Source organism: Schistocerca cancellata, chromosome 4 (genome assembly GCF_023864275.1).
Source record: "Schistocerca cancellata isolate TAMUIC-IGC-003103 chromosome 4, iqSchCanc2.1, whole genome shotgun sequence".
In the NCBI taxonomy this organism is placed as follows: Eukaryota; Metazoa; Arthropoda; class Insecta; order Orthoptera; family Acrididae; genus Schistocerca; species Schistocerca cancellata.
In genome coordinates, this window is record NC_064629.1 from 78997730 (window position 1) to 79286087 (window position 288358).

A 288358-nucleotide genomic window follows, 5' to 3' on the forward strand; every position below is an offset into this window, starting at 1 on the left:
ACCAGAACAGCTAAAGAAGGCGCAGAGCAGAGAGCTATATTCCTCTAAGTTCTTATTCACAGATCCGAAAACAGGCAACGCACCAGTTACCTTGGTATCACACATCTCCAAACTGAACCCTACTAATAATCTCCTACTTCTTTCCACACAACACAATGATAACAACGTGCATGAGTCGATAGAGGAAAAAAGACAAACATCAATCTCTGCTAAAATGAAACCAAAGGGGGCCGTAGACAGCATTTATCAAATGACGCGACATCATTCAGTAAAACGAGGGACGAGAAGGTGGACATTATCTCTCTTTTTCACCTTGATAGATATCGCCTGTCTGAATGCTGGAACAATTTTCATGATAAACAACCCAAACTGGAATAAGGAGGAGCATAATGTAAGAAAGCTGTATCTGCTAGAATTAGGTCAACAGCTCCTTAGGCCAGCCGTGGCAGAGAGAGCAAAGAATATCATGGGTTTACAAAAGCCTGACATCTTTACTATGGAAAGTGTTCTAGGGAAAACGCTGCCCAGCATTACTGCAACTGTTCAATCTGTTGAATTTTATTCAAGAGGAAGATGTCGCATATGTTTGAAGAGTAAAAACTCTAAAAATGAAAAAGACTAGATGACAAAAGTGTCTATAGTTTGTTGCAGGTGTTCCAAATATGTGTGTTCCACACATTCTGCAAAAACAATCATATGCAAAGGTCTTGAAATTGAAAGTGAAAGTGAATAGGAAGGAAAAACTCAGTTGTAATTTTTTACTTTGATTTTCTGGTTTGTTATTTGTGGTTTGCTATTGTACGTTCTTTTATGATTTCTTAATATATGTCTGATGTACACTCCTGGAAATGGAAATAAGAACACATTGACACCGGTGTGTCAGACCCACCATACTTGCTCCGGACACTGCGAGAGGGCTGTACAAGCAATGATCACACGCACGGCACAGCGGACACACCAGGAACCGCGGTGTTGGCCGTCGAATGGCGCTAGCTGCGCAGCATTTGTGCACCGCCGCCGTCAGTGTCCGCCAGTTTGCCGTGGCATACGGAGCTCCATCGCAGTCTTTAACACTGGTAGCATGCCGCGACAGCGTGGACGTGAACCGTATGTGCAGTTGACGGACTTTGAGCGAGGGCGTGTAGTGGGCATGCGGGAGGCCGGGTGGACGAACCGCCGAATTGCTCAACACGTGGGGCGTGAGGTCTCCACAATACATCGATGTTGTCGCCAGTGGTCGGCGGAAGGTGCACGTGCCCGTCGACCTGGGACCGGACCGCAGCGACGCACGGATGCACGCCAAGACCGTAGGATCCTACGCAGTGCCGTAGGGGACCGCACCGCCACTTCCCAGCAAATTAGGGACACTGTTGCTCCTGGGGTATCGGCGAGGACCATTCGCAACCGTCTCCATGAAGCTGGGCTACGGTCCCGCACACCGTTAGGCCGTCTTCCGCTCACGCCCCAACGTCGTGCAGCCCGCCTCCAGTGGTGTCGCGACAGGCGTGAATGGAGGGACGAATGGAGACGTGTCGTCTTCAGCGATGAGAGTCGCTTCTGCCTTGGTGCCAATGATGGTCGTATGCGTGTTTGGCGCCGTGCAGGTGAGCGCCACAATCAGAACTGCATACGACCGAGGCACACAGGGCCAACACCCGGCATCATGGTGTGGGGAGCGATCTCCTACACTGGCCGTACACCACTGGTGATCGTCGAGGGGACACTGAATAGTGCACGGTACATCCAAACCGTCATCGAACCCATCGTTCTACCATTCCTAGACCGGCAAGGGAACTTGCTGTTCCAACAGGACAATGCACGTCCGCATGTATCCCGTGTCACCCAACGTGCTCTAGAAGGTGTAAGTCAACTACCCTGGCCAGCAAGATCTCCGGATCTGTCCCCCATTGAGCATGTTTGGATGAAGCGTCGTCTCACGCGGTCTGCACGTCCAGCACGAACGCTGGTCCAACTGAGGCGCCAGGTGGAAATGGCATGGCAAGCCGTTCCACAGGACTACATCCAGCATCTCTACGATCGTCTCCATGGGAGAATAGCAGCCTGCATTGCTGCGAAAGGTGGATATACACTGTACTAGTGCCGACATTGTGCATGCTCTGTTGCCTGTGTCTATGTGCCTGTGGTTCTGTCAGTGTGATCATGTGATGTATCTGACCCCAGGAATGTGTCAATAAAGTTTCCCCTTCCTGGGACAATGAATTCACGGTGTTCTTATTTCAATTTCCAGGAGTGTATATGAAAGTGTTAGTTTCATGATAAAAATATAATAATATTTCTCATATTCATTACTTTATTTATTGTATAAATAATCAAAGCAAACAAACAAAATGCTAACAAGTGAAACGAATGTGAGGGCAATTTTTGCGCCCCCCCCCCCCCGCCCCCCTCCAAGCCGTCCATGTGACACATCCGAGCTTAGTGGTGCTAGAGTTAAGGCAAGCTGAGCTACAGGCGACTACACAGATATCGACTATTTCATTTCTTTTTATTTCATATTGCGTAGGTCCAGGTAGCGAGTGAATCACAAGAATATGAAACTTGTCATTTTGTACAGAGTTCAGATATGACATTTACAGAACATAAAATGAATTAACGGAAAACTGAGTTTCACTGTGGAAGGATGAGTAATATACAGGGTGAGTCACGTAACACCACTTTTATTTCGTAAACTGTTACACATATCGAAACGGGGTTTTCGGAAAATGTGAGAGCGTCGAGGGGCACGTATTTTGTTGTTTGGTTAATGTTTTTATCGCTACTATCAACGGAGATATTGAAGCAAGTACGTTTTTTTAAAAATGGAACCGTATATTTAAAAAAAACTGCACTCCATAGCTCTTGAGAAGACAATTATAGTGACATGACATTTGTTAGTGTTGACGTTGAAACCTGGAGCAAAAAAAAAATTCGAGAAATATCTTAGATTTAGGACCGAGCGAGGTGGCGCAGTGGTTAGCACACTGGACTCGCATTCGGGAGGACGACGGTTCAATCCCGTCTCCGGCCATCCTAATTTAGGTTTTCCGTGATTTCCCTAAATCGCTTCAGGCAAATGCCGGGATGGTTCCTTTGAAAGGGCACGGCCGATTTCCTTCCCCATCCTTCCCACACCCGAGCTTGCGCTCCGTCTCTAATGACCTCGTTGTCGACGGGACGTTAAACACTAATCTCCTCCTCCTCCCCTCCCTATCTTAGATTTAGGGAGCACGGTGCCCGAAATCGGCATTAGCGGTGAAAACACCGCCACCGCCAAGCAGCGCTCTCGTGCTACGCTGTCAGAATGTCAAGACATTTGTCTGTTTGCTTGATTGCAATGCAGGCCACTCATTTGTGCTTCAACATTAGTTGCGTGCAGACATGTAAACCAGTGAGGAGAGGTTAGATATATTACTTCTATATTGTGAATGACAAATGACGTAAGAACAGTACAACGGTGTATGGCTATCTATCCGGATCGCCAAAGTCCGAGGCGCCAAGCAATCGCACAAATTATTAAGACGCTAGTGCGGACAGGCTGCTTGAACGTCAAAAAGACAAGAAAGAAGACAGCAACTGATAGAGAATACGAAGAAGTTTTTCTGGCTACGACTCTAATGAATCCGCAGAGTGGTACTAGTCGTATTGCCAAGGAATATGGAATCAGCCAGACGAGTGTCGTCCACATCCTGAATCGACGTATTTCCATCCCTATCATCTGTTACTAGACCAGGCACTCGACGACGGTGATTTCGAACGTCATACAGAATTTTATCGATTTTCCCTTCAGCAACTGAGAGACGACCCTAAGTTTTGCCATCGTGTGCTCTTTATCAATGAAGCGACGTTTACTAACCATGCTACTGTAAATTTGCATAACATGCACTACTAGGCAGCCGAAAATCCACATTGGCTTCGTCAGATGCAACAGTGAAGCGTAAATGTATGATGCGGCACCATAGGAAATTACATTGTGGGACCTTACTTCATGTCATGCGTTCTAAACGGACATTCGTACGCACACTTTCTGACGAACACTCTGCCGATTCTTCTACAAGAGGTACCACTGGCTATTTGATAATGTGCGTGGCTGCAACACGACGGTTGTCCAGCTCACTCGTCCCGTCTTGCAACGCAAATACTGAATGAGAACTATTCTGGACGTTGGATAGGACGAAATTCTGTTGTCAAATGGCCCGCAAAGGTCCCCTGACTTGACTCCTCTTGATTTCTTTCTTTTGTGAGCACTCAAAAATGCAGTCTATGAGGAAGCCCCGACTACGCCGGACAATATGTGCCGTCGAATTGCCAGTGCATGCTCTACCATACCACCCACTGTAATTACATCTGTTCATTGTTCTTTCGAATAGCGATTACAAATGTGTCTTTCAGACCATGGTCAACAGTTTGAAGATATGCTTAAATAAAGGATAAAATTATCTTTTTGGAAGACAGAATTTATGTTATGTGATTTGATTGGTTACCAAATCATTGTTAATAAATTGTTTATTTCACTTACGTGTGTACGAAATTGCACAGCAATGCCAAACAAGTCGACAGCGTGTACTGCACGTAGCTGGTAATCGCTTACGTTCAGCATGAAACGAAATTTCGTTAAGAAGAATATTTATTTTGGGTTTTACAGGTGGTCACCAAAGTATTTTAATAAAATATTTAGTTCAATGAATGTATTCCATATGATACAATTTAGAGCAGTCTAGGGAGAGACTGTTGTCCGACAGTACATATTTTAGCCAAGTATAGGAAAAGATAGGCCAAATATTCCTTCTAATAATTAAATAATTAATACAGTAGTGGCTTTTTCCAGTGTAAAAGACCTCTTTATTTTTGAAGAATGAGCAGTTGATATCTCTGTTTGAGCTGGGAGGATACACAAATGTGAAATAGTTTTCCTAAGCCATCTAGGTCGTAAATTTCGAGGGGAAATAAAGCTTTATTCTCGTAGCGCAGGCCTAACTTACGGTATACAACTACGCAGCCTGTCTGAGTCGCCTACTTGGTAGTGTTTGCACCGCAAATGCCGTTTCCAGCCACCGTGTTCTCACATTCTAGGACATTTTTCGAACCTTTTTACGAGAGGTTTCAAAGTCAACATTGAGAAACGCTAGCCGGCCGGAGTGGCGTGCCGTTCTGGGTGCTACAGTCTGGAGCCGAGCGACCGCTACGCTCGCAGGTTCAATCCTGCCTCGGGCATGGATGTGTGTGATGTCCTTAGGTTAGTTAGATTTAATTAGTTCTAAGTTCTAGGCGACTGATGACCTCAGAAGTTAAGTCGCATAGTGCTCAGAACCATTTGAGCCATAAGAAACGCTATATCACTGTAACTGTCTTCTCAAGAGCTAACGAATGCAATAGTAAAAAGTTTACGGTTCCAGTTAAAAAAAAAAATACTTGCTTCAATATCTCTATTGAAACTAGCGCTAAAAACATTAACCAAGAAAAAGTGCCTGTTGGCTCTCTAACATTTTCCGAAAACCGCGTTTCATTATATGTATCCGTTCACGACATAAAAGGGGTGTTACTTCCTACGTGATTCATCCTGTATACAGGAAGCAAAGTTATGCTAAATACTGAAATAAATTATTTATAATACTGCCCAAATTAAAATAAGAGAGGTAAAAGTTCAAACTTTACATATACTTTGGAAGACAAGGAAGATGAAAAGTATGATACAGACGCTTAGATTACACTGTTCTTCAGTGGAGCAACGCAGTCATGTTTAAAATAGAATTTCTGAGATAAAATTAATCAAAACTGCTTCCAAGATAATTGTAAGATTAGCAATAACGAAAAAGACGAAAAATGTAAAAAACGCATTGTGGTTTACACTGACTGTTAAGAGGTACACGACAATCATGTTTAAATTAGATATCTTACATAAAATTAATCAAATCTAGTTCTAAAATAGTTGTAAGTTTAGTGGTGACATTTCGTGGCAGAAATTCATCAACTAAACAAAAATATATCTCTGTTAGGTAATCTTTGAGAATTTGATTGAATTTGGACAACTGTTTATGAAGAAATTCATATGGGATGGAAGTGCATTAAATGGCTTAATGCTGGGGTATTTTCAAAAACACTGTTTCAGACCGAGCACCAGCTACTGCAAAAGATACTGCACAGTATAGCTGGCATAACAGACACGTCATTCAGTCAAAGCAGTCAAATCCTCCCGCCAAACACAGAGTTCATTTTGACGATGCTGCTGTGGAAAACCAAGAACAAATTCCACGACATTTCCGTTTTGGTCGTTATGTGGGAATTGACATGTTTTATTTGAGTTAGACGTATCCCAGAATCCTGAAACCGTTAGTGAGAGATAACACAAATCTCGTTATAGGTTTCTGACAAGACAGTTTGAATCTGAAACATATTTACCAGGCACATATAAGAACCTACATGTCATTCAATGATTTTGTAAAGATATGTGCAGATTTCTAGATTCACACACAATACGAGCTTCTTGTTACTGATTAACAAAGAAAACTGAATGGCGAGAGGTATAGACGGAACTTCCAGGAGTTTATATAAATACAGTTATGAAATAAGTCATGAGTACGTTAGCATCCATAACACCATGAACAGGTTCGTACGTCTGTCAGGCACTTAGCCAAAAGGATAGGTGTACATAGACAGAGACTGCCTCTGTGCATAGATGGAAAAGTCCAGTCTCTCGAACGTAAAGTTAAGGAGATAGAGATGTATGCCCAGACCTTTCTGAGACTGATCAGTGGATTAGATGCTAGGGTTAAGGAGCTAGAAATCTACACCCATATCATTCTGAGAAAGAAAGTAGATGACTTAGCTGTAAAGGTTGATGAAAGTCAAAAGAAAATCTCATGACTTAACTGTAAAGGTTGAGCGAAATGTACATAAGGTTCAACCTGTGAAGCAGCCTTCTTAGTATGTAGTAAGATGTGAATTGAGTATAAGGTAATCACTACATGGAAGGCTGTTGGAGATAAGTTGAGGTTGCCAAGGTTAGGACATTTGGATCGAGAGCAGACATTGTGAGAAACATTGAAACTGGTTACTGAATCTCCCAATGAACTCTCAGCGAAGTTACATAACGACGACGATGATGCTATTGCAGGTTTCATTAACTATTACAGCGATGCTAGGATAGACAAAAATTCAGTGTCGGTAGTGAGAAAGCAGACATGCTGAGCATGCAGCCTATAGGGATACAGAGAGGGGATATTGAATTTCAAAGAACACCAGGTCTAATGAACCTCATTTTCCTGAAACTCTCAAAAACAGTAAATTTTCACCCAAAGACCTGCAGATGTATGGTGAAATACTACAATTGACCAGTGTACACAGTAAAGCAGGAAATCATCGCAGTGCGAAATACAGAGACATTATAAAACCATTGCTATACCAGCCGTCTAATAATAATTAGACGGCTGGTATAGCAATGGTGATGGTATTGACATTCAGCATAAAAGAGTCAGCAATCAGTCCCCTCAGTATCAATACTATGAAAACCCCAATGAGATAATAGATCAACTACATCTGCTTTTGGCATTAGCTGCTGCAGGCAATACCACTCATTCAAATGAGGTTATCTCAATAATTTCAGAGCTCAGAGAGAGAGAGAGAGAGAGAGAGAGAGAGAGAGAGTTATAATCGAACCAGAATGGAGACAGTAGTTAAAGGACTGCATAAGTCAGCATGCAAAACATACCCTGTAGGCATGTTATGATTAAAGGTTTGGATGACTTATGACAGGCTGATCTTGTAGATATAACGCAATGTTTACATGAGAATAATGGATTCAAATATACACTCCTGGAAATGGAAAAAAGAACACATTGACACCGGTGTGTCAGACCCACCATACTTGCTCCGGACACTGCGAGAGGGCTGTACAAGCAATGATCACACGCACGGCACAGCGGACACACCAGGAACCGCGGTGTTGGCCGTCGAATGGCGCTAGCTGCGCAGCATTTGTGCACCGCCGCCGTCAGTGTCAGCCAGTTTGCCGTGGCATACGGAGCTCCATCGCAGTCTTTAACACTGGTAGCATGCCGCGACAGCGTGGACGTGAACCGTATGTGCAGTTGACGGACTTGAGCGAGGGCGTATAGTGGGCATGCGGGAGGCCGGGTGGACGTACCGCCGAATTGCTCAACACTTGGGGCGTGAGGTCTCCACAGTACATCGATGTTGTCGCCAGTGGTCGGCGGAAGGTGCACGTGCCCGTCGACCTGGGACCGGACCGCAGCGACGCACGGATGCACGCCAGGACCGTAGGATCCTACGCAGTGCCGTAGGGGACCGCACCGCCACTTCCCAGCAAATTAGGGACACTGTTGCTCCTGGGGTATCGGCGAGGACCATTCGCAACCGTCTCCATGAAGCTGGGCTACGGTCCCGCACACCGTTAGGCCGTCTTCCGCTCACGCCCCAACGTCGTGCAGCCCGCCTCCAGTGGTGTCGCGACAGGCGTGAATGGAGGGACGAATGGAGACGTGTCGTCTTCAGCGATGAGAGTCGCTTCTGCCTTGGTGCCAATGATGGTCGTATGCGTGTTTGGCGCCGTGCAGGTGAGCGCCACAATCAGAACTGCATACGACCGAGGCACACAGGGCCAACACCCGGCATCATGGTGTGGGGAGCGATCTCCTACACTGGCCGTACACCACTGGTGATCGTCGAGGGGACACTGAATAGTGCACGGTACATCCAAACCGTCATCGAACCCATCGTTCTACCATTCCTAGACCGGCAAGGGAACTTGCTGTTCCAACAGGACAATGCACGTCCGCATGTATCCCGTGTCACCCAACGTGCTCTAGAAGGTGTAAGTCAACTACCCTGGCCAGCAAGATCTCCGGATCTGTCCCCCATTGAGCATGTTTGGATGAAGCGTCGTCTCACGCGGTCTGCACGTCCAGCACGAACGCTGGTCCAACTGAGGCGCCAGGTGGAAATGGCATGGCAAGCCGTTCCACAGGACTACATCCAGCATCTCTACGATCGTCTCCATGGGAGAATAGCAGCCTGCATTGCTGCGAAAGGTGGATATACACTGTACTAGTGCCGACATTGTGCATGCTCTGTTGCCTGTGTCTATGTGCCTGTGGTTCTGTCAGTGTGATCATGTGATGTATCTGACCCCAGGAATGTGTCAATAAAGTTTCCCCTTCCTGGGACAATGAATTCACGGTGTTCTTATTTCAATTTCCAGGAGTGTATATGAAAGTGTTAGTTTCATGATAAAAATATAATAATATTTCTCATATTCATTACTTTATTTATTGTATAAATAATCAAAGCAAACAAACAAAATGCTAACAAGTGAAACGAATGTGAGGGCAATTTTTGCGCCCCCCCCCCCCCGCCCCCCTCCAAGCCGTCCATGTGACACATCCGAGCTTAGTGGTGCTAGAGTTAAGGCAAGCTGAGCTACAGGCGACTACACAGATATCGACTATTTCATTTCTTTTTATTTCATATTGCGTAGGTCCAGGTAGCGAGTGAATCACAAGAATATGAAACTTGTCATTTTGTACAGAGTTCAGATATGACATTTACAGAACATAAAATGAATTAACGGAAAACTGAGTTTCACTGTGGAAGGATGAGTAATATACAGGGTGAGTCACGTAACACCACTTTTATTTCGTAAACTGTTACACATATCGAAACGGGGTTTTCGGAAAATGTGAGAGCGTCGAGGGGCACGTATTTTGTTGTTTGGTTAATGTTTTTATCGCTACTATCAACGGAGATATTGAAGCAAGTACGTTTTTTTAAAAATGGAACCGTATATTTAAAAAAAACTGCACTCCATAGCTCTTGAGAAGACAATTATAGTGACATGACATTTGTTAGTGTTGACGTTGAAACCTGGAGCAAAAAAAAAATTCGAGAAATATCTTAGATTTAGGACCGAGCGAGGTGGCGCAGTGGTTAGCACACTGGACTCGCATTCGGGAGGACGACGGTTCAATCCCGTCTCCGGCCATCCTAATTTAGGTTTTCCGTGATTTCCCTAAATCGCTTCAGGCAAATGCCGGGATGGTTCCTTTGAAAGGGCACGGCCGATTTCCTTCCCCATCCTTCCCACACCCGAGCTTGCGCTCCGTCTCTAATGACCTCGTTGTCGACGGGACGTTAAACACTAATCTCCTCCTCCTCCCCTCCCTATCTTAGATTTAGGGAGCACGGTGCCCGAAATCGGCATTAGCGGTGAAAACACCGCCACCGCCAAGCAGCGCTCTCGTGCTACGCTGTCAGAATGTCAAGACATTTGTCTGTTTGCTTGATTGCAATGCAGGCCACTCATTTGTGCTTCAACATTAGTTGCGTGCAGACATGTAAACCAGTGAGGAGAGGTTAGATATATTACTTCTATATTGTGAATGACAAATGACGTAAGAACAGTACAACGGTGTATGGCTATCTATCCGGATCGCCAAAGTCCGAGGCGCCAAGCAATCGCACAAATTATTAAGACGCTAGTGCGGACAGGCTGCTTGAACGTCAAAAAGACAAGAAAGAAGACAGCAACTGATAGAGAATACGAAGAAGTTTTTCTGGCTACGACTCTAATGAATCCGCAGAGTGGTACTAGTCGTATTGCCAAGGAATATGGAATCAGCCAGACGAGTGTCGTCCACATCCTGAATCGACGTATTTCCATCCCTATCATCTGTTACTAGACCAGGCACTCGACGACGGTGATTTCGAACGTCATACAGAATTTTATCGATTTTCCCTTCAGCAACTGAGAGACGACCCTAAGTTTTGCCATCGTGTGCTCTTTATCAATGAAGCGACGTTTACTAACCATGCTACTGTAAATTTGCATAACATGCACTACTAGGCAGCCGAAAATCCACATTGGCTTCGTCAGATGCAACAGTGAAGCGTAAATGTATGATGCGGCACCATAGGAAATTACATTGTGGGACCTTACTTCATGTCATGCGTTCTAAACGGACATTCGTACGCACACTTTCTGACGAACACTCTGCCGATTCTTCTACAAGAGGTACCACTGGCTATTTGATAATGTGCGTGGCTGCAACACGACGGTTGTCCAGCTCACTCGTCCCGTCTTGCAACGCAAATACTGAATGAGAACTATTCTGGACGTTGGATAGGACGAAATTCTGTTGTCAAATGGCCCGCAAAGGTCCCCTGACTTGACTCCTCTTGATTTCTTTCTTTTGTGAGCACTCAAAAATGCAGTCTATGAGGAAGCCCCGACTACGCCGGACAATATGTGCCGTCGAATTGCCAGTGCATGCTCTACCATACCACCCACTGTAATTACATCTGTTCATTGTTCTTTCGAATAGCGATTACAAATGTGTCTTTCAGACCATGGTCAACAGTTTGAAGATATGCTTAAATAAAGGATAAAATTATCTTTTTGGAAGACAGAATTTATGTTATGTGATTTGATTGGTTACCAAATCATTGTTAATAAATTGTTTATTTCACTTACGTGTGTACGAAATTGCACAGCAATGCCAAACAAGTCGACAGCGTGTACTGCACGTAGCTGGTAATCGCTTACGTTCAGCATGAAACGAAATTTCGTTAAGAAGAATATTTATTTTGGGTTTTACAGGTGGTCACCAAAGTATTTTAATAAAATATTTAGTTCAATGAATGTATTCCATATGATACAATTTAGAGCAGTCTAGGGAGAGACTGTTGTCCGACAGTACATATTTTAGCCAAGTATAGGAAAAGATAGGCCAAATATTCCTTCTAATAATTAAATAATTAATACAGTAGTGGCTTTTTCCAGTGTAAAAGACCTCTTTATTTTTGAAGAATGAGCAGTTGATATCTCTGTTTGAGCTGGGAGGATACACAAATGTGAAATAGTTTTCCTAAGCCATCTAGGTCGTAAATTTCGAGGGGAAATAAAGCTTTATTCTCGTAGCGCAGGCCTAACTTACGGTATACAACTACGCAGCCTGTCTGAGTCGCCTACTTGGTAGTGTTTGCACCGCAAATGCCGTTTCCAGCCACCGTGTTCTCACATTCTAGGACATTTTTCGAACCTTTTTACGAGAGGTTTCAAAGTCAACATTGAGAAACGCTAGCCGGCCGGAGTGGCGTGCCGTTCTGGGTGCTACAGTCTGGAGCCGAGCGACCGCTACGCTCGCAGGTTCAATCCTGCCTCGGGCATGGATGTGTGTGATGTCCTTAGGTTAGTTAGATTTAATTAGTTCTAAGTTCTAGGCGACTGATGACCTCAGAAGTTAAGTCGCATAGTGCTCAGAACCATTTGAGCCATAAGAAACGCTATATCACTGTAACTGTCTTCTCAAGAGCTAACGAATGCAATAGTAAAAAGTTTACGGTTCCAGTTTAAAAAAAAAATACTTGCTTCAATATCTCTATTGAAACTAGCGCTAAAAACATTAACCAAGAAAAAGTGCCTGTTGGCTCTCTAACATTTTCCGAAAACCGCGTTTCATTATATGTATCCGTTCACGACATAAAAGGGGTGTTACTTCCTACGTGATTCATCCTGTATACAGGAAGCAAAGTTATGCTAAATACTGAAATAAATTATTTATAATACTGCCCAAATTAAAATAAGAGAGGTAAAAGTTCAAACTTTACATATACTTTGGAAGACAAGGAAGATGAAAAGTATGATACAGACGCTGTAGATTACACTGTTCTTCAGTGGAGCAACGCAGTCATGTTTAAAATAGAATTTCTGAGATAAAATTAATCAAAACTGCTTCCAAGATAATTGTAAGATTAGCAATAACGAAAAAGACGAAAAATGTAAAAAACGCATTGTGGTTTACACTGACTGTTAAGAGGTACACGACAATCATGTTTAAATTAGATATCTTACATAAAATTAATCAAATCTAGTTCTAAAATAGTTGTAAGTTTAGTGGTGACATTTCGTGGCAGAAATTCATCAACTAAACAAAAATATATCTCTGTTAGGTAATCTTTGAGAATTTGATTGAATTTGGACAACTGTTTATGAAGAAATTCATATGGGATGGAAGTGCATTAAATGGCTTAATGCTGGGGTATTTTCAAAAACACTGTTTCAGACCGAGCACCAGCTACTGCAAAAGATACTGCACAGTATAGCTGGCATAACAGACACGTCATTCAGTCAAAGCAGTCAAATCCTCCCGCCAAACACAGAGTTCATTTTGACGATGCTGCTGTGGAAAACCAAGAACAAATTCCACGACATTTCCGTTTTGGTCGTTATGTGGGAATTGACATGTTTTATTTGAGTTAGACGTATCCCAGAATCCTGAAACCGTTAGTGAGAGATAACACAAATCTCGTTATAGGTTTCTGACAAGACAGTTTGAATCTGAAACATATTTACCAGGCACATATAAGAACCTACATGTCATTCAATGATTTTGTAAAGATATGTGCAGATTTCTAGATTCACACACAATACGAGCTTCTTGTTACTGATTAACAAAGAAAACTGAATGGCGAGAGGTATAGACGGAACTTCCAGGAGTTTATATAAATACAGTTATGAAATAAGTCATGAGTACGTTAGCATCCATAACACCATGAACAGGTTCGTACGTCTGTCAGGCACTTAGCCAAAAGGATAGGTGTACATAGACAGAGACTGCCTCTGTGCATAGATGGAAAAGTCCAGTCTCTCGAACGTAAAGTTAAGGAGATAGAGATGTATGCCCAGACCTTTCTGAGACTGATCAGTGGATTAGATGCTAGGGTTAAGGAGCTAGAAATCTACACCCATATCATTCTGAGAAAGAAAGTAGATGACTTAGCTGTAAAGGTTGATGAAAGTCAAAAGAAAATCTCATGACTTAACTGTAAAGGTTGAGCGAAATGTACATAAGGTTCAACCTGTGAAGCAGCCTTCTTAGTATGTAGTAAGATGTGAATTGAGTATAAGGTAATCACTACATGGAAGGCTGTTGGAGATAAGTTGAGGTTGCCAAGGTTAGGACATTTGGATCGAGAGCAGACATTGTGAGAAACATTGAAACTGGTTACTGAATCTCCCAATGAACTCTCAGCGAAGTTACATAACGACGACGATGATGCTATTGCAGGTTTCATTAACTATTACAGCGATGCTAGGATAGACAAAAATTCAGTGTCGGTAGTGAGAAAGCAGACATGCTGAGCATGCAGCCTATAGGGATACAGAGAGGGGATATTGAATTTCAAAGAACACCAGGTCTAATGAACCTCATTTTCCTGAAACTCTCAAAAACAGTAAATTTTCACCCAAAGACCTGCAGATGTATGGTGAAATACTACAATTGACCAGTGTACACAGTAAAGCAGGAAATCATCGCAGTGCGAAATACAGAGACATTATAAAACCATTGCTATACCAGCCGTCTAATAATAATTAGACGGCTGGTATAGCAATGGTGATGGTATTGACATTCAGCATAAAAGAGTCAGCAATCAGTCCCCTCAGTATCAATACTATGAAAACCCCAATGAGATAATAGATCAACTACATCTGCTTTTGGCATTAGCTGCTGCAGGCAATACCACTCATTCAAATGAGGTTATCTCAATAATTTCAGAGCTCAGAGAGAGAGAGAGAGAGAGAGAGAGAGAGAGAGAGTTATAATCGAACCAGAATGGAGACAGTAGTTAAAGGACTGCATAAGTCAGCATGCAAAACATACCCTGTAGGCATGTTATGATTAAAGGTTTGGATGACTTATGACAGGCTGATCTTGTAGATATAACGCAATGTTTACATGAGAATAATGGATTCAAATATACACTCCTGGAAATGGAAAAAAGAACACATTGACACCGGTGTGTCAGACCCACCATACTTGCTCCGGACACTGCGAGAGGGCTGTACAAGCAATGATCACACGCACGGCACAGCGGACACACCAGGAACCGCGGTGTTGGCCGTCGAATGGCGCTAGCTGCGCAGCATTTGTGCACCGCCGCCGTCAGTGTCAGCCAGTTTGCCGTGGCATACGGAGCTCCATCGCAGTCTTTAACACTGGTAGCATGCCGCGACAGCGTGGACGTGAACCGTATGTGCAGTTGACGGACTTGAGCGAGGGCGTATAGTGGGCATGCGGGAGGCCGGGTGGACGTACCGCCGAATTGCTCAACACTTGGGGCGTGAGGTCTCCACAGTACATCGATGTTGTCGCCAGTGGTCGGCGGAAGGTGCACGTGCCCGTCGACCTGGGACCGGACCGCAGCGACGCACGGATGCACGCCAGGACCGTAGGATCCTACGCAGTGCCGTAGGGGACCGCACCGCCACTTCCCAGCAAATTAGGGACACTGTTGCTCCTGGGGTATCGGCGAGGACCATTCGCAACCGTCTCCATGAAGCTGGGCTACGGTCCCGCACACCGTTAGGCCGTCTTCCGCTCACGCCCCAACATCGTGCAGCCCGCCTCCAGTGGTGTCGCGACAGGCGTGAATGGAGGGACGAATGGAGACGTGTCGTCTTCAGCGATGAGAGTCGCTTCTGCCTTGGTGCCAATGATGGTCGTATGCGTGTTTGGCGCCGTGCAGGTGAGCGCCACAATCAGGACTGCATACGACCGAGGCACACAGGGCCAACACCTGGCATCATGGTGTGGGGAGCGATCTCCTACACTGGCCGTACACCACTGGTGATCGTCGAGGGGACACTGAATAGTGCACGGTACATCCAAACCGTCATCGAACCCATCGTTCTACCATTCCTAGACCGGCAAGGGAACTTGCTGTTCCAACAGGACAATGAACGTCCGCATGTATCCCGTGCCACCCAACGTGCTCTAGAAGGTGTAAGTCAACTACCCTGGCCAGCAAGATCTCCGGATCTGTCCCCCATTGAGCATGTTTGGGACTGGATGAAGCGTCGTCTCACGCGGTCTGCACGTCCAGCACGAACGCTGGTCCAACTGAGGCGCCAGGTGGAAATGGCATGGCAAGCCGTTCCACAGGACTACGTCCAGCATCTCTACGATCGTCTCCATGGGAGAATAGCAGCCTGCATTGCTGCGAAAGGTGGATATACACTGTACTAGTGCCGACATTGTGCATGCTCTGTTGCCTGTGTCTATGTGCCTGTGGTTCTGTCAGTGTGATCATGTGATGTATCTGACCCCAGGAATGTGTCAATAAAGTTTCCCCTTCCTGGGACAATGAATTCATGGTGTTCTTATTTCAATTTCCAGGAGTGTATAATGGTTATTGATACATACTCCAAATTTGCCTGCGCCTTTCCTTTTAAAACAAAAATGGGGAGAAATGTCACAGGGACGACTGATGCCCGTACAACCTCCAAACTGATCACGGTGGAGAGTTTTGACTGGGATGCGGCGGTATGGAATACGTTATTACTCAACATTCACCTACCTGAAGGCGAGTATCGTGGAACGTCTGAACACAACAATAAAAGGTCAGATGTGGATATGTTTTAATCTTCACGGTTCACACGAATGGACATTTATCCTCCCAGAAATGATTGCACAGTATAATCAAACCAAACGTAGCACAAGAAAAATGAAACAAATCGGTGTCCAAGACAATGGACTCATGGATACGATGTATTATCGTATTAAAATGCTAGATCCACGTAAGTAGAAATTTAATGTGTGTGATTTGGTGCATATCTCAAAACACAAGACACTGTTTGTGTCACACCTCCCAAACTAATCCACTGAGATATTCACAGTTTTCAAAGTGCGGAGAACAAATTCCTGAACTTACATCTTAAAAGATAGTGGTGGCACTGAAATTTCATGATGCTTTTACAGTGAGGAAATGCAGAAGAGCTCAGAACCACATGTCTTTCTCACAGAGCTTGTCATACGACGTCGAGGGAATAGAGCACTAGTTTTATGGCTTGCTACGTAATGGGGTTCACAGAGCATAACCAGCACAGTACAGCATAACATGCGTGATAGGAACGCATTATAGACGGCGGTGGTATTCTCAAAAAATTTCCCGTCGAATTGCGCATTCGGAGGTATAATTATTGTAGACCTGGTAGAAAGCTTCAAAAACCTTTGGCTGGTGGTGATAAGGAGATTAACCTGCTTGACGATGCGTGTCTGGAACACGACTTTGCATACGCAAAGCATAAAAATCTCCCAGGGGCCGCGCGGGGTAGCCGCTTGGTCTAGGGCATCTTGCACGGTTCGCGCGGCGGTTCGAGTCCTCCCTCGGGCATGCGTGTGTGTCTTGTCCTTAGCGTGAGTTAGTTTAAGTAGTGTTTAAGCTTAGAGACCGATGACCTCAGCAGTTTGGTCCCATAAGATCTTACCACAAATTTCCAAAAATATTCCAGCGCGTCATTCTGCAGATCTGATTTTAGCTGAAAAGCCGATGTAATACATGCGAGAAAGGATGCTGGTATAGGACAGCGCACTGTAGCATTTTTAGTTGATAAAACTATGCGTGGTAAAATTAAGGTCGGCTTGGGCGTGAAGCTATATCCTGATAGCGATGTGTGCAACTAAAAGTGCCCTGAAGTATAAAATACCAGTTAAAGCACCCACGGTTCCGCCATTACCCAAGACATCAGTTGGAATTACCCCCTTCCTCATTCCTATCCTCGCAGGTGTCTCAGCGATGGGTTCACTGGCTAGTGATGCTGTGGCTATTGCCAGAACAGTGAAAAACGCGCAGAACTCCCAGGGGCAACTAGAGTAAGCAAGAAGACATAACCGCATAATGGAAGCAGCAGCCACCGGAGAATGACTATACTTGAAACCATACAATATAGGGCTAGGTCTCTTCATAAACAAAACAAAAAAAGCCCGTTAGCTATCCTACTTAGTAGACCACTTACAAACACAAATCTCAAGTTTCTCAGGAAAAAATTCAGCATTCCAAGCTTCAGTGGTGTGTTTATGCGGGATACATTACCGAAGACACTGTGGAAATGCGGAGAATGTGTAATTGTGAATTTAGATGTTGCTGGGGGCCAGGTACCCACTGGGTGGCGTATATTAAGAAAAATACAAATAACGTCCACTATTTCGACTCACTTGGAGATCTGCAGCCGCCAGAATAGTTACAACGATACTTCACGGACATAAGGCGTGTGTTCTTCAGTTCCTACTTATGTGGACATCTGTGCATTATGTTCCACCTAACTCTTACGAAGAAGCATATATCTAAGGAGATGCATTAAGCATCCACCTGTCAATCGAGGTTCAGGTGCAGTGTCGTATACTTTGACTTTAAAAGAACGATCGTCAGTATTACTTCTCACCGATTGATTTAAGCAATGGGGAGTGAAGTATTGCGCTGATTGGACTGGAGACTTACAACAGCATTCCGAATGTCACAGAGGCTAACAATAAACTTCATCTGGAAATTAATGGTGCAAAAGAAATTGTGGAAAGAGAACCTGGCGCATACGATATTGACGATGTAAATGAAGTTTTAAAATAGTCTGTAAAAGGGATTGCACTGGTGCAAACATCAATGTACTTAAATCTGAAATAAGGACAATCAGTGCAATAATTGACTTTACCCAGAAAGGATCAATAAGACGGCTACTAGGTTTCACAAAAGGACGGGTTTTGAAGAAGGATCCTAATAAACACTACATATCTGACCAGTCAGTGGATATACTCCCTGTCAGTACGAACCGTCTCGAGTGTAACATCGCAACAAACTCTTATCTCAGTAACAGGTTGATTCATACAATTTACGCATTCTTCCCACCAGTGAGAACATGGTATGAGATTGCTGAGACCCCTACAGATACTATTTACCTCCCAGTAACAGTTCAGGCTTCGGACTATATGGAGCTGCGTGTTATGGACCAGGATAATCAACTTGTCATTTTTCGTGGCGAGGAAATCAATGTACAGCTACATCTAAAGCGGAACAAACAGTGACGAACGAGCAGAGACGCAGATGTGTTGGTGGTCTTCAACCAACCGAGACCTGTTGGAGGCAGAAGCGACGACCTTTAACTTGCTGGTCCAGAAGCGTCGGTGGCGAGCTTCAACCAGTCAGGGATCTCAGCAGCCCCGTATTGTCAACGAAGACAGGATGGGCGTAAGGTATAAAACCAAAGTTCCCAACGCACAGCGCGGCACTTCACAACATAACAACAAGGTGATAACATGTGCGAACTACGAGTTTCTTAAATCAGTAGGTTCAAAGCCACGCAGTGACGTCGTTCGATATGACTAGCCTGGTGGAAGATGAGTGTATTTATGCACCAGAAATACTTCTCGCATAAACCTTATGCATCAACCACATTTAACAAGAACGACGAAATTAGGATCGTCACCCAACACCAATACGAATTAACCCTTCCGTGCAAGAGTTTCATATACCTTAACGGATCATTTACGAAAAGGGATGGTACTTCTACAGTGTCATCGAACTTTACACGTAATGCTTCAGTCTTCCTGTTTCATGACATACGATATGAACTTAACGGGATCGAAACTGTCTGTAAACGCAATGTAGACTTAATATCAACTTTTAAACCGTATGTCTCTGCTTCTCCTTCGGATTTGAACGATTTAGAAAATGCTGTTTGGTTCACTGACGAGACAGTGGATAGTTCAGTGGAAGAGTACAAGAGATTTGCTGCGTGTATACCTTTAAAACTGGTTATGAGGTACTTTGAGGACACACGGCAAATTGTTCTGAATGCTAAATAGGAACTTCTTCTGGTACAGAGTGCAATGGATAACAACTCATACATTATAGGAGCTCAAGAGGAGAACGAGATCACGATCAATATAATAGTATGGAAAATGGCGCACATCTCTCTATCAGATGAGAAGCGTTTAAAGGTTCTAAATGCCAGTGTATTTCTAACGTTATCTATCCATTCATAGGAGGTTTTCGAGTACCCAGTGCTACCGACTGCAAGCAGAAACGTAGTTTATTAAAACGTCCAATTCACTGGAGACGCCCAAGTTGATCATACCCGCGCTTCAGACCGACAGAAGAGGGAATATAGCAAATGATTCCATCAAATCTGATAACTGCAAGTTAACTAATGCCAGAGTCTACCTGAACTCCAAATTCTACCCGTATGATAATTTACACCTGCGGTGGGATGAAAATGTATAGATTCTAGCATATGACGTGTATCTGAGGTTCCGTGCTTCATACTATGAAGAAAAAGGGTGTCTACTCAGTCCACGGAAATTCAAGGAGCTGGCGCCAATCCTCATCATAGATTGCTCATAACAGAACGAGGAAATTAAATCTGTACCTATAAATGTATGCATTGAATTTGTTTCTTCAGCAAATTTCCTGGAACACACTGCAGTTTATGTTCTAGTTCTAAATGAAGGTGTGATTAACTACTTACTGCCCACTCACAAGTGTCATGCAACGAGCTTTATAAATGAACAAGTACTGCGCCATACCCAGAGCTTTCCACAGCGGTATCTCAAGGTGTGAACATCATTGCAGACGCTCGGGGTTTCTATGAGCGTAGACAGTTCATATTTAAAAACGTTGTATTCATGGAATACACAGTAGATGTAGGTATAATGGAGACATTCTCAGCAAACATTGCATCACCAAGGTCTATCAAGGATCTGAAATATGCTAAAACATGGAGTGCAAAGTGGTTAACACATTTCTACCATGGAATTCACTGGGATGATCCTGGAATACCCTATAAAGATATGGTGACGTCGCTTCGACTATTCGACGATAATCTATGTGAAGGGGAAGGAGAAGATCGCATGGATGCGTCGAATCTTCAAGTTTCCTACTATTCGAGACCTGTAATTCTACTGGTGTCCTGCTCTCCACTGACTCAGGAAGATGTGTGAAAATAGAGTTGCTGTGCCTGCTTATGAAAATGTAAAATTACTTTTGAGTTGGATCAGAAATAAATGAATTTTTACCTCATAATACGTGTGTACTCCTTTTTTTTGTTACTGATTTCACCTTGTTCTCACTTTGATAGCATACAGTTTTACCCAGAACTGTGTCTGTGGTTTTCTTCAAGCTCAGGAGATACAATTTTAGACATATTACCGTTTTAATCTGCCAGGAAGTTTGAAGTTTCAATCTTAGACATGTTTGCCATATGTCTTTGGAAGCGGACATGGTCACGTGCCTCCTAATCCCATAACCCATTTGTGCAGCACGACAGGCTTAATCCCATGCAACCATTCTATATATCTTTTGCTATGTTCCATCTTCAACTTCAGCTTCTTAATAGCACTTATCTTCAGAAAAACTAATGTCATCTGTGTCATACACATCCTTTACGTACACAATGGAATAGGGGATAGGTTTTTTTTGTAAACAAAGACATATGGTAACGAATTTTTTCATTTATTGAATTCACACAGATACAATTTGATTTTTGAAGTACAGTTCAGTTCTCGAGATACAAATCAGTTCTTGAGATCCAGATCAGCTTTTGAGATACAGTTCAGTTCTTGATATTACAGTTTGATATTAACTTACACGCTATTACTAACAACTAGGAAAAAATAAGAACCTTCCAACAGTATCATTGGTTGAGAATATTTTTACAATTCTTTCCAGTAGTGCTGGATAAAAATATTTACAATTTTTCAAACATATAAATCTACACTAAAAACTAATGCAGAGGTACTTCTCTTACTGCAGCTAAATTCCACAGTCCCAATATTGTAGGTTTTACAATAATTCTGATGGCCTGTGAGCTATGTACACTTAAACACTAATCAGTCTTGGACATTTATCGGCAGGCGAAACTTAAAAACTATTCGATTTACATGATGCAAATGGTGCGTAGATATATTCACATGTGTGTACACAGTACACATACGCCTTGTATAAATAAATAAATATTTACATGACATTTGTTTGTTTATGCTTTTTTACGTTTTTAAAACTTTTTCACTTCTTTTTCACAGCACATACCCACGCATGCTGTGCACATATATACACTGGCGTCCAAATTAAAGTAACAAATCGCTATTTCCCCTTCCTGTGTCTAATCCACGGTATAATCACACTACCTGTCAATCAGAAGGCCGCACGGTCGTGTTCTGCATGGAAGATGGCATTCCAGTCAAAGGTAACCATGTAAACCATGACGTCAGGGCACCTATGAAACAAGATAGCGTTTTCTGGGTAGCCTCACATCCATTATCGCTGTGTACACAGTCACAAACGGTGCAGTATGGCACAGAGAACATGCCCACCAGACTCTCTGTGGTGGAGGGCCATAGAAAGAAAGGAAGCAGGATAGTTGCAAACTGATTTGGCCCGATGGTTTAATGTGAATGGTTCTGTTGTTTCTCGGATGTGGCGACAGCTTATAGAGACTGAAACTGTATCCCGAAGACCAGGGCAAGGCCGACCACTTGTGACTTCGGAAGAGAGAACCGTTATTTGGCCGTAAGGGCACAACATTACCACCTTAGTATTGCACGGCAACTGGCATGTGTGTTCGCAGCATCCACTGGGCGTGTTGTGTCGAGGCAAACGGTGTGCAGAAGGCTTCAGCAGAGTGGCCTTTATTGTCGGAGAGATAACATATGTCTACCTCTGACGCGTCTTCACAGAACGGAACGTCTTGAGTGGAGTCATCAACATGCCACCTGGATGGTCGAAGAGTGGGCCAATGTTGTTTTACAGATGAGTTCCGATTTGGTCTGGAGAGTGATTCTCGATAGAGTCGCATCTGGAGTCAACGGGGAACACGATTTAGGGACCCAAAAATTGTGGAAAGAGACCGAGATCGAGAAGGATCCCTAATGGTGTGGGCAAGTATTATGTTTACCACACGAACCCCTCTTCATGAAATTGGACAGGTGAATCATCAAGGTTTAACTGCTGTCAGGTATCGTGACGAGATCTTGGGACCTCACTCGCGGTTGTTGTGGGGTGCTGTGGGCACAGACATCATACTGATGGACCTCATAGAGCACAGTTGTTGGGCGTTTTCTTGGTAAAGGAAGTTATTGCATGTCTGGGATATACTAGGGAGATGGCTTGCATCACACCAGCATCCACTAACAACTCTCCAAGACTGGGAGCAGCTCTGCAGGAAGAATGGGCATTACTGCCTCAACATGAGACTGATGACATCATCACAGCATGGCCTGTCGTTGTCAGGTCTGTATTGCTCCTAGAGGTGGTCACACCACATACTGGGCACATTAACCAGCTGTTGAAATGTGTGCGCAGACCTATTAAGTTGAAATAAACGAAGAACCTTTTTGTCCACCGTTATGTACGTTGCTGTTGTTTGTATTCTGTATTCATTACATTGAATCTACATTACTATCACATTTTTATACTGTTTTGTCGCAAAATAAACGTAACCTTGCAAAATTTCCTTTTGTTGCTTTAATTTTGGAGACCAGTGTACTTGTGTGTGTTGTGTGTGAATTCCTAAGGGACCAAACTACTGAGGTCATCAGTCCCTAGACTTAAACACTACTTAAACTAACTTATGCTAATAACTACACATACCCATGCCTGAGGGAGGACTCGAACCTCCGGCAGGAGACGCCGCGTAGCCCGTGACATGTCGCCTCAACTGCATGGCCACTCTGTGGGGGCTCCAGTGTACTTACAAATGTGTGTACACAGTACACATTCCACACATACATAGATAAATAAATATTTACATGACACACACAGACAATTACTTACACTGTGATAAAAGGGTCATACTATTCTGCACACACACACACACACACACACACACACACACACACACACACTCAATAAATCCCCCAACTTTTCTCTCACTACAAGTGAGTAGTGTGAGTATGGAGTCTTTGATAGAGAGGGCTCTCGACGCCATAGACCGCACACCCTTAGCCCGACTCTGTGTGGCACCTTCCAATGTGTAATATGCATACATTTTTTATCACAGACTTACAGACTCCACAACCGCCAACCCATTCGCTTCGTCTTTCATAAGCCCAATAACCTTCTTATTCTGTGGAACAATACCGTAAGGATTATCGGCTGTGTATGAGAACATGTCGAATTCATTACCGTGGTACGTCATTACTTCGTATGGGTCGCGTGAAGCTATCTGTATCCACATAAAGCAATTTAGGATCTGTGAAATGAGTTTTCGCCAACTCATAATGAAAGCCATAGATGTGGAGTTTGGATAAGTCCATTATGAACAACTCCACATATATAGTCTTCAGAAACTCTACTGCTGTCTTTGCCATCTTCACAGTACCAAAATTCTCATTAAATATGGTGACCCATTTAAAATTTGGTCTGGCAATGCAGTTTCTTACGCCCCACTGCCCATATCTTTCCGTTCCAATCAAAATTTCACGCCGTTCTCACAAATTCTTAATTGTTTTGCCGAAAATTGAATTACTCATTAATATTTAAAAAATCTTTCTCAAAGTCACACATCGCAGAAGCCCTCAGTGTCGTATTCAAACCAATACATTCCTTCAATGAGGGGGACTACTTGAAGGAGATAGCCCGGGTGATTCTAGGCTCTGTTACCAATCTGAGACACTGCTGGAGGTTATAACAGTGAATGATGTAGCTCTACTTATTCCCGAGCATTGTCATCAGTTTTGGGGTGGCACCTCCTCACAGAACAGGTTGCTCCAGACACAGAAGCAAATTGGAGTCTGTACCATGCAAACTAATAGGGTATGTGTACTCTACCTCCACCACATACCCCACATCACAATCAACTGCCATACTCTACTTGATTTTTCCACCTAATCCCCTGCATTAGTCTTTGGGCAGCCATCGAAACTCGCCAATCGGCAGTGATTGTTGCATGGCATGCCTGTATAAGTTATTTATATCCAGGTACAACGTGTAACTCGAATCAAGGGATATGTTGAACCTGTCACTCATGCGTTGGTTATTTGTCTTGGCATGCCTATGGACACATTGGCAAAGCCCCCATGGATCCCTCGCTCAAAGAAAAGATGCATGTCAGCTTTAGTCAATAATTCAATGCTACACTTTGTTTCCTTAACAATGCATCTCAAGACAACCCAGGTGCTGTATAATAAACGGCAGGATCCAGAGAATATATGGTCATGCATAGAGTCAGGAATTTCTCGAAAACGTCCACAAGCAAGTTCACGTCTCTGTCCATGTAAAGCCGTGCATACTCCCCTAAAGTGGAAATGTCGAATTCCTACCAGACATTCGCAGCATGCTCATAACCTGCATTTGTTGTGGCATGGCCTGTAAGGTAGCTGGAGAATGCAGTTATGTTGGGTACCCTGGTTTCGTTCAGTTTTGCCATACTATCCAGACACTAATATGAGAAAAATCCTTCCTAGTCACAAGCTGGAACTTTTCCTCGTTGGGATATGCAGCTTGAGTGATGTGCATATCTTCCCAAGGTAGAGTTTCTGGATTGGTGACTGCATAAAACGTAGCGAGTCAAAGGAGTAAAACATAATTCTTGGTGTCATTCGTTTCGAGAATGAAATACATTTCTCAACATTCTCAGGTGGGACACTGACCTGATTTTTCTCCATGCCGAAATCTGCCAAGTACTCAACAAGGAAGTGAGCGTCATACCCGCTTAAATTATGGAAGAAAACGGGTATGTGCCTTGGTAGCTGGTACTTTAAATTGCATGTATTGTGAGCTGCACCACAGAACTTCCCCGTGAGATGATATTGATCCCTACGAGGAGTTCCAGCTTTTCTGTCTAACGACTGCCCACAAATATGACAGTCAACCGCGTTGTTGTACAAATCTTCGGTCTCCTTCGATTTGGTCATGGGAACGTTGTCGCTGTTTAGTTTATCAGCCTCCCACAAACGTTTATCGAGCTCAGTGAGAAGCCAAACCGCAGGATTATGCCCGACATAAGATTTGTAGTGGTTAAGACTTGAATCATAGGACGATACAATTTGGTGCTCTGCCGCAAATGGTACGTGTTTCTCTATGAAGGTAGTATGTAAGACTGTGGGATCACCTTCACAGCGGATCACAGGAGCGAGGAGGCATTCACAGTCGGCGTACACCACAAAAGGGCATCGCTTCTGATGATGAGCATCCTTAAAGTTTGCAAATTTGTTTTCCTCACTAAGCATAATAACGTACTGGGGTCTTGGAAGCGCAATGCAGTAGAAGTTTGCTAAATACTCGCTTATAGAAAAATAATTCAGACATATTACGCAAATATGTTTTACATGACAATCTGTTCACAATTGGCAGGAAAGGTGTCAGGACATGTCTTTGATTCAAACATAATGATAACTGCTTTTCTCTTTATTTGTCTCATCGGAGAATAGGAGCATGTTTAAATTAATCTCTCCCTCATTGGCAAATTTTGAGAAATTGAGGAGGCCAATGGCTATATGCTTGCTGTGCTCTTCTGACCTGCGTTCCTTCTAGGCCATTAACATTAATCGATATTCCAGTATTCCGAGCCTCAAATTTAGGTATGTCCTGGATCTTGACGGGGAACTTTATACTATCTAAGTTATAACACTTATGAACGCCAATAAATATGCCATGTCGAGGTGTGCACTGCAGCTGATACCAATAATTGTAATTTCTTTCACAGCTAAGGACTGACCATTCAAAACGAGCCTGATCGATTTTATTTTTAACATTAATGCAGGCGATCATATCAGCTACATCCTTAGGGAGCTTGATATGGCTGGACCCTCCATTTACTTGATTGTACACATGTGTATGGAGTCCAGATGTAGCATTCATATGAGTACTTTAGCTGACCCTCTAACTTCCATTTCGGAAAACTGGGCCACTAGCCATAGGGTCATCACTATTACTAATACAATAACTACAACTATTATTTATTTATTTACACGTCAAGTTCCGTGGGACCAAATTGAGGAGCAAATCTCCAAGGTCATGGAAAGTGTCAGTACATGAAATTACAACATAAAAGTAATAACAGATAAAAATGAACGTTTATGAACCCGCAAAAAGGTCAGTCCATAAGTTTAAGTAAATGCAGTCAACAATACAACAAGAATTAGGTTAATTTTTCAAGGAACTCCTCGACAGAATAGGAGTGACCCATGAGGAAACTCTTCAGATTCGATTAGAAACGGCATGGATTACTGCTAAGAGTTTTTAATTCGAGTGGTAGCTGATTGAAAATGGATGCAGCAGTATACTGCACACCTTTCTGCGCAAGAGTTAAGGAAGTCCGATCCAAATGAAATGCAGGTACGAATCTGCCGAGTATTAAATGAGTGATAGCTGCTTATTCTTGGGAATAAGCTAATATTGTTAACAGGGATGACAGTAAGGAATATATGTATTGAGAAGCCAGTGTCAAAACACTCAGACTCGTGAACAAGGGTCGATAAGGGGTTTGTGAACTTACACCATTTATTGCCTGAACCGCCCATTTCTGAGCCAAAAATATCCTTTTACAATGGGAAGAGTTACCCCAAAATATAATACCATACGACATAAGTGAATGAAAATAAGCAAAGTAGACTAATTTTCGCGTCGAACGATCACTCACTTCAGATACCGTTAGAATAGTAAAAATGGCAGCATTAAGTCTTTGAACAAGATCATGAACGTGGACTTTCCACGACAGCTTACTATCTATCTGAACACCTAGAAATTTGAACTGTTCAGTTTCATTAATCATATGCTCATTCTATGAAATTAGAACGTCAGGTTTTGTTGAATTGTGTGTTAGAAACTGTAAAAACTGAGTCTTACAGTGATTTAGCGTTAGTTTATTTTCTACACGCCATGAACTTACGTCATTAACTGCATTATTTGAAACCTGGCCAATGTTGCACACAGCATCCATTACTACCAAGCTAGTGTCATCAGCAAACAGAACTATTTTAGACTCACCCTTAATACTAGAGGGCAAATCATTTATATAAGTAAGGAACAGGAGTGGCACCAACACTGATCACTGGGGCACCCCCCACTTGACCATACCCTACTCAGACCCCATATCACAGCCATATTCATCATCGTGAATAATGACCTTTAGCTGTCTGTTGCTAAAGTAAGAGGTGAACCAATTGTGAGCTGCTGCCTGTATACTGTAATTATCCAACTTCTGGAGCAATATTTTGTGATCAACACAATCGAATGCATTAGTTAAATCAAAAAAGATGCCTAGCATTCGAAACCTTTTGTTTAATCCACCCAGTACCTCACAGAGAATAGAGAATATAGCATTTTCAGTTGTTAAACGACTTCTAAAGCTGAACTGTACATTTGATATCAAATCATGTGATATAAAATGATCAATTATCCTTACATACACACCATTTTCAATAACTTTAGCAAACACTGATGGCATAGAAATAGGTCTAAAATTATTTACATTATCCCTTTCTCCCTTTTTTAAAGCGGCTTTACTACTGAGTACTTTAATCGTTCAGGAAACTGACCATTCCTAAGTGAAAAATTACAAATATGGCTAAATACAGGGCTACCATGTGCAGCACAGTCTTTAATATTCTGCTAGGCACTCCATCATAACCATGAGAGTCCTTAGTCTTCAGTGATTTAATTACTGACTCAATCTCCCCCTTTTCTGTATCACAGAGGAGTATTTCAGACATCAATCTCCGAAAGGCGTTGGCCTAGAAAGTTATTTGATTCCCTGTAGAAACTAAATTTTTATTTAATTCACCATCAATGCTCAGACAATAATTGTTAAATACTGTACATTTTTACTGCGAACTGACTTTATATCTTCAACCTTGTGCTGCTGACCAGACACTTCCTTCACAACTGACCATATGGTTTTAATTTTATCCTGTGACTTAGCTGTTCTATTTGCATATCACATACTCTTTGCCTTAGTAATAACGTTTTTAAGGATCTTACAGTACTGTTTGTCATGGGCTACTGCTGCTTGATTGTGACTTGATTGGAATTTAGGTTTTATGTGATTTCCCTAAATCGCTTCAGGTAAATCCCCTTGGCAGTGAAGCATACCTCACCAGACCCCACTTTGGCGATGGAGGCTTTGCCGTCCCCCATACCTGCGCCACAGCATATTGCATGGATGATGGTGCTGTAGAGAAAGAATAACAAGAAATAAGTACATTGTTCCAGACGTCACCAGCTGCTGCTACTGCAAGGAAAGAAAGAACACCGATTATTATTATTATTTGTATGGATGTGTTGTTATGGTCTTCAGTCCTGAGACTGGTTTGATGCAGCTGTCCATGCTACTCTATCCTATGCAAGCTCCTTCATCTCCCCATACCTACTGCAACCTACATCCTTCTCAATCTGGTTAGTGTATTCATCTCTTGGTCTCCCTCTACGATTTTTACCCTCCACACTGCCCTCCAATACTAAACTGGTGATTCCTTGATGCCTCAGAATATGTCCTACCGACTGATCCCTTCTTCTAGTCAAGTTGTGCCACAAACTTCTCTTCTCTCCAATCCTATTCAATACTTCCTCATTAGTTATGTGATCTACCCACCTAATCTTCAGCATTCTTCTGTAGCACCACATTTCGAAAGCTTCTATTCTCTTCTTGTCCAAACTATTTATCGTCCATGTTTCACTTCGATATATGGCTACACTCCATACAAATACTTTCAGAAACGACTTCCTGACACCTAAATCTATACTCGATGTTAACAAATTTCTCTTCCTCAGAAATGCTTTCCTCGCCGTTACCAGTCTACATTTTATATCCTCTCTACTTCGACCATCATCAGTTATTTTGCTCCCCAAATAGCAAAACTCCTTTACTACTTTAAGTGTCTCATTTCCTAATCTAATTCCCTCAGCATCACCTGACGTAATTCGACTACATTCCATTACCCTCGTTTTGCTTTTGTTGATGTTCATCTTATATCCTCCTTTCAAGACCCTGTCCATTCCGTTCAACTGCTCTTCCAAGTCCTTTGCTGTCTCTGACAGAATTACAATGTCATCGGCAAACCTCAAAGTTTTTATTTTTTCTCTATGGATTTTAATACCTACTCCTAATTTTTCTTTTGTTTCCTTCACTGCTTGCTCAATATACAGATTGAATAACATCAGGGAGAGGCTACAACCCTGTCTCACCCCCTTCCCCTACCACTGCTTCCCTTTGATATCACTCGACTCTTATAACTGCCATCTGGTTTCTGTACAAATTGTAAATAGCTTTTCTCTCCCTGTATTTTACCCCTGCCACCTTCAGAATTTGAAAGAGAGTATTCCAGTCAACATTGTCAAAAGCTTTCTCTAAGTCTACAAATGCTAGAAACGCAGGTTTGCCTTTCCTTAATCTAGCTTCTAAGATAAGTCATAGGGTCTGTATTGCCTCACGTGTTACGATATTTCTACGGAATCCAAACTGATCTTCCCCGAGGTCAGCTTCTACTAGTTTTTCCATTCATCTGTAAAGAATTCGCATTAGTATTTGGCAGCCGTGACTTGTTAAACTGATAGTTCGGTAATTTTCACATCTGTCAACACCTGCTTTCTTTGAAATTGGAATTATTATATTCTTCTTGAAGTCTGAGGGTATTTCGCCTGTCTCATACATCTTGCTCACCAGATGGTAGAGTTTTGTCAGGACTGGCTCTCCCAAGGCTGTCAGTATTTCTAATGGAATGTTGTCTACTCCCGGGCTTTGTTTCGACTCAGGTCTTTCAGTGCTCTGTCAAACTCTTCACGCAGTATCAATCTCCCATTTCATCCTCATCTACATCCTCTTCCATTTCCAAAATATTGTCCTCTAGTACATCGCCCTTGTATAGACCCTCTTTATACTCCTTCCATCTTTCTGCTTTCTCTTCTTTGCTTAGAACTGGATTTCCATCTGAGCTCTTAATATTCATACAAGTGGTTCTCTTTTCTCCAAAGGTCTCTTTAATTTTCCTGTAGGCAGTATCTATCTTACCCCTAGTGAGATAAGCCTCTACATCCTTACATTTGTCCTCTAGCCATCCCTGCTTAGCCATTTTGCACTTCTATTTGTATGGATACATATATAAAAATTATTTCGCCCTGGCTCATTGGTATCCCCCTCAGGTCATCCAGCTTCTCCTCATCCTAATGACAGTCTCTCTCCATATCCTCCTCCCACTGTGGAATTTCGTCCTCACCTGAACCGGGGGAAGAGCCATCTGTCCAGCTCACTGCTATCGTCTAAAACCACATATTAATTTTTTAATAATAAAAACATATGCACACAAAAAAACTAAAAAAGTATTTTTAAGAATATACACTTACAGGAGGTCTGCTATGGCTCCTGCTTATCCTTGATACATACCTGTCCCTGTTCCTCTTCTTCTACCAGGAAATCATCTACAACAACAAAGAATAGGCACCATGTTATATATACGATGAAATTTTTATCAAACAGCAACATATTATATACATACAATACTACAAAGAAGAAATATATATATATTACTTACAATGCTGATGCTGCTGCTGTTGCTGGCTTTCAGCAGCCACATCACCAATTACGTGTTGGACATATACTGAAATATTCAGATTACATGTATTCAATACTACAAAATTCTTAGTGAAAAAGTTACAGTTATCGATTTTGATTTTCGAAGTCATGTACAACAGCAAACTGACTGACCCTAAATAACAGCTGGCGTAAGCTGGCTCCAAAAAGCAAAGAGATTGTAAGAAGATCGATAATAGACACCAGAGCAAGTGTGCCTATCAGGAAAGAGGCCAAAGACAGACTCGCAAGAAACACACTGCAACGCCCTCTCAGCCACCAGTCTTAGGGCCAGTTAGTCATCCAGTGAGGCAATGAGTCAAGTCATCAGTTGCAGCACAGTGGTAGTCGCAGTCACAGTTAGCTCAGCCTCTAGCTCAGAGCCAATCAGTACCTAGCGACCAGAGTAGTGTACATAACGGAACTTGTATTTCACTAGCAATGGGGCTAATGTAGACTATTACAGAAGAACTTGTACCACAATACCTGGACTATATTAAGTAACTTCTTGTTCTTATGAATAAGTAATCTTCTTAACACAGGTACATGTCTGCAGTTTGTGTTATAGAAAAGGATACCAGCCACCAAACAACACCCTCTACTTGCTTCCCATGGTACAGCTCTACAAGGACAATGAGTCGACACAAAAGTATATTCTTGTATATGAAGAAGAAGAATATATATACTACTTCCAATGCTGTTGCTGCAGGTGAAGACTCTCCACCTCCAATTCATCCACAATTTGGATGTATGATGAAACAATATGACGAAATGTATTTAGTATTGTTACTACAAAATTCTTAGTGGGAGAAAAAGTTACAGTTGCTAATTTTAATATTAACTTATCAGGTAATTTCCATTGCCTTGGGCATTTGCTGCCACTGACATTGCTACTGCTATTTCTTGATGCCCCTGCAGAAGGCTTCATGTTGGTACAGAGAACATGACAACGAAGCAAACAGACTAGTAACACATGAAGGAGCCATCAAATCAAGCTGAGCCAACTGCAAACAACAGCAGAATGAGGTCGGGGAGTAAGGGATAGGGTTTATATAGATTCATGTTATGCCCAATAATTTGGTGGGAACCATTCAGATTCCAGTGCTCGGGGAAACCTTGGTCAATAGGTTTGGACAGATTGGTCCGTGCACACACAAACAGGAAGCAGCCATTTGAGAGAGAGAGAGAGAGAGAGAGAGGGAGAGAGAGAGAGAGAGAGAGAGAGAGCATATGTTCTGACAAGAATTTCCTGGGTATCAGTATCAAAGAATTCTCTCCACCTCAAGCTTTTGTTCAGTGATTAGCGCGACTTCTGCTCTGCACTCTGCACAAGCCGGCCCTGTGTATACACCTCTCTCCCAATCTGAACGCGAGGAGATACATGAATCGGCTGGCACATCTGCCCTGCAGTCAGTGATAAGACGTCATCAGAAGACTTTTAACAGAGTAATTACATGTGGTAGGTTATGTTGATCTTGATGTCATGACAGAATTTTTTGCATGATCAGAAAAAAGGCGATGTACTTAATTACTTCTTTTCAATGTATTTTACAAGACTTGCATCTCACAAAACAGCAGAGAATGACGAATTTTTCCCTCCAAATAAAAGAGAGATCCAACACACACAAATTAAATTTTATACATAAACTATGTAATTGACATTGATTTGAACTTCGTGCCATGAGATCCTGCCTCTCCAGCACACCAATTTTCAGGTAGGGGAGAGGGCTGCTAGATTTAACAGAGGGTGAGGGGTTAATTAACTTATAGCTTTAATTAATTAATCAATTAATTGGATATCAAAGGTGTTTGTATCTCCAAGCCATTAGCCATTAGCAGAAAGTTTGGATCAGAGATATCATAAGCAGAACAGTGCTCGGTTTTTTAAAGAACAAAAAAATGGTCAAATGGCTCTACATAAGGACATCACGCAACACCCAGTCATCTTTTAGAGAACATTTGAGTGGGTTCAAATAGAAGGCAAATGAAACTGTGGAGACTTTTTCAGAGAGAACCTTTAATGTAAATGCCCAGACATATAAATGACAAGGAAACCAGAAGTGAATCGCCTCATATTCACGGAGCAGAAAACAGAGCTCAATATGTGTTTTTGCGAGGAATTCCTGGAGAATTTTCGCGAAGAGTATGCATGAAAAATCCACCGGAAAACAACCCCAGTAAGTCAGATACTAATGCAGAGACGAATTGTTGTTTGATGGGCTTTGTAAATGGTAAAGAATGTAAATTTTTAGTCGATACCAGTGCACATGTATCTGTGATTAGTCTAGACCTTGTGGGTAGGGGAAGACTAAGGAGTCTGAGGTATAAATTACAAGGAGTGGGAAATAATGATTTGATATCACAGGGCACAACACAGCTCCTTTTTACGATTGGAACTACAAAGTTTCATGAGCATATGGAAGTGTTGCCAACTGTGGGACAAGGGTATTTCGAGATTCTCGGCCTTGACTTCCTTGATAGGCATCATGCAAAATTTAATCACTCACAGCACACAGTTGAACTTGGTGGGAACTTGTTTCTGATGAGTTCAACAGCTATAAATGTTTTTGTATTGCACAGAACGCCGACTGTTAAGGTATCACCAAATGAACTGTATACACATAAATTAAAGATAATTATAAATGACAAAGTACCTGCTGGTATGGGGAAGTTAGTTTGGGTAACTGTAGACGCCTATGTGCCACAGCAGAGATCATGTGCGGTTGAGTTAGTGCAGAACAATGAAGTATTAGATGAAATGCATTGTTTTATACAAAGAAGTACTGATCGCATAACCAACGTCAATGGGGAAGTGATGATTCCAGTAAGCTTAACTTTGGGACAAATGAAGTGAATCTCCTGAAAGGACTAAATATAGCGAATTTAGAGATACTCCAGTACGAGGATATCAATCGATCATGTGAAGACTGAAGCATCAAACAAATCGTCTATGCATTTGTACTACATGCCAAGGTTCATCACTTGAAAGACAGTGAATGTGGAACCATGGAAACCTTGTTGTTAAGACATTCAGATTTATTCAGTTCAAATGCTCCACTACTAGCAAATCATATTACATAACAACGCATACCAATAGGTGATAATCCACCAATTTATAGGAAACCATACATAATAGTGAAACACGTGCAGCCACTAGTAGACGAATTTATAGATCAACGATTAAGTGAGGTACTATCGAGTATAGTGATAGCCCATGGTCAGCAAATATTGTTGTTGTATCAAAAAAGTCTGTTGACAGCACTCAAAAATATCGATTCCATTGTGACTACCATTACTTGAATGCAAGAACCACAACAGATGCGTATCCAATTTCAAACATCATAATACATTACATACCCTAGGAAGATGTAAATACTTTTCAGCGATTGATCTTAGAAGTGGTTATCATCAACTGGTAGTGTTTCCTGAAGACAGACCCAAGACAGCTTTCACAACAAAAAAATGGTTCAAATGGTACTGAGCACTATGGGACTTAACATCTGTGGGCATCAGTCCCATAGAACTTAGAACTACTTAAACCTAACTAATCTAAGGACATCACACACATCCATGCCCAAAGCAGGATTCGAACCTGCGACTGTAGCAGTCGCGCGGTTCCAGACTGAGCGCCTGAACCGCTAGACCACCGCGGCCGGCTTTCACAACACTTTCAGGTCATTTCCATTATCAGAGAATGCCGTTTGGATTGAAAATTTCTCTGGCTACACTCCAACGCTTATTATATGAGGTACTTTGTGTGTTAAAACCAAGGATCTGTATGGCATGCCTTGACAATATAATTGTCTATTCGAGAACTGTAGAAGATCATGTTAAGCATCTAGATAAATTATTTAGTAGATTGAGGATAGCACACTTACGATTAGTGTGGCGAAATGCCATTTTGTTCAATCACAAGTAAATTATCTTGGGCATATTATCAATCAAGATGGAGCGAGGACAGATCTTTGACTTACTTCTGCTGTACACGATTTTCCAATCCAACACACTATTAAACAATTACAGTCTTTTATTGGGTCACACAATTATTGTGGTAAGTTTGTGATGGAATTCACAGAAACCGCATGTCTGTTGACTAAGTCACTACCAAAATGTGTTAGTTTTCAGTGGACAAGACAGTGTTAAGAAGTGTTCAAGAAGCACAAGGAGGTACTAATACCAGATCCTGTGTTAATATTCCACGACTGTGAATAGGAATTCATACCTGTGTGTGATGTATCCAACGATGCTTTGGCCAGTATTTTAGAACAAAATGTTGATGGGACAGCACGTCTGATGGTATATGCTTCCAGACAATTGCATAAGTCTGACACTAATTATTCGACAATTGAAAAAGAAATGTTTGCAGTTATTTACAGAACCTCTTATTTTCGTTGTTATTTGTACAGTCAGAAATTCAAAATTATAACAGACCTTGTGCATTGAAAATGGTTATTAGGGTTGAAAGACCCATCAAGGCGATTGCAGAGATGAGCATTAAAATTAAGTGAGTTTGACTATGAAGTATAGGAGTCAAACACACAAACATAGATAAGCTAAGTAGGAAGATAGCAGTTTTACAGGCAGTACATGAAAGCCAGGAAGATTGGTTAAAGGCGCAATCAACTGACAGAGAATGTATTCAAACAGAACCTCAGTTTGAAATGCAAAAAGACTTGCTATGCAGTCCAACGAAGTGTGGACCTTGCATTGTAGTTCCTGCAGCACTGAGAACAGAAGTATTACGTCAAACACACGACCATGTCTTATCGAGTCATGGAGGGAAAAGAACAACTGACAGGTGTGTAGTTGAAAGATTCTGGTGGAAACCATGTCGCAGTGATGTAGAACAATACACAAGAACTGCATCCCATGGGCACAAAGAGCAGATTGGAATTACCAGAAAATTCAGAGACTACCAGAAGCTGACAAACCATTTTATATGTTGGGATAGGATGTTTTAGGACAATAGGGTAATAAATATTTGTTTATGATGCTAGATATTTTTCACAATATTAAGTTATGATAGCTATTCCAGATCAGTAAACAAGTACAGACGCACAGGCCACGTTAACAATTGGTTACTGAAACTTGTCATTCCAAAAACCATTATTACGGTTCAGGGTACTAACTTTGCATCCAAGCTAATGAAGCAGTTATGTCGTTTACTGAAAATTAAGAAGTTACCAACCAGCCCATTCCATCCTCAAACGAATGGACAAACAGAATGAGTTCACCATATTTTATACAAAACGTTAAGCCAATATATAATTCGCAGGATTCAAATTGGGACATATATTTCAGTTTTATCATCAGGGCACATAATTTAAATGTTCATACTGGAACTGGCCTCTCACAGTATGAGATAGTATATGGGCGAAAAATGCCATGACATCTTGATGTAATTCAACCTAAACTGGGTCCACAGGATGACCCAGTGAAAAAATTCTGTGAAGAAACTGAGAGAAATTTGGCAAAGCGTGAAACGTGCTAACTCAAAAGCTTTAGGGAAGAAAGAATATACTGGACAACAGACAAACAAACTGTCACAATACACAATAGGACAGTGGGTATTACTTGCTAATCTGTATACCCCAAAGGGCAAAACCAAAATAATTTTAATAGCTAGCCGTACTGGCCAAGCGGTTCTAGGCACTTCAGTCTGAAACCACGCTACTGCTATGGTTGCAGGTTTGAATCCTACTTCGGGCATGGATGTTTGTGATGTTCTTAGGTTAGTTAGGTTTAAATAGTTCTAATTTCTAGGGGACTGATGACCTCTGATGTTAAGTCCCATAGTGCTCAGAGCCATTTGACCATTTTTTTTGTTTTTAACAAAATATCATGGCACTAATGAAGTTATTGAAATAACTTAACCAGTCAACATAAATCATAGTTGCCAACTAGAGCGTCCATACTCCATGTAAGTAGAGTCCAACCATTTAGAGGTGAGACTGATACATTGTCACAGATTCCTTCAACCATTACGGAAAAAGAAGAATTACTAAGAAAAAAGGAACATCAGAGAAACGTACCTCATGGACTTAGGTCTAGAAAATAGCATAAATTTCATGTAAATGCACATATAGTGTTTGTTAGCTACTTTTTTTCTTATCATGTTCTGTGTTTATGTACTTGCATAAACGAGGTAGGGGTTGATAGTGCATCATTTTGTCTTAGGTGGTGTACCAGGATGTTACGTGGAAAACTTTTTCTGAGTATAATACTCCTGTACTATAGCAGAGGAGATGTGATACAGAATCAGCCTCTGTACAATGGAATTTTATTTGCTAGGTGATCAGATGTTCTACACGTGTGTCACATATGGACATTCGTATTTACATTCAATACTTGGAAGGTAAGAAATGATGTGTGAAGACTACAGGAAAGGCTCACAACATTACAACAAGAAGCGGGAAAAATGGATTATTGGAAGATATGCATAATGAGTATCAGGAGTTAAAGCTCTTGTATGAGAAACTGAAGACTCAGTTGCAACAGTGAACAGAAGTAGTACCAAGAACGCTAATACATACATAATTAGGTCGGTAAGATGTGGGAGAGAAACTGCTAAAATCTGTGTGTGGAACAGCGAATAATGAAGATACCAAAAATTTAGACAGCACACTTCTAAATGTACAAGAGTTAACGAAAGATACAAAAGCAAAAGTAGATTGGCACACAACACACCTAGGAAACATGGTGTAAGGAATATTTAACGTTACTAAAAGAGTATGGAACTTAACAACAGAATTAGAACAATATGCGCAGAACCACAGAAATGTCTTACATAGTGATGTATAGAAAATACAAAACTAGCTAAGCATACTGGATCAGAAAGTGGTAATAGCTACATTGTTCCGAACGTTAGCAGACAGATTAAACAATAGAAGGAATGAGGTCGAAACTTTCCCGTCCATCAAGTTACTCATAGACAATTCAGGGTAACGTTATTAAATCCAAGCAAATATTAATGGCATTACAGAAATCACAAAGAGACGTTCCACAGAGACTACAACATGTGCCTATAACCAGTAAGAATGTAGCCTTATTTTATCTCATATCTGATGTAAGAGTGGATACTGATCAAGCCAGATTGCACATTAAAATACAATTTCCAGGAGTAGGTACCCAAATGTGCAATACCACTATTATACAATACCAGTATTACACAGCAGTCGTCGCGCCACCAGGGTCGCTGACATCACCCACTGGACGTGGTTACACTGAGCTAATGTCAGCAGCTGAATTAGCAACAGCTGAGGCTGCTGCAGAAGAACGACAGCTTGTAAATATTGTGAATAAATAACTGCATTCTAATAATGTTTCATTGGTGTTGTTGATGCTTCACAGGTTCACAACAGCTATCCTGACACCACATAGAGATGTGTGCACTCAGCCCTCTGTAGAATTTTGGTTTCGGCTGTGAAAAATAAGAAGTAGTGTCCCACTCAGATTAAGCACATTCTTCAGATAAGACATTCAGCATCACAATCTGCATTCGATCCTTTAGATGTGATTGAAGGTATGAACAGGCAGTACCTGCTAAACCAATACCCTGTTTTTTTTTCAAAAATATTTGATAGTTTACACAATCGAAGATTTTTGAGAGGTCACAAAAAATACCTACTGGTCATATTTTTTTATTACTGTCTTCCAAACCTTGCTTGTTGAAAGAGAATATTCCTTGTTCTGTAGAAAGACCAGCATCCAGCATGAAACCCAAAGTGACTTTTGTTGAGGACATAGTGGAAGTTTACATGATCAACAATCATTCTATACTTGAGTTTTTCAAGAATTTTTGAAAAGACAGCTGGAAGGGAAATTGGGCGATAGTTTGTGACATTACTTTTATCTGAGGAAATCGGATACCTTTTTTTTATTTTATCGATCTCAGCTGCATTGATATAAAATTCAGTTGTAGTGGTTACTGATTTTGGGCTGATGCACTCGTTTGCAAACCACGCACCTTGCTAATAACTGTAATTATCCATACAACATGGTGCCAAAAACCACAGCAAGTACCCTCATTGATCTTAGCCTATGGGTCCAATGCTACTGACTAACACAACCAAACTGATTTTTATCACATTTTTTAAAGAGTGGTATCACTACTGCCAGTTTTAATTTATCAGTGATAATTCCTTCTTGCAGAGATTTATTGAATATATTATGTAAGACTGCACTTTTATATTTACAATATGAAAGTATTTCAGTATTTTACTAAAAATATTGTCCACACAAACTAACTTTTTACTTTTCGTTGACTTAATCACTATTTCAATCTCATTTACTTTGACACGAGGTAGAGGTATCTGCAGCATTCTCTTGCTAATAGTTTCTGTAAAAGACCAGGTGTTTCATCCACAGATTCTCTACAGCCAGCCTTCTCCTCTACTGTCAAATAAGTTTGATTGATATTTCTGCAACCATGTTGGATTTCTCTACAATATTGTCACCTTGTTTAATTTCTCTGTGTGTCATGTTCCCTGTTTTTCTGGACATGTCCCTCTTTATCACATTCCAAATAGTTTTTATTTTGTTTTCTGTAGGCACAGATATCATCACAAAGACTGCTAATGAGGCAGATGCGTAAGACATAACTTAAAACTGATAACTATATTAGGAAACTTTCAATCAATTTTTGATGTAAAATCGGAATATAATGTTAATTTTAGTGCAAAATCTCTTTCTTGTGCATTTTCATAAGCACATTTACAAAAACCCATAACATGTACACGATCAGTGGTTGATGAATGAGCGTAAGGACTGCACAGTCCTTCTACAGTGTCAGAATGTCAAGAAATTGCTCTAGTAATTGCTCTTGTCGCTTTATATTTGTGCCATCTCTATGGCATGGCTCTTCCCATGTTGTATTGTTGACATTTCACAACATTCTTATTTAATAACATAATGTAGATGTCGGCTCTGCTCTGCTATTGTAAAACCTAAATTATTTTTCAATGCAGATATCTGGCCTCACTTGTGAAAGAACATCCAATGGAAAATATATCGGTATAGTCATGGAAGATTTGAAATTTGTCACGAAAACATAGGAAAATAATAAAATAAAGATCAAGACGATACAAAAGCACAAACTCCATTACTATAACATGAGTGAACGCGGCGAAAACAAGTTAACGTCTGAAGTAAGCACTCGATTAAACAGTTGCCTTCCCCCCTCCCTCCCACCCACCACCAACACCTGTGTCACAACTCTCTTCACAAGAAACCCTGATGATGACGAAAGGTGCGTTTCGTGCCAATGACAGCCTGTGTGAATGCAGCCATTTGAAATGCATTGTGAAATGTTTTGACATGGCGTGCCGTGACATACCATTGCGTCCAGGGTGAATCGGTCTTAATTTGGCTACAATCAATGTAATCTAAAATGTACAGGGTGTCTAAAAAAGAACTCCCTAGTTTTAAGTATAAATTTAGTGGAGAAATTAGTGAAAAATTACGTCATTGAGTACATATCATGAAAGAGAATTCCTTCAGGTTTTGTTTGGTGTTTGTAGAGATCAACGTGGGATCCACTTGTTGCCCTGCACACGTCTAGAAGATATTCCACTTCTCGCCATGCATTCACCAACATTTCAGGTGTAACTGTCTCAACTGGCACAGCGATTCTTTCCAGTGAATGATTGATGTCTCTGATCTTTTCACTGTAGACAACATTTTTTATGTGGCTCCAAAAGAGAGATGCAAGTGGGGGTAATAAGTCTGAGCTGCGTGGTGGCCAAGGTATCAGGCCAGCCCTGCCTATCCACCTTCCTGGAAAGCGAATGTAAAGAGCTGCACACACATGGTTACTGTAATGAGGTGGGGTGCCATCTTGTTGGAAAAACACAAGCGCCTTTTCCTCCTCAACATCGTCCATTTAGGGAAAGACGAACTCTGTCAACATGTCACAATAAACGTCCGTGTTTATTGTTTTTTCTACAAAAATGAAAGGGCGAATTACACAATCTTCCATCAAACCACACCAGACATTAACTTTAGGAGAGTCACGCTGATGCTGAATAACTTCATGTAGATGCTCTGCCCCCCAAATTCTGCAGCTATACGATTAACTGTTCCACTGCCATGTAATGTAGCCTCATCAGAAAAGAGAATCTCTTTTAAGAAATTGACATCATCATCAATTCTGTGTACAAAGTCAACAGCAAACTCGTTCCTTTCGCTTTTATCAGTAGGGTTTATTTCATGTAACAGTTGCAATTTGTAGGCGTGCAACTTAAGTCTTTTACACACAACGTCATACACAGTACAGTAAAAGAGTATGTGCCGGAAAGGGGGGATATAATTGTTACATCCCACTTCTGACACCAATTGTGAAAGAGTATGTGGTTTGGGGATGGGGAGAGAAACTTCTGACACCAATGTTAATGTATAAAATGGCAGGGAAGGGGGAAGGGGAAGTGGTTCATGTTAACTTCCGTTGGTGGCCGGTCGTGAAAAGTAGAGCCAGACTCTGCCTTCCAAAAGGACGTCTGTTCTGCTCGAGGTCTGGGTTACAAGAAACAGAAGCAAGTGTGTTCTGCTCCGCAGGACGCTCCGGTGTCCACACACATGATCGGTATCCCGCGCACGCTATTGGATAAAATCAATGGCGTGAATTCGCTAGCAGTTTCAGCAGAGGTCGCAGGGTGTCTTCTGTCAGCAGCTTAATTGGACAGAACCGCCTCGGTTTTAAAGGCAAGCGACCTGTGTCACGTAGACATGGTGTGAATTACTTTGGGAGAAAACTTGTAAAGATTCCACTGGGCCTTTGAAATATATTTTTTAAACCAATTCCCGGAAATATTCCTTGACTGGCTGCCATCCTGTACAGTACCTTTAGGGACCCCTAATTGTAGAGTACATCCAGCCAATGACTTCTTTGGGCTCCCAACACATGAAACATGGATCTGATCAATATCTTTAGAAGTTCTCGGTCTACCTGGTGATTTTGCTTTTAAAACACCACCAGTTTCCTTGAAAGACTTTAGGCAATGACAGATAGTTTTTGCTGTAGGTGGTTCACCACCGTACTGACGTCTAAAATTACGTTTCTCTGTTATAACTGACTCAGTTTTCACATTCCAAATAACACACTACACTTTTCGTTGCCGACTACACACCTCTTCTGCGTTTCTCTGTATTGCACTGCACACATGCCTGGACTGAACTGAGGAATCAGAGGTAAAGAACAGCACTGATTACGTCTCAAGGTCAAGCAGACCCGCCAACTGCAGGAGAACCAAACGTGGAGAGTTGACGAATCAAACACCACAAACTACAATAGTGTATGTCACTTTGTACAGATTCTAGGACACGTTAAAACTAGGGAGTTCTTTTTCAAAATACAATTCATGCTGAAAGAAGCGCTAACAGATGGCAATAAAATTCCACAATTTTTACCACCATATATCACAAATGTTATATAAATATTGCCAAAATGCAAAAAAAAGAAAACTTTACAATTCTGCATCGACATGTATCTTCAGATATCTGGAGAAGAAGAATGTGAAGTACTTCAGAACTAATGCGAAAATAGCGAGAGTTCGAATGTATTATTTCAAAACTCTAGTGTGGACCTGACATTAACAGGTTGATTAGAAATTTGAGACAGCATAATCTTCACTTACGCATTACTCATTCATCTAATTGTCATGCAGAACAATATCATGAGAAGCAGCAGTGATCGATGAACTAGATACTATGTTAGCCAAGTCACACAGTAAGTGTAATTCGTAAAATGATGTGCCCCACCTACAGCAGATGTCTTTTAAACAAGACTTATCTTTTACTCAGACATGTCACTAATGGTGATAAAAGTTATAAACGAGCTATCAAGTACCCATTAACTAGAAACTGATATAAACATAAGCAAGTGAAGCTAAAGTGCTAATGCGAAGTACAATTTACCTACCAAATATCATCTGATTGCCTAGCAGCATTTATGTTTCTGTTAGTGTCATAGATATACATATGTTGGTCTTTGTGTACAATTAATCACAAAAAATCCATATTTTAGATTCAAAATTATTATTGGAACTTCCTTTATGATACAGGACCAATACCACACTCCAACAGCAACTGAATCTAGATCTCTTACTCACTGTATTTCAAAATGTTATTTGTTTTGAAAAGAAAAATAAAGTTAACACTAAGAACAATTATTTACAGAACTGTAGGTTATGAACATAAACATAACCCTACATCATCCCCCCCCCTCTCAGTTTGTAAGCTGATTACTTGAACTGTTTGGGGAATTTCACAACTGGACCAAATGGGGTAACTTTGTTTGGTGAGACTGTTGGAGGCATGAATAACTCTTTCACTGGCAGAGTGCTCTGTAGGTTATCCTGTCGACTACTAGTGTTTGAGTTGACAAGGATGAAGTTGGCTTTCAATCTATGGAGTGAGATGTTCGTTGGTATATCCTTACTTTTTAGAGTGAAATATTTTGTTCTTCGCTCCAGGACTCCACAGGGGCCTTCATAGGGAGGTGCTAGTTTTGCTTTCACTTCGTCATTCCTCACAGGTACATGAGTTACATTTTGCAGATGTTTAATAACAAATGATATTTCCTTTACCTTGTGGGAATATTCGGAAAGGCATAGTTTATCCATATGTTGGTGTAACTGAGAAGTGAATCCTGGTGGATCTAGTTCTAGTTTGTTTTCCGACCTTACAATGAAATCACCAGCCAATGTTAGAGTTGTGCCTTACAGCATCTCCGCAGCTGTTGAGCTATTTTCTTCTCTCACACAGCGAAGCAGTCCTAGGAAACTGCTGGAATTATGTCACTCCATTTATTTTTATAATGTGCTCTAATGGCTACCTTCAATGTTCGATGCAATCTCCCTGTTTTCCCCTTTGATTGTGTGTGGTTTGCTATAGTCTAGGTTAATTTATAACCATAAATCCTCTTTAATGCTTGGAAAAGCTCTTATTGGAACTGTGCTCCTTAGTCAATCACTATTTGGTTAGGTGCACCAACTATAGTGATCCAGAAGCTATAAAATACTCATGGAACAGTTTCTGCTTGAACATCACGTAATGAGCGTTAAACGGTATATGAATTCATCTGAGGGAGTCAGGGGGCCAATTAGATCGACGTGTGACACCTTAAATCGTCCATCTGTCCTTGGAAACTGGCGAATAGCAGATTTAACATGTTTAGTCACTTCGTTCCTTTGGCATGCTATGGAGGATTTCGCACAGTTTTGTATATGTCGTTTTATGTTTGACCAAATATATCTGTGCGTTGGTAATTTCATGGAAAACTTAATACCAGGATGTGCCATATTATGGTAATGCTGAAAAACGGAATATCTAAATGCTGAGGAATATAAGTACAGATGTTACTTGTTGATATATCACAACCATAATAACATTCCACCTGCGGTTTCTTGCTGTTTAGATTTTAATGAGGTTTGAGGACTAGTGCGAAGTTTATCAAGTTCTTCATCACTCACTTGAGCATTTGCTGTCTTCTCACAACCAACTGGTACTACTTCTTCCAGTCTCGATAGACTGTCAGCCACACTATTTTCTTTTCCAGAAATGTGTCTGATACCTGTCGTAAACTATGATAAACATTGTAGTTGACATAATCGCATAGGGGTTTCCTTTACCGTTTCATTGTTTAAAATCATGTGGCAAAGGAGCATGGTCAATATACACCACAAATGAACATCCTTCAAGGAGATACTTAAAATACCTTATTGCCACGTACATGCTTAGAAGTTCCCTATCGTATGTTGAATATTCCTTTTGTGATGGCGAGAACTTTTTGAAGAAGAAACCAACTGGTTTCCATATTCCTTCTTCTTTCTGTTGCAGCACTGCACCAGCTGCAAAATCTGAAGCATCTACTATTAATATATCATCATTGTTTCTTTCTGTTGCAGCACTGCACCAGCTGCAAAATCTGAAGCATCTACAATTAATACATCATCATTGTTTACATTCGGGAATGTTAAAAGAGCTACATTTACAAGTTCCATTTTGCACTTCTCAAACTGTTTTATTGCGTCTGCTGTCCACTGCATTCTTCTTTTGTCGTTTTTCTTGGTATTCTTCAAATAATCATTTAGAATAGATTGATTATCTACTCCATGTTCCAAAGGCCTTCAATACAAATCCAGTAGGAAAAGGAAACAACATAATTCTGACACAGTTACTGGAAGTTTAAAATTAGTTATCACTTGTACTCGTTTTGGGTCTGATTTAGTAGTAGTAATAGTAGCTTTATTCATCTGTAGATCTCTTTTCACAAGGATATATCACATGTCAAAGTATTTACAAATTTAGATCAATTTAAAATAAGCTAACTCGTACACATATATACACTCCTGGAAATGGAAAAAAGAACACATTGACACCGGTGTGTCAGACCCACCATACTTGCTTCGGACACTGCGAGAGGGCTGTACAAGCAATGATCACACGCACGGCACAGCGGACACACCAGGAACCGCGGTGTTGGCCGTCGAATGGCGCTAGCTACGCAGCATTTGTGCACCGCCGCCGTCAGTGTCAGCCAGTTTGCCGTGGCATACGGAGCTCCATCGCAGTCTTTAACACTGGTAGCATGTCGCGACAGCGTGGACGTGAACCGTATGTGCAGTTGACGGACTTTGAGCGAGGGCGTATAGTGGGCATGAGGGAGGCCAGGTGGACGTACCGCCGAATTGCTCAACACGTTGGGCGTGAGGTCTCCACAGTACATCGATGTTGTCGCCAGTGGTAGGCGGAAGGTGCACGTGCCCGTCGACCTGGGACCGGACTGCAGCGACGCACGGATGCACGCCAAGACCGTAGGATCCTACGCAGTGCCGTAGGGAACCGCACTGCCACTTCCCAGCAAATTAGGGACACTGTTGCTCCTGGGGTATCGGCGAGGACCATTCGCAACCGTCTCCATGAAGCTGGGCTACGGTCCCGCACACCGTTAGGCCGTCTTCCGCTCACGCCCCAACATCGTGCAGCCCGCCTCCAGTGGTGTCGCGACAGGCGTGAATGGAGGGACGAATGGAGACGTGTCGTCTTCAGCGATGAGAGTCGCTTCTGCCTTGATGCCAATGATGGTCGTATGCGTGTTTGGCGCCGTGCAGGTGAGCGCCACAATCAGGACTGCATACGACCGAGGCACACAGGGCCAACACCCGGCATCATGGTGTGGGGAGCGATCTCCTACACTGGCCGTACACCACTGGTGATCGTCGAGGGAACACTGAATAGTGCATGGTACATTCAAACCGTCATCGAACCCATCGTTCTACCATTCCTAGACCGGCAAGGGAACTTGCTGTTCCAACAGGACAATGCACGTCCGCATGTATCCCGTGCCACCCAACGTGCTCTAGAAGGTGTAAGTCAACTACCCTGGCCAGCAAGATCTCCGGATCTGTCCCCCATTGAGCATGTTTGGGACTGGATGAAGCGTCGTCTCACGCGGTCTGCACGTCCAGCACGAACGCTGGTCCAACTGAGGCGCCAGGTGGAAATGGCATGGCAAGCCGTTCCACAGGACTACATCCAGCATCTCTACAATCGTCTCCATGGGAGAATAGCAGCCTGCATTGCTGCGGAAGGTGGATATACACTGTACTAGTGCCGACATTGTGCATGCTCTGTTGCCTGTGTCTATGTGCCTGTGGTTCTGTCAGTGTGATCATGTGATGTATCTGACCCCAGGAATGTGTCAATAAAGTTTCCCCTTCCTGGGACAATGAATTCACAGTGTTCTTATTTCAATTTCCAGGAGTGTATTTACAGACTTCTAGTTAGGCACACTCATTAGATTTACTCCTGATATACAATACTTTTTTTTTACAAATAACTTATTAAATAATGTAATGCCACATTGTTCACTCATGTCAAACTATCAGCCACTGCACACACTGTACACACATTGTTTCATGTTGAAAACCTGAGTCAGCATCCCTCCATAATGAGTGAGATGTTGAGCTCAGAAAGAGGAAGAGATGTTAGTATTGTACCATACATAGCTGAGGGGTAAGTATTTCTAAAAAGGAAAATAAAAGAAGGAAAAAACGTAAAGTGAAGATGTTATGTGGAATGTTGGATATTTTATAATCATTATTACTATTATTTATTTGTATAACATTTGTATAACAAAACCTACTCTGTTTTAGCTAAGTAATCCTTCAATGTATAAAATGTATTGCATACCAGGTACCTTTTAGCTGCCATTTTAAATTAGGGTATTTTTGCAATTTCTTTAATCTCTTTTGGTAATTTATTGTACAGTTTTATTCTTTGGTAAAAAACGCTGTTTTGAGTTTTATGTTAATTTTTTTCTTGGTAAATATAAGTTGAGTCTATCTCTTGTTGCATGATCCTTGACAGAGCTGTTTGTGCAGTAATTACCAGTGTTATTTTTGATGTGTACAACTGACTGGTAAATGTATTCACATGGAGCAGTTAAAATCCCCAGTGTTCTGAACAGATCTTTACAATGAGCTCGACTAGTATTTTTGGTTATTATTCTTATGCCTCATTTCTGAAGTTTTAAAATTCTTTTCATATTTTGTGCATTTGTTCCCCAAAAAAGAATTCCATAGCTAAGAATTGAGAGTACATATGAATAGTATGTAACTAAAAGACACAGCATGTTACACACTGATAATAGAATTTTAAGGGCATAACATGCTGATGACATTCTGTTTGCAAGTACCTTTGTGTGTCCACCACTTCAACTGAGAATTAATATTCATTCCTAGAAATTTTGTATTTGTTACATAGCCTATAGAGGTGCCATCTACATTTAATTTAACGTCATTTTTCCTCTTCAAACTGAAATTCATGCCATTAGTTTTCTTTATCTTCAATGTCACTTTATTACTTAGTGACCAATCATAAACTTCCTTGAGAGTTTCATTTGCTTTCTCAGCAAGAAATTCTCTTGTTTTCTCAGTTACTGTAATATTGCTGTCATCAGTGAAGAGGATTTTTTCACCGTGAGTAACACTACTGGGAAAGTCATTGATTTATATCAGGAACAGTACTGGTCCTGGTATGTTACCTTGCGGAACCCCTATATTAATGTATTTTGGTTCTAATAAGTGTTTTACTAAATGTTTAGATCTATTTGAAGTATGTGTTATCTCTACTCTTTGTACCCTATCTGTTAGGTATAATCGAAACCAGTCAGCTACCCCTGTTATTCCTAATGCTTCAAATTGATTTAATAGAATCTTGTGGTGGACTGTATCAAACGCCTTAGAAAGATCCAAAAATATGCCTGTGACACACTCATCTTTATCAAGAGCGTCAAGTACAACTTTGGTGAATTCTACTATGGCTGACTCCATACTTTTGCCACTTCGGAAAGCAAACTGTGATTCACTTAAAAGATTGTATTTATTCAGGTAATTCATTAATCTGTCTTTCATAATTGCTTCTATTATTTTTGAGAATGCTGACAGCAGGGAAATGGGCCAGTAATTTTCTATGTCTTCTGCATTACCTCTCTTAAGCAAAGGTACAACTGTTGACTGTTTTAACTGCTCTGGAAATGTCCCTGCTGTGAAGGATTCATTTATTATATTTGTTAAAGAGCCTTGTATAATCCCTATGCATTGTTTCAGTAGACACATTGGTACTTCATCTAAGCCTACTGACTTTTTATTTTTTAGTTTTTGAACAGTTTTATTACCTTCATTCTCTGTGATTGGAAGTAACATCATTGTATTTAGTGCAACATTATTTACAGGACCTATATTTGTTTGGGGGGAATTTTTGCTGTAACTTCTCTGCAATATTTGAAAAATGCTCGTTTACATAGTTTGCTAAGTGCTGTGGATCATTTATTTCTTTATCCCCCTCCTTTAGCAGCATGTTATTCTGCATTTGTTTGCCTCTCCCCATTTCCTTTTTTATAACATTCTAGACTGCTTTGCTTTTATTCTCTGCATTATATATTATTTCGTCATTAAATGACTTTTCTGCAGCAATCAGAACCTTCGTATAGATCTTTTTGTATTTATGATAGAAATTAAAGAATTCTGGATCATTGCGAATCTTTTTTATGAAACTAAGGTGTTTAAGTGTTTGGGAGGAGTTCTTAATACCTCCTGTTATCCGTATGTTTTTGTGAGATGTTGATACAGACATGCATACTTTTGGAAATGCCTTTCCAAATTTAAATTTAAACAATGTGGAGAATTTAGAGAATTACCTAGTCACATTGGTTTCCTTATACACTTCATCCCAGCTTTGTTTTTCTAGTTCTTTTGAAAAATCTGTTATTTTGATTTCTGACATGTCGTTTGTAGGCTTGTAGTTTAGGGAATGATTCGGTGCCTGACTTTACTGTTGTTATTTGACAGAGATAGTCTGATAGTCCAAGATCTTTTACAGCTACATCACATTTTTCCCTGTCCATATTTGTGGCCACATGGTCAATTACTGATGAAGTTGTTGCGATAAACCTTGTTGCACTATTGACCAATAGGGACATGCCAAAACTTTGAAGGATGTTTATAAAGGTGCTGCTGGATTCATTTATGATGCTAGTGTTGATGTTAATGTCCCCACACAGAATTATTTTGACCTTTGTAGTTGAGACTTTATCTAGAACTTCTGCTAAATTATTGAAAAAAGTGTCCACACTAACACTGGGATGGAGATCTATACACACACAAAATGATTAATTTCTTGGTGATATCAAGCCCTTTTAATTCAATAGGTGATATTTCAAAGTGTTTGTCTTCCCTTACTGTACTGAGGTCATGTCTTGATTTGAACTGTGTTCCTTTTCTGATATAAATGCATGATCCTCCAGCCCTTGAAGTAGTTCTACAGTAAGAGTTAGCCTTTTCATACAATGATAATACTACATGTGGGAGTTCTGTGTCTCTACACTAGTGCTCAGTAATACAAACTACTCTGCAGTTCAAAGATTGGAGCTCAGCTTGTAATAGTTGTATTTTATTTTTTATTGATTGCATGTTTTGATGGAGGATTGTTAAGTCTGTGAAATGCCCCATGTTACTCTTTCAAATGGTTTGTTTTTTCTTTGTGACATCTAGTATATCTGATATTTGAGGTGTTAAAATCTGTCTTGTGAGTGATTGTTTCAGTATCAGTATTTTTTAAAGTGCTGGAGGCAGGGGAACCTATTGTCTGGATTTATCCTAAAAAAGACCTACTTTTTCTACCTACAATAACAGGTATTTCACCATGTGTGGCCCGAGATCCATCCCCTATACTTTCATGAATCAGCTGTACCAATCTTAGCTTCCCAGTCCTGTTTAGGTGTAGGACATGTCTAGTGAAACCCCATCTGTTGATAGTCCTGATAGGCACCAGAGAAACATGAGCAAAGTTGGCTGTTCTCAGAACCATCCCTAACACCACATTGATTCGCCTCACAGCTCAATCAAGGTGTGGTCGATCATGACGCCGAAACAGCTCAACAAAGTGTACGTTAGTGCCATGAGTCAGGGAAACTATCTTGTCTAGGTCACCAACTATATATCATATGCCCCGACGCTGTCCAAACTGTTTCCCGCCCCACCCACTATAACTACAAGGTCCTCGTTTGTAAAGTCCTTACATAAAGACCCTAGGTCCCCTATCACATGACTTAGCCCTGCATTTGGCTTGAAGATACTAGTGGACTGGTACGCTGCCCCTAAACTTTCCTGTAACTGAGGGCGTACACCTCGCCCATGACTACTACCTAGCAGCAGCACTTTCTTCTTCCTAATACTTTGTACATTCCTAAGCTTCTTGGCCTCAGTTGAAGTGTGGTGCACATTTCCTGTTCCTCATTCCACCTGAGGCTCTTCTCCACTTAACTCTGACAGTGGTAGAAACCTGTTTTTGGTATTGATGATAAAACTGTCAGATCGCATTCTCTTTCTTCCTATCCTCCTACCAGCTGCCAGTTCCCTCCTCCCCCCTATCTCCCTTGATTCTTATGAGTTCCTTCCTTGCTTCCTCCAACTGTGCCTGATGAGCACAGATTTTCCTTTCCTATTCCCCAATCAAAATGTTCCTACTGCATACTCTGCACTTCCAGGAGAGGGCCTCTTCTGTTCTCCCAACATTCTCCCCACTGCATCCCCCCCAAAGTCAAAATATTTTCTAGAAGATTGGCAACAAATCCCTCTACGCACTACCCTATAACAGCTCCCACATTTCTCACTCATGGTCAGTTTCGAAAGAATAATTAAGTTTAAAGAATGTTTTAAATTTGTCAAGGACGCGAGATTGGCTGTGTGTAAACAAAAAACGACACAAAGGTCTTATGTGAGGTGGTTGTTTTTTTTGTACTGATTTAGAGATACAATGACACAAGAAATAATTTGTAATTAATTTCCTTTTAGAGAATTTACGTTATCAGGCTTGTTTGGTCAGGTTTTTAAACTTTATAACTCGGAAAATTTAGGCCTAGATCCCGTCTATCAAACTAGTAATCAATACGAAATGTGTTAGTTAAATACTATTTAGAAACGTTTAATTACACTTTCATTGCGACAATAGACGCTCATGAAACCAGTAGCAGTCTTTTTTAAACGAATTTTGCAATATCAAGAAAACGTTAATAGAATTTTTTTAGCGTTATATGTCGCAATTATCGGGCTTCAGCTAAAAAACAAGTTATTTCAAGAACAAGCGCTGCTGGGACGCTAATTTTTCATTTGTGTGACAAGAACGGACACTACATCAAGTACAAAAAACAAACAAAATTTAAATTTGACACTATTTTCTCTTACATAAGTTCTTTTAGCAGATGAAGAAAATACCTGTGATCTCACTCAGCGGTCATCTTGGTCATTTGGTACCTTCCAGAGTAATCAGATGACATAAAATTTATTTCTTGAATTCCAAACATGGATTTTCAAACATTAATTCTCAGACTAAATTTGTTCAATCGTTCAAACAAGATTGTTAAATGTTTTGTATGTTCTTCTAGAGAGTTGGAAGCTATCGGTACATCATCTAAATATGAAAACAGAAATCTACTTCTCTGAAAACATCATTAATAAATCTCTGAACAGTACTGGGTGCATTCCTGAGGCCAAACAGCACGAAACTGAATTCATAAAGTCCAGAAAGTGCGATTGTAGCACTCTTTCTCCCTTTCACATTCAGCTAGTGGGATTTCGTAATACGGTTTGAGGAGATGGACTTCTCAAAATATTTTCTTCCCAACAAGGATGGAATTTACATCGTTTATGTATGGAATTGGCTCAGGAAGGATCTGGTCATTAACACTAGGACCGCCAAGTGGTCAATTTGACCACTTTTTATATTTTAACATGTTATTATTTGGTCAATTTCTAATCTGTGCTGTTGTGAGTTAATGACTTTTCCTAAATGTTTATGTAGATCATATAAATAGTCCAATATTTATTTTATCTTCATTAGTTTTCTTTGAATGACCACGTACTTAAAACCACCGAGTGGTCACTTTGACCATATTACATGTATATTTGAAAACAGATTATTTAAAGATTGTTTTGTGTCACTCCCCGGATTTATTCTTAGCACTCGTCAACACTGTACTAAATATGTTGGTTACTAAAGGTTATTCGCATTGTTTGAATTTAAGAGCTCAACAATGCAATATGTCATTTATTGTTTGCCATTGGGTTTCACGTAAACAAGACTGATTATTTGAGTACTGGTCTCAGAGCAGTAGACATGGCTCAGATGTCATAGTGATACAAACCACGGGTACGGCCACTTTCAGATGAAGAAATTGTCACACGTTTGTATGAATCGGATGCTGATAATGATCCTGAAGTTGAGGACTTTGTGGAAGATTCTACAGATGAAGATTACCAACCTGTCGCTAATGTGGAGAGTGACAGCTCCGAGACTGAAGATGTAGCTAATTTACATTCACTTATATTATTATTATTGTTATTATTATTATTGTTACTATATGAATAATGATCACTATTATAATAGAGCTGACACTTCTACTGCTACTTCTGTTACTGCTATTTTATTGTGTGGTATGTTATCTTTATGATGAGTTGTAGCTTTCTAATTGTCTCTTTCCTCACGCAGTTGCTGAACCAGGACCAAGCAGTAATATAAACAATGCTAGAGAAGGACCTACCCTCGGTAAAAAAAAGAACTGCACCTCCTGTAAGTGGACCAATACAGAATCGATGTAGAAGAGGAGAACGAAGTGAGGGTTCACTTCCAGAACCTGGCTAAAAACTCCTGGGGAAGGACGGGTTCACGGAGTGGACTGTAGCAGACTTCGGTGTTACTACTCCAGGTAGGCTAGGTCAACAGAATATATTGAAAGAAACACGGGGACCTACTGCGCACGCAAAGTGGCACGTATCAAATAATAATGTTTCGAGTGTCTGGCGCCTTTTAGTTGATCAATCAATGTTGAAACACATAAAGAAATGCACAGAAGCAGAGGCACAACGGTTTCTTGGAAATGATTCCTGGAGTTTGCATTTAGAAGAATTAGGTGCATTTGTTGCTTTATTATATGTTCATGGTGCACTAGGTGCCGGATGTATTGAAGTAGATAAGCTGTGGTCGAAAAAGTGGGGAGCCCCATTTTTCACTGACAGAGCAGAAACAGGTTTCGAGAAATTTTGAAATATCTGCATTTTGATGAAAAAAATACACCATCGGAACGTTTTAAAAGTGGCAAATTTGCATTTATATCAACTACTTGGAACCATTTTATAGAAAACTGTCAGTTGAATTACATACCTGGATCAAATGTCACTTTGGATGAACAACTTTTCCCCAGCAGAACCAGGTGTCCGTATTTGCAACATATGCCGAATAAGCCTGATAAATTCGGAATCAAATTCTGGCTGCTATCGGATGTAGAAACAAAATATCTTTGTAATGGGTTCCCTTATGTAGGAAAGAACGAACAGAGGGCACCTAATGGAAAACTTCCAGAACAAGTAGTAATGAAGTTGGTAGCTCCATATCGCAATAAGAGGTGAAATGTGACTACTGATAATTTTTTCACTACGATCACACTTGGGGAGAGACTGGAAAAAGAGAAAACTAGTCTTGTCGGCACTATCAACCGTGCAAGAAAATAAATTCCGAACACTATAAAAAAATGAAAACTCCTCTTTATACGTCTGTTCTCTTGAGAAGGGAAGGTGGTACTCTGACTGTTTACCAAGGGAAAAAGAACAAAAATGTTCTTCTGTATAGCACCATGCACAAAGATGTTGAAATACAAAATAATTCGAAACACCTTCCCGAAACAGTGAGCTTCTACAATAGCACAAAATTTGCTGTAGATGTTTTGGACCAGATGACGAGGACATATTCTGTCTGCTCTGGTACTCGTCAATGGCCTGTACACGTATTTCACGATATCCTTAATTTAGCAGTCGTCAACGCATGGATCATTTTCAAGCTAGTGACACGGATTAAAATAAGTAGGAGGAATTTCATCCTAAATCTAACAGAAGAATTACGTAGAGCTTATATGGAAACCAGAAAACAGGAAAGGATGCCAAGGGATGGAAAAGAAAAGGAAGAAAAGGACGATGGTGGTGAAGAAAGAGAAGAAGCGGAACTTCCTGCGAAAGTCAGAAAACTATGCCAAACGAGGAAATGCAGAAACAAGGCAAATGAAGTGTGCAGTAAATTCAAGAGATATGTTTGTGGGCCGTGTACATATAAAGTAATAAAGACAGTAGTTTGTAATGCTTGTAAGTAGGATTAGGTGCTATACATGGTCATATTTTACGACTGGTCTTTCTCTTAAGATATTCATAGGTACTTAGTTTCTCGAGCACGATTAATTTCTATTAATTTTAAAACTGCTGCAATATAATTAGTATGGTTGCAGATAAATATTGTGAACTATATTCTTTAATATTAGTAATATTATGTTCCTACTGTTGTTGTAAAATACAATGATACTGTTATTAAACGTAATTAAAGTGATACATTGATATCAAGGTCATTAATATTTACATTAAACAGCACAGCATGTACTTACAAAGAAAGTGGTCACTTTGACCACATCGGTGGTTCTAAGTACAGTACTAGTTCCGACGGTTCTAGTATTATGACGTCGATAGTCTCCACAAACATGCCACTGGCCATCTGGCTTTTTTGGCATGTGCAGTGCACTGGCCCACTTGGATTTAGACAGGCAAATTATATTATGATATGTTAGGAACTGAAATTCTTCTTTAGCCAACTTTAGTTTGTATGGATCTAATCTGGTGGCTTTTGAGTACACACTGCTGGTAGCAATGTAATGTTTAACATCATGCTTAATTTCTCTTGAAGTAATGGTGAGTTTTGTCAAGTCAGGAAAATTTTTAAGTAGTTCAGAGCATTTACAGTTAGCTTGGAGTGAGCTGACAGAATCATACAATTCATCTGCACATCGTAGTGCTGCCATATGTGACTGAGTACTACTGTCAACTACTAACTTTCTTTTCATGTCTATAAATAAGCCAAACCGATAAAGAAAGTCTGCACCGATTACAGATTTTGTTGTGTTACCTACAATGAAAGGCTACTCAAAACTGCATTTGAAACCTAAATCAAGATTCAGTAACTTTGATCCATAAATTTTAATCTCAGGTCCATTTGCAGCATAAAGTTTGTAGTCTGCTTCTTTAACCTTATACTTGGGATAAGCTGATATAATGGAAACAACAGCACCACTGTCACCCACAAAAGGCAACCCTGAATTTTTACTTCTCACAAACAATAGATATTGGCGGCATGGTACAATCTTTGGAGCAGAACTCTCAGCCGTTACTATGTCTGACAATTGGAGTTCCCATCACTATTCCATTGGCAAGGTTGTACACACTTCTAAAGTCTGCATTTTGAGCCATAACGAAAATGACAATGGCAGTCCTTGCCTGAACTATTGTATCTTGGCTTACTGTGGCCTCTGCTACGAGAGCGTCACTGCAATTGATATTGTTACTCCCTCGATCTAAATTTTCCGACTTCAGTTTCCAGCTCTTCGATCCTTACCAGAAGATCTTTAACTAATACAGAAGAATCGCACATCACAGGGATCACTTCAATTGAGGATGAATAAAGTTCATGAGTGCTTCGCATTTCCATCATCCAATGAGCCATTTGTGCTAGTTTGTCCACATTTTCTTTGCAGATTATTATAACATTTCGGAAGTTTGTCTAGCCACAGAGTCTTTAAAATCTTATCTGAAATGTTCGTTCCTCCATCCCTTTTCACTTTCCAAAATTGACTGGGTTTCAGATCACCAATTTCTATGTGCTAACTAATTTCTTAATTTGATGTTCTTCACCTTGCTTAAAAGTCATTAACAGTCTTTCTTTATCTAAAGAATATTTGTTGCTTTAGTCACCGTTCACATGAACCTATGTATTTTCCACAAACTGCGGCTCTAAATGCGCTAACAAATAATTGAATTTTGTTGCTTCAGTTTGTATTCCCATGACTGTAAATTGTTCTTCAGCATGACAGGTTTTTCAGTCCAGAACGGAGAAAGTTTCACACTAACTTTGTCCATTTCTATGTTTGTGTCAATGTCTGTCATCATATCTGTTTCTTGTTTAGATCACGTTGGGGTCACCAGTTGTTGGTCTTCTTGTAAATTAATCACACAAACACAGTATTTTAGATATTTTGTTTATTTGACACTTTCTTTTTGTTACAAGACCAATATTACACTCCAACAACAAAACAACTGAAGCCTAGAACTCTTTCTAGGTCCATTTCAAAATGTCATATGTTTTTAAAACAAAAATAAAGTTAACATAAAGATCAATTGTTTATGGAACTGTAGGTTCTTACAGCATATACTGCAAATGTGACAATTTATTTCTCTCACCAGCACATTGCAATCGAGTTTTGAGGAAAATAATCTGTGCTTCCACATAGTACACCTGTTAATTTTTTACAATAGATAGACATGTAAAACTTGACAGATAATACCTTTTAGGAATATTATTGCAAATGATTGTCAATTCCTTGGAATAAACAGGGTATCCATACTTAAAGTTCTAGTTTCAAAACGCTGTAGAAAGAGAACCACCACTCAGAATGACATTAGTTATCATATTATTGACACGGGAGAAACGTCACAGAACAAAAAATATTTTGCAGTGAACACATAGTGTGGTGTGGGGCGAGCTACATTCAGATCCGATGATGGCACCTTTAGTGCGTTGAAACCAGTTATCCAGTAAAATGTAACCAACAGATGGCCTGTAAGAGTCTTAATATAATATAAACTGGGTCGGCTACAATGACAGATGAATCTCAATAAGAGGGCTACAGTTTGAATTTCTCATTACACTATCCATATTGTTCAATGTGTATGACTGCACAAGTACAGTAGTCATAATTTGTGTCACTGTTTGTCAGGTAAGCACATCCAATATGGCAATGTCATACCCCATCAGATGGGAAAAATTGGTTTATATTGTGCTGAGGCCAAAAACTGCATAAAGAGTAAAAAGGCATCGGTTTTAAATTGTCCTGGGGCCAAAAACCACATAAAAAGCAAAATGACATCGATTTCTAACTGTCATGAGACTGGCGCAAAACATGTTCAATATGTTGTCCACCGAATTCTGTCACAATTTGAAATTGGGAACCAGTTTGCTCCACAACAGCTCGGAATGTCTCAAAGGTCATGCTCAGAATGTGATGCACAGTGCGCACTTTAACTTCAGCTATGTTCAGAATTAGAGCACTTAACACAACATCTTCCAGATAACCTCACAGCCAGAAGCAATACAGATTAACATCAGGTGATCTGAATGGCCAGGCTGTAGGGAGATGACCGCTGACAATTCTAGCGTTTCCCAAATGTCTCTCCAGTACCTGCCTCACCGGCTGTGCAATGTGCAGAGGAATGCCATATTTCATAAAAATGATCATATGCACACATTTACAATGTTCACGGCCTGGAATGACGTTGGTGCACGAAAGACTCTCATAGCATTTACTAGTGTCAATGCAGGCAGCCCACAGAACTCATCCTCTCGAAAAGATATGTCCCTATGATAAACGATTCCATCAACCTGCAACAAGCAGTCACCTGTGCAGAATGATGTGGTACCAGTTGATGTTCAAAAATGGTTCAAATGGCTCTGAGCACTATGGGACTCAACTGCTGTGGTCATCAGTCCCCTAGAACTTAGAACTAATTAAACCTAACTAACCTAAGGACATCACACACATCCAGGCCCGAGGCAGGATTCGAACCTGCGACCGTAGCAGCAGCGCGGCTCCAGACTGGAGCACCTAGAACCGCACAACCACCGCGGCCGGCTCCAGTTGATGTGCTCGTAGATTTTCCATTGCCCATATTCTGCATATTAACATGTCCTTGAAGATGGAAATGGGTTTTGTCTGTCCACAGAATGTTCCATAGCCATTCATTGTCCACTGCCTTGTGAGCAACAAGTTCCAGAGCGAAAATTTGTCTTTCTGACAGGTCAGCAGGACCATCTGAACATTGTTGATTTTGTATGGAAAGCAATGCAGGATGTTCTGGTACTCTAAGGATTGCTGAACGATTTCGTAAACAATCCCACACGAAATGTCAAACCCCTGGGGAAATCTTCCTGACATGCACACGCCAATCTGCTTTCACCATTGCATCATGTGGGAACTGCAAAAAAATAGGGGCAAAGACTTCCTAATTCACCCTCATATCATTCGAATATCGCAACCAACAGTCACATTCCGTGGTTACCCGCAAGTTCTGTTTTAGGCAGTTGCTAGTGTGTGACAGCTTTAATTCATCAACATAGAACAATGTTGGTCTTTTAGCGAACCATCCGTCTGTTGAGGACATACCTACCACTGAAACTCTTAAAAGTAATGTGCAGGTTATTTCGTAATTAATATTAACACTAAAGTACAATAATATCTCATAATGTTAAATCATTTCATTGTATTACGCTCCAGTAAAGCTTTACTACTTAGAACCTCCTCTCTGCAGGGTTAGTGCGATATGACTAATCTAATTTATTTAAGAATATTATTTTTATTTACATGTCAAGTTCCATGGGACCAAATTGAGGAGTAAATCTCCAAGGTCATGTAATGTGTCAGTACATGAAATTACAACATAAAAGTAATAACAGATAAAAATAAATGGTTATGAACCCAAAAAAAGTCAATCCATAAGTTTAAGTAAACGCAATCAACGATACAACAAGAATCAGCTTAATTTTTCAAGGAACTCCTCGACAGAATAGAAGGAGTAACCCATAATGAAATTCTTCAGTTTCGATTTGTAAGCGTGTGGATTACTCCTAAGATTTTTTAATTCGAGTGGTAGCTTATTGAAACTGGATGCAGCAGTATACTGCACAACTTTCTCCACAAGAGAACAGAAATATTTTAGAGTTACCCATAATACTAGAGGGCATATCATTTATATAAATAAGGAAGAGGAGTATCCTCAACATTGATCCCTGTGGCACCCCTCACTTGACTGTACCCCACTCAGACCCCACATCACAGCCATTCTCATTATTGTGAATAATGACATTTTGCTCTCTGTTGCTAAAGTAAGAGGTGAACCAATTGTGAGCTACTCCCCATATTCCGTAATGGTCCAACTTCTGGAGCAATATTTTGTGATCAACACAATCAAATGCATTAGTAAAATCAAAAATATGCGAAGAGTTCGAAACTTTTTGCTTAACCCATCCAGTACCTCACAGAGAAAAGAGAATACAGCATTTTAATTTCTTAAATGACTTCCAGTGCCGAACTGTGTGTGAAATTTATTTAAGAATGACATGTGGGAAATTTATTTATTCCATCTAACTCCAGTCGAATACTTAATTACGAATATTATTTTTCAACGCCTATTGTGTGGTAAACTGTCATCCTAACCTCGCGAACAATAGTCACAGCCCGCGTTTCCGCAAAAGTCTTCTTTTCGGCAGCATCCAGCAAAGTGTTACGTGGCAAACGTTGCTAGTGTGTGAAAGTCTTAAATCACCAACATTGAACAATGGTGTGGTCTATCTGTTGACGATAGTTCACATGCTATATTCCCTTTGACGCAGTATAAAATCCGACCGGTAATATAAAGGGAACGCACTTTCTTTATTGGTCGAATTGTATAGGCACATGTTTTTGGAAGAAGGGGTAAAACGTATTTCACCCCCTCTACTTGAGTCCAGCCTATCTGGATACATTTGAGGAAAGAGCTCCAGTTGGGTGGTCGAATATTTTTATAGCCGTGTAAATCATTTTGATACATAATTTGCAGCAGTCTGTTCTGTTAAATGAAGAATCTATCATCAAATTGCCATCAGAGCTGCGGGGTCTACTTGTTACACGGTGGAAATATTATTATCGTGCCCCTTACAGAAATTGGTGTCACATGCAGTTGCTTTGAAAATGTATTCCTTTTTGAATTACAGGAAATAAACGATTTCTGTCGTGATAGAGAGTGGAAGCTAAGAATTAAAGTAAAAGCAAACAATACAAAATTAATGAAACCAAACAGTAGAAGTTTCAAGAATTATTGTTACTTCCATGCTAGAGCCTCTGGCTAGCGTATATCGCTGTGTTGTGTGGTTTCTGCCGGAAGTGTTTGGATTGTTATGTTCCACATCACTTGTAGGAGTTGTGGTAGTTGTAGGGTTAACTGAGTTACTATGGCAGGGGGAAGTGTGTGGATAGAAAAGCTAGAAGATATTGCTGATCAGGTCTCCCATAAAACCTTGCGTATTGTTTTGTAACTGTAAACTTGGTTTTAAAATGGTTTAAATATTGACTGCTGTGAAGTTATCACATGTCGCTTAAGATAGTGACACGTCAGGTGTTCCACATAATATAACAATATAACAATTCTTGTTTTTAATGTCTCAAATTTTTTCTTGCAGACATTAAGGCTATTGAAACATGTTTTGCCAACAACTGCAAGATTATGTCTTATTTCAACGTTCCTGGAAGATGGGATTCGAATGTACGTGCAGTGGTCAGAACAGCAAGAGTACATGGACATGTCGTGGGGTTGTGGAAGATTTTTAGCAGCAATGTTTGTGCTGGTAAACTTGATTGGACAGTTGGGGGGATGCATAATGGTCTTAAGCAGACAACGCGTACCGGTAGCTTGTTCCATACTGCTGTTTATTGTCGTTTTACAGGTGAGGTTTGTCTTCTGCGGAAGCATTTTACATTTACTTCTTACATTAAGCTTTGGGTAACAATGAATTACAGCTCGAAGATTAGTGGAAGTTTTAGAAGAATGGTCCTAATTCTCGCGTGACATACTGAGACTTAACAGTGTTTGACATTTAGCTGTAGATGTTACTTCAGAATCGTTGAAAATTTAAATGTCTCTTAAATTAGCCGTTTCCTATGTATCTAAAGTGTCCTTCGCGTTTGCCATTCCAAGTAAATGTAATAATTAATGCCACCACGTAGCCTACGTCTCGTCTCACAATGCAACAGTATGAAAAATAAAATGGACAGCTGTTGCAACCGTAATGAACTGGTGTATGTTTTGGAACATTACTGAAACTTGCTCGACTTTATAATTCCTGAACATTTTGCCTGTGTGCGCCCAGTTATCACTGAGGTAGAGAATGAATGGGCTGTTGCATTTGTTTGCACCTAGATGTCATGCTGAAAAAAATATATATGGTTCAGCTGATCATAGTAAGAGACCCTTTTCTGTTTGCCTGCAAATAACACATCAGCGAAATACAGGCAAAAACACATTTTCTCAGTTCTATACTAAATAGGTAATAGAAAAAATTGTGCAGCATGTAAAGCATAAATTGTAAATGTGTTTGTCATTAATTACATCTACCTTATCTCAAGTTGATTTTATATTGTTCATTGCTCTGAAGTATTGGATAATGCAAATGTAAATCATTTTTCTCATAGCAATGTTAATTGCTTTTGTTATTTAAATTCTGACTAGTTTACAAAAACTTCCTTATATATTAACATATCCATGTTTTTGTCCTTCAACCATAAAAATGTCAGAAGTTCTGCAATAGACAGTTGGTTGCCGGTGGAGGATGTATTATTGTGTATTAGTTCAGTAAAATGTTTTCAGTTACATGAACAAATGGTTTTAAGGAACAGAAAAATTGTAATATAATGGTAGAAGCTATTTAACAATGCAGGCAAAAACTTTTGGTGGCTGTGTTCAATTTTGGTTATAGTTCAGTTTTAGTTTGACCTCTGGAAAATAAAATTAGACTTCTTGTACCTGTAGCTCAGATACTAATTCGTTGTACTTTTGTATCAGGTAGTTTGAAACTCCTGTGGATGGATATGGCAATGGAATTTGAGGTGTGATCAAAAAATATCTGGATTGGTGGTACAAGGCCGGAGCCAAGCAAGACAGCCCGAAGCAGGCTAGGCACAGGTTCACCTTGTTAATCTACTAGCAGTGTTCTGTGAGTTTAATTTGCCCTATTCGTCTGGTTTGTTTACAGTAGTACTATATTGTTACATGCGTGAACATGTCAGTCATGTGGCAATACTGCTGTTTTTGCAGCTTATTTTGTGAAGCTCAAAGACAAAAATGCATCTCTCTCCCTCTTTCTCTCTCTCTCTCTCTCTCTCTCTCTGTCTCTGTGTGTGTGTGTGTGTGTGTGTGTGTGTGTGTGTGTGTGTGTGTACTGCTTTGACCTTCTAAGGATGCTGACCTTTCAGTTGACCAAAGGTGTAATGTGAGTATGGTCTTTAGTGTGTCATCAAGGGTTACCATTGTGTAGCACAGAATCATGAAGGGTGGCATATCTTCACCAATAACTGCGATTGCAGGAGTGTAGCAGGTGGTAGTTTTGTTAGCCAGTATGCTTTGCACATGTACGGTGTTCTGTAAGTCTTGGATCACTACTTCCCTGAGCTCTTATTTTCTGATGTCTGTTTTTTCTCAAAACAGATACAAAGATGGGAAGAATTTAAGATACTAAAACTAAAATAAAAAGGGGAAAAAGTTGTGTAACTTCTAGAGAAATTGTGCTAAATCTGGAACCATGCTTTTGTGGGCAGTGCTCTTGACAGCTGAAAAATCCTGGCACAATTTGCAACCTGCCTCTACAATTTTTATTTTGTAATATTTCTCCTCTACTTCCAAGCTCTTCAGAAGCCTTTCTGCATACCTTGCTCGAATTAACACTCCCGTAAGGGAGCATATAATATGACTTAGCTGCAGCTTGGGGTTCACTTCTAGAATGAACAGTAAAAGGTTCTATGAAAATTGCCCGATTGTTTTTGAAGAAGTGTGTATATTCAATCAAAATACTGCTGTTGAAAATATTTATGAAGTGCATGAATGGAAGAATAGTTGTTCTGTAAGTGAACCTATCTTGTAATTAATCCAGTTTGGATAATTTTTGATCACACCATTTACTATGAAAAGGCTTAAGTGCTATGGAAATGGTATTGGTATAATCTTCGTTTCAGTAACTGTGGTGAAATACTGCAAACAAATCTGTTTTAAATTCTACAGTATGATGTATCTGTGCATTTGTGATCATTTAGCAAGATGTGAGTAGTGTTTTTCTCTCTGTTACATATTTAAAAAAGAATTGGTTCATAGTCGCTGCTGTGTCATTGGTAGCAGTTGCACAAGTAAATTGTGCAAGCTGTAAAAACAGGTTTTCTAAATTGTTGGCATTCTATTGATAGAATGTATATGGAAGTATAGCATAATCTGCAGACTGTGTCCACTCAAAAATAATCTGTTCTCTCCTGTGTAATATGAATTCTTTGCTGTAAAGCTCTTGAGCTTGCAATGTTTCCTGCTTGGATGGCGTACAGTTAATAATTTACTGTGCCACTAAGCTTGCATATGACTGTAGACTGCTGAATAAAACTTTTAATTTTAAGCCATGACATTCATTAGTACCGAAGTGTTTCAAAAACTAATTATAGGTAAAGATGAGGAAAACTGATCTAAAACTGTAATTTTATGATAAGTTAGTTTATAGTGAAGGGTTGATTTAATTAACACTAACAAGGGAACCTCCCCATCGCATCCCCCTCAGATTTAGTTATAAGTTGGCACAGTGGATAGGCCTTGGAAAACTGAACACAGATCAATCGAGAAAACATACTGTTGAACTATGAAAAAATTAAGCAAAATATACAAACTGAGTAGTCCATGTGCAAGATAGGCAACATCAAGGATAGTGTGAGCTCAGGAGCGCCGTGGTCCCGTGGTTAGCGTGAGCAGCTGTGGAACGAGAAGTCTTTGGTTCAAGTCATCCCTAGAGTGAAAAGTTTACTTTCTTTATTTTCGCAAAGTTATGATCTGTCCGTTCGTTCATTGACATCTCTGTTCACTGTAATAACTTTAGTGTCTGTGTTTTGTGACCACACCACAAAACCATGCAATTAGTAGATGAAAGGACGTGCCTCTCCAACGGGAACCGAAAACATTTGATTGCAAGGTCATAGGTCAACCGATTCCTCCACAGGAAAACACGTCTGATATATTCTATACGACACTGGTAACTGCATGTGCGTAACATGACAGGAATATGTGGTCGACCCACCTAACTTGTACACTTGGCGAATGGGTAAGATTCTTCTACCTTGCCCGATTTAGGTTTTCTTATGGATGTGATAACACACTCCCAAAAAAGTGTGTTTCTATGTTTGTTTAGGTGTAGCGTCCCCATACTACGGTGCAGTTACCTCGCATAGGCCGGACAGACAGACAGACAATAATTGTCTGAAAATAGAAAATTAAATTTTTCACTCAAGGGAAGACTTGAACCAAGGAGCTCTCCTTCCGCAGCTGCTCACGCTAACCACTGGACCACGGCGCTGCTGAGCTCTCACTGTCCTCGATGTTGCCTATCTTGCGCATGGACTACTCAGTTTGTATATTTTGCTTATTTTTTTCATAGCTCCACACTACTACTTCCTGTTTTCTTGATTGATCTCTGTTCAGTTTTTCAAGGCCTATCCACTGTGCCAACTTATAACTAAATCTGCGGGGGGTGAATGGGGAGGTTCCCTTGTAAGAGGTAAAATACATTGAACTGGTGCTGCTACACTATTTGTAATTAAACTGTTTTTCTTGGCAGACTTTTGCATACAACATCTTGTGGGACATGCATTTTCTTTTGCGCAACTTGGCATTGATTGGTGCACTTGCATTACTTCTGGCTGAAAGCAGAAATGAAGCAAAAACTTTATTTGCTGGTGTTCCAACACTTGGTAAGTTACAAGAGAAGTACCTGAAAGTGTTTATTTGTGGGTTGTTCATGCCTACTGAGATTCTTATTATATTATCTAATCTTGAGACAAAAATCCCCTATTGTGTTTGTCTACTGGGGGGGGGGGGGGGGGATTTCTCACTTGAGCCTAGAACTTCTTGTGTGTCATTCAGAATTAATACTGTTTGTAAACCTATTTATTTAAAATATAATACCTGGAGAAAGAGTCGGTTTTTGTCTGTTTTGCTTACCCAACAGTTAAGTCTGTAGGTTTATGGGTATCAGCAGTAATAATGGTGTGGTTAATGGATGAAGATATCAGTGGGTTTATGCAGATATTCACGTCACTGATTATTGTATGGTCCAAAGTTGGTTGACATAAATATTACAACAGTTCTGTTCTCTTGGATTACTTGGAATGAATGTACATGACTGTACGAAGCAGTACCACTTATTGGTTGTAAGGGTAGCTGGAGACTTAACAAACTTTCTGAGAAATACTTTCACAGTGCAAGTTGCAGATTCAACAAAAATCTACTTGCAGAACTTTTTAACAAACATTTCATAACTGTTACTGAAAAGATGGAGTTGTAAGGTTCTGTAGATGCTGCTATGGAATACCTCAGACCAGACATTTCAAGTAACTTCCATAATATGAATTTGACCCTCACTACCCCAGCAGAAATAATGTCCATCATAAAATTTTGAAAACAAAAATGTCTAGTATGATGAAATATCAACAAAGCTAATTAAAGAATGTGATTCTGAGTTGAGTAACATATTAAGTTATCTGTGTAACCAGTCGTTTATCAGTGGAATATTTCCTGAATGGTTAAAATATGCTGAAATTAAGCCACTGTTTAAGAAGGGACATAAAGAAATAGCATCAAATTTCCGTCCAATTTCACTTTTGCCTGCATTCTCAAAAATTTTAGGAAAAGTAATGTACAATTGGCTTTATAATCGTCTTATCTCAAATAACATACTGTCAAAGTCACAGTTCTGATTTCTAAAGGGTTCTAATATTGAGAAGGCTATCTGCACTTAGTGACAATGTGCTTAATTCATTAGATAAAAAATTGCAGGCAACTGGTATATTTTGTGATCTGTCAGACATTTGACTGTGTAAATCACAATATCCGTTTAAGTAAATTATAATATTATAGTGTAACAGGAAATGCTGCAAAATGGTTCAAATCTTATCTCTCTGGCAGGAAACAAAGGGTGTTATTAGGAAAGAGACATGTATCAATGTATCATCATCCAACTGGGAACTAATTACATGTGGATCCCACAAGGTTCCATTTTAGGCCCTTACTTTTTCCTGTGTATATCAATGACCTTTCATCAGTAACATTACCAGATGCCAAGTTCGTTTTGTTTGCCGATGATACAAACATTGCAATAAATAGCAAATCAAGTGTAGTCTTAGAAAGATCAGCTAATAAAATATTTGTGGACATTAATCACTGGTTCCTAGCCAATTCCTTGTCACTAAACTTTGAAAAAACACACTACATGCAGTTCAGAACTTGTAAGGGGTGTCTCAAGAGTATATGTCTAACATACGATGAAAAGAAGTGGACAGTGTTAAATTCTTGGGATTACAGCTTGATAATAAATTCAACTGGGAGAAGCACACTACAGAACTGCTGAAGCGTCTTAACAAATCTCTATTTGCAATGCGAATTGTCAGACATAGGGGATATAAAAATGAAAAAGCTGGCATAATATGCTTGCTTTCATTCCATAATGTTATATGGGATTATTTTTTTGGGGTAATTCATCAAGCCAAGCTAAAGTATTCCAGGCACAACAACGTGCAGTAAGAGTTACATGTGGTGTGAACTCGAGAACATCCTGCAGAAGCCTGTTTAGGGAACTATTAACTACTGCTTCCCAATATATTTATTCCTTAATGAAATTTGTCATTAAAAATATATCACTTTTTCAAACCAACAACTCAATTCATGGAATCAATACTAGAAATAAGAATAATCTTCACAAGGATTTAAAGTCACTTAGTCTTGTACAAAAAGTTGTGCATTATTCAGGCACACACATTTTCAATAACTTGCCAGCAGCCACAAAAAGCTTAACAAGTAATGAAATTCAGTTTAAGAGAAGCTTAAAGGATTTATTGGTGGCCAACTCCTTCTAGTCCATTGATGAATTTCTCAGTAGAACCATTTGATTTGTGTATATATTTATTACACATTTATTACCTTATAAATAAATAAAAAAACTTTTTTGATTTTAAATTCAGTGCATTAGTATTTGTGAAATGATTCTTTCATGTAGTGTTCATTAAAAAATGAAGATCATTCCACTTGGGACCTGTGGAATGGTACATTAGCTTATTTGTTTGAGTTTTAAATATTTGTCATGTATTGTTGTTTTTTCTGACATGTTCTACATCCTGGAGGATCTCCTCACTACGGATCAATTGGAATGAAAGTAAATCTAATATAATCTTATTTTTCCTTTAAACTCCTTTGCTTGCTGTTATTGACTTCATTACTGAGGCATTACTTTTGTATAGTGTCAGAAATGTGCAAAAAAAAAAAAACAAAAAAAGTTTGCATTGTTAAGGCTAGTCCACCTGTGGAATTTCTGTGAGGGCCTGGCTTCTGTTGATGTATCACAAATTATCCCATAGCAGGGTGTATACGGGGACAAGGAAAAAAAATTCCCGGATTGTTCCCGGATTTCTCCCGGATATCGCGTTTAAAAAATACGCTTTTTTCTGTGCTAAGTGACAGTAGGTTTTCCGTAGATTTTCCCTCGGAACTGTAAAACTTATCAATTCTTTGAATGGTTAACGTTTTATACAATCACGTAGAACTTCCCGGAAAAAAAAGAAAAGATGGGCAGAGAAGTTTTGGAGAGACTTTTAATTAAAAAAAAAGGAGAGAAGTGTTGGAAAGATTTGCAGCAACATATACGTTTCATATTTTCGTATTACGAAAGTATAAATTCGAATTACACCAAACACAGCGCGTTAGTTTGCGGAGCGTTGAAACCGAGGTTGCGATGTCCTTTTGTAAGAGTGTCATATCTCAAGCCACGAGATCTCGTCAGCCGATGGCAGCAGCTATTCAGAGCATAGGACACGTGTTATAGTCAGCCAATAGCAAGATCACTGGTTACATAGCGCGAACACGCAAGAGGAAAAGTTAACGGTTTACATTAATGTACACAGTACCGTATATCTATAAGAAAAGCTAAGCTTTCACATATAATATTAGTCTCTAAGATTAACACGCTACAACAGAAGCTAAGCTTTCACATGTAATATTGATCTTTTTTGCGTGTGTTATATTTTAAGATACATCATACAAATGTGCCAGTAAATTTAAAATTATGACATAAATGTCTCGGCTCGAAATTCTTGTAAGTGGCTGGTCCTCAAACTGTTCAGTTTCGTCGCTCTGTGATTTAGATATCCATCCCACTTTGTCACACATAACATAATTCATCTTGCGTAAAAAGAAATTTACTTTGAAAGTAATGCTTTGCTAACCACCATTCGCAATTCTATCCGAAGACTGTTAGAAATAGGTTCGATTTACGTTTCCTGAGAGCACCAGAAAACAGGCATTATTGTGCGTGTGCAACTGCAGTGGTGTAGGAAGCCCGTATGTTAGTTTGTATAAAGCACTAAAAGAGCTTACATTACACCATAAAAGAAACAGAGCATCAGAGGGTGCTCCAAAGAGCATCGGAATTTCGTAAACCCTACTAAAATGCATAATTCGGCTTGAAGTGTGAATTGGCTTTTTCCAGATTCACAATGCAGTAGGTCCCATCTGATATTAAGCTTTTCAGTGTGGTTTTTGGGATGTAAATTTTCTTGGTGTACCAGTACTCTACGATCTCATTTTTTGTTCTTTATTATGGCATAATGCCATATATGGCAGAAGATGATAACGTGGACTTGAAATTCAGTGAAAAGTTGAAACTAGCCAATACTGTAGAATGAAACAATTCGTTTCAAATAAAATGATTGCCTCAGCGGAAAGATTAATAAAGCTAAATTTCTTTAGCAAACTTGCAAAAATAACTTCACTGTTCTGCAAGACGATTAATGCTTGACTGCTACTAACTTGGAAATAAAATAAAATCAGAAAACTGAAATTAATAATATATTTCTGCCCTCCGTAATTATGTGAATGTATTTTAATTCACCTTATAGCTCCCGGCCACAGAAATCCATTTTGTTTTCATTTGACTTGGGAGCTGTACACGAAGAGAAGCAGTGAAATCACTTAACGTAAACACGTGTCACGTGGAGGTTAACCCCCTCCCCACTACAACCCTGTGCAAGCGTGAATCTGGCAGCTAGGGCGCGCGAGAAATTTTCTCATTTGCATCTGGCTGCTTGCTGCTGCTGCCGATACAGCTCACAGCCGAACTTCAAGTAGCGGGAGAAGGTACTGCTTATACGAGAGTCAGATGCGCATGTGCAACAGACCGCTGGCAATTGGTCAAACGAACCTAATGTGAACAGTTGTGACGTCATGCTCATAGCATGCAGTTTATTGTTACGAAGAATTACAGTCTGCGCCCTACGGCCTTTGACATATTTTTGCTATTTGCAAACGCTTGTGTGTGCACGGTTTTTTGTTGTTGTAAATTGCACATTTCTTTTGTCACTAAAGTTTTATTTTTTCCCCTCTCGTTTATATTTTATTGCTGCAGTATCATTCTCCAGCAGCAGGATACAATAACATTCTTTGCTATACAATCAATTCTGCAGCCAAAATTAAAAAAAAAATTAACTGAAAGCTAAAACAATGAAAAATTCCCGGAATTCCGAAAAATTCCCGGGTTTTTCCTGGATGAAAAAATTCCCGGGTTTTTCCCGGATTTCCCGGTTGTTCCGGGTCGTATACACCCTGCATAGGCTCAGTCATAGATAAAGCAGATGGTAGACTTCAGTTAATTGGTAGATTACTGTGCAACATATTCTGGAATATTGCACAAGTGTGTGTGTGATTGTGGGGGAAAGATTAGATTAATTACGGCACAAAGAGGCATTTAAACAATCTTTCTTCTCCTGCTCCATACATGGAATGGGAAGAAACCCTAATGACTAGTACAGTGGTATGTACCCTGTGTCATTTACTACACAGTGGTTTGGAACTATAGATGTAGATGAAAAATATGTTCAGTATAAAGTTGGTTTCTGTCATGTTTCTCTTAAATATTATTTTATAAAGTCCTTTAAATACAGTGCTCATTGCCATTAAGTGATAGAGTACATAGACATGGTTCAGTATCAGGGTGAATTTTATACAACTGTTTTCATTAAATCCATTCTCATAGTCGTGACAAAATTTTACAGATTGGAGAAGGTGTCAAGAGTAAATATGTAGGCTTATGTTGTGTTAAAATATGGTAACGATCAGTCTAAATATTCATACTTCATTTAATGTAAATGAGTTAAATCTGCAGAACAGCGCAAAAACTGAGTAAAGTTTTCTCGTGACAATATATTGAGCATGATGTCTGTAATGTTGTCTTCAGTCCGAAGATGTTCGATGCAACTCACTGTGCTACTCTAGCCTGTGCACAGCTCTTCACCTCTGAATAATTACTGCAACATACATCCTTTTGAACTATCTTACTATATTCGTCTCTCGTTCTTCCTCTACAATTTTTACCCTCCACACTTCCCTCCAGTACTAAGTTGGTGATTCCTTGATGTCACAAAATGTCCTTTCAACAGATCCCATCTTTTGCTAAAGTTGTGCCACAAATTTCTTGTCTCACCAGTTCCATTCAGTGCTGCCTCAGTATTTACGTGATCTACCTATCTAATCTTCAGCAATCTTCTATAGTACCAAATTTCAAAAGCTTCTGTTCTCTTCATGTCTAAACTGTTGACTGTCTGTGTTTCATTTCCATACATGGGTACACTCCATACAAATACTTTGAGGAAGGACTTCCTGACACTTAAATCTATACTCTTCTTCAGAAATGCTTTTCTTACTCTTTATATCCAGACATCACTTGTTCAGCTGCCCAAATAACAAAACTCATCTACTACTTGTAGAGCCTTGTTTCCTATTCTAATTCCCTCACCATCGCCTGGTTTAGTTTGAATATAGTCAATTATTCTTGTTGTGCTTCTATGTTCATCTTATATCCTTTAGAGACCCTATTCGTCAGTTAGACAGTTTTTGTGAGTCCTTTGCTGTCTCGAACAGAATCAAAATATAATTGACAGACCTCAGTGTTTATTTCTTCTCCTCAATTTTATCCCTACTCCAAATTTTTCTTAGATTTCCTTTATTGCTCGCTCAGTGTACCAATCGAATAATGTCGGGGGCAGGCTATGACCCCGTCGCACTTCCTCCTCAAGCGTCGCTTCCCTTTCGTGCCTGTCAACTTTTATAATTGTGTCCAGTTTCTGTACAAGCTGTAAATGGCCATTTGCTCCCTGTATTTTAGCCCTACTACATTCAGAATTTAAATTACAGTATGCCAGCCAACATTTTCGAAGGCTTTCTCTAAGACTGCTAGAATCTAGTATTAAAAAAATGCTGTAAACGTGGGTTTGTCTTTCCTTTACTTATCTCCTAAGATAAGTTGCACGGTCTGTATTGCCTCGTGTGTTACTACATTTCCCCGGAATCCGAACATCTTCCCTGAGGTAAATTGCTACCAGTTTTTCCAGTCTTCCTTAAAGAATTAATGTCGGAATTTAGCAACTGTGATTTATTAAACATGGGCAACAGAAATTTATGTTCCACTGGCCGTGTGGGAATATAAAAAGGTAATTGATATTCAGATAATTTTGGCTGTTTACTCACAGCAAAGCTTCAAATCTATGTAAAAGGTCTTAGTACATGAAAATAATTGATGGTAGACAAAGACTTGTACTCTCAGAGCACAGGTGCACCAAACTGGTGGATGCAGTTAGCAAAATTTTACTGTCTGTAGATTTGACTCGGATACTTGCTATCATAGTGAGAATGCTGGTAGCACTTTGTCCACACAGACCTTGTTATTTGTTTATGCTTAGTTTTTGATGTTATAACTACATTGACTGCCATTTGGTGTATATAATTTAACAATATTGGCCTTAATTCCAGGTGACAATAAACCAAAAAATATTTTACAACTTACTGGAAGGGTTTTACTTGCTTTCATGTATATCACGCTCCTTCGGTTTGAACCATCTGTTATGCAGGTATGTAATAATTATTTATTATAAATACACACAGGAATAGAAGTAGCAGATTGTGTGTGTGTGTGTGTGTGTGTGTGTGTGTGTGTGTTTTTGTTTTTTTCTTGTTTCTCAAAAATTAAGGAGTTGCTACAAGCAGAACAGTCAAAAACAAGTGGGACAGTCAGTTCAGAAAATTGTTAAAGGAAGGCTAGCCAGTACTTATCTTCCCAAGGTGCAACACCTGAAATGGAAAAAATATGTTCAGCTTTTGGAATTTGACCTCCTCCTTCCAGAAGAAAGAGGGAAGAGGGAATGTCTGAGGGAGGTTGGAAAGGGGTTTAGATTAAAAGGCTGCAGGGAAAAAATGAAGGAAAAGGTGTCAGGGCATGAAGTCAAAGGTTGAATGGAAAGAGTAATGCAGTTAAAAATAGGAGGAAAAAAGAAATCCTTCTCTCTGTCTGATGACATCTATCATTTTTGTCTCCCCTTCTCCCCATTAGCCCAACATCTGATCTGTCCCTCATAAGGTCAGAGTCTGAAAGTAATTTTCCTTGGAACTATGCTGTAGTGTGTGTGATTTGAAGATCAATGTCAAAGTAATGTTTAACTCTGTTGTGAGAAGTTTTTCTGTCGTTAAAGTTTCATAATATCAGTTTGCCCCTGTAAATAAAGTAAAATGTCATTAAATGCAAAAGAGAAGTTTGATATGCTAAGTAGCCCAAAAATGTGTAAAGTAAAAGATGACAGTATAAGTAACCAAAAACTTTTTGAAACTAAATTCTTGTATTGTTAGATGATCCTTGGATGAAAAAAACATAAATAAGGAAATAAAAGATAAATTATTCCCTGAACTAGTATTTACACACACACACACACACACACACACACACACACACACACACACACACACACACACTGCAATTTAAAGGATGAAGATATCTGCAATTAATGTTTCACAGTAGAATAATAATATTGGTCATAATGGAAGATAGTCAGTTGGGACTGAGTTGCTACCATTTGTTTGCCTCTGAGGAAAACAGTGAATGACAGACTAGAAGTTTCAAGTAATTGAGGTTGTTTGAAGGAAGTAATAGTTGATCAGTAGTAGATCACCTGCAGCTGAGGAAATGGTACTAAGTTCTCTGTATATATTTTTGGCTTCCTCCCTTGAAGCACGCAGATTTTGATCAGTTAAAATGCTGTATGGAAAGAAGATAAACAGCAGAACTAATTTACATTTTTAATATATCCCAAATTTGATAAAAATGTGAAAGAGCGAAGTGATGATTCATTACATATTGTTTCAAATGACATAGAAGCTAAAAAAGTAAGAGATAGCCAAAACAAAAACTGAACAGTGTGGAGGCACCTTAAGTGATAAACATTAACAACATAGACTACAAATAGTGGGGTCAAGTCCTGGATCTTTTTCTGTTACTTCATTCAACTCTGGCAATGATTGTTTAATGTGAAAAAATCCTAAGTTTTCTGTGGTTGATAGTCCACATTAAACTGTAAGTTCCCATCTAAACAGCTACAGGAAGAAAGTTGTGTACCTCCTGCAATAGCAACATGCTTAGTGAGGCACATAGATGTTTGAAGCAACCTTTAGATTGAGCACCATATTATATTGTCAATATAGAGCTCACTCACTGAAATACAGTATGTGGCATGCATGAAATAAGTGATAGTTCCAGTACTCAGTGATTATGTTTTGTGTATCATTTCAGATTATTCAAGATCTCCTTGGAACAATTTTGATAGTGCTGGTAACACTTGGCTACAAAACTAAATTGAGTGCACTTAGTCTTGTAATTCTCCTTTTTGGTTTAAATTTCTACCATAATGCTTGGTGGAACATTCCTACACACAAGCCATTGAGGGATTTCCTGAAATATGACTTCTTTCAGGTAAGAGAACTAAATATTGTGTTATTTAGAGGTATTAGTAATTATGTGGACATTGAGTCCAAAACATACCATATTTAGTGACCAAAGTTTTAACTGGTTTAAGATTTTATTACAGGTTCAGTTGGTGTGAGGTGTAATTCAGTGTGGGTTGACAGATGAATGAAGGGGGTTACAGAACTTGAGACAAGGTCTGGAGGTTCTGTAGAGTAATTTGCATGCATAATGGATACTTTTGACTGGAAAAGTAACATGCTATGCTTTAGGGAAATAGGGGCTATGTGTGTTTAAACTCATTTTGTAGGTGGAATTACAGGAGAGGGTGCTCTAAGGAAACACATAAGTAGATGATAAGACATCTAAGTGGGCATAGAAGGGCTTCAGTTGGTGTAGAATTGTAACTGTAAGTGAAACAGTTACTTCAGAGTTAAGAAGTTTGCAAGTCTGGTCAAATATTGTTTGCCCACTAGATGTCATCTGCCATAAGATGCAGAAACCAGATAGGAACAGGATATATTACATATTAGAAATTTCAAAATTGTTTTCTCTAAAATGTTAAAACATTTTGGATGCAAAGGTGTGGTGATATTTAGTCATTTTTACATTTTTCTATGTTGAGAAAATGTATCTCAAAATTGTTCTTTTTGTTCCAGACCTTGTCTGTGATTGGTGGACTGCTGATGATAGTTTCGTTGGGGCCGGGTGGTGTTTCGATGGATGAACATAAAAAGAAGTGGTGAAAATGTGACTTTACAGGAAGGTGTGTAAATACATGACAGCATCAATTGACATGTTAAAATTTTAATTTTAACTCCATTTTTGAAAAGTCCCCTTTTGAAGTGTGTGGTGTACTGAATGTGCTACATGTTTTCATATTGTAATATTCATTTCTACCCATTTTTTGTACTGTCACATTGAAGATCATACTACTGTTACTTTTGTAATGGAAGATCATTGTTTAGCCACTGATAGAAGAAATGTTTCTGACATGTAAACTGGTTGTTGTAATACATTTAAGTGTTATGATTTGAACAAATTCAGAATCAATGTGATTATTTCTTTTAACCTTTAGGCATCACAGTTCAGCACCAATTTCACTAAGTATTTTTCATACTGCACAGGAATGTCATTTTGAAATATTGTTTTCAGTGTTTTAATAAAGAACTGTGTATGAGTTTAGTAATCTGGTAGCTGAAGTGAGTGATTCATTTTTGTTTTTTCAGGAAAATAAAGCAGGTAATGGAATTGTGGTTTTTATTTGTACAGGAGTCGATTCAGCTGATTGTTTAGTGGTGGTTGTGAAAAAAAAATTGTGTGTGTAAAACAGGTAGTAAAATGCATTTGTCATAAGAAGTAGGTTTTAACATGACAAGTTTGCATTTCAACATCCTTAAGTTTGTAATGTCAAAATAATGATTCACTGCAGAGCAATTACAGTGGCACTTTTTTTTTTTTTTTGCATGGAGTGCATGTCTTTCAGTAAATGACCATGGCATGTTATTTGAAATAACATGCATGGTGGTACATTTGTGTTAACAGTGTGATTGTTTCACTTTTGTGTACATTGCAGTAAAACTTTCATTGTGCTAGACCCTAGTGTTTTATAAACTGTTCATGGCTCATACCAATTAAAGTACTGAAAGATGCCTGGTTAGCCCCAATACAACATACAGTTTTAATCTGCCTGGATTTTGAAGTGGAAAAAGTGGAGTTGCCATGACAGAAATAGAGAATGATGAACCAGATTGTCCAAAAATTACATTTTGTATGAACTCAAGAGTATGATCATGAGAATGTAAGGCATAGATTTATGCCTATTATGAGAGGCTTAGTGCTGATCTGTTATCACATGGAACTCCTATGAAACAAATACAATACAGTGTTTGAATCTAGTTCCTTTACTTCCATTTAAAATTGTGGACTGTTATTAAAGTGTGTATTTACTCTGCCCTGTGTGTGTGTGTGTGTGTGTGTGTGTGTGTGTGTGTGTGTGTGTGTGTGTGTCAGTTGCTTTTCACCAGTTGGTATAAGGTTTTCTTTTTTTAAAAAGTTAGAAATTTCAAATCTGCAGTCACTTATTTCCACCAGTGCACCATATCTGACAAAACTGTAGCTCCAAAATAAGTACTTAATTTGGTTACCTTGCAAGATTTTTGGAAAACCTTTCTTCATAATGCCAGGGCCAGTGCTCTCTACAGTGTTCATTACACATGCATTTAAAAAGAAAATGCAAGGTTTGTTGCATAATACATGTAAAATATTTCTACACTAACTTTTATGCATCAGTCGAAAGTTTTGCTATTTTTAATGGTTTATTTTATCCCTGATTGAATTCTTTTGGAATGCACATTGTTTATAAAATAAAATAGATTTCTAAGAAAAACTTTTCATTGGAAATACTGTACACCCAAAATTGCAGCCATCAGAAAAACCATTTGTATTTCCATGCTAAAGTTGAGAAAAAACTAGACTAGCATAAACACTACTAGAACTTAGCCACAGAATTTCTTCTAAATTTTAAATTCCAGCATAAATTGGACAACTTCAAAAGGTTTCTGAATATGCAGATACAAGATTTCATTGTCAGTGCAGGTATGTGCCTAAAATAGTTCAGCAAGGAAATTATGCTCTGTCTTAAATGATCTTGAGTACTTGTAGTATGTACCACTAATGGCAGCTAAGTTTTCATGTATCATTAAAATTGCACTTGATATATTGTAGTGGCTTGTATGTATTATTAGAACTAGTTGATATTGTTATAGTAGCTGTTTTTTTTATGCTAGTTTTTGTACCTACCTTCTAGACTGTTAGTGCTTTCTTAGTCAGGATTGCAAAGTGAAATTAAGTGTATGGGCATACTTATGTGCTCTAAAGTTGCTGGAATCATTCAGACCTCTGATGATGGAATGAGAATAACAACCATGCCCCTAATAAGGTTCTGTTTATAAAAAAATAAGTGTAATTTCACAATATTGTAACCTCAAAACCATATAGAAAATTATGTCCATATATTTTCATCTGATTAACAATCCAGTATCCCAACAGTACATAGAGGCCACATATATCAAGTATCATGTAATTAATTATGTATTATGAACAGTGGATAAGAAGTTTCTTAAATGACCGTTGCTACAAAGTAGGTAAAGGAGATAATTGTTGAATACTGAAGTTAATGCTATCTTCATGAGATTGACCTGTTGTGCATTGTGAACTACTGAAGATGCTAAAGCTGTAATCAACTTAAAGAACTGTTTCTGAATGAATTTTGAATCCTTTTATAAAAATACACGACAGTTTTGTAGTTGGCTCAGTGAGGGTGTGCTTCACAACCACTTGGTTATTAAGTTTACCAAAGATGCAACATTTTGAGTCGACTGTAATGTGATTATTCTTGACGAGTTAAGCTTATGGCCTTGAAGAAATATCAAGTTGAATAGCTTAACATCAGCAGTTCCTGAACGGAAAAGTAGAATGACAATGTGCTTTGTTGCAGGATGTGGTCTTAAAATTTGTATTGGGCCCAGTGGGAAGTTACTTGTCTTGACTCCATTTGGCTATACTGAGATGAGTTTTGTTTCTACAAGTTTAATGATTACTAGGAGATACTACTACTCACTCAAGATGTTAGAACCTTCCATACAATGGCAGATTTTTGAATCAGCAGAAAGTTGTTCTAGAAATTGATGGAGGTGATGTCCAATCTGGTTGTAACATTTCTTTCCTGTAGACAGAAGGGCAGCAGTGACAACTTCTCCTGCTGTCTGTCTTTGCCACAGACAGTGAATCATTTAACTGTCATCTGCAGAAAACAAGGTGTCAGTGCTTACATTCGTAAGTGTGTGTGTGTGTGTGTGTGTGTGTGTGTGTGTGTGTGTGCTGTTGGATGACTGCTTCATCACCACAGCTGCAGAAACTAAAAAGTGAAAACAATACCCACCCACCCCCTCTCTCTCTTTAGGGAAGGTGTTTATCATGAATTTATTCACACAGGTACTGCAGTCAGTCAACATCACTATTTCAAATGCTGTGTGTGTGTGTGTGTGTGTGTGTGTGTGTGTGTGTGTGTGTGTGTGTGTGTGTGTGTGTGTGTATGGTTATAATAGAAAGAAACATTCCACGAAGGAAAAATATATTTAAAAACAAAGATGATGTGACTTACCAAATGAAAGTGCTGGCAGGTCGACAGACACACAAACAAACACAAACATACACACAAAATTCAAGCTTTCGCAACCAACGGTTGCCTCGTCAGGAAAGAGGGAAGGAGAAGGAAAGACAAAAGGATATGGGTTTTAAGGGAGAGGGTAAGGAGTCATTCCAATCCCGGGAGCGGAAAGACTTACCTTAGGGGGAAAAAAGGACAGGTATACACTCGTGCGCGCACACACACACACACACACACACACACACACACACACACACACATATCCATCCACACATACACAGACACAAGCAGACATTTGTAAAGGCTTTACAAATGTCTGCTTGTGTCTGTGTATGTGTGGATGGATATGTGTGTGTGTGCGAGTGTATACCTGTCCTTTTTTCCCCCTAAGGTAAGTCTTTCCGCTCCCGGGATTGGAATGACTCCTTACCCTCTCCCTTAAAACCCATATCCTTTTGTCTTTCCTTCTCCTTCCCTCTTTCCTGACGAGGCAACCGTTGGTTGCGAAAGCTTGAATTTTGTGTGTATGTTTGTGTGTCTGTCGACGAAGATGATGTGACTTACCAAATGAAAGTGCTGGCAGGTCGACATACACACAAAATTCAAGCTTTCGCAACAAACTGTTGCCTCATCAGGAAAGAGGGAAAGACGAAAGGATGTGGGTTTTAAGGGAGAGGGTAAGGAGTCATTCCAGTCCCGGGAGCGGAAAGACTTACCTTAGGGGGAAAAAAGGACGGGTATACACTCGCGCGCGCGCGCGCGCGCGCGCGCGCGCGCGCGCTGCGCGCGCGCGCACACACATCCATCCACACATATACAGACACAAGCAGACATATTTGGTCTTTAAATATGTCTGCTTGTGTCTGTATATGTGTGGATGGATATGTGTGTGTGTGCGCGCGAGTGTATACCCGTCCTTTTTTTCCCCCTAAGGTAAGTCTTTCCGCTCCCAGGACTGGAATGACTCCTTACCCTCTCCCTTAAAACCCACATCCTTTCGTCTTTCCCTCTCCTTCCCTCTTTCCTGATGAGGCAACAGTTTGTTGCGAAAGCTTGAATTTTGTGTGTATGTTTGTGTTCGTTTGTGTGTCTGTCGACCTGCCAGCACTTTCATTTGGTAAGTCACATCATCTTTGTTTTTAGGTATATTTTTTCCTTCGTGGAATGTTTCCTTCTATTATAACCATATATATATATATATATATATATATATATATAGACACACTATGGAAGAAGAGCCTGGATTGTGGTAATCAAAGAAGTGGTTGTTCAACACAATGAGTCTAACAGTGCCAAAGTTTTTGGCCAAAATCAAAACCACAATGACCTGACACTATTTGCCCCCACCCCCACCCAACATCTTTTTGGTTGTTAGAATAAAAAGGAAAGTGTAGCAGAGATGAAAACAAAATTGCTAGAGCACTACACAGCACGAGAAAGGACAATTAAAAACTGTAAATTTGAAAACTGTTGGAACAAGCCCATTGGGTGCAATGGACACTATATTGAAGGTGATGGGGTTTTGTAACTTATGTGGAATACTGTATATGTAGTTGAATAATTCGTGTTACTTTTTGGCACCAATTTGTTTAGTCACAAAAATGTTAAAGAAAACTTTAATTCCAGTAACCAAATACTTTTCTTCTAGTAGTAAAAGTGCACGAGTACCATGAGAACATGAGATTCCCCCCCTCCCCCCCCCCCCCCCCCCCTCTCTCTCTCTCTCTCTCTCTCTCTCTCTCTCTCTCTCTCTCTCTCTCTCTCTCTCTCCCCCCCCCCCCTCCCCCAAATTGCTCTGGAATTGAGATGAAAGCATACGTAATTATGAATGAGGTAGAATTGTGACAAATGATTTTTCTTTATCTATGTGTATTATGTTATGCTGCAAATATGTGACTGTGATGCTTATCAATGGACAGTATGATCACATACAATTCAAAATTGGACACAAGTCCGTCATTTGAGTGTCCTCAGAACAATAGGTGAACCTCCTGTGCAGTTCTTTACACTGCTGCTAATAACTTCAAAGATCCAAAAATTCATCCCTTTATGGTTGTCTAAACATGCATTTCATTATCTTTTTCCTGATTATGGAATTTTTTGTATTAGTGTTGAAGTGAGACCTGTGTACACAATTTACCTTATACGTAGTTCTCTAGGTAAGTGTGCAAATACTTTCATTGTGGAGGATACTAAATTATCAGACTACATAAAAACTCTTAAAATGATCTGCACCCAAATGTCATGGGGAGGTGGCAGAGATGACACTTTTAGAGGTTTCACCACTTTCATTACTCAGCAAAGTGGTAATCTCCACACTGGCACCACCAATGTGTTTATGCCCCAGAAACTGGGGGGTGTAATACTCATGTAGACAACCATATTCATAAAAGTGCAGCACTATCACCACATTTACAAGCAACACAATTTCCAGAAGACTGAAGTCTTAATTTTGAAATCTGAATGTGATGATTGCTGTTGTATTTACATGTTAAGCTTGAATCTATTTTGCTAGTATGATCAACTATTGGTTTCAGAATGTCACTTGTCTTAACACAACCAGATTATGTAAATCTGCTGTTCAGATTCAGTGAAGTTAAACCATCAGTGCCATTTTAGTGAGTCAGGAAGGTGGTAGTCTTGTCCATGTGAGACTGCTTTATTACTCCCAATAGATCACACATATTATTAACAATAATTGTGAAGTGGACACTGGTTGAACATTATTGTGGACACTTACAGTGGCCAGAAATATTTTGAATGGGTAATAGAAATTTCACATGACACTCTAGAGCAGGTGTAGCCAACCTTTTTTTTACCTATTGCCCTCTTTTGTATCTCCATTAGTAGTATAATTTTGTAACAGTCATAGATTCCAAAGTAATAATTTAGGAACTAAGGAAGAAACTTTACTTCATAAAATTTATAAAGCAGAGTTACAGCAAGTTAAAGCATATAATCATAATTACTTAAATGCAAAATGGAAATGAAGTCCTATGCTTCTTAACAGAGACCACTGCCATACTAGGCAAGGTCCTAATGGAGGTGCTTTGCCGTTGCTTTCCTCTGATCTTAATGGGGATTGATGATGATACCCACTCATTTCGGGGCAGGTGAAAATTCCCGGACCCCCTGCTCAGGAAGGGAGAATGCTACCACGAGTGGCGGACAATTACTTAAATATTTTGTCAAAATAGTATGAAAAACTAATGAAAATGTTTTTACAATGCCCACCACTCACCATGAAAGCTAAAATCCCCCAGGGACCAGGTTGACTACCACTGCTAGAGCACTAAAATTAGTAGTGCTTTTGCAAGCAGTGGTGTAGTGTAGGAGGTTAAAGACTTATTTGTGACAAGCCAGATCGTGTTGGCTCAGAGTCCCTGAAAGTACCTTGAAATGTTAACTTTTAATTCATCGGAATCTCTTCATCATTGTTACTCGATTAATTGTATTTATTTCTAATAATTTGACTCATAACTTTAATCACTGTATTAACTTTTTCATTTGCCACCTACCTTATAGTTGGCTTCATATCACCAGCAAATGACTGCAGACAAAAGCATTTGCCAGTTAAGAAACTGGGGGTGTAATGAGTTACAAATTAGCCTGATATGATTGTCACAAATTACTTTAAATAAATTAGAAAAAAATTCAGCATTTCTTTATCTTGTTTCATCAAAGAAAGAAAAATGTGATCTTCCTCCAAGAAAAGACTGCATGGTCCATTTCTGAGTGATCGTCTGATGATAGTTTTTTTTTTAAATCAAATATAAGAAGTGAATCCTTAATGGCACCCATGTCACAACCTGCATGCACAACAGTTAAACACAAACTGGCACTTTCATTTGAAAATACTCCTCACCCACTTACTTTGCCAACATTTATTTAGGGCCTAATGTGTGTGAATCCATTTCATGTAATTAAACTGTCTCCTTTGGTCTTCCGTAAAAACTAAATTTTTTTTGTGACTATGTCCTCATTCACACACACTTTGGCAGCTCTTAAAACTAAATCCAGCTGTGTAGTTTTCAGAAAATTCGTTTGTTTATATTGTTCATAACTATGCCTGATAACACATTACCCACATCGTCAATGACATCCTTACTGTGAGCACTTTTTTTTCCGACAGAATTCTGAAGTACCCTCTCATTGGCTTTGTGTCCTCCGTGTCCTCCTCCTCCTCCAATTTGCAAATCATCTACTTGCTCACCTTTAAGATTTTTCTGTCACCTTCACCACTGGTGCCATAAATCCCCTACATTTTCTCAACGAATTTACCCACATTAACCGGAAACTGTCCCACCTGCCCACAAAGGCATTTTCAGCAGTTACATTATGTGTTGCTTAATGTGTAGCATATCCATCATCTGGCTCAGAAGAGCAGGTGTAAATAGCTTGATACGTGGAGTTAAAGTATCCAGTACAGACAATCTGGATTCCAATATTGCACAGCTGAACATTAAAATAGTATTTTGTAAGACTTGATATCACACTACTAAATCATTACAAGACTGTGCACTTACTGTGAAATTTTACATCGACACTCACCTGGTGTGAAATTTTTCTTTAGGACACTCAAATGGTATCAAAAATTAATATTGCTGAGTCATTGCAATGCCTGTAAACATTGTGAAACTACAGGGGTTGCATGACTGTCTCCCATGCTGCTCAGTGCAGGTCAAACATTTAGTGTAACTCTGAACAATGTAGATTACATCAATCACTGCCTTCTTTTTTCGGTTCATATTATGTTCCTCATAATGCACTGTAACCACACTTACCACACTGAAAGCTCTGTATGGCAGAAGTGAAGTAATAACTGAATAATAAGACAGCACTACAGAATCACAAAGTCAAGTCTTATGAGATTATTCATGATTTATTTAAAGAACACAGTACATGAGATGGTTCACTGTCAAAAAGTATCCCAGTGAAGTACAAGTTAGAAGTGATACTTGTTTCCAAAATGCATAATGCAATATCTGATGGACTCTTGGCAGATACAGTAATCCTTGAAAGGTGGTGCAAGAGTTTCTGCCAATAAATCCAAGACCTTGATGTACTCTGACAGCGCATGTGGAATTTTTCCATTTTTTGCTAGCTGCTGTGCTCTACAGTTCATATCATCTGTAGCCTAAAATTTAGACCAAATTATTAACAATAATTACATTGGTTGTGATGAGTGCAATAATAGCAATATAGTGGCATTATTTAACACAAGATATGAGTAGTATGGTTGCTGCTTGCTGCCACAGACGTTGCCTGAAATGTTTTAATATGCATGTTACACATACATGGAAAAGCCTTTCCTATCTCACCCACATGCCATTCCTTTTTTTCATCTCCATACTACTCCAATCAAGCAAAATGGGTCAGTTCATTCATATTTGGCTGGACTGATTCAAATCCTCACTTGGTTTCCCATGGTGTTTCATTAAAGCGGACACCTTTCTAAAACTCCTGATATCAGTAACATGTTAAACATACCTCCTCTGCCTTTTTTTCCCTTCCTTCTTTTAAGGGTTGAGTTCCAACATTAAGTGGGTGATTTAATCAAAGTTTTCACAATAAACAAGATTGGTTTTATCACTTTAATTTGATTAGTACTTCTTCCAAACCACTTACATGTTGTAGGATGATTTCCTAGAGAATTAGTTCACCCATTTCCTTGTGGAGAACCCCTAATAGAAGTGATGTTGCATTGTACTTTTTTTACTTATGGTATGGATGTGCTGGAACAAAAGTGTCATTTTAACAATTTTAGTTCCATGATAAACTTCAATTCCTGCATCCTGGCAACAGCAAGCAGCTCAATCAGGATAAGGAAACCAGTGTTCTTTCCAAAGGAACCATCATGTCCATAATTTCAAGAAACTGAAGTCTGTGTGGTCAAATGGGGATTGGAACCAAGCTGCCCCTGCTCTGTTTAAATAGAGCAGAAACCCATTCCTTGTACTGAAAATACACACAAATGGGAAGAGGTATAAAACTATCTGCAATATGAATTAAAACATTTTAGAATTATTTCCAGTAGGAAGTCCCATAAGTGAAATGAAATAGATTAATGCAATCACAAGTGTTTCTTGCAAACACTGTAGGAAAGGAACTTGTGGAACTAGCTATCCAGCAAAAACCAGGAATGTCACAGCCAAGGGAGGTATGCAATTGGACCAGCAGCTGTTTCTTCAAGTTAAACTTTATCTCTCACTATTAACACTGTATCCTGTGATGGTGGCTTTCTGGAAATTCTGAGAGTTGTACTGTTTAGAGTTTTGTTGTTTCAAATCGCATTGAGATTCTGCTTCAGAAACAACTGGTTGTAGATAAGAACACTTGCTGATTTAGGGAATCTTTGATGGATGCTGGGGCTCCAGCTGTGCTTCCCACTGCACGATTATGAGTATTTGTCGCATTAACTGTGGATTCATCAACACAAAAATATATACAAATAAATATATACCAATATTTGAACACATGTACTTAATCAGTACAGTATATGCAGGCTATTTTCCCCACTTTCATGGCAGTGACACAGTGGGGGTGATAAGTGCTAATAACTTACAGAACTTTTGATAAAACACCTACATCACTGCTGCACAGTAACAATTTTGTAGGAGTCCTGTTTTAACTAGGAATTTAAAACTTTGCATTTTCAAAAAAAGGCTGCTGTTTTGTCTATTCTGTGTTAGAGTACAGTAATAATGGAGTATGGTGGAACATAAACAAGCATTGGTGCCATACAGTGGCATTTTCAATATTTCCTTTAAATGTTCCAACACAGAGAGTGAGGCTATGACCTAAACCTCCATAACCAGTGTTTACTTACAGAGCCATATACAACAATGACAGTTGCCCTTAACAAATACTTTGGAAGTAAATTGTGGAACTGTTTCTTTAACTTTGACACTTTGCCAGCAACCATTACCACCTTTCTGATACAAACAATGAGTTATATTCTTAGGTACTTTTACATTACAGGAGAAGAAAAAAGAAACTGGATCTAGCTAATCTGTCATTCCCATACTTTGTCAACTTTCTGTTCAGGTATGTACTTGTTATTTCATACAGTTATATCCCTCCTCCTCCCCCCCTTTTTTTTCTTTTAAGTAGTCTGATTTATCTGCCAGGATCGATAAATTAAATATGGGGAAAATGGGTGTCAGGAGCAGCACCTGACATTTGCTAAGAAAGGAAACGGTTGACTTCATACTTCATTCCTGAAGAGCACTAAGGGCCTAAATTGTGGAAGAGATAGCTATACGTGCCAGAAAGGATGTCAACAATTAAGTAAATACAAAACTTATTTGATTAAATAATGACACCTACATAATGAGTAGGCATCTTTGGTGTGCAACCCAGCCCGTATGGTGAATATTACGAATTTGTAGCCTTCCTTGAGATGCTGGTAGGTTATAAGACCTGGTGTTTTTCCTACACATCACATTAACTTGACAATATTCAAACTGAAGGTCAGGGAAGACTTGGTTTGATGAGAATTACAATACTGATCTATTTTCGTAAGTTGTGGAATGCAGCCTATATGCTTCAGTGCTCTGGGTGTGAACTCAGCCTGAGTGAGTATATCAGAAAGTACTGTTAAGAAAAGAAAGGGCCACTTGTCAAAAGAGAATTTTTTATCTGAGGGTAATAGACATTGTGCAAAAAGTGCAGTGATCACTGCCATTGGTTTCTATCTTCAATCTGGATACAATAAAATGTGTACACCCCTTTTCCCACTACCAGTTACCAAGTAGACTATCATCTGGGATTACTTATATTTGAAGAACATACTCAATGATGTATGTTGATCCTGACTTCATTGTAATTCATTCCACTGGAAATCTCTGCTGTTGGAAACAGTAATTATAAACAGTTATATCAAGTGACATGGTTTTGCAGAGACCACTACTAGTTATGAAATTTGTTGACTGTTCATATTATTTAATAAAGCAACATATTCTGAGGTATAGAGCTCATCTTTGTGCTATAAAGCAACACACACATTTTACAAAAGTGCATATAGATAGTAAGGTCGTTCTTTTCATTGTTGGCATGTACTGCAGTTATCCTGAGGAGAGAGGATGATAACCTAGTATTGGGGACTTATTTCACTTTGTATGTTGGTCCGCTGTTCGCAAATTTTTTTTTAAATATTCACCCGCTTTGTTCCTATGAAATGGCTGTCTCCCTTAATCTTGTTAACCACATAGCTTTTTTCAATTTAACTGTCAGTATGTTTATCTTGGTGATGTCCATCGTGTGCAATGACTCCTGCGCATCTTGCTGTTGCACCTCTGATGTTGACTGACAAAATATTCAACGGTATTCAAACCTTAAGGATGAAAATAACTTCCGCATTGTCATTGCCAAGTAACATACCTAAATGAAACTTTAACCATATGTAGAAAGAACTGCTGTAGTATAGAAGGTAACTGAAACAAATATGCACTGAGATGAACAGAAATGTCACTTTTAATCAATGACAAAAATTACACTGAAGTCATTGTGATTCATAATGGTCCCCTGGACATACAAAAAGGCAGGACATGTTTTTTAACTGGTTGTGTGGCCACTACGGATGGCAATGTGTGCTCTGCAACATGCTCCCCTGCTGGCCACGAGGTTGGTAAGGCTTTCTTGTAGTAGGCTGTTCCATACCCCACTAGCATGGTTGACAATTGCTGGACGGTAGTTGGTGCGTGGGGACACACTACAATACATCTCCCCAATGCATCCCACACATGCTCGATGGGATTTAAGTTGGGGGAATGGACAACGCCAATCCATTTGGCGAATATCCTCTCATTCCATGAGTTCCTCCACCTGCGCTGTGCAATGTGGTTGCACACTGTCATCCATAAAAATGAAGTCAGGGTCGAATGTACCCCTGAAAAAGACACACATGGGAAAGCAGTATAGTGTAACAATAATGTTGACCAATGAGTGTACCATATTCAAATATTTGGAGGTTAGTACACCCGTGCAACATTACGCTTGCCCACACCATAACACTTGGACCACCAAAACTATCATTTTTGGCAATACTCCTGCGTGCATTACATGCCCTTATATTGTGAGAGGCAGGAAAATACAACAAAACCAGGAAGATTGTCGAAAATGATCATTTTAATAGTCCAGATTTTATGGTGTGTTGAGGCATAATGTTGTATGGCAAAAGGTGGGAACGCACAATGTACCCACAGACACCGTCGAACATGACTGTTCCAGCGATCTAGGTGTTATGGTGTGGGGAGGCATAATGTGGTTTGGGTAGCTGACCTCCAAATCTTTTAACACTAAGCAATCAATTTTATTGTGACACTGAACTCCTTCCCGTGTTAATATTTTCAGGGGTGCATTTGGCACTGACTTCATTTTTATGGATGACGAAGTGCAACTGCTTCTAGCAGCCCAGACCAATGACCATTTAGCTATTGTGAACTGTGTTGGTGGAGAAATGGAACACCCTACTACAAAAACTCTTACCAACCTAGTGGCCACCATGAGAGTACATTATTGCAAAGCAGCATTGCTATTCATGGTGTTCACCCCTATTAAGAACCATGTCCCACTGTTTGTAATGTCCAGGGGACCATATCAAGAATCACAGTGAGCACAGTGAACTTATGTTCTTCGAACAAAAGCGTCATTTCTGATTGTTGCATTGCGTTTTTCTTGCTGTTACCTAATGTACTATACTGTCTTAGTTCTTTCTATGTATGGGGTCAAATTTCATGGAGTTTTCTATTTTAACAATATGGAATTGAAGAAATGTGAGACCTTGAGGTCTGTAATTTTGTTTAGGACTTTATTTCCATTTCTTCAAAGGCATCAATTTTCCAGCTATTCTCTTAAGTATGTAGTACTTTAAGCTCATTGTCAATTGCAACACTGTGTCCTATGAGGGATGGTCAATATTCAGGTATATGACAGGAACAGCCATATCTACATCTACACCCATACTCCGCAAGCCACCAGGCAGTGTGTGGCGGAGGGTACTTTGAGTACCTCTATCGGTTCTCCTTTCTATACCAGTCTCGTATTGTTCGTAGAAAGAAAGATTGTCGGTATGCCTCTGTGTGGGCTCTAATCTCTCTGATTTTATCCTCATAGTCTTCACGAGATATATGTAGGAGGGAGCAACATACTGCTTGACTCCTCGGTGAAGGTATGTTCTCGAAACTTCAACAAAAGCCCGTACCGAGCTACTGAACGTCTCTCCTGCAAAGTCTTCCACTGGAGTTTATCTATCATCTCCGTAACGCTTTTGAGATTACCAAATGATCCTGTAACGAAGCGCGCTGCTCTCCGTTGGATCTTCTCTATCAACCCTATCTGGTACGGATCCCCCACTGGTGAGCAATATTCAAACAGTGGGTGAACAAGTGTACTGTTGCAGATCCTCCCGCATTTCAGTACAATTTTCCATTGTTACAAACTCTCAACATATCACAGCATCATCCGCAAAAAGCCTCAGTGAACTTCCAATGTCATCCACAAGGTCATTTATATATAATGCGAATAGCAATGGTCCTATGACACTCCCCTGCGGCACACCTGAAATCACTCTTACTTCGGAACACTTCTCTCCATTGAGAATGACATGCTGCGTTCTGTTATCTAGGAACTCTTCAATCTAATCACACAATTGGTCTGATAGTCCATATGCTCTTACTTTGTTCATTAGATGACTGTGGGGAACTTTATCGAACGCCTTGCGGAAGTCAAGAACACGGCATCGTCCTGGGAACCCGTGTCTATGGCCCTCTGACTCTTGTGGACGAAAAGTGCGAGCTGGGTTTCACCCGACAGTCTTTTTCGAAACCCATGCTGATTCCTACAGAGTAGATTTCTAGTCTCCAGAAAAGTCATTATACTCAAACATAATACGTGTTCCAAAATTCCACAACTGATAGACGTTAGAGATATAGGTCTATAGTTCTGCACATCTGTTCGACGTCCCTTCTTGAAAACGGGGATGACCTGTGCCCTTTTCCAATCCTTTGGAACGCTACTATCTTCTAGAGACCTACGGTACACCACTGTAAGAAGGGGGCCAAGTTCATTCGCGTACTCTGTGTAAAATCGAACTGGTATCCCATCAGGTCCAGCGGCCTTTCCTCTTTTGAGCGATTTTAATTGTTTCTCTATCCCTCTGTCGTCTATTTCGATATGTACCATTTCGTCCTCTGTGCGACAATCTGGAGAGGGAACTACAATGCAGTTTTTTCATTTGAAGGGGAAAAAAAAGAGTCTAGCAAAAATGACTCTAAAAAACATACATTAATAGCTATGTAGCCTAGTCAATGAAAACCAAAAAAGGTGCATTAGGGGGAAAAATTGTGTACTCACAAATTTTTGCGCAGTGTTAGGAGGGAGTATTATGAACAACATACTAAAAATACTGACCAGCTAGGTGTGAGTGTTGGGGTGGGGATGGGTTCGAAGGTCACTTATTTAAGTTTTCCTCAGATAACTAGAAAACTGCGGCTCTTGGTGAAAGTGTTTCCCAGTACAAAATTACTACAAAAATGTCCTATTCATTTTTTCTCTAGGACTGGCAGTTTCCACCTTTCATGGAATGGAGAAATCATAAATTATTAAAAATATTGTTTGAACAGTATAGAATAAATGTTTAATCTTTGAATTATGTGGAGTAAAGACAAATACTAAATGTGTGTACCATATCTAAGTGCAGTAGAGCTGTATTAAGGAATATATTGTGTTCTGGGTGGTGTAACAGCATGAAGGTGGAGGGTAGAAGCACAAGGGAATGTAGGCCACCAGAATGTTATCATGTACTTCTCTTCCTTCAAAGACCTGCAGACTGAAGAGTGAGCAGGTGATTCTTCACTCTATCTACTCCACTACATCACAAGAAGCAAGTACAGGGTGTTTCACAAAGTTATACGGTCTCTCCACAGCGTGCCTTGTTACATATCACTGACGACGCAGTGTGCAGGCCTGCCCTGGGAGTGTTTATTTTGCACAAAATGCATTAACACTACAGGGAATGCAGATATAAGTTACTAATAACACTAACACAGGTAACACATATGGAAGAATCTACATAAATCTCTGCACATAGTTATATACTGTTGGCAAAGTATTTGGGTCTCAGTCATCCTGTACAACAGCTGTTGTGTTCTTTGGGGAAAGGCAATTTCCCCCACAATAAGTGCTGCTTGCTTTTCAGTTTACAAACAAACTACACCTCCCCACCATTTCTTGTCCAGTACTCTTGTGAGTGTAGATAAAATAACCTTAATGAGCTCATGTTTATATGGTGGAGTTGTGTTCAGTTTATTGCGTGAGTGCTTATTTGCAATTGTTATATGAGCTGCTATGTAAAATACATTCCTGTGTGTTTAATTTGGATGTGGCACCTTGTTGCTGTCTATTGTTGACAGCATACTGTAAAGCCGTGTAATTGTGTTTTAGTCATATGGTGACTCAAGTTACTGCACTTCTCTCACCATTAATTGTGTTACTGGTAGACTGCACAAATATTTTCCATTTGGGAATTGCTGGCACTTGTCGAGTGGGTTACATTGAGTGGAGCCACTTACCACATGTCCAGTTATCTTCTAACACGATTGTGAATATTTCTGATGGAATGGGACTGATCGTGTTCAAGCCTGGAACAGTAATCTGTTGTAATGCACAATATGACTTATGTTCAAATAGCTGAAGTTGTTATGCCTGGAAAAGGCACTTCATTCTGGTAACCACTTGACAGCTCCAGCTGTTGAGCTATTCTACATAATAGCTCACTTAAAAAATGCTAGTAAGTACTCACTTAATAAACTAATAACGACTCCGCTATATGAACACAAGATCAATGAAGTTATTTTATCTACTCACATTAGAGAGCTGGACAAGAAAGTGCTGGGGAGGTATAGTCTGTCTGTAAACTGAAAAGTGAGCAGCGCTCTTGGTGGGGGAAGTTGCCTTTCCTGGAAAAAACACTTAGCTGCCATACAGGATGACTAGGAATCAAATTCTGCTCTAGCAGTGTAGAACTGTGTGCTGAGGTTCACCTGTGTTAGTGTCATTAATAACTCATATCTGCATTCCATGTAGTGTCAACACATTTTGTGCAAAATAAGACACTCCCTGGGCATGTCTGCGCACTGCATCACCAGTGATTCATACGGCACACTGTGGAGTGCACATGTAACTTTGTGAAATGCCCTGTAGTTGCTTCGTGTGACATAATGGAGTAAAAAGTAGGGAACCACCTCCTCACTTTTCAATTCGCAGACCTGTGAAGGAGTGACATGCGTGACCACATTCTGGTGGCCTCCCTTTGTTCACGCTTCTACCCTCCACAACCACATCCTCCACCCGGTTGCATCCCCAGAACACAATTTATTGCTTCATATGGCTCTACTGCACTTTAATGTGGCACATTAATTTTATACTGTTAGAGCAATTTGTTAATTACCTATGATTTTCCACCTCCTGCAATGTGGAAACTAAGTCCTAGAGAAAAATGAGTACGACTTTTTTTTGTTTTTAGGAAATTTAATGTAGTTTAATTTTGTACTGGGAAACATTTTCACTAGACGCTGCGGGTGTCAAGTTATTCATGGAAAACATAAAAAGTGACCTTTAAATCTGCTCACGCCCCACCAGTCATGCTGTGCAAAACTTTGCAACTAGACGATTTTTTCCCCGGAATTTTTCTTCGCTGACTGGACCAATGAAAACTACTTTATCTTCAATACTGTGAAACAAATCCTTCTACTACAAGCTCTTCGATTTTCATATTTTACGAGGGGGTAGTATGGACCAAAACAAGGAAAAAAGTCCAGTAATGGATACTGTGAAACACATCTCCTCCACTGGAGAAGTGTTCATAGCCCTTACTAGACTTTTTTGCTCTGAATGATTATTTCTTTCATATCCTGGAATAATGACTATTCCAAATGGCACACCCTGTATGTTGACTTGTTGGTTTTGTCAAGTCTGTAACAGCCAATGTGTTTTTTAAAACGGGTTTTAAAATTTCAGTCCATTTGGCCAATGTAGTATTTGGTGCAACGGTTGCATGTTATGTTATAAATTCCTGATTTGCTCAGTTTCTCAGCTAGTTGTGAATTTCTTCCTTAAGTTGTTGTTGGTGGCCAAAGTGATCCTAATATCTGTGTTCGTAAAGAGGCTATATGGTGAGTAGCAACTTTCCTTCTCATAATATTGTTACATTCCATCCTGGATTTTCCACATAACAATGGCTATCATGTGCGTGAGGTAGATGAACTTTCACAACACATAACAGAAAGCAAACAAACTGACATAGCCTCCACCTGTAACACACAAAAATCTAAGTATATAACTATACCATATGTAGGAGTCATTTTAGACAAAATAGCCACTACCAAGAACTTATAGAAGAAACTGGCACATGAAACCTCACAACCAGCTGAGAAACTGAGCAAATCAGGCATTTATAAAGTAATATGCAGTCACTGTTGACAATCTTAAAGTATTACATCCTTTAAAGGAAAGCTGGCAAATGGATATCTTGGAGAAAACGGAAATATTCATCCACGGCTAAAACTTAAAAATAAAGATGCTAAATGAAATTACAGAGTTCAAGAACCCACATTCCTTCATGAACTTCAATTCAACACTGTTAAAAAGTAAAAATGTGTAAAAATTAAGAATGTATATGAATCCGTGATCCAGCAATGTCTTTATAATACTTTAAATATTTTTATACTGTCATTTTTAACATTAAATTATCACAGTGTCTCTCATTGCAATATATTTTGTTGACCAATATCAGAGATGTGACAGCAAGATGTGCAGAAGACAGTGCAAGTGATAGACAACACCAGGACTGACATATCGATAGTTAAATCGAAACAAGCTTTGTTTTGACCACCCTGTTTTACTCCACAGAGAGTTGGTTGTATGTCATGTTTTAAGTATCCTTTGCAAGTTTATTAACAGTAGGTAGCAAGACCCGAGGAGCGACAGCATGGAGGTGCCTGAACACACCACAAGAAGACAGCCACTCCATATAAACAAAGTTAGCGAGTACTTAAAATGTTTTATGTGAAAAGCAGACTAACATACAATGTGAATATTTCCTCATATTAAGTTATCCTTCTTTCCCTCCACAGGATGACCGCAGTACGTGACAACATTGTACAGAACAACTTTAATATCTATGTGTACTTTTGTTAAATATGTTTGCATTGCTTTATAGCCTGAAGAAGAGTTTATACCTCAAAACTTATTGGTTCCTTAAATAATGTGAGTAGTCAACAAATTCTGTGACTGTTGGCAGTCTCTAAAAAACCTTTTCGTATTTTTGAAACCATCACAGTCGATCTACAGTCAATATGGTTTTAGTTGATTAACAGTCAATATAGCTTTAAAGTAAGTTGTACCATGCATGGCATGTACTGTGCTGATCCAAAACTATGATAGGAGACTGAAAACTATAAATACAAGGAGTCTAATGTACTACACACCAGTAGAAATTTGTATTAATAAACTCAGCACTAAATCAAGATTAATAAATAATGAAATGACAACTCCTAATATTTTCTTGCTTCAATGGCATGGCTATCCATTTAATCTGGAGTTAACAATAAAAAATGTGGATAAAACTAATGAGCAACTTAATTAGGGAAACCTACTTAAGTACTACGTAGCATCCACTTTCATCCTGATGATGACAGCAATGCATCACTGTGCAGACTTCGAGACATCCAAAGTTGTTGGGGAGACATCTTGACCAATGATCAATCAACCACCGTCCAACACTCACATAGATTTGAGCAAACTACATCCGTGAAACATGCATCAACCTTAATTGCATCTCAAATTAGCTCAGTAGACTTGAGTTGATGTTTGAAGGAGCATGATAGGAAGGGAGGGGATCATACGGACACCCACTCTTCACATCATTCAGAAAGTCAGAAGTGTGTGGTGTGGTGTATTGTCATGCCTGTAGTGTGCTACAGGTGAACAAATTGATGTACATGATGACATCACGGGTTCTTGTGTTGTTCTCTAGTGAGAGACACTAGAGAGACAATGACAGTCACATGTCTGTCTGTAAATGACAAGCAAGTAGAGCTTATTACTGGGAAAGTGGCTTTTCCTGAAAGTATGCTACTTTCCTGATGATGACAGCAATGCATCACTGTGCAGACTTCGAGACATCCAAAGTTGTTGGGGAGACATCTTGACCAATGATCAATCAACCACCGTCCAACACTCACATAGATTTGAGCAAACTACATCCGTGAAACATGCATCAACCTTAATTGCATCTCAAATTAGCTCAGTAGACTTGAGTTGATGTTTGAAGGAGCATGATAGGAAGGGAGGGGATCATACGGACACCCACTCTTCACATCATTCAGAAAGTCAGAAGTGTGTGGTGTGGTGTATTGTCATGCCTGTAGTGTGCTACAGGTGAACAAATTGATGTACATGATGACATCACGGGTTCTTGTGTTGTTCTCTAGTGAGAGACACTAGAGAGACAATGACAGTCACATGTCTGTCTGTAAATGACAAGCAAGTAGGGCTTATTACTGGGAAAGTGGCTTTTCCTGAAAGTATGCTACAAATGCTGTACAGGCAAATTTTCATTCAATCTAGCAGTGTAGTGCAGCATGTGGTGACTCATACAGAATCTTTTTAGATGTTTTCTTGTATTTCCAATATCAGCTACCAGCATTAATTAGTTCATTAATATTTTTGTCTGCATACATGTTTTACATAACTTTGAGGAAAAGCAAGCTGCAAGAAAAGGTACTTCTGAACGCATTCTATCAGTAAAACTGTATCTTAGTTACCATTCGCCTTAGTCTGCGAAATATGGCTTGAAATACTTTCACAGCAGCTATGCTGTACAGTGATGAAAACTCCATCAAAATCCATATACTGATTCTCAAGTTATATGCTTAAAAATTTTGAGATGTGAGAATTGTCATTTTTAATGGATTCATCATATCTCTCAGTGGAAAATTCTTTTAAAAAAGAAATAAATAAATAAAAATTAAAAAAGGGGACAGCCTAAATTATTTGCAATAATTTCACTAAATGGTGCTGAAAAATCCAATCGTTAAGAAGACACTGTGCATTTGGATGGACAGGTATTATGTTCTATATGTTTAGTAGACAACATTTTTCCATGGTTTGGGGGTCCAATAGTGGTGCTCCTTCATCCATAGTAATCTCAACGTGCTGCAAAAGAAATACATGAATGAGGTGGTATAGCTGCTCATCAGTTTTCATCAGCATATAACTGTCAAGTAATCTGATATGCTGTAGCCTATCTGTTGTTGACAGTGACTGTCATCATACACGATGTAGTAAACCTACCTAATAATAAGGTCAGAGCAGGATAGGGGAAACTTAATTGAATAAATTTTCCAAATACCAATAGGTTAGAAGTGCATCATTGTGGAACTATGATCATAAAACTACAGCCATGCAGCGACAAGTGCGTCGAATTGGTTGCAAGAATTTCTGAGACAGTGACAATCGTTCGCAATGTCAGGAATTTTTGAGAGGATATGCCAATCATTTCTTCAATTATGTCAACTTTGCACTTACGTTGGGAACAGAGATTTTGAGAATTTGTTGTAAAAAATGTGATCTGCAAAAAAATATATTAAAAATTTAATTTCTACTTGCATTTTCACTGATTTCATATTTTACGCTTACTAATATGCTGTAATTGTTATATAAAGTTTCATTTAAGCTCTCTGTCCATCAGCAAAACTGAAAACATGTTGCCTTTAAATTTTGTTACCAATAACATTTCACCTTATAGTAGAGTCCGCACAGTATACGGTGGCCAATATGCAGTGACCAATTTTTGTCCAAACAGCTGGGCAATTTCACTCATTTGTTTGGAAGGGGAGGCTAACACTGTTCACCCACTTTCAGCACATCTTCAACATACTGCAATGACAGAATCGATGCACACACCCTGCCATCTTTTTCAAACGATTTACCACAATCTATTCATTTCATTAATGGTCCTAGTTATTGTAATATTTGCACTTACGCAATACACTGCATGAAATTCGAAATTAAAACTAAGGGTCACTGTGAGTTTGCATTTTGTGCATATTACACAACATTTTGCTGTATATGAAATTCAATCCACATACTGAATCTTTCTTTAGCCTTGGATGGAAGTCTGTATTTATCACCAATCTCCAGAAAACTGATCTGATATAGCACACTCAGTTGCAATCGCACACACAAGTGACAGAGCAAAAATGAAATATCCACAACATTCCTCATATTTCATAAACAGTTTGAGATATCAAAATGAGATTTTGGAAAATTATAGCATTCGAAAAGAAAGTGTTTTGGCATGCGGTCATTATACAATACCTTATTATCTACCATGTTATTCCACTAACTACAGACTTTTTTGATGAAAGAGTGTAATTTTTAAGGGCCATCTGTTGCTGGTGGAATGAGAAATGCTGTGGGTTTTAGAACAGTACAAGGGAAGTCATTAAATGTTTATTTTTGTACCAAGGATGTGCTTTTTCATAAGCTATAGCCCTTACTTTTCCTCAGTTACTCACTTAATAAACCACGGTTTCAGACTTCTCTTGTGACTACATTTGCACAACATGTTAGTGAGGTGACACTGTGTAAACTCCACTGTGTTTTGTCAGAAGAAGCAAATTTTAACATGGCAACAAGAGAAATGTAGGTTTTATGCCAAATTTGCCACTCATCACGCCTCTCTGAAAGTTACAAATGGTAAACAAGCAAGTCAAAAGTAAATTACTGCTTTTGTTGCAATTTCAGTGGAATTCTTTCTAGATACTAACCAAATCAGAGGTGACAGTAGATCTTTTTGAATGGTCACCATACAAGTGTTGGCATGGAGGGGCTCCACTTAATATTTTTTAAAAAATGTGAGCATACACTTCAGTTTAGAATGGCACTTCCCCTCCAGCACTTGGCATGCCCTGCCAACTGTGCATCTACTGGCCACGTTATTCTGCATGCACTCTACCACATGTTGCCCACCTTAATGTAGGGCTGTTTCTTGTTAAGAAGTTAATAGCACTTTCAGAGTAGCTGATCTGATATTCAAGCTTCACCCTGTAAACATAACAAAGTTCACGTCTAACTTAACCAGCAACGTATAGGAATTTAATCATCGTCGATTAGGTGTTATTTCAAGGCCCTAACTTCTTGACAGCGCACTTCCAATCTCTGGTTATTTGGAAAATTTTACTAAATTCAACATCTCCTACCCTGCTCTATCACGTTTTTCTCCGGCCTGTATTGTTACCCTGGTAGTTGGACTCCTGTAATGACTGCTTTCTCTAAACTAAGGTACTCGTGGTACATCCTTAACACAATGACATGTGAAAAATTGGTGATTACAGGACACCTATGTTGGGCAGCCAAAGTCAGAAACTGACTCTGCCCACTGAGTGTCATTGTGATAGTCATCTTAGGGTCCGACAACATCCCAGTCATGTGATGTGGCAAACTATTTCATTGACTGTGATGTCAGGAGGCATCATGCTTCAACGGCAACTATCTATAATTCTCGTGAGTGTATTCTGTAAGCATCACTCTTAACTATAGCTAGGGAGACTCCAAATGAAGACTGGTGATCTACAGCACAAAGATACTTGTTTTCTAATATTATAAGAAACACAAATGTAACAAAAATCCAATCAGTATTTTACTTATATTATTCTCTTTATGTGAATGAACCATCGAAACACTCTTTGAAACATATTTCGTGCAAGAGGGTAGAGTCGTACTGAAAATGTTACAACTACATACATTTATGGTTACTATAATACGTTTTGTACATCAATTACTATCAAAACCATGAAAGAATATTATCCCTACAACAAAATAGATTGTAGATTTAATGATTAAAAATTACATGTAAGAGAGATGTATAAGCAAATCGAAAGTATATATTTCTACCCATTTCTCGTGTTTGACAGTTTCACTATTCCTACATGATTTTTGTTTCCAACGTTCAAGCAGAATTCTAGGACATCTTAACATAACTTTTACATATTTATTACATACCTGTAGTGCTTTAAGGCCCTTAAGAATGTTTGTGTAGCCTTTGCATTCAGTACATTGTACGAAACAATGCTCTATCGATGTCGGAACACACACAACATTGTTGCAGTTTGTACCGGCGTCACATCTGAACCTGAGAACAGTCGAGTCCATCTCTACAAAAGTTGGCCAGTCCTGAATGCAAGGAATGCATTTACATTCAAACCAATACTGATCTTTCAGAATATTCTGCCTTTCTTCCTTGTGTACTTGCACAAAATTTGGGCCATAATTTTCAGAAACCATTTCACCTACGTGAAGTGTTCTTACTGTACGCACAGCAACACTTGTACCGTGGAAATACCTGAAGAAAAAAAAAGAGCCAAACCTTTGACAATTTTACGAAACCATGAGAGTTCTCATTTACTTTATGCACATACTACTTACAACAGGGAAAGCATTATTACGAAGGAGTCGTATATGGTTTAGAGTAGAAATTGACATTAGTTATTTCTTCACACCAAATATTTTATGAAATACTACCTCCTTTGATTAAAGACGTGATGCTGATTCAGGTTTTAAAAATGGATCCTACTACAACTTCACACCAAAAATTTGCTACAGGATCCACAATAGTGGCTACAGAGAAAAATTATGCCCTGGTAATGTTTTCAGAGTACAAGTACATTTCAACATGCCTGGCTGCCCCTGAGTGAGTTGTGTGATAACATCTCAGCCTTTGGAGTGAAAGGTAAATCCAGTAATGTATAATTGGTGGTACAGATGGCAAATGAAAGATTTGTTGGAAGGATTCTGGGAAAGTGTGTTCAATCTTTCGAGGATATTGCATACATGATGGCAGTTAAACCATTCTAAAGTTCTGCTCCACTGTTTGAAATTCATATCAAGTAGTTATGGCAGCATACATCAAACGTATTAACAGGTGCATTGTAAATAGCTGGTAGAGACCAAACTAAAATGTAAGAGATATTCAGAGAATGTACATGGAAATATTTTAGAACAAATGTGACATTATCCTCACAAAACACTGTCATGGAAATTTCAGGACCTGGTACCTGGTATTTGAGGCAGACTGTTTAAAAGTGCAGCTGCTTCCATCATATATCTTTCACAGGAACCATGAGAATAGAGATTATGGTGTGTACAAAGCATCATATTTGTTTATTTCCTCATTCCATGTGCAAATAGAATAGGACAGAATGTTTGATATAGGTACTAAGTACTCTCCACCATGCACTCAAGTGCTTGTGGAGCGTGTATGGACATATATTATGATAACAGATGCTGTCAGAAATTTCTGTCAATCATACAGCTGTTGAGTAAAACTTCAGTAAATAGTATTAGGATAATGTTGAAATTTTAAACAATGAGCTCACTACACACTTATTTGGAAACTAGTATACAGAGTGAGGGTACTGTTTTTATGAGGACTTGCTGAAACAACTTTCTATCAGCATAGAAAACCACCACATCAATGTGCTCCTTTAGTACTACACTTCTAGTGGCTTAAATTACTTTGTAATATAAGTCATCACAGTCCACATTCTCAGAGTGAATCTACCCTCCTGTGCTTGTGATTGTTGTGATATGGCTGTTGCATGGCTGGAGATGGATGTTTCACTGCCAGGCCAAGCCACAGCATCAGGCATAAGGCTCTGCTGTGCCCACCAGCAGCCTCATGGCAGCTAACAAATTAATTCTAAGAGCTTAAACTGGTGATGTAACTGAGAAAAGTATACTTTTTTTTACTTTTTATATTACCTTTAGAAATTACAACAGTAATAACTAACAAACAATTTAGGATTTCCAGCTAAGTTCTCAATTCAATTACACTGTATATGTTAACACTAACTTGAAATTTTGGAGCCAATAATCAATAACAGCTACCCTCCACTGTTTACTCACACCAGACAGATGACTTTCAAAGAATTAAACACTTTCTTGCCACTATCATTCAGCATATTACTGGCACAGTAAAAAGTGTGGATTATCTGCTGCCTTTCTATCACTTAATGTAAATTAATTGACATCTTGCAGATAACAGTAATATTAATCTCTGTATAACTGAGAAGCTGTGAAGATATAATGCCTCTCAAAAGTAACATAACACATGCTGCTATTTTCAAGGCACATGAGAGCACTTTGGGAGTTACAGAGGAATTCCTTGTTTTCTTTCCTCCAAAATCATTGGTGGGGGCATCAACTATGCAGTAGAAACTATTAGCTTTGGTCATTTTTGCAAAAGCTAAATTGCACTGCATAATATGTTATGTGAAGTCAGCAAAGTTGGATATCAAGTGGAAAGGTTTTGTCTGCCATAACGTAATCATAACAAAGTCTATCCATACCCAGCTCCTGACCGAAAAGGACAGTAATGTCATAAATATGGTATACTTTTGTATAATTTATTCCTGTTCGATATGGCTCAAATGGCTCTACGCACTATGAGACTTAACTTCAGAGGTCATCAGTCCCCTAGACTTAGAACTACTTAAACCTAACTAAGCTAAGGACATCACACACATCCATGCCCAAGGCAGGATTTGAACCTGCGACCCTAGCAGCCGCATGGTTCTGTACTGAAGCGCCTAGAACCGCTCGGCCACCATGGCTGGCCCTGTTTGATATGTTGACAAAATTAATACTATTCAAATTGAGTCCGATGATAAAAAACAAACCAATGTTTGTGAAAGTAGCTGTCCAAATATATCCAGTCAGATAATGTAGAGAATGGTGTACCAGCAACAAGCAGAGATAGCTTCACACAGACCTGTCAGTGATCCCTCATGTGACTGCAGAGGTCAGTGTTACACCAAGCTCAGCCAATGAAGCACCATCAATTCAAATGGGAATGGAAATGTGATAGTACATGTCATTATACCTTGTCAATGTGAAAGGGCATAATATTAGTGAGTGAGTTTGACTGGAGTAGAATAATCGGTCTACGGAAAACGTGTTTGTCGTACCACGACATTTTAGCCCATACAATGAATGGTAAATCCCAGAAAATTAAAATAGTCAGTTATACAATATTGTTTCTTCAATGATGATATATAAATTATTTTCTTAACTCACACTGATTACTCCTTTTTCATTCCCTCTTTCACCTTGAATTTTAGTTTCATATAAACTATTTTTAAATGTAGTAAAACTAGTAACAGGGTCCTTTATCTATGGTATTTGAAATACTGCTAGTCTCACCACTCTTAAATAAATGACATGCAGTCCTCAACAGTCAACTGGAGAGGAATGGGAAATCTGTTATGTCTCACAAGCATTGAGAGCAATGTACAGTCTGGACAACACTGCATAACACAATTATGTCAATCCATTGCAGTCGCTTACAGTTTTCAACATCCTACTGATTCTAATCAATTAACAAGGTTAGTTGCACATATTTTGTTAAATGTCATTGCACCGTGCAGCCATAAATAAGCTGTGGAAACTTGAAAGGTCAGAAAGTGCAGCTCCATGCTATGTTGATAACCATTCCTATGTGTAATTTGGTAACAATATTATGAAGCAACACGAACAGGTTTAACAAAGTTACAGTATAGCAACAAATTCTATGTACATCAATATAGTGCAATTAGAATTGCACAAGTGTGCACTGACCATGTTATTGTTATGGAAATACCTTCCACACAGTACGACTCCATATTCACACAGAAAAGTAAAGTAGCATGTGTACTGCATTAAGTGGCACATTTGCTGTCATTACCTTTTATGTTACAACAAAACTTTGATAGTTGGCATTATAATACAACAAACGTGAGGGGCACGGAGCTAGAAGCCATAGTGGAGCTCAGTCTATATGTATACAATCAATCACAGACCTTACCTACCACCCAAAATAGGTCATGCACTTACCCTAATATTGAGCTTTCTCTTTTTACAACACTCTCACTTGCTGGTTGGTATGGAACAGGATAATCACTCAGAATCTCTCAACAAATGATATGATGTGTTACAGTGTGCTTTCAAAGGATAATTATTGTGCAACCATATTTATGCACAAAATTTTATTTTAAAAACAACAAACAGCAAAATGTTTAAAACTTACACCTACAACTCTACCCACAACACGTCAAAATATCATCAAAAAGAGCCAATAAGGTGACATTTCAGTTCTAAATGCCATTACAAAGTGTGTATCAATAATCAAACACAATGGCAGCAGGTACTATATGGAGAGAGTAGTAACGAATTAGTCATCTGAGTAAATATGGGATGCAGGTTATATCTAAGTGGTTCACACAGACTGTAGAAGAACATCTCTGCTCAACCAGCAGAGAGAATGGAAACATGTATGAATATGATTAACCATTAAAAAGCAAAAGTTGGGGTGTTATGTAAGAAATGATTTGGCTGAGTCCCCTACAGGTCTCCTAATGGTGAAAACAGACAAACAATTGACTGCTTTCTATGAAACGCTTATGATACTCTTGTACATCCTGCTGCCATACAATTGAATGCACAGGATGACAAGGAATATTACAGACAATCTGGGCTTCAAAATTAATCTAGTGGTGCCATTGCGGTCTGCCTATTTTCAGACCTGGTAAGCCACTTTCATTTCAATGCACACTGGTCTGATTGGCTAACTTCAATGTTAATTAACTCAGAAACAGCACAACATATTGATTTTTTTTTCTTAACACATATTTCTCAGCACAACCTACTCTGCAACACGCTTACAAGCTTTTCAGACTGTTTCTGACCACCCAGTATATAAAGATATAAAGGACTTACAACATAAGGAAACCTGTGGTAGAGGAACATAAATTTTCATGCAACTCCCTAATTATTTATGAGAATATTGTTAAATGTAGGTTCACAGGTCTACCGAAATCTGGTGAGGTAACAAGTATACCAAAAGGGGAGGGCAATAAAACGTTATTGGTTAATCTGTCTGTCAACATTTACCATGGCAGTGGAGAAATAGAACACTGACAGAAGAGTAATATGTATGATTAATTCACAGTCTGACTTTGGAAAAGCCGTGTCTACAGATGCTGCAATTAACAAAAATATATGTTGTCTTCTGGTTTGATGCAGCTCTCCATGCTACTCTATCCTGTGCAAGCCTCATCATCTCCGAATAACTACTACAACCTACATCCCTCTGAATCTGCTTACTATATTAATCTCTTTGTCTTCCTCTGCAATTTTTACCCCCCCTCTGTGCTTCCTTCCAGTACTAAAATTGGTGACGCCTTGATGCCTCAGAATGTGTCCTGATTTCTAGTCAGGTTGTACCACAAATTTGTCTTTCCCCAATTCTCTTCAGTAGCTCCTCATTAGTTACATGGTCTACCCATCTAATCTTCAGCAATGCTCTGTAGCACCACATTTCAAAAGCCTCTATCATCTTCTTGTCTGAACTGTTTATCGTCCATGTTTTACTTCTATACTTGGCTAAACTCCATCGACATACTTTCAGAAAGGACTTCCTGACACTTATACCTATACTCGATGTAAACAAATTTCTCTTCTTCAGAAATGCTTTTCTTGCCACTGCCAGTCTACATTTTATATCCTCCTTACTTCAACCATCATCAGTTATTCAGTTACATTCCATTATCCTCATTTTGCTTTTGTTGATGTTCATCTTATATCCTCCTTTCAAGATACTGTCCATTTCGTTCAACTGCTCTTCAAAGTCATTTGCTGTCTCTGACAGAATTAAAATGTCATCAGCAAACTTCAAAGTTTTTATTTCTTCTCCCTGGATTTTAATTCCTACTTCAAATTTTTCTTTTGTTTCCTTTATGCATGCTCAATATACAGATTGAATAACATCAGGGATAGGCTACAAACCCTGTCTCCTTCTCATCCAATGCTTCCCTTTCGAGACCCTCAACCATCTGGTTTCTGTACAAATTGTAAATAGCCTTTCACTCCCTGTATTTTACCCCTGATATCTTTAGAATTTGAAAGAGAGTATTCCAGTCAACATTCTCTATGTCTACAAATGCTATAAACATAGCTTTGTCTTCCCTTAACCTATCTCCTATGAGAAGTTTTACGGTCAGTATTCCCTTGTGTGTTCCCATATTTCTCCGAAATCCAAACTGATCCTCCCCAAGGTCAGCCTCTATCAGTTTCTCCATTCTTCTGTAAAGGATTCGTGCTAGTATTTTGCAGCTGTGACTAATTAAAGTAATAGTTTGGTAATTTTCACACCTGTCAGCACCTGCTTTCTTTGTATTTAAGATTATTATACTTTTCTTGAAGTCTGTGGGTAATTCGCCTCTCTCATAAATCTTGCTGATGAGATGGAAGAGTTTTGTAATGGTTGGCTCTCCCAAGGCTAACAGTAGCTCTAACAGAATGTTGTCAACTCTCTGGGCCTTGTTTTGACTTCTTTGCGAAGTATCATATCCCCCTTCTTTGACTCAAGTCTTTCAGTGCTCTGTCAAATTCTTTGTGAAGTATCATATCCCCCTTCTCATCTTCACCTACATCCTCTTCCATTTCCATAATATTGCCCTCAAGTGCATCTCCCTTGTATAGACCCTCTATATACTCCTTTCACCTTTCAGCTTTCCCTTCTTTACTTAACACTGGTTTTCAATCTGAGCTGTTGATATTTATACAGGTCGTTCTCTTTTCTCCAAAGGTCTCTTTAATTTTCCTGCAGGCAGTATCTTTTGTAAACCTAATGATTCATGCTTGTACATCATTACATTTGTCCTCTTTTTTAGACTTTTCATTCCCTTTAGCCTGCTTCATTTTTGCATTTTTATATTTTCTCCTTTCATCGATTAAATTCAATACCTCTTGTGTTACCCAAGCATTTCTACTAGCCCTCGTCTTTTTATCTACTTGACTTCAGCTGTCTTCACTATTTCATCTCTCAAAGCTACCCATTCTTCTTCTATTGATTCCTTTCCCATGCGCTTGTCAATCATTCCCTACTGCTCCCTCTGAAACCCTCTACAACCTCTGGTTCTTTCAGTTTACTAGGTGCCATCTCCTTATTAAATTTTTGCCTTTTTGCAGTTTCTTCAGTTTTAATCTGCAGTTCATAACCAATAAATTGTGGTCAGAGTCCACATCTGCCCCTGCCCCTGCATCCACAGTTTAAAATCTGTTTCCTAAATCTCTATCTAACCATTATATACTGAAGTGTCAAAGACACTCGTATAGGCACGCATATTCAAATATAGAAATATGTAAACAACAGAATACAGCATTGCAGTCAGCAACGCCTATATAAGATGATAAGTGGCTGGCACAATTGTTAGATCAGTTACTGCTGCTAAAATGGCAGGTTATCAAGATTTAAGTGAGTTTGAACATGACGTTATAGTCAGCGCACAAGTGATGGGACCCAACACATCTGAGGTAGCGATGAAATGGGGACTTTCCCATACAACCATTTCACGAGTGTACCGTGAATATCAGCAATCCGCTAAGATCTTTGACATTGCTGCGGCCAGAAAAAGATCCTGCAAGTACAGGACCAACAATGATTGAAGAGAATCATTCACCATTACAGAAGTGCAAGCCTCCCGAAAATCGCTGCAGATTTCAATGCTGGGCCATCAACAAGCGTCAGTGTGTAAACCATTCAATGAAACCATCGATATGGGGTTTCAGAGCCGAGGACCCACTTGTTTACTCTTCATGACTGCACAGCACAAAGCTTTATGCCTCACCTGGGCTCATCAGCAACGACATTGGACTGTAGATGGCTGGAATCATGTTGACTTGTCAGACGAGTCTCGTTTCAAACAGCATCAAGCAGATAGACATGTACAGGTATTGAGACAACTCATGAATACATGGATCCTGCATGTCAGCAGAGGACTGTTCAAGCTGGTGGAGGATCTGTAATGGTGTGGGGCATGTGCAGTTGGAGTGATATGGGAGCCCTGGTATGTATAGATATACTCTGACAGGTGACGTAAATAAGCATCCTGTCTGATCACCTGCATCCATTCACGTCCACTGTGCATTCTGATGGACTTTGTCAATTTCAGCAGGACATTGTGACACCTCACACATCCAGAATTGATATGGAGTGGCTCCATGAACACTTTTTATGAGTTTAAACACTTCCGCTGGCCACCAAACTCCCCAGACATGAACATTATTGAGCATCTGGGGTTGCCTTGGAACGTGCTGTTCACAAGAGACTCCACCCACTCGTACTCTTACAGATTTATGGACAGCCCTGCAGGATTCATGGTGGCAATTCCCTCCAACACCACTTCACACATTAGTCAAGTCCATGCCACGTAATGCTGCGGTACTTCTGCAAGCTTGGGGGGGGGGGGGGGGGGGGTCCTACATGATATTAGGCAGGTATACCATTTTCTCTGGCTCCAGCATATAATCAACCATAAACCTTCCGGTATCTCCAGATCTCTTCCACGTATACAACCTTCTCTCATGATTCTTAAAATAAATATTAGCTATGATTAAATTATGCTCTGTGCAAACTTCTACCAGGCAGCTTCCTCTTTCATTCCTTTCCCCCAGTCCATATTCACCTACTACTTTTCCTCCTCTTCTTTTTCCCCACTATTGACTTCCAGTCCTCCAGGATTATTAAATATTTGGCTCCCTTAACTACCTGAATAATTTCTTTACTCTCATCACACATTTCCTCATCTGCGGAACTAGTTGGCAAATAAATTTGTACTACTGTGGTGGGTGCGGACTTTGTGTCTATCTTGACTAATTATGCGTTCACTGTACTGTTCATAGTAGCTTATCCTCATTCCTATTTTTTACTTATTATTAAACCTAGTCCTGCATTACCCTTTTTGATTTTGTATTTATAATCTTGTATTCACTTGAACTGAAGTCCTGTTCCTCCTACCACTGAACTTCACTAATTCCCACTACATCTAACTTTAACCTATCCATTTCCCTTTTTAAATTTTCTAACCTACCTGCCAGGTTAAGGGGTCTGACATTCATTGCTCTGATCCGTAGAACACCAGTTTTGTTTCTTCTGATAACGACGTCCTCCTGAGTATTCCCCACCTGAAGATCCAAATGGGGGACTATTTTACCTCTGGAATATTTTACCCAAGAGGATGCCATCATCATTAAACCATACAGTAGAGTTGCATGCTCTCGGGAAAAATTACAGCTTTAGTTTCCCTTTGCTTTCACCGTTCACAGTACCAGCACAGCTAGGCCATTTTGGTTGATGTTATAAGGCCAGATGAGTCAATCATCCAGATTGATGTCCCCGCAACTACTGAAAAGGCTGCTGCCCCTCTTCAGGAACCACATGTTTGTCTGGCCTCTCAACTGATACCCTTCCGTCGTGGTTGCACCTACAGTATGTATCGCCGAGGCATGCTAAGCTCCCCACCAACGGCAATGTCCATGGTTCATGGGCAGAGTGAGTGCCAACTGTGTTTTGGCATATATAAGCTCATTGCAAGAACAGAAAAGCACCCACATCAGATGAATTCGCAACTGCAAATAATGACTACCATCAGGTGTAGAACGGAATGATGACAATCAAAATTTGTGCCGGACCGGGACTTAGAACTCAGATTTCCTGCTTATCGCGAGCGGTCACCTTACCATTTGGCTATCCATGCACGACTCACGGTCAGACCTAAACTTTCATATGTCTACGATCTGTACTCACACATCCATTATGTGTATTCCCATACAGATCAGACGTTGTGCTTGGAAGTCGCATGCCCGGTATCAGCAGATAAATACGATATTGCAGTGCCTGTGTTATTCTGATGACGATGCACTGCCAACAGCAGAATAGAAGTGTCTACTCGAACTTGGAAATAACTCGAACAGCAGAATAGAAGTGTCTAGCACCATCAGAAGTCAGATTATGTTGGTAAATTTTTGCACAATTTAACACCTTATAACACAATTTTTATCCTTCTAGATGGAAAACCAAGATTTATAACCCTTTAACAGCGATAAAATAGGTAACTGTTACTGATGAACCATCAACAGATACTATCTGTTGAACTTAGATATTCAGCCTTATGTGTTTGCAGCATGTGTCAGGAGTATAAATATTTTATTTTTAATATTTAATAGAACTCACATTTATTTTAAGCTACCAATGCACATAACAGAAACACTCATTAAGTCTTATGTGACAGTACTACCTTTGCAGCTGTAAACAATCTAGTGATCAGGGTTCTGGCTGCATGTGAAACACGTCTTTATCGAAAGCTACTGGAATACAGTACCACATTACAATAGTTGTGCAATAGTCCTGCAACTGCAGATGCCAAGTTAAGAAAAATCTGTGACTCAAAGAAAGTAATTTTAGAATGCATTGGATCATTCAACAGCACTGATACCATGGAAAATGAGAACAATTTGGAAAACACAGTCTACAACTCATGAAAACACAAAGTAAAGCTGCCACCAACCTGAAGATTGTTTTGAACACAACAGTACTTTATTAGGCACAGTCCTATTGGAGGTGGTATGCCGTTTTCTTCCTCCGACCTTTGAACTGGCTTACCGAGCCTGTTAAAGGCTTACCTAAGTTTAACACAGACTGCAAACCATGATACAACACTGCATTTTTCACACAAATGAACATTGCCAGAGTGTAAGAAATGGTAGCTGACTAACCTGGGATTGAACCGGAGACCTCTAAACTCATAGTATGGCATTCGACCACTGAGCCACCCAAGACTATATATGATGAGTAAAATTAATGACAATCTTATTCCTTCTGTATACATCTTGAGACTTTCACTAAAAAGCTTGTTAACTGCTAAGAGAAAACATGTAGGATGACTTTAAATTACATGTGTAAACACTGTCTCACAGGTCAGAGAGGTCTGACAGTAAATGCCCATTATAGAGCATCTTTCAAACTAATACTAAAAGTTCCTAGCCACATTGTGAAACTATCTACATCTACGTACTCCACAAGCCACCACATGGTGTATGGCAGAGGGCACCTCATATTACTACTGATCATTCCCTTTCCTGTTCCAGTCGCAAATGGAGCGAGAGAAAAATGACTATCTACATGCCTCCGTATGTGCCCATATTTCTCTTATCTAGTTAGAATGAAGGGGACACATTGGCATCAGGGCTAAGTTACTTCTCTAGTATAATTTCTGCTAAATGCAAGATATATTTCAGGAAATGCTGGCCCCACACTAGGTTATGTTTCACCTATTCAGCATTTGTTGAAGTACACAATTATTTGTTTTCACATGATAACACAGAAATATTCAGAAGCTCTACAAGGTTGGAAGGAGAGGTTTCTGTGCATGTCAAGAGTAACTGTGTCCAAAGGAAAATGAAGGAGGACTGAGGGATAATGTTCCGTTCATGAGGAGCTCATAGGGATTGAGGGATTGGGAAAATTCTCAGTACGGACAAGGTCACAAAAGTAAATCAGTCATGTCTTTCCCAAACAAACTATTCCTGCATTTGCCTTGGGTGATTTGGGAAAAATTACACAAAACCTTATTCTGTGTGGCAGAATAGCAGTTTAATCTCTGCTCCTTACCAAATCCAGGTCCAATGCCTTAACAACTGGACAACCTCACTTGGTTATGTCTAGCAATTCTGTTAGTGCGGTATGCAGAAATTGATGGTCAGATGCTCCAGCTAAGTGTACTGACAGAACTAAAGGTTTTAGAAGATGATTACCATACATTAACCCCAAATGTTATCAAAGATTTTCCCAGAGAGTATGTGAATCCTTCATTGTTCAAGTGGGTTGGACAGTTAGTTCTGTGCAAGTTTTGGCCACGAGACTTGCTGCCCTCTTCAAGTGACTTTTGGAAAGTGATTGACTGCTGCACTAGAGTGTCCTTTCATGTTCTTTTTGGTACCCACATCACCAGGTGGTAGGGGAATGTTCAGATCCCTTTTAGCACTATGTCCTCCTGGCCTTGCAAAAATATAATCCACTAGCTTTGTTTGTCAGGTCCTTCGAACTTGGAGAAGGTGATCTGATGGTGAGCATAGATGTGGTGTATCTCTTCACCAAGATGTCACTGTTCCACTTACTGTTATATGGGGCATTCAGAGTGCAAGGGACCATTTTTTGATCATTTTGGACATATTCAACTTTTAAATACTTTTTATGAAGCTGCTTTCAGAACATAAATTCATATCCATATATTGTAAATAACTGCTATAGAATTTCCGACACTGGTGAGCATCAAGAGAAAACAGTCTTTTGTTCAGAGCACAATGGGAACATATCCATTGCACAGTTTGCATGCTTTGTTTTGTCAGTGAGTGAGCCCTCACTGAAGTGGACTGTCAATTATGAGTGGTTCACCTTCGCCGGCCGCTGTGGCCGAGCGGTTCTAGGTACTTCAGCCTGGAACCGCACTGCTGCTATGGTCGCTGGTTCGAATCCTGCCTTGGGCATGGATGTGTGAGATGTCCTTAGGTTAGTCAGGTTTAAGTAGTTCTCAGTGTAGGGGACTGATGACCTCATATGTGCTTAGAGCCATTTGAACCATTTCTGATTCATCTTAAGACATGGGAGATAACACACTGGAATATCAGAATTCTAGTTCAGGTAAGATAATAATTACTTTAAAAATTTGATAAGTTAGAATTAACTAACAATAATTATATTGGTCTGTTGAGCTTAAATGTATGATAACAATATTTTATTGTACTTTCACAGTCATTGTATGTTATATTGCACATTTTTCTGTTAATGTAGGAGACAACACATCTGCTATGAAAGGTGGTGCTTCTGCACCAGCTGACAATAATGTCTGCTATCAAGATGGAGCAGACAGCAGGGGAAGCATACATTCTTGACATCCTGAGAAGTGGATGAGATGTATTAGGCAACGGCAGTGGAACTGTGAATGAGAGTATACTACAAGGGAGGATGTAAGAGTTTCAGGTAAAAGGCTTCCTGCTATTGGACACTGCAGCAAGTTGCAATGCCACAGACAACTTAAAAAAGAAGAGGGAGAAACATGTTCCATTCCTTCCGGAAACTTAGTGATTACAGTCGGCAAAATGTGTACCGTCGGGGACTTGTTCAGTCAGGTACGATTATGAAGTCTCAGAAAAGAATTAACTTCGGAACTCCTATAAGCGTTAGCTTCAAATATTTCTCAAGGATTGGAGTGAGATATATAAGTGTGTGTAACCTCTACAGATAATGAAATAGTCTGATATCCAGACTCTTGTACAGGCAAAAAAGAACATTCAAATGTCATTGCCTCTCATGAAGTTATGTCAAGATATGGACGTGAAGTCTCAGCGTTAATAACAAATTCTTTTTATTGGGACATTCTTACATACCTAATATTAATTATTCTGGTTTAGTGGAGAAACTCAGTAGGAAAATTTTGCACATTTAAACACAAAATTATTGGATGGATATTGTTAGACATGCAAAGAAAACATCCTGCCAGATTTGACATCATTGAAATGAAATTCTCAGACATTGTATCCACCAGAAACTTGGATAATCCAGTAATGAACAGAAAAAAATGGTTGATGGTTAGGGCACCAACTGGCTGATCATGAGACCATTACATTTTTAAATAAATCTCCTTTCAGCCTGTTGTTCAAGCAGACTCTAAACCCTGATGTTTAATTTGACAAAGCTGACTTAACAAAGAAGACCAGCCACCCCATAACAACTTTTGTAAAATCCAACAGGGCCATTTTTATACCAAACATCAACCAGTAATAAAAGGCAAGAAAAAGGACATGGAGAATTTACTGCTATACATTCCACCTGCGTTTTTATTTTGTCAAGAACCTACCGTGACACTGCCACAAGAGCTTACTCAGCTTTGAAAGAGCAAACAGACATTTTCCTTCAAAACTAAACTGCTTAACTTCCTGTCACAAACACTGTTACAAGCAGACACAGTGAATAAAATTATGATTATTTATTTAAGAAATGTGTTTTCTTTATTGTTTTCCAAAATAAAACCTGAAGACTAGAATAAACAGGAAGATAAAAGTACAGCACGTCAGTGCACAAAAGAATCAAGTCCAACGTTTTACTTTGTTATTCATGTTAGCGTGCAATAACACTTAAATTTACTCTTCTTCAATGTGAGAATACATTATAGAAAATATCTTCTATCATTTAAACATTTTAAAATGGTGTAAATTTTATCCTGCAATTAATTATTCAGCACAATGTTTATGCCCAAGTTTCTCAGAACTTTCTTATTGTGACTTGATTCTCTTGTGCATTGAACACCTTATATGGCAAATCTACATCTACATGGATACTCTGAAAATCACACTTAATTGCCTGGAAGATGGTTCATCAAACCACCTTCATAATAATTCTCTATTATTCCACTCTCGAACAGTGTGCGGAAAAAATGAACACCTACAGCTTTCCATGTAAACTCTGATTTCCCTTATTTTATTATAATGATCGTTTCTACCTATGTAAGTTGGCATCAGCAAAAAATTTTCGGAGTAGAAAGTTGGTGATTGAAATTTCATGAGAAGATCCCACTGCAATGAGAAATACCTACACCCTAAATCCTGTATCATGGCCCTGGCACTCACTCACCTACATCTCAATAATACAAAACATGCTGCTCTTCTTTGAACTTTCTCGATGTATTCTGTTAATCCTATCTGGTAAGGATTCCACACTGCACAGCAGTACTCTAAAAGAGGACAGACAAGTGTAGCATATGCAGTCTCTCTAACAGATCTGTTGTACCTTCTACATGTTCTGCCAATAAATCACAGTCTTTGGTTCACCTTCCCCACAACATTTTTTGTGTGTTCTTTCCAATTTATGTTGTTCATATCTATAATTCCTAGGTATTTAGTTAAATTTATGGCCATTAGAGTTGACTGATTTATCGCATAACCGAAGTTTAACGGATTCCTTTGGCACTCGTGGATGACTACACACTTTTCATTATTTAGGGTCAATTGCCAATTTTTGCACCATATAGGCATCTCCTCTAAATCATTTAGCAATTTGTTTTGATCTTCTGATGACTTTACTACATGGCAAATGACAGCGTCATCTGCAAACAACCTAAGACAGCTGCTAAGATTGTCTCATATATATAACACTATCTATGAACTACCGTGAATAGGTGAACAACACAGCCATGGGATGCCCCATCACTTGTGGCAGCCAATTTATATGCTGAAGACTTCCCACATGTTTCTATCACTACATGGATGACACCTCTATCCCGTGGCCAAACAGGAAGGAAACTGAATGAGTTTCTGAAGCATGTCAATTCGCTCTACCCTAGCAAAGAGCTAACTACGGCGGAGAAACAGGATAAAGGCTTCCCATTCCTGAATGTCCTACGGAGATGAAAAGGTGATGTAGTAGTAGAACACAAGAGTGTACAGAATACGTACACACACTGATTCATATTTACATGCATCCAGTTGCCTCAAAGATTGCAGTAAGAAATCTTATACACTTCATTCCATGGAGCAAGAGCTATATCCAACTAAGAGCTCATCAGCATAGCTCAAATACTTACGAGACCACATTCAAAAGAAATGGTTATAACAACCAGCAAGTATGATGCACTTTGAGAAAGCTAATGCCAACACAAAATCAGGATGAGCATGAGACGCCTAGTCCTAGCAACAGTGTACATTCTGTATGTGATCAATGTGACAAATAAGATAGGCAGGATCCTAGGACGGCACAACATTGAGTGTGTGTTCTGTCCAGACCATAGCACCATCCTACCGATGCGGCAAAGAATATACTGGTGAGACACCATGTACAACTGGAGAGATCACGAACATCACATAGATCTTCACCAAGTCAGCTATTGCCTGTGCTACAGCATGTAAACCGGTTAAAGGAAAATTATTAAATCTCTCTATCTTTGCATCCTTCAAAATCTGAATTCTTCACATCACACCTTCCTGCAATAATGTTTTAAGAATGAAGACGGTTTCTTGAAAATATTATTAAAGTGTTCCAAAGATACTGTGATATAGATGTCTTCTTTTAAGAAACCCACCTCTACCTTGGCTCCTTACCTAATTATCAAATAAATTTGTCACTGAGTGCAATGAAACTACAGCCCATGCTAGCTCCAGCACCTCACCTGTAAAGAACTAGAGCTAGAAATGTGTAATGAAGGCCCAGATCACTGACCCTCATCCATTAGCATAACTTCTGAATGACAGGTTAAAAAGGATGGTCCTAAACAAAATGTTATCCTCAGTATATCACATTAATATGGAGTTTGAATTATTTCCAAGAGCTTTTTTTGCTCCCTCTTATGATACATTGGGCTCTTTCTCTGGTAATTTGAAATGCTGCAACATTTTCTACTGATGAGCTACCTTTAAACTTCTGTGGAGCCACATGGATGTCCCAAACTGCAGAGTAGCATTCTCCACTACACTACACTACACTAGGGGACAAGATGTCTCATAAACTGATGATAATCTTAGTTTGAATGCTTTAGTAGCTTGGGAATCAAATTAATAGTATGACCCATCATGTTCTGAATGCTGAATAAGAATCCAAGCAAAGCTGGGTGGCTATGAAGTGTCCAATTCACTCTATTAAGCATTCATTTAGGTAGTCTTCTTTCAGGTACTGCTCTTTTAGGAAAGTGAATTCATATGGGTCACAAGAGTGGAAATCATTAAGAATTTCCTAATGAGCAGTATTCTCAAAGTATGCAAGCAGAAGAGAAGATTAATGGGTGATGTCAAACACTGTTGCAGTGTTATTTTGCTCTTTGTTCAATACACAGATGTCCTCTACGTGGATGTGGCTTTCTATAAGATGGCTTGTGGGCAAGTTATCAGACTCCTTTAGCTCATTGTGTATGCTAAAGTCTAAAAGGGATGGCAAGTTCCCTGAGGTCTCCAAGAGCCTGTATGTCTGTAGGGTAATGTAGTGGAAGGTATACATATCACACCATTATTTTCAGTAACATCTGTATCTAGTAACTGCTTTTATTTCAGTTGTAAGTGAGATAGATGTGAAGTGGTACATATTATTAATAAACACAGTCGTCCCATCTATCACCATCAAGGTCACAGTGTAACCTCATAGTAAGGGTGTTTGGGTGCCTTTAAAGTGTGTCTCCTGAAGAAAAGTACAAGGTCCCATCCTGAGCAATGAGCTTCTGTTATTCCACATCAGTACTGAATTCACGATTGTATTCCACTGAGTAATGGAGCCACTTTTAAGGTGAGGTTTGTATTCACCCTTCCATTTTCCTGCAGAGTGAGTGACACTGGAAGGAGATGTCTTTGGACTCGCTGGTATCATTTAAAGTTTCATTTTGGAACCATATACGTACAAAAATTCTGTTTTATATCAAGTCCAGAAATACATGGTTTCCATGCTAGAGACCATTTACTCAATCATACTTTGTCACAGAAACTGTGGTCTAATACATGCTGTACCATGCAGCCACAGTTACAGTATGTATGGTTTCCTCCTACAGGACGATACTGTTTCTCATATTTCACAACCTAGTGCCCTCTCCTGACATACAGGGTTTGTATAAAAAGTAATGAGACTGATTTTTTACTGACGCAACTGTACTTCAAAGCGTGCACTCGCACGAGGGGATTGGTGGTGGTGGTGGTGGGAGGGGGGGGGGGGGGTCTGGCCGAAAATGTGTGCCAGTCCCCTGCAGACTCATCTCGGCAGCACTGTGCATTGAATGGACACGTCGCAAAGTCATCGGTCTTGGTACAACATGCAGCAAATGATCGAGCAACATTATGTCACCAAATGTTGTGTGAAACTATGAAAATTGGGTACAAAAACATTGTATATGTGTCAGCAAACCTACAGTGATGATTGTCTGCTAAAAGCCCAAGTTTTCAGTTGGGTGAAGAGCTTTAAAGAGTGCCAGGACAGTGTTGAGGACGAGGACCGTTCAGACGCCCATCAACCAAAAACTGGTGAAAACATCAACCGTGTGTGTGTTTTATTGATGACATACCGTTGGATGAGTGTCAGGATGATAGCAGACGACCTTGAACTTGATAAAATGACAGTGCACTACATCATCACCAAAGAATTGTCGATGAGGAAGATATACACCACGATGGTCCCAAAGATTTTGTCAGACATTCGAAAGCAAGCACATGTGGAAACCTGCCAAGACGTTATCACTGGACACGAAACCTGGGTGTTTCAGTAAGAGTCAGAGACAAAGTGCATGAGTGCCGAATGGCACACCGCAGCATCCCATGTCCAAAAGAGGCTCGTATGAGCAAATCAAAGGTGAGAGACATGCTGATTGTGTTTTTCCATGTCATCATGAGTTTGTGCCCCAAGGCTAAATTGTCAACGGTGCTTTTTATTGTGAAGTGCTCAAGAGACTGAAAGCCAGGGTCATACAGCAGCAACAATGTTGGACGGTCAAGAGACATTATCACCTCCCAAGCTATGTCGACTCATCACACGTGAATGCCACTATTTACAAATTGCTTCAGGTATGTCCACAGTGAGCACGGTATTAGTGGGTTTTCTAAGAACCTAGAGACAGTCTGCATTTATCAGCCACTCCTGAGCCTGAAAAGAGATCATAATCAAGCCTACAAGAAGTGTGATTTGGAATTACTTCTGTGAAGTCAACACAAATACTGTTATGTGTAAAATTTATGAGAAAAGCTATTGAAGAAAAAGAGGTAACAACTACTTCTTCAAAGTGATGATTCAGAAGTGCTGAATACGAAGAATCTAGGAAACTCAAAAATGAGAGAAGAGTTACTTCACTATCCTCCACTTCAGCCAGTCTACAAGAAACTAAGAAAAAGGTAACTTTGAAAGAATCTGATAAGAAACAAAAAATGGGACACAGACAGACACAATCAAGCACATCTCACACACACAACCGCAGCAGTTAGTATAAAGCATTAACATTTTCTGCACTGCAAAAGCACATGGGTACTGACTGGTGCCACATAGCTGGACCACAATAGTGTTAAATAGCGGCAAGGACATAAGTGAAAGACTTAAATATGGAATCACAAGAGAGAGAGTGATTTAGGGACAAAAAGGGAAATTAAAATTAGGTTGGTCAAAACATCAAACCATGATCCGTTTTTATCACAAGCCCAATATTTTTCTCTTCTCTCAATTGTTGCTAAATTCTAATTATGATGGGTATAAAATAAATATCAAGGCACCAAAGAAAAACTGTCTTGATTATATGAAACCTGAGATCTCTACCGACAGCCTTTAACACTGACAAAATCTTGCTCAAGGTAGATGCTGGAGAGCAGTGCATATTTTGTGAGAATAATAAAGTCTGGACTTCCTTGTGACAGAACTCAAATGTGTTGCTCTTAACAAAACAAAATCGACAGACATAAAATTAATTTAAGGAGTACACCAAGGAAGTACAATAGGATCATTAGTGTTTAGAATATATACACTGCTCAGTCACAGTAACATGACCACCTATCAAAAGCCTGAATAATCACCTTTCGCAGTGTGGACCACTGTGAAACACGTATTAAAGAGTCAATAAGGTTCTGGAAGGTACCAACAGAGATGTGGAGCTATGCTAACTCTGTTGCCGTGACCAGCTGTACTAGGTTTCTCAGTTGAGTATCCATGGCTCAAACAACCCAATCATGGTGGTCCCACGGATTCTCAACTGGCTCTAAATCTGGGGAGATGGGTGGCCAGGTGGGTCCAGTATACTCATCCTGGTGCTCTTTGAACCACACACATACACCACAAGCTGTGTGACGCATTGCAACACATTGCTGGTATATGCCATTGTGCCGAGAAAAAACAAATTGCATGTACACGTGGACACGGTTGCCAATGACAGATGCATACTTGTGCCTTCAAGAAGGAAAAGAACGTTCCCCAGACTATAAAATTCCCTCCTCCAGCCTGAACCCTTCCAATGATTATTGCAGGGTGTTCATTTTCAGATGTTCACGCCGTACATGCCGATGGTTATCTGTCCGATGAAGCACGAAATGTGATTCATCTGAAAAGGCCACCTGTCGCCAATCAGTGGATGTCCAGTTGTGGTATTGGCCTGCAAACCCCACCTTTATCACCAATGAACAGCACTCTGCATGGATGCATGAACCAGGCACCTGGTATAGAGGCCCATACGCAGCAGACTTCATTGAACAGTCATTGAGAAAACAATGTTGGTAGCCCCTCGGTTCATCTGGGCAGTCAGTTACTCAACAGTTGTCATCTATTCACCCGTACACATCTCTGCAGCTGCCTTTCATCAGACATCAATGGCCTGTGATGGGCCACAGTTACCTCAGCTCTGGTTTCGGATAGCACCATTTTGCCAGGCACAGCTATACTTCAACCATGGCAGGACACATGAAGTTTAAAAACTTAACCATTTCAGAGATGCTTCCAGCCCTGGCCCAAAAGCTAATGATCATCCCCGTTTGGATCTTAGATAAATATCACTCTGTCTCTGCATTATGACTGCTGTGTTTTCCACAACCACCCCCCCCCCCCCCCCAACATGCTTTATATACCCTCCACTGCTAGTGCTGCCACCTGACGTCTGTGAGCTGTTATTGCACATTGACATCAAACATGGGCAGTGGTCAAATTAATGTGACTGGGCTGTATATAAAGATCTAGCGGATAATGTCTGCATCTCCATGAGACTTTACAGCTGATGCAATTGTCTATAAGCAGGTAAAACACCAGAAGATTGTAGCAAATCACAGGAAGACCTGCAGAGGATTGACAATTGGTGCAGGGACTGGCAGATGACCCTCAATGTAAAAAAAAAGAAAAAAAGTAATGTATTGCACATAAACAGATGATGAAATCCACAACTGTATGACTACAATACTGGTGACAAATCACTGGAAGCTATAACTACCATAAAATACCAAAGCGTAACAAACACTCGAGAGTGACCTAAACTGGAATGAACATGCAAAACAAATTGTAGGAAAAGCAGAAACCACACTGGAAGTCTTTGCAAGAGTCTTAAGTAGTCACAAAAGTAGTGGCTTACAAAACACTTGTTCAACCAATTCTGGAGTATTGCTCATCAGTCTTGGACCCTTACCAGGTTGGATTAGTAGAAGAGATAGAGAGGATTCAACAAAGAATGGTGTGATTTGTCAGGGCATCATTTGGTCTGTGTGGGAGCATTACAGAAATGCTCAACAAACTCTAGTGACAAACACTACAAGAGAGGTGTTGTGTTCCACAGAGAGTTTTACTACTAAAGTCTACAAGAGTACGTTGGGCAATATATTACTTCCTCCCACTTCTGTCTTGCAAAATGACCACAATAAGAAAATCAGTGATATCAGAATTAATATGGAAGTTTACTGACCACAATGAGAAAATCAGTGATATCAGTTAATATGGAAGTTTACTAACAATCATTCTTCCCACATGCCATTTGCAAATGGAATAGCAAAGGGAGAGAAAACAGTGGTACCAGTAGTACTTTCCACACTTTCCACCACAGACTGTACGATGACTTGCAAGGTATAGATGTAGCTACAGAATAAAAATATAACTTCCACTTGCAGATTTTTTTCCGCTCTGCTTTGTCTTCAAAAGATGCATGAAGCTCTAAATTTTGACAAAGTGCTTGTTGGTGAAAATAAGTCTGATGTGAAAATACTTAGTCTATCAAATAGCAGTTATGATGAATTTAACACAAAATATTACACTGCTCCATTGGTTCTGGGTTAGTCCTAAATAATATTCTTTATATCTGAAATGAGATGCCTCACAGTATTACACCATGTATTACACCATGGGGCATTAAGAGACTGAAAAAGTGCTAAGTACATTAGAGAGATGGGAAAAGAAACAAGAAACTATTGAACAAAAAGCTGAGTACATGTTTTAAGGAAGTTAAATGATGGCTGCAATACTGAGACAAATACTTACTTGTGTGGTTTATGGCCTGTTGAAAGCCTTTTAAGTTCAAGTGTAGCTTGTTTGTTAGGTGTCTTAGCTGCAATTGTTTTGTGTAGGTGATTGTGAATTATTAGAACTGCTATCTTGGTAGTTGAGTGGCAGTGCACATGTGTACATTAGTAATCTCAGCTATGGAAGTGAGTAGGCCTACTGAAATAGTACTATGTGCTTAGCATTTAAATATAAATTGTCTATTGTGGTATGGTGGGCTGTTCTTGGAAAATATAGAGAAAAAAGACAATGCAGCAACAAAAATTGTGATAGTGGTTACCAATATAGAATCAAGTAGGAACTTCTTCAAAGACTTTAAAATCATGACTTATGCATGCACTAACAATATTTTCAGGATTAAATAACTATGTTCACATTTACACACACACACACACACACACACACACACACACACACACACACACACACACACACACAACAAAAGAAACAGGAATGATTTTCACAAAGAAGTATATAACAAGACACTATATCAGAAAAGCATGTCATATCTGCTTAATTCTCCATGTCACAGAATGAAGAAGTAAAGAAGAGGAAAAATTGCCAACAGTTATGGAAGAATTTTTTAAAAAATGCTAATATCTAGTAATTTATTTCTGTAGCATTTTAGAACATACAAACTATTCACACCAACATAATTCTGCCACTTTGATTGCATCTATGATGAGTTTACTAGGTTATTTATGTAAGAATGTTTCTGTCAATGTTTTTTTGTTTATCTATTTCAGTACAATTGGAAACACAGAAGCCAGCTTAAACGAGCCTGGAACAACAAGAGTCCCTGCGAGGGCCCGCATGGAGGACTTCCACCCTTTCATAGTCTCGTTAATGGCACACAATTTGTTGTGTGTACTCAGATTATGCCATTCCATCTTCAAAAGCAGAAAAACCTTGCGGCATAATAATGATCACCGGTCAGTTACGAGGATGCCAATCTCCAGAAGCGATTTCCGTGTTGCCTGTTTGGCCAGCCTGTCAGCGAGTTCATTTCCTGGGTTTCCGACATGGCCTGGGGTCTACACAAACACCACGGAACGACTGTACCATTCCAGGGAATAGATGTACTCCTGAATGGTCGCTACCAAAGGATGGCGAGGGTTGCACTGGTCGATAGCTTGTAGACTGCTCAAGGAGTCAGTACATAGAAGAAATGACTCGGCAGGGCATGAGCGGATGCGCTCAAGAGCACGAGAAATGGCCACCAGCTCTGCAGTGAAAACACAGCAGCCATCTGGCAAGGAGTGCTGTTCAATATGTCCTCCATGAATATTGGCGAAACCAACGTGATCATCAGCCATCGAGCCGTCAGTGTAAACCACTCCATGGTCCTGGTACATCTCAAGAATCGAGAGGAAGTGACAGCGGAGAGCCGCGGGGTTAACTGAGTCCTTACGCCCACATGAAAGGTCCAGGCAAAGCTTCGGCCTAGGTGTACAACATGGAGGTGTACGTGAATGGACCTTGAGTATAGGTGGTAAAGGCAAGGACTCCACTTCAGACAGAAGAGATCGAATGCAAACCGCAATTGTGAGCCCTGACCTAGGCCTCCGATGCGGGAGATGAACTGCCGTGGGTGGGAAAAGGGGACAGTAATTCAGATGCTCAGGAGAACTACGAATGTATGCAAAATAACTGGCAAGCAGTTGTGCATGCCTAACCTTCAATGGAGGGACTCCAGCCTCCACCAGAACGCTGGTCACCAGACTCGTCCAAAAAGCTCCCGTTGCCAGTCTAAAGCCACAGTGGTGCACTGGCTCAAGTACACGCAATGCTGAGGACGCCACCAAATCATAAGCCAGACTCCCATAGTCAAGGCGGGATTGAACAAGGGCTCTGTAGAGCTGCAGCAGCATAGAGTGATCTGCGCCCCAATTGGTGTTGCTCAGGCAGCAGAGGGCACTGAGGGGCGGGCAGCACTTCTGCTTCAGCTGACCCAAATGAGGAAGCCACGTTAATTGGCCATCAAAAACCAGTCATAAGAATTGATATGTCTCCACTACAGTGAGTGGATCATCATTAAGGTAAAGTTCTGGTTCCAGATAAATGGTATGACACTGACTGAAGTGCATAATACGCGACTTCACGGCTGAAAACTGGAAGCCGTGGGCTACAGCCCATGACTGCGCCTTGTGGATGGCTCCCTGTAGGTGCCACTCAGCAACACCAGTACTGTAGGAGCAGTATGAAATGCAGAAGTCATCTGTACACAGAGAAGGGAAGACGGACGGCCTGACAGATGTTGCTTGACTGTTAATGGCCATTAAAAATAGAGATACATTCAATACAGAACCCTGCAAGACCCCATTCTCCTGGATATGGGGAGTAACTATCGAAGGCACCAACTTGGACATGGTAAGTATGGAACAATAGGAAATTTTGGACGAAAAACAGGAGCGGGCCCATGAGACCCCACTCATATAATGTGGCAAGGATATGGCGTTGCCACGTCATGTTGTAAGCTTTTCATAAATCAAAAAATACGGCAAACCAAGTACTGGTGTCTGGAAAAGGCTGTTCAGATGGCAGACTCGAGGGAAACTAGATTATCAGTGGTAGAGCGATCCCAGCAGAAACCGCCCTGGGATGGAGCCAGGAGGCCACGTGACTCCAGGACCCAACACAACTGCCGGCTTACCATGTGTTCTAATAGCTTACAAAGAACATTGGTGAGGCTGATGGGCCGACAGCTACCCACATCAAGCGGGTATTTGCCAGGTCTGAGCACTGGAATGATGGTGCTCTCTTGCCATAGCAATGGAAAGATGCCAAGGCACCAGATCCAGTTGAAGATGACAAGGAGATGTCGCTTGTATTCAGACGAGAGATGTTTGATCATCTGACTGTGGATCTGATCTGGACCAGGAGCTGTGTCAGGGCAATGTGCAAGGACATTGAGGAGCTCCCACTCTGTAAATGGAGCATTATAGGGGTCACTGTGACATGTAGTAAACAAGAGGGCTTTCCTTTCCATCCGCCATTTGAGGGTGCGAAATGCTGGAGGATAATTCTCCAATGCAGAGGCACGAGCATAGTGCTCAGCAAAGTGCTCATCAATTGTGTTTGCATTGATAGATAGCACGCCATTGATGTTAATGCCAGCGATACCTGTTGGGGTCTGGTACCCACAAACATGTGTGATCTTCGTCCAGACTTGGGGGAGGTGATGAATGGCACCGGAGCCGTTTAAAAGCTATTAGGTGCTCTAGGGAAGCGTGCCATTTATGTTGCTGTAGAGCTTGCCAACGCTCTTTAATGGCCTCAGTAATTTCCGGCAACCACCACGGTACTGACTTTCACCAGGGGCACCCTAAAGAACAAGGGATTGAGTTTTCCACCGCAGACATGATCGTTCTAGTGACCCGCTCAACTACTACATCGATGGTACCATGTGGGGGAGATTCAACGGTGACAGCAGAGGTGAAAGCTTCCCAGTCTACCTTGTTTAAAGCCCATCTTGGTAGACATCCGGTGGTATGGTGCTGGGGGAGTGACAGGAAGATGGGAAAGTGGTCACTACCACACAAGTCATCACGGGCTCTCCAGAGTACAGATGGGAGAAGTGCGGGCTGCAGAGGGATAAATCAATGGCCGAGTATGTGCCATGAGCAACTAGTAAATGTGTGGGGCCCCCAGTATTTAAGAGGCAGAGATCGGCTGAGACGGGAAAGTTTCGACATCTCTACCTCGGCCAGTAAGTACGGTGCCATACCACAAGGGGTTATGGGCGTTACAATCTCCCAAAAGTAGGAAAGGTTTAGGGAGTTGGTGAATCAGCGTAGCCAATGCATTCAAGGGTACTGCACCATCTGGAGGAAGATATCCGTTGCAGACAGTTATTTCCTGTGTTGTCCTTATCCTGACAGCCACAGCTTCAAGAGGGGTTTGATGGGGCACAGGTTCACTGCATACTGAGTTCTGGATATAGACACAAACTCCACCTGACACACTATTATAGTCGCTACGGTACTTGTAATATCCCCTATAGCTATGGAGAGCAGGGGTCCGCATTGCCAGGAACCAGGTTTCCTGGAGGGCAATGCAGAAAGCAGGTGTAAAGCTTAACAGTTATCATAGCTCAGCCAGGTGGTGAAAAAAAACTGCAGCAATTCCACTGGAGGATTACGTTATCGTGAAGCATGCAAGGAGGCAGGTTACGCCTCAGGGTTACCTGCTGCCACCGACTGAGTATTTGTATCCATTCCTATTGTGGATCAGGCATCAGTGAGATCCAAGTCCTCAGGGGATGCTAAGATCTCCACCTCATACTCAGGTGCAGATCTGGTAGGGAGTGGTGGTGTTGGGGCCACTGGAGGGTCCTTTTTCTTAGCAGACTTCTTTGTTTGCTTGTTCTCTCGCTTCTCTTTAGGGGCTTGCTGGGAGGACTTCTCCGAAGTAGCTTCAGGCACAGAGGAAGACCGAAAATCTCTTCGTCCAGCAACTTTTGGCTCCTTTAGCTACTGGCGAGTGTCCGCTGTGGCATTAGTGGAGACCTTGGGAGAGAGGATCCCAAGGGACTCCATCCACACAAGAGGAGCTGGAGGAGGCTGTTGCTTCTCCAACTGGGGGGAGGGGACCGATGTCCTCTGTGTCTTGGGGGGTCTTGTTTCTGAAGTAGGTACATTGGGAGCAATGGAAGGAGATTTTCCCCCTACCATCAAGGGGATGATGTATACTGGAGACCCGGAGGGCCCACTGTTTGTGCCACAGAGTGTGGTACAACTGGTACTTGTGATGGCGATGATAATGTAGCGGCAGCATATGTGGACATCTACTGAATTTACGTTTAGCCTCTGTTTATGTCAATCAGTCCGGTCTTGTACTCCACGATTTTCCGCTCCATTTGGAGTACTGTGCGGTCTGGCGAGCAGGGGGAGCGCTGCTCTCCACAGTTGCTACAAGTGGGAGGTGGCGCACATGGAATATCTGCATGCAGTGGACATCCGCAGTCTCAACATGTGCTGCTGGAAGTGCAGCGGGAAGACATGTACCCGAATTTCCAGCACTTAAAGCACCACATAGGGGAGGAACGTATGGTTTAACGTCACAGCAGTAAACCATCACCCTGACCTTTTCAGGCAATGAATCACCCTCAAAGGCCAAGATGAAGGCGCCTGTAGCAACCCTGTTCTTTGGGTCCCCTGTAAACGCGCCGGATGAAATGAATACCCTGCCGTTCTAGATAGGCATGGAGCGTCGTCAGACTCCAAGAGGAGATCACGATGGAAAACAATCCCCTGGACTATGTTGAGGCTTTTATGAGGAGTGACGGAAACAGGAATATCACCCAGCTTGTCAAAGGCGAGTAACGCCCAGGATTGGGCTGGGGATGCTGTCTGAATCAAGACTGCACCACTTCTCGTCTCTGACAGCGCTGTCACTTCCCCAAACTTATCCTCAAGATGTTCAACAAAAAATTGTGGCTTCGTAGGTAGAAAGGAGCTCCCGTCCATTCTGCTACAGACTAAATACCGAGACAAATATGGATCTCTTCTTTCTGTAGCCCTACGTTCCTCCCATGGTGTTATGAGGGAGGTAAACAATTTAGGGTTACATCTGTCAGCATTGTACTCAATCTTGCCCTTCTCAGAGACTGCTGGTGACTGTACGGCACCAGCAGTCTCCAGCAGTCACCAGCAAGAGATGACTTAGTCTGCTTCATTGCGGGTCATCTACCCTAATGCCACCCACTCCGATCAAGGGCTCTCCCCACGGGCACGACCTAGCCACAGCAAAGGCCAACTAGCGAGATGGCTGTTGCTGAGAGTCCTGATGCCCCAGGAAGACAGGCATCTACTCCTGGGCATACATGGGGAGGTTAGAGCTCAGGCATCAGCAGTGCGTTCCCTGTGTTGTCAGGGGGCTACCACCAAATGGGTACATGATGGCCCCACTACAACAGACTGGCTACCGTGCTGGATATTTGGTGCAGAGAAATCCAATACTGTCATGGGGGTGAAAGAGGAGAAGAGACAATGGAAGAAGATGACATACTTCGGAAAGTGTCCTCGCCCAAATATATCAATTGCAGATGGAGATGCAAAGCCATGACAAGAGGTTCAGAAGATAAAATCTAAGGACACTATGGATAACTCATACACCACGTAAGGCGTCCTTCCCCATATGGCCTGCATTTCTGCAGAATCTGGAAAGAGGCAGATCAAACCATAAAATGGGACCTGAACTTACAGGGCCAAAAACTGTGAGACTCCTTTTAGTCACCTCTTACGACAGGCAGGGATACCTCGGGCCTATTCTAACCCCTGGACCCGCAGGTGATAATGTATAAGGGAAACTTCTGCTGCACACATGTAGCCAAGGTTGTTTCGAGTATGCTGGAGAAGTTTTGTGGTGGAAGACCTTACACATCGTTAACACAGTCTCTCCATGTCATTTCAATATTTTTGGTGCGTTGAAGACAGACATTCGTGGCCATCAATATGCTTCGGACGAAAATGTGCACACCTAGGTATAATCATGGTTCCATAAGCAACCACAAACATTTTTCCATGAAAGCATGGACTATTTGACTCACAGTGCAATAAATGTGTTAATGGTCATGGTGATTACTTTTGAAATAACAAAGAGTTAGCTTACTTTTTTTCATCTGTCTTTCTTTTTTGAGTGCCCCCTTACACACTTAAACAGGGTTTATATGCAGACAAGGAAAAAATTCCCGGATTTTTTCCAGATTTCCCTGTTCAGAACACACTTTTTCTTGGCTGAAAATAAATTTTTCCCCAGGTGAAAATTCACTTTCTCCCAAAAGAAGATTCACTTTTTCCCAGGTGAATGTACATTTTTGCCATGTTAAGTGACCCTTGAAGTTGTAAAACTTGTCAGTCCTTTGAATAGTAAAGGGTTCATACACTGGCATAGAACTTCCCGGCACTTTAGGAAACTAAACCCAACGAAAAAACAACACATTTTGTCCAGATATTCGATGCACAGCAAAATTTACACTGCATATTTTTGTATCACGGAAGTATAAACACAAATTCTACCAGCCAATTATAGTTCATGTTACGCAATCTCGCCAGCTAATGATAGCAGATGTTCAGAGCATAGGGCGTGATGTAGTCAGCCAATTTCAACATCGCTGTTAAATAGCATGACCACACAAATAAGAAAACTTAACTGATTAAATTAATATGCACATGTACAGACATACAACTACAAGAAAAGCTAAATCACTAAATGTAAACACGGGTCACGTGAGGGCTATCCACTATAACTCAGAATCTACGATATTTGCAAACCGGGTCAATACTAAAAAAAATCGAATTTTCAAAAATATGTTCATCTTGTAACGCACATCTTTCTGAAAAGTCTGAAACATAAAATACATATGTTCGAGGAAATGTAAGACATGTTATTTGGTCTTAAGTGCGCCAAAGTGCAGTCCAACGTCTCTTCATAAAGCATTCTTCTATCACACGTCACTGTATTTCGCTCTGTGGAATTGAAACGTGTATATTTTGTACTGGATGCCGTAAAACTATATTCAGGACAGTGGAAGTTGAAATGTCCTGTGGTGCCTCTCCTGCTCTCAGTCAGCCAGTTTGACAGCCTGCCCCTCTTAAAAAAGAATCTCGCAATTAATAGCGGATGGGATTATTTGTAATCGGGAGAACTACAACTCTTCAGAAAATCTGCACTCTCTATTGCCTATTAGCTAAAAACTTGCTGTTTTGTGTGACATAAAATTAAATATAGTATACATAAAACCAATAAAGAAAATGACAAGCAAGAAAGTACACATTTCTTCAATCCTTAGCTTCTAGCATTTTTTCTCTCTAATCTTGCTACAGCTTTACACGGCATGCTTTCCTTTCTGCGAAAGAAACGATTCACTAAATGAAAAAACGAAATGTCGTTACCTAATACTGAAAAAGTTGTTAACACAAATAATACCCAAGGCTGGTGTGCTTTCTCGATCTGATTACGTCTATTTTGTCACTGTCTGCTAGATAAGACAAAAGAGGCCTTTCCAATATTGGAGCAATTTTGTAAGACACACCAAATAAACGAGACTGTTTGGGCATAAATGGCCATTTTTATAACAAGCAAAAAGCTTTATGTTAGGAAATAATTTCACATTTAATTCATACGCACCAGCTTCTCAAACATGAGATTGGAAAGCAGTATTATGAAATTTTTATATAAATTTGGAATCGTCTTATTCTTCCATAATTTGTGTGATGTCCCCGTTTCTTCTCCTTCCTCGTTCTAACAATCAATCTCGTCATCACCAATTCTGCAGCTATTCCTACCATTGTCAAAATGTGTTCGCCGATTAATTTCACTAACCCTGCCAGAATCACAGGTTTAGTTATCCCGCGATTGTTTTCCAGTTAGGTGTTATTACGAGATCGTACAACACGTTTTCCACGTTACTTCCGGAATAGAACTTAAGCGGCTGCTAGTCGGGGACTGTACAACTGGTCCTTACTAGTGTAGAGACATGGCCAAAAATTTTCTGTCAAAATTCCATTTTCTTGGTTACACCGAGAAGATAGTACGTAATCTTTCTCACCTGTTATTCTTGTCAGTCGTTTATTTCCATTCTGGTAGTCTGAATCTATGGATTTCGCTAGTAATTATAACAACGCTGATCATTCTGAAACCCAATCAACCACATAATCAGACAGCGATTGGAATTCATCCATTCAGCTTCACTCTACTCAGCTCGTGTAGCCCCGACCCCTTTCGTCTGTGGAAAGTTTATTTCTAGGTGTGACGAGGATTCTCCTGACAGAGACACCACATACACTATGCACGCTTTCAAAAAATAACTTACGATTCATTCAGAAATCAACTTAAAATGTGTTCAAAAACCAACAGGGAAGCGTTTCAAAATAATCGATAGACATACGTGCGCTGGATGCTAGGTGCTTTGTGAAACAAGTTTTTTTTCCCTCCAGAATATGAATTTGGCGCCCCCTTTTCCCGATAGCATCTATCTGCTTGCTGGGACTGCTTGCACAGCCAATAGCCACATTCCTGTAGCCAAAGGTGGGAGAATCTACTGTTCAAGCGTGACTCAACTGTGCATGCGCATGAGCCTGCTCGTAACTGCTAAAACAAATCTAATGTAAACAATTGTGACTTCAGGCTCATCGGAGGCAATTTGTTGTTATCAAGCATTGCATCCTCTTCCTAAAGCCTTTGACACATTTTGCTGTTCGCAGACGCTTGCATGAGCACTGTGTGTCGTCGTTGTATATGGCGCATTTCCTTTGCAATTTAAGTTATTTTTGTTTATTTTTCTCTAGTTAATGTTTTATTGTTGAAGTACTGTTCTGCAGTAGCGGGATACAGTAATATCCTTTGTTAGAGTATCGCTTCTTACCAGTCAAAATTACAAAAATTTTACTGAAAACTGAAACAATGAAAAATTCCTGGAATCCTAAAAAATTCCGGGGTTTTTCTTGGTTTTCTCCCGGATGAAAAAATTCCCGGGTTTTTCCCGAATCTCCCGGTTGTCCCGGGTCATATACATCCTCAAATCTAGGGCTTTCGCTAGCAATAACAACACTGATCACTGGTAAAGACAGTCAACCACATAAACAAACAGCGATTGGCATTTACTCATTCAGTTTTATTCTGCCCAGCTCATACAGCCCCATCCCCTTTTGTCGGCAGGAAAGTTTATTTCTAGATGTGACGGGGATTCCCCTGGCAGAGACATGCACACATTCAAAAATCTACTTACGATTCCTTCAGAAATCAACTTATAATGTTCAAAAATGTTCAAACACCAACAGGGATGCATTTTACAATCATATGAATAATCGATAGACCTACATGCGCTGGATGCTAGGCACTTTGTGACAAGGTTTTTTCCCCCCCCTCAAGAAAATGAATTTGGAGCCCCTCCCCTGAAATTGACACCAGGGGCTGATACCCAGTGCCAAACATCATAGGTAACTTGGATAACTTTGCGTAATACCATTATTTTATAACTACGTATTTGAAAAATGGGTACCATCAGTTAGAGGTAGTGCCGGAGGACAGGACTAAGACTATATTTATGATTCTATCCAGTAATTACGTTATTCAACCCTAACGGCATTCTGTGTACTCGTATCAGCAACATTCCATCTATTTGATGACACCTACACCCAGAACAGTATATGAAGTACTTAACTGATATTGTAGCATTTTCTAAAGACATCCACGAACACTAGTATGTTTGAGGGACATCTTTAGTCAATTGTGGGTGGCAAAACTAACACTTAGTTCAGAAAAGTGTCATTTTGTACTGAAGGAAGTTCACTATTTGGGCCATGTTATCAGCCAGGATGGTGAGCGAACAGAACTGCGGCTTGTACAAATTGAGCAGGAATTCCCTACTTCTCCTATGAAAAAAGAGCATATGTCCTTTTTAGGTTTCTCTAATTATTAAAGGAAGTTTGTGCCATAGTTTGCAGAAATAGTAAGGGCTCTAACATATCTATTAAAGAAGGGAATAAAGCTTCAATGGACAACTGGTCATGTCTTCGCTTTCCCACATTACCAAAAACAATTGATATCATCTTGTGATGCCAGCAAACATGCTTCAGGTTGCATGTTGAGCCAGGTAATAGATGGGGCAGAGCCTACACTCCTTAACCTTAGCAAAGCATGGCGGTCGTCGAACTACTGAGTGACTCATTGCAGAAAATTATTGGTGGAGAATGCGAAAGCAGAATGTGGAGTAACATGTAAAAAAACTGTGTACCCTATGCACAAAGGGCTGAGCTTGTCATCAGCAAATTGCATTACAGAGATTACCAGAGGGCCACACACTGTTCCAGATGATTGGTATGGATGGTCTCAGACCATTCACTCCATTAGTGGGGAATTGATATGTCTTAACTATAATCAAACACTTTTCACATTATTTGGCTATGACTGCTGTGTCGAGCCCCAGGCAGAGATGGTAGCTCAGACAAAGTTGAACCATTGGATTTTAATGTGTGGGACACCAGATACCATGATAACCCTGATAACAATTTCATGTTACAGTTAATGGAACAGTTGGGTAGACTTCTGTAGATTTGGAAACTGCAAACAACTGCATCACATCCACAAGAAATGGAAGGATAGAAAGGGTGCATAGAACTGGTTATTACATGAACAGTTGCCATAGTGACTGGGATGCTCTGCTACCACATTTGGTAGCAGCCTACAACTCAAAAGTGCACCGAAGTATGGGATTACCGCCATATGCGGTTATTTATGGCCAGATGCCCTCCCGTTTCAAACTGAGTAAACCGCTCCCTGGGGAAGACATATCAGCTATACATAATTTTGCTAAGAGATTGAGGGGCACATGGTGCCAGCTAAGCCCTGGGAGTACCAAATTATTTTAGGTTCTATGGGGCACCAACAAAGGGCAAAATTTTTCCATGTTACAATAGACTGTAAATTTTGTAATATGCATTTTTTATTAAGTGATAGTGTTTCCAATGTGAGATCAATTTTAAAGTGCTCCATGACATAACAACTAAAAATGTAATATTCGAAGCATATAGTGTAGCCAAAAATGTGCAAGTTAATATACTATTTTTCTGTGGTAAAACATAGTACGACCAACAGTCGCCAACACTTGGGCAACAAAAGTTTGTATAGACTAGAAACAAACTCTGTACTTGAATATACAGGCTGTCCAAAGTTTCTATTCACTCTTTGATCTAATAACTGAATTTACATTTTTGTTCTCGACAAAAATTTTGCGCAAATATGTTACAGCATATTGAAAACTTTCAAGAAACACTCTTCAATTGGATGGAATATAGTCATTTACGAATTACATTTACCCCCTCCCACTCCCCCCCCCCCCCCTCAACCGCCCCCCCCCCCCCTCCACACACACACACAAAATGGTTGATTCTGAAAGATTTGTTCAGACATAGTAACTAAGTCCAAAATGAATTTTGTGTTGCAATTGTTACTGCACGCCAAGATTGCCAAATGAAATTTAAACACAGTTTGGATTATGGTCAAAGGAAGTACCAACCCAGGGCAAAACATGCCCTTGAGTAAGAAAGTTATTCATTTCCGGTTTTTAGAATTTTAACCATTTAAATGTATGGGATAGTACTTTATAAGGTGAAAGGCAAATGGAAAAGGGGTATTAATATAGGATTATGGTTATGGTTTTTTAATAAAACAAAAATGTATAGCATTTTTGCCTGTGCTTGGTCGTTATAGGATTTAAAAAAAGCAAATACAAAAGTTATAAAGTGACAAGAAGATGCACAAACAGAGAAGGCCATACTGCCCAAATACCACTTCGGACAATAGACAATGTCGATCAACCCCTACATTCTGAAGGGAAAGACAAGGAAATTCATTGTGCGATACCACAGACCTTATCAGGCAACTGAAATTACCTCTCCGATTAACATAAAGTTACAATTCCTGATCTGTACCAATGTGGCATATATGGAACAAGCCCACCCATTCAAGGGTGCCCAAAAAGCCCTGTCTCAGTTACCGGTGGTTTCTTTGAAAGGGGAGAGGAAAGCAGGAGGGGAAGAGAGATAAGACCTGGGGAAATGAATGAGTTACCCCTATGGCGATTCTAGCTTAGCTGTATACCCTTAGGTCACGAGGTGGCTAAATGAGCTAATTTAGGTTTTCCTCCTCCCACAGAGTGCAACATGTATGTGAATTTTACTGCTGGTTTTTCTTATATGTCATGGTTATGTTTATATTTGTATGCATTAGGAAGTACAGGAACTCAAATCACAGGTGTTATCTTTATGTAGGGGGCTTAAAACTGAGTGTGAACGAGAAGTTTTGCTGTAGTTAATGCATGCATTTGGGTAATATGTTAAAGGTACTTTTAGGTAATACTTCTACACTAAAGCACGAAAGAAACTGGTGTAAAACTGGTATAGGCATGTGTATTCAAATCCACAGATATATAAACAGGCAGAATACGGCACTGCAGTCGGCAACACCTATACAAGACAAAAAGTGTCTGGTGCACTAGTTAGATTGGTTACTGCTGCTACAATGGCAGGGTATCAAGATTTAAGCAAGTTTGAACATGGTGTTACAGTCGGCGCACGGGCGATGGGACACAGCATCCTCGAGGTAGCGATAAAGTGGGGATTTTCCTGTACAACCATTTCATGAGTGTAACGAGAGTATCAGGAATGCGGTACATCATCAAATCTCAGACATCGCTGTGGCCAGAAAGAGATCCTGCAAGAACAGGACCAACGACAACTGAAGACAATCATTTGACATGACAGAAGTGCAACCCTTCCGCATATTGCTGCACATTTCAATGCTGGGCCTCAACAAGCATTAACGTGCAAACCATTCAACGAAACATCATAGATATGGGCTTTCAGAGCCGAAGGCCCACTCGTATACCCTTGATGACTGCTCGACACAAAGCTTTACATCTCGCCTGGGTCCATCGGAACCAACACTGGACTGTAGATGGCTGGGCAGTGTGCAATTGGAGTGATATGGGACCCCTGATACGTCTAGATACGACTCTGAAAGGTGACATGTACATAAGCATCCTGTCTGATCACCTGCATCCATTAATGTCCACTGCGGATTCTGACGGACTTCAGCAATTCCAGCAGGACAATGTGACACCCCGCACATTCAGAATTGATACACAGAGGCTCCAGGAACAGTCTTCTGAGTATAAACACTTCCACTGGCCACCAAACTCTTCAGACATGAACATTATTGAGCATTGCCTTGCAACATGCTGTTCACAAGAGATCTCCAGCCCCTCGTACTCTTACAGATTTATGGACAGCCCTGCAGGATTCATGGTGTCAATTCCCTCCAGCAGTACTTCAGACATTAGTTGAGTCATGCCACCTTGTGTTGCGGCACTTCTGTGTGCTCGCAGGGCCCTACACGATATTAGGCAGGTGTACCAGTTTCTTTGGCTCTTCAGTGTATTTACGAGGGGTATGTAATATTATTAATGCTATGAAGACACTTGGTGTCAATGATTTCAAGCGTAGTAATGGGTACATGAATGAGTTTAACTCATAGACAACATTAGCTTTCAAATTTTATTTTAGGAGATAATATTAGCTATGAAGATATGTGCTGTATTACTGGTTGTGTCTAACAGAAACCCGCAAGCATTACTCTCCACTTCAGGTTGCTGCAGTGGCAGGCAGAGTGAGTTACGGTACACCCTACAAAGACAGTACATACAAATGCAGGATCATGCAAATTCAACCTTTTCCGCACAGAGAAATCTGTGCATATGAGGGTTGTCAGGAAGTGGTTATGGGGGGAATGAATACTTTCAAAGGATAGGGTCTTGGCTCTTTTTGGTGGCACACCTGCTAATGTCACCTCCACAGGTACAACAAGTGCAGATCGTTAACGGACAATGATTAGCGTTAGAAGGACAAAGTCTAATAGTCAATGGCATGTGTTGTGACACCTTTAGACCCCCTTTCCAGTTACTCACCACCACTACTGGAATCACAACCTTAATCACTACCTATACTATAGCTACACAATCTTCCCTTCACAATTCTCCCTAGAGAGAGCAAGACATCTCAAGCCTTCTCACCACCTTGGACCAAATGCTACCCACCCAGAATGCTCGGATTTTGATCGAGTAACTAGTTGGGCATATACAATACCATCAGATTCATCACTTCGGGAACCCCCGTGTCAGTCACACTTGTAATTGAAAAGTTAACTTGTTCCAGGCACAGCAGAAAAGAGAATTCAGAGGACTAGAGTCTTCCAACTGGGCGAGACCGCTGGCATGACCTTTATGCAAAAGGGCTCGTTGCTGCAGCAGGCAGCCACTTGCCATAATGTGCTGGTGCAGCACTGCACCACAGCATCTGATTAGGTGCTGCACCCTGCCTGTCGTTAGGTGACCAGCTAATTACTGAACCCAGGGACACTTCGGCACATGGCATATGTGGCATCTGTGGTAGCCCCACTACAACAAACCCACTTTGGCATGTATATATACTGGCTGTCCAGCCAGACTGGTGATCCGATCATAAGTCAGAGTTTGCATCCGCTGTAGTGTTGGCTTCCACTGTGAGACCACTACTGATCTACCGTCTCCCTGCCAGGGGTTACAGCCACAGCATTGATGGGCCAAGTATCGAACTGAGGCTATCCCAGCCACTGAGCCACAGCCTTGGAACGTAAACAAAGGCTCCTACTGATACACTGCTATGACTCACCTCATCCCACCATCCCACACCAGAGAACACCCACCTACACCCTTTAGACATATTTTAAAATTCAAGCTGTCTCATCCTGTTTTTTACTCCTTAGTTTATGAAATTTAATTATGATGGATTCTCACTGAAATGTGAGTTGACTGATGATTACATACACTGTTGAAAATTAATGCCACTGGTATAGAGACATAAATTAAAAGCTTTGTTCCATATTGTGAAAGGCGCTCAAGCACTCAAAAGTACAGTTTTATGGAGAATGTTGTTGTTTTTGTGATGATTTGAAGTTTGTTCTAAAACACATAATGTTCCAAAATACATGCAAAAAGAGATAAGGGCACGACACATGTACACCTCAATGGCCAAATGCTTATCCAGATGAAATAATCAAAGGGAAAACATTCCCTCCATGAATATGTTACATGTAAGGACAAGAAAAATCATTTTATTTAATGGTCAATTTTGGTCTTTTACTGACAGTTCATTTTTCAAGAATTGTATGTTCTTTATTTCTATCTAATTCCACTGTTTTTCTGAGTTATGGTGAAAATGAAAACATACCTATCAATTACATTATATTTATTTACATCACACAACACTTATTTGCATTACTGAAAAAGTAGCATTTATGTTAATTCTATTAAATATAGCCATTTGTAGGAAAGGTGACACTGTAACCGTACAATGTCAAAAGTTTTTGAAAAGAGAGAAGAGAACTCAGAAGTTAAGGCAATGCTGAGACATTATTCTACTGATTCATCAGCACTTCACTATAGTGAAAAAGCAACTGCTCTTGAGTCTATATTTGAACAGGAACCCAAACTGATTTCATTACAACAACCAGATATTTGACAATGTCCACATTTCCTGCTAGCATGGAAAGTTGCTTTTCCACTGAATTTTGAAAGTATTTACATACTTTCAGAATATCTACAGTGCAGAGACCTGTCATTTGAGGTATACATAACAGAGCCTTTACCATGTTGGCATTAACAGAGTTCCACCATGATCAACCTAGTGTTGAAACAAGACCCTATGGCTGTGAACACAGACTTGCATGGACCTGTTCCTCTAAGAGGTATCAGCCTAGTTTGATGGAACAATGCAGCACATTTCAGTGTCTCTTCACCTCTGCCTAAAGCAGTTGCCTCATATTTTTCAGAGGCTTGCTGGTTTTATATATAAAAAATTTCCTTTTCCCACAATAATGAAGTCATCTTCAAATGTTTTAATTTCAAACAGACTTAACAGTTTTATTAGCCAACATCATATTTATTAGCCAACATCACATTTCCCTAGACTTTTGTACAACTAATCGTACCAAAAACAAGATGTTTAGGGGATAATTTTTAATGTGGCACCTCAACTGTCATATGCAGGTATAAATATGAGAACCACAATAATATGGCACTTCAGCTTCACAAATACATAAATCAACATGACACCAGTTCCGTTTGCTTCTATCATACAGTCACAGCACAGGACATGTGACATCACACAAACATGTTCCTGGGTGTACAACAGAAAACTGACAGTGTTTATTTCAATGTTTATTAAGTAATATTTTTATTATTGTGAGAACAAAGTTTGTGACATCAGATGAATGTGTAGTGTAGTACAAGGTGTAGGTTACATAGAAAGGTGAAAATTTGGTTGAGTTGGTGAAGCCAATGGACTGGATTCCACAGAAACTAACATACTGTAGCATGATTTAAATTGTTCCATCTATCATATGTGAAGACAGTGATGTGTGTATGAGGTCACCTATTGTGATATTTTGGTGATCTTTGAACCTGCTGGGCATATTTTGACTGGTGTATCTGACTTTCTACTAAGAAGTGAATAAGTCCTGAAACTCTGAGCGGTTGAAAAACAATAATAATAATAATAAATGAAAAAAAATCAGCCAACCACTTGCAAATAGATGTTTGTTGGCGCCCTTGACCTAGGATTCAACAATTTTAATTTACTGGAACACTTCATCCAGGTTTCGATAATTTTAAAATTGTCTTCTTCAGAAAGTTTAATGGATCAGACCACATGTGAGCAAACCAAGTGGCAGTCATGCCAATTTATGCATTTGTGAAGCCACAATGCAGTATTTGGTGATTTTCACATTTATACTTATGTACTTTAAAAATGTGCAATCTCACTCATGCACTGCATACAAGACTTCTCTTAAATGTGTCATTTTTTACACAATTTATTGAATAAATGTGTCAGGAAATTTGACATCCCTGAAAAAGCTGTTTACAGAAAAAGTTCACTGGAAGTAGCATATTTTTGTCTGAAGTCACATCTAGGGTATCAGTTCCTTACATGAGAAGTAAACAGTGATTTTACGGCTACGTATGAACGTCAATGTAGAGAATAAAGTCAAGATCTAATTTCAACATAACCTTCATTTATCAATTTCAGTAAACTGCTGTCATTATATTTATGACATTTTTATATGGGAAAAAACATTTAAGAGAAAAAAAAATATTTTGGTGCTCTTTGAACCTGCTGGGCATATTTTGACTAGTGTGTCTGACTTTCTACTAAGAAGTGAACAAGTCCTGAAACTCTGAGAGGTTGAGAAAAAAAAAAAAAAAAAAAAAAAAAATCAGCCAACCACTTGCAAATAAAGGTTTGTTGGCGCCCTTGACCTAGGATTCAACAATTTTAATTTATTGGAACACTTCACCCAGGTTTCGATAATTTTAAAATTATCTTATTCAGAAAGTTTACTGGATTTGCACACACGTAATACCATAATGCTGCAATCCTTAGTCATGGCTTGTCATTATTTGCGTATTTAAGATTGGACGTCTCATATTGGACGTCTCATATGACAAGAGCCATTTGGTTTTATTCAATGTACTTAATCTGCAGGCTATGTAATGAAGTTCTATCACACCTCCTGAAGAAGACAATTTTAAAATTGTCAAAACCTAAGTCAAAAGATTCAAATAAACCTTTATTTGCGATTGGTGGCTGATTTTTTTCAACCTCTCCAACTTACTGTCATACAGTTGCTGAAGTTACAGCCACATTTAAGATTTTAAGTCCTGAAACCACAGAGTTGATACCACATGTACCACTTCACTGCAACAATCTACAGCATGACAGTGATACGATAAGTAGATTTGACAACCCTCCTGTACATACCTATTAAAACATCATTTATTGTGCCAACTTCCATAAAAACTTCATTGAAATTGCCAATAGTGTCTCACACAGTCCCATTTTGCTTCCTGGATACATACAGATATCTGTTGTGTACATTTACCATTACTTCCAGTTTGTTCACTAAACAATGTGTAAAAAATTTTGGTGATTTTATTTTTTACTTTTAGTCTTTGTGGTCTCTAGATTTTATACAGAACTAGATGTGGCTCAAACTAACTGAGCCATCAACAGTTGAATAAGTACACACAAGAAAGAAGACACACAGTTACATTACGACTCATGTTATTCAGTGAGGTAAATATCTGAAAACACAGTTCAGGACTTTCATAAAGTGCACACACACACACACACACACACACACACACACACACACACACACACACACACTGATGAGTCAAAATATTATGACCACCTCCTTAATAGCTTGTTTGTCCGTCTTTGGAAGGAAATACATAACTGACTCTACATATCAGGCATCCAACAGTTTGTTGGTAGGTTTGTGGAGGTATGTTGCATTAGATGTCAATGCACAGGTCATGCAATTTGCGTAAATAATGGGCCATTGGTTTACGTACGTGGTGATAACACCTGATTGCGACCCAGATGGGTTCCATGAGATTTACATCAGGTGAATTTGGTCACTGCGACATCAAGCGAGTTGACTATAATGCTCCTCAAGCCACTGTCATGCCATTCTGGCTCCAGGACACAGACAATTATTCTGCTGAAAGAAGACTTTGGCATCAAGGAAGACATCAAGCATGAAGGGAGACAGGCGGTTCATAGCTGTTGCCGAGACTTCAGTAACTACCATAGATCCCATGCATGCACATGATGATGATGATGATGATGATGATGATGATGATGATTTGAGGTGAGGGGCGCTCGACACCTTGGTCATCAGCACCCTGACAAAAAGTCAGCATGCAAATCTCATGGGGGGTTACGAAGGCTGTCCCCACATGCAGAGCAGATCATAATGTATTAAAGTCAGCCTCCCTTCTCCACAAATCCAGGGACGAGGCCTGGCAGTTCACAAAATTTCACCACCCTTATAACACTGGAATAAGTATCTGCGAGGATGGTGGACAGATCTCCATCGAGACTGAGGGGTGCCCTAATATCAGTATGTAGGACACACATTACCACAATATGCTGAATGGAAAGTGGCACACTACATACTTCACAGAATGGTGGATCCTCCCACCAGAAGAGGAAGCAATGTGTTAAAGGGCTATGTCCGATGTGCTGTCTGGTAAGCAGAACCTCCTTCCATCGGTGAGGCTGACATGAAGTCCACCACACATCTGTGGTCTATTTGAGTGACCGCAGTTTGTTTTCTGTCACCTGCAACCATTCAGTCTCCCACTGACACATGATGCGTCTGTCAGAAAATGAGATGATGGCGTGCAACAGGATGGGACACTGATGGACAGTGCCATCCTGACATGCTTCCTTGGCGACTTTGTCGGCTATGTCATTGCCCTGTATCCCGTTGTGGCCAGGTACCCAGCAAAAGATCACCTTTTTGCCATGGTGTTAGAGCTGCTGTAAGGAGTCATGGGTGAGCTGAACCAGCTGGTCTATCCATTTGGTGAAGTCTGTGAACCCTCTCCAGTGCCACCAGAATGCCATAAAATGCTGCATTGTGATTTGTAAATTGTTCTGGGAGATGCACTTTAAAAAAAAATTATGGAAGTCGTGAATTCCCTCCAGGAAGCCCTCTTCCATTTTTTTATCACTCGCCTCACATGTGCTCTCACAGATCTGAAAGCATAAAGGTTTCCTGTAGTTTGAAGTTCCATAGAGCTGTTCATCTGGCCCTGATTGCCAATCGACAGTCGCCATTCCACCAAGGTACAGGCCGCCGTCTGAGGTGGTTCCTAGACTGGGGGATGGACTCTGTGGCAGCCTGTTGGGCCACCGTCTCCTGTGCACAATCCTTTTGTTCAAAACTAGCCTGTCAAATGTACTGTAAACAATTTGCCCTTTGTATCATCCATCTGCATGGTCTCCTGTCAGCCACCATCCTAGTCTGCCGATGGATCCATACCAGTAAATGGCCACTAGAATGGAAATCTGGAGTCACTTCCCACTGAACTGAGTTTGCAATAGCTGGGGAACAAAAACGAAGGTCAATGGCTGAAAAAGACCCTGTAGCTGTAGAAAAGTGTGTCATCCGATCCATGTTCAGACGGCAGATATTCTCAGGATGGATGAGTCGCTCGATCATCCGACCGCTGGAGCAAGTGGCTGTTGACTCCCACAGCACACTGTGTGCATTGAAGTATCCCAGAAGGAGGAATGGGCATGGGAGCACCCGGAAGAGTTCTGCCGGTATGTCTACATCTAAAGCACCATTAGGTGGATGGTACAAAGAACACACTGTGATATTAAAGAGTGTGAGAACTTTCACGGCGATTGCTTGCATGGTCGTGGTAAGAGGGACAGCGGAGGAGTGGCATCTGTCATCAGTGAAAACAGCCAATCCACCTTTAGCCCTGTCTCCAATATCATCCCCCCTGTACGGGTGGTAGCCCCATAATGCAGGTGTGTCGGTAACTTTAAGATGCATTTCTTGCAAGCAGATGCAGAATGGTTTCTCCTGGACCAGGAGCTGTAATTCTTCCAAATGTGAGCGATACCCATTTGAATTCCACTGCAATACAGAAGTCCCTGTGGAAGCCATTGTTTAGCAATGGTTGTTCTTTTCTTTCTCCTTCGGAGGTGGTGATTGACCAGGGAGGTCACAGGGAATGTTAGCCAGTTCCCGGCTCTCCAGTTCCTCTGATTGGAAGTCCATATCCTCAAGAGCACAGTTCCCACCAAAGAGGGAGAGAGCTCATCGATCTGAAGGTTTAATTACAGATTTCTTGAACTTGGAACTAGTCTTGGAAGAACATTTTTCTTTACCGATGGGAGGAGGTGGTTGCCTGGGTTGCGGGGACAGCTTAATTGGCTTCTGATGGTGGGTAGCGGTATGCGGCTTAGATGGTAAGTCCATTGCTAATGGCTTCCGAATGACTTCAGTTTCAAGTGAAGCGGTTCCCCCACAGGTACACCAACAAGTGCAGGTGCTCGTACTCAAATCTGTGGTCTGAGTCTGTGCGGCAGCATCACACTTAGCAATTGGTGTCTTAAAGGCTGATGCAAAAGAAGTAACAAAAAACAGAGGTTGCATAGCTTTGAAAGCTTTTTTAGCATCACCATAGTGTATGTGTCTCTTGACTTTCAACTCCTGAATTTTCCTTTCCTCGCTGTAAACCTCACACTTTCTGAACCACACCGGGTGACCCCCGGAGCAGTTTACACATTTCAGAGGAAGTGTACAAGAATTACCCGATTCACGAGCTGAGCCTCCACAATTGCCACATGTATCCCTCCCATTACATCCCCTAGTGGTATGGCCAAATCTTTGAGATTTGTTGCATCACATTGGGTTCGGAACAAACGGGCGAACCTTAAGACGGATATAGTGTGTAAGGATATGTTCAAGTAATTCTGGAGTACTAAACATTAGAATAAATGTTGCTGATTTTTCCAGTTTACCATTGACTCTCCTCATAGAGTTCTGCACACAGCAGGCGGCTACACGGGTAGCAGGGGTTGTGTGGCATGGACTGGGCGGTTTTTTAAGTTAGATGGCCTCGGGCAAGTACAGAAAGAGCAACAGCCTCAAAGGGTGCGGAGCAAAGTCAGGACATGTGGGGACCAAGCAGCAATCGCTATTGTAATTGTAAACTGTCGAAGCTGCGTTAGTAAAGTACTGGAACTTCAAGCGCTGATAGAAAGCACTGAAGCTGAAATTGTTATAGGTACGGAAAGCTGGCTGAAGCCAGAGATAAATTCTGCCGAAATTTTTACAAAGCCATAGACGGTGTTTAGAAAGGATAGATTGCACGCGACCGGTGGTGGCATGTTTGTCGCTGTTAGTAGTAGTTTATTCTGTAGTGAAATAGAAGTGGATAGTTCCTGTGAATTACTATGGGTGGAGGTTATATTCAACAACCGTGCTAGGTTAATAATTGGCTCCTTTTACTGAAATCCCAACTCAGCAGCACTAGTGGCAGAACAACTGAGAGAAAATCTAGAATACATTTCACATCAATTTCCTGAGCATGTTATAGTCTTAGGTGGAGATTTCAATTTACCAGATACAGACTGGGACACTCAGACGTTTAGGACAGGTGGTAGGGACAGAGCATCGAGTGACATTATACTGAGTGCACTATCCGAAAATTACCTCGAGAAATTAAACAGAGAACTGACTCGTGGAGATAACATCTTGGACCTACTGATAACAAACAGACACGAACTTTTCGACTCTGCAAGCACAGAACAGGGAATCAGTGATCATAAGGCCATTGCAGCATCCCTGAATATGGAAATAAATACGAATATTTTAAAAAAAAAGGGAGGAAGGTTTATCTGTTTAGCAAGAGTAATAGGAGGCAGATTTCAGACTATTTATTTTTTATTTATTTATTTATTTATTTATTGTTCCGTGGGACCAAATTAAGGAGAAGTCTCCATGGTCATGGAACGAGTCAATACATGGAATTATAACATGATAGTAGAAACAGATAAAATGAAATATAAAAAAAACATATTCAGGCGATAAGTCTTAAGTTTAAATAAAGAAAATCAGTAATGCAACACTGGAATTTGCTTAATTTTTTAGCTCTTCCAGGAGCTCCTCAACAGAATCGGAGGAGTGAGCCATGAGGAAACTCCTCAGTTTAGACTTAAAAGAGTTTGGGCTACTGCTAAGATTTTTGAGTTCTTGTGGTAGCTTATTGAAAATGGATGCAGCAGAATACTGCCCTCCTTTCTGCACAAGAGTCAAGGAAGTGCATTCCACATGCAGATTTGATTTCTGCCTAGTATTAACCGAGTGAAAACTGCAAACTCTTGGGAATAGGTTAATATTGCTAACAGCAAACGACATTAAAGAAAATATATACTGTGAGGGCAATGTCAGAATTCCCAGACTATTGAATAGGGGTCGACAAGAAGTTCTCGAACTTACACCACATATAGCTCGAACAGCCTGTTTTTGAGCCAAAAATACCCTTTTTGAATCAGAAGAATTACCCCAAAAAATAATACCATGCATCATAAGTGTATGAAAATATGCGAAGTAGACTACTTTTCGTGTTGTTATTTCAGATACTGTTCTAATGGTAAATAAAGCAGCATTTAGTTTCTGAACAAGATCCTGGACGTGGGCTTTCCACAACAGCTTACTATCTATCCGAACGCTTAGGAACTTGAACTGTTTTGTCTCGCTTGTAATATGCCCATTCTGTCTGATCAAAATATCAATTCTTTTTTAATTGTAAGCTAGAAACTGTAAAAACTGAGTCTTATTGTGATTTAGCCTCAAATTATTTTCCACAAGCCACAAACTTATTTCATGAACTACATTATTTGATACTGTTTCAATATTACACACAAGATCCTTCACTACCAAGCTGGTGTCATCAGCAAACAGAAATATTTTTGAATCACCTGTAATACTAGAAGGCATATCATTTATACAAATAAGAAACAGCAGTGGCCCCAGCACCGACCCTTGGGGAATGCCCCACTTAACAGTGCCCCATTGGGACTGAACATCACTACCACTCTCAATATTGCGGAGAATTACCTTCTGCTTTCTGTTCTTAAAGTAAGAGGCGAACCAGTTGTAAGCTACTCCCCTTACTCCATAATGGTCCAACTTCTGCAGTAATATTTTGTGGTCAATACAGTCAAAAACCTTCATTAAATCAAAGAAAACACCTAGCGTTCGCAACCTTTTATTTACTCTGTCCTAAACCTCACAGAGAAAAGAGAATATAGCATTTTCAGTTGTTAAACCGTTTCTAAAACCAAACTGTACATTTGACAGCAAATTATGTGAATTTAAATGCTCCAGTAACCTTGTATATACAACCTTCTCGATAACTTTAGCAAACACCGATGGCATAGAAATAGGTCTAAAATTGTCAACATTATCCCTGTCTCTCTTTTTATAAAGTGGCTTCACTGCCAAGTACTTTAATCGGTCAGGAAACCTACCACTCCTAAAGGAAAAGTTACAGATATGGCTAAGTACTGGGCTAACATACATAGAACAATACTTCAGTACTCTGCTAGGTACCCCGTCATATCCATGAGAGTTCTTGGTCTTTAGTGGTTTAATTATTAATTCAATCTCCCTCTTGTCAGTATCATGGAGGAGCATTTCAGGTAACAGTCTCGGAACACTTTTTTCTAAGAGCGCTATGTGATTCCCTGTTGGGACTAGGTTTCTATTTAGTTCACCTGCTATATTCAGAAAGTGATTATTAAATATTGTACATATACGCGACTTATCAGTAACACGGACATTCCCACTACGCACTGATTCTATATCCTCAACCTGTCTCTGCAGACCAGCCACTTCCTTTACGACTGACTGTATGGTTTTAATTTTATCCTGAGACTTAGCTATTCTATCTGCATACCACATACTTTTTGCCTTCCTAATAACTTTTTTAAGCACCTTACAATACTGTTTGTAATGGGCTGCTGCATTTAGATTTTAACTATTTCTAACGTTTTGATATAATTGCCACTTTGTTCTACAAGATATTCTTATCCCTCTAGTCAGCCACCCAGGCTGCATGTTTGTGCTAGTACCCTGTTTTGAACGTTCTAACGGAAAGCAACTTTCAAAGAGCACGAGAAAAGTCTTGAGAAAAGCATTATATTTATCATCTACTGTATCAGCATTATAAACATCTTGCCACTCTTGTTCCTTGATAAGGTTTACAAAGGTCTCTACGGCAACTGGATCAGTTTTCCTAAACAGTTGAGAACTATATTTAAATGTGTTGCAGCACAAAAATCTTTTAGAGTTAAAATTTGTGCATCATGATCTGAAAGGCTATTCACCTTTTTGCTAACAGAATGCCCTTCTAGTAATGAGGAATGAACAAAAATTTTGTCTACGGTTGTTCTACTGTTCCCTTGAACTCTTGTTGGAAAGAATACGGTTTGCATAAGATTATACGAATTAAGGAGGTCTACCAGCATCCTTTTCCTTGCACAATCACTTATACAATTAATGTTGAAGTCACCACACATAACTAACTTTTTGTATTTCCTATAAAGTGAACCAAGAACCTCCTCTAGCTTTAGCAAAAATGTTGTGAAGTCGGAGTCTGGGGATCCATAAATAACAACAGTTAGAAGTTTAGCTCCATTAAATTTAACCACACCTGCACAACATTCAAACACCTTTTCAGTGCAGTACTTTGAAACATCAATTGACTCAAATGGGATGCCGTTTTTCACATACATGGCTACTCCCCCACACCGCAAACAGCTCCTAGAAAAGCTGCCAGCCAACCTGTACCCTGGTAAAGGAACCCTCTGAATTATCTCCTTATTTAAGAAGTGTTCAGATATACCAATAATTTCAGAGTCAACATCTATAAGCAGTTCACTAACTTTATCTCTAATACCTTGTATATTTTGATGAAATATACTAATTCCCTCATTACTCGGATACCTAAGCTTTGTCAAAAGTGTATCCTTTGTTAGAGAGACTTCCCTTAAGCAGCAATACCTATTAGCTGACTTCAATCTAAAAAAGGTGCAGCTCTAACACCCACCACTGCAGGAATTTTCCCATGAGTGATCCCACCACCCCCACCTATGCTGTCACCTATAAGCTTTGCCAACCTCCCCTTCCCATACCTGGTGAGGTGCATGTGACTCATGCTTTCCGTCATCAGCGCAACCCCAAGTCTCATGTTATTACGCCTGACGGCTGTATTAAGACGAGGCCGATCGTGACGCTGAAACAATTCCACGGAATGCACATTCGTGTTGCCAGTCTGAGTGGCTATCTTTTCCAGGTCACCATCTATGTCATACTCCCCATTCCTATCAATACTATTACCAGCCCCATCCACAATCACTACCTGATCCTCTTTAGTAAAATCCCTACATAACCCCCCTATGTTAACAGTCACCTGAGCCAATCCTGCATTAGGTTTCACAATGTTGGTGACCTGGTACTCACTCCCCAACATTTCCTGCAACTGCTGGCCTACACCTCTACCTAACAGATCAAAACGAAAATTTCTGTTCCGACACTGACAATGTTGAGTGTTTACGGAAAAAGTTCAAGGCAATCGTAAAATTCATTTTAGACAGGTACGTGCTGAGTAAAACTGTGAGGGACAGGAAAAACCCACCGTGGTTCAACAACAAAGTTAGGAAACTACTGCGAAAGCAAAGAGAGCTTCACTGCAAATTTACACACAGCCAAAATCTCTCCAACAAACAGAAGCTAAATGATGTCAAAGTTAGCGTAAGGAGGGATATGCGTGAAGCGTTCAGTGAATTTGAAAGTAAAATTCTACGTACCGACTTGACAGGAAATCCTAGGAAATTCTGGTCTTACGTAAAATTAGTAAGTGGATCGAAACAGCTTATAGAGACACTCTGGAATGATAATGGCATTGAAACAGAGGATGACACGCATAAAGCTGAAATACTAAACACCTTTTTCCAAAGCTGTTTCACAGAGGAAGATCGCACTGCAATTCTTTCTCTAAATCCTCACACGAACGAAAAAATGGCTGACATCGAAATAAGTGTCCAAGGAATAGAAAAGCAACTGAAATCACTCAACTGAGGAAAGTTCACTAGACCTGATGGGATACCAGTTTGATTCTACACAGAGTACACGAAAGAATTTGCCCCCCTTCTAACAGCCATGTACCGCAAGTCCCTAGAGGAACGGAAGGTTGCAAATGATTGGAAAAGAACACAGGTAGTTCCAGTTTTCAAGAAGGGTCGTCGAGCAGATGCGCAAAACTATAGGCATATATCTCTGACATCGATCTGTTGTAGAATTTTAGAACATGTGTCTTGCTCGCGTATCATGTCATTTCTGGAAACCCAGAATCTATTCTGTAGGAATCAACATGGATTCCGGAAACAGCAATCGTGTGAGACCCAACTCGCTTTATTTGTTCATGAGACCCAGAAAATATTAGGTGCGGGCTCCCAGGTAGATGCCATTTTCCTTGACTTCTGGAAGGGGTTCGATACAGTTCCACACTGTCGCCTGATAAAGTAGGAGCCCACGGAATATCAGACCAGCTGTGTGGCTGGATGGAAGAGTTTTTAGCAAACAGAACACAGCATATTGTTCTCAATGGAGAGATGTCTACAGACGTTAAAGTAACCTCTGGCGTGCCACAGGGGAGTGTTATGGGACCATTGATTTGCACAATATATATAAATGACCTAGTAGATAGTGTCTGAAATTCCATGCGGCTTTTCGCGGATGATGCTGTAGTATACAGAGAAGTAGCAGCATTAGAAAATAGCAGCGAAATGCAGGAAGATCTACAGCGGATAGGCACTTGGTGCAGGGAGTGGCAACTGATGCTTAACATAGACAAATGTATTGCAAATACATAGAAAGAAGGAACCTTTATTGTATGATTATATGATAGCGGAACAAATACTGGTAGCAGTTACTTCTGTAAAATATCTGGGAGTATGTGTACGAAACGATTTGAAGTGGAATGATCATATAAAATTAAATGTTGGTAAGGCGGGTGCCAGGTTGAGATTCATTGGGAGAGGCCTTAGAAAATGTAGTCTATCAACAAAGGAGGTGGCTTACAAAACACTCGTTTGACCTGTACTTGAGTATTGCTCATCAGTGTGGGATCCGTACCACGTCGGGTTGACAGAGGAGATAGAGAAGATCCAAAGAAGAGCGGCGCGTTTCGTCACAGGGTTATTTGGTAAGCGAGATAGCGTTACGGAGATGTTTGGCAAACTCAAGTGGCAGACTCTGAAAGAGAGGTGCTGTGCATCACAGTGTAGCTTGCTGTCCAGGTTTTGAGAGGGTGCGTTTCTGAGTAAAGTATCGAATATATTACTTCCCCCTACTTATACCTCTCAATGAGATCACAAATGTAAAATTAAAGAGATTTGAGTGCGCACGAAGGCTTTCCGGCAGTCGTTCTTCCCGCAAACCATATGCGACTGGAACAGGAAAGGGAGGTAATGACAGTGGCACGTAAAGTGCCCTCCACCACACACTGTTGGGTGACTTGTGGAGTATAAATGTAGATGTAGATGTAGACGCTCATATTTTTCCATTCTTCACATAACTCCACATATAGTCCACCTCCATTATATCAGAGTGGGTAACCACACCCTTACTAAAGTTAAGGGTGTTATGCAACTCAGACTCGACTGGGTAGTCACCTAAGGCATTACATACCAGGAGCTTAGATATTTGGGTTGCATTAGCAGTTTCAACTTCAAGTGCTCTATTACGAAATTATTTGACACTTTTGAGGGACCCAGGGATACCTTACAATGCCTTTAGAATGTAGAAAAGGGATACCTTCTCAAAGGTTCCCCCTGTTCGTTTGATTATAATGAGAGTGTTATGGCATACTAATGCCCTGTTACTATGACTCTGAGACAACTTTTCACGAGGACTAACCAACCGAGCTCTCTCTGATGAGTGGGTGTAGGTACTACCTGACGGTACACCCATCCCATCAGGAGTAGTAGTTTGATGAGACTATTCCATACTGCTAGGGAAACAATCTCGACTCAGGTAGAGCCCTGCATGCCTGAGCAAGCCTTGTACAACTGGCAGGGGAAGGGGGAGGGGGGGGGGGGGGGCAGGTGCCCTAGAGGTTGCCCGCTGGAGACTGTTTTATCTCAACAGACATTTATCTCATCAGTACGCAGCACACCTAGAGGTTGGGGATTTTCTATAGAGGTGTGTAGCTTCCTCACAATCCAGGCGGTAATGCGAAGACCCCCTTCTTCAAAACACATAACATTCCACAGCATTATACTGCTCCCAACAGATGTGTCCGTAGTGTGCTGCACATTTCAAGCCACTGTTCACCACAATGACAGTATTTTTGGAGACAACCATCAACCTAGTGTAGCAAAAATGTGATTTACCCAAAGAGTCGACATATTTCCATTGATTAGTGGTCAAATCCTGGTGGTCCCATGCCCAGTGTAATCATAATCAACGATGTCATAGGGTTAACATGTGAATGTCTGCTGCAGAGCTCCATGTTCAACAATGTACGATGAACAGTGTGCTCTGAAACACTTGTGCGTGCACCAGCATTGTGCTCTTTCGGCAGAGCTGTCACAGATCACTATCAATCCTACTTTACAGAGCATACAAGCCTCCGTACCCTACGTTCTGTGAAGAATCATGGATGTCCAACCATTCAAGGCCTAGTGGTAGCTTCACAAGAGTGGATCTTTCCATAGATGCTCACGACAGTAGAACATGAACATTCGACTAGCTTCGCTATTTTCAAGATAATCATTCATTGGTTCTGCGTAATAATAATCTGACCTATGTCAATGTCACTTATCCCCATGGATTTCCCCATTTGCAGCCCATATCTTTGCTACAGTGTTCCCTCTCTTGTGTCTGCTCTGCTTACATACTTTTTTACTGTGTCGCATGCCCACAACGCCAGCAGGTGACATCCAATGTCGCGGTGGGCAGTGTCATAATGTTTTGACTCGTTAGTGTACTGTACAATGCCATTCATGTCTGGTACTAACAACAAAGTGGAGAGATGAAGAGGATTAGTGGTTAATGGCTTTACTCAAAAAGAGGGCTTTGGGAATGGTGCAAAGGATTGGATTTCATAAAGATGGGACAGGAAATTAGTTGTGGTCTTTCTAAACAAGCCATCCTGGGATCCACTTGAAGGGATTCTCAAGTTTTGGAATTTTAGCCCACCTACTTTCAAATGCAAGTCCAGTGCTGTAACCACTATGTCATCTCTCTCAGAGCTATTACCTACTGTCTCATAGCTTACAGTCTTTTAATCTTATTCTCAAGCCAGTTTTTGTCTGTTATTCATTTATGGAAAACTCAAGCAGAAAACAAATAGTCCGTATTGTTACAACTATTCCCCTGTGCTCATTGGGAATTTTATCGCATAGGCCACACTAAACAGAAAAAGGAAATTTTATGTTATATTATGGTCCCTCAAAACCATTATAGGCTTGCTTGTATGTAGAATTTTAATAAATGTAAAGATTACACGTCAAGTTGTAGACAGGCACAACAAAAGACTGTTACACATTGAGCTTTCAGCCAAAGCCTTCTTCACAGGAAAAAAAAACACATACTCACATTAACACCAGCAAGCACACCTCGAACACCCATGATTGCTATCTCTTGCTGCTCCTGCCAGAAAGGCCAAAGGCTTTGGCCAAAAGCTAATTGTGTAACAGTCTTTCTGTTGTGCCTGTCTGCAATTCAAATTTTCATCTTTACAATGCTCCTTTTTATAATATTGTTGATATTCCAAGGTGGATTTCCCACTGTTTGAATTTTAATAGTCTGTATTTATCATTTAACTTGTGTAATTTTATTATTACATAGTACTTCAACAAGCTAGTTATAATGTTTCTGGTCTGAAATTTACAGCAACATAATCTCACTATTACATAATTCTGAAATTAGATGGCTTTAATATCCAGTATGAAGACTAGTTTCATACAGCTCTCCGTACTAGCCCATTCTGTAAAAGTATCTTCATCCCTACTCTAACACTTCAACCAACCTCCACTTGAATTTGGTTCATATCCTCTTTGCTAGGCATTGTAAGATATTCTGTTGCCCAAATTGCAACATTTGTCTACCACTTTTATTGCTTCATTTCCTAATTTAATTCCTTCAGCATCACCTGATTAAATATTAATTAAATTAGCTAGCTATAATGTAAGATTTTTGCATGAACTTAATTGTAACATAACACTATGAAATAAAAAATAAAATGGTTAGAAGTTGGAAATATTATGAACATGCAAAACAAACCTGACAATTGAGGGATTGCAAGAATGGTTGAAAAGTGCCAGGGTGGGGTACAAGCCACCACCAAGGAAAACAGACTTTGCAGTTCCATCCTTATTCAAGATTATCTCTGATATTTCATGAGCATTAAACTGAAGAAATTCTAGGTGATGAAGCAGCAGACCTCCAATGAATGCTTCATTCTCAGTTAATTCGCCTTCAATTTTGTCCTCAGATATGCTGGTTCCTGCATTGAATATTGAATTGAGTAATTTAATTAGTTACTACAGAAGTCAAAGGAACGTAATTATCAAGATAGTGTTTCTACAGCATTTACAGTATAACATGTATTTGATTTTTTACTCTGTCACATTTACTGTTTTTGTATACAGTTAACACACGGCACAAGAACATTAATATTTCTTTTATTTTCTACTATTATTCTACTATATGGGGAATTTTTTTATAGTTTTCTTCTTATGTTTTCCCTACAGTCAAGTACGAATATATACATAGGGTGCAACATCATTACGTGTAGTTTTACTTCAAAGCTGATATACAATCATACAGCTGACCTAGCTGGATGTGCATGCATGGAATGTCAATCTGCATATCTGTCACTTGTACGAATTTAATAATAATAATGTTGGTTGGGGACTGACCGTGACAGCAAGCAGCATTTGTAATTTTACAAAACAGACAATTGAAGCATATCATAACTTAATGAAGGACTCTATACACTCTGGACATAATTATATACCACAATCAAAATCAGTGTGGGACATATCACACATATTATAACTTGAAACTTTTTTTTTAATATTATTATTGCAATGAGTTAATTTGTAAGTATATCTTCCTTTCTTAATGTAAAATCTACAAGACGTCTCTCTTAAGAGTGGTCAGGTGCATTTTCTCCTTTGTTTTGGCAGATATTTGCAATTTCGTTTTTGTAGTGTGTAGCTACTCATCTAATCTTACATGCAATGCTCAGTGTCAATTGGAAGTGTCGATTTGTTTCCCATTACAAATAAAATTATTTCTAAAGTGGAATTTTATGTACCTATTCAATGGAACATTCCCAAATTAGTCTAATGCTACATTCCTTTTAACAATATCTGTTAATAGGGGTGTAAAACACGAAAAAGTACCATTGCTCCAGCAGCAACTGAGCAGCACTGCTGCCTGGTGGCAGCAGTCACTGTGGGCCAGGGCAGTGTTGTCGCTGCTGAAGTACTGGTTATTCTTCATGTTTTACCATTCCTCTTAATGCAGACCGACAAAACATATCGTGCTGAATTAATTTGGGAACACTCTATTGCATGGGCGTTAAAAATCACATTTTGCTTGTAAAATGAAATAAACTGAGTTTCTGTCAACAACTGGTGTCGCATAAAAGACATGACGATCAGTACTTGTTTTGGCTGACTTCAGCTACAAACTGCAGAAACAAAATAACAAATATGTGCTGAAACACCAGAGAAAATATGCCTGACAACTCTTAGAAGTCACATCCTTAATAATTTACCTTTCTGCTAACACTGCCTATATTGTCAAACATATTTTCAACCACCAAATCTGAAATATATCTGTCACACAGGGGCTGTCAAACTAGTGGTTTGAGACAGTTATAAGACAATGCTTTCAGTACTGTAAGTCTCTAATTCATTTGTGTAGTAAAATAGATGATATAGTTCAAGGGTAGCTTTCCAGTTAACCCTCGAGCAGGTGCACCATTTTCAATAACATGAGCAGGACCCTGGCACACTTTGTACATATGTGAAGAATAGCCATCTCTACATTACCAAGGTAAACATGTATGATCAAAATCACAATTAAATTTTTGTTTAATTAAACAACAATAAAATACACTTACATAACATGAGCTAGAACACTATTTAATTAAGTAATAACAAAATAAACTTTCAATACATCACTCTGTTGCCTCAGGCAGGCATTACCCCACAATAATGACTCACTCAAACCATTAAACAGTGCAGTTGCATCGTCTTCCAGCCAACCACTTATTCAATTACTAATAATCTAGTAGACAAGTGCCTCATTGTGAGATTGTGCTGCTAGCTGTGGGTCGTTTTCTTGCATGAAATGTAAATTTTTTCTCAGCTAGGTGACTATTTATTTTATATTACAGCTGCTCACTTGGACATATGACAACTTAATTTATTACTGTGTTAGCTGAAGTAATAATGAAGGAATGGGTATGAGCTCAAAATTGTGAAACAACAATGGAACAGTGCAAAACAATTTTATTTGTGGTGGGCACACTTTATACATAGGCACTTGGGGGTTAGTCTTCAAACCTCTATGTATGTCTTAGTAGGGCATCTACATAGCCACTTGACACACTATGCAAGCCAGATAAAACAGGCCATTACACATTAGGACTTAAATATTATTTGCACACAGAGTCTTCAGTGCACCATCCCCTCCCTCCCCCACACCTTTCAAAAAAGAAATAATTGAGAGGTGTTAAGGTGGGCAACTGTGATAGTGTGATGACTAAATTACTGGTTTCCATCTCCTAAATTTGTGCACGGCATGCACCTAGTTGAAGCCCATATTTAACAAGTGTAAGAGACTGCTGATGTTCTCTGTGCTGACCACTGCTTAATTTAAAAAAACTATAGCTGCAATAAAATGTTTTCTCCTCCTTCCAACATTAGACTTTATTTTTAAACATGCCCATTACTATAAAATAATTATGCACCATTTCTAAATGATCAACTTGTCAGCACCAGGAATATTTTTTTAAAGACAGCTCAAGTGGGGTAAATACCAAAAAATATTCCTTGAGAAAGAGTCCAGTATAATGAGTTCTTTTCAAAGTTTACTTCACTATCCACGTACTGTATGGTTCACTACTCAATTTGTCTTTGGGGGTTTGCTCAGGTGGATTTTTAAAACACACCATATTTCAGAGACACATCAGGTATGGTAGATCTGGGATACACACAACTCTGTACATTGTTGAGATTAATTATTAGGTGTATTAGAAACAACAACACCTTTCATGACAGAAGTTGGGTCTGTTGTGTGGGCGACTGAAAAGTTCCCAACGGAAATGCCGAATCTCATCCTCGGTATGGGCAGTGGTGTGTGGACTGTGTTGTCATGGAATAGGACTACACAGAATTACAGTTTTCTCATCACCAACTTTGGATACACTGTCACACGTTGGTATGAATTTTGCAGTACATGTCAGCTGTAATTGTTGACCCATTGTTGTTGTTGTTGTTTTTGTGGTCTTCAGTCCTAAGACTGGTTTGCTGCAGCTCCCCACAGTACTCTAGCCTGTGCAAGCCTCTTCATCTCCAAATAACTACTGCAATACCTACCATATTTTTGCCACCAACAGTTCCCTCCAATACTAAGTTGGTGATCCGTTGACATCTCAGAAAGTGTCCTACCAATCAATCCCTTCTTTTAGACAAGTTATGCCAGAACTTTCTTTTCTCCCCACTTCTATTCAGCATTTCCTAATTAGTTACACAATTTACCCATCTAATCTTCGGCATTCTTCTGTAGCAGCACATTTCAAAAGCTTTTATTTTCTTCTTATCCAAATTGTTTATCGTCCACATTTCATTTCCATACAATGCCTTCACAAAAAGGCTTCCAAACACTTAAATCTATATTCAATGTTAAATTTCTCTTCTTCAGAAATGGTTTTCTTGCCATTGCCTCTTTACTTTGACCATTGTCAGTTATTTTACTGTTCAAATACCAAAACTCATCTACTGCTTTTAGTGTCTCATTTCCTAACCCGATTCCCTCAGCATCACGTGATTTAATTCAACCACAATCCATTATCCTTGTTTTGCTTTTGTTAATGTTCATCTTATATTCTCCTTTCAAGACTCACGTTCACTGAAATCAACCAAAAGAATATAACTTTCACCCCAGAAGATGGTAGTAATAATTGAGGGGCCCAGTGGAAAAGGGGCACATGCCACCAGAGTATGTTGTGTCAGGAAATGGGAATTAAGGAAATATGATTTTGTATAGTAATGTGAACTCCTGCTGTGATACCAATAGTTGTTACAGTAACTAGATGGTGTGTTGCAGATACTGTTAAATATTAGGGCACTTTATTACCATTTAAAGTACAGAAAATGAAATCCTTGACATGTAGATACATTACATAGCATGTCATTAATAGTCAAACTCCTCATCAATGTTTTCCTGTTCCACTGTATTGTCACTACCAACACTTATCAATGGCTGATAAAAACCTTGTATATATTGGAGGCACAAATTGCAGTAAACTTGGAAGGTCTTTGAATTTTGCTGCCTTAATTTGGATACTTAGAAATTAACTGGCAGTCTACAAGCTCATAAATCATCCACGACACTTCTGTTGCTCTTTCTTATAGGTTCATCCCATTTTGCTGGAGTGTACACAGCCTGTGTCTTTCTTTTCAGCTCCAAAATCCCTGTCACATGGCAGGAACACGTGACCTGGGAGGAGAAATTTGTGCTCAACAAAATCAAAACATTTTTCATCTAGGAGGTACAACCACAGACCTACGATAATATAGTTTTTATTTTGTCCAACACACAAATCAGAATAAATGACAAGCCTCTGATGACGCTCTTCCTTCACCGTGTCTAAAGCCTTTAAAATGCTGCCAGCTACTTCATCAGCACCTCTAGATACAACATTCTCGGACCAGGAGTTTCAGTTCCTCCACATGAGTCCTGAACCCATTCATGTTACATTGTAGTACGGAAGCAATGTCATCGGTGTGGTTTTGATTTACCCCTATCTTTGCACCAGGGAGGTGAAGCACTTGAAGAGCGAGGGGGAGTGGAGGGGCTGCCTGGATCCAAGGTATCTAACTCCATGATATCTTTCTCATCAGTCAGTCAGGAAAGAATGACCCAAATGTTGTGAGCCTTTCCCTGCACCCTGTCCCTTCGAGGATGGGGGGGAAAGGGGGTGATGGGAGGCACTCCCATTTTCTTCTACCTTCTGAACACTCGCTGCGAAACTGTTGTTGACCTTTCCTGATGCGGCTGCCTGGATTGCTTTGTCCTTACTCTTTTTCCCTTGACATGTACATGTGCAAGTACAGGTATTGTGGTGGATATAGGCACACTAGTCATCTTCTGCACTGAAGCGTCCGCCTTGGGAATAGGTTTCTGCATCATGGAGGAATACGAGGTGGCAAAGATGGGGTTTCGTCACCTTATATTCTTTTATGGCTTTGGCATATGGGATCTGATTGGTCACTTATCTTCTGTACTTCGCGTTCTTCAGCAAAAACAGGGCATTCTCGGCTCCAAACTGTGTGGCTCCCAGACCAGCTGATGCAGATCACCAGAGAAGGGCAGTCAGGCCCAGTGTCATGAGCAGCTCTTCTGCAGTTCCTGCAGATCGCTTCACCTCCACAACTCATGGTTGTATGGCCAAAATGGTGGCATTTAGAACGCCACATAGGGTTTGGAATGTCAGGCCAAACATTAAGTCGAAGAAACCCCGCTATAAGATGTTCATGCAGTGTCGGGGAATTGAATGTGACAATGAAAGTGGAAGTCTTTTCAGTTGCTCCATTATTCCTGCGGGTTCGTTGCCCCACATCGGCTGTTCCCTGGGATGCCCATTCTTGCTTCAGTTCTGCTATGTCCATGTCCATTATATCTAGGCATGTGACAATGCCCTTACTGGAGTTGAGAGAGCTGTGCATCTCAACAATGATATACAGTCACCCAGTTTCTGCAATTTCTTAAGAAGGTCTACCTGCTTTGACCTGTTAGTTTCGACCAACAATAAGCCATTACACAATCGTTCTACAGATTTTAATGTTCCAGCAAGGCCTTCCAAAGCCTTATGGATATAAAAGGAGACACTTTTTCAAATGTCCCCTTCTTCCTCTTTATCACCAGAAACACATTGTTATTCATGACTCCATGAGCCCTGTTACTGCATTCCAAAGTATTCTTATTATCAGGAGGACTCGCACTCTTTTAAATGAATGGGTGCGAATACTCCCAGGTGGTACACCCTTCCCACTGGGAGGAGAAGAAGATGATTTTGAGGGTTCGAGCTTGGTCCCACGAGCAACTAGGGAAATAAGGGTCCACTCAGACAGAGCCCCGCGTGCCTGAGTAAACCTTATACAACTGATATGCGGCAGGTTCGCCAGAGGTGGCCCGCTAACAGCTGTTCCACCTCAACAATCATGCGTCCCATCATTGCGCAGCACACCTCGAGATTGAGGTATTCTTTTTACAGAGGTTTATCCCGTCCTTGCGATCCAGGTGGTCAAGCCAAGATCCCCATTCCCTGAGACACACAACATCCCACCGCTGCACGATGCAGTGGTCGCTGAAGCATGCCCAGAGCTTATGGTGACAGAGGATTGGCGGCGCTTACCAATCCCCAGATCAGGAAACCCGGAGTCGCCAAGCCCATAGCTGGCAAGTAAATGCCGAGCCCCTGAGGGCACACTCACTGTAAAGTTGTCACAAGTGAGCCTTCACCCCAAAAAGACTATTCACAGCATCCATTACTTGAAGTTGTGAGGTCATGCTGTCAAGAATTATTACCACATCTGTGTTGTTCTTTGCTTTCAGCTCCCTCTAGCTGAATCAGCAGAAACCATGCAACTTTGGATTAACACTGTAGCCAACTATGAAAATTAATAGTGCTCTAGAACAGTAGCAGCTTTAGCACCATTGTTGTAGATCATGTTTCATAAGTCGTGCTGCGTTTCAAGAGTTCTGTGTGCACACACTTTTTGCTAGCATTAATTTGTCTCATGGGGGTAAAGTCTAAATCACGGCCTCTGGTAGTCATGGCAGTGGGTCTCTAATGTTCACAGGTTAGCAATGCATCAGCTATGTGTAGCTCATGGGATGATAGTTCCACCTAACCAGTGACAAGAAAATGGTTAATGTATTTCTACATACAAGCAAGTAAAATTTATAATCTTGATAGTCATAAATATTTGGCTGTTCCCTCCAAAAATGTTGTGATTTCCAAGGCTGTGGTTGCGGTGGGCCTGGGAACACAGCTGTTTTCTCCTATCAGATAGCGGATTTCACATTTATATAGATGTGAGAATGTGGCAATATTCCTTTGTCTCTTGCTTCCAAACATGTAATCTGCCCACAACTCTCTCATTGGCTGCATAAAACTGGCAACTGACACAACCCCTTTAATTCCTATTGTTCCTATTTGAGAGCACTGGATCAGTGCTGCACGAAATGTGTAAATATGCTACTAGCATCTATCTAGACTTACCACCTCCAGCAGAAATTTATACTATTGTTGAGTACTGACCAATTTTAAAATCAGCCCAGTTACAACTAAAAATGCGATACGGCAAACTGCAGTTTAATCATGGTAGGTGTTCATAAAAAGCCAAGGTCCATTGTATACATTCCTACTGTTAGCAGCACGATGAAATTTGCTGCCCATTCACCAATCCCTCCCATTTCAATTTCTTCAAAATAAATCAGCATGTGACCTCAATTTACATCTTTAAATGTAAGACAACTCATATAATAATCTATTATCCAATTTAAAAACACTGACCACAGCAGTAATAGATTTATCTGTGAATATAAGATGACTGTACCTTTCAAATGACAAATTTGGGAAAAAATTCCTCATCTTTTAATCAGATAAATACAGTAATTCTCCTGAAGACCTACATATGTATGATTAGCTGGTTAATTTTTTGGGCATTCATTTGAAAAATGATTAAATTTTGATACCACTGTGGCAACATTGTAAGAAATATGAAATAATTCTGAAAATTCAGGCAACTGTGGTTCGAGCGACGATAGTATTGGCAGTATGAGTCCTGAACAAGAATACCTTAGTAGTCCTACAAAACCATGTGCCCCAATAGCTTTCACTGACAAGGAAACACTGTGACTTTATGGCCACACAAAGAAGGGGGAAAAGTTTAAGCAGTGTATGAAGTCAGTTGTGCTTCGTAAGATCTGAATGTGAGTTGTATAAATATAAGAAAGAATTAGACAAAGAAAGAATACACACCAAATGAATTGTATATGAGACAATGTATTATTACCAAAAGAGATGTATGAGGCCAGACCCCCTGAGATGCAAGTGAGATGAACATTGCTGATTTACAGACTTAGTTGAGCTGGTTCAGAAAGTGAGGGAAGCCATACAATTACAAAATTTACTTCAAATAAATGTGCAAAGCAGCTAGTATTAATAGGTAATACTGTAGATAAATTCACAGTTGATGTGAAGATGGAGCTTCCTGTTAACCATGCAACTGCTGTATTTAACGCTGATCACTTAGGTATTATGAAAAAACTGAGCGCAAACTGCACGAGTGTGCGTGTATGTGTGTGGTAGAGAGAAAGAACTGGCTGTGCAATTTATGACTGTAGTGGCATTAGTACACAATAATGTCAGTGACAAGTATGTGTTGATTATTATTGCCACATCTTAATAACTTTCTTCATGAACCTCAAGGGAAATTAGGACAAAAAATTAGAAACGGGCTCTTTAATTGCAAAAATATTTTAATTAACATATCCAAATCAGGAAAAATGAGAAAGAGCAATATGCATTCCCCCCAAGACCAACTAATGTGATTATAAAACTGTCTAACAATATAATTTCTGGGACCTCTTCGAATTATTATAAAATGATTAAGTGTATGTACTGTTTGATTTCAACAATTTCAATTCCCAATTGAAGTGATACAAGGCATCCATAATGTGAAGTCAAAACCTAGTGTGACTTTGTTCTTTTTTAGGTGCCTTTGTAATAATTATACGTGCAAAAGTTTAGCTGTCTATATGAACTGGAAGTGTACAAAAAAATAATGATTTTTTTTAAAATACTTGTAGTCCATGCTAGCAGTTACAATGTTGACATTGCATTTCTTTTAGTGTCTTCTCCCTGTGTAAAAAGTTTCATGACATCCTACAAAATGTCAGATTAGACCACTTTCCTGCGAGTTAAATTCGAGACCTCTTTAAAATGTCTTATAAAGTTAGAGCATGTGCCACTGTTGACTGTGTGATTCGTATGGCATACTGAGAGCATTTAGCGTAGCAGCCTCTTTGGTGCCATTTGAGAAAAGTAGGCTATGCTTCAGCATTAGGTGTCATCGTCTCCCAGTTAGCTGTAGATATGAAAAATACTGCTCACATTATTCATTTCTGTTGGAAACAGACGCTGTAGATTAATGTACGTTAGCGAAGGCAGGGTAATGGATGTAGAGATTGGCTTTCCGACTTCATCTCATGGATGTTAAACATGATTCTAAACAAATTCCTAACATTCTCCCAAATTCCAACAGGCAGCACATGTAGTGGAATGTAAACATAGAATTCTGGGTCTGTTTAACTGTGGTCTACATATCTTTCACACTGTTCAAAAAATGGTTCAAATGGCTCTGAACACTATGGGACTCAACTTCTGAGGTCATTAGTCCCCTAGAACTTAGAACTAGTTAAACCTAACTAACCTAAGGACATCACACACATCCATGCCCAAGGCAGGATTCGAACCTGCGACTGTAGCGGTCTCACGGTTCCAGACTGCAGCGCCTAGAACCGCACGGCCACTTCGGCCGGCTTTCACACTGTTCTAATGACTTTTTTCTCAACTATGGATTTTGTACTTTATAATAAATATAATGAAAATAGACAAATATACTACAATTCATTGATCAATTCTCCAAACAGCCAAGAGATGTGTCAAGACATGGTATGCAAAATTGATGATGGTAAAAACTTCACACATTTAAAAACTATTACTGGTAACGGAAAGTTTTGTTAGTGTAATTAAGTTGTCATTTTCAAAACACACTAGTTAGCTCCTTTTTCTCTTAAGGCATGTAGACAAATAGAGTAAGAGCTGAAATATTTCTTGCCATCAGCTAAATTACAACTTTTTTATCCTCAACAATCTACAAAAATGTCTTACTCAAAATGACAGCTGTCTTCAAACTAACAAAGAAAGTGACATGAAAAATGAAAACAGAACAGCAAGCCTTGAAGGCTAGTGAATTCTACTCCACAAGGTAGTAAAACTTTCAGTATTCATGTTTCAAACCCCAAATGTACTTTCAACTAACCTGAGCAATCAAAATAGTCTGTCATTTTTAAACACCGCAGAAGCAGCACAGCCATACTGGTACGAAGTAACAGGTCTACTACTCCTCTCTGCTGTGAATGTGTAACTAAATTGTAGACAGCCTTGTAATCGGGGCTGCAATATTGTTCACCTTCCTGACCCTGAAACACAAAACACACATACTTACATTGTAATGCAAGATTTTTGTTTCATACATAAACATTAAAAACAAAAAATACCTTTGTTAAGCTGTCTTTCAAACCCAAGAAATATTGCAGTCTTTTCTGTGATATTATTCGTAAAGCCATCAGGCACGTAACAGATGCACCTGAATCCCACAGTATTTGCAATATTCCACATTCCGTTTTATGATGGGATTCTAGAGCCCTGTCTCTGCAAAAATTACTACAAAAAGCAATGGCACTACAATTTGGGCAGGGCACAGGATATGAAAACCTGAAAAAAAGAACAAGAGTACAAAGAATCAAAATTATTTTAAACTGTAAATTTCAACTGCAGACAGACTTACACTATGGGGTCTACAACTATAGCATTTATCAAAGAAAAATTTAATAGGTGCTTCATTAACAAATTTGTGGAGAATTTTTAATCTTATTCACTCAGATGTAATACATTTAATTTACACAATAAGCCCAGTTAATAGCACAAAGTCTACTGCAAATACACAAAGACTGACTGTATTACAGCACAGAAATTTTGTATAGATCTTCCAAACATGAACATTTAAAGATTATTTTTATGTTATATCATTTTATACAATTACCAAGCAATGCTAATATTACAAGTATCACTGAACAACAGTGAAAGCATATGCAGAAGTTGGCATGTTTTCTTCCTCATTTGATGGTCTACATATAGATTAGTAATGAAATAAACAAGCCTCTTGTTTCAGTAATATTGTAATACAAATTAGAACAATGCACACAGTTTTTGCAATGATTCATGCTGCAACATGGCAAAATGCAAAACACACAAGTTGAATGTTAATGGATACTCGAGTCCTACAACCTGGTACAGACAGTGTAGTTTGCAACTAGAGTACAGGGAAACAGCAGCACAGTCATAAATAATAGTTTTATGTATTGTTCTCTTGTTGAAGAGTACCATGTGAATACAACTGTAGGGGTCTGTGGTAGAAAGTACTAATCCTCAGTTTAGTAAAGACTGGTCTGATCACACTATCTATTGTGCTTTTGAGTACACCATGTTGGTAACAAGTAGTTCCATTTGTACCACTAGATAAAGCTGTCTACTAGATATTGTTTTGTCTAAATGTATTTATGTTCTTGTCTTTGAATTTAATCAAACCTAAAACATTCAATGACACAGAATGACTCTCTCATGGGTTAGCACTTCCTTCCACCAACCCCTCCAATTAGTAATGGCCTGCCAGATAATGAAGCACAGATATTTACACTGAAAGGAATCAAGGAAGAGCCATGCTCCAAGGCTGTATACAAAACATTCAGATATATGGATCCACATGCAATGCAGACATCTAATACCAATCTCAAAAAACACTCTTGAGAAAAAGTCTACAGTAGAGACAACATGGATGATGAACATACAACATTTTTACAGCAATTTATCACTTTTTTCAACAGACATTCATTAAAATACTGCAAGCAAAACAGGAGAATATGCAACCAGTTTTGATAAATAATGGGATCAGAATGTCGTATAGGAGGATGCAGGATCTGTCTCTTAAAGTCAAGAATTATCACAGCTCAGTCACAGAATCTAAAGACAGATAACACTGCAAAATGCTATGGAATGATATCAAAAAGGTTAAAACAATGCATTATACATAAAGGATAGGCAGCTTTTAGACAGAAATTAAAAACTAACTGATATGTTGTGAAAGCAGTATCAGGGCAGAAGGTACATACTCAACATTTTACATCTCTCTGGTGGAAGAATGAAATTGTTAAGTGACTCACCCTGGTCTGCAAAATATTTAACAACCACTGCTTGTCAATAAACAATGTTTTATTGGTACTGGCAAGGATGTGCAACTTTTACAAGGAACAAAAGGAAGATTAGGGTTTAACATCCCCTTTATCATGAGATCGTCAGAGATGGAAGAAATAGGCCATTTCCTCCTCAAAGGAACCATCTCAAAATTTTCCTTAGCCAATTTAGGGAAACCATGGGAAACCTAAATCTGGACAATCATAAAGGGATTTTAACCACTTTCCTCCCAAATGTGAATCCAGTGACTTACTACTAAGCCACCTCATTCAATAACTTTTAAAAGCTGATGTTCCAGGATAATTATGACATGCACCTACAGCAAAAAGAGCAAGGAGGAAATGGAATAAATTATTACATCACTGAAGAATAAAGAGTCAAATGGGTATGATGAAAAATGAATTAAGTCTAAGATAAGTACACTATACATTACCGCTGTACTCACTCATGTATGCAATGTGTCTTTCTCGGATGTAGTCACTTTACAAAAAAATTAAAATGCCTGTTAATGAAACCACTTTATAAAAGGGGACCAATACACACAACATTGGCAATTACAGGCCCATTTCCTTACTAACAGCTTTTTCTGAGATTTTTGAAAAGGTGATGATTAACACATCTCAGCATATACAGTTTGTGAGACTGGCAGTTTTGCATAATAAGGAAAATGCAATTTATTCTGGCACTTGGGAGGCTAAATGATAAGCCATCTTCTTTGTCTTAACAAAAAGAGTTTGATTGTATGGAATGTGATATACATGTGTGTAAACTGAAGTACTATGGAATCAAGGAAGATTGTTCATTTCCTATCTAATGACTAGGAAACAAGACTGTCTTCTAGTGTCAATCTTCAAGGAACAGGTTTGCTAATGGTAGTGGGTATATCAGTTTGCAACTTCCAGAAGACATATAACTTAATTCCAACAAAACACAATGCAGCATTTTCTGGCCGGAATTATCATAAGAGTGAAATTTTATCGTGACAAGGTAGTCAAATAAGTAGTTAAGCCTAACATCTTAAATTCTTTGATCTAATGATATAAGAGAAGTTTTCTTGACTATCACACTCAACATCTATAAAAGCAACCTCCACTGTGTTGCTGACACTAAAATGCAAAAGCTTGTTTACTTAGCTCACTTTCACTCTACTATCTCCAGTGGTATCATTTTGTGGCAACTGCATCCATTCATAAACAATCTTAGCGCAGAAAACCAGCAGAATGATTGCAATATCAGTTTCAAACTTCTTACAGGCTTTTGCTCAAAAATTTCAGAATTCTCTCTTGCAATATTTGTCATTAATAATATGGACTCATTCAAAAGATAAGACAGAATTCACTCAGTAAATACACGATAGAAAAATGTGGGTGATTCAGGCTTTCAAATATAAGTGGGAAGGTTTCTTTGTGAAATAGTCCTTTAATTGTATACAGGAGTTCCTTTGCATAATATACAGCCTTTCATAGTAATGTAATTATACCACTGCAAATCTTATCTTTCCACAGTTTGTTTATTTTTTTATTTTTTATTAATTTTTTTTTTTTTTTTAATTTCATCAGTTTTACTGTCAGTATGTGCCTTGTCATCTACTGCAGGAAATGTTACTTAGTCAAATGCCAAGAAATTGTGAACACAAATTCTTACCATACAGGATGTTGCCAAAATTTTAGTGTTGGCCACAAAACATAGAGTTAACGAAGGATGAACGAATAGCTGAGAAAATATGGAAGTGCTCTTAAGCTAACCTATTAACAACAACATTGATTCTATGAAAACTGAACTGAAGTTTCTAAAAACTACTTTTATATGAGAGAAAGTAAGTGATATGAATTATCTGAAATGAGTGAAATATTCTTATATATACACGAATGTACATGAGAAATTGCTTATCAAAAGAAAAAAAAAATAGGAGGAGGAAGAGCAGGAGATTAATGTCCTGTCAACAATGGGATCAATAGAGATGGAGCACAAGCTTAGATTCCTGAAGGATGCTGGATATGCCCTTTCAAAGGAACCATCCCAGCATTTACCTGAAGCGATTTAGGGAAATCACAGAAAACCTAAATTCTACATCTACATCTACATTTATACTCCGCAAGCCACCCAACGGTGTGTGGCGGAGGGCACTTTACGTGCCACTGTCATTATCTCCCTTTCCTGTTCCAGTCGCGTATGGTTCGCGGGAAGAACGACTGTCTAAAAGCCTCTGTGCGCGCTCTAATCTCTCTAATTTTACATTCGTGATCTTCTCGGGAGGTATAAGTAGGGGGAAGCAATATATTCGATACCTCATCCAGAAACGCACCCTCTCGAAACCTGGCGAGCAAGCTACACCGCGATGCAGAGCGCCTCTCTTGCAGAGTCTGCCACTTGAGTTTGTTAAACATCTCCGTAACGCTATCACGGTTACCAAATAACCCTGTGACGAAACGCGCCGCTCTTCTTTGGATCTTCTCTATCTCCTCCGTCAACCCGATCTGGTACGGATCCCACACTGATGAGCAATACTCAAGTATAGGTCGAACGAGTTTTTTGTAAGCCACCTCCTTTGTTGATGGACTACATTTTCTAAGGACTCTCCCAATGAATCTCAACCTGGTACCCGCCTTACCAACAATTAATTTTATATGATCATTCCACTTCAAATCGTTCCGCACGCATACTCCCAGATATTTTACAGAAGTAACTGCTACCAGTGTTTGTTCCGCTATCATATAATCATACAATAAAGGATCCTTCTTTCTATGTATTCGCAATACATTACATTTGTCTATGTTAAGGGTCAGTTGCCACTCCCTGCACCAAGTGCCTATCCGCTGCAGATCTTCCTGCATTTCGCTACAATTTTCTAATGCTGCAACTTCTCTGTATACTACAGCATCATCGGCGAAAAGCCGCATGGAACTTCCGACACAATCTACTAGGTCATTTATATATATTGTGAAAAGCAATGGTCCCATAACACTCCCCTGTGGCACGCCAGAGGTTACTTTAACGTCTGTAGATGTCTCTCCATTGAGAACAACATGCTGTGTTCTGTTTGCTAAAAACTCTTCAATCCAGCCATACAGCTGGTCTGATATTCCGTAGGCTCTTACTTTGTTTATCAGGCGACAGTGCGGAACTGTATCGAACGCCTTCCGGAAGTCAAGGAAAATGGCATCTACCTGGGAGCCTGTATCTAATATTTTCTGGGTCTCATGAACAAATAAAGCGAGTTGGGTTTCACACGATCGCTGTTTCCGGAATCCATGTTGATTCCTACATAGTAGATTCTGAGTTTCCAAAAACGACATGATACTCGAGCAAAAGACATGTTCTAAAATTCTACAACAGATCGACGTCAGAGAGATAGGTCTATAGTTTTGCGCATCTGCTCGACGACCCTTCTTGAAGACTGGGACTACCTGTGCTCTTTTCCAATCATTTGGAACCTTCTGTTCCTCTAGAGACTTGCGGTACACGGCTGTTAGAAGGGGGGCAAGTTCTTTCGCGTACTCTGTGTAGAATCGAACTGGTATCCCGTCAGGTCCAGTGGACTTTCCTCTGTTGAGTGATTCCAGTTGCTTTTCTATTCCTTGGACACTTATTTCAATGTCAGCCATTTTTTTGTTGGTGCGAGGATTTAGAGAAGGAACTGCAGTGCGGTCTTCCTCTGTGAAACAGCTTTGGAAAAAGGTGTTTAGTATTTCAGCTTTACGCTTGTCATCCTCTGTTTCAATGCCATCATCATCCCGGAGTGTCTGGACATGATGTTTCGAGCCACTTACTGATTTAACGTAAGACCAGAACTTCCTAGGATTTTCTGTCAAGTCGGTACCTAGTATTTTACTTTCGAATTCACTGAACGCTTCACGCATAGCCCTCCTTACGCTAACTTTGACATCGTTTAGCTTCTGTTTGTCTGAGAGGTTTTGGCTGCGTTTAAACTTGGAGTGAAGCTCTCTTTGCTTTCGCAGTAGTTTCCTAACTTTGTTGTTGTACCACGGTGGGTTTTTCCCGTCCCTCACAGTTTTGCTCGGCACGTACCTGTCTAAAACGCATTTTACGATTGCCTTGAACTTTTTCCATAAACACTCAACATTGTCAGTGTCGGAACAGAAATTTTCGTTTTGATCTGTTAGGTAGTCTGAAATCTGCCTTCTATTACTCTTGCTAAACAGATAAACCTTCCTCCCTTTTTTTATATTCCTATTAACTTCCATATTCAGGGATGCTGCAACGGCCTTATGATCACTGATTCCCTGTTCTGCACTTACAGAGTCGAAAAGTTCGGGTCTGTTTGTTATCAGTAGGTCCAAGATGTTATCTCCACGAGTCGGTTCTCTGTTTAATTGCTCGAGGTAATTTTCGGATAGTGCACTCAGTATAATGTCACTCGATGCTCTGTCCCTACCACCCGTCCTAAACATCTGAGTGTCCCAGTCTATATCTGGTAAATTGAAATCTCCACCTAAGACCATAACATGCTGAGAAAATTTATGTGAAATGTATTCCAAATTTTCTCTCAGTTGTTCTGCCACTAATGCTGCTGAGTCGGGGGGTCGGTAAAAGGAGCCAATTATTAACCTAGCTCGGTTGTTGAGTGTAACCTCTACCCATAATAATTCACAGGAACTATCCACTTCTACTTCACTACAGGATAAACTACTACTAACAGCGACGAACACTCCACCACCGGTTGCATGCAATCTATCCTTTCTAAACACCGTCTGTGCCTTTGTAAAAATTTCGGCAGAATTTATCTCTGGCTTCAGCCAGCTTTCTGTACCTATAACGATTTCAGCTTCGGTGCTTTCTATCAGCGCTTGAAGTTCCGGTACTTTACCAACGCAGCTTCGACAGTTTACAATTACAATACCGATTGCTGCTTGGCCCCCGCATGTCCTGACTTTGCCCCGCACCCGTTGAGGCTGTTGCCCTTTCTGCACTTGCCCGAGGCCATCTAACCTAAAAAACCGCCCAGCCCACGCCACACAACCCCTGCTACCCGTGTAGCCGCTTGTTGCGTGTAGTGGACTCCTGACCTATCCAGCGGAACCCGAAACCCCACCACCCTATGGCGCAAGTCGAGGAATCTGCAGCCCACATGGTCGCAGAACCGTCTCAGCCTCTGATTCAGACCCTCCACTCGGCTCTGTACCAAAGGTCCGCAGTCAGTCCTGTCGACGATGCTGCAGATGGTGAGCTCTGCTTTCATCCCGCTAGCGAGACTGGCAGTCTTCACCAAATCAGATAGCCGCCGGAAGCCAGAGAGGATTTCCTCCGATCCATAGCGACACACATCATTGGTGCCGACATGAGCGACCACCTGCAGATGGGTGCACCCTAATTCCAATCAAGTCACAATCAAGCAGCAGTAGCCCATGACAAACAGTAATGTAAGGTGCATAAAAACATTATTACGAAGGCAAAGAGTATGTGATATGCAAATAGAACAGCTAAGTCCAAGGATAAAATTAAAACCATATGGTCAGTTGTGAAGGAAGTGTCTGATCAGCAGCACAAGGTCGACGATATAAAGTTAGCTTAGACCTATTTCTATGCCAACAGTGTTTGCTAAAGTTATTGAAAAGGCTGTGTATGTATGTGGGATCATTTTATATCACACAGTTTGCTATCAACTAAATCACAGTAAGACTCAGTTTTTACAAAACCTGACATTTTAATTTCACACAATGGGCATATGATTAATGAAACTGAACAGTTCAGATTTCTAGGTGTTCAGATAGATAGTAAACTGTTGTGGAAAGACCACATTCAGGATCTTGTTCAAAGACTTAATGCTGCCATTTTTACTATTCAAATGGTATCTGAAGTGAGTGAGTGTTCGACATGAAAATTAGTCTACTTTACTTATTGTCATTCACTTATGTCATATGGTATCATATTTTGGGGTAACTCTTCCCATTGTAGAAGTATATGTTTGGCTCAGAACTGGGCGGTTCGGACAATAGGTGGTGTAAGTTCACAAACCTCTTGTCGACTCCTGTTCACGAGTATGGGTATTTTGACATTGGCCTCTCAGAATATATATTCCTTACTATCATTTCTTGTTAACAATATTAGCTTATTCCCAAGAATAAGCAACTTTCACTCCATCAATATTCGGCAGAAATCAAATCTGCATTTGGATCGGACTTCCTTAACTTTTGTGCAGAAAGGTGTGCAGTATACTGCTACATCCATTTTCAATAAGCTACCACTCTAATTCAAAAATCTTAGCAGTAATCCGTGAGCTTTCAAATCGAAACTGAAGAGTTTCCTCATGGGTCATGCCTTCTATTCTGTCAAGGAGTTCCTTGAAAAAGCAAGCCGATTCTTGTCGTACTGTTGATTGTGTTTACTTAAACTTATGGACTGACTTTTTACGGGTTCATAAACATTTTATTTTTATCTGTTATTACTTAAATTATGCTGTAATTTCATGTACTGACACATTCCATGACCTTGGTGATTTGCTCCTCAATTTGGTCCTATGGAAGCTGGAAGGCACCTGTCGCCAGTCTGACGCCACAATGGAGAATCGGGTTGAGGATTTGCAACGTTGAAGGTGCTGCAGCCCAGGAAGTACCATTGAGTACACATAGGACAATGAGGGACTGCATACAGAAGGCTGCCAGGTAAGACAAAGGAGAGTTTCCTATCGAGTATGAGCCCCAGAAATTTTGTAGTTTCAATGAACGGAGGAGCAACAAGCCCAAGGTGTAAAAGATAATGAGAGAAACCAATTGCGCCGACAGAAATTTGTGCGAATAGTTTTGTCAGTGGAAAAATGAAAGCCATTGTCGATGCTCCGTGAGTAAAGACAATCGAGACATCACTGAAGAAATCACTCAATGAGACAGATCTGTGGAGAATTGCAATAGATAGCAAAACTGTCAACAAAAAGGGAGGAGCCGTAGATACTCAGCGGGAGACAGACCATTACAGCGTTAATGGTGGTAGCAAAGAGGACGATGCTTAGGATGGAACCCTGAGGTACACCATTTCCTGGATAAAAGTGTCCGACAAGGCAACACCTACATGCATCTTGAAAACTCGGTCTTTTAAAAATGCCTCAAGAAAATGGGGCAGGCGGCCACGAAAGCCCCACACGTAGAGAGTATAGAGGATAGCAGTTCTCCAGCAGGTGTCATAGACCTTCTCCAAATTGAAAAACATGGCCACAGTTCGGGATTTTCGCAGAAAACCATTCATGACACGAGTGGACAAAGTCATGAGATGTTCAACTGCAGAACGGCGCACTCAAAATTCACACTGTGAAATAGTTAGCAAATTGCGAGACTCGAGGCACCATACCAGCTGGGCATCAATCATACGTTCCACCACCTTGCAAACACAGCTTGTGAGAGAGATGGGGCAGTAGCTAGAAGGAAGGTGTTTGTCCTTACTGGGCTTAGATATGTGTGTGACAGTGGCTTCACACTCGCATCTGGGACACGTGCCGTCAGCCCAGATGCAGTTGTACGCATTAAGCAGTAAGTACTTGCCCACAAGAGAAAGGTGCTGCAAAATCTGAATGTGAACAGCGTCTGGTCCTGGAGCGGAGGATCGGGGTGAACTGAGAGCATGATCTAGCTCTTTCATAGTAAATGTGACACTGTAGCACTCACAAATCTGAGAAGAGGAGTGTATGGCCCGAGCCGCCTCCACTCATTTCCGATGGAGGTGGGCAGGGCGATAGTGGAAAGAGCTCGAAATTTCCGCAAAATGGTGGCCCAAGGTATTGGTGATAGCAATAGGGTCCACAATGACTTCATCTGCTACTGTCAGGCCAGAAACTGGGGACTGGATCTTAGTCCCAGAGAGCCATTGGAGGTCAGCCCACACGTCGGAAGATGGAGTGGAACTGTTGAAAGAAGTACTGAATGAAATCCAGCTAGCATTTTTGCTATCCCAAAGAACATGACGACACTGTGCATGCAACTGTTTATAATAAATGCTGTTTGCCATCGTAAGACGATGGTTAAAAACATTGAGAGCACGTCTCCATGCGCGAATTGCATCGCGGCACACCTCAGTTCACCGAGGGACCACGAGGAAATGCAAGGAATGGAATGTTCGGCGACAGTAAGGATAATGTTTGTAAGATATTCCACCTGGTCATCACAACTATGGGAAATCTTGTTCATCAAAGGTTGCCAGGGAGGAGTAAAGCCACCAGTCAGCCTTAGTAAGCTGCCATTTGTGTGTGCACGCAGGTGGAGTAGGAGTCAGCAAACGGATAGCACACGGGAAATGGTCACTCGAGTACATGTCAGAAAGAATGGACCACTTGAGATGGTGGGCAAGCTGAGCAGTGCAGAAGGATAGGTCCAAATGGGAATAGGTGTGCCAGGAGACGGAAAGGCATGTGGGTGCTCCTGTGTTAAGGCAGAAGAGGTTAAGTTGATTAAGAAGGTCAGACAAGAGGGCACCTCTCCGACAGGTTCTGGGAGAACCCCAAAGGGGATGGTATGCATTAAAGTAACCAAGCAGCAGAAATGAGTGAGGTAGCTGCCCAATAAGCTGGAGGAAGCCTGCCCCGATGACATCGAATGGACGGAGGGATACAAATGGTACAAAGGGAAAACGTAAGGGGAGGAAGCAAAAGGCGAAACACAACAGCTCGAAAACAGATAGTCAGGGGGACGGGTCGACTACGAATGTCATCCCGCATGAGCAGCATGACTCTCCCACGAGATGGAATGCCGACCTCAGGGGGAAGGTCAAAATGAACCGGGAAGAAATGCAAAAGCCCAAAGCAGTCATGAGGACGCAATTTTGTTTCCTGAAGGCAGAGCACAAGGGGACACTGCGATTCTTAAAGTCCCGTAAATCCTCTTTATCGGATCAAAGGCTGCGAACGTTCCATCGGAGGAGAGTCAGGACGAGGAAAAGATGAATGGGTGTCACCCGGTGGCTGCTGAGTGCCAGCCTGTAAAGACTCGCTGCTACAGGGCAGAGGCAGGAGGATCCTGCTCCACGAGGTCCACAGAAGCATCGGCTTTCTCGTACTGACAGTCTGCGGAGTCCAATGCAGAGAAACGGTCGGTGGTGCACACCGGCGACACGGAGGCCAACCGGGCGAAAGTATCACGTGGCGACATCGGCGAAGAGAATCTTCGAGCTTGCGAAGGAGAATACCATTTGCCTCTGACATTTCTTCGAGCTTTTCCGGTTAGCAGAGGCAGAATCAGGTGTCGGTTGGCTGAAGGGACATAGGAGGTCTCCACGGGAGCACTGCTTCTGTCTTTTTCAGCCTGCCTGTCGTGTAGCTGGTGACTTCGCCTCTCGAGGCGAGGGTTTGATGGCTCATCGCATGGCTGGATGAGGGGATGGCAATGCTACCTCGACACTGGACAATTTCAAAACTTCAGAGCTGAATTTGAGGTCGCACATCTGCACGGCCACGTTCTTCACGGAGCGAGATGTAGCAAGAACACTACTGTAAGTGCCAGCTGGTAGAGGGCAGGATTTGCGACTAGCCAGTAACTTGTGAGTGACCAGGTAAGGAACTTTTTCTTTTACCCAGATCTCCCAGACAGCCCACTCATCAAATAAAAGAGACAATCTCGAGAGGAGGCGGTACGGCCGCCATTGCAGTCGATACAGCAGGGAGGAGGAGGCGGATAATCACCCTCGTGCGCATCCCTACCACACGTTACACATTTGGCTGGGGGTCAACAAGACATTTGTGTGTGGTTGAAATGATGACACTGGTAGCAGCATGTCAGGGTCAGAATGTACAGTCAGACTGTGATAATTTCATAGCCTGCGTTGATCTTGGACGGAAAGTGAGAAAAAGAGTGTGTGTGGCCACTAAGGAGGAATCTAACTTATCCATCACCTGACGGATGATAATGACACCCTGATCAGAGAGGTACATTTCGATTTTGGGCTCTGTCACACCGTCGAGCAGCCTAGTGAAAATACAACCGCGGGAAGAATTCAGAGTTATACAGGCCTCGACACGAACAGGATAGCTGTGGAGAAGCGAAGCAGCAAGCAGGTGTTGTGCTCAAGAATCGGAAGTAGTCTTCAAAAGCAAAGTGCCATTGCATAAACGAGAGCAGGATTTCACAGGGCCGGCAATTGCATCGACACCTTTCTGAATAATAAACAGATTTACTGTCGCGAAGGACTGACCATCTTCAGTATGTGGAACCACGAGGAACCGTGGTGCAGCTGGAAGTGTCTTTTAATCATTAGCCTCATTCCGTTTACGTTTCATAGACGTCGATTATGCAGGTGATTGACTCATCGCGAGAAAATACCCCACGATTGCCAGCGTCTCCAATGGCACTCTCCTTCCAACTGGGGGCCCCCGCCACGAGGAGGCGTACCCGCCTTAGGTGATTGTTCACACCTCCCAAATACCTAACAGAGGGACCAACTGGAAATTTGGGAAGGTAGCAGCTTGGGCAATCACCTCTCCCTGGGCCCGGCCTTTACCAGGGGGTACGTGCGAACCCTACCTGTCGACCCAGGGCCGAGAATTATGCATTACCCAGTCACATGTTACGCGTCAGAGGCATGGGTCGACCTTCAGGAGCCCACAGGGAGGAAGAAGAAAAAGAGGAACCTCAAACACCAAAGCGAAGGAAGGATAGGAAAAGGTAAACAAAGAAAGGAACCCCAGACATGTTGCCCAATGGAGGGGAAAGTATAGTAAGAGGCTTGACATGCAGCATGGAAGGAAAAAGATGCTGTAAGGCTGGGGCCCTGTGGTAGCCAAGCATTAACCCGCGAAAGAGTGGTGGGCCACCTGTGGGGGTGTCAGGATGCTCATTCTTGTCACATGTGAAGTTGGAACTATTATTGGAAAGAGAGAACAATGGATAACGAGAGAATGAAGACTATAGCCTGTCAATAACAAACATTGTACTGTTCCCTACAGCTGACAAGCACAACGCAACCAGGTGCTATTTACCTCTGGGGTAAACTCAGAGAGGAAGTCTGTGTTAATTTTTGATAACCAAAGAGGGTCCAGCCACATGTAGCCAAGTGTGATTAGTCTCAATTTTAAATTAAATTTTTCTCTGCTATTCCAGTTTTGTAAGCAGGATATATCAGCTGCATCAAGTTGGAGTGCCCCATCAGCCTGGCGTGGAAATTCAGGACAAAAACACGAACTTCCACATATGCCAACAATAGACTTCATGTTGAAAACAGATCAGTTCTAAATACTGCAATGTCTCCAAAACAACCAATCAGATTTTGAAGAGTGAAACACCATTAAATTTGTTGATACCGCTATATCTGTAATTAATATAGTCATGAAAAGAGACTGTATGTTATTTTAGTGAGGGCTTTTTCACAATTAATTTGTGTGAACACAGAATTATGATATATTAAATGACTCGGAAAATATCTCAGGTGATCACCTTAGCTGAATCACTCTGTATACCACAAGTGCACAACATTCATAGGTAGTGACTAGTGACAAGTAATCCCTCACAGCACACACATTATCAGGCCACCAACCCAAAATATGGTCTCCATGGCTGGTGTTGCGTTACCCACCATTACCTTATAATACCACAAAGACTGACATGACTATTTTCAGAATGTTTCTTTAAAAGCATTAATGGATGAAACTGCCCAACAGATTGAAACTGTATGCCCACTCGGTACTCAAACCTCGGACCTAAGCATTTGTCAGGCAAGTGTTCACTGAATGAGCTCTCTAAATACATCTTACGACCTACCCTCACAGCTTTACCTCATTCTGGTAACTGGAAGAAGTTAGTCTGGCTCACCATACAAACATATGGTACATGCATGGTGGACTTACCACTGACTTTTACACCACAGCCCATCATCATAAGGACAATTCCTTTCCTTCAAAACTGATAGGTCATGGAGTTGCTATAGTATAATCAGCTGAACTTACGCCACTTGAATTATTTTTATAAGGACAGCATAAATTTTTAATTTATGAAGGAGAGATTTCTGATATCATCAATCTGTGACAAAGAATACATGTCTTTGAAATTATATGAAGGGACGCAAATGTTCTGGATAATCACATTCACTGACTTCAGTGATTTGTCATAATTTTTATGTGAAGGACTGTACAACCCCAAATGCAAGATCACAAATAAATCTTTATTGTTATTAATAGTGTCAGTTGCACACAAGCCACTTTCAGGTATTATGTAGTTGTCTGAAGGCTTCTGTTGCCTGATTTGGCAAGTTTACCATGTTTGTTGTCATTGTCAGTGCTGGAGACAAGCAATCTGTTTTAGTTTTTATATGAAGGATTGAAAATTCTTGAAGTCAAGATCATAAATAAATTTTTATTTTGATTACTAGTTTCAGCTAGACAGATCGCTTGTCTCCAATATTGACAGCATCAGCAAACGTGATAAACTTGACAAGTCAGGCAACAGGAGACTGCAAACAACCATGTAAGATCTCAAGGTGGCTCATGCGTAACTGAAATTAGTAATCAAAATAAAAATTTATTTGCAAACTTGACTTCACGGATTTCCAGTCCTCTATAAAAATCATAATGGATTCCACAGACAGAGATCCTGCGAAAATCAGTTTGTTCTTTTCCTCCATAAGACCCATAGTGCTGTAGACAACAGTGCTCAGGTTGATACCATGTTCCTTGACTTCAGAACAGCATTTGAAGGCATCTTGCACTGCCATTAAGTGAAAAGAAATATGAGCTTATCAAGTATCAAACCAGATTTGTGATTGGATTAGAGACTTTCTTGCAGATAGAACATCACTCTTTATAGAACAAAATCAACAGATGCAAAGGTAATTTCTGGAGTGTGATAGGACATTACTGTTTACAAAGTATATAAATTATCTAGTAGAAAGTGTCAGATGCTCTTTAAGACTGTTTGCACATGACATGGTTGTCTGTAACAATGTAGCAATGCCATTGATGAGAAACTGCTGGAAACAGTAACCAGCATAAAATATCTAGGATTAACTATCTAGAACAACCTCACGTGTAATGACCACATAAAACAAATAGTACAAAAAATAGACACCAGACTGATATTCATATACAGAATCTTAAGGAACTGTAACTAATCCATGAAGGAAGTGGCTTATAAGGTGCTTATTCAACCGATTCTTGAATATTGTTCATCAATATGGGATCCTTACCAGGTAGAACTGATAGAAGAGATGGAGAAAATCCAATGAAGAGCGGCACGTTTCATCACGGGATCGTTACCGAGATGCTCCACAAACTCTGTTGGCAGTCGTTACAAGAGACATATTCAGCATCATGGGGAGGTTTAGTTTTGAAATTTCAAGACAGCAGTTTTCAGGAAGAGTCGGGCAACATATTACTTCCTCTCACATACATCTCATGTAATGTCCCCAAAGAGAAAATTTGAGAAATTAGAGCCAATACAGGGGCTCACCAATAATCATTCCTTCCTTCCACACACCATTTGTGAATGAAACTGGAGGGTGGGGGGTGTGGAGTAGTATCAGATAGTGGTACTAGAAGTACCCTCCACCACACCAAACACCATTGTGGCTTGCGGAGTATGATGTATGTATGTATTACTACAGATTGGTTGTCTCCAGTGTTGACAATGTCAAATAACATGATAAGCTTACCGTCAGGAGACAGAGACTTCCATCAATAACATAAGATCTGAAGATGGCTGGTGTGTAGAAGCAGTAATCAAAATAAACATTTATTTGCCGTCTGAACTTCCGGGATTTTCAGTCTGATGTACCTTCACTTGTGACATGCACGATTTCAGAGACTGCACATAGATACAGTTTACAGACACACTTTTAGGTGCTACCTGGGTCGGCCCCCAAAGAAGCAATACTATTTAAATAATAAAAACCAATGCTCAGCCCATTCTTACCCTAGATTACTGTTGCCCAGTCAATGTGTTCAGTGCTACACACAACCTGTATCTTACATGTTACTCTATAAAGTACTGTGTTCCATAAGTTATGTTTGTTCTTGCTATAGCACAATCCTTAGCACAAAAATTATGAATCATATTCAATAATCCTTCCTCTGAAGTGATGAAGTTTTCTGTACAGACTACAGCCATCATCTTAAATAATATTTATAAAATATCTATCCAGCTTAAAATCTTACTGTTTTTTCTTTTTAACTTGTAATGCATTGGTTTAGTATAATTTGTGTCATGATTATCTGTACTTCCAACAAAAGCAAATCAATTAAAAATTAATATAGTTCCAGCCGATGTTCTTTTATCATGTCAACCAACCCAAATGCACAATAGTATTTGAAATAAGAAAAAAAGAGAAAGAGAATGTGTGTGTTTTTCTGTTTACAGCAACCACTACTGAAGAGTGCGTCACTTGTGCCTCTTGTTGCTCTTTCATCCTGCCTTCTGCAAGTCCACAGGCATATTATGAAAGCTCCACCAATATTTCTCTGTCTTTTTAATATAGTTACACTGGCATTTCTCGTACAGGAATATGGAAAAATAAGAAAATTAAAACGATGCTGTGCTTCCAGCTCAGTCCCTGATACTGTTCACAACATTTTTTTTTTTTTTTTTTTTTTTTTTTTTTTTTTTTGGTGACTCACTCTGTACATATAACCATGAAAGGTAAAGCCGAAGGGAAACCATGTGCTAAACTTCTTGAACATTAACTTTCACTAACTGATCAAAGTGGTCCACGAATCATAGCATTTGCAACTTCAGGAGGTTGAAGTGTGTATCATCTGCTGCTGTTACAAACAATTTTAACAAATTTTGCTTGTTTGTTTGTTCATTGTGGCTGATTGACAGGTTTCAATCTTTTTCCTGACATATTCTGTTACTGCTCTAAGTTTAAAATCCCCATATATTATTGTAACTTACTAGATGCGACATTTCTTTCACTTTCATTCTTTTAATTAGCACCTGTAAGGTTACAAAGAAATTTGAGTGTTGTGTGGTTTTGAGTCAGTAGCACTTAAAGTGTAAGTATTGCTTCATCAATACAAATCTTACGAGCCTGTTGATAAACAGCATTGTGAAATCTTGAATGAATGGACCATTTCAGTAATGCAGTGTTAAACAGAAACATGGTTTACTGCAACATGATGGTGCAAACCCTTACCATATTACCGCAGCACAGAAAATTTAGAATCCTGTATTGCAAGAAGCCAGTTAAGCAAGGATTGACCAACAGAATAGCCACTGCAAACAGCCAATCTCACAATCTGTCAATTATTGTCCATGAACATATTACAAGGAGAAGATTTACATGGGGATACAAACAGTAAGTAGCATAAAGAAATTAAAAGTGCCAACAAGGTTGTATTCTAATAGTAGTCTGAGACAGCACCTTTCCATTTGCCTCATATCTGTGGCCACCATACTATTACACAATTAAACATGCAGCCATATTTATAGGTCACAAGTATAAAATTCACAACTTGCATATATAAAAAAGTCATAAATATGAACAGGCACACGATCACTGTAGTTTCATCTCACCATATGAAAAACTGGCTCCAAGTAACTAGACTGCTCATTTTCACCTGCCAGTTGTATATGTTGATAGATAATATAGACCTTTGCATCAGTTTATTTGTTATTTCTTTTGTAGCTTATTATTATATGTTTATCTGTTTGCTGTTGTATCTGCTCATGGCAGGCAACGATTCACGCGTAATTGGCAAACAGTCTGTAATTGGGGCCAGTTTTTTGTGCATCATCCTGTACTATGGGTGACTATTCAACATTACACGCTGTCTGATATACTTCTGTGGTCAACTAAGCAAATATCCTGAATTTCAACTGCAGTCAGTGGATTTCATGTAGAGGGTCTGTAAATCAACCCTACAATCTTACACATTTTGTCTTCTTTCGGTGGAACTATAGAGATACATATTATCATTAATGAGTACCATCACCCTAATTTTAATAATACCAATACAGTGAGTGCACTTCACATTTTCCCACGGAAATCACTACTGGTTCAACTCACTCTGCAAATTCCCAATTCCATATGCTTTCGCCATTAATCTTCATACCCTAACTAACTGCTCTTACTTCTCACTTCCATCCACTGTTTCAAGTTACGTTTTATAACAATTATTTCACAATCACGGAATAACTTTTTTCCAGTGCTGCCAAACCTAACTTGTTTACCAGTGCAAGAAACTGTTTGTCATTCATTGTTATCTGTTCATCACATGCTGCTGCTACTGCTGCTGTTACTGCGGCTGATCATGCGTTCAAGGAGACTAAATATCTAATGTCAAGAGTCTCCTATTCGGCCCCCGGGATGGAATCAATGTACCCCATCTGCCAGTGTCTAGAGTAAATTTTACATGCAACTGTGAGAAAACTTTCGAAATGTTTACATAGCATGTAACAGAGACAGTATGTTGGCACCAACCCAGTAATCACCTATTGGGACATGGAAAAATGCCTAAGAACCACATACACGCTGGCCAGCACACCAGCCCTTGCTGTTAATCCACCGGGCGCACTCGAACTGGGGATGGCACACCTTGTCATCCTGAAAGCGGGCATTTTTAACACGCATGGCGATCCAGGTGGGTTCATCACGCACAGCTTGGTACAGAAAAAATTGATGATTTAGCTTTTCTGCAGAAATATTCATTACAAAGAAAAAAAAATAGTATGTGTCAATGAGCACAACTAGGAACCACTATCAAATCTTGGTCTTCCAGAATTTTGTATTATTTTTGAAAATTAAAGGTGAAGGACAAACAGCCCAGTCAACGAAGACCAAAAATGGTCAAATAGGGGAAAAAATTCATGTAGTCACAAATTTACGTACAGTGGTAGGGAGAACCATAAACAACAACATACTAAAAATCCTGACTGGTAGGATGTGGGCGTGGGCGTGGGCATGGGCATGGGCTTTAAGGTCACTTTTTTATGTTTTTCTTGAACATCTTGAAAAACATGGCTTCCAGCAGAAATGTTTCCCAGTACAAAATTAAATTAAATTACATTACATATCCTACAAATAACATCCTACTGATTTTTTCTCTGGGATTAATACTTTCCATACTGCACGGGAAGGAAAAATTGCAGATTATTAAAAATAGTGTTTTAATGGTACCGTCAAACGGGGTGATTTCGGACACAGGGCAAATTCAGACAGTATGGCTTATTTGCTCTTTGCCACTGCATAGAAACAAAGAGTTACTTATTTTAACGTCCATGCGCCAGTTATTTTAAGCGCAAGATTGCATTTATCACTTTCCACAACTTTTGTTTTGCATCAATTGTTTCCCTAGGTGAATAATTGACAAACAGTCTCAGTGTTAAAAATCCATGCATTATCGTAAAGTGGAAACTTTCTATTGTTGCGTCGAGCGGGAAGTTATGGTAACCGTAATTGTCGATGCGCTCAGTAGTTAACAGCATTGAGACAATTTCTGTACAAGTTTGTAGAGTTTCTCATGCAGGTTATAAAATAACAACGGTTTTTGTAAAACTATGTACTGTGTGGGGTGATTTCGGACAATGCCCAGAACGTATAAGAGCAAGAGAGGTGCTACTGTACGGTGTAATTATGACCCAGAACTTTTAGATAAAGCTGTTCATGATATTCAGAGTGGTAAATTATTGTACAGAAAAGTGTGTGATTTGTATGGTATACCTAAATCAACCCTACAAAATAAAGTGCAGGAAGCACCCCCCCCCCCCAAAAAAAGGGAGGACAGCCAGCGCTAAATAAAGAAGAAGAAGAAATGTTGAAGCAAGGTATCTTGAGGGCTGCACATTGGGGATTTCCCTTCACTAAATTGGATATTAGATATTTAGTTAAAGGCTACCTTGCTAAACCTGGCCAAAAAGCAGAGAAATTTCGTAATAATTTGCCAGGAGAAGAATGGGTGCATTTATTCCTCAAATGACAGTAAGAAGATCTTTCCGTTTGCTTAAGCAAAAATATTAAACGAGCTCGTACAGAAGTGAACAAAGAGACTGTTAAGATGTCTTTCTCCAATATCAAGGCAAAGCTGGAAAATCTCCCACCTAATAACATGATCAACTATGATCAAACCATCATTCCATATCACTTATTGGTAACAAAGGGCTACCTTAAAATGTGTAAAATGACACCAAAATCAAATAAAATGCATGTAGAATTAAACAAAATGGCAGTAACTGTCCAAATTCGCCCTCTATATACTGTAACTTTGGACAGAGATTTAAAAAACACGTGTCCGAAATCACCCCAATCCATGGGGTGACTTAGGACACTTTATTTAACTGCCTCAGATAAATATACCTACACATACACTTCCTGGTTCTGGGATATTTTATTCATTACACATATACCCTACTACTTCCATAACAATCAATTTACTCCAACAATATATACAAAAGTTACAATCAAAGTAACGACGAAACCATCTGAAATCACCCCGTTCGACGGTATATAGTCAATGTTTATTGTTAAATGAAATGGGTTAAGAACAAACATTAAGTGTGTGTTCCACATCTAAGTGCAGTAGAACAAGAGGGAAGGCAGGTCACCAGGTTGTGGTCATGCACTTCCCTCCTTTGTAAGTCTGTGAACTGTAGAGCAAGCACTACATAAATCTCTGCACACTGTTACAGAGGAAATTGATTCTTAGTCACACTGTATGGCAGCTGCAGTGTTCTTCCAGGAAACACAACTTCACCCAGTATGAGAGCTGCTCGCTTTTCAGTCCCGTTCTTTTACGTAAGCAGACACAGTAACTTCACTGAGCTCATGTTGATGTAATGAAGTTATTTTCAGCTTACTGAATGAGTACTTATTTGTAGTTCTAAAGTGATGCTTTACATAAATTACATTTCTACAAATAACGGGTAGGAAGTGCTTAATTTGTGTTGTGTGGTGATATCAGTGACCTATGTAGTGTCAACGGGAAAGGCATCGGACTGGTAAATGTTCATCTCGCTGCAGTCTGTTGTTGACAGTATACTGTAAATCCAAGGTTGCGAATTAATGAATGACCAGAAAGTTACCGCACTTCTTGCACCTTTCATTGTATTACTCGCATACTTTATAAATTGTTTCCATTCAGGAATCTCTGGCACTTTTAGAGTGGGCTGTACTGAGTGGAACCACTTATCACACACTCACAATACATCTTGCAAGGTGGGTGTCAATCTGTCTAATGGATTAGGATTGACCCTATTCCAATCAAGAGTAGTAATCGGCTTTAACGCTTGGCATATACTGAAATAATTGAAATTCCTTAACATCTAGATGACCTAGTTCTGTTACGGAGGATGCCACTTTAAGCCTCAGGAACTCTGCAGATCCTGGGAGAGGTGAGGTTTAGGTTATGCATTTGATACCCCTCATGCTGTGAAACACATTCCAGTCATTGGTAGTAGAGACAAATGAAATCAATACTGTTGAATATATATTGCCAACATGTTACATTTGGGACAGATTCTTCAGTGTGGTAGACAATAGACAGTGTCAGCTGTCGAGCTCTCTCTCTCTCTCTCTCTCTCTCTCTCTCTCTCTCCTCTCTCTCTCTCTCTCTCTCTCTCTCTCTCTCTCACACACACACACACACACACACACACACACACACACACACAGAGAGAGAGAGAGAGAGAGAGAGAGACGGTGGAAGTTGCCTTTCCTAGAAGAACACTATGGCTGCTGTACAGGATGATTAGAATCATTTTCCCTTTAGCAGTGCAGAACACTATGCAGAGGTTTACGTAGATTCTGTTCGTATGCATTTCTTGGGTTCCTCCATCCCTCTTCCCTTTCCTCCCTGTTACACTTACAGAACATAATTTATCCCTTAACATGGTTCTACTGCAATTAGATGTGGTACACACATTTAATATTAGTTCTTAAACCACTTCATTTAACAACAAACATTACTTTTATGCCATTAAAACATGATTATTAAAAATGATATTTTCTGTAAAAAAACTTAATGCGTGTTAATTTTGTGCTGGTAAACATTTCTGCAGTTTCTGAGTTATTCAAGAAAAATATAAAAAGTTATCTTTAACCCCTCTCCACCTCCACCCACCCCTCCCACACTCGCACTCCACTAGTCAGAATTTTTGGTATGATGCTCATGATACTTCCTATCTACCACAGCACAACAATTTGTGACAAGAATTTTTAATCATAATTTTCCCTTCACTGACTGGACTAAAAGAATCTAAGAGGAAGTCATAAATGGTGGTGATGTGAATGGGTGGACAGCTCTCTCAGTTGAACATGTAGTATCTGTCTAATAATTCTGCAACAGGAGTGTCAAATCTGATCTGCTATTGCTGCTTGAATTGAAATAAATAATTGGTACAGGGGAAAGTAAGCCACTATACACATCCACAGTTCAGTAGCTTTTGCTGTTCACAGACAGCTACATGTAACTATTCCTTTTCAGAAGATTTACTAGCCGAAGTAATGGAACATCAGGCTACAGCAGTGCACGGTTGACAATGGTATTTAGAATGACATTGGTTTTGTATTGGACAAGGGCATGGTAAAATGATGCCAACACAAGCATTAGATAGTAGGTGGTCCACACTACACTCCACAATGCATGCTGGAGCATTACACCAAGAGTAACGACAGAAATTTGAGGTACCATTAATATCATGACAAGCTCAGCAGCTAATACAGAAAGTTTGCACTGACCAAAGTCACGCACTTTCACGTGTTCTTCAGTACACACCTGGTACAACATTCCAGGAGACAGCACTGAGTCACTAGTTGCTCCTAAAATTATACTTTTATGTGTGTGTGTGTGTGTGTGTGTGTGTGTGTGTGTGTGTGTGTGTGTGTGTGTGTGTATGTATGTCACAAAATGCAATTTTTTTTCTGATTCTTTCATGATGATGCAGTTTTTGACAAATATGAACATACTTGCCCTTGTGTTATGTAGGTAATTATTACACTCTAATTTTTAGGTGTATATTAATATACTTAGTGATGGCAGTTATACATAGAAAATACAAACACAAACAATTCAAAATAAATTATTAATTCCCATGCAGTTCAGTCACAACTACTTTATGGTTTCAGCACAGTAAATCACATTCCATATACTCAGTCACACTGATGACATCTAAAGCTCATTTAAACATTTCTGCAAACCTTCTGAAGCAATGGAAGCAGTTTGTTTCACATCTTTCAGCAAGTAACACAGCACAATGAGCATCCTCTGTAAGGACAACATCTCCTGTTTTAATCTTCTGAACAGCTTCAGCATAGCGCCCCATCTCTGCACTGTTTTTAATAGTGACAAAGGAACTGAGAGAGGGATACTGATCACTTCTTCCTCCAACAACACTCTCAGGGGACGGTTCATCAAAGCCTATGAACAGTTTCGTAGAGCCAAAGGGGGTGAAACACTGCAACGTGCTGAAGAAGTTGAATCTAGCTCATAGACCATGTAAAATGAATTTTTTTCAGCCACATTTTTTTTTACTTAAATTCCATACTAACAACGGAAGCCCTCAGCCACGTCAAAATTGATTAACAATAAAATAATACATCTGGAATTATTTGATGAGCTTATTACATAATATGTAATGCTGATGTGGATATGGGCTTCAAATAAGTACAAATAATACCAACTTTATTAACTGTAAGCTATTGTTTATCAGAAATTCATTGAAGTACAAAATTGGAAAACACAACTGATGCACAAAAAAATTAATAAAAGCTGGTTCTGAGCTATAAGTACACACCCTTTGAAGTGATTACCTGTGCAAAATGCAAGAGAAAACATAATACATTGTAGAGTAACTTCTAAAAGTAGTAGACATATTAGGCAATCCACACCTCAGATGGTTGTAACTGATTGTCTGCATGAACTACACACCCAGTTCTGTGAATTATGTTCCGCAGGTGTTTTGTTGATTTCAAAGAAGTTACAAATTTTAATGCAACACATAATGTAATCACATAATCTAAGGTGAACCCTTCTACATAACAGAGCAGAGTAAGTGCGGACTTGGTTGGCTGTTGAGAGAGAGAGAGAGAGAGAGAGAGAGAGAGAGAGAGAGAGTGTGTGTGTGTGTGTGTGTGTGTGTGTGTGTGTGTGTGTGTGTGTGTGTTTCATCTATCTGAAGTGATGGCCAACAGCTTTCATTTTGATGCCAGGTGACAATGGTGCACCATTGAATGACACGGTGAAAGATGTGTGAAATGAATGTTGCAAAAGACAGTACACAGACTTCAATAATTTGCAAGCTGCCAAACAGAAGTGTGCATGTAACATTTCCACTTACATATATATTAGTCCACCAGATAAGGCAGTATCTCCTCTAAAACCTGACATAAAGGTTGCAAGCAAAGGGGGACAGTGAAAAGAATGGTACAATGTGGTTGTAACTGACAATGCTGGCCCATAGTTAAAAGAAAATGTCACTTGGTGTGGTGTTCAAGGTACAAAGGGTTATACAACTACAAACAAGCTGTTTGGATGGTAGCAACACTATTACATGTGAAAGCAACCTCTTCTCACAACCGTAGATGGTGTAAAAAACCTGATTTCAATCTACTGCAGAGCAGTAACCAGCAAGGGGAACTCAACTAATTGTAAGGTTTGCATCGTTTCACCAAAATATTGTTCTTTAATTGTCTTGCAATTCCACATGTGTTACTTTATGGCACATTGATTGCACCTTTCTACACATTCCTCTCATATCTCATTATGTTGACACTGTGTTACATACCAGTGCCACACCTGGTTACTGTAAACATTTGGGTCTCATGCAATACCCAATTACCTGAATTGTGTCTGTCTGGAAATGTTTGTTTATATATGCAGAGTACCTTTCACAGCACCATACATTATATGCGTCTCAACTTGCTGTGAATCAACAATGCAATGATCATACCTCTACACCCCCTGCCCCCCCCCCTCTCTCTCTCTCTCTCTCTCTCTCTCTCTCTCTCTCTGCAGACAGTACATGACATAGTCTACAGTTGCCACTCTCCATGTAAGGGAATAGTACTCCTCAACTGTTGATACGCCCCCCCGTCAATTACTGCTGTTATTAGTAACTAGCAGCAATATCTGCTGAACTACGGGCCTTGCAGGATAGATTATGTTGAGAAATAAGTGTTAAGAAAAAAATATGAAACACTGTGCCATTTTCGAGTTAATCAGCATTGAAGTTGGCGAATCGGGTGTGCAAACTGAAATGGCCCGCAAGAGATGGTGTTGTCAAACGTGTTCTTCATTTGGTTTCCTTAAACTAAACAAGAGAGTGATACAAAAATTAGACAGGTATGGTAGTAAGGATCCCGTGTGGAGTTTGCTGGTCTCCCATCGGGCGCCTCCCCAGGTGGCGGATAGGGGAATGCTCACCAGATATGGTGGGTACCGGGGAAATAAAATACCCGGGGTGGACCAAAACTAGCAACTGCTGCCTTGTAGTATGATATTGGCTTATCAAAGGCTAAAGGAAGAAAACCTTGAGTAAAAATTACCTGGTCCTCCGGGTTGGGGGTTGTGCAGTGGGCCAGCTCCTCACTCACATAAAAACATAAAAATGCTAAAAAACCTAATAATATGCCTCGGAAAAATTGGAACTTTGGGCGACGAACTGGCAATGAAAAACGGAAAATTATGTTTGGATGCTGGAATGTGCAAGGTATTTCCACTAAAATAAATTTACTCCCTGCAGAACTTGACATGTTCAACATGGATGTTGTCGTACTCTCTGAAACAAAGAAGAAAGGCCAAGGAGAAGAAGAACTGGATAATTATGTACATATCTGGAGTGGGGTATCAAAAGCAGTAAGAGCCAAAGCAGGAGTCTCCATTATGATAAAGAAATCATGGAAAGAAAGAATCACAAATTGGACATTCATCAATCAACGTATAATAACTGTTGAAATGACATTATTTGCTAGGGAAGTTGTGATTATTGGCGTATATGCACCCACGAACGACACAAAAGATAAGGAGAAAGATATATTTTGGGACACCCTCAGGGAGACTATTGAAAAAATCCCAAGAAGAAAGGAACTGATTATCATGGGAGATCTGAATGGAAGGGTAGGAATTAGAGAATCTTGTAGAATAGTAGGAAAACATGGAGAGGACGAATATAATGACAATGGGGAACGATTGATTGCAATTTGTGAACAATTTGATCTAAAAATTACCAACACATTTTTCAAACATAAGGACATTCATAAATATACTTGGCAACAGAACACCAAAGAACTTCGTTCTATAATAGATTATATTATCATTAGGCAAACAAGTAGTTTCAAGGCAGTAGACGTCAGATCTTATAGAGGAGCCCAGTGTGGATCAGACCACTATCTAGTTAAAATGAAGTCTTTCTGGCCATGGAAGAATGCAAGGAGTGATACAAGTAACATAAATAAAACGAACCAGACTGAGAAAGATGAAAATTTACCTTTTAATATTGACAGCCTACAAGACGAAAGTATCAGAACACTCTTTGCGGCCAGGATGGAAAGGAAACTGGTTGAATCATTTGAAGGAAGTACAGAGGAAATATATGACTATATAAAAGCTAATGTGAAAATCATAGCAACAGAGGTGTTGGGTAAAAAAGATAGCAACCACAACCGTGCAGCAGAGTGGTGGTCAGAGGAACTAGAGGTCCTCGTTAGAGAAAAACGAAATGCGTTCCTTCAGTGGTTGAATGATAAATCAGAAGAAACAAGGTCAATATACAAGGAAAAGAAGAATGAAGTGATGAAAAAAATAAGGATGGCAAAAAATGAAGCATGGGAAAGAACATGTGCCAAGGTGAATAGCAAATTAGGATTTGGGAGAGCAAAAGAAGCATGGGCAGTATTGAAAGGGCTTCGACAGGATACAAAAAGCAAAACTAATCTCCAACTGATAACACAAAAAGAATGGGAAGAGTATTTCCAAAAATTATTAAATGAAGACAGAGAAGATTATCTAGAAGAAGGAACAGGGGAAGATAAAGGACATGAAGATGATGAGATCCATATTTTAGAAAGTGAAGTACTTCAGGCGTTGAGAACAGGAAAGAATGGTAAATCACCAGGACCAGGCAATATCAATCTGGAGTGTCTGAAATATGGTGGTGACAAAATTGTGAAACTGATAACACAGCTCTTCAACAAAATGATACATGGAGATTCAATACCCAACGAGATGAAGCTAGGTTACATTAATACAATATTTAAGAAAGGGGATCGCAAAATTTGTTCAAACTATCGAGGAATTTGTGTTACAAACACGTTAATGAGAATTTTTGCGAAAGTAATTAAAAACAAACTGGAAAAAAATTTTAGAACCCAAGAAGAACAATGTGGATTCACAGCTGGGAGATCATGTGTAGACCATATTTTCACATTACGACAGATTTTGGAGAAACAGAGGGAAAAATCAAAAAGTGTAGGATTAATTTTCATAGATCTAGAAAAAGCGTATGATACTGTTCCAAGAAAATTACTTTGGAGAGCACTACATATGGCAAACATAAACCCTTCCTTGATTAAAATAATACAACAGATGTACAGAGATAACATTTGCCAAGTGAAAGTTGGTAATAAACTTTCACAGAAATTTAGAACAAGCAAAGGCCTTTTACAGGGCTGTCCCATGTCACCATCATTATTTAAAATCTATATAGATATTAGCCTTAGAACATGGTCTCGTAAATGTAATAGTATGGGATTAGAAATAAGAGATGGAGTTTACCTACATCATTTATTATTTGCTGATGATCAAGTAGTCATAGCACAAGATGGGGAGGATGCTAACTATATGTGCAATCAACTAGCAGTAGCATACAAAACTTGGGGTTTGAAGATTAATTACCAAAAAACAGAATACTTGACTAATGATTCAGATGAGCTATACATTGAAGGAAAGAAAATCAAAAAGGTAAACACTTTCTGTTATTTGGGATCCATTTTAGAAATCGAGGGAAAATCAGAGTCAGAAATCAATAAAAGAATTAGTAGCGGACGGAGCATCATTGGGATGCTTAACTCAGTCTTATGGAGCAGGAATGTAATGAGCAGAACTAAAAAATTAATATACAAATCCATATTAGAGAGTGTGGTTCTGTATGGAACGGAGACCTGGACAATTAACATGAAGCACATTAAAAAATTACAAGCTCTAGAGATGGACTTTTGGAGAAGATCGGCAAGAATCTCCAGGAAAGAAAAGATACGGAACGCCGAAGTAATAAGGAGAATGGAAATAAAAGAAAGAATATATGACGTAATGGATAGGAAGAAATTACAGTGGTACGGGCATGTACGACGAATGGAGGAAGCCAGAATACCAAAACTGATACTGGAGTGGGAACCGGAGGGGAGAAGAAGAAGAGGATGACCTGTGACCACCTGGCTCCAAAATGTACAGCACACAATGAGGAGAATGGGCACAGAGGAAGAGGACACGCAAGATCGAAACACCTGGAGAAATATTTTGAGAGTATAGTTTAAGAACGTTTATTGTTTGTATTGTATTTTCCAAGTAAATTATTATGTTGGAGATAAGCCTCTGTAATGAGGAAAAGCTCAAAATAAATAATAATGGTAGTAAGGATAAAACACAAGCCAAAGGCCGAGAAGTCTCATGAGCTATCACTTACACTACAAGAACAACTGACACTAATTGTAGCTGGCAGGCTGCTTGAATAGGTATGTGCAACACGCTGATTGGCTAACTAACATGGAAAAGGCTTAATGTATCAGTTTTTTTGTTAATGATTATTCCTCAGCGCAACCTACCTTGCAACACCATTAGAGCCTTTTCAGACTGTTTCTGACCACCATATACACGTGTGTAGCAATCTTGAGCTAACTAGGTTGCCAGAACCTTTCAGTTCATTATATTTGAGAGGTTTTCAGTGTTCATGTAAGTTGGAGATCATGACCTAATGTGAAATGTTGTTATCTAAGCAGCTTCAGAAAGACAGTTTCACTTTTATGTGCAAATTTTGTAAGGTGGCTTTTTTCCTTGCACGATTTTTTACCATTATTTCTTACTACACAAATCATGCTTCGTGAACTGCTTATGTAAAGTAGTTAAGTATTTCCACATTTGGCTTGCCCTGGATTTCTTTGTCTCGGTACGCTGTCTGTATCAAAAGTTAACGAAAAGTATGCTTGTAGTGTCTTTGACAAATGAAACAGGAACGGACTTCATTTATCCACTATTCCAGTTACCAATAACCTCCAGTATTTCTTTATCTTTGGAAATAACCAGTTATTCCATCAGTTATTTCCATGGAAGAATGACGATTGTAAGGTCACTGTGATTTATCCTTAGCCAGATAGAGACCAAATTAGTAGTACATTCATCAGTCAACAAATTGTGTGCAGTATTAGCAGTTCTCACCAGTTAGTTCCATGGTAGTATGAACATCACACAGTCAGTGTATATTGACAGTGAGATCGAAGAGGAAGTAGTGAAGTATGACATATGCGTGTTGGCAAACAGATGACGCACAGTATTGGGAGTTATTGAATTAACATCTGATACTGATAGCCAGTTATTTTGCTAGCTGCAAATACTCAGTAACCATTTATTTATTCCAGTTAAGTTATTTGTTGCCATCTCTTGTGGCTACCACCCTCATAAGTTTCTGTTCAGCAGACTTCTTATCATGTTTTCTATCCCAATTTCTACAGGGAATCACCTCATAGTGTCTTCACTTGCAATTCAAAAGCATTCTGTATATGATTATGTTATGGCTTAAATAATAGTACTACTTTGCAAGGATGGATGTGGTAATAAAAAAAAGATATGTAAATAAAAATTAATGACAGAGGGTTGATAGCTAGTCTCCATTAATTTACAAATATACAAGACAAGTTCCTGGATCAATCTGGTTGCATTACCTTTGTTAGAGGGGGGAACAAAAAGAAATAAAGAAAAAGAAAATTCCAATGAAGTTTTAAAAACTTAACACTATAACATGAAGTGTTACTTAAATGACTGCTTCCAACAAAGGATAACACAGTATAATTTTCTGATCACCATCTTTCATTTGTCAGTATCACTGAGAAACATTCAACACAGCCCTAAAAGTTGCGCATTCAGATTGTTTTAAGTGAAATAAAACTACAACTAAATATTAAAATAAGAAAAGTGTAGTCATTTGATCTTTTTCACATGCTGACCAAATTCCCAGGCTCTTAAAACCTAAATTCCTTTTTTTTTTTCACAAATAAAAGGAAAGATATTTCCTATAAGTCTGCAAGATAATGAAGGACACAACAAAATGAGAAAGTGCAGCATCACTATACACTCTCATCATGATATTTTTTAAGCAAAGCATATTAACAAAGAAATGTTCAGCAAAACTGATCATATACAAGTCTTTAGCATGGAAATGATGTGTTTCATGGTATTTTCTGTACATTTCATATAAATAGGACCAAATTTATACAATAAATGTAACAACAGGACAGACTATGAACACAGTTCTTCCTAAATCTCACTATTGGTTGCTGTAAACAGCAACAGGATTGGTGAATCTTAAGCTTCAAAAGAAATGGATGTATGAGTGTAAACTAAATACAAGATTCCCCCCTCCCCACCGATCTTTTTTCAAATGAGACATATCCCTTACAATGTTGGTGATGCATGAAAAAAAAGTGTAGGAGCAATAGCATCACTCAAACGTAAAGTCTGTGCAAGACAGAAGTGGTACATATTTTAAATGTAGAGAATCCACCCTAGCAGAAAGAGACATTAACCATTAGAAAAGAGAGAGTCTGGGTTGTCGAAGTTAGACTGACTAAACATGCAAATGTATTTTCAAGAACAAAATACATTATATTCCTCAAATATATTGGTAAATTTTCTCTGAAAAGTGGAAAAGCTACATTATTTGGTGCAATAAATGCCACATCAGCACAAAATCCACATCAACATGACATGTTCAAGAATCGTATAAAACTGTAGAACACTAATGGAAATTCCTGGATGAAAAACACACAAAATAAGGGAAAGGCAAGGATTTGTGTGTGGTGCACAGAAATACATAACAGAAAACAGTTAACAACAGCTTCAGAGTTCTTTCTCTTTTTCTAGAAGGAGTACACACATTCACACACGCTGCTACCATATGTATGTATGTTTGGGTGTGTGTCTTCTAAAAAAAAGAGCAAGAGATTGAAAGCTGGAGTTAACTGTTTTCTGTTACATGTTTCTATGCACCACACACCAATCTCCTGCAAGTAAATGGTTGTGTTTCCTTCATTTCACATTTACGACTGTAGACGAGACATTACTACATCTTAACTTCGAGACATTACTAGTGAGATTTACAGTGTAGTATGAAGACTGAAACATAAGAAAAAAATTAAAAGAGGAGAATAAAGAAAGGAGGGATTGCAATGAATGAAACAAACTATAGCTGAGTCAGTAAAATAACAAATATACTTGGACTCTCCTGATTTAAAAAAATAATAAGTTTATGTATCATTCTTGGAGCTCCTTTACCTTTTGTTCATGTATCTACTAATTGACAGAAATCCCATTCACAATTGTATATAATCAACTATAACATATGTTTGGTAGTCACATTTTACTTATCACCTCAGAAGGAAAGTCAAGCTGGTACCATGAAACTTTGTGATGATGTTAGTTCTCAGCATTTTCACCCTCCAATGTGACCTCCCCCCCCAACAATGAATGATTTGGCAGACCTGAGTTTTATAAGTCTGTATTTTCACTGTACCGACCTAGAAAATCACCCCATCGTCATGCTGAAAATGTCTGTGGTGCAATGACTTCTTCATCCAAGAAAAAAGATGATGTCACCAAATGCCACATCAGGGGAGTACAGGGAGTAAGGCATAATCTGATAGACCAAAGTAGCAGCATGTGTGACTGTGTGTTATGCAGAATGAGCTAGGGAGCTGTCCTGGAGCAAAAACATCCCCTAGACAGTTTCCTGTGACACTTTCTCATGACAGCCTCCTGTAACTGTGTCATTTTGATAGAATGCGCCTGTGACAGCTTGCCCCCTTATGGGCATGATCTGTCAGTACCCCACTACAGCAGTCCCAAAAAACACTCGGCACAACCTTGTCTGATGATGGTTGGGTTTTTGCCTTTTTCAGCAGTGGTGAATACCTATATTTTTAAGTCTCGCTTTGCCTCTTCTCATGGTCATAGTGGTACAAACAGCATTTATCCACAGCATTGAAGTGGTCACCTGGATTGCCCTGGCATGGCTACAACACTTCCACTGCTGTCTCAGTTCGGCATACTTGTTAACTGGCTGTGAGCAGTCTTAGAACACAACAGAACCTTCGCATAGAACCTTCGTCATGTCCAAAATGTCATGCAAGATTTTGAAAACTGATGTTCATTTTTTCCACTATTGCCTTGATTGTGATATGCCAGTCTTCAACCACTAGGGTCTCTAATTCTCTAAATTCCACATTCTTCGCAGAGAAATGGTCTGTCACTCTGTTCTTTGTCATTAGGGCTTGACTGATGACAAGGGAATGACAGCACCAGCACCACCTAGTCACTGTGTCATATAATGGTGCAATGTTGTCATACACTTCACCAATTCAGCACTGATCATTGCGGAGTCGATTTGAATTACTGCACGATACTTTATACATGGGATGTGCCATTTTGTTTTGTTCATATACCAGTGTGCTACATTATTGTGGCATGGTGTTTTCAGTGTTAACCAGGTCTGCAGATGTGTAGTTGCAAAGAAGCAAAACATTAATTGTATAACTTCATTTTTTCAAGGTGACTATTAAAATTCTTTGAATAGCCCCTTGTATACTACAAGGCATTGTAGAGATGTGTTAGTTTTCATGACTGATGACAGCAGTTCAGGAATGTTTAAGAAAGATGACCATGGAAGGTGTTTCATTTTTGTATTAATTATTTTCAAAACTTCAAGTCAGACATACCAAATGGGAGAAAGGAAGATCAGGATTTAATGTACTACGTATGATTTGTTCAAGCACAGGTTGAGCAAGTGGTGATGGCAGGTCAAGGTCAGGGTGTCGGTGAACCACCATCTCAGGGCGAGGTAAGCTGAGGTGTGGTGAATGGGTGGCTACTAGATGACCAATGAGACATCAGAGAAACAGCACTGACAAACTATACATTTATTATTTAGCAGACATCAGTAGTCATGACATGGTCCCAGGCAGCCAGCACCCTCACAGCACTGGCAGTACACAGCAGCTAAGGTAGGCACTGTCCAGCACGTGGCTCGTAGGTGCAGGCAGGTGGCAGAGAGGGAAGCAGCAGTGAAGCACTGATTATACTGTGGGGTTGTTGACCTCACACTGCATCACTCACCGTGCCCAGTGGCCACTGGCAGCCTCGGAAGTAGGTGGCCAGAGATGGTTGGTTGGTTTGGGGGATGAAAGGGACCAGACTGCTACGGTCATCAGTCCCTTTTTCCAAATACAAAGAACACCCACAGAGAATAAAAACGAGGAACAGAATAGATCACAGACGATACAGAACAAGAGAAACGGAGACAAGGACAAGACAAAACGAACTAAAACCACACAGAGTGTGACAGTGGTGGGCCGACCATAGAAATTAAAAAGGAAAAGCCAACCACTTAGAAACACATTAAAAGATCAGTTTAAAATCATAGGCCAAAGGCCAGAATCAACACAAAAAATAAAATAAAACAGAAACACTCAGATGAAAGAATAAAAACTCCCTGCCCTAATAAAACGTAAAACTAAGGCAGCCATAACAGGGTCATCAGATAAAACGGCAGGGAGCGTATCAGGCAGCGCAAATGTCTGCCTGACCACAGCTAAAAGGGGGCAGGCCAACAGAATGTGGGCCACCGTCAAAGCCGCCCCGCAGCGACATACAGGAGGGTCCTCCCGGCGCAGTAAATAACTGTGTGTTAGCCGGGAGTGGCCAATGCGGAGCCGACAAAGGACGACTGAGTCCCTGCGGTTGGCTCGCATGGAGGACCGCCACACAGTCGTCATCTCCTTAAGGGCACGGAGTTTATTGGGTGTAATCCGATCGCGCCATTCAGCGTCCCAAAGCGCAAAAACTTTTCGGCGGAGGACTGCCCGCAAATCAGCCTCTGGGAGGCCAACATCCAGAGATGGTTTACTCGTGGCCTCTTTCGCCAGGCGGTCAACATGTTCATTGCCTGGGATACCGACATGACCGGGGGTCCACACAAAGACCACAGAGCGGCCGCAACGTGCAAGAGTATGCAGGGACTCATGGATAGCCATCACCAGACGAGAATGAGGAAAACACTGGTCGAGAGCTCGTAAACCGCTCAGGGAATCGCTACAGATAACGAAGGACTCACCTGAGCAGGAGCGGATATACTCTAGGGCTCGAAAGATGGCGACTAGCTCAGCAGTGTAAACGCTGCAGCCAGCCGCCAAGGACCGTTGTTCGGAATGGTCCCCTAGAGTTAGCGCATACCCGACACAACCAGCAACCATCGAACCGTCGGTGTAAACAATTCCAGAGCCCTGATACGTGGCCAGGATGGAATAAAAGCGGCGGCGGAAGGCCTCTGGAGGGACCGAGTCCTTCGAGCCCTGTGCCAAGTCGAGCCGAAGGCAAGGGCGAGGAACACACCACGGGGGTGTACGCAGAGGCGCCCGGAAAGGAGGTGGAACAGGGAAAAACCCAAGCCCGCAGAGAAGCTCCTTGACGCGTACGGCGATCGGACAACCCGACCGGGGCCGACGGTCTGGCAGATAGACGACTGACTGCGGGAACAGGACACGATAATTTGGATGCCCGGGCAAGCTTAGAACATGGGCAGCATAAGCGGCCAGCAAACGTTGGCGCCGGAACCGCAGTGGAGGTACACCTGCCTCCACTAGTACGCTGTCCACCGGGCTGGTGCGGAAAGCACCAGTGGCAAGGCGTATCCCGCTGTGGAGAATTGGGTCCAGCACCCGTAACGCAGATGGGGATGCTGAGCCATAAGCCAGGCTCCCATAATCCAGACGGGACTGGATTAACGCCTGGTAGAGCCGCAACAGGGTAGAGTGGTCGGCGCCCCAGCGGGTGTGGCTCAAGCATCTCGGAGCGTTTAGATGCCGCCAACACGTCTGTTTAAGCTGCTGAATATGAGGCAGCCAAGTCAACCGGGCATCGAAAACCACCCCCAAAAACCTGTGGGTCTCCACCACAGCAAGGAGTTCGTCGGCAAGATAAAGCCGCGGCTCAGGATGGACTGTTCGGCGTCGGCAGAAATGCATAACGCGGGTCTTGGCTGCCGAAAACTGAAACCCATGCGCTACAGCCCAAGACTGCGCCTTACGGATAGCGCCCTGTAGCTGACGTTCAACAGCTGCAATGCCAGTAGAGCTGTAATAAAGGCAGAAGTCGTCAGCATACAGGGAAGCAGAGACAGAATTTCCCACGGCCGCAGCGAGCCCGTTAATGGCTATTAAAAACAGACAGACACTTAAAACAGAACCCTGTGGCACACCGTTCTCCTGGACGTGGGTGGAACTATAGGAGGCTGCGACTTGCACGCGGAAGGTACGATACGACAGGAAATTGCGGATAAAGATCGGCAGAGGGCCCCGAAGACTCCATCCATGAAGCGTAGAAAGGATGTGATGACGCCATGTCGTATCGTACGCCTTCCGCATGTCGAAAAAGACAGCGACCAGGTGCTGACGGCGGGCAAAGGCAGTACAGATGGCCGACTCCAGGCTCACCAGATTGTCGGCGGCGGAGCGGCCTTGCCGGAACCCACCCTGAGACGGAGCCAGAAGGCCCCGAGACTCCAGTACCCAATTTAAGCGCCGGCTCACCATCCGTTCAAGAAGCTTACAAAAAACGTTGGTGAGGCTAATGGGGCGGTAGCTGTCCACCTCCAGAGGGGTCTTTCCAGGTTTCAAAACGGAGATGACAACGCCTTCCCGCCATTGCGACGGAAACACCCCCTCGACCCAAAGACGGTTGTAAAGATCGAGAAGGCGCCGCTGGCAGTCCACTGAAAGGTGTTTCAGCATCTGACAGTGGATGCCATCTGGCCCAGGAGCGGTATCAGGGCAAGCAGCTAGGGCACTGCGAAATTCCCACTCACTGAATGGAGCATTGTAAGATTCTGGGTGGTTGGTGCGAAACAAAAGGCTCCGACGTTCCATCCGCTCTTTAATGGAGCGGAAGGCCTGGGGGTAATTCGCAGAAGCGGAACTCATAGCAAAATGCTCTGCTAAGCGATTGGCAATGACGTCGGAGTCAGTACAAACTGCTCCATCCAGTGAGAGCGCAGGGACGCTGGCAGGAGTCCGATAGCCGTAGACGCGTCGAATCTTGGCCCAGACCTGCGAAGGAGTGACATGGAGGCCAATGGTGGACACATACCACTCCCAGCACTCCTTCTTGCCTTGGCGGATAAGGAAGCGGGCACGCGCACGCAGCCGTTTGAAGGCGATAAGGTGGTCTAAGGAGGGATGTCGCTTGTGACGCTGGAGCGCCCGCCGGCGATCTTTAATCGCTTCAGCGATCTCAGGCGACCACCAAGGCACAGCCTTCCGCCGAGGGGACCCAGAAGAACGGGGAATGGCAGATTCGGCGGCAGTAACGATGCCGGTGGTGACCGATTGAACCACCGCATCAATGTCGTCATTAGAGAGAGACTCAAGAGCGGCAGTGGAGGAGAACAAGTCCCAGTCAGCCTTATTCATAGCCCATCTGCTAGGGCGCCCAGAAGACTGACGCTGTGGTAGTGACAGAAAGATCGGAAAGTGGTCACTACCACACAGGTCGTCATGCACACTCCATTGGACAGACGGTAAGAGGCTAGGGCTACATATTGAAAGGTCAATGGCGGAGTATGTGCCATGCGCCACACTGAAGTGTGTGAAGGCACCATCATTTAAAATCGAGAGATCGAGCTGCGACAATAAATGCTCAACGATGGCGCCTCGACCTGTTGCCACTGACCCACCCCACAGAGGGTTATGGGCGTTGAAGTCACCCAATAGCAAGAAAGGTGGCGGCAATTGGGCTATCAGCGCAGCCAGGACATGCTCCGAGACATCACCATCCGGTGGAAGGTAAAGACTACAGATGGTAACAGCCTGTGGCGTCCACACCCGAACAGCGACAGCCTCTAAAGGTGTGTGGAGAGGGACAGACTCGCTGTGCAGAGTGTGAAGGACATAGAGGCAGACGCCACCCGACACCCTTTCATATGCTGCCCGGTTCTTATAATAACCCCGATAGCCACGGAGGGCGGGGGTTCGCATTGCTGGAAACCAAGTTTCCTGAAGAGCAATGCAGAAGAAAGGGTGAAGGCTGATAAGTTGTTGGAGCTCAGCTAGATGGTGGAAAAAACCGCCGCAGTTCCACTGGAGGATGATATTGTCCATGGCTGAGAAAGGTGTGAAAGGACTGGGAAGGCAATTTACGCCACTTGTTCACTCACTGCCACCGATTCAGTACCCGTACGAGAGGCATCCATGGCGTCTGAGGGACCAGCGAGATCAAGGTCCTCAGCGGATGCTAGAATCTCGACTGCATCCTCAGACGCAGAGCGCGAAAGGTGCGGTGGGGTTGGCGCCACCGCAAGTTCTTTGGCCTTAGAGGTCTTTCTCTTGGACTTCTCTCGCTGAGCCTTGGGTTGCACCGGCTGGGAAGGCTTCAACGATTCAGTCTCCGGGACAGAGGAGGATCGTGAAGCCCTACGCCCGGCCGCTGGTGAGGACTTATGCCACTGGCGGCCATCATCCTTCCCGCTGGTGGAACCCTGGGAAGGGAGGGTCCCAAGGGAACTCTTACGGGCGAGAGTAGCTGAAGAAGTTGACGCTTCTCGGCTGAGAAGCGGGGACGGACGTCCCCGATGGGTGGGAGGAGGTTGCTCCTGAGGTAGGTGGTGCAGGAGCAACCAGTTGGGTAGAGCCCCCCCACAGGCAAGGGGGCAGGAGGAGTCTTACTGCTTATCGAGCTGGCTGGAAGTCTCGAAACTGATGGGGCTAGCACAGTTGTCGTAGCAGCTGCATAAGAAGATGTCATTCTCACAGGATGGAGTCTGCCATATTTCCTTTTGGCCTCAGTATAGGTCAGCCGGTCCAGGGTCTTATATTCCATAATTTTGCGCTCTTTCTGAAAGACTTTGCAGTCAGGCGAGCAAGGTGAATGGTGCTCCCCGCAGTTGACACAGATGGGAGGCGGGGCACATGGAGTATCGGGATGAGATGGGCGTCCGCAATCTCGACATGTGAGGCTGGAAGTGCAGCGGGAAGACATATGGCCGAACTTCCAGCACTTGAAGCACCGCATCGGGGGAGGAATATAGGGCCTGACGTCACATCGGTAGACCATCACCTTGACCTTTTCCGGTAACGTATCACCCTCGAAGGCCAAGATGAAGGCACCGGTAGCTATCTGATTTTCCTTCGGACCCCGATGAACGCGCCGGACGAAATGTACACCCCTGCGCTCTAAGTTGGCGCGCAGCTCGTCATCAGACTGCAAAAGAAGGTCCTTATGGTAAATAACTCCCTGAACCATATTTAAACTCTTATGCGGCGTGATCGTAACAGCAAAATCCCCCAACTTGTCACAAGCAAGCAACCGTCGTGACTGGGCAGAGGATGCTGTTTGGATCAGGACCGATCCAGAGCGCATTTTTGACAAGCCCTCCACCTCCCCAAACTTGTCCTCTAAATTCTCGACAAAGAACTGAGGCTTTGTGGAGAGAAAAGACTCCCCATCAGCTCTCGTACAAACTAAGAATCGGGGCGAATAACTATTACCTCCATCCTGAGACTTACGCTCCTCCCACGGCGTGGCCAGAGAGGGGAACATTTTCGGATTGTACTTTTCAGCATTAAATTGAGCCCGTGAACGCTTAGAGACTGCTGGCGGCTGGCCGCCAGCGAGAGATGATGTACCACGCTTCATTGCGGGTCATCCGCCCTGATGCCACCTTCTCCGACCAAGGGCCCTCCCCACGGGCGCCACCCAGCCGCAGCAATAGCCACCTGGCAGGATGGCCATTGCCGGGAGTCCTGATGCCCCAGGGAGACGGGCATCTACTCCTTGGCATACGTGGGGAGTTAACGGCGCAGGCATCAGTAGAGCGATCCCTGTGTTGTCAGGGGGCTACAACCAAGAGGGTACATGGCGGCCCCACCACAACGGACTAGCTACCGTGCTGGATCTTAGGTGCAAAACTGTCCAAGGTCGTCGTCGCAGTTAAAAGAAACACTGCAGAGTGCAGCGTGGGAATCGCACCTAGGGACGTATCCTCGCCCAAGAGATGGAAAACGAGCGGGACACCATTGCAACAACGAAAAAGCCGGCTAAAGGTCTCAATGCACGACGGATACAGTGCACCACGTAAGGCGCCCTTCCCCAATTGGCTCGCTCTTCGGAATAATTTAGAAAGATGGAGAGGGGACCATCACATAAGGCCGAAACATGTGAGACTCCTTTTAGTCGCCTCTTACGACAGGCAGGAATACCTCGGGCCTATTCTTACCCCGGACCCGCAGGGGGAGGGGGGGGGGGTGGCCAGAGAGTGCACGATCTCTATGTAGTCTGTGTGCAAAAGAAGCAGCCACTAGCAGCAGAGTCTGCCCACATGAACAGCAGAAAGTTCACCCACACAATTGGGAGCATATGAGGAGCCACACAACCTCCCGTCATGAACCAGAGGCCACCAGTGGAACCAACAGTTGCAGATCACCAAATCCACAGCATTGGACTCTGCATGAACACGGCACTGTGACTATCAGCATCTTTGGACTCTGCATGAACACGGCACTGTGACTATCAGCAGCTAAGTCCACATTAACAGTACTGCCTTGAAATGTAAGGTGAGAAAGTCAACAGGAGAAAATGTGTAGAACCATTGAACTTTTAGATCAATAGATACATAGACTGTGGACCGTCACAGGTCCCTCATCATAGCTGGTTGCTGGAAGACATAGATACCTCTACCTGAAAAATTAGGAATATTTATAAGAGTACCTACCCATGCTTGTTTTGCTAGAGCACTGGTTCCTTCCACCCAGTTCATAAAAGAACCACAGCGTGGGCATGAGGTAATCAGAGCATCCGTAATGCGGTCAAATCTTTCTGCTGTGTTGGTATTTTGGCACCTCTGGCAGCCCAGACTCGCGACAATGTGAAATAACTGCCTCGGTGACTGGACAACAGTCCTCTCTGCATCAACATGCAGTACTGCGTAACTTGCTCAGTTGGCTTGACCCGCTTCTGTGGTCCATTGCAACAGCCGAGGGAGATATTTTCATTTTCCCAGTCATACCAAGTCCTTTACTTTGTGGTGCAACATGCTACCCTCCTTTAGAAAACCCACCCCAGATTTTGCTACTGGTTCCTCTGAAACATCTGTTCTGTGGTAATCTGTCTATTTTGTGAAGCCATAAGCTCATTTAAGGAGTGAAGGAAGTCTGGTTTAAAGGTGTCACTTAAAAAGGTTACGTTCTAGGTTGGCAACACACATAGCAGCTTCTCTGGCCACTAAAGCAGCTATGTCAGTTTTATGATATTCGTTCCAGCGATAGTAGCTGGGCGACGAAACATGGCACCTGCTGTGTCACAGACTGGATGGTCGATCAGTATTCCACTATCCTGTAACCCTAATCTCGTCATTCCCTTCCTTGTTCATAACCTCTGGAGAAAATACAGAAGAAACACAATGCATGTCCAGTTTCTGGAAATAAGTGTGTGGTGTCAGCAATTCTCTCTGACATTCGGCTCCTACTGACTTACCCCAAAATAATTGCACTTTACATGTCCATGCACTAGACTCAATCAACTTAGTTTGACAGATTGTAATGCTCTACTTCTGGCACAAGTATAGTAGTTCTGCTGACATCAGTACACAAGTTTCCTGCCTTTCTGAAAGTAGCAAAATTTTCTGTGTTTTCACCCACACAAATTTACCTGTATTTCCATTCCACTGTGTAGGGATGAATCATGGAGTACTGGTAATTTTCATCCATACTTGCCACCGGGAACAGCTCCAATACATGAAATCTCACTCCATCTGTATTAATTTCAACTGTTGATGTAGAACAGAACAGTGATAAACTCTGCTCCGTTGGTTCCACTGTGTGTTTTAACTCTGTCGCCAATTTTTGCCGTACCTTCTGTAGACCAGCTAAGAACTGATATGTGGCAGCAACGTAGGACTCAATTATCCATACACTGTGTGATGCACTGCCTCTTCCAATACTGTCACTTGCACCATTGTGTGACTCAAGCTGCCCACCAGTGATCACAGTATCTTGCTATGGCCATTCTTCCGTCCAGTAAATTCATTCACATCTGCACTTTATCCAAGTCCTCATTAATTGCCCCCAAAGAATTCTTCATGTATTGCATCAATTCTTCAGTCAGTTCTCACACTAACCTGGTTTTATTCAACACATCCTGTCTAAATTTGCTAACTGTATAGTATGCCATTCCACAGTTGCTCTACTAGCATCCACTCCTCCCTTCTACTATAGCTGTGTGCTGTTCAACTCCTGAAGGTCATCGTTATCTGCTGTACCGAACAGTGTTTTTAGCAAAATTCTAACCCCTGATACTCCCCCTGTATATCCATGGACAGTCCCCCTCTTTCTCTGCTTCCTGACAATTCCACACATGTTTCTTGCTCTTCCCATATCTAGTTCCTTACCTCTCATGTGTTAAAGGTCAAACTTAACGTTCACTCACTCATGACTAGTTAACAAGTCGTCTGCTTGTCTGAAATATAATACTTCTGCTTAGAGCTGCTTGTTTCATAGTGCATCCACTTCTCCACCAAACAGATGTAGATCAGAATTCTCAAATCCATTCTAAGCATTCTTGGTGGTAATGCCACATATGAGAAAGGAATTTGCACCATCACCTCCCCCCCCTTTCAAAAAATGCGTTTACGTGATCTATTATTATACACGCACTGCATCACCATACATTGTGCACTCTTTACAATACTCACCAATAACAAAACATACTCATAACACAATTCCAATGCATCAGCACAATACCTCACACAAGTACTTTATAAATCCCATTACACCGCTATTTATTGAGGGATGTGTAAAGCATTCAGTGTATATCCTGCTGGTCGATCTCTACTTTCTTCCTATCTTTCTTAGATTTAATGCTCTTTGCTGGTAATGACTCCGGCGCTTGCAGCTCCATCAAATGACTTATCCACATATGCACAATGGAAGTCTTTGGTGGTAATTGCAACTTTAAATTCACAGGTGATGTCATTTCGACCGGACATGATCCTTGGTATCAAGTTAGGAATATGCTCATCTTACCCTTCGATGTGTATAGATTCATCAGCAATATCCACTGAGCAATTCTGTACTGAGATAACTCACCAACATGTCACCCCACTTGATCCTGCCACTCAAGTGCCTTCACATTTGCCTTCTTTACCTTCTCAAAACATCCCATAACATTTTTGCAAACCTCTTCACTGACTCCCCATTCTTCACGAGCTTGGGCTTATTTGCCCCAAAAGATTAGGGCATCTCTCCACCACATATTACCTTATGCGGTGAGAGTCCAACACTATCTGCCTTAGAATTATATACTGCCACAACATAAGGAAGGTAAACGTCTCAATCATCATAATGTCTGTTTACATAATAAATTAACATTTTGACAACCATTCAGTTCTTCCACTTGACTGAGGGTGGAAAGCGCTAGTCCTGAGCTGCTTAGTAGTAAATACAACAACGGTTTGATCAGATCAGACATAAAATTAGTGCCCTGATCTGGAATTATCATGTTAGGAATGCCAAACCTTAGTAGCCAGCCATTTACCAAGGCCTGTGCTATCGTACTTGCTTGTTGACTCAAGATTGCAACCATTGAAACATAATGTAAAAAATGGTCTACAAGTTTAATACACATAACAGTTACCTGTCAGTGTTCGGCTTTATGGCCCTAGAATATCCATCCCTACCATTACAGATGGTTTAGTTGCTTCCTGTAATCTCTGCAATGCTACTCTTTGACGACCAAAATTGGCACATTGTGTGCACAGTATACAATTCCTGACACACTGCTTGACATCCTGCCTCTTCACCTTCCAGCAAAATTTCTTGGCTTCACGGCAATGAGTTGTCCTTCATCCTCCATGACTGGCTTACACGCGGCCATGTGCTTGCATAAACATTTCATCCTTCAAACCTGCAGCTACCAATACACATGGTCCATACTTCTTCATCCTAAACAACAGTCCCCATGCATAGTAAACTACACCTGTATTCTAGATACTTGGCAGTCAGTGTTAGCAGCCTGCAAGTCTTGCCACTCAGCAAGGCTTTTGCCAAGTGCTAGCATGAATCCAGTCTTCCTACTCAAGTCATCAGCATTGCTATGTTTCTTGCTGTGTTAGTGTATCACTTTGTCATCAAATAAACTCAGTTTCAAAGCACAATATGTTATTTTACCTAAAGAATTGTTTAGTCCTCATAATCACTCTAAGGTAGCATGGTCTGTTAAAACCTTAAATTTCCTCCTTTACAGATAACAAATAAAATATACAATACCATTAATGTCAGCCAAAATGTCGTTCTCTGTGACAGAATAATTCTGATCTGATTTACTGAATTGTAGACACACATGGCATCGGGTGTTCCTTGCCATCTATATCCTGATTAAGAATAAATCCAACAAAACCTGGAAGGAAGTTGGCACATTCTTAAGACCAAACTTCATTCATCAATATTGACTGTGGCTCTAAGGAATAGCAAATGCGGTTCTCGGCCAGTCTTATGGAATAATTTCCAATTGGTAACGACGACTCTTTAAATCCACCATGGAGAAGCATTTACACTGATCTACATTATGTTTGGTAACTGCAACACAACCTACACTACTTCGTTTCATTCAAGGATCCACCAGTCACCTGTAGATTAATGAATTCCTCCATTACAGGTTGTAGGTGCTGAGAGATTCTGTATCACTTCTCGTACACTAGAGTGTTGTTATCTGTTGGTACCCTATGTTGTGTTACTGGTGTTGCTGAGTGTGGCCCACTAGAATTTAACAGATCAACAAACAGTACTAACAAAGCTTCCATTGCCAACTTATCTCTTCCCCTCAAATACTTTATCTTCGTGTGTAATGTGTAATGCAGCTGTGTTGACAGTTTTCTTGTGGGAAAGGTTTCCACTTGACCTACTCATATCATCCTTGTCTAGGATGACCAAGATGGCAATCAATTAACCCTTTTTCAGACCAACTTCCTCAGAGCCAAAATGATCAAAACTAATACGAACAGTGTCATCCTTGCCTATTTCCTTTACAAGTACCCCACTTATAAACACAAAAGAATGCAGCATATGCAATTCAACACCGCATTAAAACAGTTCTTCAATATATGTCATTCAGTAGGTCAATACCCACATTTAGCCACAGTAACTTTCTTGTTCCTCTCAGTAGATTACGATATGAATTGAACTTTGATGCACGTGTCTGCAATTTATTTGGTACCACCTTCATGACTGGTGAACCTTGCAATTAAGTTAAACTTGCAGTCATTGTTCCCAGCTGAAACAATATTCCACTGAGCTCTATAGTATAATGCTAAAGATCAGTTCTTGCATGTTGCTTATAACGCAAATCTAGATCCAAGAATGGACAGTACCTGCACCAACATGTGGCAAAATTTCCAAACACTCACAACACTGAAACTGAGCAATGCTGACCCAATGACACCAAATCATTTTCCACTGCTCAACATAAACTATATTGTGGAGAGTTTACTCCCTTCGTACCCAGAGGCAGGACGTCTAGCTACCTACCAACGCATGACACCATAGACACTAAAAATCTATGTCCTGTTCCTGTCACTATACCCACCAAGAGCGACTCTGCCTCTGCATATGCTTTTGCAGTACACAGTTTTATCAGGAATACCATATGGCAGTTGAGGAATTCCCACTTTTTTAACAAACGATTAACATAATGTCAACCATTTTGCTTCCTACTGCAACAGTCATGCGCTTGATGTCTCACTACCCTGCATTCATAGGACTGCAGTTAACAGCACAGTTTCCTAATGTGGCCCATATGTCCACACCTGCAGCACTTCATGAAGGGAGAAAAACGTTATGTTTATCTTGTCCACAATTTACAATGTCGACCTCCTCAAGCTGCGCAGCAACCGTAATAGTGGTGCCTATTTGGATTTTCCATTCCTACTTTCCTTGACATGTCACCTGGAAGCCCCCTTAACAACACATCCAGCACCCTACACTTTGCCTCTTGAAGAATAAATCTGCTTCCACATTCTGTGTCAACTGGTGGTTCCATGTATTAATTTTTCTAATTCCTTACAAGAATGCCTCCACTACTGACTCGTTCCTTTTTTGAGAAGATCCATTAAACCTCCTGCTATTTTGCTTGTGGTAATGTTGGTTAAGCCCCTTCTTAAGCTGCTCAAACATCCGTGCCTTATTTAATCCCTGATGAAACATGAAATAAGTTTTTTGCATTGCCAACCAATTGTAACTTAGCCATGTACAAGTGCTTCTCACCTGTTCAATTAACCAACTTAGCAACAGTCTCTAAGTCACTAATAAACACTGACACATACTCAGACAATTTACCTAAGAAAGGAGTTACTAGAAGAGCTGTAACAGGATCCACAGAAAGGATAGGAACAGCAACTGACTTGGCTTGTTCACCTAAATTCATAATGCTTTGCTCCCCTTCCTATAATGCTGCAGCATTTGTGATGGCGTTGGCAGAGGGTGCAGAGGCTGTGGTGGGACTTCCACCACTATGCCCACGTCCACAGGAACCACCCCTGGTGTTCTGGAGTGCAAGTTATACATGTACAGCTGTGGGACCAGCAGGCAGGCTATCCAGGTTCAATTGTACCACCAACTACAGTGTAGTCAATAGGCATGAATGGAGTTAGTTGGTATTATGGCACTACAAAAACCTAACAGTGTCAATTGTTGTAAGGCGTTGCCCATGGGTGCACGCCGGTGTTCGCACATCTTTTGCCCCATATGAGAGTACCCCTGTTGCTGTGCCTGGTGGACAGCAGCCGGTATGCTGGATCCAAGGTTCCTGGGGCTAGGAGATGGAGGAGAGTACACAGCTGCTACCCATAGAGGGGCCTGCCAGGCCTAGACTAGAGTGGTTTCATATGTGCTCAAAAACATCATGAGCGCAGCTGTGGTGGCGGTGGTTCTCACCTCATTTAACATTTGCTGTTTAAACATCTGCTCCATATGCTCAACTTCACCACTGGAGAATGGGTGAAATGGTAAACTAAATAAGTGTTTAATGCTGTTGTGGAGAATTGTTTGAAAGCTGTTGCCATGAATTGGGGCCCATTGTCCAACACAATGGTTCGAGGGAACCCTCCAATGGCAAGGATCTGAACAAATGCATTAATTGTGGCATTAGTTGTGCTGAAACATATGGGTAGTTACAAGAAAGTGTACACAACAATGAGCCACACAGATACCATAAAGGAACCTGCAAAGCCCAAACAAATGGGGTCCCAGCAGAGATGGATGGTGGGCCAGGGGGTAAAAGATGGTGGCAGAGTGGAATGGTGCCAGATGCAAGCAGAACAGCTGTAAACCATGGCCTCAAAGTCGTCCTTCAGCCCCAGCCAGCAGGTATATTGCCTCACATGGGCTTTCATCTGAGAGATACCCCAATGTCCATGATGGCATAGCTGTAAAACTTGAGATCAAAGGGCAGTTGGGATGACAACATGGTATCTGTCTCAGCATCAAGCAGGAGACCATCGGTTATGATCAACAGACGGTAAGAGAGGCGGGCCCTAACCCAGGGCTGAGATAAGCTTGTGGCGATTCATGAAACAGTAATGGAAAACCTTTCTAAGGTGTGTCATCATTTTATGTCTATGTGGAAACATGAGATTTCCAGTTGGTCAAAGGCTGAGTTTGGTCTCACACACAGGTGAGACAGAGCATTCACATCTGTGTGTTGTGCTATGGGCTTGTATTTAATGGTATAATTGCATGAGCTGAGGAAAAGCACCCAACGCTGGAGTTATCGTGCCATCCACACTGGAAGCTGGGAGCACTACACTGGTTTGTGGGCCATAATGAGTGTAAACTTCCTACCAAGTACATAAGCACGGAGCTTATTAATTGTAAAGATAATTAGCAAAGTTTCTCTCTTTTTTTTAAAAATCTGTGAGTTGTCCTTCATAACAGATATCAGTGTCTTTCACGCATACGCAATCTGTTGCTCAGTACCATCACTGTTCCTACGTACCAACACTGCCATATGGAGAGACATATGCAGCCAAAACCAGTGGATGTGATGGGGAAAAGGGCACAAGGCCAGGTGCAAACTCCTCAAACTGCAGTAAACACTTCAGCTGTGTGAAACAGTGCTCAAAGGCAGCTGTCCACTTGTACTGAATGTCTTTCTTCTGCAACTGCTTTAGTGGGTGCATAATATGGGCCATTTGTGGGAGGAACTTAGAATAATAATGCACCTTTCCCAAAAGGGCCTGCAGCTCCTGTAAGTCTCAGGGGCGGGGTAGAGAGTCAATAAAGGTGACGATGCAGACAGAGGGGTTGGATCCATTGCTTGTTTAGTAAGTGTACAAGGTATTCCACTTGCTCCTGAAAAACATGACATTAGTGCAAGAGGCACTTGAGCCCTGTGTCACACAATATGGAAAAGAGGGTGCAAAGGTTGTGCAAGTAGTTCTGACATATAATGACGAAGGCAATTAAGTCATCAGTCATCAAGGTACTTAGTGCAAGTGAGGATGGACATGGTCAACTGTTCCAGGTGTCTAAGGAAGATTGCCAGAGTGGAAGAGATCTCAAATGGCAAGCACTTGTATTTGTACCAGCCGAAGTTAGTGTTGATGCTTTGTGACTCCTCACCCAGCAAGACCAGAAAACATGCATCAGCCACAGCTCTCTCAGATAAATATCATCCCCATCCAGCTTTGTGAGCAGGTCATCTGAACTTAGTATGGGATAGGTTTCCACTTGTGTCTGGGTGCTAACTGTCAATTTTAAGTCTCTGAATAGCCACAGGAAGCCTCCGAGTTTCTTGACCACTACAAGGTTGTGGCCCCAGTGCTGGTTTCAAACAGGTTCAATCACCGCATTGTTGTGAAGATGATCAAGTTCCTGCTCAACGGCCATCTGTAGGGGTACGGCAATGTGTCATGCCCAGCAGAAAAAGGGCACTGCTTCTGGTTCCAAGGAGATATGAGCCTGGAAATCTTTGGCACACTCCAGGGCAGGTTCAGATATAGGGAAGTGGCACAAAGGTCATCATGTTACTGGAAGAGAACCGTGTCGGAGACAACCTGAGCCTCATCAGTGATGGACAATCCAAGTAAGAGAAAACATGCAGACCCAAAATGTTTCCAGGCGAGTGACTATTGACAACAAACAGCGTCATCAGCCAAGCGACCTTTTTGTATGTAGATGTGATTTTTAACTGACCCCAGAGGGGAATCAAACTGTCACCGTACGCAACCAATGTATGGGAGGGTGGGGCCAACTCAGGAGAACCCAGATGAGCATACAACTGAAGATTCACTAAGGAAAACGCAGCTCCCAAGTTCACCTGGAAACATACATTTTGATTCATAATTGTGAGGTCAATAAAGAACTCGAATGTGCAACAACTGCCCTGGGGAAGAACTGCCTGAAGTTCACACAACACATCTGGGGAACGGGGTCTAACTGTCCTGATGATTTATGGCAGACCACTCAAAAGATGCCCATCTTTCCCACAATGGGTGCAGTTGAATCATGAGGAATTTGTTCATGTAAGTGAAATCACAATGGTGAGTCAATCCTTACAAATCAAGTCACCCATGAGCTATATGACTGACCAGGTTGCTTGTGGTAATGATGAAATTTGAATCACAATGCAACCACATGGAACGACAGCAAATAATATAAGGTCTACAACTTCGCTTCTGCTGTTTCTTCACTAAGTTCAAGACTTTACTGTGAAAAATGTTACGATTCAAAGTACTGGCCATTGTTGGACACCACTTTCTCCCATCTTTCAGGCAGCATACAAATCCTGCATCAGAAGAACTTGGCATCTTTTGAAGAGAGCCATACATCAATCTAATTTTTCATTTGTACGTATAACTAAAAGTCAACCAGACCATGTGCCACTGACTGAAAAATATGGTAGTCAGTAGGAGCAATGTCTTGAGAATATGGTGGGCGGGGCAGGACTTCTTTTGAACATTTCCAAGTACGTTTTGACAGGTTTTGCGACATGAGGTTGAGAAATGTTATGGTGCAAAATCCCCTTTTCACATATAACTGTACCGTGCCAGTCTTTGGCATCAAAATCACCATTCTTGAAGCACTGAAACAATTCTTTGCACATTCTTTCACTAATAGCTGCCCCACCATAGGTCTTACCCAACATTATATGAACCTCAGTTGCAGATTTCTACATGCTACACATGATGAGAACTGAGCTCATAACTGAATCAAGAAAAACTTTATGATGCAACAATCACAAATCGACTAATATTTTGATAGCACTATGTTTAAAACTGCCTAAGCTTATTGTAGAACACTTACGAACTACCATCTGCACCACCACTTGCCACTACTGCCATCTATTTGCAAAACTGCAGAAGCAAAGTTGTAGGCCTAACAATTAGAAAGCAACAACAAGCCCATCTCTTCAAAAGTTAGTGCAGCTAGGTTTGAGAAGGATGTAAACTTCTTCAGCAAGAAACACATCTCTGGGGAACCCCAAGAAAGGATCAGCAGCCACTGGAAAGCATGGTCAGAGACACGAAAGACAATAAATTGCTTTTTCAGTCATTACAAACGTGTGTTCTGATCCTCGTTGGCACCGTTAAAAGGCAGAAACACAGGTGGACAACTGTTAGTCTTGGAAATGACCACAGCCTATGTGGTGTGGGTCCCTGAACCTGCAGCTGATCCTTCCAAAGCTGAAAATCCCAATGTAAAAATGCAATTTTCTGCTGCTCTTGTTGTTGAGATTGCTATTGCAATTGCTGCTGCAGGAGCAGCTGTTGATGCTCCTGTTCTACAAGCCCCACAAGCTTTGTGCCCAAGGGATATGTCTAATCTTTTACCCTGTTGCCAGTTATAGTGACCGTGAACAATTCAAAGGCCCACAGGAACTGGTTACAGGCCTTGGGCCATCAACAGCGAGTCACCCAGTGTTAACAGGAGGACAGGCAATGAAGATGGCATGGCAGAACAACATGTCCAAAACAAACAATCCATGAGTGAGAACGAAAGGCTTAGCGAATTCTTAAACCAAAACAACAATGTGTTGTGAGAACAATACAAGGGCGCGGTGAAATCACAACTGAAAATGGGAGCCATTGTTCCGCTTGCTTTAAGCGGCACTACAGCATTACTTGGGTGACAAGATGGGTGTAATTTTGCAGTTAGTGTTGTAGAGGTGATGTGAGGCTAGCACTCCAGAAGTAATAATGCTGTCTGGCAGCCGTCATCAAGTTAAATGCCTTCTGAGAGGCTTTTAAAAGCTATATAATGTTTTCATTGTATCCACAGATTTTCAGCATTAATAAACACTGATGTCACTGAGTCTTGTAGACTACATTTCCTCCACAGCATGCCTGGAGTTGGTTCTGTATACTGTTGCACTGACAACTGACACATTGACAACTGCCACTCTCCTCTTTCCTGGTTACTGCTGCACTACCCTGCTATGCAATGGTTTTGACGAGGTTCAGCACAGTAAAACTCAAAAGTAAATCTCGTGCAAGGATTTAGATAACTACGGTTCTGTTTTCAAAAAATCAAAGTCAATGATTAGGGCGCAGAAACCATTCTAGAAAGTGGAACTGTTAGAAGACAAAATATAAGAAAATTTTATTTATACATATCAGTCCTGCAAGCGAATTAGTTTCTGAGGAAACAAAGAATTAATGATTTCGATCAGTTGGAGATATATTTGAGGAGGAAGCCCTTGCTAACTCGTATGATGGTCAAGAGGCACAAGCCCTGAAATCACATTACAAGACACTACATTACATCACTGTGCACATAGGTTCGAAGAGCACTTTTTGTAATTTTGATCAGTCTCTGGCAACAGAATGGAAGCTGACCTTTCTCTCTCATAGATAAACTGGGTCAACGGAGGTGTCCGATCCCACCCGTCGGCTTTAACCCGTGACATATGGGTGTTGTGTTGTGTGACATCATGGAGTTTAGTTTATGAATGTGCTGTGTTTGTAGATGATGTCCTGTTGCGGTTGGTGGTGTCCTCTGGTAGTGTGTGTATGGTCCACGTGTTATGTGGTGTATTGGGTTCATTTGGGTATCAGTGCTTAAAGTGTGCATTTATCGCTCATGACTCTTAATAGAAGAACAGAAATTAGTTTCAGTGAGCTAAGAATTAAGTTTCCACTGTGTTTATCTTATTTCGGTGTCATGTGATGTTATTGGTTTGCTGTTTGTCGCGCAGTAAGTCATTTAATTCAATCTGTGGCTTCTTTTGTTAGATATAGATATGACTTATAAGTTTAATAGTGCGCATCTGCGGGCTGAAATGGGGGGACAACATGTTGTCCGTCATTAATTTTCTGCAAATTTTTGGGCTTGTGATGGAGATAGTGAAATGTGGCGTATGCAAGCAGAATATGCAAGTGGGGGGTTGATGTGTAGCGCCAGAACTTTTTTATGGTAAGTAGTCATTTTTTGGGTCTATTGTTCACATGTTATGATGTTCAGTGGGGGTTTTGATGTGTTGTTGGGTAGGTGTTATTTACTGCATGTGTTTGTGGTTGACGTTTTGGTATCGGCACTTGTGGTTGATTTATGTATCTTAGGGGAAGTACTTGACTTCAACTTTTTTGGTATTTGAGCTGTATAAGTCATGGGAAGTGACCTATTCCACGTGTCATCGTAGCTGTGTGTGTTTTGGTATCATAAGCTGCTGTTGACCTATATAGGTCAAAGGAAGAGTCCAATTCCAATTTTTATTGTTTTGTTGGTTTTGTGGTATCAATAGTTGTGTTGTGGTTATAATTTTTGCAGTAGTGGGTTTTTATCTTGTGGTATTGACAGTTTTATGAGCTATGTAGGTCAAGGGAAGTGACCGATTCCTGTCGATATTTTAAGTGTAGCGGAATTTGGGAATTTTGTGGTGTTTTTTTGTCGTCGTTTTGTGTGGTTTGGGATTGTGGTGAGTGTCTGTATGTTTTTATATTTAGTACGTCCCCACCCACAAATCCCCAATTTCCCGCACTGGTCCCATTAGTTTGATTATATTTTTTGAGAGAGACGTGTTTGTTGGTTCTATATGTATTTTCGTGTTTTCGTTGTGTCTATGTAATGACATCATAGGCACCATATTGGAGACGTTGATGTAATGGTAGTGTGGTATTTTTTTTTTTGTTATGGTTTTAGGGCGCAAAACTGCTAAGGTCATTAGCGCCCGGTCTGTGACTTAGGAAACAGTAAAAAAACGAAAACGGAAACTAGCAGCAATGGGAACGAAAGTCATAAAATTGGAGAAACTAAAAGCAGAAGGAAGGCTTAAAAATTCACTACAGAAGGGGATTGGTTGTCCCAAAAAAACGAATGAATTCTAGAACGCGATCGGCCGATCGCGTGTCATCTGCTAAAATTGACAATATATCAGGCGACAGCTGTAGACGGGCGCGTAACGAAGTAAAATAGGGGCACTCAATTAAAAGGTGTCTTACCGTCCACAACTGAGAGCAGTGGGGACAGAGTGGGGGAGGATCGCCGCTTAAAAGATGTCTATGGCTAAAAAGACAGTGCCCTATCCGGAGTCTAGTTAAAATTACCTCCTCCCGACGACGCGTTCGGGAGGAAGAGGTCCAAGCACAAGGAAGAGTTTTCACGCCCCGCAATTTATTTTGGGGAAGTGTCAACCAGTGCGCGTGCCATAAATGAACAACACGACGACATAAAACACTCCGTAGATCGGCGACAGGAATCGATGGAATAGCTGGCCAAAGAAGAGAGACTGCAGCCTTGGCTGCAATATCGGCCACCTCATTTCCGCAGATACCAACGTGTCCCGGGAGCCAGAGGAACGCCACCGAGACGCCCCCCAGGTGGAGCAAGCGCAGACAGTCCTGAATCCGGTGGACCAGAGGGTGCACAGGGTAAAGAGCTTGGAGACTGAGGAGAGAGCTGAGAGAATCGGAGCAGATAACGTACTGTATCCGCTGATGGCGGCGGATGTAGTGGACAGCCCGGAGAACAGCGTAAAGCTCCGCAGTATAGACTGAACACTGGTCGGGAAGCCGAAAGTGATTTGGGGTGTCGCCAACAATATAGGCACTCCCTACACCTAACGATGTTTTCGAGCCATCGGTGTAAATAAATGTGGCTTCCGTCATTTGTGCACATAGAGCAGCAAATGCCCGACGATAAACAAGTGAAGGGGTACCATCCTTGGGAAATCGACAAAGGTCACGGAGCAGGCAGATCCGGGGACGGAGCCAAGGCGGTGCTGCACCCCAAGTTGTCAAGAAGGTTTTAGGAAAGCGGAAGGAAAGAGAATGGAGCAGTTGACGGAAGCGGACTCCCGGCGGTAGTAGGGAGGAGGGGCGGCCTGCATACCCTACATCAAAGGAGGCGTCGAAAAATATGTCATGGGCTGGATTAGCAGGCATGGAAGACAGATGGCTGGCATAACGGCTCAGAAGGACTGCTCACCGATTGGACAGCGGAGGTTCAGCAGTCTCAGCATAAAGGCTTTCCACAGGGCTGGTGTAAAAAGCTCCAGACACTAAACGTAATCCACGGTGGTGGATAGAGTCGAGACGCCGAAGAATAGACGGCCGAGCAGAGGAGTAGACTATGCTTCCATAGTCCAATTTCGAGCGCACTAAGGCGCGATAGAGGCGGAGAAGGACCACTCGGTCCGCTCCCCAGGAGGTACCATTCAGGACACGGAGGGTGTTGAGGGATCGCAGACAGCGAGCCGAAAGATACGAAATGTGGGAGGACCAGCATAGTTTTCTGTCAAACATAAGACCCAAGAATTTAGCGACATCTGAAAACGGAAGGTTGACAGGACCTAGATGTAAGGAGGGCGGAAGAAACTCCTTACGTCGCCAAAAATTAACACGAACGGTCTTACTGGGAGAAAAACGGAAGCCGGTTTTGATGCTCCAAGAGTGGAGGCAATCGAGACATCCTTGAAGACGTCGTTCAAGAAGGCTGACCAGCCTGTAGAGCTGTAGTAGATCGCAAAATCGTCCACAAAGAGGGAGCCCGAGACATCAGGAAGGAGACAATCCATAATTGGATTGATGGCAATGGCAAACAGTACAACACTCAGCACAGAGCCCTGGGGTACCCCGTTTTCTTGGGAGAAAGTACGGGAGAGAGTAGTGTTCACCCGCACCCTAAATGTGCGCTCTGCCATAAATTCGCGAAGAAAAAGGGGCAGCCGACCTCGAAAGCCCCAAGAGAACAGTGTGCGGAGGATACCTGTTCTCCAACAGGTATCGTATGCTCTCTCCAGATCAAAAAATATTGCTACTGTTTGGCGTTTCCGGAGAAAATTATTCATGATATAAGTGGAGAGAGCAACTAGATGGTCAACTGCAGAACGATGCTTTCGGAATACGCATTGGGCAGGTGTTAAAAGACTGTGGGATTCCAGCCACCAAGCTAAACGGTAAATCACCATACGCTCCAAAACCTTACAGACACTACTCGTGAGAGAAATGGGGCGATAGCTAGAGGGGAGATGTTTGTCCTTTCCAGGTTTCGGAACAGGAACGACGACAGCTTCCCGCCATCATCGGGGAAAAGTACTGTCGGTCCAAATTCGATTATAAAGGCGAAGGAGGTAACGCAGACTATAGGTTGATAAATGCAGCAACATTTGGACGTGGATACCATCCGGTCCTGGGGCGGAGGAGCGAGAAGAAGAGAGTGCATGTTGGAGTTCCCGCATGGAGAAAACAGTATTGTAGCTTTCGCGATTTGGAGAGGAGAAAGCAAGAGGTCGCTCTTCCACTGCACGATTCTTCGGGAGAAACGCTGGTGGGTAATTGGAAGAGCTCAAAATCTCAGCAAAGTGCTGACCCAATGAGTTAGAAATTGCGACGGGGTCCACTAATGTATCATGCGCAACAGTGAGCCCAGAGACCGGGGAGAAACTAGGCGCACCTGAGAACCGTCGAAGCCGACTCCAAACTTCCGAGGAGGGAGTGAAGGTGTTAAATGAGCTAATAAAGAATTTCCAGCTTGCCTTCTTGCTATCGTGGATGACGCGACGGCATCGCGCACGGAGCTGCTTATAGCGGATACAGTTGGCCAAAGTAGGACGGTGATGGAAAATGCGAAGAGCACGTCGCCGCTCATGTATTGCGCCACGGCATGCCTCGTTCCACCAAGGAACTGGGGGGCGCCGGGGCAATTCGGAGGTGCGTGGTATTGAACGTTCCGCAGCTGTAAGAATAACGTCGGTAATATGTGTGACCTCATCGTCGACGCTGGGAAAGTGACGGTCATCAAATGTCGCTAGAGACAAAAAGTGTCCAATCGGCTTGGGCAAACTTCCAGCGTTGCGGGCGCATATATGGCAGTTGAGGCTGCAGTCTGAGGACACATGGAAAGTGGTCACTCGAGTGTGTATCATCAAGGGCGAACCATTCGAAGCGCCGAGCTAGCGGAACAGTACCGACCGCAAGGTCCAAATGAGATAAATTTGTCGTGGAGGCAGACAAAAGGACCCATGTGGACAAGGATGTGGAGATCCCCAAAGCGGGTGGTGGGCATTGAAATCCCCAACCAGCAAATAGGGGGGTGGAAGCTGACCAAGAAGATGAAGGAGATCAGCTCGTGCCATTGGTGTGGACGATGGAATGTATACAGTACAAAGAGAGAACGTGTATCCGGAAAAGGAAAGACAGACGGCGACAGCTTGGAAGCAAGTGTTTAAGGGGATTGGGTGATAATGGAGAGTATCATGGAGAAGAATCACGAGTCCTCCATGGGCTGGAGAGCCTTCAACAGAGGGGAGATCATATCGGACGGACTGAAAATGAGGGAGAACAAAGCGGTCATGGGGACGCAGCTTTGTTTCCTGAAGACAGAAGAGGAACGGCGAGTAGGATCGTAAGAGGATCGACAATTCATCCCTATTGGCTCGAATGCCGCGGATATTCCAGTGGATAATGGACATGGGGTGAACAGAAAATGGAGGAATGTGACCAAAGTTGCTGTCAACTCAAAGACTGCTCGGAGCTAGCGACCGACAGCATGGAATGGCAGTCAGCCGAAGGCAGAAGATCCTGATCCATAGGTTGGTCAGGAGCAGCTCCTGCCACCAGCGATCGGCCGGTTGACCGGCCACCAGCAGTGCGCCTCGGCGACACAGAAGACGGCCGAGGGCGATTTCCGCCAGGTGGTGCTGTAGATGGGACACGCCTTGGCGGAGAAGGAGAGGAACTGGGTTTCTTTGTAGCCTTCTTATAAGTATGATGTTTAGATGAAGGAGGAACCGATGGTTGGGAAGTTGCGGTACGTAAAAACTCTTCACGAGTATGCTCTTTTTTTGGAAGGCTTGGTGTCTGACTTTTGGGCTCGAGATTTAGCAGAACCCGATGAAGGGTGAGTCATAGAGTGGGCAGGTGAAAGTGGTGAGGTTGAACGGGCGATCTTTGCGCTGGCCGATCTGACGACCGTGGCACTAAAGGTGAGGTCACAAGTCTGCGTGGCCGCCTCCTTTGTTGGCCGAGGAGAAGCAAGGACAGTGCTGTATTTTCCTGTCTGAGGCACGGTGGGCTGGCGACTGACGAATAATTTTCGAGCAGCAAAGGTCGACACCTTTTCCTTCACTCTTATTTCCTGGATGAGCTTTTCGTCCTTAAAAACGGGGCAATCTCGAGAGGAAGCAGCGTGGTCACCCATACAGTTGATGCAGCGAGGGGATGGAGGTGGACAAGCACCCTCATGGGCATCCTTGCCACACGTAACACATTTGGCCGGATTGGAACACGACTGGCTGGTGTGATTGAACTGCTGACACCGATAGCAACGCGTAGGGTTTGGGACATAAGGGCGAACGGAAATTATCTCATAGCCTGCTTTGATTTTCGATGGGAGTTGAACTTTGTCAAATGTCAAGAAGACAGTGCGGGTTGGAATGATGTTCGTGTCAACCCTTTTCATAACTCTATGAACAGCCGTTACGCCCTGGTCAGACAGGTAGTGCTGAATTTCTTCGTCAGACAATCCATCGAGGGAGCGTGTATAAACGACCCCACGCGAGGAATTTAAGGTACGGTGCGGTTCCACCCGGACAGGGAAGGTGTGGAGCAGAGAAGTATGCAGCAATTTTTGTGCCTGGAGGGCACTGACTGTTTCTAACAACAGGGTGCCATTCCATAATCTGGAACAAGACTTTACAGGACCTGCAATTGCGTAGACACCTTTCTGAATAATGAAAGGGTTGACCGTGGAGATGTCGTGACCTTCGTCAGACCGAGAAACAACAAGGAACTGTGGCAACGATGGAAGAACTGTCTGTGGCTGAGACTCTGTGAACTTACGTTTGTGAGCAGACATAGTGGAAGGTGAGGAAACCATTGCGGAAGAATCCCCCATGATTACCAGCGTCTCCGATGGCGCTCTCCTCCCTTGTGGGGGCCCTCACTGAGGGCACTCCCGCCTTAGGTGATTGTTCACACCTCAGGTCACACCTCCCGACAAACGGACGGAGGGACCAATCGGCACTTTCGGAAGGTATCAGCTCAGGTAATCACCCCTCCCTGGGCCTGGCCGTTACCAGGGGGTACGTACGTGTCCTACCTGTCTACCCGGGGTGGGGAATTACGCGTTACCCCGTCACCAGCTACGCATGGAAGTGCGTGGGTCGGCCTTCAGACACGCACAGGGAGGAAAAAAGAGAAAGGGAAAGGAAAGAAGAGGGGTCTCAAACGCCGCAGCAGAGAAAAGTGCAGAGAGAAGCGGGAAGGAAAAGAGAATGACAGAGGAAGGACGAAGACTTGCAAGTATAGAAAGCAAGGAATTTGTAACAGTTTAGAGCGTCCGTCTCCGGACGTAGGCACAAACCATACTCCCAGAGGGGGAGAAAGGGAAGGAAAGAGCCAGAGGTGAGGGGGGTGGGGCGAAGATGGGGGAGGGGGAAGGATGAGGAAAGGGAAGGTATGCAGCCCGGAAAGGAAGGAGGGCCACATTAGCTCGGGGTCCCGTGCTCGCTACGCACGTGTCCACAAAAGAGTTGTGAACCCCCGGGGGGGTTGGTGTGGTATGTGGCATCACTATGACATGGTATTTTTGAGTTGATTCATGTCTGTAGATGTCGTATTGTTGTATTTGATTGCGTTTAATGTGCAGTACTGGGTTCATTTGAAACATGGTTATGTGCCAACGTGGGTTTATTTGAGCCTGGGTAATAAGTCCTGTTGAAAGTTTTTGTTTTGTTTTCAGTGAGTAGGTATTGAGAGCTGCGTTTCAGCTATATGGGTCAAGGGAAATGTCTGGTTCCACTTTTCGGAGCTGTAGATGTTGATTTCTTGGTATCGTGGGCTTCATTTGAGCTATATAGGTTGAGTGAAGTGTACAATTCCTCTTGGTTTTGGGGCTGTAACATTTTGTCGTCAGTTGATGTTTTTTTGTTTAATTATAATGTTCGTTTTGGGATGGTGCAGTGTTTTGTACTGTAATATTTAGGTGGTACCCACTCTAAACCCCCTATTTCCCCCAGTTGTCCCGTTAATTTTGTTTTACTGTTGGAGTGAAATGTTCTTGTGTCGTTTTTATTTTTGTTCACATTTGTTGGCACATGTATGTAGTGACAACGTCTTCACCATTTTGTATACAGTACACTGGAAATACGTGTTTCTGTCATATTTATGACATCATGGGCCAAAGCATATGGGTCGAATCAGATGCTCCCCTAATGCCAACAAGTATGAGGAGGAGAAGGGACAAAAGTCTCAAAGTAAGTCCCTCTTCAGTGCCAGCAAATTCGCCTGGGTGTAACTACCACCCAGACTGAAGTTAAATGACTTGTGTCCAGTCTCCCTCACATACTGAATGAAATAAAATTACAAATAACTTAGTTCAAATCAATACTCATTACAGTGGTGACAAACCATGGTGGTGATTTTGTAGTTGTCAACACTGAGTAGTAACGTAAATACTGGTCCCAGAAGTAAATAACAGCATTGTAGCACAAGTTAATTTACTTCCTTTTTTAGACAAGTTCTCAGAAATAACTGGTCTGCAGTTTTATAACAAATGAAAGTAAGAGAATATTACAGCCTACTGTAGAACTCAAGGCAATAAATAAATGATCTATCAAAGAAAATACTCAACAATACATGACACTTACTGCTAAAGATGCATCAAAGAATCAAAAATATGGGGGGGGGGGGGGGATTCAATAAGAAATACAACACATTTATTTTCTCTGCCTATTTTGGTCAAAAAATGCAATAATTTTGTTTGCAAGATTCTTTAACATTCCAGCATAATCTCATTTTTCCACAAACTCCCTGTAGATAGCAGCACTAAGTCTTCAAAAAGGCACCTGTAACTGATGTGTGTTCCAAGCAAAGAATAAATATTGAACTTCTTTTGGCAAAATACCAGATCAACAGTTGTGATGCCTGCAAAATTGCAACTGTCAGACACTATTATTGGAGGTGACCGATGAATAACAAACAACTCAGTGTTCAACTTCACATGTCTGCTGGTAGTTGTGACACACCTATCCACCAGCTAGCATATGCAAAAGTTTGTGTATGTTGGGCTCAAATTCAAATGGCTCTAAGCACTATGGGACTTAACATCCAAGGTCATCAGTCCCCTAGCCTTAGAACTACTTAAACCTAACTAACCTAAGGACACCACACACAACCATGCCCGAGGCAGGATTCGAACCTGCAACCGTAGCAGCAGCGCGGTTCCAGACTGAAGTGACTAGAACCACTCAGCCACAGTGGCCGGCCATGTTGGGTTCCTTGAACCCTAATAGAGAGGCATAAAGAGGAAAGTACAAACATCTGTACCAAATTGCTTGTTTGCCACAGGTGATGAAACATAAAGCTATCCATGTAGTGGCATCACACGTCTCCTTCGGAGATGTACCCTCAGCTGGTAAAATCATAGCTACAGGCCTTATTCTGTTAGATGTCTTCCCTTATGGTCAATCAACTAACTTCACAATCTATTGTCAGACACTTAGTTAATGGAAGAAACAATTATACAGCATGTTTGTGACCACAAAAATGTCAACTTATTTCTCCCTCCCCGTAACACAAGGCCACATACTAGTCTCTGCACCCGAGAGAAGACCACGAATATTGAAGGACTCTTCTTCCTCAGCTGCCCTACACCCCCACCTCGCACCTTCTATTTCCATCTCTTTGCGCCATGAACGATGGACTCCACATGAGTAACTACAACAATGCTGGGAAGTTATTGATGCAACATGAACTTGGAAGATTAAAACTGACTGCTAGACCGGAATTTGCGCCCAGAAACTTGCCTTCCATGAGCAATGCTCTTACCAACTATGATAATACTAAGACGTTTGGAAGATAGGAAAGAACTGATTAAAAAAAAAAAATAATTGGAGCCAAAATTTCAATAACAATCTTCTTCATGATGTGGGAGGAGTCTTCTAAAAATTGGTATGTGTACCACATGGTAGCTTATATTCAATAAAATATGTTTCAAAGCTATTACTTGCTAGAAAAACATACGGAAATGAACCTATATGATAGCTGAAAACAGTGTGATTAAACAAGATTTAAACATATATCTCTGCATTCACAGCCAAGGTCATCACTACATGGACTGCATGAACTAATAGCAAATTTGTAAGTCGCATAATATGAAGAAATGCAAGAGTGGTTATGCCATGTCTATGAGTCCTGTGGTATGGACTGTGCATGGATAAGAGAAATTAGCAAGTACTGCAATCACAATATTCAACTTCTTTACACAATACTTTACAGTAATCTAAGTTCTGTAATATAGGCATGACAGATGTACTTTAGTAAAATTTAACTTGAAACTTACTACTACTCCGGGAGTCTTTTTGTGAAGCCAAACGACGAAGAGTTTTCTGAATTTCATTTTTCATTTCCTTCTTCTTTGCTGGGGCCAAACTTGCATAATTTATTGACTTAATCGTTTCTCTAAACACTTCTTCTGCTGACCTGTATTGACCAGTTGCTTCATAACTTCGAGCCATCCTGTAAAGACCAATTACAATCACTCCTTGCAACAGATGGCTCCTGCACCTATTGTAAAGTCAGTGACTATTACCTTTCCTTCACTTTGTACTCCAGTTCCTTTGGGTAAGGCAACTTCAGTACATTTTCTATGACATCCACTGTTTCAGTGTAGCGTCCCAGTCTGTATAATGCTGCAGATTGATTCGCTGCAGTAACGGCTAAAAGTTGCTGGTTTCCTAATGGTAACAATAAATGAAAAGTTTTCATGGTCCCTTTTACATGAACAATTAAAACAAATCAAGGCAAATTTACCTTCTGTTAAAGGAATCGTCATGATACTTCTTTTGTAGAGCTGCAAAGCGCCTTCATAGTTTCCCTTTACGAAATCAGTGTTACCTGCCTCTTTCAGTTTCTCTGCGATACTCTCATCTTTCTTTTTGAAAGAAGTCGGTATAACAAAGTCACTCACTATTTGAGAATTGAAAACAAATTTTATTTTCCCCACATTATCCAGTGACTGAAACTGATGTTTGTCTTCGTCAGTAATGGACGCCAGAAATTCATATTGGAAAGGTTTGAAATATCCTCCTTCAAAAACTACGTTCCTGAGCATTTCTTATACCCTTTATTTTATAAATACTATTTTTAACCACTTCAGTTCAGAAAGCACGCACGCCTGGAATCCACAGTTCTGAAATGAAGCCTCTACAGATATAAGCTACCTACTATCGAAATTTTATTGTTGTCACCCACACCAATACTATTGTTAACTACACCGCAACCTACTGTTGGAACTGCGATTGCTTAATTCCACAGAACAGAACTACTGGCTAACAACTAAACAAAGTCTGAGTGACCAAACGATACAGATATCTCACTTTACATTCACTCTGACAAACATATCGTTTCACAGGTATACAATCGAAACGGAGCAAGAGAATTACCACTAACATACGTTAGACTGTGAGAAATACACCTTGATGACAGTCGATTCACACTTGCCGGAAGACATTCCATAATGCAGCTTACAGTGCGGTATTAACACAGGCTGTCCACGGAACAGAATGGGCAGGGGCTGACTCAAAATAGTGAATAAAATCAAAAATAGAAGCAGTGCACTACCGCCTTTACCCAGAGTTAAAAAACATATTTCTTTTCGCAACATTTGTTCACTAAAGTCTGCAACATGTTGGCTATAATATTCGTTGTTCGCATCCCCGTCTACACTAGCGACAAACATTTCTAAATACGTATTCGCATCGTCTGATTAGTTGAACTGTCAGAAAGCATTTGACGTTGTGTATTCGCATCAGAAGTTACGCTATGACGGGTGAAGAGGAAGGTTAATTATATTTGACATTGCATTAATAACATTCGATTGAATAACCTGGCGCAGAAACTGACGTATTCGTTGCCGGTGGACTAAAACATACTGTCCCATAGTAGGGATTGTGGGGATGACATGTAGTGTGACCTGTGTTTGGAAGGCGGCTTTTTTTTGTAATGTTACTAGGATATTTAATGAATATTATAGGGCTAGACACAATTTTCAAAAAATAAATTCCTGTGAAGCAAAGACTTGCTGTTAAGCCAGGTTCACACAGGCAACAAAAGTATCGCCACTGCTAATGGCGAACTGCAGTTGCTTTGTAGTTGCATGTGTGAACTCCTAGTTTTCCGTGGCGCCATTTAAGAAGCGCAACTTTTGTCACGCCACAAAAAGTTGAACTTAGTTCTACTTTGTTGCGCCATTTTGCCTTCTCCACAATCGAATAACGTCATTCGATTGCTACCTAGCGGCTGGATTCAAACCTTTCTAGTGCGTATTCTTTCGCAGATAGTGCTTTTGTTTGTGCGTTTGCTATTAATATGTCGAAAAACTGGTCATCAGCGACAATTATGAGATTCTTGGAGGTGTATCAAGAACGAGAATGCCTTTGGAACCACAAAAGCGAATCATACAAAGACAGAAATTTGACAGATGCTGCATTAATTGAAATAGTAAAATATATATAAATTACATCATGGGTAAACAATTATTAGAACTATGATTCAAGGACAGTTCGTTTGTACTTTCATGTATGATTAGCTCATTCCATAAATAATGAAAGCTAGGGATCAGTAGTTCATAAAGAGATCTGAAATACTGAGAGTATATGTAGACACTGTTAATTTCTGCATATTTCCAACACTGCAGTTGAAGCTCTGGCTAGTGAATCTGTGAAATATCTAAAGCAATGTTTCGGTGGGCTGGTTGTAAACAGATTTCAGCTACACATGATATGTAAGACAAAATACTGAAGTAGTATATACTGCTACTTAACGAGTGCAGAAAATTTCAAATCGGTGAAAAATCAATTTACTTTCACTGTTGAGAACAGCAAAAGGGGCTATGTTTTATCACTTACCTTCAAATGAGACTTAAAGGCATCGTAAATAGCATCCAGCATTTCGCACAAGAATGCTGAAATAATATTTTTCGGGACACGGTAGGTGAACTGGAGAGATGACATGGAATCACCACTTGCCAAATATCCGAGAGTTACTTGAAGTTTCACACGAGTAGGGATTGCATCTCTCATGTGTGTATCCGATCTTTGAATAGAGCTTGATACACAGCTCAACAAGTATTCGAAATTCGTCTTCGACATCCGAAAATGGTTTACGAATGAATTTTCATCTTCGAATATTAATTCTTTTATGAGCTTATTTGTTGCTCCCATATAATTTCTGCGCGATATCCACTTACGGATTCATTTGCGTTTCCGTTTCTTTGTTGTTAACTCTTCGCTCAGTTCTAATGCCACAATTTGCGCTACAACATTAACGCAGGCCCGAATCATTTCAGCTGAGACAGGTGACGCCATTTTGCAAACTGCGCAATTACGAAGAATTTGTGGCGTCCTGTGTGAACAGTAGCTCACAGCGCCACTCCAGAATGACTTGACTTGTGGCGATACTTTCGTTGCGTGTGTGAACCCGGCTTTACTTTTCGTTTTTTGACAAGAGAGATTCCTATTAAAGTCATGCATATTTATTCCACCATTCAAAGGAAATAGTTTGTAAACTTTGGTTGAAGTATTAGGTAAAGGTAATTCAGTTATTTTAAGAGCATTGAAAAATATATTTAATTGATCGTAGGTTTATTTTTACATCTATAATAACACTATTCCAAATCGTCACCATCAGCACTTTCAATAAATATAACTTATACTCTAATATCATCTGCAACCTATAAACAATTGAAATCAAAGTACTTTGATCTATATATGGAACCTTTAACACTTCTAGATTTCTCGCCTTCTTCAGTTTTTCGTTTTTCACGTCTATACTGAGATATGAGAGACATCAAATTTTTATCCACATCAAAATTACTGGTGCCAAGCGACACAGAGATTGTCTGTAGAGATTCGTGCTTCAATTTAGTATTTTTGTAATTGGCACTTTGTTCATTCCAGAAGCACTTCTCTGCTTTGTAGAATGTGATAAGTTCATACATTCCGTTTCTTGTATCTCCATTTTCGAAAAGGAACACAGAATGAAACCCAAGACAACACGCAATAATACACAAAGTTGGACAGAACAGAAACAAACATTAGTGCTATGTAGTGGCCTTGAGTGATAGCAGACCAGAAAATGTGTCCCATTGTATGATATATGTGTGGTGCATGTTCTGTTGGGCATGTACAACAGAAAAGACATCACTGTTTTTGACACAGCGGCCAGAAATATCAATATTTGGAGGAAGATTCAGACATCAGCCGCAATAGGGCATTGAAATAATCCAGTGTCGAAAAGTAGAAAATTTAGACTGAACTGTATTTCCTAGTGTATGCAAGTGGTTGCTTTAACCACATCAGATACCCGAGAATACTTTCTATTGTACCCGAATCCTCAAACTATAACACACTTCAAAGTAGCATCCCTGTCCATTTGCCTCGTTTTGTTCACAGTGTTTCCTGTATTCGTTGCAAGAGGTATGGATCCTGTTATGCATCTGCACTGAGAATATCATAGCAGTCAAACTTACAGGTACACTATTGTATAAGATGTTTCCTCTGTTGGGTATGTAGAGATGTCAAAATAACGCAATACATATATTTCGTTTTTGCCCAATATCACTCATATGAGGTAAAACACACACCAAATGGTAATTCGACATATAAGGATAACAAGAAATATCTTCGAAACCACGATATGTAAGGAAATGTGTTTCATATAAACCTTGAAATGTAATTAACATTCTTGGAAACTGTATAATGATCTTCTATAATTAGTGGAAATTTTGGAAAATAGCCCACCACCACTAACTAATTTTGAAAATGGAAACTTAAAAAAGAAAATGGAATTTTTGAAAAATGAAACTCAAAATAGGAGTTTCCTGTTACAAAAGGACTATGCCATGGGCTTTCTATAGCACCGACACTATTTAAAATCTATGTGGAAGAATAACTTGAAGACTGAAGGAATAGATTTGGAGACATGGGAATCCCTGTGGAAGATGAAATATTGTACACCCTTCTCTTTCCTAATGACCAGGTCATCACAGCAGGAGACCGGAATGACGCTCAGTACATGATTCAGAAGTTAGAAGAGAGGCATGAAAGACGGAGCCTCGCAATAAGCATAAGAAAAACCGAATATTTTAAAGTTGGCGTTAGTACCATAGAGGATCTGGAGATTGTAGCTAGTAAGATTAGGGGATGTAAGTATTTTGAGTATCTGAGAGTTATGATGTCATCAAATGGAAAAAGTGAAATGGACAAATAATAAAATAGGGCAGAGCAGGAGGGCCACATGACAACAGCACTCAGTACCTCAGAATAACAAAATAACGAAAAGGACAAAACAAGTGATATATCGTTCAGTAGCTGAAAACATCGGTATGTATGGAGCAGAAACGTGGATATAAACAAGTTTCAGAGAAATAAGTTGCTTGCTCAAGAGATGGACTTTCAGAGACAAAGTTGTGTCATCTCCAAGCTGGATCTTGTACAAAATACCAATGTGAGAGGGTCAATGGGTGTGAACAAATCAGTAATAGACACCATAGAGATCGAAAGTCTAAACTGTCATGGACATTTGGAAAGGATGGAAGGTAGCTAACGGCCAGCAGAAAGAAGGAGGCAAGGAAGATCCAGGAGGAGCTGGCGTCGAGAGGTCAAAGACATGATAGCTGCCTTTGGTCTACGAGAAGCAGACTAGCAGGATCAAAGTAGAAAATGGGAAGCAAGAAGCAGTGCCAGCGATAGAATACTCACAAAATGATCATGATGGAAGCTCTTATTATAACTTAAATTATAGAAGCTTTCAGGCTGAAACACCCTACTAAACCTGCAGGACAGGACAGGTAGTTTAAACTGTGGAAAGGGGCCAAAATAAGGGGCTGTCAGCTACACTCGAACATACAACTTTATTATTTGATCAAACATTACAAGAGCCCAAAAAAAAAATTTTTTTTAACACACAGCTATAAACCTTGGGAATTAATTATCGGCTGAAAGCCACTTTAATTTTAAAATGGCTGAAGGCCAATAACTTAAAACGCAAGCATAATCAGAAATTTAAAAAGCAAACATTATCTCAGATTTTCAGAGCAAACAATTTGAATTCAAAATCGGCTTAAAGCCCAACACTTAAGGCTAAACAACATTAAATTTAAAAAAGGCCTTACGGTAAACAGTTCTTAATTAGGCACAACCCAACCAAAAAAGGAATTTAAAAGGCAAAGACTTATCTTAAAACAGTTCTTTAGTTAGGCTGAAGGCCCAAAGAATCAGACACTTCAAGAGCAAACAAGTTAAATTCAAATCAGCTGAAGGCTTAACACTTAAAACTTCATAGCATTATTTTTTTAATACCAAAGGCCTTACATGGAACAGTTCTTTAATGTAGGCTGAAGTCCTTAAGAGCAAAACAACTCAAAATCAAAATTGGCTGAAGACCCAACACTTAAAATTCAACAATATTAAAATTTTTAAAATGACAAAGGCCTTATGTGAAACAGTTCTTTGAACTAGGCTGAAGGCCTTAAGAGCAAAAGAACTCAAACTCAAAATCGGCTGCAGACCCAACACTTAAAATTCAACAACATTAAAACCTTTAAAATGCCAAAGGTCTTATTGTAAAACAGTTCTTTAAATTAGACTGAAGGCCCAAGGAATCTTATGTCTTAAGGGCAAAACAATCTTCATTAAAAAAAAATGGCTAGAAGCCATACAATTACAAACAACAAGAAAAAAATTTAAAAAAAAGGGAGTACACCCAAGGGCACTCAGATGCTCGAGGGTTAGCCTGAAATCGAAACTCTAACGCTCACTTAAGTGAGACAGGCAGCCGGGCCAACCATTCACGATCCGACGACAGCCCAATTGACCAATAGTCAATGGACCGACCGACAAGAAAACTTCCACTTCACTCGACCAGGGCACAATAGGGAGTTCAACGGAACAATGTAGAAGATATTGGCGCCCACAACCAATAATACATGGAGCTGTCAAACTACACACCTTGCTGGACAGCAATAACATGATGAGGAAACAACACTGCCTGAAATTTACGTCAACGACCAGGACAGGTAACCGGAATGTTAATGGCCACAAGGCAGAAGATTCCGCTGCTGCACGTCAATTCAAATAACCAAATACAGTGAAACTCAACTGGAGGGTGGCTAGAATTTTCCAACCTGAAAACTACGTTGTTGCTACCTGGAATATCCCAACAGCTGACAATGAACTCCAAAAGACACAATGTGAGCAGTCTTGACTTGCTGGTAGATTAAATCAGAAGTCAACTTTCGTGTCCAGGGTCGGTGAGCCACGGACCTCGTAGCAATGGGAACAGCCAAACACACTCCGACACCATGTAGAGACTGCCAGTGGCCCCAGCCAATTACGTCCCCTGGAGAATTCCTCCCTGCTCCAAGCCAACCGACCGACTGCCCAGGCCCAGAAACGGTGAAGGACTACATATACGTCAACCGATGAGACGATCAACCGAACGACCAACCGATGGTCGTCCCGCTCCTATCTCGCTCCAACGGACAGTGCATGCGTGTCGCCAGTGGTCGGCGAGCACTGGCGTCGGCGACTCACAGGCGCTCCGTCCCCGACTTCACTGCTACTGCGTCCCAACTGCACTGCTGGTCCGTCCCGAACTGACTAGTCAGACACACAACGACCAGGAAATACTATCGGTCGTTCCAGAGACGGTACAACAGTGCAGTTATGGATAGGGGCTGCTGCTGCCACTCACAGGCAAAAGGCAGGAAGTTAGTGACACCAGTAAATGGAATAAGAAAACCAGGCAGCAGTACAGTAATAGAAGATGACAAACAATAAATGTCATGAACACGAGCCGTGTATGACTCACACGCCACATACATCTATGTGTAATGAAGCTGCATTATAAAAGGTAACTTTTGGAAAATAAGCTATACGCAATGTGCTGTCAGAGTACTTTCAACATACCTACATAAAATATCTAAATGTTCGTTATCATTCTAACAATTTCTTTTACTTATTTCTGTTTTATGTTTTAAATTGTTATTTTACACTTTAAATTAAGTTTTTTTGTTTTTTTTTAGTTTACAGTTTCACATATGTGTGTTTTGTTAATTTAGATTAATAAGTAAATCATTGTTATGACATAAAATCATTATAATGAAGGTTATCTGTGAAGAAATGTTTAAAACAGTCATTTCTTAGACTGCACATGTAAATAAATGAAATGCCTTTGCATAATATGTACAGCGGACAGCACAATGTAAAACAAATTCAAACAAGTGCTCAAATTGTTGTGGGTGGTCCTAATATCCTGAATTGTATGAGGCATATTTCAGTACATTGGATAACCTTTGCAAAGAGATCTAAACTAGTGACTGTAGCTTAATCATATTGTTTCGCTCATGGAGATTCGATATCGTAATCATTCAGAAGAACTGGATCTGAAAATCTAGTCATAAAGTTCTGCCAACATCAACAGCCATATATGTCCAATATACCTGTACCTGTCTTGTCAAGTTTTTTGGGATCATCAGATGAACAAGTTCCTTGTCATCAGGTAAGACGCTGAAAACGGATTTTTCTCACTTTTCTTAGTTTTAAAATAAAGAATTCAAGAAAAATGTTCGTGTGATGGTATCAAAATCTGGCAAACTATCATGTGACCATGTTAAAAGATATTCAACATAAATTTCCTTTCCCAGTGCAGTAGACAAATCTCAATTATTGTTAGATTCTTGGGGCAGTCATTGTGAAACAATCGTTTTTAGTATCATACCTGAGGACAAGGAGCTCGTTCATCTGCTGATCCCAAAAGGCTCAATGGGACAGGTGTAGATGCTGGATACATCCGGCATTTGATGTTGGAAGAACTTCGTGAGAACATTTATAGATCTAGTTCTGCTGAATGATTATGTCAATCTCCGCTTTAGAAACAATATAATCAAGCTGCAGTCACCAGTACATAATCAGTTGTCTCTGCCAGGGTTTCCAATGTACTGAAATATTTCTATTGCAATTCAGGATATTAAGAGCCCCCACAAGAATTTGATAATCTTTATGGAAATGGTTTTATAATGTGTTATCCTCGGTATGTATTATACCAAGAAATTTCGATCATTTCATGAGAATGGTATAAGAAAATGTTATGTTTTAAGCATTTCCTTATAGATAATCATTATTACAATGAATTTGTACTATAGTAATCAGTTAGTTACCATTTTCAGTTAACAAAGTACACATATGTACAACAGTAAACTAAAATAACTGTATTTATAATGTAAAATAATAATTTAAAACACAAAAAATTAGTAAAACAAATAATTAGAATAATAATGAATGGTGAGATATTTTAATTAGGTATGTTGAAAATACCCTGACGGCATATTGTGGACACCTCACTTTCTATAAATGGTACTTTAGGAACTAGTTTTATTACACATGGATGGATGTGGCATGAACGCTTCTTTAGTTTATGATGCAACACATGTTCTCATTTTTCAAAATTATTTAATGTGGTGGAGTATTTTCCAAAGGTTCAAATTACTGCAAAAGTTGATTATACAATTTTCAAATTTATTAATTACATTTCGACTTTTATACAAAACTTTTTTTATGCATCACGGTTTTCAAGATATTCTATCTATACCTTGTATGCCAGTTCACCTTTCAGGGTGTGTTTCATCCCTTAAAAGTGACACTGGTCCAAAGCGAAAAAAGATATATTGCATTACTTCGACCTCTCCACATGCCTGCCACGTTTCATCAAGAGCGTTTATTTAACCTGGGATTGTTTCTTTGTTAGTGGCAAGAAACAACATCATTACATACTCATTCTATAACAAGTTGGAATACAGCTGATTATAAATTTTGTCAAAAACAGCTAACATGGAGCCATGAAGATTTTGCTTACATGGGGATCCACAGCCTCTAATTGGTTAATAAAAGAATACATTGTCCATTGTAGGCTGTATTGTGATTTGTTAAAATCATGCTATTAGGTAATTTCGGCCATAAGCCATTATCAAGCACATTTGCAATGTCATGCATTACATATCATGTTCATCACATTCTCTTATGTCATATACATAACACCCGAAGTCATATTCCATTGTCGCATACTTTAAGTCCTGCAGCCCGACAAGTTTTTGTTGTCAGGCTGTAGCACTAAGCGTATGTTTCAGTAGAGTACGACTTCTGGTTTTATATATGTGATATAAATGAATGTGATGAGCACGATATGTAATACATGATATGCCAAATGTATTTGGTAATGACTCATAGCCAAAATTAGCTAATACCACTATTTTAATAAAGCACAATACAGCCCACAATGGACAATGTATTCTTTTGTTATTTAACATGAAGTCTTCCATTAAATGCAAAAAAGTATTCAGATTGCATGTGCACAAAAATAAAATGAAATACAAGCAGTATATATTATGGATTTAAATCGAGCAGTTTGCAGACGGATTTGTAAGCAGGAAAAAATCTATGTGAGTCCTCAGAATAACAAGCGACGAAACCAGTTTCCATTTAACATAAAACAAAAATAAATACTGAATCATTTGCTCCATCCACCATTATGGATGCTAGCACACATCAAGCAGAGTACAAGCAACATGTTTACAATCCAGCATTAGCTCTGTCATATTCTGTTGCTGAATATTGCTGCCCAACCTGGATCAACAGTGTTCACACTAAGAAGATAGACGTGCAACTCAATCAGGCAATGCGATTAATCACAGGATGTATTCGGAGCACAAACACGCTGTGGCTGCCTGTTCTAAGCAATATCCCACCTCCAGCCCTAAGAAGATCAGAAGCTCTCCTAAAGACGTGGAAAAACATTCAGCAGAACCCCCAGCTCCCCATCCATCAAGATATTGTACAAGGAACACACCAACGCTTGAAATCGAGGAAACCACCATGGCGCACAGCACTCGACCTTGAAGGATCTGCTTTCAACATTAACAGTTCATGGAAACTCCAGTGGGAACAGTCTTCAGTAGCCAATAAACATCTAGTCGAGGACCCTTCCAAGCAGACGCAAGGATTTGATCTTCCAAGGCGTCAGTGGAGGATCATTAACCGCATTCGAACTGGACAAGGCAGATGTGGCTATCTACTGCACAAATGGGGATGGGTTGGCTCTGCAAATTGTGACTGTGGTGCCCCCTCACAGACGATTCATCACATTGTTGCTGACTGCCCTCATCGTACTTTCAGAGGAACTTTAATGGACATTCACCGTACATCGGATGTAGCAGTCAAGTGGATTGAAGAACTAGACATAGAGCTGTAAAATTGTACGAACTTGTGATTGTACATTTTAGTCCTGAAAATATTGTATATAAATGTAAATCAATGTACACATCATACGATAAATAAAAATAAAATAAATCCAATCCCAGGAGTGCTACACACAAAAGAAGTCATAATCCGGAAGAAAATGGGATGCAACCAGATTCTGTTTACCACCAAATGAAAATAAATATGGAAGACTTTTAAATCATCAATTAAGAAAAGGATATGATGTAGGATTGACAAATTTTCTGTGCTTAAGTGGCCTGGCAGTGAACCACAGTCATGTTACTAGAAGTCTCTTTAGTGTGTCCACACAATGTCTTTTCAGTTCAACTTCGCTCATAAGCTTACATTTCCAATAGCGCATTTATACATGTCTATATGCCAATAGGCAAATAGAGGGAGGCTTGCGTGCCTCAGTGATACAGATGGCCGTACCATAGGTGCAACCACAACAGAGGGGTATCTGTTGAGAGGCCAGACAAACATGTGGTTCCTGAAGAGGGGCAGCAGCCTTTTCAGTAGTTGCAGGGGCAGCAGGCTGGATGATTGACTGATCTGGCCTTGTAACATTAACCAAAACAGCCTTGCTGTGCTGGTACTGTGAACGGCTGAAAGCAAGGGGAAACTACAGCCGTAATTTTCCCGAGGGCATGCAGCTTTACTGTATGATTAAATGATGATGGCGTCCTCTTGGGTAAAATATTCCGGAGGTAAAATAGTCCCCCATTCGGATCTCCGGGCGGGGACTACTCAAGAGGACGTCATTATCAGGAGAAAGAAAACTGGCGTTCTACAGATTGGAGCGTGGAATGTCAGATCCCTTAATTGGGCAGGTAGGTTAGAAAATTTAAAAAAGGGAAATGGATAGGTTAAAGTTAGATATAGTGGGAATTAGTGAAGTTCGGTGGCAGGAGGAACTACACTTTTGGTCAGGTGAATACAGGGTTATAAATACAAAATCTAATAGGGGTAATGCAGGAGTAGGTTTAATAATGAATAAAAAAATAGGATTGCAGGTAAGCTACTACAAACAGCATAGTGAACGCATTATTGTAGCCAAGATAGACACAAAGCCCTTGCCTACTAAAGTAGTACAAGTTTATATGCCAACTAGCTCCGCAGATGATGTAGAAATTGATGAAATGTATGATGAGATAAAAGAAATTATTCAGGTAGTGAAGGGAGACGAAAATTTAATAGTCATGGGTGACTGGAATTCGTCAGTAGGAAAAGGGAGAGAAGGAAACATAGTAGGTGAATATGGATTGGGGAGAAGAAATGAAAGAGGAAGCCGTCTGGTAGAATTTTCCACAGAGCATAACTTAATTATAGCTAACACGTGATTCAAGAATCTTAAAAGAAGGTTGTATACATGGAAGAATCCTGGATATACTAAAAGGTATCAGATAGATTATATAATGGTAAGACAGAGATTTAGGAACCAGGTCTTAAATTGTAAGACATTTCCAGGGGCAGATGTGGACTCTGACCACAATCTATTGGTTATGAACTGTAGATTAAAACTGAAGAAACTACAAAAAGGTGCTAATTTAAGGAGATGGGGCCTGGATAAACTCACTAAACCAGAGGTTGTAGAGAGTTTCAGGGAGAGCATAAGGGAACAACTGACAGGAATGGGGGAAAGAAATACAGTAGAAGAAGAATGGGTAGCTCTGAGGGATGGAGTAGTGAAGGCAACAGAGGATCAAGTAGGTAAAAAGACGAGGGCTAGTAGAAATCCTTGGGTAACAGAAGATATATTGAATTTAATTGATGAAAGGAGAAAATATAAAAATGCAGAATATGAAGCAGGCAAAAAGGAATACAAACGTCTCAAAAATGAGATCGACAGGAAGTGCAAAATGGCTAAGCAGGGATGGCTAGAGGACAAATGTAAGGATGTAGAGGCTTGTCTCACTAGGGGAAAGATAGATACTGCCTACAGGAAAATTAATGAGGCCTTTGGAGAGAAGAGAACCACTTGTATGAATATCAAGAGCTCAGATGGCAACCCAGTTCTAAGCAAAGAAGGGAAGGCAGAAAGGTGGAAGGAGTATATAGAGGGTTTATACAAGGGCGATGTACTTGAGGACAATATTATGGAAATGGAAGAGGATGTAGATGAAGACGAAATAGGAGATAAGGTACTGCGTGAAGAGTTTGACAGAGCACTGAAAGACATGAGTCAAAACAAGGCCCCGGGAGTAGACAACATTCCATTAGAACTACTGACAAAAAAAATGGTTCAAATGGCTCTGAGCACTATGGGTCTCTGTGGTCATTAGTCCCCTAGAACTTAGAACTAGTTAAACCTAACTAACCTAAGGACATCACAAACATCCATGCCCGAGGCAGGATTCGAACCTGCGACCATAGCGGTCTTGCGGTTCCAGACTGCAGCGCCTTTAACCACACGGCCACTTCAGCCGGCAGAACTTCTGACAGCCTTGGGAGAGCAATTCATGACAAAACTCTACCATCTGGTGAGCAAGATGTCTGAGACAGGCGAAATACCCTCAGACTTCAAGAAGAATATGTTGTTGTTGTTGTGGTCTTCAGTCCTGAGACTGGTTTGATGCAGCTCTCCATGCTACTCTATCCTGTGCAAGCTTCTTCATCTCCCAGTATCTACTGCAACCTACATCCTTCTGAATCTGCTTAGTGTATTCATCTCTTGGTCTCCCTCTACGATTTTTACCCTCCACACTGCCCTCCAATGCTAAATTTGTGATCCCTTGATGCCTCAAAACATGTCCTACCAACCGATCCCTTCTTCTAGTCAAGTTGTGCCACAAACTTCTCTTCTCCCCAATCCTATTCAATACCTCCTCATTAGTTACGTGATCTACCCACCTTATCTTCAGCATTCTTCTGTAGCACCACATTTCGAAAGCTTCTATTCTCTTCTTGTCCAAACTAGTTATCGTCCATGTTTCACTTCCATACAGGGCTACACTCCATACAAATACTTTCAGAAACGACTTCCTGACACTTAAATCTATACTCGATATTAACAAATTCCTCTTCTTGAGAAACGCTTTCCTTGCCATTGCCAGTCTACATTTTATATCCTCTCTACTTCGACCATCATCAGTTATTTTACTCCCTAAATAGCAAAACTCCTTTACTACTTTAAGTGTCTCATTTCCTAATCTAATTCCCTCAGCATCACCCGACTTAATTTGACTACATTCCATTATCCTCGTTTTGCTTTTGTTGATGTTCATCTTATATCCTCCTTTCAAGACACTGTCCATTCCGTTCAACTGCTCTTCCAAGTCCTTTGCTGTCTCTGACAGAATTACAATGTCATCAGCGAACCTCAAAGTTTTTACTTCTTCTCCATGAATTTTAATACCTACTCCGAATTTTTCTTTTGTTTCCTTTACTGCTTGCTCAATATACAGATTGAATAACATTGGGGAGAGGCTACAACCCTGTCTTACTCCTTTCCCAACCACTGCTTCCCTTTCATGCCCCTCGACTCTTATAACTGCCATCTGGTTTCTGTACAAACTGTAAATAGCCTTTCGCTCCCTGTATTTTACCCCTGCCACCTTTAGAATTTGAAAGAGAGTATTCCAGTTAACATTGTCAAAAGCTTTCTCTAAGTCTACAAATGCTAGAAACGTAGGTTTGCCTTTTCTTAATCTTTCTTCTAAGATAAGTCGTAAGGTCAGTATTGCCTCACGTGTTCCAACATTTCTACGGAATCCAAACTGATCTTCCCCGAGGTCGGCTTCTACCAGTTTTTCCATTCGTCTGTAAAGAATTCGCGTTAGTATTTTGCAGCTGTGACTTATTAAACTGATAGTTCGGTAATTTTCACATCTGTCAACACCTGCTTTCTTTGGGATTGGAATTATTATATTCTTCTTGAAGTCTGAGGGTATTTCGCCTGTCTCATACATCGTGATCACCAGATGGTAGAGTTTTGTCATGACTGGCTCTCCCGAGGCCATCAGTAGTTCAAATGGAATGTTGTCTACTCCCGGGGCCTTGTTTCGACTCAGGTCTTTCAGTGCTCTGTCAAACTCTTCACGCAGTATCTTATCTCCCATTTCGTCTTCATCTACATCCTCTTCCATTTCCATAATATTGTCCTCAAGTACATCGCCCTTGTATAAACCCTCTATATACTCCTTCCACCTTTCTGCCTTCCCTTCTTTGCTTAGAACTGGGTTGCCATCTGAGCTCTTGATATTCATACAAGTGGTTCTCTTCTCTCCAAAGGCCTCATTAATTTTCCTGTAGGCAGTATCTATCTTTCCCCTAGTGAGACAAGCCTCTACATCCTTACATTTGTCCTCTAGCCATCCCTGCTTAGCCATTTTGCACTTCCTGTCGATCTCATTTTTGAGACGTTTGTATTCCTTTTTGCCTGCTTCATATTCTGCATTTTTATATTTTCTCCTTTCATCAATTAAATTCAATATTTCTTCAGTTACCCAAGGATTTCTATTAGCCCTCGTCTTTTTACCTACTTGATCCTCTGCTGCCTTCACTACTTCATCCCTCAGAGCTACCCATTCTTCTTCTACTGTATTTCTTTCCCCCATTCCTGTCAATTGTTCCCTTATGCTCTTCCTGAAACTCTCTACAACCTCTGGTTCTTTCAGTTTATCCAGGTTCCATCTCCTTAAATTCCCACCTTTTTGCAGTTTCTTCAGTTTCAATCTGCAGTTCATAACCAATTGATTGTGGTCAGAATCCACATCTGCCCCAGGAAATGTCTTACAATTTAAAACCTGGTTCCTAAATCTCTGTCTTACCATTATATAATCTATCTGATACCTACTAGTATCTCCAGGATTCTTCCAGGTATACAACCTTCTTTTATGATTCTTGAACCAAGTGTTGGCTATGATTAAGTTATGCTCTGTGCAAAATTCTACAAGGCGGCTTCCTCTTTCATTCCTTCCCCCCAATCCATATTCACCTACTATGTTTCCTTCTCTCCCTTTTCCTACTGACGAATTCCAGTCAACCATGACTATTAAATTTTCGTCTCCTTTCACTACCTGAATAATTTCTTTTATCTTGTCATACATTTCATCTATTTCTTCATCATCTGCAGAGGTAGTTGGCATATAAACTTGTACTACTGTAGTAGGCATGGGCTTTGTGTCTATCTTGGCCACAATAATGCGTTCACTATGCTGTTTGTAGTAGCTAACCCGCACTCCTATTTTTTTATTCATTATTAAACCTACTCCTGCATTACCCCTATTTGATTTTGTATTTATAACCCTGTAATCACCTGACCAAAAGTCTTTTTCCTCCTGCCACCGAACTTCACTAATTCCCACTATATCTAACTTTAACCTATCCATTTCCCTTTTTAAATTTTCTAACCTACCTGCCCGATTAAGGGATCTGACATTCCACGCTCCGATCCGTAGAACGCCAGTTTTCTTTCTCCTGATAACGACGTCCTCCTGAGTAGTCCCCGCCCGGAGATCCGAATGGGGGACTATTTTACCTCCGGAATATTTTACCCAAGAGGACGCCATCATCATTTAATCATACAGTAGAGCTGCATTTCCTCGGGAAAAATTACGGCTGTAGTTTCCCCTTGCTTTCAGCCGTTCGCAGTACCAGCACAGCAAGGCCGTTTTGGTTAATGTTACAAGGCCAGATCAGTCAATCATCCAGACTGTTGCCCCTGCAACTACTGAAAAGGCTGCTGCCCCTCTTCAGGAACCACATGTTTGTCTGGCCTCTCAACAGATACCCCTCCGTTGTGGTTGCACCTACGGTACGGCCATCTGTATCGCTGAGGCACGCAAGCCTCCCCACCAGCGGCAAGGTCCATGATTCATGGGGGGCATTTCTATAGTAGCCTTTAAATTGAAAGTTGCTAAGAGGTTCAGTAAAGCAGTTTTTTAATTGGACTCACTTGCAAAGTCTACATCTACATCTACATCTATACTCCGCGAGCCACCTTACGGTGTGTGGCGGAGGGTACTTATTGTACCACTATCTGATCCCCCCTTCCCTGTTCCATTCACGAATTGTGCGTGGGAAGAACGACTGCTTGTAAGTCTCCGTATTTGCTCTAATTTCTCGGATCTTTTCGTTGTGATCATTACGCGAGATATATGTGGGCGGTAGTAATATGTTGCCCATCTCTTCCCGGAATGTGCTCTCTCGTAATTTCGATAATAAACCTCTCCGTATTGCGTAACGCCTTTCTTGAAGTGTCTGCCACTGGAGCTTGTTCAGCATCTCCGTAACGCTCTCACGCTGACTAAATGTCCCCATGACGAATCGCGCTGCTTTTCGCTGGATCATGTCTATCTCTTCTATTAATCCAACCTGGTAAGGGTCCCATACTGATGAGCAATACTCAAGAATCGGACGAACAAGCGTTTTGTAAGCTACTTCTTTCGTCGATGAGTCACATTTTCTTAGAATTCTTCCTATGAATCTCAACCTGGCGCCTGCTTTTCCCACTATTTGTTTTATGTGATCATTCCACTTCAGATCGCTCCGAATAGTAACTCCTAAGTATTTTACAGTCGTTACCGCTTCCAATGATTTACCACCTATGGCATAATCGTACTGGAATGGATTTCTGTCCCTATGTATGCGCATTATATTACATTTATCTACGTTTAGGGAAAGCTGCCAGCTGTCGCACCATGCATTAATCCTCTGCAGGTCTTCCTGGAGTACGTACGAGTCTTCTGATGTTGCTACTTTCTTGTAGACAACCGTGTCATCTGCAAAGTCAATGTTGAAATCCCCACATATAATTAGTTTTCTATTTTTTTGTGTAGTCTTTTGTAAGATATTTTCAAGGTTCTTTAACATGATGTTAATATTGCCAGTTGGCACCCTGTATAGACAAATTATAGCAATTTTTTCGTCCGTGATTTCAATTCCATTTACCTCAATATCTTTCTCTATGGATAACTTTTCTACATACGACATACATTTAAAATTTATGCTATTTTTAACATAAATGCAACTACCACCATGTTTACACAATTTCTGACAAAAGAAGAATATAATAATTCCAATCCCAAAGAAAGCAGGTGTTGACAGATGTGAAAATTACCAAACTATTAGTTTAAAGAGCTATGGCTGCAAAATAATAACACGAATTCTTTACAGATGAATGGAAAAACTGGTAGAAGCTGACGTCAGTGAAGATCATTTTGGATTCCGTAGAAATGTTGGAACACCTGAGGGAATACTGACCCTATGACTTACCTTAGAAAACAGATTAAGGAAAGGCAAACCTACGATTCTAGCATTTGTAGACTTAGAGAAAGCTTTTGACAATGTTGACTGGAATACTCTCTTTCAAATTCTAAAGGTGGCAGGGGTAAAATACAGGGAGCGAAAGGCTATTTACAATTTGTACAGAAACCAGATGGCAGTTATAAGAGTCGAGGGGCATGAAAGGGAAGCAGTGGTTGGGAAGGGAGTGAGACAGGGTTGTAGCCTCTCCCCGATGTTATTCAATCTGTATATTGAGCAAGCAGTAAAGGAAACAAAAGAAAAATTCGGAGTAGGTATTAAAATTCATGGAGAAGAAATAAAAACTTTGAGGTTTGCCGATGACATTGTAATTCTGTCAGAGACAGCAAAGGACTTGGAAGAGCAGTTGAACGGAATGGACAGTGTCTTGAAAGGAGGATATAATATGAACAGCAACAAAAGCAAAACGAGGATAATGGAATGTAGTCAAATTAAATCGGGTGATGCTGAGGGAATTAGATTAGGAAATGAGACACTTAAAGTAGTAAAGGAGTTTTGCTATTTGGGGAGTAAAATAACTGATGATGGTCGAAGTAGAGAGGATATAAAATGTAGACTGGCAATGGCAAGGAAATCATTTCTGAAGAAGAAAAATTTGTTAACATCGAGTATAGAGTGCCGGGAAGTCGTTTCTGAAAGTATTTGTATGGAGTGTAGCCATGTATGGAAGTGAAACATGGACGATAAATAGTTTGGACAAGAAGAGAATAGAAGCTTTCAAAATGTGGTGCTACAGAAGAATGCTGAAGATTGGATGGGTAGATCACATAACTAATGAGGAGGTATTAAATAGAATTGGGGAGAAGAGGAGTTTGTGGCACAACTTGACAAAAAGAAGAGAACGGTTGGTAGGACATGTTTTGAGGCATCAAGGGATCACAAATTTAGCATTGGAGGGCAGCGTGGGGGGTAAAAATCGTAGAGAGAGACCAAGAGATGAATGCACTAAGCAGATTCAGAAGGATGTAGGTTGCAGTAAGTACTGGGAGATGAAGAAGCTTGCACAGGATAGAGTAGCATGGAGAGCTGCATCAAACCAGTCTCAGGACTGAAGAACACAACAACAACATTTGTGCAAGCATAATTTCCCTGAATATGGAGGCCATGCATAATAGTGGATTGCTTCGTGGGTCTGAACAAAAGAAAAGATGGGGTATGTGTAGCTCCTCAACAAACTACTAGAATATGAAACGAAGGACATCGATGATGCGAAAAAAAAGAAAATTTGAAAATGCAAACTCCATTCTAGTGGATACTATGGTCTGTGACATTCCCAAATTTGTCAAATCTGAAGCATTAAACTAGTAGTCATTATAATCTTTTATGATTAAATTTGTATAAACGATTTTTATGGAATAAAATACAAATTACGTACTGGAGACCAATTAACATTCACTGAATGATTAAGAAACTTCGTTAAGTATATCTCACTTTCAGAAGAAAATCACTGAAATACCTTTTTCTGAAATACAAAATAAATAGTGTAAACTGGTACATAAGTTACTGGTTACCAACTAATAACATGTTATTGCCAGCCTTTTCACTACAATTTCCCAAGAAAAAATTCTAAAATATCGCCATGACCTCCTGAAATGTACAAACAAAACGCCGCCATCACTTTGTATCTCTCATACCTCTGTTATCTAGATAATTTATTACCCACAATCATCTTCTCATTATAGTAAAAGGTGCACAGACTACTGAGCAGAGAAAGTTATCCGTAGCAGACACCTTGGACAATGAGACAATGTATAGACATGAGAACATGTACACATACATGTGCTCTTTTTAGTAATTTTTGTGCAAGCGCTTTTATTCCTGAGCGTCTGCGATTGCATACCAGGAAAGAGCGGTTGTGTGGAGTTTCACCTCCTTGGCACAGAACAAGCTGTCAGCTAAGTTTTCTGAGCAGTTCCCTACTTCTGAATCGATAGAAATTGGATGGCTTCGGCCAGTAGTAATTGTTTTTGGTGCCAGCCAAGGTTACTTACCTGAAAACGCTGTGTGAGGTAGCCATTGTTGCGTGGAGTGTTAAGGCCGAACGACAGAATGGAACTGAGCCATGGTGCGCCTTTTCAGGCACACCAGCTCTCTGGCACTACTATCGATTACCCAGCTGTACTATGATCTTTGCCCCTATTGTCATCTGGCGGCGGGTGTTTGCGGTCGGCGAGTTGGTCGTCGGACTCACTACGAGGCGCTAGGACGTGCTTGAGGGGAGCAATACACGTGGGCTCGGCCAGCAGCGCCGCGGAAGGTCTACCTTACAGGACGGTCGCGAGTTTTGTGGTGCACCTGCCTGATGTCAACTCCAGGCGCTGTTCGTCGCATTGCTTTGGTGCCTTTTTTCTCGGACAGACCCATTTCTCGAGACCATCTCGAACAACGCTCTCCATCGAAGGTGTAAATGGTTTTGGTGCCTTCGCTTTGTGGAACTATTTGCGTTGTAGCGACTGTCACCTGTTGGTTGCAGCGCCACGTTCCGTTTGGGGCACAGAAGCTGTGCCGTGTCGTCTAATGGGAAGGGACTTCCAGTTGGGCCCCGGTGCTTAGGTGTTGTTTTGGATGGCTGGTCTGCTGCTTCTGGCATTTTAAGTTAAGTCATCTTTTGCCCAGGGCAGCCTGGCGTCACTGCCCATTTGATAAACATTTAACATTTCTCATGTATATTTTTAAAAAACTTAAATTTGCTTGCCAATGAATTATATTAAGTGTAATTTATTGTGCTGGTTGTGTTATTGCTCAAAAAAAAATTATCTGAGTCACCTTTTTAAATTACTTCAGATTGTAATTTATTGTTCATTAATTAATTCTAATTTGGTGCTTGCTTGAGAAGGAAGCTATTTTTCATTTTGGATATTGTTTTTAAGATGGCCATGTGTTGATTGTATGGTAGCTGTTTTGTAAATGTGGTCTTGAATAAATTGTTAATTGATTGATCTGCTAGTTGCTGTGTTTAAGGATTGACATTATATGGGCCTTGACCTTCCATGCTAATCCTGACGTCCTGTGTTCAAAGCATATCAAATGATGGCATTTCAAATGAGCAGCACAGAACGGGTCGAAATGGAATGTGACATCACCACCAAGGTTCCTCAGGAAGAATGCTTTGACGCTGATATTGGTGGGTCAACCCCGTTGTCGTCTGCTAACATCGGAAGTTAACCTAATTTCGCCGCACTCACTCATGTTATAGTAGTAGATTTCATGCTCTGGTCTCTTCTTAGTCCTTATTGTACTATTCTGCTTTGTTGTCACGACAAATTGCAAACGTTCCATACCGACTTGAATATTTTGCCACTGAGAGTACTTCCATAAGAGAGTCCAGATATTTGAAACTGAAAAATGATTTAGGTGTTACAATAATCGAATTGAGCTGTCAATTACTCTGTGTATAAATAATAACATAATTGATGATCCAATTTTCATTAAATAACTTTCTATGAAGTAAAAAATTCAACTCTACTGATGGGGAAAACGGTAATTGTTTTTTATATTAATTGCTATGTAGGAAGAAAAAGACAATTGATAAGGTAAACAGGCTCTATGTACTTCTTTACAAATATTGATTGTTATATTTGTATGTATATATCGTTGCTAGCAAATAAATGTCGAGGTTTCGAAATGTTGTTTCACTTCTCTGCAATTTACCATAGAAAACTGATCAAGAACAACTGTTATGAATTTTTTTTGGCCATTAATGAATTTTATCATTGTTAGCTCCTTAATCCCGGTAGTATATTCCGACTTTTCGTATCACAGATGGTATCTTATAACCTTACTTTCACCATCCAGTGGTGGGCTAAGGGAACTGAAGTCATACTGACGTTCTGTCTTGTGTAAACACTCCACCATTTGACAGTAATGTCTCCTGGCTGTCTGTTCTGTTTAATTCCATTGATGTCTAGTGTGAATCCAGCATTACTATCTTGTACTTCATCATATTTCGTGTTGTATCCTTTCCTTACGATAAGTGTAATTAATTTTTGCATTTATGTCCTTAGTTAAACATGTCAATATTTAAGACGATTTCAGTTTTGATTACGAGCAACAGGCAAGGAATTATGGCCACCATGCATTACTTCTGCTTTTGTGGAAGCATGAAGTACATGTTTAAGTGCCTGTTCTGTGGGAGGCAGGCATGGTTTGTTTCCCCCATAGAGCCTCTTATCCTGTGATGGTCTGTGTAAGGGATGGACTTGCTTCTTTCACTCTCCATAAACCCCTCTGTCAGTCAGTCAACTTAGTTAACACGTCATACACAAGTGACTTTATTTTCTCAGTCCACTACTCCTGCAAGTGAGTCTACTGTCATGATCCTGGCGTTTGTTATTCCTGTACTGAGAGCTGGTTGTATGATCACAGTGTAAAGCCAGGAATAACTGTTTGAGGAATAGACTAACTACAGTAAAACTTGAAGTGTGTAGTGTACAACGCCATTTTGTTTCGCTACTAGTCAATCCTGGAATAGCATCCCCATTCCAAAATCCTCTTGATATATTTTATGACTTATTGAAAGCTTTCAACCTACTGCACCATGATATTTTAATAACGCAAATAAATCGCTATAGGATTAGAGGAACAGCTCTTAATATCATTAAATCATAACTGCAAAACAGGAATGAAGCAGTAGAAACACAATTCAAACAATAGAAACATCTATCAGAATTTCAACAAACAAGTCATGGGGCACCACGAGGCAGTATATTAGGAATTTCTGTTGTTTCTGATATATATATATAAATGACTTATCTCTTAATACTGAGAGAATAATTGTTTACATATGATACCACCAGCATAACCATTGGTACAAATTTACATGATACCATAACAAAAAGCAGAATTCACTCAGTGACTAGTAACCAATAGGCTAATTCTCAATTAAGAGAAAAGAAAACAATACTATTTAGGTACAACAACAGAAGAAGGATAGATGAATTGTCACAATCACAAGAACTGCATATAAATGTAGTTCAGAACACAAAGTTCTTGGGGCTCTCCATAGATAACTGTTTACTGTAGAAAGACCACATTGCTACCCTAACAAGCAAACTGATGTAAGCTATATTTGTTCTCCAAAACATTCAACCACTGGTAACACATGATACTCTGTGAATGTACTGTTTATTTCTCAGATTTTAGTGCTATCATGGACTATGTAGTGGAAATATAAAGGTCAGCTGAACGGTGCAAAAAAAATTCGAACTGCAAAAAGTTACTATCAGAATAATGGATAACACAGGAAGAACAGATAGCTATACACCACTATTCAGAAGACCTAAAATTCTAACTTTCTACAGTATATATATCTACATAAAATACCACTGTTTGCATGTGAACATAAAACAAGGCCAATTAGAGTGAAGATATACATAATCATGATACAAGAAACAATACAAAGTTAAGAGTTCCACAACACAACACAGCTAAACCTGAAAAAAAAGCACTGTTTATATGGCAACAAAACTGGACAACAGATTACCATTTCATATTTCAAACATTAGCCTGAAAGAAGAATTTAAGGAAACAATAAAACTACTATTTAAAGAATTTCCTTTCTGTTCAATCAAAGAAGACAAACTAAATGTAAAAAAAAATTGAAAAGGGGCATAAAATGTAACAGAATCAAAATGTGCATGGACAGATAAAAATAAACTCAATATGTGTTCCTATGTATGGGAAACTAGAAATAAAATGGGTATACACAGACTGTACACTAGATATAAAATGTGTAATTACGTAGTATGCTATTGTATTTAAAAATGATATACCTCGATAATTAAGCAGTGCAATGTAAATATGTACTTGTATTTTATCCATATATGTACATCCAAAGCTGCTAAATAAGTAAAGAAAATGAATTCAGTACGACTGGCAATGCAAATCGAACTCTTGTGACCAATAGTTGCAATGTTTGACTTTGACATCAGCTGAGAATATTTCAGTTGTAAACATGAGTGAGAAGCGTTAAAAATGTCAGAATTATGCTCCTTATGACATTGAAACTAGTGGACATCGGAACAAGGATCAAGACCTTCGAGGAAAAGGAAATATTTGTTATTGTCACATCTAATGAAAATATTACTGAGAAACATTTTACCAGGATTGAAAACAATATGTACATGCAAATCAACATTCTTCTCTTATAGTCAGTTAAATAGAATTAGATATATGTAGTTTGGCTAGTAATAGATTTGTGTTTTGAGAAAGTGTTCGAAAAAGAAAGTAGGATTTTTTAATTCCCTAACATTTTCATGTAAAGGGAAATATTAGCCTAGTAGAGGGAATACAGGTTACGAAGTGGTGGTGTTTGATAGATAAAACTTAACTCTTGTATAATGTATAGCACAGTATGTTAGATAATGGAGTTCTAATGCATTTCAAGGTAAGCTAATATGCCAGTGAAAAAGCTGTGTGACAGATGATGTGATAGCTCCTTTGATTATTATAATTCTATGTACTCCAACAGTTATTTTGAACTGGTACTTCGTGTGAAAGTTATTATATATTACATGGCATTTTCAGAGTCTCCTGCATTCTCTGACATCTTAGGTATCATTGAACAGTATTTAATGTCTGAGAGTGCTGAAGTATTTACTCACTGGCTAGCTTTCTGTATTTGCATCATTGAATGATATGTTAATGGAAACACCTATGCATGACATCACAAAAGAAAATTTTCAAATTTTTAGCCTCTGTTTGTACATCCATTCTTCATTCATTTTTGCAGCAGCTGTACAGTCAATGACAGATTTAACGAGACCCCCTTGACTATTAATATGCCCAACTGCAAAGCTTTACTGTCTGCTCTGGAGTATAACAGACTGGAAACCACAATGCTACCAACACAATGTCAATGTCATGTGTACCTATATTCTGACTAAAATTACTTGATAGTTGACACTTCACACAATGGAGCTACTTTCCTCCACACAGAACACTTAACATCACACCCTAACCATTCCTTTTACAGCATTCTCTCTTGATGTGTTTGGGTCTTGAATCACGGGTTTGGCACTTTTATTTGCTCACACCAAGCGCGCGCGCCCACACACACACACACACACACACACACACACACACACACACACACACGCGCGCGCGCGCGCACACACACACACACACACACACACACACACAACGATTCTAATGAAATTCACATGTTTCCACAGACCACTAACTACTACTGGATACTTCCATACAAGGATTGACTCAGCATCATACATACAGTTATCAAAATCATAGAGATCGGCTTACATGATGTAAGCTTTGCACTACATCGTGTGAGGCCGCATTTTTTAAGGCTGCAATTTATTGTTGCGACTAGGTCACATCAGTCATAAATATAACTATTATGAACCAGTGATGTGGCATAGCGCAATGATTAGTGCAAGTGCCTGAGGTGTAAAGGGCCATAGGCTAAAATTTCGTCAAATACAGACAACAATTTTTAATTGCTAAATTGTAATCGAAAGCGTATGCCTACTTTTTTTATTCAGATAATTGGTTTATATGCAATTTTTTATTTCTAATTCTTTGCTGTATCATCTTTATCATCGTACTGACTTATTTATTTGCTCTTTCTTCCTATAATTCTTTTTTGGTTTGTAATATGCCAGTGTCGCCTGTAATCTGTAACCAAGTGCCAAAGAGGACTGTATATTGGTTGGTATTGTGGCAGCTCGTGTGGCCAGTGTGAGGAGTTCAAGTAATCAACGATAGCGAGAAAATTCTGTTTGCTTTTAGGACTGAAACTGAATTTTTCTGTCTTGAGTTTGCTCGTAGAGATTAATCGCCACAGTTGCTGACAGCCATCTTCGCGGACACATTGCACATTATGAAGTTGTTGTTAGCATAGGACATGAGTTAAAATTCAGGGCTACAAAACACGTTGTCTGCCGCAATTCAGTCGTTGGTAACCGAAAATCAGCTGACAACAAAGGACTTCGCCTTTCCGATATTCCTTGCAACAGCCACTTCCAACATTGTCTGCGTTACACATTAACAGCATTTGTGAAGTGACTCGCCATGTTTGTGTGTGACCTATAATTGAGCAGTAGCCAGCAGCCGATGTGTCAGCACTGTAGTGGCAAGTGACAGGTGACAACTGTCAAGTAATTTTAAATGGACTATAGTGTATCTTAAATGAAACAAAACTTGAGAGGAAAACAGTTATCTACGAGTGTCATAGTCAGTAGTAACAACTTGCATACTTTTTTCTGCTACATGAAGTCGTAGTCGCAAATGGATTTTCAAACTGTTTTGCATTTCCTTTCCCACAGAGTCTTAAGCTATTTACGATTTACACGTTACTTTCTCTGTACCTTTTATCATAGTTTAGGTGAACGCAGGCAGCAATAGGAATTGAAATTGCAGTTCGGGAACTTTATTCAATCATTTCTGACACATTAGAATGGAAAATGTGCATATATAACATGCAGTTCCATGAAGAAGATGATGGGTCGCCAGTAGTTACTACCTTGATCATACCAGATCGAGTCGACAGACGTTTAGTAGGTGCTTTATTGGCATGCTTGCAGGACCCACACAACAACATATATTTATTGACAGGGCAGACGAAATGGTTCCTGTTCTACATACTCTATTGTGAATCGCTAGGAGCCATATTGCACCATGCTAATCAGACAGGCCCTGTGATGGTTTCTGCTCACCAGATCTGTCAGGTGCTAGAATCGTGACAACTATCTGGCACGTGGAGCGCTGACAGTTTTCTCAAGAGCGAAGATTTCATTATATCTGTCGTCTCCGCTGCCTTTTTTAACATTATTAGTTGACACTGCGACTAAAATATTAATGTAAATTTAAAAAATATGAACTTGCTCTGTACTGTGTCGATAGGTAGCAGTACATCTTCTGTATGACATCTGTGCTTCTAATGGAGGGCGGGCCATTTTGAAGTGAACAAGTGGCAGTGTGAGAAGTGAGTCGGACGACGGCAGGCAGGGGAGCAGGAGGCTCTCTTCAGTCATGGAATGTTGTCATTTGAGTCGCGCAATTTGTCTATTGGACGACTGGACTTCAGTATTTCACCTGGAGCCGCATGCCTGAGTATAAGTTTACAACCTGGTGGGTCCGTAGGACATGAGGAGGCCAAACTTATTCCTAGTGTGGAAGTCCATGGTTGTGGTGCTTTGGTTAAGATGGATGCATGGCGTCTTAGAACTATAATGAGGTACCTTACTTCTGTTGGCCATTAGGTTCGCAAATTGTTCCTCTCTCTTGTCTTCCACAGTGTGCTGCCATCTGCTTATGTGCTTCACCAGCCTCCACAGCTATTAGAACTTTAAAAATACTGGCTCAGTCTTCCTGTTTGGTTACGCCCTCGTCATGGGTACGTTAAGTGCGAGTTCAAAAGGTCTGCATATGTTTGTACCAAGTGCTTGTTGCACCACCAATAAATTTGTGATTTTCTGTAATTATGATATATCGTGTTTTTGCCTTCTTATATATGATAGCTTTGTGGACTTCAGTTTAAGTTACCTCATTTATTGCTGTGAATTGCTTTGATGCTTGTTAGTTAACTTGTTAATTATGAAGAAAAGGATTAATGCAAATTGTTTGATATTTAAGGTACTGTCTGCTAATGTAATCGAAGTTCGTTTGCCAACCATGTGCATCCATTCAAATTTTGTTGATTTCTCGTCCAGCATGGCGGGCCCTTGCTACTGTTAAGCCATCGGGCGTTGTTTTGAAACTGAATTGCGATTGGCGGGCGAATCTTGTTAACTCCTTGTTGAGATTTTGTTGTGTGTTCAGTAATAAGACCAAACTGTTTTTTGCTATTAATACTGGAGGGCTTGGTTTATGCCATTTATTGGTATGCGGGTGTGTAGTTACGCTCTTTGCCATACTGTGTTCAGTTTCATGATTTAGGGGTTAAATATCATATGTGATTTAATTATTTGTTGAACTTAAAGATCCTTTTTCTTGCCAGGTAATACTAGAAGTTACTAGTGCTATGTGCAGAATTGTCTCAATTGCCCGGGAGGTGTCTGTATATGATTCACACTGAGTAACTACCTGTGTAGAACTGGTTGGATTCTGATGTAGCAGGTTGCGCTGCCACTTGATCAACAGTACTCACATGGGCCTTAAAAATACTGCTCGATACAAGATTGTCACTGTTTTGCCTTTCTTTTTTAATTATGTATTTTGAAATGTGTGTGTGTCCTTTTGGGGAACTGCATGTAAATTTTAAGGGCAGTGTTTTAGGAAGTTTTCATTTCTTTGGTGAGAGATGTTGTGGAAGATTTAGTGGTACCAAGCAAATTGTAGCCCAGTAAACTGGCTGTCAGAGACTATGATAAGCTGAATTGTTAAATTGTTTGTCACACAAATTCTTCTTGTTGTAGCTGTCATGTTGAAACATAGGTACTGTATGTTATGGCGTAAAGTCAAATGCAGGCACGCCAGTAGGAACGACTGGGAAGAGAAGGCTGTAAGAAGAAGTCACCCAATCGCACGCTAACCGGACCTCTCTCCAGGATGAAAACGCAGCAGGGGCCTCTCTATGTTGAGAGGACATTAACGCTGCGACCGACTAGTGATGGCGCAGTTGAGTAGCAGCTTCAAGATTAGCGCCTTCGATAGCAGCGTTAACGCTACACACTTCGCTTCTACTCTCTATGTAGCACAGACCTGGGATTGGCTATAGTGAAGAAGATTGATGATTTCGTATGCCATCCTTTGCTCGTGACAATCTGTGTAATTGCAAAAGTTAAGTGTTGTACTTTTTTGTAATGAAACTCATTAATACGACTGGTTTGATTGTTTGTCTTGCGATCTGAGAATGCAGGCTTCCTAGACACTACATATCTGGTAAGGAGGAGGCGAACGAACACCAATGCGACAACTCAGAGGCTTGCTGCCACAATTTTAATATGTTGTGGGCTTTTCTGTTTTGCAGGCGCCTTAATTCCACTTTGTCTTTCCTTTGCAGGGCTGTGTTTACGTGTTGTAACGGTGTCTCTTATAGTGTTTTTTCAATTCAGTGTTTTCAGGTGGGCGTTGCAGAAATTTTCGTTCCTTGTGTGCTTAGTTTTATTGCCTGCATTGTCTGTTTATTGCACTTCCCTATTCCACAATTAGAAACCCACCTCTCCCACCCCCTGCTCAGGCGCCACAGCTGCAAGCGATAGATGCATTGCAGCTAACACACATGTTTCAGTTGCAGATGCAGCAGATTGCCTCCCTTCTCAACATGGTACAGCAGTTACTGGCAGACACTGTGCACCCAACAGAACAACAAGTAATACCTGTAGCTCTGAGTGCCATACCGCCTTTTCGCAGCTTAACAAAAAAGAAGAGGAATGGTTGCAACAGTATTGAGCTCACATACCTGCTCACAAAGTGTCAGTTACTGTGAAACTACATTACTTTTTGTCAATGGTAGGAAGTACAGTCTTTCGTCTCATTCAGAAATTGTTCCCTAACGCCACTCCTAGTGAACTTTCCTGTGAACAGGTTGTAGATTCACTAACTAACTATTCAACAAGTGAATGTGGTGGCAGCTAGGTACCAATTCTTTTATTGCAAGAAAAGGTCATAATAAAATTATCGTGAGTGGCTAACAGATTTGCAGGGTATGATGAGGAAATGCAAATTCAAGTGTGCTTGTGGTGCTTTATATTCAGACTTCATGTTGCGTGATGCGATAGTGTGCAGTGTGACTGATGTCAACCTCAGAGAACAGAGTTTTAAACAGTCACAGCCATTATTCCATCACGTAGTGCAAATTATAGATCAGTATGATTCAGGTGCCGTAGTGGCCGATAAATTTGAGCAGCCACCAATTTTTCGGGTTGAATCGTCCCTTGCTTACGACCGCCCAAGTAGGCAGCAACAGCATGCGTGCGCCTGGCCACTTTAACAGTTCCCTAAACAGGTGAACAGAATTAAGTCATGCCTTTGGTGCTATTCATGGTACAAACGGCAAGACTGCCCGTCCAGACAAGCACAATGTTATATTTGTGGCAAGGAAGGTCACGTATAATCCATAAGTTCGCAACGGAACAAACATACGAATTGTGTCCACTCACATAATTCCCGTCACAAGGCCCAGTATTCAAAGCCTACTGCAGCATTACCAAAACTAGGAAGAAAACAGTTTCTTCAGTGCTACACCAGTCCAACAAATTTTTGTTCGTTTGCTTCTTAGTGGAAAACGTGCGAAATTTTAGTTGGACATGGGTGCCTCTGTCACATTACTGAATCGTAACACATATGAAATGTTAGGCTCCCCATACCTGTCTAAAAACTAGCCCACACCTGACAGCTTATAAGGGACAAGACATTCCCGCTCTTGGAAAATGTTCTTCGCATGACATGTATTGGTCACATGCGCAAACTGTGACTTTCACTGTGCTACAATCACGCGATTGTGAGAACATATTTGGCCTTGATTCGTATGATTTGTTTGGCTCTCATATTCAGGATAATGTGTTGTCAGTGAAAAAATTCAATGCCAAAGACAGTGCTGAAGGAATTCCCTGAACTCTTTTCTGAATGTGTAGGCAAGGCTAACAATTTTGTTCCTCATATTACTATGAAAAACAATCCTCAGCCGAAATTTTTCCAGGCCAGAACTGTTCCCATTGCATTACGGGACAAAGTAGCTGCTGAACTTAAAGAATTGCAAGATAGTGGAGTTATTGCGACCATACAAGGTAGTCAATGGACAAGTCCACTGGTTTTGCTCCCCAGAACTTCAGATTGCATTTGCCTCTGTGTTGACTTTAAGTCTACAGTCAACCCACAAACTGTTACTGATACTTATCCATTGTCACGCCCAGAGGGTCTCATGCACCGATTAGGCGCTGTTCACTACTTTTCAAAAACTGATTTGCGCGATGCGTATCTTCGAATACCAGTAGATGAAGATTCTCAAACCGTGTGTATTGTGAATACTCATTTGGGCTTGTTTCAATATTTGCGTTTACCTTTTGGCAGTGCTTCCGCACCTGCCATTTTTCAATGGTATTTGAAACAGCGGTCTGCTCAAGTACCAAACCGATCAAGCTACACTCCTGGAAATGGAAAAAAGAACACATTGACACCGGTGTGTCAGACCCACCATACTTGCTCCGGACACTGCGAGAGGGCTGTACGAGCAATGATCACACGCACGGCACAGCGGACACACCAGGAACCGCGGTGTTGGCCGTCGAATGGCGCTAGCTGCGCAACATTTGTGCACCGCCGCCGTCAGTGTCAGCCAGTTTGCCGTGGCATACGGAGCTCCATCGCAGTCTTTAACACTGGTAGCATGCCGCGACAGCGTGGACGTGAACCGTATGTGCAGTTGACGGACTTTGAGCGAGGGCGTATAGTGGGCATGCGGGAGGCCGGGTGGACGTACCGCCGAATTGCTCAACACGTGGGGCGTGAGGTCTCCACAGTACATCGATGTTGTCGCCAGTGGTCGGCGGAAGGTGCACGTGCCCGTCGACCTGGGACCGGACCGCAGCGACGCACGGATGCACGCCAAGACCGTAGGATCCTACGCAGTGCCGTAGGGGACCGCACCGCCACTTCCCAGCAAATTAGGGACAGTGTTGCTCCTGGGGTATCGGCGAGGACCATTCGCAACCGTCTCCATGAAGCTGGGCTACGGTCCCGCACACCGTTAGGCCGTCTTCCGCTCACGCCCCAACATCGTGCAGCCCGCCTCCAGTGGTGTCGCGACAGGCGTGAATGGAGGGACGAATGGAGACGTGTCGTCTTCAGCGATGAGAGTCGCTTCTGCCTTGGTGCCAATGATGGTCGTATGCGTGTTTGGCGCCGTGCAGGTGAGCGCCACAATCAGGACTGCATACGACCGAGGCACACAGGGCCAACACCCGGCATTATGGTGTGGGGAGCGATCTCCTACACTGGCCGTACACCACTGGTGATCGTCGAGGGGACACTGAATAGTGCACGGTACATCCAAACCGTCATCAAACCCATCGTTCTACCATTCCTAGACCGGCAAGGGAACTTGCTGTTCCAACAGGACAATGCACGTCCGCATGTATCCCGTGCCACCCAACGTGCTCTAGAAGGTGTAAGTCAACTACCCTGGCCAGCAAGATCTCCGGATCTGTCCCCCATTGAGCATGTTTGGGACTGGATGAAGCGTCGTCTCACGCGGTCTGCACGTCCAGCACGAACGCTGGTCCAACTGAGGCGCCAGGTGGAAATGGCATGGCAAGCCGTTCCACAGGACTACATCCAGCATCTCTACGATCGTCTCCATGGGCGAACAGCAGCCTGCATTGCTGCGAAAGGTGGATATACACTGTACTAGTGCCGACATTGTGCATGCTCTGTTGCCTGTGTCTATGTGCCTGTGGTTCTGTCAGTGTGATCATGTGATGTATCTGACCCCAGGAATGTGTCAATAAATTTTCCCCTTCCTGGGACAATGAATTCACGGTGTTCTTATTTCAATTTCCAGGAGTGTATTTGGATGATATTATTGTAGCAGGTTGGCTCTGAGCGCTATGGGACTTAACATCTTAGGTCATCAGTCCCCTAGAACTTAGAACTAATTAAACCTAACTAACCTAAGGACATCACACACATCCATGCCCGAGGCAGGATTCGAACCTGCGACCGTAGCAGTCCCGCGGTTCCAGTCTGCAGCGCCTAGAACCGCATGACCACCGCAGCCGGCTATGTAGCAGGTCGTACACCTGAAGGACACATTGCAAATTTGCGTGCTTTGTTTCGTGTGTTATCTGATGACGGACTGAAGTGTAGACTGGGCAAGTGTGACTTTTTTAAACCTGAGTTACAGTATCTTGGTCGTGTCATAAACAGTCAAGGTGCACATCCTCTTCAGTCACATTTGTTAGCCATACAAGACATGCCAGTTCCTCGCCATGTCACAGAATTGCAGTCAGTATTAGGAAAAATGAACTATTATAATCGGTTCATACTGAAAGCTGCACAAATCGCAGCTCCATTGCATCGCTTGCGTCACAAGAACGTCCCATTTGTTTGGACAGATGAGTGCCAAGAAGCTTTTCAAAAACTTGAGCAGTTCTAGGCGCTTCAGTCTGGAACCACGCGACCCCTTCCGTCGCAAGTTCGAATCCTGCCTCAGGCATGGATGTGTGTGATGTCCTTAGGTTTAAGTAGTTCTAAGTTCTAGGGGACTGATGACCTCAAATGTTAAGTCCCATAGTGCTCAGAGCCATTTTGAACCATTTTTCAAAAACTTGGAGATGCATTGCTTAGTGATCGATGTTTGGTTCACTTTTATCCTGACATACCAGTTGTGTTGCAAGGTAACACTTCCTTTTACGGATTCGGTGCAGTGCTTTCACACAGAATTGGTGATAGGGGCTTTGGCATCAAAAGTTTTGTCCAAAGCTCAGTGTTACTATTCACAAACAAAGAAAGAGGCACTGGTTACTGTGTATGGTTTCAACAAATCCCACCATTATTTGTATGGCACAAAATTCTACTTAGTAACAGATAGTATTGGGGCAAAGCGTTTCTACGCCATAGTACCGTTATCCAAGATGGCGGCGATGATCTCATCAACTGATGTCAGTTGATGACACCATCAAAGATGGCGGCCGTGAAGTCAGCTGATGATGCAAGTACCGTTATCCAAGATGGGGGAAAAGTGCCACACCCTCTTGCCACGTAACCCCTGGCGGGAAGTTCAAATTTCACCAGGACAATGCAACTTCTAAAGACCTAAGAAAATCGCGGGAACATAGGTCACTTGCACTACCTAGACTAACCTAAGTCATCCAACCACCACCTCATTATAGGAACTGGAGCCAAGTTTTAATTTGGGCAGGAAGATCGGTTACTTGGGCTATCTCTAATAACCTAAGAAAATGGCGGGAAAGAAAGGTCGCCTCTACTAACCTAAGTCACCCAACCACCACCTCATCCAAGGGATTTGCGGGAAATTTCAATTTTGGTGGTAAAGAATGGTCACTTGGGATATCTCCTAAGAAAATGGTAGGAAAGAAAGGGCAATTGGACTACCTCCACTAGTCTAAGTCATCCGACCGCCACCTCTTCCTAGGGATTGGCGGGAAAATGACTCAGCCTGTGCTGGACTGCTGGAGATGGGAAGGAGTGTACTCTATTTATTTTGGAACAATTTATTTAGTGATGGATTTTGAAAGATAGTATATTTATCACCATGATAAAGAATACACGCTCTGACATGCCACACAGCCTACAGACCTGCAAACCACTCGTAAATAATGCAATACATTTATCTCCAGAGAGCGAAACAACTCGTAAATCGTCAAAATAATAATCCATCTAAAAGACTCTGCAATCATGTATGCTAATTGTAAACTGTAGAAATCATGCACTAGTCTTCATTTGAACAATTTGAGTCACTACTACCATCCAGTGTGTTCGCCACGAGGTCCAAGGTCCAACTTACGTTGTACACAGTACCACCACCAGAGGGCACTGTCGTCCATTCCGGATGTAATCAAAGATGGCGGCTGTGACGTCATCTGATGACGTAATTACAGTTATCAAAGATGGAGGGGAACAGTTTGTCCACAACGAGGTCTGGACCTAGTACACAATACTGTCACCAGACAGCGCTGTCATCTGTCCCGTGAGATAACCCAAGATGGTGGGAAAATGGTGGAAAACAGTGTGGTTGCCATGAGGTCTCCACCTAGTACACAGTACTGTCACCAGAGGGCTCTGTCGTCCGATCCGAGACATAACCCAAGATGACTGTCTGGAGGGGGAAATGACACAGCCTGCGCTGAATTGTTGGAGAGAGGAAGGGGTGTACTTTACTTATTTTGGAAGAATTCATATAGGGACAAATTTGATATAGTATATTTATCACACTGATACAAAACACACGCTCTGACATTCTTGGGGTCACGCCACACAGCCCACAGACTTGTAAATTACTCCTAAATAATGCTCTGCAGACACGCAAAAAACTCCGGAATTACCGAAAAAATTTCAGTACAGACGAGCAAACTCCTCCTAAATAATGCAGTACACAGATGAGTAGACACAAAAACAACTCATAAACTGGCAGAAGTAAAGCTGTGAGTACCGGACGTGAGTCGTGCTTCAGTAGCTCAGTTGGTAGAGCACTTGCCCGCGAAAGGCAAAGGTCCCGAGTTCGAGTCTCGGTCGGGCACACAGTTTTAATCTGCCAGGAAGTTTCATATCAGCGCACACTCCGCTGCAGAGTGAAAATCTCATTCTGTGAACTCATAAACTGTCCAAAAAACGCATAGCACAGCCTACAGACACAAAATAATGCAACACACATGCAAACAACACATGCAGGCACTGCCCACTGCCCCCTGTCCACTGGACCACACAGGAGGCTAGCGGCAGCCCCTGTGAAGTGACGGGGCCGTCAACTGCCTAGCCATGCACATGTGCCCTTTTATCGAATTTACCCACCAAATTACTGATAACCGCCGGTACCGAAGCACCATCCACTTTTTCTTTCTTTCTGCAGACAAGACTTTCAGCGGGAAAAAGCTATTTTACACAGATCTCCACATTGCACCTACAATTAAACCCTGCAAAGTGCCCCTACATATCGTCAATACGGAAAGACTCTTAGTCAATTACACTGCTCTCCCACCGAGGCAGGAGCTTGAATATTAGAATGTGAAACCGATCTCCAACCCAGCAATATATCACTGCATACTCTGACGATGTAGTAAACATTCAATTTGCATCCTGCGCAATACAAAATCATCCCTTTTACATCATTTGTACATACACAGCGAAGACAGACAGCACAGTAGATATACTCATGACACTAGATATGGTCCTGTGAGGTCGGTGGCCATCCACTGCCGACGGGTGACCAGAGCGCCCACAGTGAGCCGAAGTCATTCTCAGAACTGTTCTGCAAATTCGGGCTCACTTCCCTTCAACACAAGCGTGTTACTGTTTCTGGTCCAGACCTGCTTGCCTGCTCGCTTTTCTCCACCCATCTCCAGACTCTGGGATTACAAGAACATATGTATTTTTGCATGGTTTGCCATAATATAATACTATTTTCGCGGTACTTCTAGATATCCAGCACACAGCAGTATCCTACCGATCGCTCGTGCAACATAATTCTGAAGATATAGACTGTTAATTATTTCTCTGCAAACCTGAAGCTTTAGTGCTTATCGCGCCTGGAAGACCTTTACATGAGAACTCGAAACAAATAGAGCAAACTGATATATCCACTCACGAATACCGATGTCCTTGATTTAACAGATTCCAAATCATCCCTATAGTTTACAAAGTCAACTAATGTGTTTCTCATGTCTAGAGAACCAGCAAACATATCTTACACCTGCTAGATGCACGCCCCACAATCGATATTCTCTCAACTAAATAAAGACAGGAAATGTGTGGAAGCAGTCAACCAAACAATTTACATGGGAGGGAGTAAAGGTCCAGCGCAAACACACCTCCATATTCACTCTTCTCAAGTTCCCGCACAATTTCCAAAGCTATCCAACACATACTATTAGTTCGCTATTCGATCATCTAGAGGATAACACAGTTACGTTATCTGCATTTGACAGCTCCTACCGTTAATGGGAAACGTGAATCATTCCCACCACAGGCCACGCATAGACAGAATGGTCCTAAGAAACCACTCTCATATATATTTTATGCTTGTACTTAACAATCAAATGTTACAATCGCCGGCTCAGTTGAACGACATTCGTCAATGAGCGAAGTATCGGAAATACATCCTACTGAGGGCAATGGTTCTGGAAATAGAAACATCTGTGCCATCGTTATCACTTGACATACTCTTCCCTTTGCATGAATGGCTCTGAGCACTATGGGACTCAACTGCTGAGGTCATTAGTTCCCTAGAACTTAGAACTAGTTAAACCTAACTAACCTAAGGACATCACAAATATCCATGCCCGAGGCAGGATTCGAACCTGCGACCGTAGCGGTCTTGCGGTTCCAGACTGCAGCGCCTTTAACCGCACGGGCACTGCGGCCGGCTCCCTTTGCATATTTTGGAACACAAACACATACTTTGTAAGCCTCATACTCAAGGTGAATCGATCACATGTCCCCTACTACTAATAAGTATAATACTTCGTCAATAACTGATTGCCTATAATACGAAATAGTACTGAGAGAAAATCAGCGATGCCTGGACATGTCTCATAAGTTTTTCTTGTGAGTGATATCACTGTGTCTTAGAAAGATAGGTGTAATTGTCTCAAATGTTAAAAAACCCGATCGCAACAACTACTCTACGTTACTGTCACAAACGGTCTTGGTTCTACAGATGCACACAGGTATCCATGTTAAAAGGTAAAATGGATTTATAAATCAAGGTATGGCATTTCCCCTAAAAGGAATTGTTTTTTCGGGACAAATACCGAGATGGTGATCATAGGAGTGTATATCATCATACCAGCAGTCCGGTTACACATAGCTCACAATGCAACCTCGTGATAAAATCGTTGAATTTTGAAAGTGATTCGGCTAAGGAACGTGGTATGAAACCGCTATCTGCAACTCCTTCACACCGCTAGATATTTCTATAGTATATATAATGTATTCTGTCTCGATGCCATGTCAGAAGTTCTGTGATATATCCACTGAGCTATAAGCGATGACTGATTGAGAAGGATCACAAACAGTAGTAGATGGCGTGCTGATTGAGGTAGTAAGAAATGTACACTAGCTTTTCAGATGTCTGGTGTTACTCTATCCGCTAGAAATGATGTCTAAGATTTGGAATCAGGTCTTTCCATTCAAGCACATACCTGCGCTGATCCTATTGCCAAGTCCTTTCATGATTACAACCACTACTCAATCATATTTCTGGCACTCTCATCTCTCGAAACAAGTCACCTTTCTCGAACCTATCTGCTACAGTAAAAATCCAACGTGGTTTTAGTCAGTCTCTACGCGTCTTGCAACTGCCCCCATTTCTGCAGCTTTGCAAACGAAGGATTGAAAAGAGGATTCACCAAAGACAAAAGAGAGAATGGATGAAAGCAAGTGTCAAAGAAATGCAGGTCATGAGTAGCAAATATGAAATAAGAAAATTCTATAGAGAGGTGAATGCGGCACAGAAGCCTTTTGGTAGTAAATTAAGCTTAATAAAAGATGAGACAGGGAATATAATAAGTGAAGAGAAGGGAATATGTGAATGATGGTGCAGGTATTTTGATATTCTCCTCAACCCTAGAATAACTATACCAGAGAATCCAACAGAAACGATTAGGGAAGTGGCCTCCGACAGCAACACTACTCCACCAAATACAGAAGAAGTGAAAACTGCCATGAAGAAATTGAAAAACAGCAAGACGGCAGGGATAGATGGTATTCCATCAGAACTGCTTAAGCAAGGAGGCAGAGAGCTGGAACGAAGAATTCTGAAAATGGCCACCAGAATATGAGAAGAAGAGAAAATGCCCCAACAATGGAAAGAGCGTATCATATGTCCCATATATAACAAAGGAGATAAGATGGGGTGTCGCAGTTACAGAGGGATCACAGTACTTAATTTGGGATATAAAATATTCTCTAATATACTATTTGACAGAATGCTCCCAATCATACAGCGGGAGATGGGACCATATCAATGCGGATTAGTTCCCGGGAAGTCAACTATAGAGCAAATATTCACCTTAAGATAAATCCTGTAAAAAACAAACCTCATTATAGATTTCAAAGCAGCTTATGATAGCATAAATAGAGAGTAGTTACATCAAGCTCTAGATGAACTGGGAATCTCGAGAATGTTGGTAAGGCTGGTAAGAATGATAATGAGCGAAACACAAGGTAGTGTAAGAATAGGAGGAACGATGTCTAATACATTGAGTATTAAAAACGGAGTGTGTCAAGGGGATGCATTGGCAAGTCTTCTCTTAAATGCCGCCCTGGAGAAGGTGATGAGAAACGCAAACCTTCTGAATAGGGGAATGATCTTCTATAAATCAGTGCAGATACTGGCTTACGCAGATGATATAGATATAATTGCAAGAACCCAAAAAGCAATGGAAGAGACATTTACAGCTCTCGAACAGGCTAGTAGGAACATGGGGTTAATTATTAATGAACAAAAAACAAAATTATGGCAGCTGGAAAAGCACCTAGAGAAAATATGCCAAATGCAATAACAATGGGCAATTATATGTTTGATAGAGCTGGACGTTTCAAGTACCTGGGCTTGACAGTTATGCATCTAAATGGTACCTCCTATGAAATTAAGCACAGATTAATACTAGCCAATAGACCCTATTTTGCCCTAACAAGACTTCTATCCTCAAGGCTCCTGACTCATACCACTAAATAACCTATCTATAAATCACTTATACGACCAGTGCTTACATATGCCTCTGAAGCCTGGACATTAACAACTATAGATATTGAAACACTGGATGCATTTGAAGGAAAGGTACTTAGACGAATTATCGGCCCAATCTGTGAAAGAGGAAGATGGAGGAGGAGATGCAACCATGAGTTTATGTCATATACAAAGACCAACCAATCAGAAGGATAATGAAATCATCCAGACTGAGTTGGGATGGACATGTGGCTCGCATGAATGATACAGAAGTACCAAAAAGAATATTACAAGGAAAGCCAGGAGGGCACAGAGCACGTGGTCGAACAAGAGCCAGATGGGAAGATGGAGTAATCAAAGATCTTAGGAAGATGGGCTATAGAAACTGGAGAGTATTGGCAAAGGACCAAGAGAAATGGAAGGAAATTGTAGAAGAGGCCAAGGTTCATCATGAGCTGTAGAGCCAAGAAAGAAGAAGAAGAACTTCTTCCGATATAGAAGTCACCTAAGCATCGATGTTGGTGCGTTGGCGCATAGCTGTGGCGGGGGTCCAGCGAGGATAGAGAGATGTCGCAGTGCTTCCCGGAATAGCGTTCCTAATGGGACACCCTGTCTGTCACTAAATTTACCTGTCAAACTGCCTCTGCTATCGGTGTGGGACGATCCTATTAAATATACAGCTTTCGATCCACTGCCGAGGCCAGTTTAAGATTTCATCACATGTACTGTAGGTGGATGATCGTATCTTGTGGACTATACTGTAAATCGCAAGAGATACTTCCAGTGGCCCTGTCTCGTTGTTTGAATCATTATTTGTTTCTGCTGTAGCACACTTTGTACATCGCCATATATTTTGTTTTTCTGTCACGATTTGACGACTTGATAAGGAGGATGGATGAAATCGAAAATGGTATCAAGGAAAATTTAGACGCACAAAGCAGAAAGACCGATGAGAAATTAGAAAGAATGCGTATAGGTTTGGAAACACAAATGCTTTCCTTCGCGCAAGAAATTAAGAAAGAGTTAGGTGAAGTTAAAAAGGACGCAGTTCTGGCGAGACGAGACGCACGCGGTGCGAAACGGATTGCCCAAGAGGCCCGCGAGCAAACTAAGACGGCGACCTCCGTCGGAAAAAAAGAACTGAAACATCGACTGGACAAACTGGCGAAAGTTGCGGGAAAGTCATTACAGATTAATGTCGAGGAAGTAGTTGAAGAGAGAGTGGCGGAGATGGAAAAGTCCGTCGACGAAAGGGTCGCGCAGATCGTGCAGCAAGAACGCGAAAATCTTCGCACGCACATAACTGGGGACGCGGTGCAATCAAAAGAGAGCTCAGGAAATGTAACACCGCAACTGGGGACACAGAATTTCTGAACGGTGGCAGTGCAGGTAGCACGGGACAGAAGCAGTCAGGTCCTCCACCTCCCGCTTACGAACCGAGTCCCATTCGAGCAGCTAGACAGGTCGTGATGGGGGGAGAGATACGGTGGCTCTCGTGGTTGCAGAGCCGAGGTCGGTACGAAGCAGCCATGAGAACTGTTTACCTCTGCAACGGTGCAACTCGCAGAGCGGAAATTCCGGTAGTACGGAAACACAAATCAGTACGAACGGAGGAGGCAGTACACCGCCGTCACACTACAATATACAGCAGGGTCATGGAAATGAACGTACTCCAAGATACGAGGAGCAGTTCGACCATGAAAAGTACTTAAGCCTACGAAGATTCCAACACTATTGAGAGGACAAAAATGTTGTGCACCCACGGACTTTTATCTCCCAATTCACAGAAGCATTGCCACCGCATTGGCCAGCGCAGAAACAGATCGACTTTGTATGTGCAAATTTAGAAGGGTTGGTGACAGAAACGATGCTTAAATGTTGGAAGTATTGCGAGTCATTCGAAGAATTTCGGTCAATATTTCTCAATCGATACTGGTCACAAAGTACTCAGACCAGAATAGAACACGAAATGATGATGGCTAAAGACATGGGAACTGCAGGCTTCAAAAGCGCAGTGAAATTCCTTGACCAGATGGTCAAGAAAAGTGGATTCCTAGACAACCCGTATACGAATAACGAGATTATCCGTATTTGCTACATGAAGCTGCCGACACGTTACCAACAAAATCTGATAGGTAAATGCGGAGACGATGTGGAGGGCTTCAGAAATATACTGAAAGAAGTCGAATTCGTGCTGAACGAGGAGCTGGCGCGTAACCGTAAGAGAGATAGAGAAACGAAAGTCGTGTCACAAAATTTCAACGCACAAGCAGATCAAAAACAGGTGAACAACAGCCCCTTGCGTGTAGTAGAGAAAAAGAATGGAAAAATCCGCCTGGTCCTAGACTCCCGTCAGATTAATACCATAATCGTTCCAGAAACGGTTAGACCAGAGACGCTAGAAGAGCTGTTACAGAAGTTTGACGGCGTATCGATCTTTTCTTCGATCGACTTGCGAAAGAGTTTTTGGCAAATAGAGTTGGCGCCAGAGTGCCGCAAATATACAGCCTTTCTAGCATTCGGCCGATGTTACCAGTTCCGACGTTTACCTTTCGGGCTAAATGTATCTTCAGCTGCATTCATTCGCGATCTGGGAACGATACTGAATGACACGTTGAAGGAGCGCGTCACGTGCTATGTAGATGACATTTTGGTAGGGGAAAGATCCTGGGGACGGCACAACGAGGTGTTAGGGATGTTGCTGGACAAACTGCGCGAGCATGGCGTCACGGCAAACATCGAGAAATCGTGTGTCGGAACCAAGGAAGTGGACTTCCTAGGGCACGTTATTTCGGCACAAGGGACCACCCCCAATCCTGAGAAATTGGAAGCAATAGCCCAATTGGCTGCACCTAAATCTCGGAAGAGTTTACGTAGGTTCCTCGGAGTAATTAGCTTTTTTAAACGATTCATACACATAGAGAAGTTAGCCACACCCCGGCTCTGTGCACTGCCAGGGAAGAACACACCTTTTGTGGGGGACGAGGTAGCCGATGGGGAATTTAGGAGTCTGAAGCAGGCACTCCTTGAGGCTCCTATTCTCACCCATCCCAATATTGAACAGGACTTCTGCATGGCCACTGACTCCGCGAAGACGGGTCTCGATCTTTCAAGACTATGAGCAGGATGGTCAGAGGATACACAAAACCATAGCTTTCGGAAGTCGTGTGCTCAGCAAGAGCGAGCAGAACTATTCCGTAACGGAACTGGAAGCTTTGGCCATAGTTTGGGGATTCCAAAAATTTCGGTACTTCTTGTTTGGCCGTAGAACCCGCGTGTATACGGACCATCGAGCGCTCGAATTCCTCCAAACAGCAAAGCTCACGCATGGTCGACTGGCCCGGTGGATTTTGTTGTTACAAGAATTTAACTTTACAACCATTTATGTACCGGGGTCATCAAACGTCAGCGCTGACATGTTGTCACGATCGCCAAATGGTGGAAATGACACCCAGCTACGGGAGAGAGATGACGAACCGTTTTCTCTCTACTACATGAACAAGGTGGCGTTTGAGAACTACGTGGCTGTTTCGATGAAAGATATTCAGAAAGAACAGGATAAGGATCCGCACCTGTTGACGATCAAACAAAAATACCGAGATAAGACACAAGTAGAGATAAGCCACCACTACTTGATGCGCAAGAGTGTGCTTTTCTATCGGAGGAACGTCGACAGCTCCCTATGGGTAATATGTGTGCCGTAAGAGCTGATCAACAAGGTCATCTGGCACAGGCATTTTAGCTATGCCCACTTCGGCGATCGGAAGTGTTTCTTGAAGTTGCGGAGCATATGCCACTTCCGTAACATGGAGAGGAGAATACGGGCGGTGCTGCGTTACTGTAAGGTTCGCCAGAAAGGGAAAACTAGCACGGTCACCATGCAGGCACCAATGTATCCAATTGTCCCTACAAAGCTACGAGAGACTGCGGCGTCGGACTTAATGGGCCCCCTAAACAGGACAAGGAGAGGCTACTGCTACATACTGGTAGTAATTGAGTTAACGTCGAAGTATGTAACCCTGACACCTTTGAAAAGGGCTACGGGTCTCAGTGTCAGTAAAGCTTTGCGGTGAGATTTTTTAAAGGAAGTTGGGCGCGTCGACCGTATTATATCTGACAACGGTCCTCAGCACAGATCAGGACAGTGGCAGGCAACCCTTCGGGAATACAATATCAAGCCTATTTACATCTCTAGGTACAAACCAAGTTGTAACCCCACCGACGAAAGATGAAGGATTTGGGGACAATGTGCCGCATGTACTGTTCGAGACGACATGAAGCATGGGACGTCTTTCTTAAAGACTTTGAGGACCATCAGTGAAATGCCCCATAGCACCACCCTTCTTCCCCCGGTGACAGTGCTCAAGAACACCTATCCGCCGGACAGACTTCGGGAGCTTGTAGATTTTCCCCCACGCCCAAGATTAAGACACAGGGAGATTGTACGTCAGGCGTTGCAAAACATTCAGGTGGCTTCACATTCGCGTAAGGTGAAATCGGACAAGTCGGCAGTAGTGAGGACATTTTCGGTCAGTGACAAAGTGTTGGTGAAATCTCACCGCTTGTCTAACAAACAGAAGAAAGTGTGCAAAAAGTTCTTCACTCTGTATCATGGCCCTGTGCGGGTGCGGCGAATTCCCCATCCCAGTGCCGTGGAACTAGAGAGCCTAAAAACCGGAAAGTCCTTGGGAGTGCTCCATATCTCACATGTGAAGCCCTATGTGGGATAGGATGAGGCCATGTTGTTCTGTTTTTGTAAATAATGTTAATGTTAGTTAGATGTTAGAAATATAATTGTTATGGTATGTTCTTGTGTGTATGTTGTTGTTTAGTAGCTAAGAGGTACATTTGGGGAAACATGACCTACAGTTCTGTCCATAAGAAGTCAGTAATTTGTTGTTCGAGCTACGTTATAGTCGTCAGAAAATGTGCAGAATGTTGGGCAAACAATGGATAAATTAGCGGTTACAGTAAAGCAGAAAAATGACTAGGTAGCTGAGTCTGTGGCGGACATCTTGACGAGCGAGATCGTTGAAACAGACGAGAAAAAACGCAACGAGCGTTGATTCAAGGGGTCACCGAACAGATTTTCATGAAGCTATAGCGAGTTTTTTTATGCATTTGGTACCTACCAGCAGAGTCAGGGTGACCTGCAAAATTATGTGAAGAAGTTCATTGACAGGGTGACGTGAACTGGGGAAGTATGTGTTGAGAGGGCTCTGCGCAGTTGCGAGAGGTGTGTTTTATTTGTGGTTGATGGGATAAGGCTCTGCGCGGTTGCGAGAGCGGAGATCGACCCTAAAGAAGGGCACAGGATGCTAAACAAGGTAGAACAGTCTTATGAAAAAGCGCAAGGGACCCATGACATGACGTGGTGTTGCATAGGAAGAAAGTTCCGAACATTTGGGCTTTCGAAAATAAACAATGTATGTCACCACAGAAAAGTAGTCTAAATAAAGTAAATATTGTACGGTTAATCGCTCTTTATGTTCATCAGGTCCAACCAGGCACACTTACATAAACAAATTTATGTGAAACCACACTGGCTTCCAGTTGAAGAGGAAATTTGGAAGGAGAACTAAATCACAAAAAAAAAAGGTTTTTGAAGTAAGAGCAACGAAAAAAGGGTAACAATCACGACCGGCAAGAAATCAGAATAACTAAAATACTAATCAAGGGATCAGGCACAAGCGGGAGCTGGTGTCTGTGTTTGATTTTTTTGTTCACAGGAGGACCTTGGCGGCGTATCTTCATGTGCACGAAGATCCTATATACCCTCATTCCTCTTCCTGCATAATAATAATGACTTTGCGTGTTTTTTTAAATATATGTACATATGAAATATATTTTTAACTGACAAAAAAAGTTTTTTTTATTTACAGTATTGTAAAAAAATGCTTGTTCATTCAATTACATCTGTAAATTGATTATTTATGATGTCTGTTAAGTTAGAAGAATCACTCAAGTATAGCTTTAGGCCATTCCTGTAGACTTAGTTCACCCATATTGTGAAGTCAAAAGGGTGCCATTTAGGTTAAGACAAGGTAAAATAAATCTGTGTTGTATGTGCCGATTGCAGATGAGGTGTGACTACCAAAGGGGGCACGGTATGCAGAGAAGCATTAGTGGTGAGACAGCTGTCAGCACCCACGGCCTTTGACCTAATGGAAAGCTGAACGGCAAACTGTGCAACGGCAGTGCCAGACCGCAGTCAGCAGCTGTGTGGTTCTGCCGAACGACACGGCCCATACAGGTATACCCGAGCGCTGGGCGCTCCACGGAGATGGGGCCGACAGGTTCCTATTGTTCGGCTGTGGCAGCGGCGTCCGATATCGGCTACAAGCGGTCAACAACTTGTAATCTGGTTAGCAGGACACGCGCGGATCTCCCGAGGTTGGGGCCAACCGCAGGGAAAGTTACACGGTTACACTCGGTGGGAACAGTTGCATAGATCCACCTCTCGTCCCCAACTATTATCGGATCAGGCTGACACCGTAATTATAGCGGTACCGTGAAGATGGGACTTAAGAAGAGGAGGTCTCTGCAGGAGCAGAGGCCTCCAGAAGAGTTAGAGATAGGGAATAAAGAAAGCGAGGTGCCGCTATAGAGTCAGTCAAGAAGACGACGAGTAATTAATCGTTACCGTAAGACGAGGATGCAAGATGTACGAAGGCGCCACCAAAGAAACGATAACCCTACCTTTCCGCCTATGACCACTGCCATGTGTCCCATAGAGATGGGCAAAACTGTTCTTTTCAGAGATTGGATCAGAACTGTTCACTCCGTGAAATGAATTAGCTCTTTTTCATGACTCACCACTCATTTACAATAGAAAATAAATGGAAGGCACATTGCCCTTTAAACTTGGTTTATTCCAGTACTATACCTGTATTTTGATCTTATTTGATCCTATTTTGAAGTAACACAGATAATGAGTAAGAATTTTGTATTGTTTATTGAAATTTCCACGATATGACAAAGTTTTTGATTATTGATTTATTTTGCACTATCGTGGTTTTTTGGGTGATCGGAAAATGTTGTAACTTGAGATTTACATTAACAATATATTTGGCTATAATGTATTAAAATTTCATTAACCTCATACAAATACATCGCAAGCCATATATTTTTAAAGTGAACGTTCCTTCCGAAGACGCCTAAAATCGCAAAATCCGTACCAGAATAAGAAAAAAATATATAAATTTGACTGTAAAACGAAAGTGCTGCATATAGCCTTACGCAGAATAAAACAAGGAAAATATTGGTGTATCACATTTTGCGATACGTTTATCAGTTCGCTCGTAATTAAAGCGTAAATTCGAGTGTCCATAATAAAAATCCTATAGTAAGAGGAGTCATCAAGAACCTAATCTAATCAGTTTAAACAAATAAAAATAAAATAAAAACAATTGATGTATACATAACATAATAATGTAATATACATAGCGGTATTACTACGAAGAACAATAATCAGTAGGGACGAACTCCGATGCAGAGGCGCTGAGTCGAGCAGGTCGAGCCGCGAGCTGTATTACTGAGTGAGCTCAGACCGCAGAGACCAGAGTGACACCTGAGTCGCTTTGCTCAACGCTCTGGCTAGAGTCGAGACGGTGGGGTGAGCATTGAGCGGGCGAGTTCCGAGGGTGGGGGGAGCAGTGAACTCACCCGCTCCGAGACAAATCGTCCGTTCCCTTGCGAGCAGGTTGTTGCAAGTAGTTCCTATGTTATCCGCTAGGTGGCTCTCTGTCCTGTTGCTCGCATCAACTGCCCAGAGGGCAGGACATGCAACTGAAACGATCGCCGCCAGACACTGCACGCAGCAGACGACGCACAGAGACGGCACGGCATATGTGAAACACAAAATCCAATGGGGCACTGCACAATGCGGACAGCCAAGGTAGAAGCAGGGCAGAGGCCGGCGCTGGCTGTGTTGTGTGGCGTGCACTGTGCTCTGACCAGCAGAGGCGCTGCTGATATGCTCCGTCTCTCTCTCTCTCTCTGCCGTGGGAAACGTTTGGAGCTACCGTTCTTTTTTTCTGAATCACTGATTGTTCACTCCTTTGAAAGATTCAACTCTATGAATTAGTTCAAGAGCGGATCCCCCATCTCTAGTGTCCCAGCTAGCCCGAGCGCACAAGTCAGCCGATAAACGCCACAGACGCCACGACCGACAAATACACTACGCTGCGCCGCCGAACGTCTACGGCGAGGGTGCGTGTCACTTACGTGCATTACAGTGGGCGTAGACGACACGGATGACGCTCCAGAACCTCGCCAACGCCTGTAAAGGCAGTAGCTCTCTGCTAGACAGAGCGACTCCCACATCAGCAAACTACAGCGTCCCATAAATAAATCATCGCCACTCACTTTCCATAAATGAACTAGTGCCATTGCTTCTCCTGTGCTAAACTCCAAGAAGAGTCAGTGTCACTCCACTGAAGAACTCTCTCAACAGAGACAATCTGTTATTTTGTTGTTGTTGTTGTGTTGAAAAAAAATTGTGAACCAAAGTTCAGAGTAATCATAAAGGGATTTCGTTGAATTTTAATTGATCTTAAATTTGCTTAATCATTCACTATTGAATTTTTGCGGTTGAAGTAACATCATGTCTATTCATTTAGATTTTTTTTACATGAATCCTTCTTCTATTACACAGGTCTGGTGCAAATTAATATGTCTGATTTTGTTTTATGTATTATATATTCGTGTGTTCATATTTAATGTTTTGTGTTGATGATAGATGTTCGTGATTTTTGTACAACAAGGTTAAGGCACACCCTTATACATTGTTGCCATACTATTGCTTGCAAATTAACAAGAAGTAGAGTAAATGCAGTGACCACAATAACCGTAAGTTGTCTTGTTTAAGCCAACTGTGTAGGGACAGTGACCATTGATAAAGTTTTTCATCACTAAATAATTATACTAATGAAAAATAAGGTCACATTTGTTTAGTTTCTTTTTGATATTAATATCAGACAAAATAGTCTGTCAAGACAGGGAATTCACTTTCAGTTTGAGTGGTACTGCCAATTTGCTTAAAATATTAATTTCATAACAGTTTCACATTATTTATTTTATTTTATTTTCTATTTTCAACTTCAATAATGGGCCTAGAGCCGTATTTTTATAAGTAAAATCGTTAATAAAAAGTATGGCAACATGCTAACACTAATTTTAGAATTAATATGATTTTGTAATGTTTTGCGGAATGTATCTGTTGATTGTGGTAATTAGGGATTCTCTCAGGGGTACATCAGCGTATCCCAAGGGTAGGTGAGACATGTTGCTAGCGTACAGATCGAAGTATTACCACGCTAAGACTGTATTACTGTAGTTCCATACAGGCTAAGCATTAGTGAATTTGTAAGACGGCACGGGAGCAAGCTCCCTTCAAGCAGTGTCGCTAAAACTAATGGCATTCAGTCCTGCTTTTCAGAGATTTCCAAGTAATTCATGTCTCACAAAGATTGTATGAGTGTGTGAATAAGGAGGATGGCACATGAGTAATATCTAGTCTCGGGTCACCTGAAAAAAAAAAAAATCCGTTCGATCACCATAACCACTCTTTATACTCATACTAACAAAAATTTTATTACGAAGGTGGGGGCTGTGTAAGGTGCCTGGACATGGGCACTTACACGTTAGCTTACCAACATTCGTATTAATAATAAAGGGACTGGCAAGGGCATCAGATCATGACTCTATTGAATTATGATAAATGTGAGGCACTCTCGAGCAGTATTCCCCCCATGTCTGCATGATTGAGCCACTAACTTAAAGCGTTGGTGAAAAGTATCGGAAGTTGAGAATTGTGTTATATGAGTCTGCAGCTGGGCGTAGCTCGCCGGGCCGCCGTGGTCGGCAGCTAGCGCTCACCGGAAACGCGGGACAATACGGAGCTTTTGGGGATAGCCCGGCATCCGGAGCCACCTGTGCTGGGCAACACGTGGCGAAGACGGGAATTTCGTTTGCCTAGGGGTGTTATGACCTACTCGATCATTGGGTAGATCTCAGTGGAGGGATTTCGGCGATGATAGAGCGTTTGACATTGGCTGAAACTGAGTATTCTTCCGCCGCATTTTCGTACGCGTGGGAGACGAGAGAATTGTGGAGGGAACTTCGCCTTCAGCCATCGAGCGGTACGGACTTGGAGTCGGCGACTTGGCCATCGTCTTCGAAGTGAAATATACGGTCTGTATCGCAGCACTGCACCAACGCGTGTTCCGTGCAGAGTTCTGCGGTTAGAGCTCATTGTGTGCTCAGAAGCGAAATTTTCACCAACGCTTAACCACCTCCAACAACTTACCAAATATTCTTGATCTGGCAGTTATCCTTGCGAGATGGCGAGTATTTATCAACGTAGCTGCCAGTAATAGTGGCGCGTAAATGCAAATTGTTAATGTGTCATTCTCAGGAGTGTGTGGGTGGACAAAGAAATTCACATTTTTTTTGTAAATTTTGTCAGTTGGGGGGGGGGGGGGGATATCAAATTAAAATGCCAATATTACAATCGAATTATTGACTTCATTGAAGCAAGCATTTACCCTGTCCCAGTAAGCTTTACATGTACTTCAGTCACAGCACAGCTTGCCCAGACGGGAAGGAAAGGTTTGCGGTCTTCTATGTCAGCGACGGACAAATAAGTTTACAAGTGCAAAGCTGATTTGTTATGAAACTTCCTGGCAGATTAAAAATGTGTGCCCGACCGAGACTCGAACTCGGGACCTTTGCCTTTCGCAGGCAAGTGCTCTACCATCTTTTTTTTTTTTTTTTTTTTTTTTAATCTAATGAACCGCTGCAGGAGCAGGACGACGGGTAGGGCAGAGGTCGACACCCGAAGCCTGGCCATCCCGCCGCCACGCCCAAGCAATGTGTTCGAGTTCGAGGATCGAAGGATCAGGAAGAGGATGTAGTGGGTTTGGCGATGTTGTTTTATTTATTTCTTTAATTTTTATAACATTGTTTTTTTTATAGATTTATTTTTGTTGCATTACAAAGAAAGATCCTACAACTGCCGTAGCCGTGCGTCCGAGTCGTCTTCTCGTCTGTTGGGAGGGGTTCCCCCCTTCCGTCCGTAGAGGATCAATATGCTCCAGGATTCTTCTTCATTTTCAGCGTCTCATACCCGGAACGCCCCAGTGAGCAGGAGGATCCGCGAATAATGAACCTAAATAATTTGCGAAACGAGTTCTGTACTTCGGGTGGCGGCTGAAAGCTGCATGTGTTGTCATCAATAGGGACCAAAAGTCGAGTGTGCCTTTGGGAGCATCGCAAAATATGTAGTAAACGGCCACGCCTTTTAGCCAGTTAACGGCGTTCGTTCTGGTTGATGGAAAGTAGACGCTGTCGGGGCGCAATACTTCATCAGGGGAGATAGACTCCGGCAATCGCCGCAAGAGTAACGTCAGCATGCGCTGCGTCAGTAGCCAGCACTCGCTGGTCGCGGCACACGTCAGACGGTGTGCGTCCGAGTCAACGACTGAGCATGTCGGACACAAGGGGTCGTCCGTCAGATGTATGGAATGTAGCCTCTGACGAGTAGCGAACTTCCCATTCACAACCACGTACCACAATGAACGCACCGTCGTAGGTAGAAAAGGTGTGTGTACCGCTCGCTACACCGTGTTCCAGGCAACTTCAGGATGTCTGTGGGTGACCGTATTTACACCATCTGAGCTACCGAAGCACGACTCAGGGCCGGTACTCACAGCTCTACTTCTGCCAGTATCTCGTCTCCTATCTTCCAAACTTTACAGAAGCTCTCCTGCGAACCTACGCGAGTCGTGCTTCGGTAGCTCAGATGGTAGAGCACTTGCCCGCGAAAGGCAAAGGTCTCGAGTTCGAGTCTCGGTCGGGCACACAGTTTTAATCTGCCAGGAAGTTTCATATCAGTGCACACTCCGCTGCAGAGTGAAAATCTCATTCTGATTTGTTGTCTTTGAAGATAGATATTTTCGTAACCATATACAACATTTTGGGTTACCTATGTTTTTATCAGTGTAATGTGGGTCGGTGTGACAGTGTAATAAAATATTACTTGAATGCAACACATTTTGGAGAAGTACAGATCTATGAAATTCTCTCAAAACTTGTTGTGGTTGTTCTTAATGTGTTTTTTTTAATTATTAATTGTTGAAAGCTTAAACGTAAGTTTTTCTTAATTGGTTTGATTGATAACTTAAGCACAAAATGTTAAATATTTTCGTCACAAATGATGTTCAACACTTACTTGGGCCTAGTCCTTCCCCTCCTAGCAAGAGTATGGTTGTCTTTGAGTGCACAGGATTTGTATAGTATTGGATATCATTCATAAAATTTTTTTGCATAATTTACTGTTGTAATTTTGTGAGGTTGTTGCTTCTTTTGGTGTTTTGGTGTTGCAGAATCATTGCCTTCCAAATGGAGCCGCAAGCTGTGACTGAAGTGGGGTGTTTGAGCAAGGAACAACTTCAGTATGAATGTAAGATCGGAAACCTTTCAGGTGATGGGGACGTCCCGCCATGATGTCACTGTGATGTTGGCACATCTATGGCCACCGTCTTTGATTCGCCATCTTGAATAAATCTTGCACCAATGTAGAGTGGGATGATGCCCGCGTTGCCCTACTATTCCCACCGCCAACTGCAGCACTAAAAGATTGGCAAATGTGACATACCACAGCCGAGAGCAGGTGGGGGGAAACTGGACAGATGATGTGAAAATAAAGAAGGCGGGGTAGGAGAGGAAAAGCGAAGGGGGGAGGGGGGAAAGGAGCCGATGGAGGACGAGGACCCATAAGAGGGGTGGGGGGTGCTGTGCAGATGCGACAGGGAGTGGGGAAGTCAGTGGAGGGGAATACAAAAAGGACTTAGGGGGGGGGGAAGGAGGGAGGTAGGGAGAGGTTTGGCGGAGACAAAACAGGATGGAAAGGGGAGGGGAGAGGGAGCCCAGGGAAAGGACGGAGGAAAGGAGGGGGGGTGAGGATCAGAGTTGATAGGAGGGATAGATGGAGGGAGAGAGGGCATCATTCGGGAGGGTGAGTTGATGGAAGCCATCGTGGGAAAGGAGATGAAGGGTGTAGAGATGGAGGGTAGGGGGGACACAACACTGAAGGCGTGGCAGGGGGAACGAGATTGCAGTGGGGTTGCTGTTTTCTGTATGTATGTGTATCACAGATGGTTTGAGAGGAAGGTAGACGCGGCCCGGCAAAAGACGTGTGTCGCAGGCCAGCAGATGGCGGGACGCTATGTTTCTTTAGCTAAAGAGCGTTCTATTACGAACTGGTGTGACTGCAATATAAAAATACAGAATCGATCGCGTGTTTGACTCTATGTAGTACTGATTAAATGTTTTAAACCCTAACAAACAATATTTACAATGTGGCTCCCTGCACTCTCTGTCAATCAGAACCTTGTGGCGTCAGCTAACAGTTGCTGTATGGCAAGATTCTACTGTATTTCTATTGAGGTAATAGTGTTACACGCGCGTTGATTGCTGTCTTTAATGCTATCCTAGACAAAAGAGAACCATCTGCCTCTAAACCTACACTCCTGGAAATGGAAAAAAGAACACATTGACACCGGTGTGTCAGACCCACCATACTTGCTCCGGACACTGCGAGAGGGCTGTACAAGCAATGATCACACGCACGGCACAGCGGACACACCAGGAACCGCGGTGTTGGCCGTCGAATGGCGCTAGCTGCGCAGCATTTGTGCACCGCCGCCGTCAGTGTCAGCCAGTTTGCTGTGGCATACGGAGCTCCATCGCAGTCTTTAACACTGGTAGCATGCCGCGACAGCGTGGACGTGAACCGTATGTGCAGTTGACGGACTTTGAGCGAGGGCGTATAGTGGGCATGCGGGAGGCCGGGTGGACGTACCGCCGAATTGCTCAACACGTGGGGCGTGAGGTCTCCACAGTACATCGATGTTGTCGCCAGTGGTCGGCGGAAGGTGCAGGTGCCCGTCGACCTGGGACCAGACCGCAGCGACGCACGGATGCACGCCAAGACCGTAGGATCCTACGCAGTGCCGTAGGGGACCGCACCGCCACTTCCCAGCAAATTAGGGACACTGTTGCTCCTGGGGTATCGGCGAGGACCATTCGCAACCGTCTCCATGAAGCTGGGCTACGGTCCCGCACACCGTTAGGCCGTCTTCCGCTCACGCCCTAACATCGTGCAGCCCGCCTCCAGTGGTGTCGCGACAGGCGTGAATGGAGGGACGAATGGAGACGTGTCGTCTTCAGCGATGAGAGTCGCTTCTGCCTTGGTGCCAATGATGGTCGTATGCGTGTTTGGCGCCGTGCAGGTGAGCGCCACAATCAGGACTGCATACGACCGAGGCACACAGGGCCAACACCCGGCATCATGGTGTGGGGAGCGATCTCCTACACTGGCCGTACACCACTGGTGATCGTCGAGGGGACACTGAATAGTGCACGGTACATCCAAACCGTCATCGAACCCATCGTTCTACCATTCCTAGACCGGCAAGGGAACTTGCTGTTCCAACAGGACAATGCACGTCAGCATGTATCCCGTGCCACCCAACGTGCTCTAGAAGGTGTAAGTCAACTACCCTGGCCAGCAAGATCTCCGGATCTGTCCCCCCTTGAGCATGTTTGGGACTGGATGAAGCGTCGTCTCACGCGGTCTGCACGTCCAGCACGAACGCTGGTCCAACTGAGGCGCCAGGTGGAAATGGCATGGCAAGCCGTTCCACAGGACTACATCCAGCATCTCTACGATCGTCTCCATGGGAGAATAGCAGCCTGCATTGCTGCGAAAGGTGGATATACACTGTACTAGTGCCGACATTGTGCATGCTCTGTTGCCTGTGTCTATGTGCCTGTGGTTCTGTCAGTGTGATCATGTGATGTATCTGACCCCAGGAATGTGTCAATAAAGTTTCCCCTTCCTGGGACAATGAATTTCACGGTGTTCTTATTTCAATTTCCAGGAGTGTATTTGCATCTGCATCGAAGGATGACGGAAAGTGGATGGAGGAATCGGTTGAGATGGAGATGTAAAGAGGTATGATTTAATGGTAGACTGATGATGCGTTCTAGAGAGAGAGAGGGAGATGTTGCTGCAGGTCGTGTAACCATTTTCTTTTTCGATGTTATGTCAGGGTGCATCAGCTGTGTAGCGTAACCTGCGTTCGACTCGTATACAACTGCATGTTCTGTGTGTGACTTGGAGCACTAGCTACTCGCTATCGTTAGCAGCAAACCTCTCAGTCACCAGAGGACTTCCATCTCGTGTGTGATGATGATGAAACATGTCCATCCTGTTTCGCCACTTTTCTCTAGGCGAAAGAAGATTTATGAGACGTGCTCCGTTCCCCTGCCGCATCTAGTGCATAAAATCGAGTCTTCAGTTTCATAACTCCTGTGATTCTAAGTTAGCGACAGGTGTTTGTGAGATACTACAGTCCCTATGCATACATATTCTTGACAGATGTCCTGTTTAAAGAGTTAGTGATGGCATGACGTGTAATTTCACATGTCGAACACCGCTGATATGCGTTTGTCTGTTTCCTTTCAGAGACGTTCTCCGTTATTAACGATCATTCTATAGGAGTGATGGAATCAAGGTATAATTCCTGAACTGTGACCGGATGTGAACAGCGGCGCTGTACACGTCTGCAAAGCTATATTGTGCATGTATCACAAAGAATCGATGTTTTGAGGAAGTAATTTTTTCATTTTTTACTGTTTGTCACCATAGCTTTCGTAGACAAACTGCCAGGAGAATGTATGTCATGCGCTGGAAATATATTACTTACACTGGAATATTAACAGCAGTGCATTCCACATGAGTAGTAGGTCAGAAACTGCACTACTCTAACATTATAGCGTGTTTTAAGTGCAGAACAGAGTAGCCTTAGAAGAGCATGTGTTTATGTTCCCTATTTCCAATACCTTCTTGGTACTGATCCCAGGCACCAGAACAATACTTTAGAATTGATAACTCAGTTGATTTATGGAAAATGTTTCAAACTCCAGCTGTCTGGAGCTCTATCATGCATAAAAACTACCCGTTTCTTCTTCTTCTTAACCGTCTGCTATTACATCATAACGCTTTCATATCTACTGCTATACACAGATAAGGTGTGCTAACCTCCTCGACATACGCGCCTCCTGTACACTTGGATGGGTATCGTGAGCAAGGTTGGTGCAGAACAGCAGTTACAAACTCAGCTCACTCTGTTCCTTCACGAGATGCGGAAAGTAGTGGTCTACTTCTCGTCAGCTTCACATTAAATCGGTGATAGCGCTGCAGGGAGGGTTGCTCACAGACAATGCAAGGAGATCTTTCAGTCTCTAACTTTATCCTAAGGATGTGAGGAGGCTCTGTGACCTCCATCCACACAGAAAAAGATCGTAAATTACGCACTATGATCGAAATGCTAGAAATATGTAGATCGCTGCGTGGTATACTTTGCTGTATATGTTCGAGAATTAACAATGACTGGACGTACTGCATACTCACTTATCTACATTCGCAATCAAGTACATAGTCCTCGCAAAGTAGTGGAGGGGCGGTTTAGCAATGATACAGAAACTGGGAAGCATGCTGCCACGTCTTTGGTCGGTATTGAAATTACAGTAAAATTGCTAAAATGGATTACATTCTCAACTGTGACGCATACTCTTACAGTACATCGATGGTGTCATTTCATCTCATACATCCACTGGTATGCTGTTGATTACCACATAATGACTGACTGACATCATTTGTTTGAGATGGAGAAAGGGTCTTGGTGGAGGGGCAACACCTACCGGAGATGGCTAGCACGAAAACAATACGAGGAATAAATCGAAATGAAACACCAAGCCATCAGCTATCTTGTCACTATGAAAGATGAGTTTAAATTTGGAGGCCGTCAATCACCTTCAGACAGCTGATTGGAAATGCTCCACAACACTGCACAACTCATCCAGTTTCCATATGTTATGACTGTCTTTTATTTAAAACCATTCAGTGTGTGTGATGTGGGGGGGGGGGGGCGGGGGCAGCAGCAACGACGTAATTTACAGTGTGCGATGTCTAGTTTTTTGTGAGAGCCAATAGCTTGAAACGCGTTAATGTCAGTTTAGAACCTGACACAGACCTCGAAGTTGTGGTAAAAAAAAAAAAAAAAATGTATGGCGGTGTACAAAGCTGTGTCATACACAGCTTGGACTTGTTAGAGCAGAAGAAAACAATGTTTCAAACAACACAGGGACCTTGTCTTGCAACTGATAATAGAGTCTGTGGGATACGGTCCTCCTCCTACTGTACAGGTGATGACATTTTACACTGGTCTATGCAGGCGACTGAGTGGATCAACACCTGTATTTTTAATGGGGGTCGGCGTATATGCTCGATGCCAGCACATAGACGGTATCTGATTTCGATATATATATATCGAATTCTCTGTCGGACGACGTTAGTGTAGCTTTTATAGTTCGAAGTTTTTTATTCTCTGTTGTGTGGTACATGATAGAGAGAATGCTTGGGTTGACAGACATGGATGCACCCTTCAGACTGCAGTACCTGTATGTAGTTTGGAGGCGCAATAAAATGCAACAGCAAAATCCTCATCCTTCTCCCAGTTCCTGTACTGTCTTTTATACTACCTCGTGTTGCAGGAGCAGGCTTCATTTGGCGCTGATATTACACATCGTACACAGTTGACAGAGCTACGACAACATGTTCCCATTTCCACCGAGTGGTCAAAACATGGTACTATCGCATTAACACAGCTCACCCTGTTTCTGTATGGATTGCAGAGGGTGGTAGATTTAGCGCTCTCTGGCTTCTGATTAGTTCCGATTTAAATTGGAACACAGCTGCGGGGATAGTGGGGCAGGGTCTGAGGAACAGTTACAAGATATATAGGAACAGTCTGGAAATTTACTGTAACAGATAGGTTCAAAAAGGGTGAATCATTTTGGGGCACGAGAGTGCCATGAATATGGCTCACTAGTGGCTGTCATCATTAAAAGAAATCTCCATAGGATCCAACGCAGGTATGTGGTTGAATGGAAAGACTTGATTCCAAATCTCAGACAGCATTTCTACCAGAAAGCATAACACTATATATCCGAAAAGCCAGTGTATTTTGTACATTTCTCACGACTCAGTCTAGCGTTGCATTTCTTTTTAAAAAGTGATTCATCGAATAGCACATTATGATCATTCCCAATCAACTATCACCTATAGCCCTGTGGATATATCACAGAACCTCAGACACAGCATCGAGATAGAATGTGTTACAAATACTGGAGATATATCTAGCAGCGGCGTGAGGGAGTTGCAAATACCAGCTTCATACAATGTTCCTTAGCCGAATCACTTTCTAAATTCAGTGATTCTTATTACGGTCTTACACCGCAAGCGACATGCACCCGCACTGTCGGTCTGTTAATACACAACCTGACCAGCACCGTCTATATTAAGTGTCACGGTATTTATGCGGAAAATCACTTCATTCGGAGGTAATGCCATACCTCGACTTATAAGGCTTGTACAGTTTTTAACACGGACGTCGTTAGCGATACTTGTGTGCACCTGTAGAACCGAGACCGCTTGTGACAGTAACATAGCTGTTGCGATCGTGTTTTTAACATCTGGCGGCTTGTAAGGCTATTACGTCTCTCTTTCTAAGACACAGTGATACTACTCGCAAGAAAAACTTATGAGACATATCCAGTCATTGCTGATTTTCGCTCAGTATTGTTTGGTATCGCCAGTATTCAGTTACTGGCGAAGTATTGTACTTAGTCGTCGGGGATGCGTGGTGGATTCGCTGTGATAAGCAGGGTTATAAAGCATGTGTGTGTTCCAATACGTACGAAGAAAATGGCTTTGGCCTGTGATAAGGGAAGGTATGGATTTGACGTGGAAAACTACGAAAGATGTAAGAGGAATGAAACATTTGTTTATGTGGAAAATTATATCCAGCCATAAGAATGGTAGAGATATTTATATTTACAGAGACACAGCCCTTACGAGAGGGTATTCCCGATACTTCGCTCATTGTCAAATGTCGTCAGATTGAGGCTAGAATCGTACTATTTAGCTGTAAGTACAGTGATAAAATATATGTGGCTGGTTTCCTGGGGAGATTCCGTCTGCGGCAGTGGCCACTCACCGGAACGATTGACGTTTCCGGTTTACGGTGGGAGCTGTCTGGACTCAAGAGCCCAGCAGGGGTACAGGAATGTAGCTGATATAGCCCTATAGAACTCTGGTCGGGTGAACAGCGCACTAATACTTAGTATGTGTTGGGCAGCATTTGTGATCATGTGTGGTCTCTGTAGAAATTTGAGAAGATTCAATATGGGCGTGTGTTTGTGATGGACAGTTATTTCCTCCCATGTAAATTATCCAGTTGACTGCTTCTACATATTTCACGTCTTCATTTGGTTGAGAGAACATCGATTATGGTGTGTGCATCTAAATGGTGAAAGAGAGCTGGAAGAGACATTTGCTGGCTCTCTAGACATGAGAAACACCTTAGTTGACTTTGTAAATTAGAAGGATGATTTGGAATCTGATATATCACTGACATCGGTATTCGCAAGTGGAACTACCATGATTCATCTTCTTTTTCGATTTTTCATGTAAAGATCTTCGCAGGTAAGTTTCTAGTTACCCAGTGGTTTACAGCATCTTCCCCCTCATTAAAGTTTTGTGGTTCTAGAGAAATAATTTCCACTCTTTATCTTCGGAATCATACTGTGCAAGCGACATTGCTATGCAAGCGATATTGCTTTGTGCTTTATATCGAGAACTATTCCTTAAATAGTATGATACTCTGGTAAACCATGTAAAAATACCATGTGTTCTTGTAACCCCATAGTATGGTCATGGGTGTAGAAAGCATGGTAGTAAGTGAGCAAGCAAGCATGTTAGGACCGTAAACAGTAACTGATTTGTGTCGAGGGGAACCAGCCGAGCCTTTGTACAACAGTTCGGAGAGTGACGGCAATCAGCTGAGGACGGCCTGATCGCGCATCAGGCCAGCGTGTGTGTGTGTGGGGGGGGGGGGGGGGGCAGTTGACTCGTGACCGTTGGCCGAGCTGGATGACCGATAGACCTCTCGGGAAATATCTAGGTCTGCGAGGACTATTACGGTGCATGTGCTGATGTATTTTTTGGGATCTGTCCGCCATCGCGGTGTATGTACGTGTGTCTGGTGGTCGATATCTACATGCAGGTTGCAGAAGTGATAATTTTGTATGATGCAGGAAACGAATTGTGTGTTTACCACATCGATATGGTATGTGGTGATATAGCCCGGTTGGAAATCGGTTTCGTGCTGAAAGATTCAAGTTTTCCACGACAGTAGCAGAGCAATATAATTGAGGAAGTGTCTTTCCATATTTCGCGATCTGTAGAGCAATTCTGCAGGGTTTACCTGTCAGTGCGCTATGACTCCTGTATGTTTCTTTTCTGTTCGATCTGTACAAAGTAGCTTTTCCACTGAAAGTCTCATCCACAGAAAATGGCGGACAGTGCTCCCACACTGGCACCAGCAGCAGCCTGGCGGATAAATTCAGTAAGAACCGCTCAGAATGCTCCATTCATAAGACATCCTTTGTGTGGGGTGTAAGAGCCTCTACAGACTGGTTTGAACAAGGCAGGGACAGGATATCTACGGGAAGTTCTGAGAGTAACGTGATGTCTTTTTTGTTCGAGTGTTCAGAGACACATCCAAGCAGACCATCCACCTCTGGTGGAATGCTGTCCCTCACCAACCATTGCGGCTTTAGAGCATCTCCAGGCCAGCAGCTGTAGGACATCGAAAATTCCGAAAATTCCAGCCATTTTTGCCGTCTGTAGGACAGTGCATCGAATTCTGTTAGCGTAAATGTTTCGATTTTCCCGTCTGTGCTTAGACAGTGCTTCGAGAAGTGAGGAAAATAACATCCCTGAGTACAGAAACAGCACACCATTTCAGAAAAGTGTCGAACACCACAGCAGCTGTAGGACGCAGGAAGTTTTCTCTCTCCCTGGCAGTGCCTTCAAACAAGCAGCTAAAACTCCAAAAGTGATGAGCGCCCTGTTTAGAGTTACAGAGATGTTCAAAGACAAAGGGTATCCATGCGACATGGCAGGAAGTGCTTAGCAGCTACCGCCAGCGTGTCCCCCTGGCCATGCCGCAAGCCGGTGCAATACCTCTCTTCCAGCAGGGTGCGGAGACTGGGGTGAACGTCTTGCCTCTTGCGTTTCAGAGGACTGACTGATTGGACTTTTATTGAATGATCTACTGTTACAGCACCACTTCATTCAGAGGTAATGCCATACCTCGATTTATATAGCTTGTATAGTTTTTAATATGGTTATTGTTAAAGATACTTGTGACCACCTGTAGAACCAAGAGCGCTTGTTTCATTAACATATTCATTGCGGTCGTGTTTTTAACATCTGGCAGCTTGTATGACGATTACGTCTCTCTAAGACACTGTGGTACCACTCGCAACAAAAAAATTGTGAGACATGTCCTCCCATCGCCGATTTTCGCTCACTATTGTTTGATATTGCCAGCCATCAGTTGTTGGCGAAGTATTATACTTATAACGGAACCTCCCCATCGCACCCCCCTCAGATTTAGTAATAAGTTGGCACAGTGGATAGGCCTTGAAAAACTGAACACAGATCAATCGAGAAAACAGGAAGAAGTTGTGTGGAACTACGAAAAAAATAAGTAAAATATACAAACTGAGTAGTCGAATGCCCAACATAGGCAACATCAAGCAAAACGCGAGCTCCGGAGGGCCGTGGTCCCGTGGTTAGCGTGAGCAGCTGCTAAACGAGAGGTCCTTGGTGAGTGAAAGTTTAATTTTTTATTTTCAGACAATTATTATCTGTCCGTCCGTCTATCCGTCCGATGCGAGGTTTTCGGTAAGTGAAATACTTTGTGAAAAGATTCTATGATTTTGCGAAGCTGCACAGGTACACAGAGTACTATTGTTTACGTGATCGTGTGTCAATCATCAAAGTTCAGGCACTCACACATAATCAACTTCGCTCTCCAAAATTCCAGGACATGTTCAGATTTTCTTGGACATATGCAGGATTTGACGGTCTACACACGGAAAAATTTGAAAACGTTAAAAACATATGTTTTGACAAAGCACAGTGAAAACTGTGCGACTGTGAAACTGTTGCATTCATTTGTTGCAGTTTATGTGACAAACTCTTATGTTTTCATCACTTTTTTGGGAGTGATTATCACATCCACAAGAAAACCTAAATCGGACAAGGTAGAAGAATCTTTTTACCCATTCGCCAAGTGTACAAGTTACGTGGGTCGACCACATATTCCTGTCATGTTACGCACATGCCGTCACCAGCGTCGTATAGAATATATCTGACGTGTTTTCCTGTGGAGGAATCGGTTGACCTATGACCTTGCGATCAAATGTTTTCGGTTCCCATTGGAGAGGCACGTCCTTTCGTCTACTAATCGCACGGTTTTGCGGTGCGGTTGTAAAACACAGACACTAAACTTATTACAGTGAACAGAGACGTCAATGAACGAACGGACAGATCATAACTTTACGAAAATAAAGAAAGTAAACTTTTCACTCGTGGGAAGACTTGAACCAAGGACCTCTCATTCCGCAGCTGCTCACGCTAACCACGGGACCACGGCGCTGCTGAACTCACGGCTTCCTTGATGTTGCCTATGTTGCGCATGGACTACTCAGTTTGTATATTTTACTTATTTTTTTCATAGTTCCACACAACTTCTTCCTGTTTTCTCGATTGATCTGTGTTCAGTTTTTCAAGGCCTATCCACTGCGCCAACTTATAACTAAATCTGAGGGGGTGCGATGGGGAGGTTCCCTTGTTAGTAGTAGGGGATGCGTGATAGGTTCGCCTTGCACATCAGGCTTATAAAGTATGTGTGTGTGTGTGTGTGTGTGTGTGTGTGTGTGTGTGTGTGTGTGTGTGTGTGTGTGTGTGTGTGTGTGTTTGTGTGTGTGTGTGTGTTCCGACATGTGCAGAGAAAATGATTATGTCCTATCGTAAGGGAAGGTATTGATTTGATGTGGAATAGTGCTATAGCCACAAAGGGAATGAAAGATTTTTTTTTTACTTGGAAAAGTATGTCAGGTCATAAGAATGGTACAGATATTTCTATATCTAGAGCCACAGCCATCAGCAAGGGGTGTTTCTGATACTTTGCTCATTGTCGAATGTCGTCCAATCGAGACCACAATCGTAACATTTAATTGTAAATATAGCGGTCAAATACTTATGTTGCTGGTTTCCTTGGACGATTCTATGTGGGGGTACGTGGCGCGCAGCGGCGGTGGCCTGTGGCGAGAGCGATTCACGCTTCAGGCTGTCCTAATGGATAGGCCTGTTTGTACCTGATCTAACCGTGTCGTCATCTGGACGGCTGAATACCTAACTAATACTCAGTATGTGCTGGACAGCGTTCGTGATTACGTGTGCTCTCCGTGAAAATTAGAGAAGATGCAATATGGACCATTATTCCCTCCCATGTAAATTGTCCGGTTGACTGCTTCTGCAAATTTCCCGTCTTTATTTGCTTGAGAGAGCATCGATTGTGGTGTGTGTTGTGTGCACCTAGCAGGTGAAAAAAGGGTGGAAGACACGTTTGCTGGTTCTCTAGACATGAGAAACACCTTAGTTGACTTTGTAAAATAGAAGGATGATTTGGAACCTGTTTTATCAACGAGCTCCTTGCCGTCTGTGGATAAGTAGCAGCCTGCAGCAAGTCGTATACTCTTGCTCACTTATTTGTTTCATAGATTAATTCTTAATTTCTTTGCGTGTTTTTGGGTACTTGCATAGTTCAATTCACAAATTTCAGGCTATTATAGTATTTGAGAGTTGTAGCATCGTGTTTTAGTACCCGTGTAGTGTAAATTCGCGTAGTCGTCAGTCATCTGCTTGGTTTGAACGGCTTGTGGGATAAAAGAGGAATAAATTGTCAGGGATGGATAGAGACTGCGTCTGTTGTGTACGGATTCAAGGGGAATTGGCCACCGTCCGTAAACACCTGGAAGCTGTGTTGGCCGTGGTCGACAGGCTCCAGGCGGGGTCAGGGATTTTCTCTGCCTCGTGATGGCTGGGTGTTGTGTGCTGTCCTTAGGTTAGTTAGGTTTAAGTAGTTCTAAGTTCTAGGGGACTGATGACCATAGATGTTAAGTCACATAGTGCACAGAGCCATTTGAGCCATTTGAACCTCGACAGGCTCCAGGCTGTTGCACTGGGCTGCGGTGACATTGGGACGCCCTAGGCGAGCGCTTTGGCGCCTCTGGAACCTGTAGAATCGCCTGGGATGTCTGGTGCCACTGCGTCCTCGGATTCGGACGTCCCTGCCGGTCGACACTTGCCTGACGGTGATTGGCGAACCGTGGCGGAAGGCGAAAGTTGGTTCTGGCTGCAAGGCTGTACCCTTACACCTCTGTAACAGGTTTGAGGTACTGCCCACTGCTGAAAGTACTTCTGAGACAGCAAGGGCGCCCTCGCCTGTTGCGGCAGTGGCCGGTCTTCCTGAGAGATCCGGACAAGCGCAGAGGGTGGGATTGCTTGTCATTGGGAGCTCCAATGTTAGGCGGGTGATGGATCCCCTAGGGACATGGCAGCTAAGGACGGGAAGAAAGCCAATGTGCACTCCGTGTGCATACCGTGATGAGTCATCCAAGACGTGGAAAGGGTCCTTCCGGATGCCATGATGGGTACAGGGTGCAGCCAACTGCAGGTGGTTGCTCATGACGGCACTAATGACGTGTGTCGCTATGGAACGGAAGAGATTCTCTCTGGTTTCCGGTGGCTATCTGTGTTGGTGAAGACTGCCAGTCTTGCTAGCGTGATGAAGGCAGAGCTCACCGTCTGCAGCATCGTCGACAGGACCGACTGCGGCCTTTTGGTACAGAGCCGAGTGGAGGTTCTGAATCAGAGGCTCAGACGGTTCTGCGACCGTGTAGGCTGCAGATTCCTCGACTTGCGCCATGGGGTGGTGGGGTTTCGTGTTCCGCTAAATAGGTCAGGTGTTCACTACACACAGGAGGCGGCTACACGGGTAGCAGGGGCTTTGTGGCGTGGACTGGGCGGTTTTTTGGTTAGACAGTCTCGGGAAAGATCAAAAAGGGCTCCAGTCTCAAAGGGTACAGGGCAAAGAAACGACAAGAATCGACCAAGCAACAGTAGTTGTAAACTGTTGGAAAAGCACCAGAGCTTCAAGCGCTGATAGAAAGCACTGAAGCTGAAATCGTTATAGGAACAGAGAGCTGGCTAAAGCCGGAGCTAAATTCTGCCGAAATTTTTACAGAGGCGCAAACCGTGTTCAGTAAGGATAGATTAAATAATGTAGGTGGTGGTGTGTTTGTGTCTGTTGGTAGTAGTTTATCTTGTAGTGAAGTTGAAATAGATACACTACTGGCCATTAAAATTGCTACACCAAGAAGAAATGCAGATGATATGCAGGGCTACGCAGGGATCGAATACAGGGTGGAGTCACGGGTCGTAACACATGTGAAATGTAACGTCCACTGTGCAAAGTGCCGTCAATGTGAACAAGACGTGACGAGACGTGTAACCAATGGCACCCCATACCATCACGCCGGGTGATACGCCAGTATGGCGATGACGAATACACGCTTCCAATGTGCGTTCACCGCGATGTCGCCAAACACGGATGAGGCCATCATGATGCTGTAAACAGAACCTGGATTCATCCGAAAAAATGACGTTTTACCATTCGTGCAGCCAGGTTCGTCGTTGAGTACGCCATCGCAGGCGCTCCTGTCGGTGATGCAGCGTCAAGGGTAACCGCAGCCATGGTCTCCGAGCTGATAGTCCACGCTGCTGCGAACGTCGTCGAACTGTTAATGCAGATGGTTGTTGTCTTGCAAACGTCCCCATCTGTTGACTCAGGGATCG

General features: G+C 41.2%; 2 protein-coding genes across 3 annotated transcripts; one reads left to right on the plus strand and one right to left on the minus strand.

The window, feature by feature from the left end:
• The first annotated feature begins 60862 nt into the window (after positions 1 to 60862).
• Positions 60863 to 76915, plus strand: LOC126185162 (surfeit locus protein 4 homolog). 2 transcript variants are annotated; one of them, XM_049928009.1, is made up of 7 exons: positions 60863 to 61018; positions 61196 to 61459; positions 65372 to 65504; positions 72604 to 72701; positions 74411 to 74590; positions 75241 to 75347; positions 75811 to 76915. In XM_049928009.1, the coding sequence occupies exons 1-6, from the start codon at positions 60968 to 60970 to the stop codon at positions 75325 to 75327; spliced, it is 813 nt and encodes a 270-aa protein (XP_049783966.1). In that variant the 5' UTR covers positions 60863 to 60967; the 3' UTR covers positions 75328 to 75347; positions 75811 to 76915. The 2 variants fall into 2 exon arrangements, with proteins under 2 accessions (XP_049783966.1, XP_049783965.1); XM_049928008.1 differs by lacking the exon at positions 75811 to 76915 and having other exon boundaries at positions 75241 to 75770.
• Positions 76916 to 83620: 6705 nt separating this feature from the next.
• Positions 83621 to 223933, minus strand: LOC126185161 (SET and MYND domain-containing protein 4-like). The gene is made up of 9 exons (XM_049928007.1): positions 223384 to 223933; positions 223163 to 223307; positions 222914 to 223089; positions 185036 to 185255; positions 162229 to 162445; positions 161991 to 162150; positions 151921 to 152143; positions 98820 to 99159; positions 83621 to 83889 (listed from the first exon to the last, which is right to left on the minus strand). The coding sequence occupies exons 1-9, from the start codon at positions 223682 to 223684 to the stop codon at positions 83698 to 83700; spliced, it is 1974 nt and encodes a 657-aa protein (XP_049783964.1). The 5' UTR covers positions 223685 to 223933; the 3' UTR covers positions 83621 to 83697.
• Positions 223934 to 288358: the final 64425 nt, after the last annotated feature.

What these genes read in the sequence shown, in the direction of transcription:
- LOC126185161 (XM_049928007.1), bottom strand. Translation starts at nt 223,684, where the DNA reads ATGCTCAGGAACGTAGTTTTTGAAGGAGGATATTTCAAACCTTTCCAA. An exon ending in GACGATTCCTTTAACAGAAG is followed by an intron (nt 223,308 to 223,383) that starts GTAAATTTGCCT and finishes TGTTACCATTAG; the next exon opens with GAAACCAGCAACTTTTAGCC. An exon ending in TGCAATCCCTCAATTGTCAG is followed by an intron (nt 99,160 to 151,920) that starts GTTTGTTTTGCA and finishes TTTTTTCTTCAG; the next exon opens with GTATTTCCACGGTACAAGTG.
- LOC126185162 (XM_049928009.1), top strand. Translation starts at nt 60,968, where the DNA reads ATGGCAGGGGGAAGTGTGTGGATAGAAAAGCTAGAAGATATTGCTGAT. An exon ending in TGTTTATTGTCGTTTTACAG is followed by an intron (nt 61,460 to 65,371) that starts GTGAGGTTTGTC and finishes TTTTCTTGGCAG; the next exon opens with ACTTTTGCATACAACATCTT. An exon ending in TGCTGGTGTTCCAACACTTG is followed by an intron (nt 65,505 to 72,603) that starts GTAAGTTACAAG and finishes CCTTAATTCCAG; the next exon opens with GTGACAATAAACCAAAAAAT.